This window comes from Molothrus ater, chromosome 4 (genome assembly GCF_012460135.2).
Source record: "Molothrus ater isolate BHLD 08-10-18 breed brown headed cowbird chromosome 4, BPBGC_Mater_1.1, whole genome shotgun sequence".
NCBI classification, from domain to species: domain Eukaryota; kingdom Metazoa; phylum Chordata; class Aves; order Passeriformes; family Icteridae; genus Molothrus; species Molothrus ater.
Window position 1 is genome coordinate 28,788,100 of NC_050481.2, and position 271,391 is coordinate 29,059,490.

The window sequence follows — 271,391 nt, forward strand, 5'->3', positions numbered from 1 at the left end:
GCATGTGCTCTGGGCCTGTGCAGTCACCTTTGCCTCCTGTCCCCTGTGCATCCTCGGGGCTACAAGTGTGCATGTCCAGAGGGCCTCTTCCTCCTGCCCTCGGGGAAGTGTGCAGGTGAGCAGGGTCTTGCTCTCTGGAGTGGTATACATCCATGTGGGAGTTGGAGAAGGGTCATAAAGGGCTGTGGCTTTGGTGGGATGAGGTTCCCAGCGCACACCAGTGCTGTGACATTTCTGTCTTAGTTCATTCTGGTGACCCCGCCCAGTATCCCTGGGGCTGTTCTCACACACTGCCCTTATGCTCTGCAGAGCTGTCCATCGTGTATGCATCAGGAAAGGCCATCTCCCTGGTGCATGTGGGCCCTGGAGCACACACCAAACTGGTGCAGGAGTGGCAGGAGCCTCTTCACTTGCAAGATGTGGACTGGCAGAGGTCAGTGCTCTATGGGACAGATGACCGTGGGACTCTCCTGCGTGTTGTGGGCTACCCTGGCTGGAGAGAGGCCATTGTGACTGGGATGCCAGGTGAGACTCTACAGATAGAGATAGAGGGCACATTCCCCTTCCTGATACTTCCTGATGCCTGAGGATCTCCTGGGTGCAGAGCATAGTGGTCTGAGCAGTCTGAGTGGTCTGTGCAGAGCACAGTGAGGCCACGTCGAGGCAGTGGGCAGCTGTACGCTGGGTTTAGGGTCTAGGGGCACCCAGGCAGAGGTGCAGGGTCATGGGACAGCCTCATAACTGCTTGCCTGCTCTTGCCAAGTCTGCTCTGCCCGTGTGGACATCCGCTCGGGGGACCTGTACTGGCTCGCATGTAACCGGAGGGACATCGGGGTGATCCGGACGTCTGACAAGGCCCCGCGCATCCTGCACCGGGCTCGCAGCAGCATCCAGCACCTCTTCTTGGACTGGCAGCGTGACACTCTGTACTGGCTGGCCCGCGGGCAACCCCTGCAGGCGCTGAGCCTGGTGGGGGGTGCTCCGTGGGATGCCTGGAATGAGACATGGTCTGGAGACCTGCCTGCAGCCATGGACAGCAGAGCCTTCAGCGTGCTCTGGAGCTCAGCCCTGGGTGAGCCCTGCTGGTGTCTGAAGCAGGGAGGGGAGGTGGTGGATGTAGGAGGGGTGATCAGCCATGTCCCACATGCAGCAGTTCCCTGCCTGGGCAGTGGGGTGCTCATGGGGCAGACTCGGGACCCTGGCCTCAGCCATGAGGTTCCTGCCATAGCTGTGTGTTGTGGGGTGCAGGGTGGTGTGGGCAGGCACAGGTCTTACCATGCCTCTGCCTCACAGGCCTGCAGGCACTGAGTCTGACCAAGCGGCAAGCAGTCACCCTGGCACCCAGCTGGTCCCATGGCCTCGTGGCCGCCTTTGAGCCATACCTGGTGTCAGCAAATGGGACAGCTCTGCTGCTGTGGGACCGGAGGACGCTGGCCCTTGTGCTGTCCCTGCCGGCAGCAGGTGTGCAGGGAGTGGTGGCCTTCGTGGGCTCAGAGCTGCAGGCTGGTAAGAGTGGCCATGGCTTTGTGCCTGGTGCTGCTGCTGTACCTGACGGGGCTGGGTGGCCTGTGCAAGTCTGAGCTGTGGCAGGGTGCCTGGCTACTGCATATGGGGTGCTCTGGGAGGTGCCTGAAGTGCGGGGAGGGTATTGTCCCAACAAATCCCAAATCCTCTGCTAGTGCCACCAAGCAAAGAGTCTGCTGTGCCACTCCTTCCACCTGTGACCACCACTGTGAGGACAACCACAAGCACCGCTGCTGCTCGGCTTACCACCCCCACCACAACACCACCGCCAAGCCAGACCACCACTGCACTCAGCACTACTCCTGCACCAACCAGCAAGGCTACTACATCACAAACTACCACCAGACAGTCCACCACCAGACAGTCCACCACCTCTGCACCAACAACTGCCCGGACCACACTGACCAAGACTACCACTGTGCAGCCAGTCACCAGCACCACTCGATCTTTTACAACTAAGATCACTGCCCCACAGCCAACCACAACCACCCCACGCTCAAACAGTTCTGCACGGGTGGTGACACCTACGCCACCCCTCCAGTCCAGCACTGCACACCCCCTGACCCCCATTCTCCATCTGTCCTGTTCTCGCACGCATGTGCCCTGCCGTGATGGCACTGGGTGTGTGGCCCAGGAGTACCTGTGTGATGGGGAGAAGGACTGTGCAGATGGCTCTGATGAGGATGGGTGCGCCCAGCTCTGCAACACCCCAGGTAGGAGCCATTCTTCTGTCCCCTGTGCAAAAGGGGTCTGGGTCACCCTGTGCCAGGCCTTCTGGCTGCTTCCTAGTGGGGTTTTTGGGACAGGGTCCTGGTAAAGTCTGATGCTTGTGATGTGACATACTGGTTCTTTCTGAGCTTGGCACTGGGCTTGAGGTGCTGTTGGAAAAGGATAGAGTTGATCTCACTGCTCATAGTGACCTAGACGTGGCTGAGTTGAGACTTCCACAATCACCTTGCTGGGGACCTAGGCTCCTGGAGATGCACTGTCTAGGAGGGACCAAGCCTTGTCCCTTATGGGGTCTTTCTAGGTCACTGGAGGGCTAGGAGAGGGTCTGGGCACCTTGGCTGCCTTCTGCAGGCAGTACAAAGCCCCTTGTCTCCCCAGGGGCCTTCCACTGTGCGAGCGGAGCCGTGTGCGTCGGGGCAGGAGAGCGCTGTGACGGGGTGCCACAGTGTCCCGACGGCTCGGATGAGATGGGCTGCTGGACGCCCACGCAGGAGTGTGCCCTGCGCTGCGACGCTGCCACCCGCTGCATCCCCAGGAGCTGGCTGTGTGACGGCCATGCCGACTGCCTGGACCACACGGATGAGCAGGGCTGTGGTAAGACCCTGGGGCTGAGTGAGATGGACTCTTGGGGCTGCCTGCCCCACAGGTGGTTGCACTAGGTTTCTTGTGGGTCCTGGAGCAGACACTGCCCAGGGCTGCCTGCTGAGAGGACGGGGCCAGTGTCCCTGCTCAGCCCTGGCCTTTGCCCACAGTGCTGAAGGAGTGTGGTCCGGCTGAGTTTTCCTGTCGGAGTGGGCAGTGTGTGGCCCTGGCCCTGCACTGCGATGGTGACCACGACTGCCAGGATGGCTCGGATGAGGAGGGCTGTGCTGTGCCCCGGCCGCTGCTCTGCCGTGAGGGTGAGGTGACGTGTTCCCACAGTGGGGAGTGTGTGCCAGAGGTCTGGCGCTGTGATGGTGCTGCTGACTGTAGGGATGGCTCAGATGAGCAGGTGAGTGGAGCAGTGGGGACACAGCCTGTCCCCACTCATGCCTGGGAGGGCAGGTAGCCTTTTTCACCCTCTGCCTTGCAGGGCTGCCCTTGGGAGGAAGAGCTGTGTGAGGACCAGCAGTGGAGCTGCTCCCGTAGCCGTGAGTGCATCCCTGATGTCTGGCGTTGTGATGGAGAGACTGACTGCACTGATGGCAGTGATGAGGCTGGCTGTGAGCAACACCTTTATTTTATTCCCTGTCTCGCCCAGGGGTGGCTGGTGGGTGCCTAGCACAGAGGGAGATGGGTATGTGTCTGTGCTGAGATGAAGGGCCCATGTGCTGGCTGCCTATTCCAAGCAGCTGTGGTGGCTCCAGGTCCTGGGTAGCTGTTCTCCCTGCAGGGACCAGTGGCCTTTGGATTAATGTAGCCTGAAGCCAGGCTACTGGCGCAGCTCTGGATGTGGCTGCAAGTGAGCTCTAAGCAGCCTCTGGGAGCAGCTAAATCTGCCCCAAATGAGCAGAAGGAGCTAGTGGATGAGGCTCAGGGCAGCCTTCCCCACATGTCCCTGCAGGCCACCCTGCTCCTTGCCAGAGTAATGAGTACCCCTGTGGGCTGGGGTCCTGCCTGAATGCATCCCTGGTGTGCAACAGCCAGCAGGACTGCGCGGATGGCTCAGACGAGGGCGGGAACTGCTCTGTGCCCTGCCAGCGGTCCTGTACTCATCTCTGCTACCCCTCGCCCCAGGGCCCTGTGAGTGCCAGCAGCCCTGGGGCAGGGGCTTGTCATACCATGATGCCCTGCTCCAGCTGCAGAAGGGAGCCTCATGTCCCCAAGGTGGGCAGCTGATGGTTCCTTTCCCCCCAGCGGTGCTGGTGTGGCCCGGGCTATCGCCTTGCTGCGGATGGTCTGTCCTGCATGGACATAGATGAGTGCACGGAGTGGGGCAAGGAAGCCTGCAGCCAGACATGCCTCAATGCTCCAGGGTCCTACAGCTGTGGCTGTCTCCCTGGCTACCTGCTGGAGCCCGATGGCCACACCTGCAAACTCACTGGTAAGTCCTGGGGTGGCCAAGCAGTGCTGAGGCTGGCCCTGACCCTCTAAGATACACTGAGGGCTGGTGGATACTTGTCCTCCTGTGTCTGCTGCCCATGGGAAACCTCGTAGTCCTGTGAATGGGCTGAGTCCCAGCAAGCTCCAATGCCTGTGAGTGCTGTGTCCCTTGCCTGCATGTGCTGGGACCATGGGACCATTAGTGCTGAGCAGGGTCCGTGTGGCTCTGTGTTACCCCAGGACCAGAGCCCAAGCTGCTGGTGGCTGTGCAGTCCGAGGTGCTGTCCTATGGCCTGCGGAGTGGCCATGAGGAGGTGGTGCTGGCCACTGACAAGGATCGTGTTGTCTTCTCACTTGACTATGACTTGGTGGAGAGGAAAGTCTTCTGGATGGACCTGGCCACAGAGAGCATCCGCTGGCAGGACCTCAGCTCGGGAAAGAAAGGCACATTGGTGAAAGGTAGGCTGTGACAACATGGAGTTAGCAGGGCTGGCCTCCCCCACTGTGCAGTCTCCAGGTTGCAGAGGGGTGCCAAGCTGTGATCCCTTATGTGGAGAAGCACTAGTGAGAGCAAGGTTGGGAGGAGCCAGAGCTTCTGGGATGGAGGGATTTGGGCTGGGAGCATTATGCCAAAGGGCTGTGCAGTTGTCACCCCACACAGGTGCTGCCTCTTGAATGCATTTCAGGTGTGAGATCAGACTGTATAGCAGTGGACTGGCTTGGGAGAAACCTGTACTGGACAGATGGGGTAGCAGGGCAGATTCTGGCTACTCGCTTGGGGGCTGCCTGGCAAGGGATACCAGAGTACACTGTGGTGATGGATGGAGACCTGGACCAGCCTCACTCCCTGGTGCTCCAGCCTCTGGCAGGGTAAGTCTGGGACAAGAGGACATGAGGACCTCCTTACCATCCCTGTCCTGCCCCATTTTCCTCTGTGGAGGCAGATGAGAGGCTGGGGAAGAGGGAGGATGGCCTCACCTTGTTGCTGTGGGGACTGCATGGCAGGAGAAGAAAGAGCCCAGATACCTGCCCTGCATGGAGCTCTCAATGCACCCATGATGAGATGGGAAGCTCCAGGCTGCTTTTCTGGGCTGCCTTGGTGCTGGGTCGATGCTGTGTCAGGTCCATAGGCTCATTCCTGCCTTCCCACTAGGCTGATGTACTGGTCAGAGGTGGGGAGCCACTCACGGCTGATGGAGGCCAGCATGGATGGGAGTTGGCGGCACGTGCTGCTGGCCCAGGGTCTGGGCTGGCCCACAGCACTGGCCCTCGACTTCCCCACCCAGAGGATCTTCTGGCTGGATGAGAAGCTGGGCAGTGTTGGTTCTGCGCGTCTGGATGGCAGCAGTGTGAAGGTGGGGTGGGGCACTGGTGGTGAGGCTCTGATGGGCGCCGGGATGGGCACTGACAGGTGCCTCTCTGACAGGTCCTGAAGCTGCGCTGGGTCCGGAGCCCCTTTGCAGCAGCTGTGTGCGAGGGGCAGCTCTACTGGTCGGAGAGGAAGACATGGTCCGTGCAGCAGGTGGACAAGGCCAGCGGCAAGAACAGGACTGTGCTGCTCAAACGGCATGGGCAGCCCCATGGCATCCAGGTACCTTCTTGGGGAAACCCAAGCCCTGCTGTGCCAGCTCTGCTGATCTCCCATCCTGCACAGTACTGCTGTCCTCTGAGCGAAGAGGCACTGGAGCTGTACCCCAGTCCCAGTGGTCTTTGAGCAGCAGTCTCTGTGGCCAAGTGTCTCTGGTCCCCTGGGACCATCTCTGGCCTCACCATCCTGCCCTGAGCTGGGCTGTGTGTGGGCCCTGGGAGCACAGTGTGCTGTCAGTCATGCTCAGCTCTGCTGACGGAGCTGAGGCTGAGCCCACTGTCCCACAGGTGATGCACCCAGCCCTGCGCCCTGCGGCCCCCAACCCGTGTGAGGCGCGTGGCTGCTCCCACCTGTGCCTGCTGAGCGCCAGGCACACGGGGCAGTGCCGCTGCCCCCCTGGGCTGATGCTGGCCGCCAACGAGACCACCTGCCTGCCCATCCGTGATTCAGCCTTTGCCCTCCTGGTCTCACCGGCAGCTGTGGCACAGGTACCGCCCTCTGGAGCCAGCCCTGGGGGCTGCTGTTCTTGCCACTGTCAGGGAAGAGGGGTCCACATCCTAGTGCTGCCTCCTTCCTCTAGGTCTACCTGAAGGACCTGCCCGCATCAGCTGGATCCCAAGGGCTTCCCCCACACCGGGCCCTGCCTTTGGCCAAGGTGAGCCGCCTGACAGCTGTTGACTATGCAGTGAAAGACAAGAGTTTGTACTTTGCAGAAGTGGGAGGCAATTCCATTGGACTGCTGCGCCTGAAGGACTGGGGACGGCTGTCCTGGAAGAAGGCAGTAGCTGTGGAGGGCACGGTGACATCCCTGGCCTTGGACTGGCTGAGTGGGAACCTTTACTGGATTGGGGGGCAGCCACCCACCATCCATGTGGCAGCTCCCAGGGGGCGGTGGGTCCTGGCACTACTCAGCGAGGGGCTGCAGGGTGCTGCCTGGCTGGCACTGTGTCCTCGTGCTTCCACCATGTGCTTTGTCACAGCAGCTGGCAGCCGTGGGCATGGCGCCGTGGTGGAGTGTGCAGCCATGGACGGCACTGGCCGCAGAGCAGGTCTGGAGGAGAGCCCGGGCTCCCACTGGCCTTGCCTTTGGGGGTACTGGCACCAGGCTGTACTGGGCAGACCACGGTGAGTGAGGACAGAGCCGGCGCACTGCGGGGTGGTAGCAGTGGTACAGGCACTCAGTCTGCAAAGCACAGCCTGGCACAGCCCTGAGGGGCAGCCCGGAGCCCTCTCTGTCGCCACACTGAAGCCTCTCCACCTGTACCTTGCAGAGAGAGGAACCATCAGCAGTGTTGAGCTGGATGGATCCCGCTTCCGTCTGGTGCGGGAAGGGCTGCATGGTCTCTCACTCTTTGCTGTAGGAGAAGGCTTTCTGCTCTGGAGCACAACCTCAACCAATGGTAGGTCTGTCTGCTGTGCTTTGCCCAGCTCCTCCTACTGCACTAGGACACAGGTTCTGCCAGTCCCCTGTGAGGTACAGGCTTGCCCCTCTGTGGGGTCAAGGGGAAGCTAGGGGACCCCCCACCTCCCAGCTCAGGCACCCTTGTGGGAGGAGGCGGAGCAGTGTTGACCCCATGTGGCTCCAGGCTCCAGCAAGATCTGGCACAGCCGGCTGGAGCAGGCTGAGAACTGGTGGTTCCCGATGGAGCAGGAGCTGGTAGCCATGAGGATTTACAGCCAGTTCTCACAGGAAGGTGGGTCTGGGACTGCCCCAGCCCAGGGCATCTGCGGGGTTCAGCTGTGCCTTGCGGTGGCCATGCTAACCAGCGCTGTTTTGGCAGGCACCAATGGCTGTGCAAAGAGCAATGGGGGCTGTGCCCAGCTCTGCCTGCCCAACCCTGCAGGGAGGCAGTGCCGCTGCTCTCCTGGGTACCACCTGGTGCACGGAGCAGCGTGTGCGCTGGCACCGCCTTGCCCCGCCCTGCTGCAGGCCTGCCCCGACCTCCAGAGCTGCATCTCCAGAGAGCAGGTCTGTGATGGGCACCCCGACTGTGCCGACGGCTCCGATGAGTCTGACTGTGAGTGCCCACCCACAGCCAGGCTGTGCCAAGGTCCTGGGCATGGGACAGCCTGCCCAGGCTCGCCCAGTTTGGCAAGGGGTCTTACCTGAGTCTCTGCTGATCCATGCCCATCCCTCCAGGCGCCTCAGTGAAGGTGGGGACGCAGGTCCCTGCAGTGGCACCATCAGGAATGTCCCACGTAGAACAGGAACCAGTCTCATCCATAGCTGCACCCCAGCCTCGGCAGCCCCACCCCAGCCCATCTGCAGCCCCTGGCCCCCAGGAGCACGGAGAGCCCTTCGTGGTGCCCCCCAGCACCGAGGAGGTGCTGGGGGCTGTGCCCTGCAGCAGTGAGACGTGCAACCTGCGCGGGGACTGTGCCATCGAGGCTGGCCGAGTGACGTGCCACTGCGCCCTGGGCTATCGTGGCGACTACTGCGAGGAGGCCGAGGTGCAGCCCCTGGCAGGACCCATTGTGCTGGGGGTGGCCGTGCTCCTGCTGCTGGCTGCTGCTGCTGTGGGGGCCCTGGCCTACATGCGGAGGCGGGACAGGCGGAGGAGGTGAGCTCTGGGGCTGCACTGGGCCGGGTGCAGCTGGGAATAGAGAGAGACAGGGTCTCTGCCCAGGGACAGTGTGGAGTCCTGATGCACTCCTGGGTTATATGGAAAGCTGCAATCACCCCAGCAGGCTGTTACCAGGGGTTGTGGTAGGACTTTGGGATCTGCCCCATCTCTAGGAGTTGGTCATGCCATTCTTGGTGTACATTTTTCCCTCTCCAGGACCTCGAGCACTGCTTCCACTCGGGTGCTGACCCTGTACCACCGTGAAAGTGATCCAGAGGAAGAGGATGAGGAGGAGGAAGAGCTTCCCCCCAAGAGTGATACATTTGTGAATGAAGCTTATGAAGGGAAAGAGGTGAGTAGCATCTGGAGCAGGCCCTGCTAAGGACCCCACTGCCACCCTGCAGTGCCCCAGGGCCCAATGCTGGCATGATGCCCACTCCTGAAGCAAGCTCTGCCCTCCTGCTGAAGGAGAGGGGCAATACCAATAGTGCCTAGAGTCTGACAGGGCTTTCCCACTCTGCCTGTGGCTGGACCCCTGTGCTAAGGTGTGGGGTGGGCTTAGAGAGGTTGGGTCAGACCCCTGATACACCCATCTGTGATTTCTGCAGGAGCTGCCAGCCCTGCTCAGGAAAGGACCATCTCACATCAACACCGTAATTTCATAAAGGAACGTTGTGCAGCATCTCTTGTGCCATTGTGGTTTGTGTCTGGGCTGGGGAGGGGAGGTTGGTTTGCTCTTTCTAGATTTCCAAGACCTAGGGAACGTAAGAATGCAGACAAAAACATTTGGGAGGTTTATCAGGAAGTCTCCAAGTCCAACACACTCTCTGAGAATGTCCCTTGAGTACTGTCCCTCTGCAGCAAGGCTTAGCTTGCTGACCACGGTGCCTTGGGCTCACCTGGTATAAGAATCTGGCCAAATAACTCTGCAAGGAAGCTGGCTTGGCTCTTACCTTGTTATGCAGGGGGCTGAGAACGATTTTATAGTGGAGTTCTGACCTCCTGAGTGTCCCTTACAAACCAGTGAGACCAGTTTTACCACCTCACACCAAGCTAATTTTGAAAGGGGAAATAAAATGCTATTTTTTTCCTCTGTGATCTTCCTTCCCCCACCCTCCCCACTCCACCCTGAAGTGGCTGTGCTCCAGGAAGGAGAAATCTCTTCAAGAGCTGATTTTGACCATGGGGGGGAAAGTCCTTTGGGAAAGTGCTATAAAAGCTAGCTGTGCCCTTCTACAGACCTTTCCTCCCTGCTTCAGGCAAAACAGGGAAGCTGGGTGTGCCATGCCTGCTGGCTCTCAGCCCAACCTGCCTGGCAGAAAGCCCATAACCATCCCACAGCACAAATGCATTGCTTTGAATTTATTTTGCTTTTTGCACAGTCCAGAGCTGGGCAGAGATGTGAGACAGGTGCTCCCCTCCCCTACTGCCAGCTCTGAAGGTTACACACTTCTGACCTGCATGTTGCTTACATGGGAGCACCAAAGCTGTCTCTGCCCAAGCTGCTGTGCATGGTACAGGAAGATGAGGTAAAAGCAGCACAGAGGGAGTGGAGCCACCTCTGGTTCCAAATCCAGCATGGCTTTGGCACAGTTGTAGATCCTGGAGCACAGCAGGCTTTTGAGGAAGTTGCAAATATTCAGAACAGGTCCTTGGTCTTGTTTCCAGCAAGAGAGAACCCAGAGGGCTTCAGAGGGGCCCCAGGAGAAGGGCATGGCTTGTAGGGGCAGGGGCCAGCACTGCTCTTGATGTCAGGGATGAGACTGCTGTTCCAGTGCTGGGACTACAAGTCAGAATCACAAGGTGGGCTTCTCCCCCAGCGCTGTCCATCTTTCTCATCCTCCAGCACGTCCCAGGGATTGTTGTAACCTCTACTGGAGCCCAACTCAGCCTCTGTCACAGTGGTGGGGGGCAATTTGGGTGCTCTGCGCTCCTTGCAGCAGTGATGGAAGCTGAGGGTGAGGGCCAGCCCCCCCAGGATTTCCAGACAGCTTCCCAAATAGCTCAGCACCAAGCTGTAGCCTACGGTCAGCGTGCTGCCAGGCGGGGCAGGCAGTGCCCACAGCTCCTGGGTGTACCAGGAGCTGGGCACGAGGCTCATCAGCCCGGAGAGGAGCAGCACCAGCCCTGCCACGCCGGCCACCAGGTGCCGGGGCTCCAGCTGCCAGCAGCGAACACCCAGCGCAGCCACCACCAAGCCCACCAGGGTGACCACCAGCGAAGAGGGCATCAGCCCTTGGGCCACCCGCACGGGCACCTGCTCAAAGTAGCCCAGCCCGTCAGCCTGCCCGCAGAGGCGGTCGTGGGTGCTCTGCCGCTCCCTGCATATGTCCCAGATGCCCTGCTCCCAAACGACGTCCATGGGCTGGTCAGGTACGAGGCTCACCTGCCTCCAGCTGGGTGCCAGCGTGCCCGTGAGTGTCAGCAGGAGCCCGCAGGGGCACAGCACCAGCCCCACGATCATCTCCGCTGGCGTCCGCATGCTGGGGACGTGGGTGAAGCGGGCTCCGGAGGGCTCCCGCTCGCCCGAGGTCCGCGGCAGCTCCGGGGCACGCAGGACAGGAGCTGTGGCACCGGTGCGGGCAGGGCGGGGGTCCCGCGGCCGTGCCGGAGCCCCTGAGGCCGTGCCGGAGCCCCTGAGGCCGTGCCGGAGCCCCTGAGGCGGGCAGCCCGCGGAGCCGTCCCAGCCCGGGCCGGGCTTGGGGAGGTGCGGGCAGAGGCGGTGCCGGCGGGCGGGGCCCGGCCCGGGCTGGTCGGCACCTGCGGCGGGGACAGCGCCTTCCAGGCGGACAGCGCCTTCCAGGACTGCGGGAGCCCGCGGGAACAGCGCCTTCCAGGGCTGCGGGAGCCCGCCGGGAGCGCCGCATCTCCGGCCCCCGCTGTCCCCTCGCAGGTGGCGGGATGGGGGCCGTGCCCGGGCTGCTGGGGCGGCGTAGGACCCTGTTACAGCTCCCTTCTTTACCTGCATGCCAGCTTATTTTGCTATCAAATTAGCTAACTAATTAATTAAAATAATTAGGATGAAATGCTGGCAGATCTCACATTTGGTAACTGGCCTAAGAAACCTCCCCATCTCCCTGTCCTTCAGGGAGAGCTGCTGGGTTCGGCCCTGCTCCTCCCGTCCCACGCTGCCCTCAGAGGGCACCCGCAGCAGCCTGGCTCTGGGCAGGAAGAGTCCCTGGGATGTCCACTGAGACAGGTACGGGAAATCACCACATTTGAGAATGCCAGTGTGGGATTTTGAGCCCCAAAAAGCACTCGTCCTGGGCCTCGCCAAATTTCCCTGAGTTTCTGCCAGTCACACTGAGCCCAGGAGAGGGCAGCATCCTCTCTGGATGGATTTGGGATGAGCAACGCCGGCTGAGCTGGGAGGCTGGCTCTGTGTGTGCCCCCCGGCACCTTTGCGCTGCTGGTTCCTGGCCTTGGAGGGAGGGAGGAAGGAAGGCCTTCCGTCCAGAGGGCTGCGTGGGGCTGTGCTGGACCAGCTGCCCCCGGCTCCCTTCCCCACTCCTCCGTCCCACAGCTATTTCCCGAAGTCCTGAAGCCCTTCAGCTCTCTGGGTGCCAGATCATTTTGGGGAGGGATTTTGAAGTTGTTGAACACTGGATCTTAGTCCAGCTGGAAAGCAGGGGTGGGTTGGACTCAGCCAAAGGCTCATGTCTCCAGCCACATCTACAGAGCAGCCAGATGAGCATAGCTCCAGAACAGGAACACCTGGCTTTGTGGTATGTAGCCAGTAGCTTGCTAAAACTTGGCACTCCTCATCTGGGAAACTAAGCCAGGGATTGCTGATTCCTTTCCTGTTCAATTAACTTCGGTAACTTTTACCCTACTCCAGCCACTGACTCTGTGCCAAGGCACTCACTACTGCCCTGGGAGCTGTGGGTCCAACCAACACACCAAATGCTGCTGGCCTGATGTGCTTCCCAAGTCTGCCTTCTGCCATGGGATCCCCACACAGGAACAGGTGCTGCAAGCCTGAAACCTTATAGTCCTGACTCCCTTGTGAGCTGTGTCTGGACACCTTTCCATCTGGACACCAAGTGGAGGTTGGCTGTGAAATGTAGTGCTCCTGGAGGAGAGGGGGGCAGAGGGAAAGGGCTGGAAGCAAGCTGGGTGGCACAGTGCCATGGATGAGTGCCTATCAGTGCCCTTTGCCTCCTGCCTGCTCAGGAGGCTTTTACCAAGGTGACAAATCACAGCTTGGTGGCAGTGCTGTCAGGTGTAGCAGTGGTTGCCCATGGACCATCCAAGCCAAGCTGTGAGCAGGTGATAGCAAGCCCCGAGTCCTGCATGGCTGGCCAGGACTTATCTGCCCATCCCAGAAGTGTGGGTAGGCGTGTGCCAACCCTGATGGAAAGGGAGGAGTTCTCCATTTTGTTGGATTTGCCCACATTTTACCCAGAAAGGCTAAGAAACCTAGAGGGTAATGCCCACCCTAGGCTTTGCAATGCCTGCCCTAGAATCCGTCTCTTGCAGCACCTTTCTTTTTCTCTTATCTGTTCCTCCAGCAGTGCTGTGCCCCTCTTTCCCTTGCTCATGCAGGCTTGAGTCTGGGAGGTGGCCAATCCTTGAATCTGCAGCTGCAGCAGAAGCTGGATCCCAGGAATATCACAATTATGCACCAGGGCAGGTTTAAAAACCTGGGCCTTTCCAATTTATTAATAATGCCCAGGAGGATGCATTCTGCCCTTTGGGCTGATGCCCAGGCTCCTGGCTGTGGGACAATGATAAGCAGATTAGGTGATGTGGCCCTGATGCTGGATGACCTGCCCTGAGTAAGCCTGGGGAAGGAAATGGGATTAACAGAGCTGTTTCCCGTTGCCATAAAGTTATAGATTGTTCATTTCTTCTCTTTTACTTTCTAATGAGGTGGTATGAAAAGAAATTCAAAGAAGTGCCTGGCCCTTTCCAAGCTCTGGGGAAGCATTTAAAGCCATCTGGCCTCAGAGATAAAATGGTCTGGCTGAAACTGCCTTCCTTCCCACATTGCCCTAGCTACTGAGTGGGAAAAGCCACCTTACTTGGTGTTTCCTACTTCTCCAAGGCTGTGACTTAGTTTTTTCCTACGCTGTCACAGTCATCTCTTTAAGAACATGATGGAAACTTTATCCAGGCCTGGTTGACTTGGCTTGCATTTTATTACTATTTTTTAATACCCATTGTAAATTGGAAGAGCAGCAGAAGGCCTTGAGCTAATTGGACCTGGAAAAGATCTAGGGCAGGATAGTCAGAACTTGATTCCAAGGAAGAAATTTTTTTTTTTAAATTCCATGATGAGGTATTTAGTGTTGAGTTGCTTCTTCCAGCCTCAGATAGCTGCATCACTGAAGGCTGGGAATGAATTCAGGGCAATATTTCTGTGTTCAATCTCTTCCCTGCCTCTCTAGCTGTCTGCTTCCAGCCACTAGTGGTGATGGCAACCCGACTGGACAAGTACTGGTGTCTCTTAGGCGACAGTGTGAAGTCAGTGTGGATGGGACCAGAAGCTTTTGGGTTACCCCATTGTCACACCAGCTGAGCAGGGTTTGCCTGATGCCAGAAATGGCCAAAGAACACATGCACACAACAATCTCCACAGCTTCCTATGTGATTCGTAGTCTGATCAGACTTCTAGGCCCAACTGAGCTTTCAAAATGTGGCTCTGGATAGAAGAGCTTCCCTGCACAAAGTTATCACTGCCCCTCCATTGTTGGCACTGAGGCTTGGGGACAGGAGGGTCCTTTTCAAGGAGGTTATTCCAACTCCCTTCCTCAGCAGCAGCAGGATCTCTCACCATCCTGTTTGCTGTGTGGGAACAGTTGGGGCCAGGGCTGTTTAGCAGGAGCCTACAGCTGATAATTCCTGTTTACATCCCACTGACCCTGGGGCTTTGCCTGTGTCACATATGGCAAGAAGCCCCCATACCACCACAGCGCCTGCGTGTCCTGCAAGTTACACTGTACCTGATTCCTTCTTGGGTTCAAAGTGGGCTTGGCCCATGCTGGACACCAAGCCACAAGGCTGCCAGGTCTGTGGACATGCGCTGTGCCACCCTGGGTTGCTCTGGGATGGCAGGTAGCCAGCAGGCACAATAGCTGACCCTGGCTGTGTATCATTTATCCTCTCTCTCACCTGAGGAGAATTCACTTTGCAGAGTGTGGCAGTCACGTGTCTTGCCTGATGTAGGAGATGGGAACTGGCTGAGAACAGTGCCCGTGCAGGCAGGACCTGCACTTAGGGGGCTGCAATTTCCTCTGGTCTAGACACTTGTATAGCTCCACTATCCATCTGTGTTTACCTTTCAGTTTAAACCCTAAATCCCTGCAGGCTGGGATCAAAGCACGATGGCTCAAACAGTCCATGCTGTGCTTTTTAGCATTAGACCTGGCTGTCTAAGCCTCTCCTCAGTCTCCATCCCAAAGGAAAATTTCCTTAGCCAGGTGTCCAGGTTGAATTATTTTGTTCTGACCACTCAAATTTGCTACTTTTTCCTCTAGCATTTCACATGGGGCCATTTCTAGGAGTGCAAACTAAAGATTCTCCTTGCTCTCAAGCCATGGCCCCTACAGCATGTGATTGCAACTGGAACACGCTCTGCATTGTGCTAACAGCTGCAGTTGCAATGGGCTTCTCCCAGCCCAGCTCCCAGCTTCCTCCCTGGACACACACACTGCTGTCTTTGTGCCTGCTGGGAGGCCAAGGATGAGCCCCAGGCAGGACAGGCTCTGTGATCCCCCTGGCTGGTTGAATGTGGAAGAGAGATCTGTGTGTGCTCCCCAGAGCTCCCAGCAGGCAGCTTCATGCCCCAGCACCCAGCAGGCAGCTCCATGCCCCAGCTATCCAGCCTTTGTGCTGGCACTTCCACGAGCAGATTTATCAGCCTTCCACTTGCCCGTTGACCTGCCCCCCTTCCAGGCTGGCCATAGTGGTAACAGCAGCCCTGAGGATGCACTCCAGAGGGGTTATCTGAGAGAGGGATGTGTTGGGCATTGAAGGGTTGCAAGCACCCATACTGGCAGGTCTCACTCCAGGGCTGTGACCCAGCAGTGGCTTAACATGCCCAGGCCTGTGGCCATTGCAGTTTTGGCTGTTCCCCCTGCTCAAAATTTGGTGTGAGGGAGCTGCAGTTTGGGGTCAGCATCCTGTAACGCCTGCAGGGAACAGTAAATCCATCAGTGAGCACTGAGGCTGTTCCTGCTCTCTTCTGCAGCCCAGCTGTGAGTCTGAGCACTATTCGGATTGGATCCTGGGAATGAGCTGTTGAAAGCCTTATTAGATGCCCCCCAGGTATTCACTCATCCGTTAACCTTGCTCACTTTCTAAACTGCTGCACTTGGACTTGCCAGATTGCCCAGTGCTGCTTTCAGTTCCGAGAATGATACAAAAAGCATTTTTGCAGCTGTATCTATTTTTGTCTGACTCTGTCCTGAAGTGGTTGGGAGTAGTTTAGACATGAAGCCCTTGTGCTGGGTTTTGGAGGTGCAGCCCTTTTCAGACAGGAGTAAGAGAGCAGTTAAAGCTGTGTCTGGCTGTGGAAACTGCATGTTTGTCCAGTTCCTGGGCTACAGATCTTGCAAGCTAAAGGGCAAAGCTAATGCTCGTGGGTGCACAGCATGTTGCAACTGGCAAGGCAAAAGCAGTGCTCCATGATGGAGGTTCATCCCATTACACTGTAAATGTGACTCATCTGCAGGGACTTTGATCTCCCATTGGGCTGAAACACCTGAAACCAAAGTGCAGATGGCTTATACATGTGCCTTTACGCATTTGCTGGGAGTTTGGTCAGCTTTGTGGGTCAAACCACTGGACATATGGCCAAGGCCACAGTGGAAAAGACCTGCTTAAACCTTTCCCCTTGAGAAAGCCCTGGGTGGGAGACAGCTGTGCCCTGTGCCTGTTCTGGAGGCTGAGAAATGGTGCAACTTCTAGTATATGGGAATTTGTTCTAATAGTTCTGCATGGAGAGAGAGCTGCATCTTGCTCCTGTGTTATTTCATTGAGTTACGGAATGTTTTGGGTTGGAAGAAACCTTCAAGATCATCTACTTGCAACCTCCCCACCATGGGCAGGGACACTAGACCAGGTTGCCCAAAACCCCATCTAATCTAGCCTTCAACACTTTCAGGGATGAAGCATTCACAAATTCTCTGGGCAAACTGCTCCAGTGACTCACCACCCTCACAGTATAGAATCATAGAATATCCTGAGTTGAAAGGCAACCACAAGGATTATCCAGTTCAGCTACTGCCCCTGCACAAGACAACCTCAAGAATCACACCATATGCCTGAGAGCATTGTCTAAACACTTCTTGAACTCTGGCAGGCTTGGTGCTGTGACCCTTCCCTGTAAAGAATTTCTTCCTAATATCTAATCTAAACCTACACTCTTTCAGTGTAAAATCATTAACCCTTGTTCTACCACTACATTCTCCCGTAAAATATTCCTCTCCAGCTCTCTGTAGGCCCCTTTAGATACTGGAAGCTGCTGTAAGCTCTCCCCAGAGTTTTCTCTTCTTCAGGCTGAGCAACCTCAGCTCTCTTAACCTGTCTTTGTAGGAGAGATGCTCCAGCCCTCCTCTGGACCTCCTCTGGACTTGCTCCAACAGGCCTATGTCCCTCTCATGCTGGAGGTCCCAGAGCAGGATGCAGCACTCCAGGTATGTTGGAACTCAGTACATCCCTGCAGATGTCCAGAGTTGCCGAGGACCCCACCAGGGGGCTCGGAGACCCTGGCATGCAGCCCAAAACACCTGGGGATTTGATTGTGACCCCTGGAGCAAGTTACCAGCTTTGTATGAGGACCTGAAAGTCACAGAACTTTGAATAGTATAATAATAAAATTATCACAGGGTGAAAATGTAGATTTTAGGATTTTTGGTATGGAGGTTATGGGGACAAGATGGAGGAACTTGGGCGTGTCTAGCCTTTCTTCTTCTTCTTCTTCTTGATTTTCTGCAGTGATGTTGGCACTTTGGGATTGGTTTAGAGTAGAAGTACACTGTCTAACATAGGTGATAGGTATTGGGAATTAAGTGTAAATATGTTATACGTAGTTTGTAGTATAAAAGGACAACACCGCCTCGGGGGCGGTCAGAGTGCCTGTGGCTGCCTTGCTGAGCAGACCTCCACTGGGCAGAACGAAAATTTTATAGATAAGAATTAATAAACAACCTCAAGACCGAAAAGTGAAGAATCCAGACTCGTTCTTCAGCCGCACAGGCCGAAACAGAGACATCCCACACATCTCGGGGCAGCAATTAACAACAGCAACCTGAGACAGGTAGGGTCTCACTAAAGTGGAGTAGAGGCACAGAATCCCCTCCCTTCCCCTGCTGCCCACGCTGCTTCAAATGCAGCCCAGGACAAGTTGGCTTTCTGAGCTGCAAGGGCACATTGAAGATCATGTTCAGCTTTTTGTCCACCAAAATCCCCAAGCTTTTCTCCTCTGTGCTACTCTCAATCTATTCTCTACCCAGCCTGTATTTGTGGTTGGGATTGCTCCAACCCAACTGCAGGATCTTACACTTAGCCTTGTTGAACATCTCAAGCCTGCCCAGGTCTCTCTGGATGGCATCCCTGCCCTGCAGCATGTTGGCCACACCACACAGCTTGTTGTCATCTGTGAACTTGCTGAGAATGCGCCCGATCCCCCTGTCCCTGTCACTGACAAAGGCATTGAACAGCTCTGGTCCCAGCTGAGACCACCTAACACCACTTGTCACTGGTCTCCACTTGGACACTGAACAGATGACCACAGCTCTTTTAGTGCCACCACACAGCCAATTCCTTGTCCACTGAGTTGTCCATCTGCCAAATCCACATCTCTCCAGTTTAGAGACAATTATGTTTTGTGGGACAGCGTCAAATGCTTTGCACAAGTCTGAGTAGACTATGTCAGTTGCTCTTCCCTTAGCCACCAACACTGTAACGCTCTCACAGAAGGCCACCAAATTTGTCAGGCATAATTTGCCCTTACTGAAGCCATGTTGACTGTGACCAATTACCTTATTATTTTCTATGTCCCTTAGCATAGTTTCCAGGAGGATCTGCTTCATGAACTTGCCAGGCACCAAGGTGGCACTGAGAGCTTGTAGTTACCTGTGTCTTTCTTATTTCCATTTTTAAAAAATGCTTCCCCATTCTCAGTCAGTGGGTGCTTCACCAGACTGCCATGACTTCTCAAATATGATGGATAGAGGCTTAGCCACTTCTTCTGCCATGTCCCTTTGCACCCACAGATGTATCTCATCAGGTCCCACAGATTTGTGCAAATTCAGGTTTCTGGGATGTTCTCAAACCATTTCTCCTACAGCAAGTAGTTCCTCATTCTCCCAATCCCTGCCTTTGGCTTTTGCAAGTTGGCTGGTGTGGCTGGAGCACTTGGCAGTGAAGACTGAGGCAAAAAAAATCATTGAGTACCTCAACCTTCTTTATGTCCTGGGTAATCAAGTCTCCCATTCTCCCTTTTATTACTGATGTACCTATACAAGCTCTTCTTGTTGCCCCTGACACCCTGGTCAGCTTTAATTCTGTCAGGGTGGGCAATTCCTAATCTGATCCCTGGCTACAATTTATCTGTATTCCTCCCAGGCTGCTTGGCCTTGCTGCCACCCTCTGTAGCCTCCCTACAGGAGGGTTTGAGTTTGTCCAGGGGCTCCTTGTTCATTCACATGGGCCTCCTGGCATTTTTGCCAGTCTTCCTCTTCGTTGGGATGCATTGCTCTGGAGCTTGCAGGCAGTCATCCTTTAATACTAGTCATCTTTCTGGCCCTCTTCCCTTCAGGCCTCTACAAAGCAGATCCCTGAAGAGGCCAAAGTCTGTTGTGGCCCACATGTAGGACCCAGTATTTGGCCTTGTCATACCTCGGCCCCTCAACCTAGAGCCTTCCTACCAGCAGATCCCACGTCCCACTCTCTCCGTGGGGTGGACTGATCCAATTTCAAAGTGTTTTATACCTGACTTGAATTGAATTTCATCTGGATCATGTCAAATCCTGTCTTTGCCAGGTCTTTAAGGTCATCTGATGGGTTTACTTTCTGGCATTCCTCTGGCTTTGTTTTCTTTAACATTTTCCACAATGTTTCTAAGACAGTGTATTGTGATTTCTAACCCACAGTATGGAAGCAGTGAATAGTATAAAAGCCAGGACCATTTTCCTGCGGTTCCTTTTTGTATATTTCTTTCTAGTCTGACTGTAAGCCAGGAATAGCTCTTGTAAAGGTGCTTTATTTGCTCTAATTTTACATCCATCTTTCATCTAGATGGTATTTCCCTTTCTGACAAGAAGTCTGAATGGGATAACACAAAGTCCTTTATGGAGGTCAAAATTTTCACATCTGCTGCTTACCCTTTATCTGCCAGATCTTTGAGAGAGAAAATTTAAATGGTTTGGTATAAAATAGTTCTTAAGGAATTGCATTATTCCCTTCTCAGTCCTCATACTAGCCCCTTGGTGCCTCTGAACTAATCCTTTGTGTAGCTCAATTTTCTAGACACTGAATTATGGATCTATAACTTGACTTCAAGCCTTTTAAACAGGATGCTGTGCTCATTCTGTGCCATTTCCTTGTTTCCACTCCAGAAGGTCTTGGAGAGCATGGCTTGGGAACTGGAGACAGCTCCTCCTCTGATAATGAGTGTTGCTGTAGCTCATACACATTTCAACTGGCTGAAAATTCAGGAACCTCTTCTTTCACAATCTTGCCTCATTTCCTGACTCCTTTCTCTTCATCATTAAGGCTGAATGCTGGGGCAGGAGTTTGGCTGTAGGTGCCTAAGAGAGAGACTGCAGTCATCATTTTATCTTGGTGGTTTATGGAGGGTAATGGATCTCTTCAGTGAGATAGTCACCTCTAGATGCAGCTTTTATGTGGAAGCTAAATGCACAAAAGGCAGCAGAGCCATCAGTTTCTTCCATGTGCTTTCCTCAAATGAATAAGAGTGACGTTCTCACCCACCTCTTGGTCCTTCTCTTCACTTTCCCAGTGTTGCTTCTCATGTCCATCACACAAGCTGTCTCCTCACTGGAAGCCAACACAGAGCTAACTGGTTCAGTCTAAGGCCACCTGCAAATGTATGAGCTTTGCTAATTCTGAGATCTTTCCTCTGCTCTGTTTTCCCCCCTCTCCCTCTCTTTTATAAAAAGCTGGTTGCAAGTAATTACTACTGTAGCACTGGGATCTTAGGAAAAAAAAAAAATCTCCCCTAAGAGGAGAGGCAGCCCTGGGACAGCTCCTCAGAGCAGAGCTGGCCTGTCACCTTTGGGGGTTTGGTAGTGTTGGTTAGACAAAACCACCTGGATTGCTCCAGCATTGGGAACAGTCTTGCTCGCAGAGGCACGCTGGACCAGAAACTGGGGAGGGCTCTTCCACAGGGTGCTGCCATGGGTCTGCAAAAGAAAATATTCAATCCATACCAAAGCTGGGTTATTCTCTTACATCAGGAGCACATCTGCACTGCACTTGGACACTGCAGCCCTCTCTTTTTGCAAGGCAGTCCCATGTTACTCATAGGTATGATGGCAACGCAGCACATGCAGGAGAGCTGACCTTGCATTCCTCCCTCAGGCCTGTCACTGCATTTGGAATAGCCTTACTGAAATGTCTGAACTTGCAACCTTGTTGCTGAGCTTCCTGAGCACCACAATTTGGGATTTAGTAGTAGGGCTGGGAATGCTTCCAACTTTTCCCATGGCCCGGACTGCCTGGATGCCCTGGGAGCTGGTGCCTGTTCCATTGCTCTGTTGTCTTTGCTACTGCAGCAGTAATTAGGATAAGGTATAATTACAAAGTTTGCTCTGGGGCATATGCAAGGCCACTGAGCTGCATTGAAAAGTGTCCTCTGTGTTTTCTGCTCCTTTTATTTCTGTGACAAATGCAGACTCTTTGGTTTAAAGGGGGAAGCCAGTGGCAATGTAGGTATAAGCTTGCACTAAGTTCTTCTTCATCCTACAGACCCTTCATCTGTCCTCTCCAAAGTAGCCTGTGGGTACTCAAGATGTGAAATATGGCAATTGTGAATGCAAACAAATTATTGTAGTTTAGCTGCTTGGTGAGAAATAATGGCCAAAAAATCTGGAGATATGTCCTGGAGGTCAGCAAGAGACAAAAGAAAAGGTAGTCCCATCTTTTGGAGACACCCAGGATTATCCAGGCAGCACCAGTGCTACCTGGCACAGAGGACTCACTGGGCATGTTTTTCGAGGGTGGGCAGAAGGTATCATGCAAGGATGGCTCAGCGTGGCTCTTCTAGCTTTTAGTGCCTGCCTTTGGAGGATGGAGTAATGGGCTTGCTCCCAAGGCACACCCCAAGTCAGACAGCAAAGAAGACCCATTTTTTTCCAAGTTCACTGCAGACCTTGGAAAATATGGCAGTTTACAGCTTGGTCCCTGAATAAACTTGTGCATGTGTTTGCTAACTACCACCAGTACTCTTCCCTCAGCCCTCTGATTCACCCAGACCTACCTTGTTTTCACATACCAGCAATGCCTCCGGAACTGGGCAGTTATCAGAAGACAATGAATCACCTAAAACATCTGCTAACTCATTCTGTAGGAGCTCATCTTACTCATAGCACAAATTCCAACTCTCAGCTGCTCTGAAAATTTTTTACCCACAATATATGCAGCCACTCCCGGTCACATTTTTGCCATCTCAGTGAGGGACACAGGCCCACATAGCTAGAAGACAAGGTCAGCAGCTGCACATCTCACAGAGAGACCAAGGATTTCCTTTCCACTCAGGAAGAGTGGAAAGGTACTCATCCCTGATGCTTGTCTTTAGAATTTATTTTTTTCAATGGTAGAGGTTCCTTTTGGTTCTGAGTTTTTTTGCTATAACACCAGACAGAGAATTCCACTTGATGGCTGGTGCCTCTAGTGCAATAATGTGCCAGCAGGCTTGTCTTAGCAGGGCTGAACTTTCAGAGAGATGTTCAACTTGATGTCAGATACAGCTGCAAAGCCAAACAGGATCCAGTTCTGATGCTGCTTTTTCTTCTACCTTGGCTGGATTGGCTCCTAGACTGCTCCATAAATCATTGTCCAGTGATAAAATACCAAGGGGGGCTGGGTTTGTCTGATGCTACTCTTGAGAACTCAGATTTTATCTCAGTAAACACAGCCCCTGGGACTTGATGATCTTAAAGGTCTTTTTCAACCTAAACAATTCTATAATTCTATGGGCTTTATGCACCTTGGGTATTCTTAGGTAGGAATGTTATTGTGGGCCCTAGATGAGGTACAACAGTACTATCAAATGGTTCTGTTCCAAGAAATAGGAAGATTTCATCTTGGTTTGTAGCATAACCACTTAGGAATCCTGTCTGTGTTTCAGGGGGAAGATCTGTTCAGTATTGCTGTACCTTCTTGTACCTCTATGTTCCCTTGGACTGTATCCTTAGCAATCACACCCTCTGTGCCAGGAAGCCTGTAAGGCATTACAGACCTCAGGTCTCAAGTGGCTTTTTTGCAGGTGGGCAACATTTCAACCAGTTCACTCTGTCACCTCATGTGGGTATTGTCCCTCCCCTTTGTGGCTGTCAGCTGGCTTAGTCCTGTGGCATAAGTGTGTCCTCCTGTGAGGGGTTATTGCTTCACTCCATCACAGAATGGGTGGAGGTGGAAGGGACATCTGGAGGTCACCTAGTCCAATTGCCCTTGTCAAGCACAGGCACCTAGAGTAGGCTGTCCAGGGCAATGTCCAGTCAGCTTTGGAATACCTTCAAGGATGGAAATTCCACAGCCTCTCTCTGGACAACTGTGCCAGTGCTCAATCATCCTTATAACAAAGCTGCCTTCCAGATTGTCAGCCTCCATCTTGTATGAGAATTTAGATGGAGTCTGTGCAACTTCTCTGGGCAATCAGTGCTGGTGATTAGTCATTCTCACAATAAAAAAGTATTTCCTGGTGTTCAGACAGAACCTCCTCAGTTGTGCCCACTGTCTCCAGTCCTGTCACCAGGCACCACGGAAAGGAGCCTGGTTTCACCTTCTTTGTCCCCTCCCTTCAGGTATTTACATAGATGAATAAGATCCCAACTGAGTCTCCCCTTCTCCAGTCTGAACAACTCAATTTCTTGCAGTCTTTCCTCACAGGGAAAATGTTCCAGTCCCTTCATCATCTTCATGCCATGTCTCTCTTGTAATGTGGAGACCAGAGCAGAAACAATACACCCAGAGTGGCCTCACCAGTGCTGAGCAGAGGCAAGGATTACCTCCCTCCAGCTGCTGGCAGCATTCTTCCCAGTGCAGTCCAGGACACTGTTAGCCTTTGCTGTGAGGGTGCACTGCTGGCTCATGGTCAACTTGGTGTCCACCAGGTCCCTGAGGCCCTTTCTGACAAGCTGCCATCCAAATGGGTGGTCCACGGGGTGTACTGATGCCTGGCATTGTTTCCTTCCAGATGCATTTACTTTCCACTTCTCTTTGTTGAACTTCATGAAGTCATTGAAGCTCATTTGCTGTCAACCCATTTCCCCAGCCTGTCCCTCTGAACGGCAGCCACTCCTCCCTGTTTCCTGTCACCAGTAAACTTGCAGGGGACACAGTCTGCCCCATCATCCGTATCATCAATGAGGATATTGGACAGGATCAGACCCAGTCTTGACACTGAATAACATCCAACAAGACTTCCTACCCTCAGGTGACACCTTCTGGGTAAGGCCATTCACCCTGTTTTCAATCCACCTCACCATCTGGAGTTAGGAAGGCTAAAGTCCAACTGGAATTGAATTTGGACACAGATACTCAAACAATGTTCCCATATTCCTCCCAGGCTCCCTGTCCTCATCTGCCCATTCTGCCCTTCCTGAAAGCCTGTATCCCTCTGCTGCCACACTCTAGTCATGGGATTTATCCTCCCACAGAACTGCAGCCCTGCAGCAGCACACACATCTCAGATTCCCCATCCTGCACGCATGAGTGTACAGGTGTGTTAGAGAGTTCCTGGAGAGGCTGTGGGGGATTTCTCCACAGTGGTGCCGCAGCTCCTTGCTGAAGCCTGGTGGGTGATTTTGCGATCCCCTCCTGTCACACCACCCTTTGTTGAGCCACGCCATGTGCCACTCCCTCCTAGGGCTGCTGACTGCTTTCTCTCCCTGTCGCTCCTGGTTCAGACGGTGGCTTTGAGCACACAGACGCGCTGACGTTTCCTTGCAGCCGTGCCCATGCTCCTGGGTGTGTCAGCCGACACTCAGTGTGTCCATTAGCTAATTGAGCTAATTGAGTTTCGCTGTTTGCTTAAACTGCACCGAAAACAGTTTGCATTCCATTGTCTCCATTCTCCTGTGAAGTACGACTGACTGCAAACTTTTAGGAGCAGCAGACTTCCAGAAAGCAGACAGATCTCTGTCTTGCACCTTCCTGCAGCCATAAGAGCACAAACTGGGCATAAGAAGATTCATCCTCAGCCCAGGCACTTTCTTGATGTGTTTCTAGGGTTGGTCCAGTCTTGCTGAAGGCTAAGTGGTTGATGACTGCATTAATCTCACCTGCTGCAGGTGAGATGGTGCCTCTGTTCCCTCTCAGAGCAAACTCTGGTCAAAGGTTGATACGATTGATACACATGCCTTAGTCACTTCCCAGCTGACTTGGAGAGCTCCATTTTGAAAATGTCCTAGGAGACATGTCTGACAAATCTCTGGCAAATGAAGTTTAGCTCTGAAATCTACTGATTTTCCTCTAAAAAAGTCCCCTTTGGGGATTTCCCAGGCTAGGTGCAGCCTAGGGTGGGATATTCTCTGCACTTGTTCCCTGGCAGCCTGGCCAAGTGCTCCAGCTGCTCCTCTCTCAGTAACCACAAACACTCAGGATGTGTCAGCACAGATGCAGCCCTGGGTGACATGTACTAGTGGGGCTCGTTTGTCATGTAAATGGGAATGGATGGTCTGGCAAGGAGCTGTGGGAGTTCTTCAGTGCCAGATCCTCCCCCCCTACCCTGGACAAAGTGGTTTTGGTTGATGTTCTGCTTGTGGTTTGGAGGCAGGGACAATTCAAGATCACCAGGAGCTGCCAGCTGGACACCAGCTGGCAGGACACCTGGAGATGGGGAGCTCAGCCTCTTGCTTTGGCCTTGGTGTCTCCAGGCTGAGTATGACAGTCTCCAGGGCCAGAGCATTTCCTTACAGGACAGCAGTACTTTGCTGTTTGCAGGTCTGGAGAAGCCCAGGAACCCAAGGAACACTGAACAGCAGGGAAGCTGAGAAATGTTTGCTGGCTCATGGAAGTTTCCAAAGCCTCTTCTGGGAATTACCCTCCTCTGCTGTTGCCTCGTGTTCACTCACCTCCTATTCCCACTTTCTGGCACACTGTTTTTGTTTTCCTTTTGTTTCCTGGCTGTAGAGAAGTCCTTGGGTATTATCAGCATCTCTCTCTGTTTGGACTCATCCAACTGTTTTGCCTTATTTGCATACTTTTCCTATCGTCACGCTTACCCAGGGGCATGGAGAAATCTCCCCTGCTTTCCAATCTTTGGGGTCACAGCTGGGGGCAGACCATTGGCCCCAGGGCTATTAGCATGCAAGAAAACCAATGGTCAGGGAAATGTCTCCTGGGGCAGTCTGTGGAGATGGGGACATGGTCATAGTACCCGGTGGGTGTCCTATAGGTACACACAGCTCTGGTCCTCCCAGGCCTTCCCACATGGTCCAGCTGGGCCAACCCCCAGCAGGGAGGGATGGTGAGAGCCTGCACGTTCTTCTGCTGGTGCTCATCCTTTGAGGGAACTGTGTTAGAAGGCTTCCTGCCTTCTCTGAGTCATGTCAAAATCAGTCCCAAATATTCTCTTTGAAGCTCTTCACACAGCGCTGAAGCAATCTTGCCTTCAAAGCAGTTGCTGGAAACAGGCAGGCTGCTTAAAAGGCATTTGAACGCTCTCACGTCATGTTCAGGCTGTATTAAAATTTTACCGTGCTGTTTCGCACCTCACATGAATCACAGTCGCTCCTGAAAAGCATCGGGGGCTAGAGGGGGAGGGTGGGATGTGTGCAGGGAAGGGGTTTTTGAAAGGGATTATTAATGCACAGAGATGTTTTGGTGTCTGAGAAAGGCCCTGAATGGCAGCTCTGTGCTTTCTTTCTCTGTGCTCATTATCAGTGAAGGGTGTAGCTGCTGAAGAGCTGAACAGAGCGAGGGGAGGACATGGCTGCTGCTCAGGCGGGGATGAGCAGGGAAGAGGACGTGGGAACAGAGGGAGGTGGGTGCTGGCTGTCTCCCTGAGAGGCAGTTTCAGGTTACGAGTTCAATGCCTGCCTCCCTTTGGGAGGCTGCAATACGGCAAGTCGGCAAGTCGTTTCTTGATGTGCAAACAATTAAAAAGAGGGTGTGTGAGTGTGGAAGATGGAGAAAGCAAACACCTCCTCTGGGATCTGGCTGTCTCTGCAGCTGCTCACCTAAGGCACCTCTTGCGGAGGGAGTTTCACACAAGAAAAATAGCTGGGGGCATCAGGTTACCTTCAGGATAGAGTTTGAAAGACTAAGAGGTCTGCCTTGAACCTCAGGGTATAAAGGGTATTCCTCACTCTTTTACACAGGCATAGAGTGGGTCTCTTGGGTCGTATCAGGGTTTACAGATGTCCTTTTGGTGTTCCCCAGGGTTGCCCTGTAATAGTGGAGAGAGGGCTGTGTGGGGAGGCAAGGGGTCAGGGTGCCTTTATTCCCCTCCCAGCAGCATCCCTGGGCACAGGGAGCACATTTCCTGCAGTGATGGCCTGCCCCAGGATGCAATCAGGCTTAGTTTTCTTCAGGTTTGACACGGTCTCCCGAGTTCTGCAGATGTCTGCTGGGTCCTTCAGCCTTGTTTTCTGGAGAAGGTGTGTTCCAGTCCCCAAGGCAAGGAAGTGCATGTCTTTGCCTCTTCCTCTTGCCTGAAAATTCCCTGACTCCCTGCACCATCCCAGCCTCGTTGCAAATAGGCTGCCCAAAGGCACTTGCCCTCCTGCAGACTCACATAGCCAGGCCTCCTGGGCAGGTGGAGAGGCCAGGAGAGGAGTCAGACATTTGCTGGTGGGGTGGGAAGTGCCTCCTTCCAGCGCTCTGGAGGCTGGGGTACTGCAAGGAGTGAGCAGCTGGGCTAGTGTGTGTTTCCATGCCAGCCCTCTGGAGATGTGGACACACAGGGCTGACAGCACTTGCTGCCTCTGTGTGTCAGGTACTGGCACAGGGTCTGCCTTGACAGGGCAGATCCATCACATGGCAGATGAATCAAGGATGGACGAAACCTTGGTCCAGCTCCTGACAGGGGAGGATGCTTTTCTATTTCTGCTCACTACCTATTCACTCCAGATCTACGAAGCAGAGGGGGAAGCCTCTGTTTTATTTTTTTCAAAGATAAATTTCCATTCTTCTTTGCCTGTCTTAGTGAGCCAAGCATCAAACCAAGGGCTCTATATATCCCCTGGGAATAAAATGCCCCTCAAAATAAGTACTATTTCTTTCTGCTGAAGCTGAAATGTGCTGTCTGCCTTATCTAAAAATGGAGGCGGGGGAGCAGAAAGAAGATGCACACAGTCTGCTGCAACTCCCTCTGTCCTGCTTGATTTGCCACTGCCCCTCATCATACTGACGCCTGTCACTCTGCTGACAGCATGAGAGACAAACACCAGTTTGCCTTGGCCAGAAAACTTGCCTTGCAAAGAAAAAAAGCCGGCTCAGGGCTTTTCACTTGGAGAGAAGAGAGTGAGAAGAATAGACTTGAAAGCAAATTCCCATGGTTTTTTTTTTTTTGCTTAGGGTGAGAGCTTTTCCCACGCTCCATTGGAAAGAGTGCAAGGAGCAAATGTTTCCCAGTGCCTGCAAACACCAAACACTGTTGAGGAGTAAGGAAAAAAGCCAGTCTCATTGGAGAGAGGCAGAAATCAGCGGTGTGCACTCCTGCAGTGCCTCGTGCCTGTGTCTGCTCATGCCAATGGCTATTCCAGACCTAGCTATGTTTTCTGGCTGTGATGGGAGTGTCAGACCCTGGAGTACTCTGACATGAGGGCAGGTGGTGTTTGCTGTCTCCCACAAAGCTGCTCCACGGTGCCAGAGACTGCTGCTTCTTCTGTGAGAGTCCCAGATACTGAACTGAGAAGAGGCCGATGGGTTTATTTCCCAAGTTGACACCTGGGGAGCTGTTAGACATTTTTTTGTGTTTGCCTGGCACTGGTCAAGGACTATTACCTTAGTCTGTGAAACATTTGCTACTCCCTCCAAGGAAGGCTGGGAAAGCAAGCCTGGTTCACTCCATCTCCCAGGTCAGTTGCTTTGCCTGGCTCAAGCCCTGTCCCTCATCACCCTTCTTTGGTCTGATTCCTGACTCCTGTCTTCAGAGTCAAGAATTGACTGAAAACTGATCTGAAAAATCATTTAACATCTTGCCCTTTGCCAGTCATCAGCACAGTCTTCAGGAGCAACCTTTCCCAGAGCACCAAGTGCTTTGGGGCCTCCCCCCATCCTTTTCAAGTCCATGTGCTTTCCACAGAAAGTGAGTGTTTAGCAGCCAGTCTCCAGCAGGGCTGTGCAAAACCCATCCATGCCTGGGAGAGCGTGCCCATGCAACTCGCACCCTGGGAACCGGTTCACCAGCTCTGCAAGCAGAGGCCTGTCTGGTGAGGGAGTCCGTGTCTCAGCTCTTGAGGAGCCATGTGTCTTTAAAACACCCCGAGGATGACAGATTTGAGGGCAGCTTTTGGAAATGAGGAACCAGCTGAGGCTGGGGATGCTCAGCAGGCATCCATGAGGATTTGGTTCAGCTTTTCAAGGGGACTCATGCCAGGGGAAGTCTGCAAGCTGGTGCTCACTAAGCTGTTTAGAGGTGTGGGCCCTGCCTCATCCCAAGGTGCTTAGGGGTGCTTGGAAGTCTGTCCTGATAACTGCCCCAGCAGCCTAGTGAGCCTGCTGCTTCTCCCAGCAGCCCAAGTAAAGAGCATTTCTGACAACAAAAGCCCTGCCCAGGGGTCCCAGTTTTAAACACAGCGCTGGCATCCGATTGCTGGTGCATCTCGGCATCTTCTCATCAACGAGAAACGTCTCCTTTGCCCCCCTCCTCTTGTCTTTGGTCTTGCTCGCAGAAAGCCGTGACTGTATCCTGCAAGCGCCCCTATCTGCTCCTGCAATCTCCCTTTGTTTGGCTGCCAGCTCTCTGCACCTGCGTGCATGCCTGCTCTCCCTCCCCGCTGCGGTTAGTCCTTCCCTCTCCCAGCCCATGGGCAGGAAAGCGGGTTTTAGCCGGGTCCAAGGGCTAAGGGGGTGTTTGGCAATGGCAAGCATTCCCACTCCAACGGCAGCTCAGCCGTAAGTGGGATGGCACACACAGGCAGCTTGGTTATTTGTGAATGAAGCACGAGCTGCTCTGTGATTAACCCTCTGGAGGGATCCTGCCCAGATCTGTCCTGATGGGAGCTGGAATCTCCATGTTTCCTTTGCTAATTGAGCCTGAATTGTATTAGCTAATCCCATCCCCAAATCCCCCAGCTGTCCAAAGCTTACTAAGAGCAACCACACACGCCGACTGGGAGTTTGTGCTTGTCTCCCATTGGGACAGGGATTACCTGTGACAAAGTGTGTGTAGTTTTGGAGTTTCAGAGTGGGGTTTTTCTGCCTTTTTTTTTGGGGGGGGGTGGGGGGTGGTGGGGGGCGGCTGGGGGAGGAGGGAGATTTTTTGCTTGGCAATCTGTAGCCAGCTGCCATAATCACTATCTCCCAATCCACAGAGAATATGCATCATAAGAAAGAAGACGTTGTCATCAAGTGATGACAGGTGATGTAGGACCAGAGTAAATGGAAGTCAGATGCTGTGTGCTCCCATGGTCCGCTCTCTGTCATGGTGCCCACCCCCAGGTTTGTTCCTTTTCTTGCAAGGATTGCTGGGACAGGATAATTTGGAGGCAATGACCTGACCTGCCCTTTTCCAAGAGTGTGCTCCAGATTACCACCAGACTCTATCTACATCAGCATCACCAAGACCCTTTGAGTTATGGCAAGAAGCAGATGAGGCCCCTGGCCAGCATGGGCTCCAAGTATTCACCAGCTACACAGGGAAAGGAAACAAGCTGAACAGACCCACTTGAGGGCATTCCCTGTCCAGGAGGAACTGCTACAGACAGACCACCAGCCCAGAGAAGCCTCTAGAGACCTTGCTTGAATGGAAGGAGGAGGTGCTCTGCTACAGTTTCATCTCTTAAAGAGAAGCAGGGACTGAGTCATTAAAATCTTATCTATGTCATTCTCATTTGCTTGAACTTTTGTAGCTTCTTCTCCCACCCAAACTACCTCAAGAGAGAGCGGGGACTGGAGCAACTGTGGGAGTCCCTGGCCACAGCATACAAAGCCCACTTGTTACCAGCACTGTCATATGCCTCTCTGCTCCCTCCCCCTTCCCAGCTCCAACACAACCGCTGCATCCCAACAGCACAAGCCGGGCATCCATCAAAAGGGCTATTATCCCATGATTTCTTAACAGCCACTGTAGCTCTTGGGTATGGAGAACCAAGCTCCCCCTTTGACACAGTGCCCCGAGCTAAGGAATAGCAGTGCCTGTCGCTGGCTGGCATTCTGATCTGCAGATTGTCATGGAAGCCAGGGTGGGATGGGGAGCTGCTGCCTGCACATGGGGTTGGGTAAGCAATTTAGGCCTTCCCTCCAGCCCTACAAGCTAGACAGGTCCTACAGAGTTCATGCTTTTGGCCTCCAGATGTTAGCAGTGAGGGTAACTCCCATGGAGGGCGGCTAAGAGACCACATCCTTCATTCTTTATGACTGGTGCTTTTAATCTGCTCTTCCTGGACTGGGGGAGAAAAAGGGCACAGAAACAGTCACCAGCCTCTGGAGTAGGCAAAGGGTCTGTGGTGCATGGAGAGGCAGCTTCCAGAGATGTGCACATTGACTCAGGCAACTTCTGACTGCCACCGGGCACTAACATCCCCAGAGCCTGCTGGAGGGTGCCCCTTGGCCCTTTCGCCCCACAGGCAGTAGGTGCTGGCACTGGTTGCCCCTGCCTCCATCACAGGTGCCTTTTTCTTGCTGCATATGAACAGGCAAACTGGTGGCAGCACAGACAGCGCCACCTCTTCCACACACACAAGATCTACCAGCTGTGACACCATGGGCAAGGCTGGAGTCCTGGCAGGGATGGGCAGACACCCCAGCACATCAGGGACCATGGCCAGGAGGAGATCTGTGCACCACAAGTGGAAATTCAGATTTGCTCAACCACACAGCAGAGACCATAACTGATAAAAGGTATCACCATTTTCCAGTTGCTGGGTATTTTTAAGTCTCTTGGAGTAAAAAGCACTACTGGCACCAGCAATCTTGGTAACTGGGCAACTTTGCTGGTCATGAGTGATACTGAACCCATCTCCAGAGGGCTTTGCTTCTTTTGTCTCCCCACAGAGACACTCATTGTGGGTTTGTGCTCTTTGCCTGCCTGCTCCCAAGGGGTTACTCTTACAGATGACTCTTTGAAAGCAAGACTCAGTGATGGCCTGTCTCCCTTCTGCCAGTGAGGGATGGCACTTGAAGCTCCAGTCATCCTAAAGTTTCCCTTTGTGCTGTCAGGGCTGCTCTGAGCCATGTGCCTCGTTGTGTGACAGTGTTCTGGAAAACAATACATTGGGAGACATATGGCTGGCTAGGATATGTAGTCATGTCTTAGCAGGCATTGTGTACTGCTTTCCACTTGAAAGGGCTTCTTTTCTGCCAGTTCTCTTGGACATTGAGAAAATACCAAAAGTGGACAATGATGAATACTGTACTGAGGAAACCACGTGGCCTTACAGACACGTAAAATCCATCACACTTGGTCTCAGACCTTACGGAATAATTGTTTTATAAAAACTAGAGGTTGTTCAATTTTCTACTGGAATCTCTGGGCATTAACAGGCTGACTTCATTAGAAAAAAGAACCTTTAATTATCCTGTAATCCCAAGGCCTCTGGCATGGGAAAAGATTTCCTACTTGGAAATCTTCCTTCCTTGGAATTCTCCTTCCTCAGGAGAATTCACTCACTTCAGTGCTGTTCCAGTGTGAACATAGCATGAATTTTAAATCTGGTTTTTCTTCTTAAAGCTGTCCTAGACTCTTCACTAAGAAGGCTGGCTGTGAAAATTATAGTGCTCTTATTGAAAAGAGTGGAGGCCTATTTTAAAGTTTCAGGTATGAAATTCAGATACTTGAATTTGAAGAAGTTTACCGCCCTCCAGGATTAGCCAGCCATGCAGCCACAACCTCATCTGTGCTAGTTAGAGCTGGGTTCTTTCCTCCAAACTTTCTAAAATAGAGAAAATGTCAGAAATTTGGGCCATTTGCTTTCCCAGCTCATGTCCCCCTCCCACAGATGAGCTGATCTGTGCTAGGAGAGGTTTCTGTCATGGTGAGGCATTTCTGAGAGATAATTTACTCAAACAACTAGGTGTGCTGGCACTGGGATCCCACACACAAAAAGATGCAGCAAATTGACTGTGAGTGGTTTGCTTTAAAGAAGAAGCGGGAGATTGTTAAGCAGATGTCTTCACGGCAATACAGCAAATTAAGTGGAGGAGTTCTGGGGTCTCTGGACTGTTTTAATAACTGATCGAAAAAGGAGAGAGAGAACATGAGCAGACAGCCACAACTGCAAAAGACCAGCCAGCCAGGATGTTTGCAAACTGTGCTACTGCCAAAATTCCCTGAAGGGGAAGAATTTACTGGGATGTTTGGTTCCTGAGAAAGATTTTTTTTTCTATAAGGGCTGTGCATATCTCCAGTTTCTGTTTTGTTATTTGGGGCTGGGATTCTCCATTATGCAAGCCTATTTGCCTTTTTAATCCACTATTATGTATGAGACTAGGAATGCTTTGTTGCACTAAAGGAGCGATGACTTAAGCAAGGAACTGAACTAAGGCCCTGACCAGGGCAGGGGGAGAACTGTTTTGGTTTTCCCTAGTTTTGAAGAATTTAGATGCTCAAAACTACACACCACAGAACAAGTACCAGGGTAAGTGAAGACTACTCCTTTTCCAGCCTGCCCTAAAGCATAGCTCAGACACTACAGTGAACAAAATCTCATCCTGTTCCCTTTTAATGAAGCCCAGCCTCCCACACCAGCAGAGGTTTGATATTTTCCTGAGATGCTGTCTGCAGTTTTTGCACAGTGAGGTCAAATCCTGATTTCAGTTACGGCAAACTTCTCTCCCTTCCACGGCATCCCTTCGAGACGAACTTCACCATGTCGTTGTCTGGAAAGCTGATGGGTGAAGATGAGTGAACCCTCTGAACTCTCTGGCTCCCAGGGCCCTCCAGCTGGATCACTATCGTCTTCAAGGCTGGTGTCGGGGGTGCGAGGTGGGTTCGTGGTAGGGCCCTATATGATCGGTGCGGGGCTGCTGGGCATGTGGGTGTCTGCATGCCCCGGGGGCGGATGCCCGCCGGGATATCCCTGAGGCAGAGCCAGTCTGCGGGAGCGCTGCCGGGGCGGGGGTGCAGCGGGGATGCGGCTGCGAGCCGCGTACGCCTGGCGGGGCGCGGGCAGAGCGCTTTGTGCGGAGCGGGGAGGCGCGGGGGGCGCCGCTCCCGCCCGGGCCGTGCCCACGCCGTGCCCACGCCGTGCCCGAGGGGCGGAACCGGGGCGGGACGGGGCGGGGCGGCCGCTGCCCCCCGGCCCACGCGGGGCCCCGCTCGCCACTCTCCGGTGGCGGCGGCGGCCGTGGCGGGCGCGGCGCGGAGCCGAGCGGAGCTGGCCGCCGCCGCGGGAGCCTGGTGAGCGGGGAACTGCTGCCGGGGCGGGCACCGGGCCTCCGCCTCCCGGGACAAAGCCGGGCTGGGAGGGACCCCGGCGCCGCCACTCGGGGCCGGGGCGGGGCTGCCCGCGGCGGTGGGGCTGTGCCGCTGCCCACCGAGCATGCGAGCGGAGGGCCGGGGTGGGGGTCTGTAGCCGGCTCGGGGGTCTGTAGCCGGCTCGGGGCGCGCTCCGGTCCCGACCGGCATCGCCGCCCACCCCGGGAGCCCCGGCGGGCTCTGCCCGGTAAACTTTTCCCGGTCCTGGTTGGCGCCCGGCTCCCGGAGGATCCGTCTGGCAGCCAGAGCTCCTTGGGCTGGGGGCTTGGGGCTTTTCTTTGCGCCGGAGCATCCTTGCGCCGCAGCCCGGAACCTCTATCCGAGGGAACAGGTAGCCGTCACATCGGGTCCTCGCCGGTGCCCCGGGACGCGCGGGGGCTTCGGGAATGCCTCAGACCCTGGTCCTGGCTTTCGGCTTGCCCGGGGACAGACCCAGGTCCTGGCTTTCGGTCCCTTATCTCTCGCCGATCCCGGCCTGTTTCCCCGCGCGGCGCCGCGTGGGTTGGTGCGGGTGGATCCCTGGTGCCCAGCCGGCGTGCGGACACGGGCCCGCCCCGGGATCTGGGCAGCGAGAAATGACGGCTGGAGACAGGGAAAGCCTGGTCTTTAACAGGCATTTGGCAGCGCCGAATGTTAAACCAGAAGTGAAAAGTTTTTTCTGGCTTCGGTGCCTGCTTCCCTCCCTCTGATTTTTCTTTTTAATTTGCTGGCTCTCATCAGGACACTTGTTCAACTTCGGGTGATGCTGGACATTGCGTGCTAGATCTAAAAGGAAACAAAGGATAATATATTTTTAAAGCTGTTTTCCCTGCAAATACCATTAACCTCATTGAAGGTGATAGAATATGCCTGAGAGTGATTCGCTGCCCTTTGGTTAATTCAGACTCAATGAAGTCCATGAAAAAGCCTGTCTTAAACAGTGTCTTCCCTAAAAAGAGACACACGGCAATCTGATTGGTGAATCCCACTGATATTCCCTTTTTTCCCTGCTTTTTCAAGAAGCAGATCCTAACTTATTTGCCTGCCAGACAGAAGAAGTCTGCAGGTGCTAATGGTTTAGCCGATCAAAGACACCCTTCCCATAGGTGCCACTTGAATTCGGAGATGCTTGTGGGTCAGTGGCTCTTTTCCCCTTCACTTTGTCCCACCCAGGCTCTTATTAGTTGTCTTTCTTTATGCCATGTAGTGTGGGTGGCTGTTAGAGGGGCTGGCCAGGGCATCTCTGAGCCCAGAGGCAAGAATCTTTACTGCAGTGCAAGCTGGTTTAGGGGTGCATGCAATTGCAAAAGTGTCCATAGCTCTGGTGGTGTTCCATTATGCCTATGTGGAGGAAGTGCTTAAGGATCAGACTGGTAAATTTCGTTCATGTGCCTCCAGGATTGGAGTGTAAAAGTGCCTGTTCACTTGGAGACCCTCAGGAAAGGGACCTCAGTTTGCCTGGGGATCAGTTGGCCAGGGGACGATGACCTAAACTTGGTTAGATGAGGAAGGCTCTGTAGCCACGTGGAGAAATTGTGTGTCCTGACACCCTCAGCAGCCGGCTGCATTCTCTGTTTGATCTTCTTTCCCAATCCGCTGAGCTTTGCGGGAGTCCTCCTTGGAAGTATCTCCAAAGTTCTTAGTTCCAGGTTTAGTTCTACTGGCTAGAGTGCAATCAGACCTGGCCGGGAGGGGGGTGGCAGGGACAGGGACACAGGAATGCAGCAGGAATGTCTTGTTCCTGGGGCATTTCCCTCCTGGGGAAGGAAGATGGGAAGGAATCCTTGTCTGTAAGTAATCCAAGAGCAAAACGTTTCTCCCCTTGCAGACAATGAATCGTTTCAGCGAGCTGACACTGTTATTTGTGGCTCTTGGCAAACGAGATAAGAGCCTTCTGCCAGACACTTGCTCAAATCAGTGCCAGCCCCAGCCCTGCTGATTGCCTTTCACTGGGTGGGAGAGAAGCCTTTGTGTACCACGGCAGTAATCACAGTGGTGCTTCTGGGTGAAGGAAGGTTGTTGCTGGTCCCCTTGGTTACACAGTCTCTGATTCTGGTCCTTGTGTCTCCAGGCCTTTTTATTTTCCAGAGAGAGGATGCCACTTTGGAGAAGAAATTTTTCCTGACTGGCTCTGCTTGTGGGGCTGTGAACAGCTATTTCCAAGACCCCTTTTCTTTACCCTTGATCTAAACCTTGCATGAGGCTGGTTATACATGCTGATTAAGCAGGGAATTAGATCACATAGGAATGCTGCTCGCTTGATGTCTTCTCTATTACGGAGCTATGCTTAGAAGTTGAGACTTTTCAAGTGATTGTGTGGGCTTTAGCTAAGCTGTGAAAAAAGCCTTGTAAACAATATGCCTTTGTGATGAATGCAGAGTAAGTGTAATTATCACCCGTCCTATTAAAAATCTTCCAGTCTGAGGGCATAATCAAGCTAATCAGACAGTGTTGTGCTTTTCCAGATGACTAGGTGATCCTTTCGAGTGGCTCGGGAGCAAATGCAAAATGAACAGTGGAGGGCAGTGCAGAAGACGCAGTGGGCTCTCAGTCTGACCCACGAGGATTTGAAGATGTCTGCGTGCAGTGACTTTGTGGAACACGTTTGGAAGCCCGGCTCCTGCAAAAACTGCTTCAACCCGAAGAGCTCCCATCGGCTGCAAACACCCCCAGACGTGGGAGCTTGTGGCGTGCTCCCGGATGGAGCTAGGACCAAGCCCGAGAGCCTCGTGTTGGAAGACGAAGGTATAACTACTTCCCCCTTCTCAAAGCCAACAATTGCTGTGAAGCCAACAATGATAAACTCGGATGTTTCTGACGCGTGGGCGGATGTGAATATGAATGCAGATCTGTCACAGGTAATGATTAATCCAGTCAAAGCATGACTTCCCGTTACTTACCTATCCTCAGAGTGCTAGGAATATCTGTTACAAACGCTTCCTTCCCTTTGTTTTTCCTTCTGGTCTTGACTCAGGATTTTAAGGCATATATTGATTTCTCAGTGTATCTTTGGGTGAAGCTGAATGAGCTGTTGCTCACAAGCCATGTGCAGAGGAGCTTAAAAATACATTGTTTATTTAGGAACTTCCGGTTTTAAAATGAGGATGCGGGTTATTTTTGTGGGAAGTTTTACTGAAAAGATGTCTTGTCTGGTTGCAGTCAGTGCTGACTGGATCCGTGGTCTTTGTGGGTGAGGAAGAAAGTGCCCTGCCTTCCTACTCCTTCCTACCAATCTTTGCCAGAGCAGTAATGCCCTGTGGGTGTAGCTCCTCGCCCTGACCAGTTGATACCAGCAGTGCCTCAGCAGAGTGACGCACAGGCTGCTGCCCCACTGCCTGTGGCATAGGTGTGCTCCTATTTCCCCATGCCCCAGAGCACAGTCAGGGCTCACCAGCTCTCTTAGCCTCTCACTGCTGTCCCTTTCTTTTCTCCTAAGGGGTGAAGGGTACACGAGTGGGACCTGCCATTGTTGGTGGTGTTTGATCTGTGCCCCCCCAGTCCCTACTTCTGAGCATGGTTAGGCTGCTATCCCAGGATAACCCGTGATAGTCTGTGTCTGTGTTCTGGAGTCACACACTCTGGAGCAGTGTGAAATGAAAATAAGCAGAGAGAGGTGCAAATATTCCTTCGCCCTCTGAATCTTTAATTGCACAGTGATTCACAGACAGGATGACAGGTTGGACATGTTTCTGGCAGCAAACCCATAGGAAGAGAAAGGAGAATGTCTTATTCCAGTGCATTGCCATTGTTGGTAGTGCAAGGATTACAAATCGTCCACAAAATACGACAAGTGTAGTTTTACCTGGAAAGCTTTGTGGAAATTAGTGGTGAGGTGAGCACAGCAAAATAGATGGTGAATTCCAGAGTGCTGTTCTGCAGAGCTGGGCTTTTGTTTTTGCAATTTGTGGGTTTGCTTACATTTTATTTGTCTTTCCTTTTGCATATGCTTGTTCTGACAAGGAATTTGTCTCTTTGACCCATGCAGGTCAGTTGGGGTGTGATTTCCGGCAAGCAACTCCTCCTGAAATCAGGAGATGCACAGCGCATCTGCCTTGACAATTTTGGCAATGGTGGTGTGAGAAAACCTTTCCTTCACAACCAGCCCAGCGACTGCTTGTCTTGCTGTCCTCCCAGCTATTCCATGGTGGGTCTGCGTGGCCTGGAGAGTCGAGTGGAGAGAAACGTCTCCATCCACAGCCTGGTACTTGTGGGTGAGGTGGGCAAGCAGGAGGACAGAGCTAAAGACAAGTTTGCCCTGCCTCATCAGGTCCCCTGCCCTAATCCATCTGCCTTGGGGGACAGAAGCACCACTAATTCCAGCAGAAACACTTCTTCCCAAGCCAGAGAAGGAGCGGCACTCCCTTCAGGGCGTGACTGTGGTCACATCTCCTCCGTCTTGGAAAGCGAAGGGGGCGAGTACTGTTCAATCACAAACTGTCACAAAGAGCACCCTGTCCCATGGGAGCCCTGTTGCACAGAGGAAAAGGCTGCACAGTGTGAGAAGGAGAGTCACACTCCCAGCAGGTGGAGGCAGCGGGATGCTCCCGAGATTCCAAGGCCAAGTGGCCGGGCAGTCAAGTTCAGCGAAGAGGAGCACAGAGCTGTGAACGTGGCCTTCTGCATCACGAAAGACCAGAGTGATCCTCTTCCCTATGCCCTGTGTTCAGACAGGAAAAACCTGGCTCTCCACACTGAGCCTGCCACCCTCCCTGAGACTACAGGGAGCTGCAAGGCAGCTGCCCTTGCTTTGTCCCAGGAGGATGAGGAGTTACCTCTCCCTGGGGAGCCTTCTGTCACTGGAGGCTCAAGCATCCCTCAGCAGGCTCTGGTGGAGCCACAGCGCCCTCGCCTCACCGAGCCAGCCCATGGTGATCCCATCTATGCTGAGAGCACCAAGAGGAGGAAGGCACAGCTGAAGGCTGTTGGCAGCCAGGCAAAAGCAGAGAAGCTGGCCCACGGCACTGCCAAGGAGAAAGCTGATGGGTTGTGGAGGGATGGTGGCTGGGCTTTGGGAGTTGAGAAGGAGCACCAGGACTCCACTGGCCAGGTGGCAGCAAAGATAACTATAATGACAGCACACACTGAGGATGATCACAAGACAATATTCCTCAGCAGCCCTGACTCAGCGGTAGGAGTGCAGTGGCCATGTATCAGCCCCACTTCCCACCCTGATTTTGGGACTTCATCACCTGCTATTGAGTCTGGACAGATTTTTCAAGCATCTGGATGTGAAAACAGCACAAGATTTCATCTGGCAGCTCCTGTCAAGACCTCACTTACTGAGAGTCCAGCCATCCCCCCAAAGATGTCCAAAAACAGCCAGCCAGGCAGTGAGGGGAGCCGTGTGCCTCCAGTCAGTTCCCACGAGGGAAGGTTTGGTGATGACAACAGCCATGATGGAGCTGGTGCTCAGCTGCTGCCAAGGAGCTGTACTGATACAGGTGCCTTTGGGGTGACCCCTTCCCCCTGCACTCATGGGAATGGGGTCTCTGTGGAGGAGTCCAGTAGAGGCCTGGCAGGCTCATCCTATGACAGGAGGCAGAAATACTATAACCCAACGTGGACCAAGCAGGGCCGAATAGAGGAGGAGGAGGAGCAGGAGGAGGAGCAGGAGGTCTCAAACCACCCATGGACAGGAGGAGCTGAGAGTGGAAGAGCTGGTGCCGACTTTGTGGATGACTGCCCGATACTGGAGAGCCAGACTGGAATGATCAAATCTTCTTCTTTCTCCTTTGATTTCCCTAAAGACAAGAGCAATGGTGTGGAGTTTGCACCGCCGCCACCGCCACCGAAAAAGCAGTCTAGGTACAGCCCCGTGAGTGTGTGCATGGTGGTCTGTTAACCCTTTGCAATTGGGAGCGTTGCTGCAGGAGTTCATTGACTGGGAGGTGCTTCCCATTCTTTTTTCCTCCTTTTCTGTCCAAAGGTGGGCTTTCAGGAGCATGGGGAGTGACTGCACAGCTGAAAAGCTATTTGTCTTTTTACTCTGAAAAGCTGTCTGATCTTTGCAAGTCTTGGTCTGAATGTCATGTGCACTTGTAAAAGCCCTCCAGGGCTGCAAGATATGGCCTTAAGTCCCAATATTCAAGTGAGAAAAAGGTCTGTGCTTGGGATGGCTGGTGTTTCCCAGGTCAGCTTCATTCTGTCTTGGCAGTTCCTTGTATGTTGAATAGCATAGAAAACCTGGTTGCAATCTTCTCTTGTAGGTGGGACTGGGCAACTTTTCTTGATGCTAATAACAAGGACCTCCAAAATCAACATTTTCAGTTTGGCTCTAATGACTTTCTGCTTTCAAGGTGAACTCTCAAAGCTGCAGTTTCCCAGGGAGGGCTCCTTGCCTGCAAGCAGGTAATTGGAGCTTGCCCGACGATGTGGGCTTGTTATGTGTGGGAGCCACCTGGCTTCAGGCAACCTTCTGCTCTCCGCTTTCCTGCAAGTCAGGTTTGCAGGCAGGGCTACTGCAGGCCCCAAACAAAAGTGAGTGAGGGAGGGAGGGAAGGAAGGAGAGCTGTTCATCTGGGAAGGAAATAGCCCTACTAAGCAATTAAAAAAAACCTCGGGCTTACAATACTTAGTGTGCATTTAGTATCTGCAGCTGTGTGCATCACCAAACAAAAAAAAAAACCAAAAAAAAAAAGGGGGGAAAAGGGAAAAAATAAATAAAACAAAGGTCAAATGGGGGAAGAAAATTTGTTTTTCTCTCCATTAATTATGTTGTCTGAATATACCAGGGAAGGACTTTCTCCTTTTGCAGGTGTCCCATATTTGCTTTATTGTGTGTGGCAGTTTTGCTACCTGAAACTGTGCATTGCAGTTCAAACAGATTCAAACAGATTTGACTCCAGCTCCTTGATTTAAAAGTCAAGAGAAGAAGGGATGGGTGTTTGGAGGAGAACTTGGCCTTGGGGTCCATGGTCAAGCTTATGTGTAGGCATCACTGACCTACAGGTTGAGACTGTGAATTTTCCATGTGTTTCGGGATTGGCTAACCCAGGGAACTAGTGTTTTAAGTTGGCCAAGAGGTGAACAAATGAGGTTTCTCAAGGGAAGGGAAGAGATGAACAAGTGGCTTTAGTTCTCCTTAATGCTGGGCTTCCTGCTGTGATGCCACATGCCTGCTGGAGTCAGAGGAAACAAAAGATCCACAAGCAAATGAGCACACAGATGTATTTGCTCTTGTCCTCTGTGTGGTGTTATGACACTAGAGGAGTGTGGAGCATTTTCTGCCCCTTTGAGGGGCTTTTTCATGCTCCTGATGCAATTGGGCTGTCCCAGTTCTAACAATTTCTTTTGAGTCATCCTGATGAAAGCATCTGTGTGCTAGAAAGCCTGTGTGAAAGCAGGCAGGGAAACTGAGGTGAGGGAACACGTGGCATCCGTGACTGGGATCTCTGGCAGAGCTGCAAACTCACCAGGTGGTTGAGGTAGGTGTTGGTTACCCCCTGTGGCTGCAGGGCAGGTTGTGCTACAGGTATTTGTCTCCCAAGGGCCTTGATGCCTGTAGCTGAGCCCTGGGGCACCTTACTCAAAAGAGCTTAGTCCTGCCTCCAGCTATGGAAGCTGGAGCCCAGGGAGCCCAGCCAGCTGAGGAGCAGTAAGGAATGATCTGATCAGACTCAGGTTTTGCAAGCCCTGCTCTGTTTCTTTGCTTTGAGGGTGCTTGGTTTTAGTCTCAAGCAAAGCAGGGGCTGCTGTGAGCGTGTCAATGCAGGAGCCAGGGTGGTGGGAGGGATAGCTGCATGCACAGCTGCTAAAATCACCATGGTGGCATTGTGTCACCCTGGGTGTTGTTGCAGCTTCAGGCCATGGCCTGGTGCTAGAGGAACATCCCTCTGTTCATCCTGGGCTGCAGCCAAATACCTGAAGAACCAGAATCACAAAGATGATTCTGAGGCACATCCAGGCTCTCCCAGTGCCAGGAAGCCTATGAACATGGGCTTGTCCCTGATGGAAGAGCCACTGATTCTTCTGTTGGGCTTATGTACTCCCCACGCAGAGAGACCACCTCAGCCCAGGACATTCCCTGGTGGCTCAGCTGCAAAAACTCCTTTGGGGGATGGAGGTGAAGCCAGTGTAGACCTGGTTGTGGCACAGGCTTTGGACTGGGGGCTTAGCAGATCAGGGTTCATCTCAGCTGCAGGAAAGGCATGCAACTGTCCTTTTTCCTTCTAGATCTCAAGCTGCAGCAAGGCATTTGATTTCATGCTGGAAAATTAAGTTTGCCTGTTTGACTTTCCAATGAAAATCAATGGCTTATTTTAAGGAAAACTTGCATGTGTGTTTGAATAGTTATAAAGCAGAGAAAGAAAAAGTGAGTCTGTAGATTTTGTTTTGTTCATCTTGGCTTTAACAATTAAAAGGGAAAATTTTTTTACAGGGTTCATTCCTTCCAGAGACTGAGGAAGCTCTGGTTTGGAAGTAAGTTGTCTCTTAGGATGGCAGAAGGAGCAATTTCAGGGGGGTTAAGAAGTTGTCACAAGAAAAGGAAAATAATGAATATGTGCCTGCTTTTGGTCCTATGTAAAGCTATTCTGGATCTCTTGCAACTCTTTCTTCGTACAATCCTCTTTTTCTGCTTGTTTGAAAAATAATAGATATTTGATGTTTGCTTGGTCTAGAATGACAGATAAGAAATAAGAAAGATAAGAAACAGAATGATAAATAAGTATAATTACAAGGGGGAGAAGGCTGAAAAGGGAAGATGGTGGCTGATCTTCTTCCAAAAGCTGGGAAGGTAGTTGACTAGGGAAGGAGCTCACCAGGGAAAATAGGATCCCCAGGACATGTATGTGCAATGATGATTTAAAGGCTCTTTGGTGTAAAATGCACTAGTATGGCCTTCGGTTTCTTGACACAAGGAATGAATCTTTGCTGAAATTTATGTCTCTCTTATGCAGAGGATCAGGCTTAAATGATCCTCGTGGTTTCTTCTAGCCTCCAGAACCTTGATGGCTAATTTATTTCGTGTGCCTCTTAAAGAAAGAAAACAGTGATGCTGTTTTGCATCTTGAGCCACTTTCATCACAATTAGTGCCACCTTCGAAAGGCAAAAGAAAGCTTCTGAAATTTGCTGAGTGCGCTGGCATGGGGTAGCAAAGGTGCAGCACAGCACTTCCCCACACCTGTCACTGCTGAACACAGCCAGGGAGAAAGAGCCTGAGGAGTGCCAGGATTGCCTGTTCCAGTGCTGCTGCCACCGCTTGCTGCCGGAGGGAGCAGAGCGCAGGAGTGTTACAGAAATCTGCAATGCTGGGAATTGGATCACAGGAGAGGAGCCAGGGGTTGGGAATGGGATCGCCAGGAAAAGAGCCAGGTTTGTTCCTTGCTGGGGAGGTGGTGCTGGCTGGTGGGGTTGTGCTGTATTTTCTTGCCAGGAATCAGTCTGTGACGGAGCAGCAGCTGTATCTGAGGCAGGATATTCCTCTTTTCTTATTGTTCCTGAGGCACCCATTTCTCCTTGGAGCTCAGTGTCAGGGTGTACCCAGTGACAAAACACACTGGCTTAAAACGTTGTCATCTATCAGCTTATCTTTTAGGAGTTTTTTTCTTTTAAAATTAAAGTCATTCACTCTTCTGTGTGTTTCCTGTCTTACCACTTAAAAAAGCACAGGGTTGAAAATGGAAATGAGATTCTTTACCTTCTTTACCACATTAGAGTATGCAGTGATTTAATTTTTGACTCACCTACCATCTTAATTCTGTATCCTATCTGAATTCTCCTGTGCATCTCCAGACTCCAAACCCTTGCTTCAACTTAATCTTGGCTACATAAAAACCCTCTAGTACAGGGAGGAGTAGCGTATCGCTCTGAACAAAGCTAGGAGTTCTTCAAACTCCTTTCTTTTCCTTACCTCAGTTTTGGTTTCTCAACATTTGCCAGCTGATAGCAGAAGGATAACTACAAATCTAAGCTTCAAATGTTGTAAGCTCCTGTATGCTGGGTTTTAATTTCCCTCTGCAACCAGGGGAAGATGCTGGAAGAAACAGCAAGTGGCAAGAGGAGGAAGATATAATTATTCACGTTTCATGATAGACAAGCATATGGTACAATGGTGCTTCCTCTTGTGTAATAATTATGCCTAGCCATATGTTGTGTTTGATGCTGTAATGCAAGTCTGGCTTTCCTCTCTTCTGTGCATTAGTTCCATTATTTTATACTGGGTGGGGGTGTCTTGTTGACATTATCACCAAACACCTCCTGGAGTGCAGTTTGCTGTGTGGTGATCTCTGTGTGTTCTCTGTTCTCCTCTCCTCGTTGCTCTGTCACATGATTTATAAAGCTCAGCTTCTCTGTTATCTGTTCACTCCTGTCATCTGTGCTGAGGAGGAGTGTCCTCCTCCTGCTGGCACAGCAAGGCTGGGAGACCCCTGTGATGGCACTGCAGAGTGACAGTGGCTCTGTGCAGGGCAGAGGTGCCTTGCACATCCTCCAGTGCTGCCAACAGGCTGCCCGTGGGATGGCTGTGGGAAGGGAGCCAGCAGGAGCCTGGCAGCTTTTCTGTCTGAGGGGCCTCCTGCTCTCAAAACCTGCCCGTTGCACTTGTGGGAAGTAACCAGATCTCCGTGTCAAATCTCAGTCAGGAAATTCAAGAGGAAGGTATGTCCAAAGTCCAGGGATTCCTGGGGCAATATCCCAAGGCATGTGGGTCTTCTGCAGTTAGGAGAGCCATGCTTTGGGGCCCATCTCCACTGTCTCTCTGAGAAGTGCAAAGCATGCAGTTGGTGATGCAGCAGCATTAGGTGGGACCCTGATCTGTGGAGAAATGTGAAATTATACACATGGCTACTGGTCAAACTGAGATACAGGAAAGATGAAGCAAACCCTGGCCAGAGGTGCAACCTGAGACAAGGGAAATGAGCTGGGTCCCTTTTCAGTGTTAAGGGAACTCCAGACTATGGGTTTGTTGTTTTGTTTTGGTGTGCTTTTTTTTACAAGACCACTCTTTTCAATCTTGAATTGTTTTAGGCAGGACTGTGAGAATCGTGGAAAGTCAGCTGGATGAAATTGTTCATGATGGGAAAGCTTGGAAATAGGGAATTGGAAGGGTTGCCTGAATATGCCAGGCTATTGCATAGAGGATGTTGAGTAATTGAAGTGTATTTTAAGCTACCAGAATAGCTGGAGAGCTGAAAATCTGTGAAATCCTGTGGGTTTAGGTTATTAGATTGGGAGAGCTGACTCTGGTGACCTGTTCTTTATGCACAGGCACACAATGACAGCTCTGGTGTTGCTCTTGAAGTTGCTGGTTATGTTTTAGGTGCTGAGCAGACATTTTTAAATTGATGTAAATTAACTACTGTTACATTTTTCTGAAGAGGAGTGTAGCCCACAGATGTTTACAAGTCAGTGGTGCAGGGCACAAACCCAGTGTTTTCTTTGGGTTTAGGATGGGTTGTGCTCTTTATTTCCAACACCCTTTGGTGATTTCCAATATCCTTTAGTGAAAAGGGCAAGACAGAAAATAGCCACCTGTGCCCTTGTGCTCAGGTGAGGTGGAAGGAATACTAGCAAAGCAAGGGATGTTTAGGGTAGCAGTAAATCAGGCTCCCACAGGCTGTTGCAGCAATGAGCTGTTCAGCTCTTGGGGTGGAATTTTACTGAAATGGGAGAGTTTGACCCTAGCAAGTTTTTGGTAGTAATTCTTCGGTGGAGTGGGCGGTATTTGATTGTGCAGGCTGCACCCTGCACAAGCAGCTCATAGGAAAAGAGGGAGATGTGGGGCAGAGGTAATTCCAGAGGTATTAGCTGGCCAGGCTGTAACATCTGAAACAAGAGCAGGATGTCGTTTAAGCGGCAAACAATTTCTATTTCGGTGCGCCTATTCAGGAACTGCGCTTTGCATCAGTCACGGCGGTGCGGGGAGGAAACGGGGCTCTCTCTGCATCTGCCTTCAGCCACGCTGAGCACAGCACAGCCAGGGCAGCAGCCAGCACGGCTCTGGCCGGCGCTGCGCCCAGGTTGCTTGGAGGAGGAATAGGTGTGGCTGGGCACGGCGGACCTTGGACCGCGCCGAGCAAAGTCTCATCTCTCCCTGAGTGCGGGAATGGTAAGGCAGCTCCGTGAGTTTGTGTTTAGTGATGGGAAAGAAACAGAAATGCACCAAGGTTTCGGGGGGGCTGGGGGAAGGAATGTGTTAGAAAACATCTCATCTATGTGAATCAAGACCAGATATTTTGCTAAATCTTTTTTCTGATGGATTCAAATGCCTCTTTGATTCTTGCTGGGTCAGACAGTGTACTGGCATGGGTGTGCACCCTTGTGTTTTTTCCACCCAAATTACTTAATGTTAAACATCGGAGAAAGTTATAGGATAAAGCTGCATCTTTATAGTAAAAAAAAAAAAATATTTAAGTGCAGTTCATTGCTTTCAACAGCATTAGCCATAACAGACCTAAACCCCTTAAACTCTCTGTCTGTCTCTCTTTCTCCCTCTCTCATTTTTTAAACTGTGACCTGTGTGGTTCATTGTGAAGTTTTGTAAATTATCGCCAAGAGACTTGCTGTGATAAATTCATCACTGGTGGAAGATCAGTGTCTCTCCTGAAGCATACCTGAACTGGTTTTTACAGCCTTATTTTCATCAGCCCTTGAGTATTTTTAGACCAAGGCTGCTCAGGCAAATGAGGAAGTCTGGCAGAAGTTTCTTCCGGGCTTCTCATACACTCTGCTCTCCATGTGGTGGTGTGGACACAAGAGTAAGTGCTTTGTCTGGATTGGGAATGAAACGTTTCTCAATCTTCAAATAAAAGTCTGTGTCTGCTGTGCTTGGGAGTTTTGGATGAGGAGGGGTCCCATGCATGTGACCAGGGTGCCACAAGAAAACGGTCGTGCATGTCTTTGTTTGTCTTTCTCAGCAGCCATTCAGCCGTCTGATTAGGAAACACCGGATACCTTCCAGCAAGATAGCTGGTGGAAGTCCTTTTACTTCTGTACAAGTCTGCTCATAACCTTTTTACATTCTTAATCAATGTGTTGAATTTTATCAGCAGATTGGCAGTTTTGCTTAAAAAATGTGGGCTGATAACCTTTGTGTTCTGGCTGACGGAGTGGGAACTGTACTGATGCTAAGAGTGTTTATGTTCTTCTGTGCTGCCTGATTTCAACAGTTTCTGTTGTTTTCCAAGGCAGAAACATGAAGAAAATGCAGGGGAAATTGTTTATCTCAGCAAAAAATCCTGCTTGCCTAAACTGGTCACTGAAACCATGACCTAGCAGGTTATAAGCCCAGTTTATGGTTAGTTTATTTATTTTTTAGGTGGAAGCTGCATGGAAAACTGCAGGTCTTACATTAAAAACTGTGTGGTAGGTTCTGAGTTTGGCAAACTCATGTTTTCTGCAGAAATGGTTCTTCTTTTATAAGGTGTTGGCTGTTAACTGTGATGCATGGTTGGAGAGGATGGACTCTTCTGCTACCTCCTGCCTCTGTCATGCAGGAATGGGGTTCACACACCCAGCCTCAACTTGCCTTCTGTAAAATGGGAGCAGTGATGCTACTTCCTTCCCTTGAGAACTTTGTTGAAGGCAAACACTGGTGGGTCCCCACTTCTGAGTGGCAGTGGCCAAAATAGGATGTGGTCCAGGACCTCACATGTTCTAGGTGAAGGAGGTGCAGACTTCAGCTGAATGCTCTTGGCTCACTGGCTTTCCCTCTCTGATCAAGCACAGCTAGTTTGGCTTGGGGACTGCAAGCCTATAACCTGCTCAGAGTCTGTGGGATGCAATTCCCCAGGTACTGGAGAAAGAAGAAAAGTGCACAGGAATGAGGTAGTTTGGTGTGATAATACACTGTGCAGTGTGTGGATAGGCAGAGACCAAACTAAGGCTGCTCTCAGCTTGAATCTCCATGCAAAAGTGCAGGCAGGATATCCTTTTGCCATCTGTCTCCTGACTTCTCTTTCACTCTCTCTAGGCACGCTCTGAAAATGAACCCAAGTAACACTGAGTTGGAGAGAGTCAGCAACAGCTCTGCAGAGAGCCTCAGCCCACCCTTCAGGAGTGCCCACGTCAGCTTCACGGCCGGCTCCAGTGACAGCCTCGACTCGGACACACAGACCGGCAGCGATGGCAGTAAGTGACCACTGCCTGTGGGAGAGGTGGCATTGTACCTGAGACCCACTGCCCATGGGACGGCATGCTCGGGGCAGGGGTCATGAGGGTCCAGTCCCCAGCTCCCCCAGTGACCCTTCATCTTCCCACTTATCCTACCCTTCTGCCTCTTAATGCACTCTAGATGAATATGGCAGAGTCAGACCAACATCACAGACCTTTTCATTCAGCACGTGCCAATATCATTCACCCTGTAGATCTCCTCTTGTCTAGATAAAATCTCCATATAGAAACAATCCTGATTGTGCTTCATGCATTTCACATTGTCACAAGAAGCCCTGCTATAGAAAGTCCTACATAGATTTGAGGAGTACCAGAAGGAGTTTTGTGCTAGACATGATCTCTCCCTCTCATTGTGTTCCCAGTTATTTCTTAAGGGGAAAAATCTGCCTGCACTCGTTTAACTGAGATTAAAAAATACTTACTATGAAGTCACTTTTTTTCATCAGTGTGTAACTTAGACATGCACTAACGTGTTCAGCAGCTCAGAAAGTATTTCCTTAGCAAGAGCAGCCTTCATGTAGTGGAAGTTCTGTCTTTCCAAGAGCAACAATGTGCAGCAATAAAATTAAGAGCCAGAGCTCTGGAAACTCTGTTTTTCCACCACTGACTTGGGAGTCTGAGAGTGAGACCTTGCCAGGAAATTGTACAGGGGTAAGAAAAACTCACATATGTTGGATCTTTACTTGCTAGGCACAGAAGCATTTTGCTGTCAAAAATGATAGGAACAAGAGGATTTCTCTGCCTTCACTAACAGAAGCAACTGTTTAAACTCATCATGGGGAAGATGAGTTTTTAAATGAACACTCAAATGCAGCTGGTCTTGCTGATGCAAGCAAGAAGCTGTGCAGTCAGTCACTGAGTGAGGTGAGCTCAAATTAATTGGCTATGTCAGATGTTAAAATATGAAGTGGAGGAGAGCTTTTAAGCCCTTGACACGCAGAAGGCCTCCATGCTGAAGGTGCAGAGCACTGTTAGAAGAGTTGTGAAAGAGGTTAATTCATTACCCTCTGCTTGGGGGAGAGCCCAGCAGCATATAAAAAAACTTAAGAGCAGTTTGGCATTTGTGGCTAGGCATGTGCACCGGTTGCCAAAGATTCCAGTGCTGACGTTTGTTTCCTAAGACTCTCTCAAGTAAATCTTGTCTCTTGAAACAGGGATTCAGCTGCACGTCCTGGCAGAGATGCCTCTGGTGAGGTACTCATGGACTGCACACTGAAGAATTTCTCTTGGCTCTATCCTCTGTTAAAGCCCCGTGGATGGAAGTGGCATGAGGTGCCATGCTGAATGATCCCTGCCTGTGGCTTTTGACAGGGTTTTAATAGAATCTTTCCTGTGGACCCATTAGAGTATGATGTGGGTTTTCACTAAAGCTTGGGACATGAATCTCAATTGTTAAGGCAGGTATTTCTTAGCTGAAACTGGAGACCAGTCACTTGCTGGGCAACTGGGTGTACAATGCAGGCACACACCTGGGGCAAGGGTCCAACAGGAGTCAGATAGCTTAGCACCTAGGCACTAGGGCAAAAGAGACGTGTGCTGATTCATGTTTCCTACAGAGCTGTTTCTGAGCACAGAAATGGGCTGTTGAAACAGCTTTGCATGGGAGACAAACCTGCAGAAGCTGAAATCAGTGCTGCTCATTCCTGAGGTATCTCTCAGTGATGTTGGTGTGATGGGATAGATTATGGGAGGTGCACACAGAGGGCCTTGGCACTGGAGGAGACAAATGGGAATTGACCAGTGCTACCACAGTCTGGTGAGGAGGGATAGGGCCAAATGGTGCCAGCATCCACTCTGGTAGCTGAGAACCAGGGGATCTGCCCTCACCTCACGTGGTCTCAGGTGGTGGAGCAGCTAACAGGGATTGCTGCTCTATCACAGCTGGTACAAACCTGCAAGTGACGCGCAGGGACAGGCTGGGAGCTCAAGGACCTGAGCTCCTGCACTTGGAGGTTGTTCGTGATTGCTGGTGAGTCACTTGGGCTATGAGGAGACAAGTGCCTTCTGCGGGCTGACATGGAAAGTGCCCCAGGGCATTCCTCTGGAGCAGGCAGAAAGCTGCTGTGAGGAAGTGCCTGCTGGCAGCTGAACCCTCAGCAACAGCTTTGTGAGGAGGAAGGATTGTTTGCTACCACTCCGCAGCTTTGGAAGATGGATTTAAAGAAAGCAATAGATCCTGCTATCTGCTAAACTATTTGCTATTTGCTTGGAGCAAAACCCCACCTTTCAAGGTTTACACTTGCATATGAGTTGTTAGCAGAGTCCTGTTTCTCATTCAAGTGGCATAGACAAATTCCCTTGAATTATTGTCTCTCTTCTTTTAATTTCCCCTCTACTCCTCATGTGTTCTGTCTCTATGACCTGAAATTATTGCTCTTTATTTCAATGTCAGATCACCTTTCTGTCCTTTTTTTAAATGTCCCACTTCTTTCATGGCATGTAAATGTATTACCCATCTCCATTCTGGCTCAGGTAGAAAAGCAGCTGTTACGGCTGCCCCAAATGAGCCAGCCATCCCAACCCAATCCATGTGCACTTGGCATGTGGAGCTGCTTGGGGTTTAGTGCTATGTAGTGGGGCCAGCCTGCCCTCTGAGCAAAAAATAAGCTGGGAAACAGGCCGTGGGGGGAAGGCCAGATTTTTTCAGCAAAATGGAAATTGCTAAAATTCCAGGCTTGCTCAGCAACCCTTCCCCCGTGTGAAGCAGAGAGAAAGGTTCGATGTGCTTGGAGTGCTCCAGTACAGCCAGAGGGCTGGAGCTGTGTGCCATGAGTCACTCTCTCCTTATCATGCCCTGATGCTGAAGCACTGGGTGGCAGCTCCCAGGTGAGAGAGGCTGTGTTTAAAAAATTGTCCTTGTATCAAGTGCTTCATTCTTACCTCCCAATGGATGACATCACAGCTTAAATATTTACCCTCTACTACCTTTTTACTACTGTATATGCAGTTCATAGGGGAGTGGTTTCAAGGGTGGGGAAGTGCATTTCTCTGGATGGCTGGTTGCAGCCTGCTTTGCAAAACTGCTGTATTAAACTGGATTAAATCCCTAACCCCTCCAGTGAAACTTTGCAGTTGTGAATAGCTGAAGACTGTGGGCTAGATTCAGATGTAACTTGGCTTGCTGCTTTTCTTCCCAGCCAGGGCCCTGGGGGTGGCAGGGATATGGAGAAGGACCTGTGCTCTCAGCCTGCAAGGCCCACTCATGACATCTTCTTGTGTGTTGCTATCTCCTAGGACACTCATCTGAGCCGAACCACTCGCCTCCTCCAGCTGAGAGCCAAGTGTTTCCCTCTGTCCCTTTCCTTTCTGTCTCCACTGAGGATGGTCCCTCCTCTGCCCCCAGCTGCCCACCCCCTCTGCCCCAGAAGAAGACAGTGATCAGAACTGTGTCTTCTCCAGATGGCTTTTTTGGGGGACAGGCATCTTCAGGCAAAGCAACTGGTGCTGCCAACCCCAGGCTGAATGTCAGCCATTCTGAGAGTAATATGTGCCTCCGAGAGGAGCCTCCCTTCATCCACCCAGCCCGCCTGTGGGGCTGCCCTGGTGCCTTCTCCTCCTCCGAGTCCCTGGAGAAGAGCTCCAAAGGAAACAGCTACTGGGGCTCCAGCACCGCCAAGAGCACAGGGGCTTGCGGGCCCAGCAGAACCCTCCAGTCCCTCTCCTCCTCACAGCTCAGCGTGTCCAGCCAGGTGTCCTCGGCCTCCAGCCTCCACAACCTCCTGAGCAACATGGACAGCAAGGAGGGGGTGTACAGCAAGCTGGGGGCGCTGTACGCTGAGTCCCTGCGCCGCCTGGTCGCCAAGTGCGAGGACTGCTTCATGCGGGAGCAGAAGAACGAGCTGCACTTCAGCGAGAACAACTGGTCCCTCTTCAAGCTGACGTGCAACAAGCCCTGCTGTGACTCGGGGGACGCCATTTATTACTGTGCCACTTGCTCCAAGGACCCTTCTACGACCTATGCTGTGAAGGTAAGTCCACAGCCAGGAGGTGTACAGGCCTATCTCCATCTTCTAGGTAGAGATGTGTGCACTAGCAGCACATGGCATCTCATACAATGACTTATTTTCTCTGCTTGTATTTCTCACAGGTGAAGTTAGGCAAGCAAAACCCCTTCCAAAATTGCCCCTTTCCCTTTACTGCTTGCGAAGGTTAATTTGGAGAAGGAGTTTTCATTGTAACAAATGCCAGTCAGATTTAGCTTATTGCTGAAGGGGTCTGAAACCCAACCATTTTCTCTCTCTGAAAACATCTTTGTGCAAATACTCTGCTGTAAACTCAGAGGCATTCGCCTCTGATGACACAAACTGATGAAAGACTGCTCAAAAGACAGCGTTTTTGCCTCTGCCTGCCTTTTAAGTGGAAGCTCTGACCCAGATACTGAGTGCTTATATGATCTTGAAACTACAGACAATAAGATATTGCAGATCCCAATTAAACAATGTGAGGCTGACCCAGACATGCTGTGTAAGGTCAGGTCTGAAATATTTTCCTGTAACTCCATGGAATACATGTTTTGAAATGGAAACTTGAGGTGCAATAGTTCAGCTCTTTGAAACCTGGATAAGTAAGCTTATCCAACCAGTTCCATGGACATCCTGTGGATTTTGGGTTCTTCATCAATGTTACTACTTGAATACAGAGATTTTAATTTCCCTTCTGACTTAACACTGGGGACATCTCGCTGCTGCTTATTCCTCAGGTTGTTTTCAAAGCCTAAAGTAATTCCCAAAAAAGCACTGTCAGAGATGCATTAAGGAAGGAAAAAAAAAAATCTCTGCTGAATACTTCCCACCATTATGAACTCTAAGGGTTGTTTTAGAATGTTTTAATACATCCCTAAGGGATGTTCTAGTTAAGTGGTAGCTTAAAAGCCAGTTCATATCCTAAAGGAAGTAGAGCCAGCCCAACAGGGGGGCTGTAAGTAACCAGAATCAAATTAGATGAGATCTTGCACCAATACCCTTAGTCCAGCACTCAGAGCCACAGCTTTTCTTGTGTGTTACACCTAAATCTATCACAACTTTCTTCCTGAAGCCTAAGAACTGTTGTGCTCCTTTTCAATCTGCAGTTCCCTGTGGCACACCCACAGCTTTGCTTTTGCCTGCTGTGCTAGGTGGGGTTCAGTAACTCAGCTCTGTGGCTGCAGTGCATGAATTCCTGCCAAGGCAGAGACAGCACATTTCAGCCTCCTGACAGGACTGCACTTGTGTCCCTGTGTGTGAAGTGGGCTTACTCTGTGCCCTAGGTACACTGCAGAGTGGCTTAACAAAGTCAAAGCCACTGCAACAAGGCCATGCTCTGTGCCATCATAGTGATGTTGTGTGTGTGTTTATCCATGTGCATAGATACGATTCCTGTGTGCCACCATCCCTTTGGCAGCCAGAGCAGGGAATGAATAATTGTGAAACAATTCAATTGGCTGAGCCCCTCCTGGCTCCTGGTATAGATTTTTTGACATGAAAGAGATCATAGACCTGTAGTTAATATTAGACTTGGAGAGCTCAAAATGGGCAGAGGATCAGACTTGAGCCAAGGAGCCTATTGAGAAAAAAGCCAGAGTCTGAGCTGTGCACAGACAGACATGACTATGTATAAAATAGTTTGGAAATGCCTTTAGAGGAATTAAGCCAAGATCTGCTCCATGCCTTGGCTTCTTTCTCCACTAGAGGTGTGTGACTAAGCCAGCCCAGGCTCCTACTTGGAGCTTTCAGCAGGGAGGATGCCTCTGGTGCAGCCAAAATCAAGAAGAATGGCTGGATGGGGAAGATTTCCCTGTATTCGTTTGGCTGTAGTTATTCTTCCAGAGACTTCTCTCTTGCCAGGAATTCCCCCCCTTTTCCTATGCCTTACATGACTTTCCTTTGGGAGGAGGAACAAGCAGGTTTGTTAGCCAGAGGGCTGGAAGGCCTGCTCTGCATTTGGGGACCTCCTGCATCACCCTGGGTCCCACTGCATTCATCTGCATTCTGCCTGTCTCTCCAAAGCTCATCTTTCCACAAATAAGCCAGGGCAGGGTATTTTTGTTTAGAAAAGAGAGGACAACGGGGATTTGAAATGCCCCATCTCTACAGTTTTGTCTCATCTGAGTGAATTATTTGTAAATGCCTGGATTCAAACCCTTGCTAGAGGAATACAAAAGCAGCCCTTTTCTTCAGCTCCTCTCTATTCTTGTGAATACTTTAACTCGGAGGCAAAATTGATTTCTCGTCGGGTTTTGCACACATGCTGTGACTGGCACTGGCACGCTCCAGGCTTTCAAACCTTTTATGCTGAGTTTCAGCCTGTTGCTTACTCCTCTGGATGACATATAAACACATCACTAAATAAAGGGGAAAAAAGTACAATAGAAATGCCAGAAGGCCCCATAAGCTAATGGATACTCTTATAATAAGCCTGGCTTTGAGTCTCTAATGCAGTATAAAGCTAAAATAGGGAAGAAAATGATGATAGAAGTCATGTAGGTTAAAGAGAATCCAGATTATAAAATGCATTTTTCTCCCTAGAGTTTGCTGCACTTTGACTTCTTTCTAGGCCTGTTGTAAGCTCCCATTTTCTCTTTGGTGGTTTTTTTGTTTGTGCTGAGGAGTACAGCTTATTGCTGTTTTCCCTCAGCCATTGATCAGGGGCTTGAGAGCAGTTGCTGATACACAGAAGTGGAATGGTTGAGGAGGATGTGAAAGTGGCTCCAGGGCTTGGGACCAGAGAAGGATTAGGTGGGAAGAAAGTGCTGGAGGCTTCTGTCCCCCCCTCACCATGAACAGCACTATTGTTCACAGTCGCCTCACATGAATGGGGCCTCATCCAGGAGTGTTAACTATCTCCAGAGATGGAGACAGCATGTCTTCTGCCACAAGCTTTGCTTTTCTCCCTTCAGGAATGTCTCTTGGGTTGGAGGAGTTTATCTCAATGATATCTGTGATGTAAAAGATGTGTTGCTTCTGTTGGCAGTGAAACAAAATCTTCAGAAGTTATTCATGGTAGGACTACTGTCCTCCTTTCCTCCAGTTACTGGGCATTGCCTGGCAAAGGAAGCGTGCCCAGAAATGCAACCCACACAGCTGGTGGCTAAGGTTGGGCTGTTGCAGGACAAAAACAATCCTCAAATTAGGAGATAATTTAAAGTGCTTAAGGAATCAATGCACATCTTGCTTCTCCTGTTGTCTTCTGGAGCATCTGCAAATCACAGCTTAGCATCCCACCTCTCAGCTTCTGGTCTCTGCCCTGTCTCTGTCTGATGAGACTTTTCTTTTGGTCTCTTTTCACAGATTTGTAAAACCCAGGAGTCCAAGGTAGCTGCTTCCTACTGCAGCCCTGCAGTGCCAGTTCACTTCAACATCCAGCAGGACTGTGGGCATTTTGTGGCCTCCGTCCCCTCCAGCATGCTGCTGGCCTCAGATGTGGGGAAAAGCATGGCTGGAGATGGCTTCCATCCCTCCCGCAGTGCCAGCGAGCACGACTGCGTGGTGGTCATCACCCGTGAGGTGCCGAGCCAGACCACCGCCGACTTCGTGAGGGACTCGGTGATGCTGCACCAAGCCAAGCCGGAGCTGTACGAACGCCGCGTTTGCTTCCTGCTCCTCCAGCTCTGCAACGGCTTGGAGCATCTCAAAGAGCATGGCATCATCCATCGTGACCTGTGCCTGGAGAACCTCCTGCTTGTGCCCTGCAAGCCCCCCATGAGCTGTGTGAAAGCCAAAGATGACAAACACTTGCCCCGCCTCATCATCAGCAATTTTTTGAAAGCTAAACAGAAGACTGGAACTGGAGACTCCAAGCTGAAGAAGAGCCAGGCCCGGCTGGCCCCGGAGATTGTGTCGGCTTCTCAGTACAAGAAGTTTGATGAGTTTCAGACTGGTATTCTCATCTATGAACTGCTGCACCAGCCCAACCCCTTTGAGGAGAAGGTGCACCTCAGAGAGCAGGAGTACAGCCCTGAGGACCTCCCTGCTCTGCCCAGCCTGTCCATCTACTCCCGGGGACTCCAGCAGCTGGCCCACCTACTACTGGAAGCAGATCCCATCAAGCGCGTGCGTATCACCGAGGCCAAGCGGATGCTGCAGTGTCTGCTTTGGGGGCCCCGAAAAGACCTCATGGAGCAGCCCCTGAGCCACGAGGAAGCCCTGCGCCAGGTGCTGCAGAACTGGGTGGACATGAAGCGTGCCCTGCTCATGATGAAGTTTGCAGAGAGGGCCGTGGACACGGAGCGGAGCGTTGAACTGGAGGACTGGCTGTGCTGCCAGTACTTAGCATCTGCTGAGCCAGCCTCCCTCTTGCACACATTAAAACTGCTGCAGCTGCTCTGACCTTGGCTGTGTCTCGGAGGCAGCTGAGGGCTCCTGACTGCCTTGTGGCTAAAGGTAGACAGCCCTTTCATATGGGAGAGGTTTGAAGCTCAGCTGCGAATGCATGTTCAGCTCCTGGCCCGCACTGCAGTCAGAGTGCACACGGCATGTTTAGTATCCCCAGCACTGTTAGTTTGTGAGCAGGCAGAAGTGGGAACCTGCCCCTATTTTGGGGGATTTTTGGTTTTTTGGTATGGTAAATGTGGACTAATAAACTCCTGCCTGCATGTGTGCATGTTTCTAATGAGTTCCCTGTACCGAGTTGATTTCTGTGCCTATGGGACAGTCCTGTGATCCCCACCTCTCCCAAAGCATCAGAGCCTTTTTGCCTGGGAACAACACCACACTCTAGAGTGGGTAGCAGGGATGAGCGGGTGGCTGATTCTCTTCAGGAGCAAGGGTAGTTAACTTAATGCTCCTTTGCAAGGGAGAACCTGGAGCTTTCAAATTCACATCTTTTGGGAGTTTTTGCATCCATTTTGCTTTTCCCTTTCAAAACAAAAATTACTGCTTGTTTCTGTGTATCAGGTCTTTTTTTCTCTGTGGGCAGTTCAGGATCAGCTGCCTGTTACTAAATTAGATACTAATACAGCCTGGCTTTCCTGTGTAGTGATGCAGCTGTAGTGGAGCACCACTGTTGCATGGGAAGGGGTGAGAGGGAGCTCAGGGCGGGGTCTGTTCATGAGAATGATGCTGGGAATTACCCCTTGTAAAGCTAATGAAATGGAAAATCCCCAATTCACCTCCAAGGCCTTGGGGGGAAAGCCAGGGCCAGGTTGCTTTGCTTTCCACATCCCTTCAGCTCCCTCCCTTTGCCTGGTAATTCACCTGTCCCTTCTGTCTAACATTTATTTAACTCCTTTATCGTGAGATGAGCTGGCACGTGAAAGGCTGGGGCCACTGCAGGCCAGCAGGGTCTTATTGCTGCTGGTGTTTGAATTAGAAATGCAAATTAGGGGCACTGCAAGCATGTTTCTCCAACAGATGGGAGGCAGGAGCAGCACAATGAAAGATGGAGAAACTGGTCTGGCTCCCTTCAGCCCCTTTCCCTCCATCCAGACATAGAGCAGGCACTCAGTTTGGGAGAGAGGCAGTGTTGCTGAGGAAAAAAAAAAGATTTTTCACCAGTTGCAAGCTTCTTTTACTTTTCCACCCCAACATGAGGCAGAGATGAGTGCCCTGCTCCTGACATCAGTTCTGCAGCCCTTGGAGAAGCGGTAAATTTGGGACATTTGGAGAGAGCCCAGCATCAGCTTAACTGAGACAGGATGTCACTAGCTGAGCTATCCACCTCCCAGCTCTAAGAGGGAGGCATTCATGAGCACCTTCCTCCAGCCTTGATTCACCTTCAGACACAGCCTGGTCTTCTGGGGAATTTTAATTCCCCAGGTTTTCTTGACACTTTGTGTACTTTCTGTGAATCCTTTCCAGGCTTCTCACCTGGATCTTTCTTTTTTTAAATCTGTTTGGCTATGGTTGCTGCTGATGGGAGGGGATAGTTCCTTGGCTGGGCACCCATTTGCAATTAATTTCCCCTGATCCCCTTAGGGAGGAGGCTGTGCACGTCCCTGCCTGCTGGAAGAATGTGGGATGGCTCCAACTGTGACTGCTGGGAATTTTTTATACACTGGCTTTCTTGCATCTGACTTTTGGGTCCACTTCCCTCTGGTACAGGTAGCAGGAGCTTTCTGGCTTGGGAACCACTGTCCATCCCATGGATCATCCTGGGCACAACACACTGGCTGGTTCTGAAAGGTCTGGCTCTGACTTGCTGCATATGGTCTCACATGGGCCAGCAGAGTGATGAAAGAGCTGGAGAACCTGTCTGAAGGAGCCCAGCATGTTTTTCTGAGATAAGATGAAGAGATGACTCAGTTTCTAAGCATGAATGTAGGGAAGAGGTTGGTGGCAGCTCTGCAGGAGAGCACTGAAAGAGACAGGGACTGGCCATGACAGATCCATGTTGTGCTGGCAAGGGGGAGATAATTTGTAAGGCGAGTGGCTTGCAAACCTTTAGCTGTGTACTCAGTGGGCTCAAGAGGTAGCCACACATTCAACCAGCCCACAAAACATGAGACTGGATCCATTTTGCATGCTGAGTTTCAATTTAGTGACAAGCAGTGTTACAGTATTGGCACAGGGCCTGCATGGTGTGAGATGTTGACTTGATCAAAACTCTTTACCTTGAGTTTGAGCACTTGAGTCTAGTTCTGGTGTTTGTCTTGGCACCTTGCAGCAGCATTCCCAGCAGACCAGAGGCCAAGAGGTCAACAACAGTATTTTTCAGCTATATTTTTTTTAGATTGGGTGGATGGCCTCTTGGTCGCATATGAACAGAAATTCTTAGCTCCTGGTTTTCCTGGTACTTTCCCTTTGTAGCCCATGCTTCTTCTCTAGCCTAGGTTTTAGGTCTTAGCACCAATGCTTGAACTGGAGAAGTGCATTAGGATTTCTGATGTGTAGCTGTTGTGGGGAAAGTGACACCTAAGTCTCAGCTGAGTGCCCCAGCTGAGTTTGAGGACTTTGCTGGCTTATGCACTCCTTGTCTTTGCTGTCCCCACCATGCCATGAGCAGCAGCTCCCCTTTTCCTAGCAGGCATTCTTGTCCCCATGCCCAGGAACCTCTGCCAGGATGGTGGAGGGGATGGATCATTCCCTGTGTGGCAGGGGACACAGATGACCCTGCACCCTGGGTGCCAAGTGTGTCACCCAGTCAGGGGGAAGGAGGATTGCAGGATGTGTCTGACTGGGAGCTCAGCTGGAGGTGCCTGTGCCAGAGGGACAGTGCTGAGGAGCAGCGACTGGAGGAGCAGCACAGACCCAGGATCTCAGAGGTACTGCTGGAGGGGGAAAGGGCTGTTTTCTAGTCTTGTGCTGCCCCCAGGCAGCCTGGCAGCCCCTTTCCCAGTGGTCCAAGCACACAAGAAAGGTGGATGCGCCTCACAGAAACTGTCTTGTATTTTTCTGTATTTGTGCAGGGTGTATTTTAAGAGGAAGCAATAGATATGCTGGAAAGAAGCTTTTTCCATGTCAATTTTGGCATGCATGGCATGCAGCAAGAGCCTGGGTTCACAGGACTCATTCTGCCAAACCCATGGAGCTGATGCATGACTTTGCTGAGTAAATACTTCTGAAGGTCTTTGCAGTGCCTGCTTAAGCAATTCTCTGCTATGGTTCTGAAAAAAATGCCCTTGCTTTTCAAGGAGCAGGAACAAATTTCCACAGTAACACTGGAAATATTGACACACTGCTCATGCCTCTCATCTTATATCATCAAAGGCTGGGCAGTGGAAGCTTGTGAGCCATAATGAAGTGAGTGATTCAGCATTATTTGTTTCATTTCCCTGTGCTAAACAAGCAACAGCCAGTTTCTGGTGAAGGAATTAATTGTTTGACAATAGAGTGAGTGAGCAGAGCAGGCTGACCACTGTCAAAGCAAAGTCTGGGCATGAAAGTCAAGCAGATATGACTCAGAGACAAGTTTTAGGCATATAGTGCTGTTCTTGAAACATTTTTGGTCACATTTTTCTTCTTCAGGAAAAAAAAAAGTATTTAAATGGGAAGGGAGACTGTTAAATAGGGCTGAGGAGGTCTGAACTCACTTCCTCTCTCAGACTGTTCTGTGACCTTAGGAAAGTTGCTTAACTCCCACCCACAAAGCAGAGATGATCAGTTTCTGTGTTACAAAGCAGAATCAACCACAAACCTCACAACTTTACGTTTGACTGTGTTAGGCAGGACATGAAAGTACCTAAATGAGGAACTAATTAGGAAATAAATGCACTGATTTATTAAAACATAATATTTCAAAATTCCTTTATTTTCAGGCACCAGTCAGTCCCTGGTTTTTTGCTGCTTGCTGCTATTACAAATTTGCTGACCACTGCCTGTAAATGGCCCACTGCTGCTTGTGGCAAAGGCCACAACACCCTCTGGATATCCTGATTCCTTTGTGGCTATTTTTTCCCTTTAGTCTTCACAAAGAACATACACAAACATACGCTGAAGAAACACAGCTGCGTCTTAGGAGAAAACACAGCAGAGAAGTGAACCAACAGTGCAGTAATGGGATAGGATGTGCTGAAGTGCTGGAGCTGCCCTGCCATCAAATGGGAGATGCCAGGAATCATCCAGAGTTTCCAGCAGACTCAGGTAGCTGCAGCATGCTGGGCATCCCAGAAATGGCATTGCTGTTTTGGGACTGCAGCTCAGAGCTGTGTCCCCAGGACGGGGGCCACCTCTCCCCATGCACTTCAGAGCCTGTAGTGCAAAGCTTGTGGGGTAAATCTCAGTGATGATATTTTTCTCTATCACTGCCAGGATGATCTCAGCTACCAGAGAACAAGTGGAGAGGTGGAATCCTCCTCCGAATCCTGAAGAACCAAGGTAGCAAGAAGCAGAGATCAAACCCTTGTTCTTGCAGAGACCCTGGGTATTCCCTCCTGAGCCAGTCAGCTCCTCCCATGGCTAGGAGTGAGCAAGGTGGAGAAATGAGTCTGCTCTAAGTTGCTGGTCCAGAAATACTCTAAATACCTTTGAAATTCCTTCCCAGTGCACAGAGAAGGGCTCCCCTCACTGGCGGAGCTCACCAGTCCATGGATGGCCCTCAAAATGCCTTTCACCTGAATTTCAGGAAAGGAGCCCCTGACTTTCTTGAGGCACATAAGCAAGAGGTATCTTGGGGAGAGAGGAAAAGGATTGGGAAGACCACCACTTCCTGCACTCCTTTTCCTCCACAGCAACACCTTCTGGATGTATTTGGGCTGACTTTTTGTAGCAGCACACCTCCTGGATGTCAGCAGTGCCATGGGACTTCTCAGGGCTCCCACAGCAACAGGACCAGAGCAAAGGGGTCCCCCAGCCTACTGGGCTGCATTAGGCAGAGTGATGCCAGCATGTGCAGGGAAGTGATCCTGCTCCTCTGCTCAGCACCACTGGGACACACCTGGAGTCCTGGATCCAGTGGTGGACTGAGTACATGAGAGCCATGGACATAGTGGAGAGAGTCCAGCAAGGAATTGATGATGATGAAGGGACTGGAGCATGTCTGATCAGAGCAGAAGCTGAGAGAGCAGGGACTGTTCAGCCTGGAGAAGAGAAGGCTCAAACAGGGGGAGCTTTTAAGTACTGACAGGGAGAATGAAGGACAAGAGGTGATGAACACCAACTGAAATTGTGAAATCCCATTGAGACTCAGGGACGCAACTTCTGTATGTGTGTCCTGTGTGTGCTAATGCGGTGTGCTGTGCTAGGAGCAGGGCTGTGAGTGTTGTATGCTTTGTGTTGCGAGTGTGGCTGCGCACTGTGTGCCCAGTGCAGGTTTCGTGTGCATTGTGTGCGTGTGTGTTGTGTTCAGTGTGTGTGGGATGGTGGCTCAGGGCTCTGTGGCCCCAGCTGGGGCTTGGTCCTGTGGGGGCCCCAAGGGGGAGCAGCCTCAGCCCCAGAGAGGTCACAGGTAGGGTCAGAGGCATGTGGGAGATGGGGCGTCTTATGGGACAGTTTATGGGGCAGACATGGGGAAATTGGGGGTATCCAGGGGGGTCGTAAGGCACATGGGAGGTTGGGAAACCCTGTGAGAGTTATGGGCTATCCAGGAAAGCAATGTGACACCCAAAGGGTCAGGACACTGGGGAGAGGACTAGGTGCACATCCAGGAGATTGATGGGCCTTGGGCTGGGAGGGTGGTGGTGGTTGTGGGGCACCTGTGGGAGTTGTGGGACACCCAAGAAAGGGGAGAGGGCACAGGAGAGGGCAGAGACACCCCAGGGGGCTATGGGACACCCAGGAGGCTGGGAAAACCCAGGGATTTATAAGGCACATGGGGGCCAAAGACAGCGTGGACAGGGTTCGGGTCACCCAAGCGGTTTGGGGGGGGTACAATCACAGGGTCCCACCACAAGCTGATGCTGGAGCCCAGGCCTGTGACACCTCCTTTATTGGCGGCACGAACAGAGCCCCTGACAGGAGGGAGGATCCATGAGGGCCCACGGGAGCGCCATGCCGGGCCTCACTGCGGGGCAGCACTAACAGAGCCTCTGATGGGACGGAGGGCCCACGAGACCCCCATGCTGGGCCTCACTGCGGGGCCGTGTAGGTGCCGGCCAGGTGCACGGGCAGCCCGTCGCGGCAGGCCACGCGCACGTACTGCTGGGCCTGGCGGGCGCGGTAGGCGCATGGCGGCCGCGTGTCCCCGCCGCGCAGGCGGCACATCGTGAGGCTCAGCGCCCTCGGCGTGCTCTGGAACCCCGTCTGGTCAGGCACCTGGGAGCAGGCGGCCACCAGCTCGGCGGCCGGGGCGTGCACGAAGGTGTTGGAGGGCTTGCAGGGCCTGCCCGGGGCCGTCACCTGGCGCCGCGCCAGCATGGTCTCGCAGTAGCGGTGCGCCGCCAGCGTGGCCGTCCGTGGGCTGTCCACGTGCTGCCGCAGGAACTTCTCGTAGCGCGTCTCGCCCTCCGCCCCTGCCAGCGCTGCCAGCACCAGCGTCATGCACAGCACCCAGCCTGCCATGGACGCCTGCGGAACGGGGGGTTAGGGCCATCTGCACCGCTGGGCCCCCGACTGGAAATCCCACCCTGGGTGCTTGGTTATTCTACAGATTCCCCCTCCCAGGTCCCTGGGCCCCACACAAATCCCCTCCCGATACCTGGGGGCCCATCTCTGGACAGCTGGGCTATCTGTGGATTCACCTGGATGCATAGGTCCCCTAAAATGCATTTTAGGTCCCATAAAATTATGCACTCCCCAGAAGCCTCCATGGCCTCCAAGCCAAGCCCAGAAGTCCCCCATGGAACACCCCCTAGCTGCTCCTCAGACCCCTGGCTCCCCTACAGATCCACCCCATGCCCCCACACCCAGATGCCATACACAGCCTCCCTTCCCCACTGGATGCTCGGGTTCCTCCCGGGTTCCTCCCAGACCCCTCCCACAGACATTCTGGTCCCCGATGCTCCCTTCACCCGCACCTGTGTGCGCGCCTCAGTTTCCCTTATGGCCTTAGAGTCTCCAGTATCCCTCCCACTCCTCTGCACCTCTTTTATACTGACCCCAGCTGTGCCCAATGGGCAAGGATCCAGGAGGAGGGGCAGGGTAAAGAGCAAGGTCTGGGGAGAGCCAGGTGTCCAGGAGGCCCTGCTCACCCTCATGGCCCCCAAGGTCATTAGGCAGTCATTAACGAGCCACGTGACTGTCTGCGTGCATCCCCTTGGGTGGCCCCTGCCCACTCTGGCCTTGGACACCTGTCCCATTAAAGGCAGGATACCTGGGTCCTTTTGGTGGCAGGGCAAGATCCGTGGTTTCCTGGTGGCAGGCAGGATGTCACCATCTGCGGGGACATCATCTCTGGGACAGCTGGCAGATGTTCCTACAACTCTTGAAAGATGTGGAACATCTATGGCTCTTCTGCAGTGCTAAGGGACCTATGTGTTCTTTTTCCCTGTGTCCCCTTGCTGCCAAATTCATACTCCTGGGAAGTGCCAGGATGCATTTTCCTCACTCCTACCTCCCATGTCCCAGCTGCTCCACTGACGCAGAGACAAGCAAGGAGCCAGGAGCCAGCCTGAGCCCACCAAACACTCCTTTCCCTTGACCATCGTAATGGAGCCCCAAGGAAAGCGTGTCCCCTCCAGGGGGAGAGGCATGTAGTGCCCACGAGAGGCTGTCACCTGTCACGAGTGGGCGCAAGTGGCCTTCATCCTCCTCTCCCAAGAGATCAGAGAGACTCTGATGGGAAGTGGCAAAGAGAGAATGAGGTCCTGGGCAGCACCTTTCCCAAAAGAGCTGTAACACTTCCAAGACTGGCCACAGTGAAGGTGCAGAGGGTCCTGCCCTGCGCTCTGGTGGCATTTCTACAGCCTCTGAAGAAATCCTCCTCAAAGGTACACAGTCCCTACAGCTGGAACAGCTCAGGCACCTGGCCAAAACCTCGCAGACATGAAAGGTCAGCACAGCCCCCTGCTGACTGTCAATACCCTGCTCCTGGGCGTGGAAGCAGGATGGGGACTCTCACCATGACCCCTCAGACACACTCTGCTTTCCACTGTCCTGGTGTGGGTGGAAAAGGGATGGTGCCCACAGAAGGAGGAACAAGCCTGGATGCTTGGCAGCAGGCATGGTGCAGGTACCTGTGCTGGATCCCATCCTACCCGGCACAGCCTCAGGCATGTCCTTGCCAGAAGCTGCTGTGAGGCTCATGGGTGAGCCACAGCCTGTGGTCACCCCTTGTCCAGGGGGGCCCCAGCTGCCTGGCACTGTCCTGGGCATGGCTTCTCCATGTGCCATCCCTGCCCATGCCTGAGGGCTGAGCGGAGCCTCCTCCTGCCCTGTGCGGTGCGGAGAGGAGCCCTCGGCCGGGGCATTTGGGGCAGCCCAGACCAACAACTTCTGGTTGTCCCCTTGTGCCCCAAGGCCTGGGAAAGCTACCGGTTTTAGGAACAGAGTCTAGTTTAGAAAGGAGATATTATTTATTCTGCAGGGGGTGCAAGGTGGAGGTTTGACAGACCAAACACACCATGGGGTAAAAAGTAACATCTTTTATACAGTAAAGTTCACATAAGCCCTCCTCTCTAAAGCATATTCCTATCGATGTGTCTATCGATGTATATTTATTTGTATGACGGTACTCTTATGCGATACTTGAAATACAAAGTTCTTCATTAAGCAACTTCCACCGTAGAAAATACCGGACGACATCAGTTACGTTTACAAAAGGTGACGAGATTCAGCCTGGGGACAGATCATTCAGCTTGAGGACACCAGACTGGGTAGGAGGTGGCACCTGCCTTTCACCGGGGTACAGTCAGTGCAGCGAACCCCGTCCCTGTGGCTCTGCCCGTCCGCACAGCGGCCCCACTTTCGGGGAGCAGGGATCGGGAGTGCGGGGCCGGGCGCTCCGCGGGGACCGGGAGTGCCGGGCCGGGCGTTCCGCAGGGCTCCAGGCGGGGGCGCTCACGGGCACAGCCGAGGCTCCCCCCGCCCCCCCCGCGCCGTTGGTCCCGTCCCGCCGTGGTACGTCCCGCGCGGGCCGCCCCTGGCGCTGGAGGCGGCCCCCTTCTGCCAGGTCTCGCGCGAGCGCCGCTCTCGTATAATCTCGCGGGAGCGCGCGCGCCCCGCCCTTTCCGCGGCGCGGGCCGGACCATGGCGGTCGGGAAGAACAAGCGCCTCACCAAGGGCGGCAAGAAGGGCGCCAAGAAGAAAGTGTGAGGGCCGCCGGGGCGAGGGCAGGCAGTGCCCAGGGGCGCCGGGCGGGGCGCCGCGGCGGCGGGATGGCGGGGATGCGGGGCGGATGGCGGCGGCGGCCCGGCCAGAGCAGGGCCGATGCTGTCATGGCGTCAGGCGGGCGGGCGTGGGCCCGGCGAGGCGGGAGCAGCGGCGGGCAGTCGGGGAGGAAGGTCTTACTGCAGCCCGGTGCGGCCTGAGAACGTCGGCTAAAAAGCCTTCTTCGTTTGATTTAAGGGTCGACCCTTTCTCCAAGAAGGACTGGTACGATGTCAAAGCACCGGCGATGTTCAATATCCGGAACATCGGGAAGACGCTTGTCACCAGGACTCAAGGAACTAGTGAGTATTTGGGGTTGGTGCAGTACAGGGGATTGTGCTTGCTCCATGTGCTGGCTCCGAGCGGTTAAAGAACTGCTTGGATAAAAGACTGATGAAAAAGGGGTTTCGTTTACGAGCTTGGAAGCTAAAATAGTTGGGTGATTTGAGTGGATTTTTTCGAGTTGACTGAGTTGTTTGAATAAATGAGCTTAGCTGCAAGAAGTTCGTACACTGGGCTCTTGTTTGTACAAGAATGCCAGACCGTGGAAGGAAGGGCCCGAGGTTTCTGATGAGCTCCTGTGTGGTAACCTGGCAAGTTGGGAAAAGTTCGAGAAGTAAGCACTAGTTCTGATTGTCACCGGGGGCGATGTGGGACAGTGCCACAGGAGACCTTAGTCCTATGATCATAACGACCAGCACGTGAAGATACTGAAATACCTGAAATTTAAAGGTTTTGGGTAAAGATTAGAGCCAGAATTGCTGACTTATTCTGAGCACTGATGTGTCACTGGGGGGTAAATTCGGTTTTATATCATCTGGCACACCTTAGGAAGAGGAGGCCTCTGTTAGGAACGCAGAGGTGTCTGGATAGAGGTAACCCTGTTTTTGGAAGCTTAGCCTTGCAGAATGGCTAAAGAGCTTTATGATACTCTGCTGGCTGCAGTCAAAGTTAGGATTTTGATTGTTACTTTGAGCTGTAACATGTGAAACAAATAAAATGAGGGTCACTGCCAAACGAAGTGTAAACCAGCCAGTGTTGTTAAAATGGTTCCTCGTTGGAAGAGGAGCTGTGAAATTTTTGTACCGGGCTGTTCATTGCTGCTTCATCTCTGCTGAGCACTTCTGGATTTTTATGTTTGGTTTTCTCATTACTGTTCATAATTTCCAAATACTCTGTAGCCCCTTTATGCTTGAAACAAATCAAATTATTACACGTGGTGGGATCTGCTGTGTGCTGCTGTTCATATCCCACACCTGGTAATATTGCCTTGAAAAGATTCCTTCCAAAGGGAGAAATCAGTAACCTTGCTGGCTCTGTGATCACCATTAGAAAACATCAGAGAACAGGATTCCAGAGGGAATTCAGTGCCTGATTTGAAGGATGTACTTCTAATGTTAACCTAAGGTGCTTTATTCTGTTCCACCTCACAGAAATTGCCTCTGACGGGCTGAAGGGCCGCGTGTTTGAGGTGAGCCTGGCTGATCTGCAGAATGATGAGGTTGCCTTCCGCAAATTCAAACTGATCACTGAGGACGTTCAGGGCAAGAATTGTCTGACCAACTTCCATGGGATGGACCTCACACGGGACAAAATGTGCTCCATGGTGAAAAAATGGCAGGTGTGTGAGAAACAAGGTCTGCATTGCTGCTGGTACCCCAGGGAGGCAGGGAAGAGCGTGGGGTGTGTGGGGCTGGGCAGCCTGTGCTGCAGGGGTGCTAAACCTTCAGTGCTTCCTCTTCCAGACCATGATTGAAGCCCACGTGGATGTCAAGACTACGGATGGGTACCTGCTGCGCCTCTTCTGCGTGGGCTTCACCAAGAAGCGCAATAACCAAATCCGCAAGACCTCCTATGCCCAGCACCAGCAGGTCCGGCAGATCCGCAAGAAAATGATGGAGATCATGACCCGGGAGGTGCAGACCAATGACCTGAAGGAAGTTGTCAATAAGCTGTAAGCTTTGGTCCTGTTCTTTTTTCTCCCCTACAGTTTAAATCCTTGTTTGGGAGTTGGTTGTTGCTGAGTGCCTGGGGAGTGCTGGTGCATCCCAAGCTGTTGGTCAGGCAAGGAGCCCCTCGTGTGGAAAAGCCAATCACCCTTTTCTGCAAATGGCTTCTGTCAGTCTCTGCATCCTGTCTGACCTGAATCCACTGTCACATTTGCATAAATGTAAAATCACTTTCCAGAAGATTTGTGGTTCACATTTCTACAGACTAAAGTTGTAATTCTGATCTACTGGGACTGTGAATGCTCTGAGCTCTTCTGATAGAGGAGTTTCTCAGTGTGTTGATTGCTTCCAGAAGTTTGCAGATTTGCTCTCAAAATGAGCACACTTGCACTATGTCCCTTCTAACGTTGCAAGGGAGGTGTCTTAGACTCTAAATGTACTTGAAGAAAATTGTCAAAGTGATGATACAGACTTGTAGAATATTTTGTATTAAGGTTTTTTTTTTAAGCCTGTGTTGCTGCTGCAGAAGCAGGCAGAGTTTTTAGCATTGTGGTGCTCTGTGATTCCTCAGGATCCCAGACAGCATTGGCAAGGACATCGAGAAGGCCTGTCAGTCCATTTACCCTCTGCACGATGTCTATGTCCGCAAGGTGAAGATGCTCAAGAAGCCCAAGTTTGAATGTAAGTCTGTTCCTGCAGACATTTGGGGGAGGGTGTGGAAAGGAGGGAGTTTCAATGTGTTTGCTTTTGGATAAAGATATTACAGCTTCAATGAGCTGTAGTAGTTGTAGAAGAGAAGGTGTGTCCTTGTCCCCATGTGTGGTTTCCAGATAGAAAGCCAAGCAGTGAGCATCCATTTGGAGCTTCTTGCAGGCTCACCTGGAAGTGCTGCTGAATGTTTAGAAGCTTTGCTTTGGGAATGAATGATGACAAAATGTTTCGGTCCCAGATGATGTGGAATGATTCCATTTCCCCAATTTCTGACATTCCCGTGTAATGCAGCAGTAGGTGCTTGAGTCCAGATCCTTTTAGGAAAAGATGTCATTTGCAGTTTCATTACATAGCCTTATTTCACTGCTTGATGTGTCTGTCTGTCACTGCAGCAGCATCTCTGTGCATGAGCTGTCTGCAATGGACTTAGTCCTAGCGACAGAAAACATTCTGGCGGTTTCATTTGTGTGTGTTGAGTAATGGAGTAATTTAAAACTGTTCAAACAGGTCCATCTCTCACTGTTTCTGTCACTGCTTCTTTTTAGTGGGCAAGCTGATGGAGCTGCATGGTGAAGGTGGTGGTGCTGGAAAGCCCTCTGGGGATGAGGCTGGCACCAAGGTAGAGCGAGCTGATGGATATGAGCCGCCCGTGCAAGAGTCTGTGTGAAACTAAAAATTGGTGGAAAATAAAAGGTTTTAATATACAGAACTAATGCTTGGTTGGTTGCCTGTATTGCTCCTGGACAATATTGGTACTGGATGTGTGGATGAGCTTTCAATGAGGTAAACCTATGGCCTTGGTTTAAAAAAAAATTAAAAGAAGTACTCATGTACTTCTCCAGTTGTGTTGTAGAGATGGGTGGAAGAAGGTGGGTTGTCCTTTCTGTGGATTCTTAATGTTGGTTTTAACCAGTAATTTTAGTCCTCGCCAAAAAAACCTTGAGTATGTGTGAAGAGGTTGTATTGGTGGGAGGTGCTTCACAGAGTACAGGGAAGGCAGAAATTGCACTGGGAAACCTGTGTCAGAATTTGTTATTATTGGGAAGTCTTACAGTTTTATCCAGATTACTTGCTTCAGAGTAATGTGCATATGTTTAAATTTCTTGGTAATTTAATACAGCCACTCCTGGGATAGGTGTGGTCTGTGGTGGTCAGAAGGTGTTTGAAGGTGTTAAGGTTGTAACTATGATGATGGAAGCAGTGTTAATTGAGCATTGCAGAAATCCAGTATGCGCTTGAGCAGTGGACTTGAGTGTTGGATTTTAACCTGTCAGAACTGAGGGATGACTGTAATGGAAAACCTGTGGAACTTCAGGGGAAAAGATTCTGGAAAGAGGCAATGGTGTGTGTTCTGAAAACAAAGCACTTAAGTTTTGCTGAGTAATTTTGTTTTCCATTATCTAACAGCATTTTTGATTCTTGTTCAACTTATGTTGGCTTGTAAGTGAAAGACTGTTTTTTTCTGGCTACAAGGAGTTTTGTGCACTATCAATGTGTTTAGGCCAACAAACCTAAACTTAGTCCTGTTAAATTGTTGGTAAGTTAGTGATTTAAAACCTGAGAGCAAAAGCTGGAATTCACTGAGATTAGTGGCTCTTGCAATTGGTTGTCACAGAGCTTAGGACAAGAAATAAAGAAAATGTTACTGTTCCAGCAAAGCTGCTGGAGAAAAGGAGAGGGGCTCTGCTACCCATGAAGGCCGTACTGTTCCCTGCCAGGGATTTTCACATTTTCCTAGGCAAAATGAGAATGCTTTTGAACTTACTTCAGAACGCTGCAGGTGATGTGACTTTGTCTTGTGGTTCCAAGTTACAGTTTTAATATGTTCTGGTTTTTCTACTTTGTGTACTGGAAGGAAGAGCAGTGAGTGCTCAACACTCAGAACCTTGGAACGGGGGAAGGAATCTTATTGCTTTGCTGTTTCCATCTGTACTGCTGAGGCAGGTAGGTGTCACCTGCCTCCAAAAATCCCAGACAGCCACATTTTTGAAACCATAGGTTTTATTTGTTACTTGCATATCTAAGGACTGTTGCCAAAAGGTTAGTCCAAGAGGACTGGGGGAAAGAACAAGAACTTGTGATTTTTCAGGCTTTTAAATGTATTGTTAGGAAGAGTGCATTGCCAAGCAGGCATTCTGGGTAATGTAGGCTTTGTAATGTGATTTCACGTGGGGGAAAAGCAGGAAGGAAAATACTGTGAGTCATCCTCTGTATTCTCTCATCAAACACCAGCTGAAGAATCATGGAGTATGAAAGCAGCATTCAGCAGAGCACACCTAAATTATGTGCAGGATCAGCCTGTGTCATCTTCACAATGTTCTCACAGTGAGAAACTGTGTGTGTGATTCCCCTGTGGTAGCAGGTAGAAAAGTGTGATAGGTTCTGTAGGTGGTGAGTGTGAGGCATACCCAAGTGCAAAGGCTTGGATAACCTGTTAAAATCATCCACATTCTCTGAGGGGTTTGGACTACTTGTCTGGGGGTGGGCTGTTACTTTGCAGAATGAGATCTCTCTAACTGTTAAGTGGAAAGCTCTGCTTTCCACAGCATAAGACAATTAAGATGCCATCATGACTTAATTATAAAAATTTTATTGGTTAAATACATTCTTAATTTACAGAGGTACCATAACAAACTTACTGGACTTAACAAAGGTTTATTTAGGACACTGTTCATTGTACACAGAACAAAGATATCTTCCTGAAGATATTTCTAGAGGATGGGTCAAACAAAATATTTGGTAAGTGAGGCTTTTATTCTGATGCCTGGAGATCTAGCTGGATTTCAAGGTTACAGCTGGAATTTGCTACTACATTGCAGTTAAGATTTGCACTCCACCTCAGTCTCGGCTTTTTTGTACACCTTAGGAATGAATCTTCTGTTGTGATCTGTATGCAGTCTTACAGTGGTGTTGGGCATTGTCTTAGGAGAATCCTGCCCTGTACAAGCCGAGCATCTCCCTTGCTTCAGCGTTCACACGGACGCCGTTTCAGCTGCCTGCAGCCACGCGAGCAGCCCTTAGATGGCACTCGGTGCTCTGAGTAAAAGGCCTTGCTGCTACTCCCGCCCTGCCCCACGGGGAGGAGGAGATTACATACAGCAGAGTGGTCTTGGCAATGAACAGGCACTGACTTTAAACATTCAGTGAAGTTACAAAAACAACTGGTTAAGACACAGTTATAAAAATGGGAAAGAGGAAATTAAAAAAAAATATTAAAAAAATCAATTCTACTTTTGAGACTTGTATCAAAACCTTAGAAAACTGCCAGACAAACAGTAAGTAAACATCATACACTTCAGCCTCATCTGCCACCACAGTGGTGTGGTGTGTCTTTGAAGAACCTGGCAATTCCTTGGATTTCTTTAGGACATAACTGATTTTTTGGAATAAACAAGAATCTTTAGAATCTCCTAACAGGAAAACTTGGGAGAGTGAGAAGGATTGTCCTTGGCTGTCGACTGCCACGTGATTATTCCAGAGGAGTTCTGGACAGGCTTGCTGGGGCTGCTGAGTAACAGCTGTAGCCATTGTTGCATTTCCAACCTTCTAGAACAGCACATAACAGTATTTTGCTTATGTTAGTCCCTATTGGAAGTAGAAGTCCAGCTCCTCAGCTCATTAAAACTTTGTGTGATTATCATCCCCCAGTTGTGTGAAGGGGTACTGGTGTAGTTTAAACACAGAGCAGAACACAAAGAGCGGCTGTGTCTGTCCTGTGCAAGTTCTGTGGCCTGGCAGTGACTGCTGGGTGAATGGTGCTGAGGCCCTCAGGCTTGCTCCCAGTGAGCTCCAGTCTGCCACTGGGACTGGATGCCCATTCCTTGCTGTTACAAAAAGGAATTGACTACCAGAAGTTCCTATAATGTGAAACTACCTCAATCACATCCCTCTTAGTTGGTCAGTCCAGCTACACTGCTGCTCTGTACCAAGTGCCTTGGTGAGAGCTGTTTGGAGTAACCTCTTGCCAGGCATGTTTTCCTTAAGGCCTCCACAGACCATTTGTAAGGATGCTCAGTGTATTTGGTATGTGGCAACAAACTGGAAACTAATCCCATGTCTGCTGAAAACTAAACGCAAGGCTCTATAATATCCTTCATGTTAAGGATAGGAATAGTGTTACTGAAGTATGTTCCAGTGCTTGAGTGACAAATAAAATGCAGACTGGGTGAACACTGGCTTTCCACTTCCATGAGGGGAGTGGAGGGGCAAATAGTTGGAATAGTGCAGCTCCTCCATGGCTGGGATCTGAGAAAGCTCCATAGACACTGTCTGTTGCTAACTTCAGCTGGGAAAGAAGGGTATGATGGTGCTCAAAGAACAGTGGGCAGTAGGAGAAAACTAAACCTCTACTTGCAAAGTATTTTAGAGAAAGCGAGGAAGTCTAAGATGATTCATACTGATTTAAACAGAATTCATTAAGAGGCAAAATACTTAAAAATTTTACTTTTGTGATCTTGCTGTATGAGCAGCCTGGGCTAAGAATAGAAGGATACTACACAAGGATTTATTTCTCCATTTCCCCTCTTACCAGAATTAGATTTGATACCTTTCTACTATGAAATACCAGTTATTTTTCTTATCCTCTAAGTCATAAAACAAGTGGATTCTACTGCTAATGTGGAACTCAAGCAGTAATGAAACCTGAATATCAAACTTCATCTACATACTGAGTGCTGTAATTATATATTAAAACAATTTTTAAATTTGGATCTTAAGAAGTTCAAAGAAGGCCAAAGCAGCTTATGTTATGCAGACTTTGTGCATGGTAAATATAATACCAGAGAGTAAACATACTAGAATGCTATATAAGTTAAAATGGTGTTGCACCACAGTATTTCCCTAGTTGGAAATGGCTAAAAAGCCTGCTTGTTTTGCTCTCTGAGCATTCATGAAACATGATAACATACACTGTCACAAAAGACTCAAATTTTCTTATCTGACTTCAAGATACTACTATGACTGTCTAGAAAAAGTAGTGCAAAACATTGATAATCAACACTCGTTGATGTCTTTGCTGTGCCTTTAGGGTAGAAAACATTCTCTCCCACATGCAGGGAGTAGTAGGAAGGCAACACTTCATGGTGTTTTTAAAATCTGAACAAAGTTCCTGGGAAATATCCCAGACTTTCCTAGTATCTCTCCACTCATCCAGTCCTCGTCTACAGATTCCAGCTCTGTTATCATGTCACCTGCCTGTAAGAGAAGGAGCACTGTGAGTCAGTACAGCTTACTGTGCAGCCTTACTGAGCAACAACGTTAATGCATGCAGAGCTGATCCTCTTTAGAAACAGTATCAATCAGAGAGAAGAGGCTAAGATGTGGCCAGTCTCTTCTGTTGGTGATATCTCCTGAAGCTTCTCTTAGGCTAAATACTTGTCCATGCTGAGAAATCACCACCTTTGGAGGGACAGAAGAGCACTGCTGGATAACTTCTCACTTTGCCTATCCAGGTATGTTAAGAGCTGGCTCATGGGGCCCCTGCTTTAGTGCTTATTTGTGTGTGTTTCTGGGCTTTGTTTTCTTAAAACACTGGAAAGATTTTTTTTTTCATTTAATCCCAGTATTTTCTAGTATTTGGGAACTTTCCCAAAAAAAAAGGAAAAGCAATCTAAAAGCTCACTATGGCCATTTAAATTGCAGCTCCTGTGTTTGGTCCTGGTTCTTGTTCTCAGTGTCCCATGCCACACCCTTCATCTGAAGTACTGGCCTTTGTTTCAGTACCTCTATTTCCCTTTTCTGCTTTAAAGGATCATCTATCCTTTCAGCATTGCAAGCTGCTAATGGTGAAACTATTTTGCTAGTTTTAGAAGAGAAAATACTGTGTTGCAGCTCCTGTGAAAGTCTACTGCTTCTCAGATATTTGCTTTTGAGAACATGGTTACCTAAATCATGACTTTGCATATCAAGGGCACTCTGTTTCTTGTTCATGCTTAATATGATCTGGGCATCCAGCATGTATTTAGTTTTTCCCCTTGTTCCCATGGCAACTCTGAATTGTGTTGCCAGTTCAAGATTCTGCTGTACTAGGTTTCCCTCAGAGGCCTGGCTGCTGTAGTACTGGCACTCTCACCATTACCTCCTACTCAGAGTTTTCTTTCTAGTCCAAAGAGAGGCTCCCCATCAACCAATCAGGAACTAAATGTACTGCAAAATAAGGTTTGTTTATCTTGTCATGGTAACTAGATCAGAGAAGTCGGGAATTCTGCAACTCCTGAGCTCCTTCCAGTGTTTTAATGAAGATTTTTGCTGATAGGTAAAAGGAGTGATAAGGGAAAAAATATCTTTTAGAGAGACCACTTATCAAGTGTGTTAATATCTATGCATATTAATATGTATGTTAATATCTATGTTCTTCATCCTTCTTGTCTAAAGCCCACATTCACAGGGGATGAACCTTATTTTTTAGCACTCCTTAGGAGCATGAGACCTCTTGAAAATTGGTCTAAGAGAGTTACTTACTTTGAAGGAAAGCTCATCTTCATTTTCTCCATGAAAATCATAAAGAGCTTTGGCTTTTCCTTTCTTCCCTCCTCCAGGCTGTGACAGCTCTACCTTGGCTACAGAACATGGACAAGAGAAGTTACTTGCATGGGAGTGAAATAAATCTCTGTTTCTGGAGAAGTTTCCTGTCATTCTCTTATTTCCTCCCCAGTATTGTGCTACAGGTTGTCCAAATGTTATTGCTACTGCTGTACTGAATTCACTGTCCTACTGCAATAAAAACTCTACTGCCACCAGTCCATTTTATAGTATTACACAGGCTCACATTTCTGCTTCTAAGCAGACTAAATTTAAAACTCACTTAACTTGAACTTCCCAATGGTGATACATAATAAATGCTGACTTTGCCTCTTTCTGCTCTAAGATGAAGCAGCATCAATACTCCTGAATTACTCCTTAAAGGTGGCTCAGTGGCCCTGTTTTTCCTGTGCCCAAACCACACTGGAAAACATCCCAGAGTCTGTGTCACTGACTAGAACATGAGATATTGCCATTATTGGAGTGGTTGGTTCAAAACTTAAGTTTAGCTTTAGAATACTGAGGACTCTGGTGGTGTGTGACTTGTTGATGTCGTTGTGCTCTCCCACAGCTGTCATGACTGGCACAACCCAGTGAATAATGAATTGCCATCTATAGGAGCACTGTACCTGAGCAGGTCTGAACAAAAACTGCTGGGAAAATCCCTTCCTTTCCATTCAATCTTCCTCTATACCACTCCAAATCGACTTGTTCCAGTATTTGGATGTAGTCTCCCTTTCTGAAGGACAGATCATCTTTGGTTTCTGCTGTAAAATCATGAAGCGCTTCACACCACTCCAGTGAGCGTCTGCTGCTCTGTTCAAGTTAACAGAAGAGCTGCATTAATTTTAGAAGTGTGAATGGAGCCCAAAAAACTGATGGATGCTGCTGAAAGCAGCTGTACAGCACATGGCTGTCCTGACACCCTCCCAATACAAAAGTGCTGCTGCAGATGTAGACCAGAATTCCATTTGAGCAATTAACACCACAGAATTTCATCTAGGCTCAGCCACATTCCTTTTTATCTCTGGTGGCAGGGGAAAGGATTAATACATTCAAAATTAGATCACTGCAGCAATACTTAAAATAGAGCTAACAAGAATTTCCTTCAGCACAAAGGATAAAAATTTACTAATGTTAATTTGTCAGAAGCTCTGAATTCAATCAGCTTAGGCCTTGTGTCAGAACTGAGGTGTGACAATGCAGCATTGTGTGTTGTGGGAGTGGTAGTGGTGTCACATTCTGCAGTTACTCCCACATTATAATAGAGTCTCTATAAATCTATACATAAATTCTGGCCCTCACCTATATAGTTTTATTACCTGAGGAAGGGAAGACAAAACCTCCACCTTATTCTTCAGTGCTGTTTCTGTACCTATGTAAGTAAAGCACAACTTAAGAACAGAAGCAGTGTCTATTCAGAATGTTACTAATGACAGAGATTTTAGATATTTGAAGTAATTATTAAGAATAGCTTCTTAAGAAGTCCTACTGTTAATTTTGACGGGTTTTTTATCAGTCTTCCCTCTCTTTTTACCTCTTTTCTGCAATCACTGTCCTTTTGGAATTTTCTCCTATATGCTGCCTATTTGCATTAAGTATAAAACCATGCTCTTGAAGACTTTTGCAAACATATTCATACCTGTTCCAGGTAGGTCTTCAATTACTTCCACGAAGTTCAAGGGGAAAATTCCAGATGTGCCTTTGAGCTCTCCTTTGGCCCACTCTTCATTTACATATTCTTTCAGGATAATAGTTTCACCTTCTGAAAAACTGAGCTCATCTTTCTGATCTCCAATGTATTCAAAGCGTGCTACACACCTTGGACCTCTGCACAAACAAAAGAGAAAATTATTCTGCTTCTTTATTATTACTGTCTACTTAATAAGACAGCATTGTGTGCAATATATGGATTGATATTTTAATTAAAATGATTAAAAATGCACTGAAGATAGGACAGGTGGAAAATTGGGGGCCTGCCCTGGTTCTAATCTCTGCTTTCTGAATAGAATGAGTACAGAGTCTGGAGAAGCCAGATGCAATTTCTGCATCCCAATTGCTGGCTGTTACAGTATTTTGCAAAAGACCCTATTTCCCTTCCAAGCAACAATAAACCCCCTTGTTTCTCAGTCACCTGTCCAATTACTATCTTTGCCTATATCCAAGCAAGTGTCCTGGTACACTTTTGTTAAGAGTTTGATTATTTTTTGAGCTAGCATCCCATTTAGATGCACTCAAACATGGGTGGGGGTGAGTGCTGTGTATTTGTCCCAAATACATGGAGGTTTCATAGGAAGAAGCTAGTTTTTATCTACTTTAAAATAATTTATTCTGTAAAATCCATCCCTTCAATCTTACAGGGAAAAAGCTTATCTATCAAAGAAAGAAACTTCAATGCATCTGATAAATTTTATATACTTTGGTACAGCACTGAAAAAAATCCTAATTATTTTTCCCCCTGACTTAAATTGATTTCATTATTTAAGAACCTAATAAACTAAATTTATGAAATTAACCTAAGAAAATTTTTGGTTAATCAGAAATGCCATGCTGGAAAAAAGCAGTAATAGGCTTTAATTCTTTCTATATATTCATAGCACACAAACAAAGTAAGCAGCTTGATTCCAACCCCTGTCCCCCACCAAGTATCTTTGCAAAGGTGTTTCTTTCAGGACAGAGCTAGAACTTTCTGTTTCTTTCTTAGCTTCAGAAGCAACTTTTTAAAATAAAGTTTTGTTCCTGACAAACCAAGCTTCATCTAAAGAACAACTGAATGATCCCACTGACACTAGTTGCTCCTGCCTCTGCATGAATTTGCTTTAATTCCTGGAATGAATGATTATGAAATCCAATAAACATCACTGAGAAATGAGTAACATGAAAAATCATTTCTTGCCTACAAATAGTACAAGTTGTTTTAAAATCAGAAATGAAAGTGCTGGCAATTCATTTGATAATTTGGGGGGAACTTTGGATTTACCTATACATCTGCACACCTGAGGGACAGAGAGATTTCTCTGCCTAAAGCACCTCTATATGTTCTGTTCCTTTGTATCTTGTTCTTTCCCATGAGTAGGAGCCCTACCATGTTCCATTTTGTGAGGACAATGGAAGAAAGCAGCAAGGTCAGGAGCAAAGAGAGGTGTACAGTGCTGCTGAAGTTAATTAGATTGGTTCATGGTTTCTGGAACCAGTTTTCATGAAAGGATGGTTTTAGGCTTTTTAAAACTAAATATGAGTCTTTATAAATCATCATAAACATTCAGATTTTTAAAACATATAATTTAATTTTTACAATGTATTTTGGTGAATAAATTGTTAACCCTATTAACCTCAGTGCAGAGAGCCCCTGTTTCAAAGTTAATATTTCTTTTTCATTCCTTGTAAATCAACATGAGAAAGCAAATAAGATTCATCTGACTCACTTGATACATTGTGATGAAGAGGGTATTTTTTTCTTGTTGGCTTCTTCTGGAACATCAATCTAATAAGACAATAAAATAAATTATATCTTCCATTACAAGCTCATGGCAACTAACCACAATAAACTTGAAACTGGTTAAAATAATCTGTTTTTTAGATGTGTGACACTCTGTAATCCCTGGCAAGCTCTGATATATGATCACATTAATGTAAATTTATGCCTGTTTTCTCATTTTTTAATCTTATGCAAACAAGGAGCAATATTTAATGTTTTGTTTTATGAAGCTGGTTTATTGTTTCTACTTGTAGCATGACTGACAGAATATGTGACTAGATGCTACCACATGTTGAATTTAGATCCCAATTCTCAACTGGTAATTGCTCTCAATTATTTACTAGCACAGTACAGCACAATAGACAAAACTACTGTTTACACTTATCCCTTCTGTGCTTTGGTAGCCAACTGCTCTCCAAACGAAACCACATCTCACAAATCTCACTTGAATTAGAGAAATACAACTTTAAAATCAACACACCAGTATATCAAATACCCAACATTCAAGTCCTTTATCACAGGAGGATTTCAACTGTATTTTTGGTGTGACACGAAGGATGATCTGTGAGATGTACAGGACTAGGAGCTGAGAGGCCCTGGTGAGGAGCTTTGGGTTACAGCTCACTATTATACAGGCAGCTCCCATTAAATCAACAGGAATGTTCCATAGCTTGTGTGAAGCACTGGAGGAAATCTCAATGCCTTTTATGACAAATAATCTCTGCATTGCTCTTGCTGAAGGAGCTGATATCTGTGGTGCTCTGAAGGTTCTATTGCAAGCCTAACTATGTATTATTGTTAGGTGTCTAGATCCAAACTACTACCCAGCTCAATATTGTAAAACACATTGCAGTGTATTGTATGGAGACCTTGTATCAAGATGAAATCTGACATGAATTAACAGGAGAATTCACTCAAGTAAATTAGCCTCACGTACTGCACTCTTGAGAATTCACTCAAGTAAATTAGCTCCATGTACTGCACTCTTTTTTCTTTTTAAAAAAAACCCAAATTCTCAAACAAAAGATTTTTGCCCTCAAAGGATAATCATCTTTTACAACTGAAATAGAAATGCATTTTCCCTAGCTTTTATGAAGTTGTATCTGTCTGTATCAATGCTGAATTTGACCTCAAATACTCACTCCACTGCTTTAACATAAAATCTTTTCTTCATTAGCTATCAGTAGAAGCAAGAGCTTTTAAATGGAACTGTTGGTCTGTGCAGAAGCAGCCAATCAATTTAGCTGACAAATCTGTCTTGTGAAAGTGAATCAAGCATGGTTCCATTACTACTAACTATGAATTTAGTTTTTATTCTTCAGCACTTCTCAGATGTTAAAATTTTTCTCCAATACCACCATTACAAACTAAACAGACACCCTACCCTCTCTGATGTCCACCAAATCCTTGGTATTGCCCATGCAGCAGCAGGACTCACTATGCCAGCTGTGCTGGCCCAGGAAGTGCTGCCACAGACACCTCCTGTCTTTAGTGCCAAGCCATGCACCTTCCCAGCATCCCGGTGTCACTCTGGCATTCCTCCATGTCCACATGGCTGGTGTGGACAGCCCAATGCCCTTCCCACTGTCACAAAACGGCTTCAGTGTCAGACTCAGGCTTGCAATAGGTTTGACCCAGCATTTGACTGCAGGGAACCATACTGTATCTCTTTTAAATGAATTACCATTGGGCTCCAAAAGAGCACCTGTCTCTTGCCTTCCACTCACTGTCAAGTGTCACATTGAGGAACAGGATTGCTTTGAGCTGCTCATTTGCAACAACACAATCTCCTGCACTGTGCCAGCACAACCATTTGTGCAGCCACTTAGAAAACCACTTAGGCAAATTGATCCTGTTGGAAAAAACAGTATTCTAGGAAGAAAAAAAAAACCCAAATGGTTTCAAATTGCTACTCTGACCTAGTTCATTACATGACTAAAAAAGTGGTGATTCCAGCGAAGTTCAAGGGATGAGAAAATGACAGAAGATAGGGAACTGCGGGGAGGCACAAAAATCAACCATCTTAATATCCAGAGTTGATTCTGACGTGCAGCTGTCAAAAAATAATCTGCTTTGAGGACCCTGAGAAACTATGCATGTTTCCAAAGAGAGTCTGGTAAGGGAAATGATTTTCTCACTTGGCTTTAAATTGACAGCAAATTATTCCCCATAACACAAGCTGGTTGTGCCAAATCAAGCATCTTTCTAATACCACACAAACAAGTTGATGAGTCTTCTGTGCTGCCAATGGGATAAGAGATTATCTAAATGCATAATGGAGTTAAACACACAGGAGCCTTAGCAAAATAGAACCAGCAAACAAATGCAACAGGATGTTATGTAGCAATGTATACAAAGCCTACATACAACCACTTTAACAAAGTTGGCAGGAAATATCCCTGTGCGATTCCCACATTTTCCTCTGTACCACTCGCTATCAATTTTCTCCAAAAGACAAACAGTGTCTCCAGAATGAAGGTCCAAGTCATCAGCATGCTCTGTAAGACAACATCATTTCAGTTAACAGTACTTGTCACACTCACTGATTTTCTCTGAGTAAAACCTTCTTAACACAAATACTACAGACAAAACCAGAATGAGTTTTAAAAGAGTCTTAATTTTACCTGATAAATTAAATTAGCTTTAACTGAAAGAAAGACCCATCCACAGCTAAACCCACTGATTTGAGCAACTCTATGTGCAGACCTTGCAGACTGAGCTTCCACACCATTTTAAAGCTCTAATTTCTAAGAAAAGATCCATTTGAAAGTCTTAAGAGTAAAACATGCTTCCAGAATATTCACATTTACTTACCTGCAGGAAAATCGTGCAGGACTACAGCATGAGGTGCACTTGTGTCAGAAACCTTTGGAGGGTGATTTGAATCCTGACAACAACAAATAAATCCAAGTAGTTTATAAATCATGGAAGATACTAACAGATTCTCTGTTATGTACTCCTGAATTCATTTTCTGACTTTGGAAATAGAGTTGTTCTGGTATTGCAGAAGGAAATGGCTATTGGTCTGAATTCTGTATACCTTTTGCCAGTGTAAACAAGAATACATTTCACCAAAATCTACCTTTGAGCCAGTGAATAGAAGGGAAGGCATACAACTTTTCCAAGTATAGAAGAAGCCTCAGCTATCTCTGTGGGTCAGAAATCTGCAGCACTGATAGCAACACTCATTGCAAGGGCTGTGGACAAATTCTGCACTGGTGCTTCCTATTTGGTGCCACCAGTCACTCTTCCTTGCTTGAGAGAACACCCAACCCAACTCTGCCCCAGCACACTCAGCAGGAACAGCAATATGCCAACAAACATTCCAAGAGGAGAAGGAAGCCACTATGCCTTTGCTTACACTAAGGTAACACTGAGAGGAGCTGACAGTTTTGTTGTGGCATCTTCGTAAAGAGAAATTATATTCAAAATGCTGAGCCACCTTCTCTGTCCCACCCACTAGGAATTTTTAGGCTGTACTGATGGCAACGACAGTGTGTGAATTACATTCAAAGTAATTCACTATGTACAAAAAAAACCCCAAACCAAACCAAACCAAAAAACCAAACAAAAAACCCAAAAAAACCAACCAACAAACAAACCACCAAAAAACCCACAGAAAACCCCAAAAAAACCCCACCAATAATCCCAAACATAGACAAAGATAAGACCTGAATTACAACAAACAACAACATACTGCATAGAAATCTATTTCAGCTACATAGGCTTTTGATAATAGTCAAAAAGGCTGCTCATTGCTCTAATTTCCATTAGCTATTTAATATTAATAGGGTCATGCCCTAAAACCAAGTCAGGATCTGTAGAAGCAGAGAGAAGAACATAGTTTGAAGTTCGTATGTCAAAGCCAATTTGCTGATGTATCCTGTACAGCACTTCATAAAGTACTCATTTATCTTTTGCTCAATTCTCAGATACTCAGCCAAGGGAGTGATTATTTTCCTATGAGATGGAGGAACTTTACCAGTTTCCTCTCCCTTCTGGCACTCCAAGTAATTACTCTTGCTCTGTTCCATAAGCTGAATATCCCTGTGCTATGAGGCAAATCACCATTATTGGGTTTTGTTTTGGCAGTTGTTTTGTTTTGATTACAGAAACACAAGGATTTAATAAATCACTATTACATGTCTCAGTGTAACCTCTGAAGACTAAAACATTTGATACTTCACTGCAACAGGAGTCTTGTTCATTGAATATTTAAGCCAGCAGGAAAGAAGCACCTTACCTTACAGGACAGTTCTCCAGTGCTCCTGGGAAGACAATCTTCCTTGGCAACTCCATGAGGCACAGGCAGCTTGAAGAGAAACAGAGGCAAATGGAAAAGTTTTTTTCACTTCTAAGCATCTCAGATTTTCACTTCAAGTGATAATAGTCAGATGATTGAACTATTTAAACCACCCACTACAGGTAATTAGGAGTCCAGTGGAAGAGGACAGGTTCCTTTGGAAGGCATTCAGAACAGACCGCTGGTGATATGAACTGACACTCTGAAAAACTCAGGGGGTGTCACCCCCTTTAAAAGTGTCTTAGACACTTAACTGGTATCACACTGTACACTACAAGATATTCAGAAAGACTCTGATGCAGAAATATATTCATTTGTCATGGAGGGCGCTAGAAAAACACCCTGGGAGGAAATTTTCCATTGACAGTAAAACTTCAGGGCAGGAAATTACTACTGATCTCCTACAGAAAAAATTTCATACACAAAACTCTAAATGCAAAAGTGAAAGATTAAAAAGGTGGCAACAGAAAGTTTCCACTTCATGCTGATGGAATTTTGATGCTGTCCATGCTATGGCTGCATGGCTGCTTTTTTTGACAACAGCACCAGTTCAATCAGCCATCAGCTCTATCACTGACCAGTTTCAAGTTTCTGGGGAAAGACCTTCTTTGTTTTTATTTGCAGTGTTGATCCATTTGTATTTAAAATTCCTTAATAACACATACAATACCAAAACCATTTTTAGAATGAAAAGGGATGGCATCAATAGCATGAAAAATATAAGATTTGCAATGTTACATTCCTCACACTTTGCAAGCTTGATTAAACAAGGTCAACTACTTTATAAGTTCCAATGCTTCCCCAGTTTCCCTAAGCATTTTGATATGTATGGCTGAACCAATATAAAAATGTAATTATTCAGCATAATCTCACTGAAAGAGAATTCAGAACTGGTGACTGGAAAAAGAACCCCAAGCCCCAAGAGCTATGCATTAAAGATAATATAATTACATATATACACAGAAATACACCACACAGGTCTATACTTTACATGTATTTATTGCTTTCTCCAATATTGCCTCACAGGACTTATTACTATTTATCTACTAGCAATTTCTAGGGAAGATTATGCTGATAGATGCACTTTGAAAGCCACATAATAGTAACCTACTTTAGCAGGTTTAACTACCTTTTTTTCTACTATTTTAACCAGCACTGTTTTATAAAAACAATGTACTCAGACAGAATATCTCAACTCTCACCATGTATTTATTGTAGAGAGGATGACCTGGTTTAGGTCTAGGAGGTAATGCTGGATCTGGATTTTTAAAGACTGCACTTTTTGCTCTCTTGGGTCCCAACCTGAACTTGTTGTTTTTTTTATCAGAAGCGATGTCCGAACTAGATCGCGAAAGAACATCCTTCTGGGAGGAGGTCTTGGCTGCAGAGAATTTTGGTGGAGGTGGCCTTCCAGGAACACTTTTAGGTGGGGGAGGTCGAGCAGGTATAATTTTTCCATCCACAGGCCTAAAAATTGTGCAAACCATCAGAGAAATATACATATTAATAAGCCTGCCACTTCACCCTAGATACAGAGTGTGCAGTAAGGAAACAAGATTTGTGATGACCTGGGCTGTACAGTTTGTAGTGTCTGAAGCTTTCCAGGAATACATGAACTCTTCAGATCCTGACTGGGGCCAGATGATCAAGCCCTGAGATAGATCCTTTGACTACATATTTCCAAGTCTGCTCACCAGCAGCCTGCCAGCTTTCTGGGGAGCCCACTAAATAAGGAGGATTTGTTTCAGCAATCCACCTCCAGAAAAAGCTTTCTTGTAGCTGCTGCAGGATGAAGTTCTGCTATTGGAGACCTTTTGTGAAAGCTGGTCTTCAGGAATCAACTAGCTCATTCCTTGGGATGTCACTTACCTGAAGTGACTCTGATGAAACTCATGACATACCACACCACTTTGCACACTACCATCTACAGCAGAATTTACCATTTTTTATGCAACAGATGTCTACCACAGAAAGAAAACACTGGTGAAAACACTCAAGTTCTCTGGCAATGCTAAAGGCCCCACACTCCTATTAGCAGACAAGCAGTTTAGAAACCAAAATCAGAGACTAGCAAGTGACAGAAGTAATATTTACTAGCAATTAATATTAATAGTAATATTCCAAAATTACAGTATCATTTGATTGTTATTGGGATATCTTCAACCAGTTACTGTGAGTTTCTGCTACAACTGTTTTTTTGTTTCATATAATGTAATTCAGCATAATTATTTGCTCATGTACAATCCTCATGGGTCTGCAAAAATTATCAACCCCAGAAAGTGTGCATTGATGGATCTTTGAAGTATCATTCTAACACATTTTGTGAGTGTCACCCATCACTTGAGAAGATACTAGTGCTCTATTAATGCTCCTGATAAGAGTTCTCTTGCTATTTGAGTATGGAACAATTTTTAAATGTCAAAAAAATTTTTCCACTTCTCTTCATCATCCATCTCTTCCTTTTCTTGGCCTCATCTTAAACTAAACATTTTTAATATTGACAAAAGGGGATATTCCAAGTTGAACTACTTTAAATCTGTAAACAGACCAACTCACATTTTTAAAGCAACTTAAATAAACAAGAAGACCCTAACAAGCAATTCAGTGAACAATTACTGCTTACTTAAAATAAATTAAAAATCCATTTGAGCAGAAGAGTGAAAGGACAAAATATTTACTGCAGTCCCAGAGACCCTCATAAGAATCAGGAATGTTATGCTAAACAGAATGTGAGGAAGGAACAAGCCAGTAAATGAGGTGTTTCCTTGTGGCACATCCATGTTCTTTCCTGTTAATTAATCCTTATTATTTTTGATAGACTCATTTCAATAACAGAAAATATTCTCTTGTCCTAACACAACAGAGCAAACTCTTGTGTTTAAACTCACAGATTTAGAATGCAAACACTGAGATACCCACAGTGGGCTAGCCAGTCAATGCCAGATCTCCATCCACTGTGTCTCTGGCACTGATGGACATGAATTAAAGGCTGGTCCAGCAACTTTCACCCTTGCACACATTCTTTCTTTTTGGCTCACAAGAATAAAAAACCCCAAGGTTATCATTGATCCTGCACCTGCATTTTAGGTCCAAACTGTATAGACTAGCCAGTGCTTCTGGGAAGGTGCTGGTCCAGCATCTGCCCTTTTCAGGGTGGCATCATCTGCCACCTCCATTCCTTCACCACCCAAATCCCACCACAAGTGCAAGTGCTGTGGGTGAAAAGGTTAAAGATTCAGAAAGGAATGACTGTCAGCAGCCACTGTACATTAGCTGAAAAGTCAAACAGCTGCTCTCCTATAACCTCCCTGCTCATACCATACTGTACAAACAAGTATTAAACAGCTACCAACTTGGTCCTGCCTATTTATTAGTGAGCAGTGTGCCCAGCCAAGACTGTTGAGCTATGGCTGGAGTCAATAGTGTCTACACTGAGACTAACTATGCAAATTAATTTAGAAACAGCACTTTTAAGGGCTTTTGGAGAACCACACTCACCTTGGGGGTAGTAGAGGTTCTAGCTGAGGCACTCCACCTTGTTCTGAGTGATCCAACTCCTACAACCATTCAAAAGAAAAAAGACATTTCTTTAAGCCTAAGGAAAATAAAAAAATCCTGTTTAAATGATATAATTCTTATATCAAATTATATCATATGGACATGAAAAACAAGAATTTCTGAAGGTCTGTGAGCAAAGTAGTAAGAATTATGGTGTGATTCTGCAATTTTAAAGTGTTCTTGGATATGGAGAAAAATATGGAGGGCAAATAAGCTGATTTACCACCTGAAAGACAGCTTCAATTGTGCATTAAGTATGACCCAGCCCCTCCTTTCCTACTACATGCCAGTAAGGACTTAAGAGCCAATTCCAGAGAGTCATACAACTGTACAATTACACTGCCCACAGGGATTTGCTTTATCAACTTGGATTTAACTTTGACACATGGAACACTTTGAACAGGCTTAAAGCAGAAAACATGACATTAATGCAACTCACACAGGACAGCATCTCTTGCAAACAACATTAGCTCCCATTAAAGAAGGCATCAAAATATGTTTGCTAGAGATCTAACACACAAATCCCAGTGAATCTTGCTTTGGCAGATTAAGGCATCACTCCTCCCAGCTGCCCATGCTGCCCTGCCAGAGATTACCCCCATACAGCAGTCAGAGAGGAGGACATGTGCCATGTCTGAAGGGCTTGGACCACAGCGATGGATTAACAAGTGACCATCCTTACTGCCTCCTGCTGTTCGTTTTCATCCCAGTGCCAGAGAGTTCTGCCAGCTCTGGGGAACAAGCACAGCTGCTTCTGGAACAGCATCATAAACCAGAGTGCTGAATCTGGGTTCAAAAGAACCCCTTCTGAACCAGTACTTCTAGATAGGTCTGAACAGTCTTGTTTACTTAACTAGCTGCTTGAATATGCCTGAAACTCGAACAATTTCTGTGATTTTTCTCATCTAGAAAACACCGAGATATATTTTGTGATAAAATCTAAGCCTTGATTGAGTTCCCAAATTTCATGTTCTGATTAAATGACCCTATTAGAAAGAAAACAACCTGCCACTTTCAGATGAGGATGTTATCCTCATATCAAAAATTTTCCTCTTCTGTGTGAAAAGGAAGAAATCTGTGCCAACTGCCAATTGTTGCTTATGGGCAACAATTTTTGCTGTTGCCATTTAATCACTTCCACTGACAATACTAGTTTTAGAAGCACAGCTCTTACCTTTCCAAACATAGAATTTCAATGTTCCAGTGGATTCAATACAATCTTTTTTTAAAAGCTGAAGCTTACACGTCTGTCACAATAATCTGGATGACACTGTAAAAGTTTTGGAGTTCCACTGCATAAAATGTCATTTAATGTCTTGTTTAATAAATTTTTTTTTTCAGCATTATTCAGAAAAGGTGGAACCTCTCTGCACATCCTTTTCAATGACAATATTTTAATATCCTTTATCTTAATAGCAGAGGTAGCTACAAAGTCATTTGTTGGCAGCATCCATCTAGTAAGGGCTCTTAATTTGATTTGATCTTTTACTGCCTGTGGCTTTCACAAGATTCTCTGCCATTCTTGTCATCAGAAAACTCAATATTTGTAAATTTTACTGTCATTTTCTAGTTTAACTCCCTTTTGAAAATCTGTGTCAAATGTCATTTAGCTACAATGCCTACCATTACTATGTACGTGCCCCAGAGCAAGGAGCAGAGCCTTACTTCCCAAAATAGGTAGTTCTACTCAGCAGAAAAAGCTGAAAAAAAGCAAACTTCATTCTTCTACAGAAAAGTTTTCTCTGCCTGCAAATTAGTACAGACACCAAGAGAAATTGTGTGCAAGAAGACAAAAAATACATTTCTAAAGCACAACACTGACAACATTTCACCATGTAAATCCCAATGGACTTTGAGCCACTTTGCAATGCTTTTGACACTCACTTGCAGAATCATGATTTCAGATGATGAATACAGAAAACTGAAGATAGATATGATCAAAGCTTAGTAAAATCACCAGAGTCTTTTTCAAAAACTGACAGCAGTCTAAATTACCTAATTAATTAGAGAACAGAATTAAAAGAAAAAAGCCGTATATTTTTGAGTAGTTGTTTTCATCTTCTGGTTCTTCAAACAACTTACTTTACAAATGCTTGAGGATCACAAGAGATCTTTTAACCAAAGCAGACAATGCTGTAATACAGGAAAACAGTTCTAACTTACCCCTTTTTTCACTAGGTCACCACTGCTGAGTTTTCCCACTGTGATATTGGATGTGTTCCCAATAGGCTTTTCAGCAGGAAGTGGAGGAGGGCTATGTGGGTTGTCATTTAAAGCTGTAAAAAACAAACAAAAAATCCCAAATGAAAGTCTAATTAATACCCTCTTCATGTGGATCAACAATAGATAAAGGAATCCACTTTTGTTTGGGACATTTTTTGTGTGAATGCAACTTCCTTCCTCAAAGCTGGAGCAGCCAAAGGGAAGAACCACTTAAAGAGCAGTGAAGCTTTGGAAAAGGGATGCAAGGGGAACATCCTAACTCCGAGGCTGAATTCAGAGTACTTCCCATGCTGCAAAATGGATCTTCACTTTAATCTAAGGACACCAGCAAGTCATTTCAGAGTTTCAGCTGCAATATTTGGTGATATAATATTAGATGAGTAGAAGAGTTTCTACCCCTTGGAATGTCAGATTCATTACTGGATACCCTGAAACGCCATCACCACATTTCTAAACTGGCTCACTTTTTTTTTTTTCAGCTGTCAGCTCCTGGAATATCCTTCAGGCTGGAAAACAGCTGAGGGTTATTTCAAGCAACCCTGAAAGATCAGGAGACTTGGATGGAAGAATCTCGAGAAAGGTAAAGGCAAGAAAATAAATTATTGCCTGCTACAAAATTCAGGATGACAGAAAACAGAGATGGAAGTTGCCAGGTAGTCTTTAAGGAGAAAAGCAAGTTTAGACATGGAAGAGGAAACACTACAGATCTTACTAGGGAAGAGTGATGATGTCCTCATGCTCAATAAAGAATAGAAAACCCTTCTAAATAGATGACATTTGCTTTCAGTGTCTCTGCCATTGAAACCTGGGAAGTACTTGGACAGGTTTTACCAGCATATTTACCAAACATTTTGTCTTTATATATTGGAACCATGTAATCTATTTTACAATCTGTTTGTCTAACAAGAAAATTATTTCATACAAAAAACCACAGACACTTAAGCTATTCTGACTTCCAGTTGAACTTGGAGTTACATTAAAATATGTGTAGACAGCCTGGACATTAATAGACTAATGACAAAAAAAAAAGGAGGAGAGATGCTATTCAAAACAAAACAGTTGCTCATTTTACGAAAATTACTCTTAACGAAGAAACAACACATAGAAAGGAGCAGTGTTGTTTATTTTCAACACTTTTGTGGCATTACTATTATGTAAAACACTGCTGTGATGTTTAAAAATGAGTCAGTTCAGTTCAATGGATCAGTTCAATTCTTAGGAGAAGCTCACAGTTACAGTGACCAGGCACGGGGCAGCTGGCAGTGACCAGGCACGGGGAAAAAAAAGTTCATCACTTTTCTAAGGTACTACAGTGGATGAAAAGTAAAACCAATACCTGGCAGTAATTCCAAAAGAAATCTTTTTTTATCATGTCTTACTGATAAAAAAGCATAAAATATTTATTTACCAATTCCAATCCTGCTATATACACGGATAGCCAAATTTCCTCTCCCTTACTCATTTTAAGGTCAGAATTAAAGGAACTAGAAGAACAAAAAAAAAAAAAAATCCCCAAGAACTAGAAGGCAGATGTTATTTTCAGTGATTTCTAAGTGTAATAACTGCAGTGGAACTTTAATGTTTCCTTTCTAACCACATCTCAACAAAAATGTTAGTCCTAATTGAAAACTTCACTTGAGATCAAATTCTTAAGCAGCTCTGTCCCCTTTTTGGTAGTGCTGGGTGGGCTAGTTTTGGAGGGTTTTAAAAATTTGTGTTATTTTGTTTTGTTTGTTATTGGGGCTTTTCAGTTTTTCCAGGTTCCTGACAGAATTTATCTCCTCAATAAACAAGATGGCACAAGACTTGCCTGTACTGAGATTATGTGGCCCCTTTACAATGTAAACTCTACTATATCAATTTTTACTTTGGCCCAGTTGTACTGTTCTCCTCTTTTAACTTTTAACAGGTTACATTTCTGCAGCAGCTCCTGTTTGACAAAAGGCTACTCTGCTTTCTTGGAATATGCTTCTGTTCCCTCTATCCCATTAATCTTCCAACCACTGATTCCCATAAGGCAGGCAGTCCTTCACAACCTCCTGCTGTTTGTAGCTAAATACAGGACTGGCAGTCCTTTGTGGAAATTTCAATTACCACTAGAGAGCAGCAAGAGCCCAGTTATCTACAAGTTCAAAAGGGTATCCATCTCGAAAAAAAGGAAAAGGGAAAAAAAAGTCATGTAGTGGGTTGGCTTTTTGTTTAACTTTAGTTTTAATTGTAATTAAAATTTCCTTTATAGAGAAGAATTATGTCATAGTTCCTTTTCAGTAGGTCATAAATATATTCTTCCAATTGAAAAAACTTTTCTTTTTAATCAGGTACTAACAGAAAGATTTTTCCTCACAGCTTTATCTCCAGTCTTCTCTGCATTTTTAATAATTTCCACTGCATTTCTTACACATGCAGAGGAAAAGAAAATTGAGTATTTTAACAGTGGGTTGATGACGGGGGAGATGGGAAATAATGAGTGAAACTACTATGAGAAATACCACCTGGCCATACAGTTTCCACAAGTTGACTGTACACCTACTAAATGTGGCAAAACATGATTTTGAAACCTGAGTTTTAAGAGCTATCTTTTGACATTTTTCCCTAAGCTCTGAGGATCAAAGATAAAGCCAAACAGAATTCTGCAAGTACACACTCCAGCATACAAAGACCAACACAAAGACCTTGTGGCTCATTGATAAATTTCCACTCTGAGATGCTGTCAGTGTCATTTGTAAAGCTGTAAAAGATTAGAGGTGGCAGGCTTTAGCAATGCAGTGACTCTCAGAAAACTACAGTCAGGACCCTGACGCAAAATTGAACACATAAGGTTTTTGCATCCCTATTCTCACATGCCTTTTTTTATTCCCTTAAACTGCTACCTAAACATTCTTGCTTAAATGGCCATAGATTTCAAAACTAGCAAGGATCAAAGGAACTTTTTGATTTAAATGATGAAAACTATGCTAAACATCCCAACCAAGTTGTATTTGAAGGACAGTTTAATGCACCAATGTTTTTCTTTTGACAAGGAAGCTTGGGAGCAGCACTAAACCTGAGCTAAGGTCAGCACTAAAGCCAGTTAGGCCAAAGGTTCAGCTCTCGTAGCAGACAAAACAAGGTTGCTTCTGCTGCAAGGGTCTCCTCCAAGTCTTCCTTTCCAGCCTGTAGATCTGCCCCTTACATACAGTTTCACCTCTGATATGCATTAGTTCCATCAGGTTTGAGACATCAAACTCAAGGGAGGGAGCCCAGTGAGGCAGGAGGGAGAGTGGAACACTCTCATTTACCTCTGCCTCCCACCACAGCCCTCAGGGCTGGCTCCTCTGACTTGTCAAACCATGCCACGGAATTCCTCTGGCAGCTGGTATTAGCTACTAAACAGCAAATCACTTAAGCCCCAGTTGAAATGGTTTTCTAACACATTTCTCAGACATTTGGGAGAAGAACTCACATTTCCCGGGTTTAGCTGGGATTCGGATTACAGTGGGTTTCCGAGCCAAAGCTGGCTGAGCCGTCTGTTCCTTGGCAGGTTCACTTTTGGTAAGGAACTGAAACGGATCTAAAAGGAGAAAAAAAAATCCAGCATCTTTAATACTTATTTGTTGAACACAAATCTTACCAAATATTGCTTTCATTATTAAGGGTATTTAAATTTCACACTCAATACAGTAATAAAAATAGATAGATCAGGCTGATGCAACTAGCAGAGCCAGCTCTTTGTAAGTAACAGCTCTTCTTTGTACATCTGCTTTCATAGCTGACTTAACATAAACATGCTCCAGATACCTTCTGGAATTATATGAGCCACTGAACAAGTGGAACTGCATTGCTTGGTAAAAGGGACCTGAAATCAGAATGGCTTTAGGGAAATGTTTACAAAGCACCTGATCTAATGCACTGACATAGATGTGAAAACATTCACTGAAAAGTTTTAATCAATGCAATCTTGTCAAAGCTAAACCATCAGCACTGCAGCAGATAAAATACCTACTGAAACATACAAAACATTTAACTACTACTGATTACAATACGTCCTTGCTGTAGAACAACTAATTCTTCTGAAGATTGTGCATAATTTTGTTGGTTATAAAGCAGTTCCCATGGTGGTTCACACCAAGGAGAGTTGTGCCTGAGCTCTGCCCCTGCCTGTATCACTCATTCCTCTACAAGCCTGCCCAAGCATTCCACTGGTAAGACAGGAGCAATGTTTCTCATGCTTCATTACCTTAAACACTGGTCTCTTATTAACAGGCATAGGAACATAGGTGCATGTAGAAGGCAGCTCTAAAAATACTAGTACATGAATAAAGACCAAATTACTGTGTTCTTTCTCAAGTAGACCTTCATGTCAAAGAGCAATACTTCTTTCTTCTTAACAACTGCTACTTCTTTGTCTGACATTATCAAATTCTGCAGTAAAATGGCAATGCTTAACAGTATCATAAAAGTGTAGAGTAGAAACTGGAGAAGGACTCTAGGTGATAAATCTGACACATATTCATAGCCACAACAACCGAGTCTGATCTCTTCTGCTGGCCTTTTTAGATGTGTAGCTCAATGAAATGTTATTTATGGAGTGTCATAGTCCAAGAGAAGAAAGATGCAGGGCATCTCTTTGAATTCATCATGACTTTAATAAAAGCATACCCTTTCCCAAAACTACTGCCATACTTCCTGATAAAGTTGGAAAAATTTGTGTTTGATAAAATTTTATCTTCAACACTTAGAAAAAACTGTTATGTCATATGAAGTCATGATTTCTTACGGACAATTTTGAACAATACAATCCAATCTGAGCAAGACACTACATATCTGTGCCTGGCAATTCGCATAAGATTTAAGAAAGTCCAGAAATGCAATATTTATTTAAGAACAACCTCATGCCCTCCCACATGCACACCACTCATGGTGAGCTGGCCACAGCTCCCCCTTGCCAGTGCATCTTCCATCAGCCCCCCTGGCAGTGCCCCCAGCTCCTGCTGCCAGTGTGCAGCTGTCACAACAGCAGGGACAACATGCCACAGGGCCCATGCATGCTCACCCTGCTCAGATGTCCACCTCCCACCAGCCCCTTGCTTAAGGCTTTCTTCACAGGCAGATCCACCCCGTATGGCTGTGCTGTGTGGATTTGTGCCACGGCCTCTCTTAAAGCCAACCTGCCTACAGGTTCCCCAGAAACCCACCCGGCTGCCTTCAGATCTCATTTTAATCAGGAATCAAGCAAATCAATTCCTTCTGTCAGGATGCTTGTACAAAAGCTGGGACTGTACACTCCAGGTAGAAAGGATCATGGCAGGTCAGCAATTTGTCTACAGATAAAGGTATACAGGCTACAGTTAAAAATAAATTCTGTTACCATATAGACAAAAGATGGCTCCATCACATTGTGCCCAAAGATTTCCACTGCACCTGGAAATTAGGTATGAGCAACCCAAAATGCTTTAGAATGTAAGGGTGAAACAACATTTTGTTCAAGTTATGGATTGGCACATGAGGGTAGAGGGTTTGGGTCTCTTCAGTGAAAACTGCATCACAGCAAGAGTTTTTGTAGAAGACTTGAAAACACAGACCACAAGTGGGGTAGAAGCATTCTGGAAGTACAGTCATTACAAGGAATCAAAATCCCACCACTGGAGCAAGCCTGCAATATTCTTTTACTATTTTAAATCTCCATCTGCTAGCTACAATGCTAACATTTCAATCACATTAAAAAAATCCTGAAGATTTATCAAATCTTGCTGGTGTTTAGAGTGACTTTAAGTGCAGCTGAAAAAAACCCCGAACCCTGAAACTGGGCTTTGTTCTCTTTCAGTTATCTGGCAACTCTACATCACACTTGAGGAGTGACCCTGGGGAGGCAGCAAGGCCTCAAAACTGCATTTGCCTAAAGGGAAGCTGGAGACACGGGATGAGCAGAGGAAAGGTGAGCAGGGCTAAGTCGTGGGCTCCTTGACACAGCATGACCATAAGGAACACTCTGGCACACAGAGCACCTCTCAGGGTAAGGTTCTGCAAAGGTGAAGGAAGTTCTGCATGAAAAACGAGGAAACAATTTTCCAAAGCCTCCATCTCATGAAAATATAGACACTGAGAGACCAAGTGGAAATGCTCCAAATATCTCAAACAATCAAAGTTCTGTAAATTTGAAGATTTAAAATTGTAAAAAATTGCTGTTTGTCAGCAGTTAATCACTGCTATGCATAGAAAGTTTTCTTGACCATTCAGCAGTTGGCAGAGGTCTCTACATCAATACATCTGACAATTTTTAAGTCTGAGAAAAGCAATTTCTAAGGCTGAGAAAACCATTTGATGAACATTAGTTTTCCACTCATTATCTTATGTTCAATTATACTGTTGTCACCTCATAATTAGTTTAAAACTCATTACCTTGTTTGTGTTATTCCATTCCCCAGTGCTGGGCTTGCAGCAGAAATTGGCTGAGAAAATGACTGTGCTGCTTTGTGCAATGGGACTGACAACATATCAAATTTTTATGTTGTTTAACAACAATTGGGCATCATTTGAGCATAATTCATGGAGGTGTGAAAACAGAATTGTTAATGTACTCATTTAAAGCTTCTCAGCTCAAGGAAATTAATCTGCAAGTAATTTTTCATAAGACATATCAACAGACTTCTACTGATTTTTTTATTAAAGTTTTACAACAGTGCTTAAAATCTGTGGCTTCCTTAGTCTCATTTTTCTAGAGCTTCTGTTTCAAAGGGTTATGTGATAACATGTATTACTGTGCCTATTGGAAGGAAAGACAAATGCAAGCTGTGTATTCTAATAAACCATACATAATCTCCTTTCTCTTAATTTTGGAGAAACAATCTTTTACCTCCCATTCACATACACCACCCTTGTTTAAAATTAAAAATGAGGTTACAGAAGAAGCAGTAGATTTGCCCATGCAAGAAGGATAGATGGGTATCTTCCTGAAATATTTACTGATACTCTTTAAGTGAGAGGTAGTAAAATGGGAATAGATACCTCAGTAGCAATAAAGGGAATCTCCAAACAAACAGTAAGTGGAAGGCCAAAAGCCCAGATAGTACAATCTCTTGTGAAGATGCTCAGTCCTGCAAGAAGTACTCAGTACACATGAGAACAATGGAGTACGAAGGTGCAGATGCTGATATTACACTTGCCAGTACAGAAGTATGCAACTGTGTCCACTTTCAAGGTTTAATTTAAAAACCTAAATCAGCTGTTAAAGGCAAAACTCCCACATTCCCTTCACACATAACAGCATTGTCACCAGAGTCTTCCAGGAACAGAGAACGGGAACAGACCTCATCAACAACTGGTTTTATTAAAACCAAGCCCTGTGAAAGCACTCTGGTATTTATGGAAGCATAATCAACCCATACCTGGGGGAAAATTCTCAACAACAGGCCCCTCATAGTAATACAGCCAGAGAGTCAATGGAAACCTGACAGGTAACACCTCAAAAAGTGGGGCTTATGCCCAAGAAACACTGTGAAATGCCAAAAGTCTGATGTTCACTCAGACATTTTAAATCTCAAACTATTTACAACAACAGAGAGATGTATTAGACAGGTATGGAATCTACATTCCAGCATCAGTGATTTTACCAATCTGCTTTCCACAGTATTTTTCATCAAGAAAATTAACAGTTCACTGTTTTTAGAAATGGATTTCTGACACAGAGAATACTATGGACTACACCACCTTTCACAAAATATGTAATTTGCAGCTCCCTCTGCACGGAACATTGTCATGATCTGGCCATGACTGCAACTTTTAAGAGACTGGAAAATTAAAAAAAAAAAAAAAAGAAAAAAAAGAGAGACAATGGGATGCATGTTCTTTCAGCATCTGATCTGTGCAGAACCTGAAAGTAAGCTCAGGTGACACTCAGGCTTCTTGGTATTCTCTCAACACTAGGAGACTAGACCAGCTCACTCAAACAGGAATGCAGTATCATTTGGGAGGAGACTTAGTATGCTTCAGACTTAAAACTGGAGGAGAGGCAAGCAAATCTGCTAGAAAGAGCCTAGCCACCAGTGTGACAAAACTGCACAAAAACAAACTATATAGTTTTGTATTCTCTGTAAAGTATATAGTTTTGTATTCTCTGTACAGAAAAAATTTGCCAAGACATGCCACAGAAGATTTGACTTAAATGTACTTGCTGAAAATGCAAGCTGCCCTTAACTGAGCACTTAAATCTCATCCATGTAGTAAGAAAGCTGGAGAGCAGATAAAATCTACCACTAGAATTGCAAAACTTCTTGGACTTTTGTAATATTTAATAAAAGCATTAATGGGGTAGAAAATGACACACATAAACTACTTGTACCTGTAGAGAGATAGAGATGGACCTTTTCTGAGCTTTTTCTCTCTGGAAGTGAGAGGGGGAATGCCCATACTTTACACCTGTGTGTATCTAAAAGTGTAACCATTTGGTTCATTGCTCATCTGTACTAGTAAAGGTGATGGAAATTACACTGCCTTTGGCACAAAACTACTGTGCATACCAGCACGAGCTATTATGGGAAAGTTGGGAGGCTACTCCTCTCTCACAGATCTAGTTTGCTAGCTGATGTAAGACTAGGATTTTTCAGATTGCAAGAGCCTTCAGGAGGTCTCTGATCGAACCTCCTGCCCAGAACCGGTCAGCTGTGAGGGCATGTTGCTAGAAATTGGTTGTGGAACTTGGTCTGACTTCAAAAATTGGACACCAGGAGGTATTTGGACATACAATGGGTGACCAAGAAAATATACCCCCAAATTGCCCTGAAGATTAAGAAACACAGCCTTGTCCATTCTTGCCGGGTAAATAAATGATTTTCTATTGACAAGAGATTGAAGTGCCCCAAAACAGGCAAGCTGGAAATTTCCAAAGCAGGTAATGGAAAGCAGTCAGACACACAAAATATATTTTTTTAACTGAAAATGTGAAGGGCAAGGTAATTTATAATGCTGTTTAAAATATCTATTTACTCTCTTACAAGAACCTCACATGCTTTCAGCAAAAAAAAGGGGCTTTTAAAAAAAATTTTCTTTTAAATAAGCATTTTGCTGTTCTTTGACAAACTTTGTGAACAAAGAATATCTGCATTTTAAATACTGTAAAATAAACAGATTTAATTATCAGAGAAGACAGATCTTATTAAGAACATTATTACTTGTGTGTTACTTCACAGTATCTATAGACCTGGAACTCAAACCAAATTAATTTGCCTTTGACAACCTAAAGGGCTACTCATCTATTATGTAGCTATGATTTTAAAACCTTATTTGTTTCCTGAGCCTAGATATAAGGCCCTCTCCTATACCAACTCTCAAAGTCCTTGAAGGCTCCAATTTATGTCCACTAGGCAAGCATCTGTAGTGACTGAAGAGTTAATGGATGCTTCTTATCACTTTTCCTGGAGACTGTCAACCTTGCAGCAGAACAACAGGACACAGCACAGCCCCCAATCTCCAACAGCAGCATGTCCTCAGGTAAAACTGTTTTTACAGGGTTTTATGCCAAAGAGCAGATTAAAATGGATGAGACAGCTCATTCTTTTCTGGGGTGATAATTTGTCAGTAAGTAAAAAAGGAGACAGGTGTCTTGAAAATAACCACAATAAGAGTCATCAGAAACACTGCTGAACCCTAAGAGAAGCTGCATTATTTTGATGATATGTCTGGACTAATCTACCAGTTAGAAGTATTTCCTTTTTTTTTTTCCCCTTTTTTTCTTTTCCATCCTGAGGAAGCAATTAAAATCAAGCAGCTGGGCAATATCGCCACAGCAGAGAAATCTGGAGTTACTCAAGCAGCAGTTTTTCTGAATTGTCTATAATGTCACACAAGTGCCACCATTCATGCCACAGGAAGCAACAATACATATAAATGAATAGCAGCATTGCTTTAGTTGGATATTTTTTCTCAGGAGAGACAGAAATGAACCTTTATACTATGATAAAGTAGTTAGACAGATAAGACAATTAAGAAATGCAGTAGCCTCACTACTGTTGGACCTGAATGTAATGAAGATATCAAAATGAGGGCTGTCTCCTGCTGGCAAGGTAAGGCACTCTCTGAACTACTTTTCAAAGCATCTGGTTTAAATCGAGTTCTGCTATGTCAGGCACAGAGCAATCAGTGAATTATATGCTGTTTCAGAGAGAAGGGAGAACAGAGAAGAGCTCCCCACATGAGAAAAGGAACAAAAACATTGCAGCAATATCTCCTCCAAGTTTTAATTTAAATGTGTGCTCTAAATGAACCATAATCTGATCTTCTTTGTCCAAAACATACTCTCATAACTTTCAGCAAGCAGGTCCACTACATGCTTTGACATAGCAACTAATACAAGTTACAGGTAAAAATCATGAGTCTTCTGAAGCCGTGAAATTTACAGAGCTAAACTTGCACTAGGATTTAATTTCCAAGCCTTGTAAAAATGGTAAGTGAGAATTGAGCCCACCTGATACATTACCAAAACTTTTAACCACCAGGAACTGCATAAGTTCCTGTTATCAGCCATAAAAGAAATGCAGAAGTAACCCAGATGATCCAAAATACCACAACTATCATCAAAGCATTAGAAACAAAAGGTGTAGAGTCCCAAACAGATGCCTTCACATTCTAAATGACTGACTTAAATAGAAGTAATTTCATTAGGACATAAATGGCTTTCAACATTAGCCTTTGAGTCCAAAAGTATGGCACTTAAAACTGTTTTGGGTGATGACAAAGTAGTTCTACAGATCTGTCATTCCTGACTTCTCCCTCCTAGCACTTCCCTTGGGCCAGCATCATGAGTTGGCTGCAAGAATTTTGAATCTGAATTTTGAAGCTTCCAAAGCTCCCACAGACTCCAAGTCTGAGTGGATGCTGAAAGCTTTAAAAGAAATCTCAGTATCCAGAATCTCTATTTGCACCAGAATGATTCCCCTCTTCATATAGGTAGGACAAGGAGAAAACTATTGATGTTTGGATAAGGGTAAACTCACTCAAGTAACAGCTGTGCTGCTGGAGATGCTGTCAAACACTGACAAATCTCACAGGATTGCTTGAGGTAAAGTTGAATCATTCAGCTAGTTTTGGTAGTTGAACTACCAGTTAAACACTGACATTTAGACAGGTGAAACCAGAGTGGTTTGCTGCCAACACTGCTGATCTTAGCAGACACACAGAATTCAAATATCTTTCACTTGCTGTGGCGGTGTTAGCCTTCTGTTAGAGGAAGCTGATGTCTTACATCAGTCAACTTCACTGCTGTGAAGACTCTGAACTTTGCTTTGCCTATTTTACCTTCTCATTCATATGCTCACTTCGACTTCTGCCTTCTGCACCCTCCTCATCATCACTGAACACTTCCCCTTCCCTCCTCTCACAGCAGGAGCCAGCAGCAGCAGGGATTGATCCCTGCAGTTCTGTTTACATTGGCCTAACACAGCCGTGCTGCTCCAGACAAAATGAAGCTCTGGTAACACTGCAATATGCAATGTAATGCTGCTCTCTGACAAACAAGATGTTGGTGCTTGGCTTCCAATGCCACTGCATAAAAGCTGCCTTCCTTTCCTAGGGTTGCCATAACAACAAGCAGAGCACTGTCATTTTGCTAAGTAATGACAATGACAAATATCTAAGAAATGCAAAGGTCTGGGGAACTGGGAGCAAGATTAGAGCTTCTCTTCCTGCCTTCACAAAACATTTTACCATGGATTCATCTTGCAAATCCCTAAGCTGTTCCTATGGGAACATGAGAAATAGCTAGTGTTAGTGCTCTGTGTTGCCTCATTTTCAGAGAGCCAGTGTTGTTCTTGTGGATGCTCTATCAGGACACTGCAGAGTATTAGTTATCCAGGCTACAGGACATCATCTTGAGCTCAAAAATGCCAGCAAAAATCTGGAATCAGTCCTAATTTTGCAGTGTAATAAAGTGGTAATGCTGCCATATCTTTTTCTCTTTAGTGGACAAGAAGGGATTGCAACACAGATGACATTTTATTGAATGAATAAAATCACAGGCAGGTGACTTAAGAAGTAAGGAAACTATTCTATGAATAATTCTTTTGTTAGCCACAAGGATGGAAAGCATTTTCTTGTTAATTAAATGAAGAACAACACCTAGGACACCAAACAGAAAGAGTAAGAACAACACTCTTATCACTTCATCATGAAAGCTGTTTTTCTCAGGTGATTTCCCTTTGTGATCACTCAACCTCTGATTTAATGGAAGAATTAATGTTTTATATTTTTTCTAGGTTGTGGGCAAGTCTGTCTTTTAATGTACACAGCTAAAACATGATTTTCCTTTTTATACATTTTCAAAATGTAAATAGTCTCTTTTCTTGCCTACTACATAGAACAGGTACATTTTCTTTTTATTAGCTACCTCTATTAATCAAAATAAAATGACTGAAACTACAAAAGTTTTACCCTAAATGGCATTTTCCTCTAAAACCATCCACATGTACAGGGTGTATTCCATGACTCCAGTCTCCAGACACAATGATCATGCTTCTTTTCCCACCTAGACACCATCAGGCATACATTTCCTTGACATAAGTACAAAACACCTCTCCAGTCACCCTGTGCTGCTACCTCCTTTCAGTTTTGGGGACATTTTTGCCATGTTCCTGGAATCTATCAGCCTAAGAAAAAATGGACTTGTATCCATGTTGAAATAATCACCTCTCCTGCAGGATCTTTTGTTGCCTTATTTTCCTTGCTTACATAAGCTCTCCTGAGAACTGTATGTCTGTACATAACAATCTTAACAATTTAAAACTTTAAGGGAACTTGATACATTTGCCTTGAGGTTTTTATGACAATACAGAGGAGAAACAATACCAAATTGGAACTTCATCTGTCAATATAATTTACAAACTGTGAAGAAATTGCATTTGTTAATAATCATTAATACTGATTTGCTGTGACAACTACACAGCACCTATACCTCTCTTTTGTGAAAGTTAAGATGATAAATGATGTGTGGTGGGTTAACCCTGGCTGGATGTCAGGTGCCCCCCAAAGCTACTCTATCACTCCACTCCTCCAATGAACAGGAAGAGAATATGTAACAAAATGCTCTTGGATCAAGATACGAGCAGGGAGAGATCACTCACTAGCTGCCATCATGGCAAAACAGATTTGACTTGGGGAAACATTACTTCACTTTATTATCAGTCAAATCAGAGAAGGGTAATGAGAAATAAATCCAAATCTTAACAACACCTACTCCCACCCCTCCCTTCTTTCCAGTCTCAGCTCCACTTGCTATTTTCTCACCTCCTCCCTGAAGCAGCACAGGGGGATGAAGATATGGGCTGTGGTCAGTTCATCACACCTTCTCTCTGCCACTCAGTCCTCTTCAGGGGAGGACTTCAACACCCTTCCCCTACTTCAGCATGGGATCCTTCCCACCCTGTCAGGCATGGGGGAAGCTTCTGGCAGCTTCTCAGAAAAGCCACCCTGTAGCCCCCCAATATCAAACTCTGGCCACGCAAACCTAATAGATGAGGCTAACAAAAAAAAAAAAATTAAGTCCTAGCCACTCCCTTAAACAAGCCTTTTGTATGACACACCCTCTGCTTTAAAAGAGAACTCTCCCTAGACTGGAATGGGGCTGGTGAACTAAACCAGACATATTGAATATTAAGAGGGCAAAACCTATTGCAATAAAATGTAATGACAGCCCAACACCCAGCTGTCTCTTAAACTACCTAAAAACAGCACTAAAAAAAATTGACCCCAAGTGTCTAATAGTATCAAACAAGGTTTATGGAAGGAATGTAGTTATAGTAATTGATCTGTCCACATGAATTAATTATTTTCATTTATTAAAAAAACCCTGAAGCTGAAACTATGTTACAAGAATGCTGTCACATGACAAGACAGAAAGATAGGACAGAGAAAATAGGTAGGCATTGGTGAGATGGACAGACCACCCCAGTATGTTTGATCATGAGTGCTCCTATATGCCACAAACACTGCTCCTTCTTCAGATGACCAGGTTTCCACTACAGACCTTGAGGCACTCACATAAATGAGTCACATCAGATGGTGAGAGATACACTGTCCCAAGTTCCCCAGAGAGAACTGTTACACATTCTGGAGGTGACATCTAGCATATAAGATCAAGTCTTTTATCATTATTTTAGTAATCACATAATATATCCAGCAGACAAATTCTGAGATACATATAGCCTTGAAATCTCCTAAGTCTTAAAATCCATGTAATTTCATAGTGACCTTGGCATAACAGAAAACCAAAGCTTTCTTACACACACATAAACCCCAACAAGACAGGTAGATGTAACTCACACAGGATACATCTGCAAAGAATAACCATAGTGACAGTTTAAAAAAATTTTCTTCTTACCTGCTGCTGCTTCAGAACTGATGCTATCTTTAACTACACAGGCTGGACTTAGGGGCAAAACATCATCATCAAAGCTGATCAGGTCTCCTTCCACATCTAGTTTATTTTGTAAAGCAGGTGCTGGGGAGTTGGCTGCAGGGGATAATTCCCCCAGAGATTTTAAAACCTTGTCTTGGGCAGATACAGAAGGCCGTGGAGGAGCAGTAACTGGTTTTAGCGAGGCCAAAGAAAGGGCAGGATTTTCTGAGTAACATGACTTCTTAGGAACAAGAGGCCTTGGAGCAGGAACAGGAAATCTCTTTTGTCCATCACTGTTTTCTGCAACTGATCCACTCCTTGCATCAAGAAAATCACTACTGCTACTTTTAACAAGGCTGGGTTTTGGCTTCTTTGGCAGTTCAGGTTTGGTTACAACGCTGCTCCCAACTATCTCAGGCTGAGGCTGCAATTCCTTGGAAGGTGTTGATTTGCTTTCAGTCCATGCATCCCACTCTTCTGAAACTCTGCCTACCCCTGGCTTTGGAGCAATCACTGGCTTCTTAGTGGTAACAGATCTTGGAACAAATGAACGAGGGGCAATTTCTGGCTTTTTTGATAATCCTGAGGTATCATTAGTGCCTTGGGATTCAAAAACTTTGATCCTTGAAACAATACTATTTTGGCTCCTTTCTGTACTCATGCTGTCCATCACCAAGTGATTGTCTAGTAAGCTGTCTTCATCCAGAAGAGGTGACTGCTGAAGTGGAGGTTGCTGCTGTTTTGCATTAGACTGGTTCACTTCTTCTCCACTGTCTATCTTACTTTCAGTACTTTTGACCACAGGTCTGAGATTGCTTCTTGATCTTGGCTTTGGCACAGGACATATCACAGCATTGGGATTTTCTTGGCACCTCTGACCTTCAGGATTTTCAAAGACTATTAAAGAATTCTCATTTTCTGCAGGAGACTTACTCAGAAGAGTTGCAGGAGGCCTAGGAGGTTTAAGAGGACTCTGCCCTGCTAACAGAAAATAAAAGGTTTTACTTATCTGTTCCAGAACATTTAATTTGTGTTATTTCTTGACTGCCATCAGGATGGTAAACATGACAGCTTTCATTGAGAACTCTACTAGTGCTTGTAAAAATACAGTTCTATTCCTAAAAAGATGAATGGAAAAATATACAATATTTAGGAATAAGCTGAAGATTGCTGAAATACATGGTATCTACAAGTTGAGTTCAAAAGCTCCTGTTAACTTGCAGCATTGAGAGGCACTCAAACAAAATCCAGACCAAAGAAGAGTACAGTAGATTCCCCAACTTGGTTAGCACACTTTTCAGTCTAAATTTATGAAGTTCTGCTATTTTGATAAGATATTTGAGTTCCTATGGCCCCAAAGTTCTGACTGTCATTTTGGTTCAATTGAACAAAACTTTCAAGATTTAATGATATTCTGAATGCAATAGTAGCTTTTCAGAAGAAAGGATTTTTACAGAAATTTACAGTAGTAATAATTCACAGAAATTTAACTGTTATTCATGTTACATGCTGCACAGACCAACAATAAAGTGCATCTTCTGAAGACAGAGCAAGTATTTCATCACAGAGAAATCCAAAACAGTCTCACCTCGACAGCCTGCAGATTCCCAGTGTGTAGGCACACTAGCTTTTACATTACTTCCTGGCAAATGGCTGATTAGTTCCTCTGGAAAGTCAGTTTGTGTTGCAGAAGTAGTGGTATGTCTGGGAGCAGCAGCATTATTGTTATTTGTTGTATTGACTTGCACTTGATTGATTTCTTTTATCACCTGCTCGTACGATGGCGGAAGCTACAAAATAGAGAGATAAATATTAAGCTACGTCCAGATATGGTACTTTAAAAAAAAATTGGCATATGAATTAAAAAATACTAAATTAACATATACATAGGAAAAGAACATTGTCATAGTCTTCTATTCAATGTGATAAAAGTCTGAGCAAGCAAAAATTGTTCTTGTCTAACCTAACGAGCTTTTTACCTTTGTAAATCAAAAAATGTCTCATGTAAATTCACACTCACCTCAGCTGGAAGATGCTCATTTCTCCTCCACTGAGCATGAGATGAAGCAGAAGGGAATCCTAATCCTTGAGGAGTGACAGGACTTGCACCTGGAAACCAGGAGGATGGCCGGAGGGGTTCAGCAGCAACTATTGTAATTTCAGGACGCCTGGAAATGAAGGCAAAGGGGAATAATTACCTAAAACATTTACAAATAGTTCTTTTAAAGTATAACAGCCCAAGGTTTTCCCAGAATGGGAAATAAAAATAGCTCAGTTTTTTTTTATTTACCTAAAGGTGTTTTTCCATGATTTCAAAGCAACTTACCTGACCTTTCTAACAAACACTTAGGCTTCCATTCAAAACCCCTAATTAAATGCCTTAGCCAAAAAGTAGGTTTACTGGCTTCAGTGAAATAATTTGGATGCTTAAAGTACTTAAATACAAGTGTAACTCAATTAGATGGCAGAAGTCTTAGTCTTCATGGGATAATGAGAACTAATCATGTGTTTGTCCTTAGCCAGCTACAATCTGAAAACAGCAGGGCAGTTAAAACTGCTTCTTGGCTGGATACCTAAAAACTTGTGTATCCTCAGACCCCAAGGGAAGCCTTCCAGGGTGCTGAAGTGGGGCAGAGCAAGCCTCACAAGGCCTTTGGGACAGGCCCTATCTGCTTCCGTCACCCAGTACTACAGAGCCTTCCATGAGAGTGAAGGACTCACAGGTAGCACCCCTGGTTTATCACTGCTCTTTCAGAGCATCAGCTGCAGGAGTGGCCTGTGCTCCCAGGCCACGGTCCCTGCAGCACCACTGCTCCATCCAGAATCTCACAAAACTTCCACTTTGAAAAGGGACTTTTGTGAGTAGATAAAGCATCTGCTTACAGAAGCTTCGGTCTCCTGACAGAAAAAAAGCTGCAGAAGCATAACTTTTAAAACTATTTTAAAAACAATTTAAAAAAGAAGGGTACAGTTCCTTCACATCTAAAATAATGGCAGACTCAGTTCACCAGCAATCCAGGTTGGTGACCTCCTTTCTCAATACCCTTTGAGAACCTGAAAGGAGGCTTGAAAGTGTGCTTATTTTCGTTGTGAAGTGATCCTGTACATAGATGTCAGGAAAATAAAACAACTCTGCAGAGGTTTGATGGTTGGTTGCATTCTCCTTTTGAGGACACATACAAAAGTTGATGAGAGAATTCCTTAAACTCTTAACCTACCATGCTTAAAAATCAAAGTAGTTCTATTTTTTTTCCAAGTCTACTCTAAACATACTAAGGATAGAGACAAGGAAAAAAATAAACTAGAGGAGAAAGCCATAAAAAGTAATACTGTGACACAATTTAACGAGGTTTACAGTAACACCTAATTGCAATATAAATAAGAGCATCATACCTTCTATCTCTCTGTTGATCACTATGGCTAGAGGTCCGAGAAGCTATTTAAAGAAAGGAAACAAAAGTTTTGAAGAGGTTAAAATATACTGTCACAGCAATATGAGGATACTAGCAGAGCCCTTACCAATCCACTATCAATGAAATGCAGAACATAAAGCATGTGATCCTAAATCCCAGATTTTAAGACTGGCCAAGGTTAAAAAAAATATTTGTATTAAATATGAGAAGTTTTTAAAATAGTCAGAGGGGAGTTTCATAGTCATTTAAAGTCTCTCTATGTCCAAGTTACCACGAAGAGAGATGGTCCTTTCCCCTGTCTTCTTCATTTCCATACCTTCCTATATTCTGCATTGTGGGGAACCAAGAGTTGAAACTTCTTTTCCTTTCATTAAAATGATACATGGATTAAACAAAAGGAAGTGTTAAACATAGCAGGCTTTTCCTTTTAATGAATAATTTCTGAGATGTGCTCTTCAATCTCATTTAATGTCTCTTTCTGTTTGTTTTATGGAAGGGAAAGGTACTAAGGCACAGAACCTAAAAAGATATTTCACTCTCCTTCATGCAAAAAGAAAATACTAAATGTTCCCAGCTAGATATTTGCTAAAGTTTAAATCACTTGTGAATTAAGAGTCAGAAACTGGTTTTTTTCCAAACCACGTGTTTTAAGTTACATAAAATAAGCAAATCCTGACCTCTTAATTTTTCTGGTTTTGCCATATTTACATTCAAATATTTTTTTTCAATGGCCACATTGCATTTTCATTTGGATTTCTCTAGACAGAAAAACAAATTATCCAAAGGAAAAATTTTTTGCACAGCAAGTGCAATTTAAGGAAGTGGTAGGATCTGTTATTGTGCAACATGACAGCATCATTAGCCGAAATCAGCAAAGCATACTTGATTGGAGAGCTGCAGAGTGTTGTGTCAAACATACCTCTTCGACAGGGCATTTTGGATGTGCACTATTCATGAGTGCTAGAGGAAAAAAAGAAGGGGTTACAGAAGACAAAGAGGAGGTAAAGGACAACAAACCAAGGCTTCAGAGTGCCAGAAGCCATGATCAAAGGGGTTAGTCATGCAAGGATAGTGCATGTGCCAGTGTTGTAAGGGGATAACTGTAATGTCTATTCACAACACTATTTCACTTTTTTATTTCCTAAAAAATGAAAATAAAAGTATATTTTATTTCGAGTCGCATGCCAATTTTAACAGTGGCTGTTTAGAAGTTTTCCTTGCAATAAATTAACCATGAAGAACATAACTGAACATGGAAATGTCCACTGTATGGCTCCGCAAGTAAACACAGTGGGAACGAGGAGAGGGAAATCAAATCTCTTTGAATGTTTTTTCTAGTTTAAAATTTTTGTTTATTTGGGTCTGCCTTTTCTCCCCTCCAAAAATAATAATTTACACTGAGGACTTGGTACAGGTGCAAAGAAGTTGGGATCCCCTACCACAGAGGTATGGGCAGGCAGGTCGATCCCAGCAAGAGGCATACCTCAAATTATTTCACATCTAAATCAGTTCTGTAAAAATTGTCTGACTAAGTAAATAAACACTTCACCTTCATCTTCTTCTTCAGAAATCTCAACATAGCACAGATCTAACACACATGTTGGGAAAAAAAACCCAAACTGACTCAAACGAATCAAATCCAAGATCACTTTTGTGAAGATGACAGAAGAAAGTGTTCTTTTGGTAAATGTGGTCAATACATCTGCTTGGGTTATAGCCCAATTCCAATGATAAAGGCAGGAGAAATAAAAGCTAATTAAAGAGGAATGTAAAACTGAATTGATAAACCTGTCACCTTACTTCACTATTTCTAATTTCTGGATAAATTCTACAAGCTCTTTCATCCTGTGAGACTCTAAATGTGCTTGTATTTATCAAAATGCTTCTATTTATTTAACAGGAAAAACCTAAAAAAGTCTGAAAGACCTTTTTCCTTTCTTAACATAGGCAAAAAAAAATCTAGTGAGGTATCTATGTAATCCATCAAGCTCCAAAATTCAAGTAAACAAACCCTCTGGAAAACAACACATTTAAAATATTTATATAAAAATAACTTTACTAGTTGATATATAAATATATAAACAAGTCTCTTTAAGATGACTATTTTCAGAATGTACTCATTTTTCTGGAAAAAAAATATCTCAAGCATTAATGGAATCAAGTTACTTCCATGTGTATATAAACATTTAATATAAACATTTATATTTTAATGACACTGACAAAGGTCTTCCCTTCTTCTGTCAACATCTCCTCTACTTTTGCTGTCACATTATTTTACAACCACACTTTTAGAACATGTTTTGTTTTGGAAGCTCTTAAGAGTATTTAAATCCACAGGAGAAACAGAGATGAAAGCTACTGCATCTTCTGTTCTCAGGTATTCCACAAATGCCAGGGAAAAGAAAATACAAACTTTCTAAATAATCCTTGTCCCCAGACTTGCACAGCTTTTATTCCTTCACTGTTTCTAAGAAATTAATTTAAATTAAAAAGTGCATGAAAGAAGACATGAATTGTTAAAATATAGTATATACCTGACTTAAAAAAAGACAAGAAAAAACCTGCAGTCATTTTTCTAGCCTTGTGGTCTTTTGAGCCTTTAAGTCCATTCTTCTTTCCCTTTGTGGATTGTCTTGAAAAAGCATACTATTCATTTTTCCACCAGAAAAATACAGATTTCAAATTATGAGAGTTTTAAGATTTAAGAAACCTCTCTTCCATCAGGGTAGTCAATGGAAATGTATTTCAGCAATGCTTTATACACTGACAACTGAAAACAGTTGGTTTCTCAACTTCAACAATAAGAATTGCTCAGGGTAAGAATCACTAACATTTCCAGAAGCTTATGCTTAGGGGTATGTAAATAAAACAAGCAAAACAGCTTCAGAAGGGGAAGGAGAGGAAAATATCAGTGCATAAAACCCTCACTTTTTCATCTTACAATTTTATTGGTCTTGTGGGGGGGGAAAAAAAAAGTCAAATCAACTCATACCATTGTCAGTATTTATTTCCATTAGTGTCAATGAGGCACTTTATTAGCCAGTGTCAATGAGGCATCTAAATGTGTTTAACCTTGTACAGCATAAAAGACTAATGGTAATACTCTAAATAGAGGGCAGATCAGTGACTTATAGATTCCTCATTTGTACATATTTCTTAGAAGAACTATTTAGTGGGCTTTCCCAATTATTTTTAAACGTGTGGAGGCAAAGGGTATCCTATCTGTGCTGCATAATTATGTTTCAAATTTTTTCCTCTACTGTTTCTTCTCAGGGTCCTACTTTTCAAGTGCACTTAGTATGTCATTTGTATTTGAAATACAGGCATATGGTGCAGATTTTAAGCTTTGGGATCAAAATGCCTGTGTAAGTACAACCACCATTATACCTCAAACCCATAAACTTCGATGCTACAGACAAGCTGGTGGCAACAAAAGTCTGACATGCAGATTTGAGCCTTTAGAAGACAGCTGGGCTAGAAATTACAATCTTTTGGGCAACCTTTTAAGGATCTGCTCAAAGATAAGGTTCTGTTGTGGGCACTGCATAACAATATCTGTGTGCTTCCATTAGCAAAACTGTATGAAATATTGAACAGTTTTGTCAGAGTGTTTTAAAAGCAAGTTTAATTTTAAAGATTAAAGATTGGAAAGATAGCCTCAAAGATTGGAAAGATAGCCTCAAACAGGCCAAGCCTTTCTACAACAAGGACATGTGTTAATGTCCTTCTTTCAATGCTTTCTAAAACCAGGTTAGACATTTCTTCCAAACCTATGAAATATGGAGACTATTAGACTAAGAACTCATTTGTTTCATTATATAGATGATTAGGAATAAAGGTTATTCATTACAGTATTTCAAGAAAAGCCTCAAGAGTGGGCAAACCCTCCCTCCCTTACCTACAAAGTAATGCAGTTTGAAAAACTGAAAGTTCTGAAGAGGCCATGCTTGTGGTCTTTGAAATATCAAAGGTGTTACATGACTGCAGAGATTCTTCTTGAGGGAACACTAAAATGATCAGATAATCCTCAAGCCAACACCAGAAAAAAGAGCCTTGATTTCACCCAATATCTGGTTAGACTATTTCTGTATGAAATGGCTGTGAAGAAAAGATGAAGAGGTTCAAACTAATTGGAATTTTTCATGCATCTCTGCAACAAGAAAGTTTTCTCCCAAACTGTTTCTTGGCACAAGGGGGAGGTCTTGCTCCTTTTCTGGTTCTGTTTCCAGGCACCTCAAGGAAATATTAGATTGTCTGACATTGCAGCTGGGTTGATTTAATGCCTGAACGTAGCTAAAGAGATGGTGATGCCCAATTCCCCTTCCAAACATGGATTTTTGATTCCCTTTGAGTGAACACTAGCACTTATGTGACTTCACAGCGAGTTCACAGTGATAAAAACATAACCACTGTCTCTAAAGTTTTTGTCTCACTTTACCTCCCTGAACTTGCTTACCTTGGGCTCAGACCACCAGCAGCACAGGGGAAGGAAAATGCCACCCCCAACAGCAGTCTCTTTCCTGCCTCTGTTTCCTGTCTCCAGTGCTTCTCTGTGCAACTTCAGGGAGGGAACTGATAGAATAATAACCCAGGGGGGTTACAGGGATTCCTCTTCCCACCCCCAGGTTTTTATACACCCTCTATATGTTTTTCACAGCCAATCTGACTGTTAGGCACCGTAGAGGCTGGCACTGCTGCTGAATTAAATCTTTGTAGCTACACCTTAGAGTAAGTCTGTAGTTTTACTCAAATTTGACAATCATGATTTATGAAGGCATTTCACTCATTTCTACACCTTTCCTTGCCTTGTATGTTCCTGTCTCTGCACCATTCCCTGCATTATGCCAGCCCAAATGTTTGTGCAGATGGGGAAGAGAATGAGGTCATGGAATTGATCTGGTTGGGAAAAAGTGGGAGCCAAAAGAGCCTAGGAAGCCCCCAAGCAAAACAAATAAAATGAAAAACAAACAAAACCACAGCCAAAAATGGCTGCAAAACTGCCAAATGGAAAGCCACAGCTTCAGAGTGCATACAAGCTGTTACACATCCTTCATTCAGCCATGTATTTATTTAGGACAGAGTGAGAATAGAACAAGCCGACAGGTTCTTCCAACATTTTAGGATAAGAGACTTGCTTCTGTAGCCCTGCTTCCCAACAACAGCCTGGTCTGGAAGCATGGAGAAGTGAGTGAAAACACAGTTCCTCTTTGTCTCACTGCTGCAGCATTTGGCTTGCCTCTTTCCCCTTTCTTTGTCATTCTTGTGCACCTTGCTGTGCTGGCATCAATGGAAACAGTTTCACTGATTTCAGTGGGAGCTAGATAAGAGTGGTGTGTCCAGGCCTGAGACCATCATTAAAGATCCTGGGGTAACTTTTTACGAGTTGAGATCAAAAGATTACTCCTGAGCAAATCTCATGTTCACATGCTTGCTTCCTTCAGGTTACATTGGGCTCACTTTTCTGAATCCTATGGAGCAGTCAAAGAACTGAAAATGACACCATTACTCTATCTGGAGTTGTGGTCAGGGCGCCAAAGGAAAATAAACCCTCTTTCTCTCTGGCCACAAGAAATGGAGAGACTTATCAAAACAAAATGTTATACAGCATTGTCCACAGGTGGATAAGTTGAAACCCTGTACATACTTATCATGTTTCTTCCAAATCTGAGAGTAAGAGCTCAAAGAATCAGGGATTAAGAAAGACAGATTTCTAACTCTGTTAGGAAAATACACTTGTCCAGAGATTACCATACTTTTTCCAGATTATTGGCAAGGGGAGTTAGGAATTATTCAGTGTCCATTGTAATATAGGTCCATCCTAACAGCACTGGGTAATGGCATACAAAAAACTATAGCTTCATAAACAATGCCTTGCTACATACATGGATGTTATTTTGCTAGCTTATTATCTGAATAATTCACATGGTACTTATATTTCATCATAGTTATTCACATGTTAAATAAGTAGGTACCACGAGCCACAGCTTCTTGACTGGATTTTTATGTGATTATGCCTCAAAATAAAGAATCGCTTGCTACTGCATTTTCAAAAACATAGATATCAAATGCTTAATGATCTCGTAGATGATTTCTCAGTTTGGCAAGGTACTGGGGCTTAGGCAGTCTGAATCAATTTCTGACTCCACCGCAAAAGGCCCCCTGTGATCTGGTGCTCTCTGTTTTCCAGTTTCCATCCGTGGCAGCAACAGCACAAATTAAGTGCTGCATTTTAAGGACAGCATCATGCAGACTAACTCTGAGTAAAGCTTTTATGATGCCCTTTCACTACTTCCAATCTAATCCACACTAATGAGTCCCTGACTAATAGGTCCAGGAGAAACAAATCAGTACTACATACACTAATTTATTTTTCCCCATAGCAGAGTCCTGAGGGTTGTTTCATTAATATGAAATTAAAAGTCATGGACTGAAAACAAATAAAACTGAAAAGGGGAAGAAAGTAACAGCATAAAATACTTTGAAAGGTGCATCTAAAGAAACTGTCTGCCAGGAAACATCATGAGTAGGGAAAGGGAGAAGGACTTAAATGCTGAAATCGGGGAAGAAGAGTTTGGACTTTCATTCAAGATTTATAAACAATCTTTTCTTTTCCAAAACAAGTATAGGAGTCTAATTCTGTCCCCAGTACAGTGAATAAGCAGTTGCTGCATATTTCTACAGTTCTGTAGAGAACTCTTCTATTCAAAATCTTCTATTTTGTCAAACAAACTAAAAATTGGGCACATCTAACCCAAGCTTTTCAGAGAAGGATCACATCTGTGCACAGATGCATTAGTGCATAAATAAGAAAATGTTAGCAACTGGAAAGAAGGAACAAAAAGATGGTCTAGAAAGAAAGAAAGAAAGAAATTACAGCCCCTCAGCTTACTGCTTACTTATTCACAGCTACTTTGTTTTTGCATACCAAGTTAAACAGTTACTAAAAATAAAGATGTAGCAACCCTACAACATTACAGTTCTCAAAAAGGAAAAGTAAACTTACATCTCTTGATTGCTGCTCTTATGGATGACAAGGGTCCTTGGCTTATTGAAGAAAAAAGAATTATTAAAACATGGTTAATGTCTCAAAGAGAAAACAATTAAGTAACATCACACAAAAATTCCCCATATATTGTAAAGGGTTTTCCAAGCCTGTTTTTTCCCCTGCGCTGTTATCTTACAGAAATTTGTCCAAAACTCCTGGACTATACAACCATACCCAACCCCTTTTAATGAAAACCAGGTTACAGCTTGGCTTCAAAACTCTGCAAACACAGAAAGCCAATTATTAAATCCATTATGTCTCTCAATTCTGTCTTGAAGTTCACATTCTGTCTCATGTGGGCGTGCATATTTACAGATTGCAAGTATTGAATGACTTATATTATCATAAATAAATAAAACTTACACAGCGAAGTAAAAACCTACAACCCTTTGCTAAATATTTTTAACAATTACTTAACAACTTGTCTTCCCTTCCAGTTGAGATAACATTTTTCAGTAATAACTTGGTGGGTGGGGTTAGGAAGACAACACGACCAAATATTTGTTGATACGCAGGGACAGAAAAATGTTTCCTTTTGCCAACTCATCTGTTTTCTTAGTAAGACTAGGGTTTCTGATGCCTCTCTTCTAAATGTTCTATTTAAGAGATACAGCAGTCCCTTCTATTTTTGCAGGTAAAAATCAAATCTAATTTGGGATTATCACTTTCAGAAATGCTGCAATTTGAAGAACATGGTATTAAAATTCTTCCACTTTGTGCTAAGCTACAGAGGAATTAAAACAACACAAACAAACCAACCAACCAATCAGTTCAGAAGAGAAGGGTTTTTTTCTCTTTTTTCTCTTTTAAATGCAAGAGATAAAGAATATTTATTGGTGAGAAGCTGAATGGACTTTTTAAAGGCTGAAAATAAATAGACTGTATCTGGTTCAAATTAATACAGTATCTTAACAACAAAACAAAGGTATACTAATCAAGCCTTTTCCAGAAACATTCTAGCACCAGACTCCACCAGCAAGAATGTTAGTACAGGGAGTGCATTAGCATTTTGAGTCTGCTCTCGTGCAGCACACCAACTCTGTCAGGGCTCAGTTTAGCTCCACATGCACGGGATGGCTGCAATTACTCCAGTGCGATGAAGAGTGGAGGGATTTGGAGGAGAGAAGAAAAGAGACAGTCAAAAAGGATGTGGATAAAAAACGTCCTCCCTCTACAATCATTCTGGAAACTAATTAAGACTAGAAATGAATGTTGCTCTGACTGAACTGTTTTCTGAAACAGTCTGGCTAGTCTAGGATAAACAATGCCTATTTGTCTGGTTTCAGAAACAGTTCAAATGTGGCTTGGCCCCAGTCCACACTGCTCGCAAAGCTGCTTTAGAAAACATTTCTATCAGTCATTTCACTGTGCATTTTTAGCAGAAAAGGGTTCTAGTTTTTCTTCAAAGTGTGCCATCAAAATACAGCCTTATCTTTAAGAAACACTTTTAGTTGTGTGTTCCTCACAGCTGTACCCTGGACTCTTTTCTTAGCTCCTTGTATCTCAAGTCTCTTTCTTTTCGATGTTCATTTTTGAAGCTTTAATTTTGCTTTCATTTTTCTGAATAACTACAATCTTTAGGGTTTTGATCATATTTATTATCAGACAGGAAGGAGACTGAAGTCTGGTAACATAAATATAAAATCTCCTGGAGCAGCAGTAACTTTCTAAACTAAGAATTCAGGATTTACCTAAGTTTCATAGGCAGAAATTAGGAAATCTATGAAGTATGCACATTCAAGTATGAGTGAGAACAAAAAGGAACAAGTTCTTTCTTCCACTGGCAAAAGCCCTTTGACCCATTGCAATTTGCCTCAAAATCTGATAAACACTTTTATATGAAAGCAAGTACTTTTGGCCGGAAATCATAGGAGTCGTCACGTAGACACAATGTCAAGCTATCCATACAGCTTGAGGATCAAAAGGATACATGGAAAACATTTTTTAAATCAAAATGCAAAGAACAAAGAAGTAAAACTTCTCATGAAACCAACCTACTGAAGTTGAAGAATGGATATACCAAGGGCAGCAAGGCAGCCCAAATATACAACTATCTCTAATTTAGAACCCAGTATAACATGGTTGTATAAGAAAATTTATGAGCTCACAGACAAAACAAGCTGTTAGAAGACAGTTTTTCTTTTCCACGTTTCATTAAGAAGTCACTCATCAACAACCTTTTGGCAAAGCACTACATTTCCTACCCCCAGGAGAGTTTCAGTAACATCTAGCTTACAATTATTTAAGCCCTTTAAAAACATGGAAATGACAGTAGACATATTATTTTTTTTCCCCATAGAGCCCTGTAAAGGAATTGCAAACTTCATAACTTCCTTATATACTAAACCCCAGTAATTTAAATAAGATGCTGTTCTTGGGGCAGCTGGTGATTTTACCCATACCTTATGCTGAGCCTACCCATCCCTGCTCCATAGGAAGCAGTTCCTGGTCTCTTATTCTGTGTTGCAAAGAGAGAAGTGATAAGGTTACTAATAACCTCCTCTGCTCCACGGTTAATGACATGTTTTCTCTCAAGCCATCCAAATAATTAACATAACCAAATCGAATTTAATTCTCCTATTTGATGAGGTAGGAGCTGCAGCAATTACCGTACTGCATGGCTCTTGCCTCTTTCCCACCTCCTCCTCCTGTTCATAAGGCACAGCAATGAACCAGAAGGCAAAAAAAAAAAAATCCTCATAAATGCACATGGCAAGGAAATATTAATCCATCCAAAATGTGACTCCCCCCACAACTACATGAGAAGTCCTGAGGGGACAGTGTGACAATAACTAGCTGTGGGGATGGGAGACAGCAGCTCCTGTGCCACCCTGCAATGTACACAGGCGAAGTTCAAACTCACATTGCTGGAAGAAAACCATGCAGAGAGCAGGAAGTTCCAAAGTATTAAAGAATCTCATAAACATCAGAAACAACACCAGAGTCATATCTAATATGGAATAAGTAAAGATGCAAACTAGCCATCCAACCCACGCTCCTCCCCCCATCTTCTAGCAGGAAGTACTGAACAACCAGAGCAACTCCTCTGACATCTGCACACTTATCTTAGACCTTGCTAACTGTTAATTTAAATCACAGACGTGGTTTCATTTCCAGCGAAGGCAATAGCTTTGATAAGCTTCCCCTGCCAGCTCCTAAAACTCCACTGCACCCAGAAAAACCCACTCAGTAAGTTCAGAGGGGATCTGTAAGTTGCTGTGCCTGCTATGCTGAAAGCAGTTGGGTATTCAAGTCGGCAGCAATATGAAAAGGGTCCTATGGGTCACCATTTCAGAAAGATAAAGAACCTGGAGTGGCGTGTTTCAAGTTGTTAAACACCTTCTCACTCTTTCTGGCAGGCTCTACTCTGGGTTTCAGGGACAGGTTTTCTAAATATAAATACTTCAGGAAAATGCTTCAAAAGTATATTTCACATCTGTGCATTAGGAAAATAAAATTGCCACAAGGTAGACTGGGCAAAGAGCTGTAAACTGTTCAGTGGAGTAAGTGCAATTACTGTGCACAAACCATGGTTTCTCCCTCATCTGGGGCTGTGCTTCAACACTTCCTTGACTGAGCACTGTCTCTCTTCAAACACAATTTCAGTGTAGCTACCAGCTTTCTCAGAAGGCTGCTCCTGCAGGGTGACTCCTGACCCAACACAGCGTCTGTGTGAGCATCGCTCACCTCAGCAGTCCTCACAGAGCAGGGAAGGGGAGGTGCTGTTTAAGTGGAATAAAGCTCAAATCAAACAGCCATCTCCAAGGCAGGAGGCAGGGAGCTGTGTCTGCCCAGAGCAGGACAGCCACCTAAGCCAAGAGGCCTGGAGGTTCTGGGCCATCTTTTCACCCACCTTGTCCTTCAGCTGGTTCAGGAGTACCAGAGTCTGCAGTCCAGTGGAGGGCACCTCATGGGCACATTCCCACAAGCTGGCTGACAGTGAGGCAGCTTGGTTGTTGAGTACAAACAGGCAGAGGATTGATGGATTTCACTTGCCTCTGGAGATCACAGGCAGGACTGGCTTCTGACTGTCCCCTTCCTGCCTGTGAGCCTACCCATAGCCATCTCCCCAGGCTATCTACAGCCTTCTGCTCCACAGGTTGTGACACTGCTTGGGATACAAAAGACATCCCAAGCTACTAACCTGTCCCAGCATCTCTTTGTCATCTGCTTCCACACCCTCCTATTGGCTTGCATGGGATTCTCAGCAGGAACTGAGTGGCCCTTCACATTGTCTGCTCCCTTTATCAGAACCAGGACCTTTATTTTATTTATCTAAACCGACATAACAATGAATATTCTACAGGAACACTGATTGCACTTTTTTCATACATCATTCTAGACATGCAGAAAAGCCTAAAGGGGGAAAAAAGCCAACAAAAATAATGAAAAATGATCACTTGTTCTAAAAAATTAATATTCTCAAGCATTTATTCCAACATCTCAAAATTTATCCTTTATGTCATGTTATATGAAGCTTTTCATAAAGTATCAGTCCTTAGGTTCACATACCCGTGTAAAAGTTAAACATATGTCTAATTGTGATGGTTATTGACCCTGCTTTATACTCACACACAGAGTAAAAAGAATTAAAATGCTGCTATTTTTAATGTCTTGTGACTTCTTGGAATGTGAGCCAAGAATTTTAAAATAGCTCATGCTGAAATTACTGTAAGGCAAAACACTAATTTAACAAAAAGCATCATATATTCCTCTCAGTTACTTTAGAAATCATGCCATCTTTATAACAGCCAGAGTACTACAGTACAACATTCTAAAAACTTATTAGAAGACATTACTCCAAGCACAAAATGTTTTAAATGTCACCTAAATTATTTCACTGCAGACTAAATTACATAAAGATGGTAGTAACTGAATAGTTAAATTAGAGGTTGTGCAAAAGATCAGATTTACCACCACCTGCAGGCCAAAGACAGACTTACTAGTTCTACCAAAAAGCTCTTAAAGCTATAACAGAAGACTCACAGCTATCCCAAATTCATGATGTGAGTGCAGTAGACAGAATTGTATTAATCCTGTGGAAGTCAATTTACACTGAAAATGCACCCACAGTGGTCAGCTGCTTCAATGCCTCCATTGCTGAGGAGCCAGTCTGAGAGTGTAAATTAGCTGACATGGCACATGGAGTCCAGGTGCACTTTCCCCATCAGTGTCAGAGAAGTAGACAGTGCACAGCCAGTACTCCTGCCTTCCCCATGCTCACCATTTCCAGCAACTCTCTTGTGTTGGTGCTGGCATGGTCACAAGTCTGCTGGATCAGCCACATGGTTTTGTTAACAACAAAGAATCCCATCCCAAATATCCTGATTAATTTTCAGCCAGACAGGCCAACTGCTCCAGCTGGCTGCAGAGCCACATGAGCATCAGGGTAGCACCAGAGAAGTGATGGGAGTGGACAGGGAGGCCAGCAGCAGTCCTTGGGGTAAGCAGCTCAGCCTCCACTGACAAAACAAACCTTAAGTCCATGACTCTGCCACTAATCTGACAGTAAATCACCAAATGTTTGCTATACCTCATGTCAGCTGCTCTTCTCATCCTTCATTATCAGCTGACTCTTAATATTTTTTTTCGTGTTAGTGCTGATCATCCATATTGGCTCACTAGATCAGACAAGCACCAGAACAAACACAGTTGGCAGCAGCCTGTCCCTGCAGCCTTTCTGTAAAATGAACACTTGCATCTTTCTCTGCTAGATCATGGGGTATTGTCCTGGCCCTGCAGGTACAGGAGGCTAGAAAAGATCTAGTCACCTAAGAAATCACATGCTCAATAGTACAGATAGGTCATCTAGAAATTAAGACTTACCCCCACACAACTTCACTTCTCTCTTGGGTTCAGCCTCAAAAGCAAGAAATCCTGAACCAGTAATTAAGTCCAGCAACAATTCAATCCTCATCAATATGCTGAGGATGTCTGCTTCTGCATCACTTAATGAATGCCACAACCGCGACTTCCCACTGTCTGGACAAGTGAGGATGTAGTTAAGCAGCAGCTAAAATCCAGCTGCTCAGCTAATTAAAACAGCTCACATTGATCAGCATAGGGAAATCCTTTCAGGAATTGCTCTCTAGCTGTTTCTTCAACTACTTATTACATATTCATGTGCTTGTCACTGTCATACTTTGGGATCGTATTTTAGCAATGAAACCTTCAATTTTAAGGCAGAACACAGGCAGGAAGTCAAAGCAAATCATGGCAGCAGATGATAACATTTCACACTTCAATTCTCACAGCAGCCTACAAGTCACGAGGTTACAACGGCTTCCACATTTAATAATGTCCAGCTTAGACCCTGAAGCTGAAACACCTCCCAAATTTTTTGTGAATCTGAGTAATTTCATTTGTGTGCACCCTGAACTCTTTCCTGACTGTGAGCTACAGACATTCTAGACAGATTTCCTACAGCATCTTCTTTCAGTCAACAACCTGAGCTGTATAGCCCCTAACCCCAAGATGATTGTAAAGAAAGCACACAGCCATTCCAGAAAGGCAAATAAATGCCTAGAGCATGATTCAAGTAATTCTCAGTCTTCACTGCATATTGACTGATTTCAGCTCCCAATAAAATGTATGCTACAAGAAGACTTTGGCCCTCCTGTAACAGCTAAAAAGGCTCCCCACTATGCCATCTATCAACATATCACACTCACTGTTATGATAAGCCAGCTAGTATGTTTTGATTAAAATCAGTAAATAGTATTTATGATTAATGGCAATTTAATCTTGGTAGTAAATAATTCTAGGAGTAGAAAACACCTATAATTTTAATAGCATAATAGCATAATAGCAATGTAGCACTGTAAATGTAAATTGAAGTATCACTGAATTGTTATAGTGATAGGAACAGGATATTTGGGAAAGTAACAGTTAAAAAACAGAAGGGAAGAACCAGCGCTTTCAAACAGAACAATTTAGATGTAAAGTGCAGCTTCTGCTGATGGAAATATTTTACCATTAAAGTCTACAGAGCTTCTGCATTTGCACATGGGGAAAGATGACAGTGCCCTACTTTTAGAGTTCAAGAGTACAAAACAAAGCCTATTTCTGAAGAATGGTTTTTTGATTCAACTATTTGCAGTTGCATTTCAGTCAGTAAATCAAAGCCTTCTCTAGCCACTGATGGGACATTCTGCTTGCTTCATACATCTCTGTACATCAAATATAACCTGGTGGCTAAATGAGCTCCAGAACCTTTGTAATTGACATCACAGATGAATAAAACCTGGTTTAATCATGAAGGATGAGCAGGACAAAGGCATAAAGAAAACCAGTAAATCTGGATCCACAGGATTCAAGATGTCTTTACAGGGCTTTAACTGTTATAAAGCATGAATATTAGATTTTCTTCAAATAGTTTCTATGTTTCATAGAACATACGAGTATAGTGGTAAGATTATCTTTAAAGTACCGTAAAGGGAAAAAGTGGTATGTCAATGTTCTCATCTGCCTAGAAACATTAATAATGACTGTAACAAAATAGGTAACACTACTTTTATAGCAGTGAGTATCTTAAATCCCTACTAAATCACTTATCTGCAGATCAGCAAAGAGAAAACAATAGAAACAATAGGGAATGGGTGGGGAAATCACCCAAAGAAATTAAAAGATGGGTATATTTCAGCTGGACTTTTGAAAACAGAGAAGCTTCAGAATAGAAACACAAAAGAACATTGCTCCAGAGAAGAACAAGCAAGAACAAAAGGATGTTGACTGCAAGGACAAGAACTCAGCAAGACCCAGATGATGCACATACTGGAGGTGAGGAATCCAGTGGAGAAAGCTCAGGTGCTTGCAAGTATACAGACTTCAAAGACATCACAGCAGTAATCAGACCAAAGCAACAAGGTACAGGCTGATTTTGCCTACGTATGTTTGTTTCCTGTGTAAAAATCTGTAAAAGATACACCCACTTGCTTCAATTGCTGTGCATCCTTTGAGAAGAAACTAGAGCAATAAGGAAGGAGTTCCTGGGGAATCCTGAGGCAACTGAGGCCTCCAACAGGTGAATCATTGAGTCTCACTTCCCAGAAACACTACTAAATAGGTTCTACGCTCAGCATTGAAATAGTGTCTAGGTCTTGCCTAGTCAAACATTAGCAGCATGATTCCAGCACTGCAATACAAAAGACAGATGTTTGGGATCTAAAATGTAAAGTTCAACCTAACCCACAGAACTGGGATTATGAGAAGCGTTCAGCACTGGTGTGAGCTCACTACCAAAAAATCAGTTGAACGCCTTTGAGAATTTCAAAGTACAACAATTGCCAATGCCAAGTTCTTTGACAAGTCCCATGCCATAGGATTTCTGTGCTCCTTCAGCCTAATTCAACTTCCTTATAGGCCAGTCAAGTCAAACAAGCAGCATGAAATTTGCTGGAGTTTAACCTTTAGCTGAGTGAGGAAACTAAGGGAATTTCCTCATTGTTTTAATTATAGATGTGTGTTGGCAGTAAAGGCATTTGTTGTGAAGGACAGCCTACATGACAGAAATATTAAAACATATGTACCAAAGTAAGGCTTTAACTGAGTGCTTAAAAATGAGAAACAAAGAAACCAAAACCCCTTGTACAACATAAATGTGAACCAACAGCCAAAAGATGTGTTTAAGAATACTACAAAGTCATCCATATAAAGAAACATACTGGTTTCAAATAGGCCATTTGTACTTATAAACAAATAATTTAACAAGCAGCAGAAACACTGATTTTCAACCCTCTTATATTAAAATCTCACAAAAGTAAAACAATTTTCATGCATGATCACATCTTGTTGCAATATACTGCTGACTCACCCAGTTACACCCTACAGTGTACAGCGAGATCCATGAACTGGTAACAGTGGCCCTTCCAGAATGCACAGTGCACAGCAATCGTCAAATAAAATCTCATAACCACACCCTTCATTGGACCTGTCTTTTGAGAAGGTACCCTGCATGCAGCTCAGTCAGAGAAATGGCATGTTTTCCTGAACACTTTGCCCCTGCCCTTCTTGAAATGCTTCCTTTTCTTCTATGAAACAGATATTCATAAAGCTTTTGGTTACAAAATACAGAAAATGATTCACCAGAAATTTGCACTACACAACAACAAACCATACATTCACGTATCTGTAGGCATGGAATGCTTACCTCTGAGTTTAAACATGACCTTAAACTTCAGTCATTTTTATACATTCACAGTGATCCAGCAACCCTGAGTTTAAGGTCAACTCCAAAAACATATGCATCAAAGATTATTTTTCAAGTATTTTAATTTTGATTCTACAAGGAGGTTGGTAAGGTATAGTGTATAGGTAAAGTTAACACCTTCACTAGCCCAGGCTGGGGAAACGCATTCAAGTTTATACATACTCAAATTATTTTCCCAGAGTGAAAGAGAAGCATCGATCCACAGAGCCAAAGAAATTTTTTAAATCATTCTGATGCCTACAAATGCCTAGTGCATTTATCCCACTGCAAAATCCTGATAGGTGGGAACAGCACTGAATTTGCTGTAAGAACAAAACCTACCTCAGCAACTGAGAGAAGGCTTTTAACCTCCGGGGACATTTCTCCAGAGATCTCATCTTTCAGCAAGTCACCATGCAAACATACTACATGACAAAGGAACTCCCTCCACCCTCAATCATATATCCTGGCTGTCTTACAACATCATGGACCTCAAATTATATGGCAAGACAGTAAATACTGCAGTCTCTAATGGATGATTACAACTTGGAAGAAATAATCACTATCATTTTTTGCCACCCAACTAAATTTAGCTTCAAAAACAAACAACTTGTAGAACAGATTGAACCAGACCTTGTCAGAGCAACAGCCATAAGAAATACCTCCCCAAACATTTCACAGCCACAGATATCAATGCCCTTCCCTCACCTGTAAGTACCCCCCAAACACATAGCTCTATCACATGCTCCTCCATGCATTTCAATCAATGTGCCACATGTCACCAGGTGAATTAGGCAGAGGAAATGAAAAAGAGCCACAAGTATTAGCTTACCCCAGCAACTAAAAAAAACCCAGAAAAACCAGGGACCAGTGGGGTTACCTTTCTTTTGTAACTACCTCTTCATCTCTGACCTCTAACCCTTGATCCATAATTTTTACAGGGACAGGTGTAGAAAATAAGTATTACTTTTTTTCAATCTCCATTTCAACTTAAAGGCCCTGAATTCAGATAACATAAGCAGGCAATTTCTCTAACCTCCACTCTTAGTGATGTCCTTAATTCCAAAGGCAGTAAATCATTCCCATCCTTTTTCTTGTATCAGTCAACCTTCTTGCCTATTGCTAAAATGCCTCTGGGCCTCTAAAAGTAATAGTAACCTTTTCCTTAAGACTACCTAATTGATTGACATGATCTATTTAAAAGGAAAACAACACCATTTTAACTTTCTCAAGAAGCAGCAAAGCTGTAGGGAATGACAGTTCAGTCTCTTGCTCTACAGAACATAGAAAGCATTATAAAAAACTAGCAGACACCAAGCTCAAAAGAGCCAAAGAGACTTTTCAACAGGCAATGTGAGGTTAAGCTTTGGCACTGCTTGCCACAACATACTGTAGGTGCTAAAAGTGTGAATGAATTAAAAAAAACCCTAATGAAAACCTACTGTTGGCTAATAAATACAAAGTACCACTTCTCTCAGAGAGCAATACCAGCAGAGCAAGGGGGGTGATCCTGCCCCTCTGCTCAGCTCTGGTGAGGCACATCTGGAGTGCTGTGTCCAGTTCTGGGCTCCTCACCACAGGAGAGACATGGAGCTCCTGGAGCAGGTTCAGAGGAGGGCAACAAAGATGATGATGAGACTGGAGCATCTCCCTTAAAATAACAGGCTAAGAGAGTTGAGCCTGTTCAGCCTTGAGAAAACGGAGAGGGGACCTCATCAATGTCTTGGTATCTGCAGGGAGGGTGACAAAAGGATGGAGCCAGGCTCTGCTCAGTGGTGCCAAGAAACAGGACAAGAGGGAAGGGACAGAAACTGATGCACAGGAAGTTCCACCAAACATAGGAAAGAACTTTTTTACTGTGCAGGTGACTGTGCCAAATTGCCCAGAGAGGTTCTGGATTCTCTCTCACTGGAGATTCTCAAGAACCATCTGGACACAATCGCTGCAATGTGCTCTAGCATTACCCTCGTTGAGCAGGGTCCTTCCCTGGGTCACAACAACCCCAGGCATTGCTACAGGCCGAGGGAAGAATGGCTGGAAAACTGCCTGGTGGAAAAGGACCTGGGGATGCTGGTTGATAGTCTTTGTTCATGAGCCAGCATACATCCAGGTGGCCCTCCAGGCCTGTCTCAGAAACAGTGTGGCCAGCAGGACCAACACAGTGATTGCTGCTATGTACTTGGCCCTAGTGAGGCCATACCTTGAATTCTGTATTTAGTTTTGGGCTCCTCACTACAAGATGGACACTGAGGTGCTGGGAGTGTCCAAAGAAGGGCAACAAAACTGGTGAAGGGCCTGGAGCACAAATCTTGTGACAAGCAGCTGAGGGAGTTGGGGGTGTTTATCCTGGAGAAAAGAGGCTCATGCGAAACGTTATTGCTCCCTAAAATCACATGAAAATAGGTTATATCAAGGTGAGGGTCTGTCTCTTCTGCCAAATAACAAGGAAAAGAACAAGAAAAAATGGCTTCAAGTTGCACCACACAACTGTGTTGTCATTTCAGATCCATCTTTGGTGAAAAAAATAAATGGTGTTACTAACAGAAAGCATTTCTAGTCAGTTCACACTGTAAAAAGTTCATTTAACAGAACTCATTTCCTTGTCAACAACCGCAGAAGGAAGAAGATAGATTGACTAGTAAAGCAAATAATCTTTTGTCCTATACACAATTAGGGTGTGGTGAGAAAGCCTCTCCTGCAGCTGTCATTAATGTACTTGTTCCATTATATTCTTCTCTTTCTTCCTACCTTCACCTGTCAGGAGCACTACATGCTTTTAGCTATTCATGGACCTATTATTTTAGAAGGGGCCATGGAAAAAAGGCAATAAAACAACACAGTGGTTTTAAAAACAGTTGTCAAAGAAACTGTGCAACTTCCTGACCCGGTCCAATCACAAAATGATATCAGGATTGTTTGAACTATACTGTATTCATGGAATCATAAAATCATCAAGGTTGGAAGGGACCTTTAAGATCATCAAGTTCAACTGTCAACCAGGCACTACCACTGTAACCCCTGAACCACTAAACCACTAAATTGTATCATCCAGCACCAGATCCAGACGTCTCTTGACCACCTCCAAGGATGGTGACTCCACTACCTCCCTGAGCAACCTACTCCAATGCCTGACTACCATAACAGTGATTTTTTTTTTTTAATAATATCTAATCTCAATCTCCTGTGTCTCAGCTTAAGACCATTTCCTCTAGTCCTCTCACTTCTCCAACCTTCTTTCAGGTTCTAATACTAGATCCTGGATACTGGTGTGTGAGGGGATGGAGAAACAGAAGTCCAATGACATGAAATAGAAGAATTATAATAGTAAAACCAAAGCTGTTTCTTTTTACTAAGCATTTATTCCAAGCAAAAGTATTGCTTAATAAAAACGTGATATCACTGAGGTACTTCTTTTGCTTCAACCAGATTATTATGCTATAGATCAAAAGAGAGATTTAATACAGTAATTACTGCTTGTGGTTGGAACACCCTGATTAGATTTGGACCTCCTCTTTAATTAGAAGTCAACCTTTGCCTCAAGCCTCAGGAGAAGGCAGTGTCCACCGTAGTCAGATGACAAGCCTCTTGTAACAACAATGCTCCCAAGATTAAGATGCAGCTATGCATACTTATAAAGACCATACTTCTACGAATATTTTCCATATTTAGGGTTGCATGGTCTAACCTTAGTCCTCAGTAGCAGGGGACCTCCCTGGGGCATGAGAGACCTGCTGGTGACCTGCCTTAGTTGTAAGCCTCCAAGGGAACAGGCAACACGACGTTTTGTATCACTGGATCTTAGTTCTCTTCTTGAAGCTGAAGCAGCTGGAACAGATGAAAAAGCAGTTCATCCTTGTCTATACTAGGGACTAATACTAGCTCAGTCGAGCCTGTGATTTGTCACAGATGGCCAAAACTAGGACAAATGCAGTATGCAAACATGGCTTAAATTCAAATGATGATGCTTGCACTGAGCAAAATACCATTTTTGAACAGAGAAATTTTATAGAAAAATCAGAAATGCAATCTCTCACAAACGACAGAATCGGAGTTAAAAGTACAACTGTGCAAACTGCACATTATACCGTACATTATACTAAAAATACATTTAAGAGGAAGAAATTATCAATGTGACAGGCCTCACTAGGAATACTTTACCCCCATGATGTAGTAAGAATGCAACTGTTACAGGCTTTAAAAGAGTACTTGATCAATCATTTCAATGTTCAACCTGCCAAATCAGACGCTGGTACTTGAGGTAACTGATTCCCTATACTAGAATAAAGAACAAAGACACCAAAGAAATAACTTACAATGAAATTACAAAGTAGGTGAGTGGTACATTAAGAGAACAAAATAAAAAAGAATGAAATAACAATCTCTTCTCTTTTGTGCACATCAGAGTAAGAAGCCATAGAAACGAATACAATATAACTGCAAACAGAGCTCTCCCACTCAAATTCCAGAGGCAAAAGAAAATGTAGATACTGAGCCTAGACAGAAACCTACATAAATCCTTAGGGAAATAAACAAAAGCTCCAACACTCTTAAAATATCAGCATGAAATTCTTTCAGAGACAACCTCACGATTAATACTTCTGCGTTCTAAGTTTACAACCTGCTGAGTCTGCCTCCTCAGCCCTGACACATATCCTACAGGCTTCTCTTAGCAGCTCCTCCTCCTTTTCTGTTTTCTTTGAGAACATTATAAATACCTTTGGAAAGAATTCTCTCCCAGCCCTCCTTCCCAGCTACCACAAACTTCATCTGCTGTTCATCATTGAAATGTCTTGGGGAGAAACAAAATTATAAAGAAGGAAAATTATAACCATTACTGATTAACTTGGCTTAAAAAATGTGCAATTGTGTCCTTCCTGAAACCACCTTTCTTAGAACTAATGTCTATCCTGGTTGTTCATGCCCCAGATAATTCTCCTAATGCACAAGGAATGTGGCCATGTGTCTGGATGGTCCTCAGTACTTTCTATAGAAGTCTATTCTGAAAGATGATGGGATGGTGAAACTTGCTCATGTACACAAGATGCCCAAAGAAGCAGTGAAATTCTTTCAGCGAAGACAGAGGGTGAGCCCTTTTCTCTTTATTCTTTCAACAACCATCTCATTTGCAGCGTTATTTTCCATTATGAATTAGAATAAGCACTGGAGAGCAGCCCAGACAACGGAAAGAGTTGTTCAGGGCACCAGAGCAAACAGTCCTTCAGAATTCCCTTTGCAGAAACCAGGAACAGAGCACTCTTTTTATTAAAACAAATCCCTCTTCTCTGTTTAGGAATAAGGGATCTAGGAGGCTGGCTAGGATACACCCTTCACAATAACTCTTTACTGCTATCTGTGAGATGAATAGGCAAAAATCCCCAACACAACAGTGACAAATGGCCAACATTAAAACAAACACCCCCAGGAACAGGTTCTAGATACTCTTCTGATCCCTAACTGCCAAAAACTATGCTGAACCCATCTGCCATTTATTCCTCAGCTCTACCTGTGATTCTTTTTTTCCTCATTTACAGATAAGTATAAACTGAGCAGAGTAAATATTAACATTGCAAATCAAAAATTAAGTATAAGGATTTATTGTGGCAAAGAAGCTACCAAAGAAACAAGCTGCACAAAATTGCTCCAGCTTATTCTACTTCCAGAAGCAACAGCTCCAAGGTGAAAGCACGTGCTGATGAGAAACATGTGATAAACAAAAGGAAGACACATAAGTAGATTCCAATCTCAAACTGCACCAGTTTAAATCTATATTTAACCTGTGGGATTGCACTGAGTGAGTGAGTAAATCCAAAATTTATCTCTTAGACTGAAAATAAAGGAGTCACATGAGCCTACTTTTAAGATAACAAGAAAAGTCATAACTCAGAGCCCCTGTTTCCAGTTCTGCTATTGACCGATTGTGGAACTTGCAAGAAATCACTCTGCCCCCCTATGCTGAATCTGCTTCATCTGTGAAGTGGAGACACAGCTATTTTTTTCCCTGGAGACCAGCCTTGTGATCCAACTAACCACATGAGCACTGACAGCAGCCCAAAGGAGAGAATGAGACCTTTCCTTGGAGCAACACAGGCTTAGCTCAGCTCAGGGCAATTGTGAAACTGCACCCCAAGGATTTGGAAAGGAGACTAGATACTTTTTAGAACTACCCTGACTTCTGACCTACTGGGAGGGTACAAAAGCAGGACATTTCTATTTTCACAGCCTAAAAGCATGCTTAGAGCAAGAGTAACTTGATAGTCTCTAGCCTTAAAAATTGCAAAAGCTAAATATAATGAATAAGAGTATCACTGTAAAACATCCCCCAACATTCATTCTTTCTTCCACACATTACCCTTCCCATTCAGATGGAGTGCCAGCAAGGTTCAAAGTCTCAAACTTCAGATGTGTATTACAATCTGTTACACTGGCTGGATGGGCAAAAGCCTGAAATTTTCCTGTGTAAAACAGAAGCACTGACAAGGCTGTTCACACACTGGTAGTAGACAACACAAGGGTTTTAAACAACAGTGATGAAAAACTGTACTTCAGGATGTTTGTGTGAATGAATTCGGTCCTCCTGGATATGAAGTAGTCCAGATTTTAGACTGTTCCTTTTGGTAGTGTTTCCCACAGCACAATCATTTGGAAATAAAGTTAGTAAATGACAGACAAGCAGCCTCAGAGTGGGCTGAAAGTAAGTAGGCTCAATCTCTCATTCCTGGGAGATTTTCAAATCTTGGCTATAAAAAAAACATCATGGGCCTGACCTAGCATCAGCATCTTCCCACTATGAGCACCATGCTTGATTAAATGACCTGCATGACCTTCCCTCCATTCAGTGATTCTCAGTACAGAAGCAGCAGAAGTCTCTCCACACTGCGCCTTTGACTAAGACAGAGCATTCACCAACAATATAAAGTTTAACAAAGACAAATGCCAGATTCTATACCTCAGATAGGGCAACCCTGAATGTACATACAGACTGGGGAATGAGAGGCTGGAGCAGCGCTGCAGAAAGGGAGCTGGGGGTCCTGGTCCATGGCATTGAATGTGAGTCACTGAGCCCTGGCAGCCAGGAGGGCCAGCCCTGTCCTGGGGGGCAGCAGGCACAGCCAGGCAAGGGAGGGGATTGTCCTGCTCTGAGCTGGGGCAGCCTCACCTCCAGTGCTGGGGGCAGCTCTGGGTGCCACAAGATCAGAAAGACACTGAGCCTTTAGAGAGTGTCCAGAGGGCAACAAGGATGGCAAAGGGCTTGAGGGGAAGCTGTGTGAGGAGTGGCTGAGGTCACTGGGGCTGTTCAGCCTGGAGCAGAGAAAACTGAGGGGAGACCTCACTGTAGTCACAACTTCCTGCTGACAGGAAGAGCAGAGGCAGACACTGATCTCTTCTCTGTGGTGACCAGTGACAGGACCTGAAGGAATGGCCTGAATCTATGGTTAGGGGAGGTTTAGGTTGGATATTAGGAAAAGGTTCTTCACCCAGAGGGTGTTTGGCCACTGGAACAGCTCCCCAGGAAAGCGGTCACAGCACCAGCCTGACAGACTTCAAGAAGCATTTGGACAACACTCTTAGGCACAGGGTGTTACTCTTGGGGATGGTTCTGTCCAGGGCCAGGAGTTAGATTTCAATGACCCTTGTGGGTAATTTCCAACTCAGGATATTCTATGATCTGGTGAAACTATTAAATGACTAACTGTAATGGTTACAACATAGAAAAACCTGTTACTGTTTTCTCAAGACCTCAAAAGCATACTGATTTGCAAAACCACCTCATTTTAATTATAAAGAGGGGACAGTTCCACCACATTCTCAAGCCAGTGCCTTAGGATTTCCTTCATGCTCTGTTAACTGCTTAAGATCTTCATTAAAGGGTGTCTTTTCAGGTTTCACAGATGATCTGGGAAAACACATTCTTAAGGGATAGTCCGACTGTTACTGCAGTATCTCTTAAACACAGAGATTAAAATCAACATTATGTAGCAGAGGAAATAGAAATGCAGAGAAGCTTTCACTAATGGAATTCTGCTACACTAAAAAAAACCCCAAACAATTAAAACCAAAGTCAGATACAAAATACCATTCATAAAAATGATCACTTGATTTACCAGAGCTTCACTAAAGGGATCAGTAGCCCCTTTGATCAGCCACTACAAGTGCTTGTTTATAAAGGAACAAAAGATGGCTTTTGTCTGTTTGTATTGTTGACTTGATGCATTTTAAATAAAAAAGCTCAATTTACTGCAATCAAATGAAGGCAACCAGCTGTAAAAGAACTTAAACATATTACAGTCACCAGGCAGACTATATGCAGTAAAACCTAGGATCTGTTTCTAGAAATGAACTAATTCTTTTTATCCCCCTTCCCATTTTTCACAGTAGACACTGGTATTTCTGACTTGAAGTCAAGTGATTGATACCCTACTAAATCTCTCAATAAATTGCTGCAGCTGTTAGCTACCTTCATCTGCTCATCTCCAAGGTCAAGGAAACTACAAAGAATTATACCAAATTATAGAACTGTGTTTCAGGATTTTTTGATCAATAATCCTTAACCAAAAGAAGAAGAAGAAAAAAAAAATCCAGTTCCTTCTACAAGCTTTACTTACCTTCAGGGATTAACTGCAAATATGTAGATGCCTGAAATCTTCTTTTCTATTACTATCATATTTTCAGTTTGAAAACATTTAGAGGAATAAAGACCTACTTCTTTTGACCTAATTGACTTGTGTTACAGCAGTGCATGACCTGAAGCTATCAGAGACAACAGTACAAGCATGACCTGACAGTAAAATCAAGAATTATAATTACAGACCACTGTTACCAGTAGAGATATATTTTCATACTGTCTGAAATGTAACAATTGAAGGGTGGCTATTAGGTCATGAAACTAAATGTCTCTTGATTAAATTTAACATAGCAATAGGTATTATCTGGATTGAGTGAACATTTGTTTTGATCTTACTAATGTGCTATATTTAACAAAAAATCAGTGCAGAGCAGTACATGAAATAGATACACAGGCCCTGTTCTGCTACTCCTTGCCTTACCTAAACTCTCCTGAGTGCCAGATGGTTGATAATCACCAAAAGAGGCAGAAGATAATGTAATAATTCACATTTTGTAAAGGTTAGCTATTTCCCTCCCTTTCAATCATTATCTGTGGTCTTCGGTTTATCCACTCTCCAGGTTTCTTCCCCATGCCACGCTAGATCCCTGTATCACTCTCAGAATGCTCTCTCTTTCTGTAGCATTTCTCCCATGCTAAACATTTGACAGGCTAATACCAAATCAGAATATTTGTCAGAGTTCCTGATACTGCTGTAAAAATGGCATCACCCTATAATAAAGTACTATATTAATGACCATTTATATACTGTTCTACCTAGAACAGTTTTTTTAATGTCTTTCACTGCAAGTGAATTATGTCCAAAGGTATGTTTTAAAACTGATCCTGTCTCACTGTATATAAACTCTTCATCCCTAATACTACAAAGACTCAAGCACAAGCTTGAAATACATCTAGAAATACATAGGGAGAGACACATATAAGAACAGGAGATTGGAAAGGGCAAGCTTTAGAACCTTGAAATCACAAGAAATATTGTTATGTGACCTTTTTGTTATGATGATCATGTTCCAGACCACAACCTAACATTACAATACATGAGGAAGAGTTGGTGGTGGATATCTGGGCCTTCTTTTGGTCTCTTCTTATCCCAGTGTTCCACATTTATACTTAGACTTGGCAGACTTCTGGGCAAGATCTCATCAGAGTTTTGTATGAAACAATAAACTACTTCTCTGAATCTCTCTTGGAAACATCTATGTCTGCTATTTCATCTTAGGTTATCTACCTTTCTCAAGGCTCACTGCTTATTCCTTCATCTTGTCAGCTGATCTACCCATGTCCACATCCAATACTTCATAGTAATTCTAGTGCAGAAACTCTTGTTTCCAGACCTTGAGTTCAAGACCTGCAGTGTCATTTTTGTTCCACTTGAGAAAATGAGAGGGATAGTATCTTGTGTGTTTAAGCTATGCATCCCTAAACATGCAGTTTAAGGAATAAGTAGCCAAGATGCCTCTGAACCATTGTATTTTCTTTTTCCATTGTCATGAACTGCTCCCAGAGAGGACAGTGTCCAAACTGCAGTAGGTCATCATAAAATGGAATAAAACTGTCCCCAGTAACATTCAAACAGCTTGGAAATGCTGCCTATGTTACAAGAGAAGAGTGCTTTAGACTTCAGTTTTAGCTGTGCATGCTTCATAATTTAGCTTTCCCTCAGGTCTTCTATCAAGGGGCTCTGGCCTTGATGCAACTGCAGCTCTTTTCCAGGGCATGACATGGCCAGACTTGGGATAAGAATCTCACCCAGCAATCTGTCACCACAGAATAGTGCTTCTAATTATAATGAGAGATGAACCACTGAGTGCAGCAATATCAATTAGCAGAGTACATCATTTAAGTAAGGCAGGCTGCTCCTGTTCCAGTCTAGAAACAGTAATGAGACATGCACAAAACAACACTACCCTTCAAATGGTGGCTTGTTTTCCTCACAGCCCATGACACAATGGCCAGTGAGACTGAGAAGGGGGTACAAGATACATAGATATGGTCAGAAAGCACATGCACTACTTACAGGAATGAAAGACTACTGAAAGCTGCATTTCTCTCAACATTATGAGCAATCTACATTATACTCTTAATTACTCTGTGCTTTCCACATGAGAATTTGGAGACTGTAGTCCAGGCAACTTAGGGCAGTGTTTTATTGCCAAAAAAAAAAATGGTCCACATTTGGCTTTCCAATTCCCTGGAAAAAAATCTGAAGTTTTACTTTGCTTTTGGTCCAAATTCAAACTTATAAAACACACTCCAGAGCAAAAAGATACTGGTGAGAACAACTAGGGAGAAGAAAGAGGAAGAGATTGAAGCTATTTCAACCTTAAACTAAACATTTTGATAAAGTAAGTTTTCTTTTTTACAATGGTTTGGATTTGTTTGACATTATTGTAATATGACATGATCTAATGAAAGTTCTAACATTTAGACACAATTTTTTTAGAAAATAAAAGAAAAAAGTTCAGTATTTTTAAGTATTAAAGGAAATCAGCACATGCAGTGATTGAGCCTTTAAGCAGATAAAAGTATTCTAAGACAAAGGCAATACCCCCCTGCAACTTAAACACGCTGCTGGAATCAGCTACAGTGCTGAGGCAGATGGGGGAGGGAAGGGAAAATCCTCTCCCATCACATCACACAATAGACACAACACATCAAGTGTGCTGTAAGAAAACGCTACACTGTTCTTTCAGCTATAAATCCTAGCCCACTGTACTGTAAAACTGTACCAAAAAGGAAAAAATGTAGACTGTAAAAATCAAATGAAAAGGTCAGGTCATGTCAAAAGCCTGGACACCAGGGGAATTTTTTGGAAAGACTTTTCACAAAGGAATGGGAGAGCCAGTGTTCGCTGGTTTGCTCTATCACTTTGGTTCATTAAAATTCCACTATCTGCCACATGACATGGACAAAATCCTAGTCCCCAGTGGAGAACTGAAAGACAGTTTGAAAATGAGGCAATAGAGAAAGAGATTATTTAAAAATCAGAGGATAAGAAGAACTACAGAATATTCAGAAGCTTAAGGGAAAATATGGCCTTGCAAATCAATAGCTAGAAGTTCATGACAAATCCTGATGGAAACTCTAAATAAACACAATGTGTTGATGTATGTGTGTATGGGCTCTGTTTAAAACACTTTTGTTTGTTTCTTGTGAAACCTTGGGTATGATGGGATCAGATTCAATGGAATAAATAATAAAGTGTTGCTATTTTTGAACCAAGAATTACTTTCCTAGCTATAGAAGCGAAGAGTTCAAAGTAGTAAGTCATGAGGGGCTTCTTGTTTTAAACCACAGTTTTACCAAACAACCCTGTGCATGATACATAAACAAGCATTTGGAGTTTCAGTGTGCACAATTACAATCTAGCAAGTCCTATTAATTTCTTGAAAAAATAACTTTGCCCATAAAGAATATAAACCAATTATTTTTAACACAAACTTATTTTGTTTAACACAAAACTTATTTTACATTACTGTTACCAAAACAGAGAAATAGAAGAATGACATTTTTATATTTCTGGCCAATTTCCTAGTTCACCCAATAAAAGGAAGAAATTAGGGTAAAAAAAAGAAAGAGAAGGGAAGAATAAATAGAGAAATACAGTTCTTACCCTGAAGAGCGGCAGTCTGGTTTATTTCTTTCTGAGCGATCTGTGAGAAAGGAGGCATAATATCAGCACAGAAGTTGGATGTTCTTTAGCAATACTAGTACAGAAGTCTTAAGAGAACTGTGAAACCATATGACTAGCAAAACCAAAAGGTGATTCTGTTCTCAAACTGTTTTCCCACACTGAACTAGACTGCCTAAGACCAAGTAAAATTACTGCAAGTTTAACATTTGTTACAATTCCTCCACTCAAAACACAGTGTATTTAATGTTTTGTATTAATGCTTTGGAAGCTTCTCCTCCCTTTAGCTGAAATGAACAGTGCTTTAGTTCAGGATAAAAATAAGGGAGAGGGAAGAGGAAAAAAGAAAAACCACAGATTACTCAGCGCAAAAAAATCATTCCATGAATCATGGCTGGCAGAGTTCCCTGACAGGATGGGAGAAAAATCAGCAGTTGGTTGCAGCAACATCTGCAAATACACTGAATCCAGTGCAACCCCACCATTAACTCTTCAGCTTCTGGGGGTTCAAAATACTGAATTTTTCTGTGTTTTTAGAAAAGGTTTTCTTTATCCTGTAAGTATTTCAAGTAGCTTATTTGGACTAATGAGATTGACCCACAAAAATCTACATATAAAGCTCCAGCATGCACCAAGAGTATAAAATATTTCTCTCAAGAGTTATGATTATTGTACAAGCATTATAAAATAACTGCAGTGCTATGATATTAGAATTAATATATTATCTTTTATATTTTAAGTCCAGAATATCTTTTACTGCATGACTTTTGAACTACTTGAAAAGCTGAGGCTGTTGTCCACCTAACATGCATATATTCTAAAATTAGAGGAGGGGGGTTTAATCTTTTAATGCAGAAAGATCCACTATACAAGCAGAAGTTAATTCCTACAGCTGCACATAATCTCCACTGACCATGGTGCTTTTGATTCTAATTTGATCTCTGTGTATTTTAAACAGAAAGCTATTTTTCGTGTGTTAATAAACACTTTACTGAAAGCTTGTCTATACAGAAGACTCTTCCTAAAAAAATTTTCACGCTCACAGATTGTATTTTCAATCTTAAAGCTCTGCATTTGAAATAAAATTTGCTCTGTTAACAGTACATATTTGTTTGTGCAGTTTTATTTCCTGTGTAAAAGAAATATTTTCCTCTCCAAGCTTTACGTGCTCATTTGATTAAGCTTTCATTAAAGTGGTAAAAAATTTATCTCATGTCAATTGTGCTTAAAAGTATGTAATGCTTTTTCCATCCATAGGTGCTCCTACTGAGCTGTCATAGCCACACAGTTATAATTTATTGTCTTCCTGACTCACGGCGATCTTCATTTCATCACACTGTGTGCAACTCTGCTAGCAGAAGCAGCATGGTATAGCTCTGGAATAGCTCAAACCAGAGCTGCAGCAGCAGCTCTTCAAACACACACTCCTTCCATCCTTACCATGTAACCTCCTTACCTGGGAGCACTGAACAAAATGAGACCGGACCTCCTACTGAAATCTGTTTGCCATCTGTTGCTTGTTCTCAGCACCTCCTGCTCTGTGAGCAGCCACAATCTAACAGCATTCAGACAAAGCCCCCCCACTGCTGAAACAATCGTGTGAATGAGCGAGTGAAAAGGAAGAAACCGAGTCGGAGCACATGTAAGCACAGCCTCTGGGAGCTCTCCCACACAGCCCATGGCCAGTCAGCAGATCCTCCACTGCCCGCCCACACCGCTGCAACCTGCTCTTTCAGGAAATCAATGTGATTCCCTTCTCCCTTTTATTTTCATTCCCGTTTCAGCATTGCAATGCTATATTTGGTTTTGCACATTTTATTTTCTGATAAACTTAATGAGAGCACACCATCCACACACATAATGATCTTCTTGAAAAGAATAAATTGTAATCCTACAAGCAAAGAGCCAACATTTTAAAATAGAACTAAAACCTCCACTACATTAGGTTTGCTGTGACCTTAACCTTTAAAATTTGTTTTAGTTTCAAGCGTAATGAGAGACTCAAAGAGTTCAATCTTTCAGCTATGTGCTTGGAGTCAATTAGGGGGTGAAGTCACTGTACCAGGAGGTGTTTAAGGAAAGACTGGACATGGCACTCGGTGCCATGGTCTGATTGACAAGGTGGTGTGGTCAAAGGTTGGACTCAATCTCAGAAGTCTTTTCCAACCAAATTGATTCTGTGATTCTGTATATTTTGCATTTCTAAATGCTATTTTGGCATTAAGTACAAGCATCAATTCAAATTATGACACACCTCTACAAACACTAGAATATGAAAGCCTAGAAAAAACAGGAAATTTTTTTTGCAATACACACACACACACACACAGATCTAATCTTTCCATTCTGTAGGCAAATCCTTGACTTAAAAAAAGCTGAGTCTCAAAAGTGCATGCCCACAACTAATTTTCTTTTCTCTATACATGTTACCTCAACAGCAGAGAGATGTCTTTGTAATCTTTTCTAACAGAAATAAGCAAGAAGACTGTATAGTTAGAAAGATCTGAAAATGAAATCCTGCACTACATATTTTCCTCAATATCAAAGATACAAATTGCTATAAAACATTACAGGACATTATGTCCTTCTAGCAGAAAACTGTATATTCTTCAATCCTAAACTCTGGAAACCAAAACTGTGTGTTGAATCAGAGCAAACACTGAATGCTGCTGGACTAGCACTTAAAATGAACAAACAAGCCTGTCTGCACTCTGGCATAGGAAATGCACACGAAAAAATGCCACTTCTAGCGACAGATACTACCTTCCAGACACAAGACACCAGTACTATCCTCCCTATCCTTCTGTTGCTAAAAGCAATAAAATTCTTTACTGTGTATGCAGCTGTAGTATAATATGTTAGGAATTTACAAGCAGCTAGTACTCACAAGCTACAAAACCGGACTGTACAATCCTAAGTTTATTTTAGTTAATGAAGTTCTTTCTGCCTGTTCTCCAATCCACAATTTGCATAGCCAAAGATCTGTAGTCTCTCAATCCGTGAGAACTGACCATGCTCCAACCTCCTGCAGACCATACTTGAGATTTTCTCCACTTCATATTCACATCTACTATTTACAAAACCTTTGCTGCCCTCATAACATTACAGCCATACAAGAGAAATATATTAGCCTTGTTCAGAAGCAGGATATAGTGCAAGGAGCAGCTAGTAGGTGCAGCAGACAAGGTGGAAGAAGTCAGAGACTCCTGGCTGAAGTTGGGAAGATTGTTGTCCAGTTCTAAGCACAGCAGAGGAATCAAGGAAAACATTAAGGCACAAAAATCTGCTCTTCATACCACAATAATATGGCAAATCTAGCATTTCTTTACAAAATCATGCTCTGCGTATTTCAGCGGCAGCATGGATACCTTATGCCTTTTTTCAGTATGCAAAAGCTGAGTGGCAGACAGAAATGCCATGTACCAGTTGCTTTCAGAAAAAAAAGTGATTCTCTTAAACTCTAAGTTTGGGAAAATTAGCTCCTTTTGTTGTTTGTTTTTAAAACGGCATAAAAGTTTTTCTTCTCAAGGAAAATATAAGTATAATCATCAGGAGAAAAATAACTGGGTCAACATCATTTCAGTTGCTCCACAAACCTGAAATAGCTTAAGTTTTTGCCAAAAAGACCACCAATGCAGAAAACAGTATCTTTTAAGGCAATCACTCTTGTTTCTGGAAGACAAGCAAAGCAAGGGAAAAAGGCAACTCACACTCAGTAGAGCCATTATTTTCCTCTGTTTATTTTGCAAGCTTCTTCAAAGCATCTTGTTGCTAAGAGTGACTTCAACTGAAAAGTTTGCTCTCACTAGAAAAAAATTCAAGTATAAACATAAAATGTTGAAAAATGAGTGGAAAGTTAACAGACATTCTGCTGCATCAAACTGCAAAGCTACTGGGGAACCTTCAATGCAATTACCTCCTGAGGCTGGTAACTTCCCACTTTTAACCCCATTCCACAGCTTGATCTCTTAAAAGCTGAAGGGAGGAAAGGGGGGCACATGCCATTCCCATTTCTGGGAAATAGAGTTTAACTATGCCTGCTGAATTGACCAGCCAGCAAAAGAGGCAGGGCACTAACACTCTCCGGGAAGACATGTAGTTAGAGCAACCAGCAGTCTCCATGTCAGCAGTTTTTAGCCCCCAATGGCCCAGCAGTGGTTTCACAGAGAAAGCAAGCATGATATGCTACTGTAACAATGACAAACCTCCAAATAAACCAAGCAATGGAAACCATGGGCTTTTAAGCAGCGCTGTCAACATCAAAATATATAGAGAAATCATGTTTTCAGGATAAGCAAATTATTGGAAGAGGCTGTACAACTTTCATCCTGATGATGCATCTGAATGCATCAATTCCCAGTGAGTTCTGAAGGCCATCAGACCTTGACAAAGCCAAACACTAAGACCAATACAGCAGCTTTACAAAGCATCGTGCTGAAAACGTGATGCCACTATTTCAGTCATATACATCTAGACCACAGCTAAATGGTGCACCAGTCCCTACCAGATAACTGAATCAAAAACTCCAAGTTTTCATTTCTAATTGCCAGTGTAGATGGGGCCCTAACTCAAAGGAATTGCACATTTTCTGGAAAGAAGATCTGCATTTGTGGGGGATTTTCAATGCTAGTTGTATTATTTTAACTGGAACAAGCAGTAACTGCCACTGATACTGCCACCTTTCTGCCTGTTTGTTAAGGCATATTGTGGCTCAAAGCCACTCTTCCTTCCCTTCAGCACTTCCTCAGGTATGGAACCAGAACAATGCAAATTGATTCCACTGTGTAGAATCGACTATAAATTTTGGTCAATTTTGTTAGGAACAGTCATACAGCAAAACTCATAAAACTGAACATTTGTTTAATATTTTAATATTTTAACAGCAGAGTCCCTTATCAGTTGTTTAAAAGACAGAAGGCTCAAGCAGAGATTAATGAGAGGCTTGGAAGGAACTTTAAAAATTTACTTTATGTATAGCTTTCCCTTTACTGCAAAAGGCTACAAAATCAGGACATGCTCAGAGTTTTTAATTGTAAAGGTGGACAGTTTTTATACTTACTTTAAATTCTACAGTATGCTGTTGACTTCCAGAGCAGTACACTGCCAGGAAGAAAACAGTATTATAACATCCCCCACAATGAAATTATAGTAGTCTGTCAGTTTTAGTGCTAAATAGTAACTGAGTCTGTAAGCACAAAGCATTGCTGCAGTTTTTTATACTTGGAGTAATGCTTTTTTCCCCCCACTCTTAAACACAACTGATAGATGGCTGGGGGTGGACCCCAACACACAGCTGAGAACACAATGAACCTCTGCAGTCGAGTATTTAATTTTGAAACCTACTGATCACCATAAAGCATGTAATTATCCCAAGACTTTAAGTTATAGTATCTTTACCTTGCTTAAAAGGTTAAAAATAAACTATAATCATCTTTAAAGCCTTTAGTGCACTTTTAAGTGCACAACATATAAGTGAAAAAGGATTTTACTGGACAGCAGAGGCCACATTTGCCAATGCTACATTTGCTGTTGATTAGTTTTTGTGACTCTGAAGTTCCACCCCCTCATTCTTGCTCCTACATTTCTCCTGCACTGCAACAGCAACAGTGTGTGTGCATCAGTGTGAGCACATGTGCCAGCAAAAGAGGGGGCAGATGCAGAAAACAAAAGAGAAAGGAAACAGACTGTGTAAGCTATCACCATTTCTCTAAAAGGTTTGTGCTGTAAGAACCTAGACTAAACTCAGCACTGGGAAATGGGCTTGTTCTTAAGCCATAAATGATAAACAAAATATATAAGCAATCAAATACACCCATTACATACATATGTTACCACACTTTTGCCTTCTACCACAGTTGTTTAAAGAGGAAAATTAGGACACAGCTGCTTCTAAAGCTCTTTTTAAAAAAAATTAGCAACTCCTGGAAGTACAAATCCCCACATCTTCATGAAAAACATGCCAGCTGATCAGTGCAATGTAATTCTTAGATTATGTACTTCAAGTATAACTAGACACAGGTATCAGTTCACCACCAGTATCACAGTGGGAGCTACTGTAGATGAGCCCTACTACTTATTTTTTTATACTTTCCTAAGGAAAGTATTAATTGACTCAACATTTTGATGAACAGAAGACTTATAACCACAAAATACGTTTCTCTCTAGGCATTTCTAAAATGTTAAATCTACATTTCTGAAAAATAATTCTCTGATGTTGCTAGCATTGCCATTAAAAGCAAATTCTCTTTTATCTTTTTATAAGAGTACCTTTTTCTTCTCGAATCAGAGATTTAGCATGCCTGCAGAGATTCTGCATATTCCTCAGCTAGACCACAGAGCTCACTCGGTCCTACCTATGTCTGCCTGTCAAAGGGTGCTGATACACAAACAAAAAATGCAATAGTTAGATGTGTGAATAAACTTGTCCTTCTGACACTGTATTTAACAGACTATCTTATAAGCATTCATACACAATATCCAAGATCCAAATTTATTCCATTGTTCTCCTCCTCAGGCGTCTGCCTTACTTGAGAACCAGAACATCCAGCACCAAAAGTGCCTCCAGCTTTGAACACTTCTGTGTAGGTACATTCACCTGTCACAACATACTGCTGAGGTGGAAAACCTCAACAAAAAAAGTCCCCAGGGTAATCTTATGGATTAAGCACTTGGAAGCCAAGTCATATTCAATGTGGGCAAGACATGGATTCACAATAAAGTGCTGAATAGCAATTCACAAGATATTCCCCCGTCTGTGTATCAGGAAACAAATTTGGCTTTAAAACAAACAAGAAAATTTCCTTCTTGACTATTTCATCCTGTGAACCACTGACAGAATAAAGGTGACATTGCTTTCAATTCAGATATCAGACATGACAGTGAGTGCAAGTAAGTGCAGAGGTCTGCACTGTGGGAGGAATCCGGAGACTAGGGAGATGAAATGACACAGAGAGAAAGAAAATAATGTATGAAAAGAAAGGATTGTAATATACTCAACCACAAAAAAAAAAAAAAAAAAAAAAGCAGTATCCCTAAAAATAGAAGAAATGTACCAGGCAAGGAAAGTATTTACTTCTCTTAAGATACCGCTGAAATACTCAGTAGCTTGTTCTTGGAGTATTTTATGGTCCTTTGTCACTATTTATGATTAAAGAATCCCCAGGCTGTTTACCCAGTCCACCTAACAAGAACAGTCTTAAATATCACTGATTTTTTTACAAGTACTAATTTTCTAGGGAAGTGCATTCGACATAAGCCTATTAACAACATATTTTCCCTCCAGTGACATTAGTAATTCTGCCCAACACAGAAATAAAAAAATTCTAGGAAAATGAATGTAACAATTGCTTCTCATGTGCATAGGATACTTCTGAAGTACCATAAAATGGATTATTCCCAAAAAGGACTCTTGCACTTTATCATCAAACAAAGACTACAAGACCTAGACACATCATAAAAGGGATTAATGTGAAAGTGCAAAAAATGGATTTATTTAATGATGGTGGCATATATGAATAAATTGTTGTACCCTGAGATAACCCTCCTCCATCAGCTTTGAGCACATGCCTAAAAGTTGTGCAACTCTGCCACTATTCCACAGAACAGGAAGCCCAGCACTTTGCTGTTATTAAAGCAAGTAATGTTTGAAGGGGTATTATTTAATTATGTAGTGATCGGCATCCAGTTTTTAAAGAAGTGAATCACCTAGCATTCTGAAGACATTTTACTGAGGTGTGCACTGAATTTATCCACATCTACTCCAAGGTGTTAAACATCTACCAAATCCCCTTTAAGGTACCTCAGAGTCCTCCATTACTGGCCTAACGTGTGCATGGAAATCTGCATACATGTGCCCTTTGGTCCTGGAAGAACATCCTGACCAGTTGTCACTATGTACAGCTGGATTCCTGGCACCATGATGTCACCTTGTGCAGCTGTTAGAAAAGTAATTCTTTGCCTGTTTCTACCCTCAACATGAGGCTACTGCATTTTGTTCTCAGTCTTCTAAATGCAAATTTCATCCATTCAGGTGCTACTCATGGTAACACAAAGCAGTTTCACCTACCGTCAATGAGAGGCTTCAAAAACTACTTTGACCAAGAAAAAGGAGGGCAAAGTTATTAAGCATTCGAAAGCCCTCAAAACAAAGAATCCTGTGCTCACCACAGATAAACACAGCTTTTCTCAACACTCGGTAATGCTGGCAGAGACAGTTCCAATTGTTTGGTACTCTGGAGGAAATAACTACCCTCCCATGTATTACTAGACCTCTCCCCAGTTCTGTGCACTCACCAAAAAGGCCTACAGATCCTGTCAGAGGCATTCAGCCTCTGTAAATATACTAATAAGTACCTCTACATTGCTATAGTGCCAAAATACCATAATGACACACTTCAAATAGTTCTTGGTAATGGATCCACAAACATCAAGCTAGAGGACAGCAATTACAGAAATGAAATGTCCCTAATGTCACGGCAGCTGCTACCATGTATTTCCCAGAGATGATATTGGTCATCTGCAGCAAGCTTTGCACACTAGAACAGAAAAACTAATTTTTTCCCTGAAGTTAGGCTGATAAGAGCTGAATACATGAGGTCTGCAGCATTATCCCATTTCATCATTCAGTGATACTTTTTCCATGCTCCAGTGATGCTCATCCAAGCATGGACTTGACCTGCTTAAACAATGGATGTGGTAAACTGTCCAGGCAGGACATGGCAGGTACCCAGTCTCAGGAACTCCATTCTCAGGTGTATTTCATCATGTCAGTTTGGAGTTCACTGGATGTTGCAAAGAATGGCAAGCTTAAGACAAATGACAAAACGTTCAGCATTTGGCATCAGTTGAACTGTGGCACCTGACAATGCTGTTCTTCAAGTACCAGGTAGGAGACAGACTTCTTAAAAAGCTTCTTCTTTGATCCTAAGTCCCACATTTCTAATAGATTTGTACCCTAAACTTAAAGTGCAGCTATAAAATGGATACAGCATAGCAATGGAGTAATTTAATATGAGAAAGTTATTGAAATGCTGAGCTTGTTTCTGGAAATTTATGTCCCATCTCTCTAACAGGATGAACGAACAGTATTTTAATAATAAATAAGATCACAACACACTGCACACTCAAAAATTCTTTTAAATGATTTAGCACAGATGTGCACAATCTGAATCAATTTTCATATATAGATCTGTGATATTGAGAACTCAGTTTTTAATGCAAGAAGGAATTCATGATGAATACAAAATTATCACCTTGAGAAAACAAATTATATTCATTTTAGTTTATCTCTTATAAACAGAATCTAAATGCTATAACTGAAGAAAAACATCAAACAGTTTCTTTTATACATACAATATTCTGTCTAGAAGGAGAATGGACCTGAACCCTTTTGTAGTAAACACAGTGCTTGAAAATTTACTTAAGCTTTTAAGGAAGTAAATCACCATGATCAAGACCACATTAAAAAGCAGAATACAGATAAGAAATTTATCATTATAATTCAAGAACCAGTGATTATCCAGCAGAAATACCAACAGGTATGCAAAAGGCTGTAACTGATTTCATATAATGAATGACTGTGCTCCTCACTACCATGCAAGATTTGAAGACAAAGTCTAAGTGGATTCAAAAAAGGAATTGAATTAGTGAAAGATAAATCCATTGGCAGCAATTTAGCAGGGCCTTTCATATGAGGCCTCCCAGAAGTTGCTAAGAAATTGACTGCAAAGGGGAAGGAATTTCTCTTGGAAGTAAAAACTGAATCCTGGGAGGTGTTTCTTGCATACTTTCCTGAAGACATTTGTTTTTTCAGTTTGTGTGCTGTGACACGCGAGCTACTAGCACAGCTCTGAAAGGCTGACAGTGTGCCCACTATTAACCACAGGAGTAATGATGTCAATCATTTGAAATCTTTAGCATGTTCTGATCCAATCATATTTTCTTCAAAAGCCTGAACAAGCTGACTGAGGTCGCAACACATACACACAAAATAAATGCTATGATCTCTTTAAAAGCTTAGGGGAAAAAAAAAAAAAAGAACAGTAAAATTTGTTGCATTCAGCTTCTACTCCAGTGTGAACCTTTTCAGCCTTGCTGTCATCCAGCCTTTCATGCTGGACCCAAATACAGCCACTGAAAGCAGAAAAGCAAGAACATATTTGCTTTGTAACATATGCAAGAGTTTCTAAACCAATTAGGTTAATCTTTGAAGCATCTTATTTAGCATTCCATTAAATTTTGTCAGAAGATTCTAAATTCTTAAGTCAGAATGTCAAATTGATGTTTTTAGAATAAAACATGAAATCCATACAAATCTCTACAGATGTAAAACACCTGAAGCAATTAGTGTAACAGCACTACATCAAGTGGTCAATTTAAAAATATTGATATACATAAGATCCTGTGTCTGTCAAAATTTATACAACGTTGAGGGGGAAACCAGGAATTTTTCTTGGTCCGTGCCATGAGCCACTAAATCTATGCTTTCCCACAAAACATATTTTCATCCTTCACTAAAGGGAAGGATGCTTGCCAAGCATAAACCACAGATCAACAGATGATATACTGTGTTCCCAAATCTGCTGTTGGAATGCTTCAGTGCCTTTTGTGCATACTGCTTTTCAAGAGCAGAGTAAAAATTCTTGGCCAGCATTGAAAACAACACTTCCACTACATTTTTTCTATACAGTCAGAGGACCTGAATAAGGAAGGCAGGACTGTGCAATACGAAGGCTGAAGGGGCCAGACTCCTCTATCCTAGAAAACAGAAGGCAAAGAAACTACTTAACCACAGCACACTGCTACTTGTAGGGTAGTAACAAAGATCACAAATGCAAACTCTTCCTGGTGTTAGTGGACAGTATTGAATAGAGCAATGGTCACAAATGTAGCTTCGGAGGCCCAGGTTGTAGGTGAGCAAAAGTTCTTCCTTTAGGAAGAAGCACTGAAACAGGTTGAAAGTAAAGCACTGAAACAGGTTGAAAGTAAAGCACTGAAACAGGTTGCCTGCCGGGGCTGTAAATCCCTCTCTTTCAGGAGACTTTTCAAGACATTGCTAGACAAAGCCTTGGCAACAGGCCTGCTTCAAGAAGGAGGCTGGACTAGGTGACCCCAGAGCTCCCTTCCAGACAACACTTCCATGGCCACAAACACGAAGTGAGCAAAGCAAAGAAACTGAAGAATGCAAAAGCATTGTATTTCGCTATAGATAATAATCATCAAGAAAAGAAGTTCATGGAAAATTATTTTAGTGCTATCAAAATAAAATTTCATATGGCATATATTGTGTGAGATGCTATTGAAACAAAACACACAGAACTACACTAACTTTTAATGAAGAGCGTAAACACCACTACCCTGTTGTTTCCAGATTTTAAATCAAGGTGATGCATGGCTTCCAAATAGATAAATTACATTTAACATCTCAGTAATTGCAGCTGAACATGCCTCAGTGACTTCAGCTATAGAGAAAGAAAAAACAAGAGAGAACTTCAGAGTACAGAATTTGAGAAACAGAATCACAACAGAATGCTGAACTGATAGACTGCAAGGACACTGGGCAGAATGTCCAAGATAAGGCCAGCAGGACAAGATTAGGAGGAATAAACAAAGCCAACTCATCAAACTAATGTGCTAACTAGGTAAAAGGCAACTCTGGCAGGGGAAGACCACAGCCACCAACTCAAGAATCCCACATACTCAAAAGAGTGAGCATGTGGGCTGAGTAGCAGAAGAATAAAGAAAGCAACTTAACTAACAGAAATAAAATACTAATTAATAAGGGAACTGTATAAATTATAGCCAATAAACAGTAATGCCTCTGCTTGTCAAAATGTATAAATAATGAAAAGTTTTGATAATTGGTGTACTGGCTTTATGAATTTGCCAGCTAGGACCCCTTTCTGAGCTGAACTAAATAAATCAAACACCTCAGCTCTGTGTGGATTGGCCTCTTGCACACTGGGTGAAGGAACTCATTTTGGGACAACAAAGGCTATATTCTCAAAAGCAAATATTAACAAATTTATTTACAAATATTACTTTATTTTCCGTCAGTAAACATCAACCACTTTGGTAAAAGCTTCTTGCAATGAGGTTATGACTCATTTTATGCTTTGCTGTCTATCCCCATTCTTTATGCAACATCCCAGACTTATCATTTGTTGCCCTGACAGGAAATGATTGCTTACAACACAGGTAACAGCAAGGTCTTTGTGCAATCACAGTTCTGTGGGTTATTCTCTGGCTACAAACTCATCTCTCCTTAAGCAATTATAAACTTCTGTGCCTTGCTTTGGCTCTAACCTGAACAAAGTAGGTCCATTTAATCACTTAATAATGATACTTATTATTATTTGTCCTTCTACAGTTTACTTGGCTAAGAAATCACCCCATTGACTACCAGAAGTTTAATTATTTTTGTAAGACCAGCCTTCATTTTTAGAAGCATTGTTTCTTTAGAGGGCACAACATTCTTTGGGGTTCAGTTTATACTCTGGGCCAAGTAACTGCATGCGGGTTTTTTTCTTGCCACTAACTTGAATCTCAAGATATGCTGGAGAATTTCCATGTATAGGCTATATTATTTAACTTCCAGAAAAGCTTTAGTTAATATTTACATTTACTTCAAACAAGCTACAGTCAAAGACTATGAAATATAGCAGAAATTTCAATGGGCTGTAAAAAATGCTTAATCATATAATCTTCTTAATACTTCCAAGATACAACATGCCAGCATCAGTCAGAGATTATTACAGGAGAATTACATTATTTGTGCTCTTTGGATCTTAAATGTTTTACTGTGGTGGTGCCTGAAGCAGTTATTAAACCTGAAGCTCTAAATCTGCATCGGGACTATCAAAACAAAACAGGGAATCCCAGGAAAATCCCAGGGAAAAGAGGGAAGACACGGTCAGCTGGCCGTCCTGCTGAATCCATTCCCTGAATCCCAGGGAAAAGAGGGAAGCAATGTTCAGCTGGCCATCCACTCCACCGCTTCTAGAATTTGTGAGCTGACTAAACAAAGAAATAATTAAAATTGTGGCACCTGCTCCCGTATTCTGAACGCTCCTCTTAGTCCTCTTTTTAAGGGCTTCCTGTGTACACACGGGCAGACTAGCAGATCATAGGTAGATGTATGAATTTATTTAAAACAAATTATCTACTTGATGGAGACTCTTTTCTCTTCTCTTAATAAAAGAGGATAAATGGTTACACTTGGTATGACAAGCAGAACAATTTCCAGATCAGCACTTAAGGACATAGGCATGCAGACATGCAACAAATTCAGTTTCAGCTGAACAATGCTGACTTCTCTTCTGCAAGATGCCGATCCTTCCACTTCTTAAATAAAAGAGTCGGTTAACCAACTAAGTCTTCGAATTACCCTTTTCCTAATCACGCTTCCTCCGAGCTCCAGGGTCATTGGCACCTCTTGGGAAGGACTTAAGCTTGAGCTGTCCTTGTTATGATCCAGTGAACCCTAAAGGACATCACCATCACTACCAAAACAGCCTCAGACCCAAGAATTTAATGAAGAATTTCAGACCATCTTATTCTTTACTTCTTAAGGCCAAATATGTAGTTTTGCATTAACATGGGAACAACTGCTGAGCGTTGTTGTATTAAATTCTTCATTTATCTGTAAAAAGTCCATGATGCCTGCAAAGTAGTGTTCACTGAACTTTGTCAGACACACTACAAATACATACCCCCACAACCTCTCAGCATGTTGAGCACTGAAATATTCAACCTTAATTTGTTATACTGGATACAGCTCATTGTTCTCAGCTTCAAAAACAAGTCAGTGCCAGGTTTGATGTGGGAATTGTGGGAGCGTAATGAATTGATCCAACTCTGAACTAAATCTTGTTTTGGCATAAAAAACCCCAAAGCACTCAGTCAATCAACCAACCAAAACCAGATGATTTCACCCATAATCTAAAACTGCTCTGTAGAGTTAAAAAAGTTCCAGGAAACATCTGAACTACTATGGCAAAACAGAAATAGGGGAAGGGAATAAACCCCAACAAAACTCAACCCAGAGATGTTTAAATCAGCACAGCTAAACTCATGTACAAAATTTACAGCCATTGCATGAGAGCAAACCACAGACAAGTGTTTGTGATAAGTAAAACAGAGTAATAGTAAATTAAACCAAAGCCTTGACCACCTGTACTTTTACCCATGCATTAAAGTAAAAATCACATAGGTCTTCATTATCAACTCAAATAAATTTCATTATTGGCTTCCATATTTGGTAATTTCATTTTATTTTTAAGTAAGGAGATTTCTGCCACATCCATAATGGGCTATTCTTTCTCAGGGAACACTGGCCAGAATTCAAAGTGAAATAATGCAGATACTGAATGTGTTAAGAATTTCTTGTGTGCTTTAGATAATATTGGAATATTGTGATGCTCAGCTCTAATGTGACAGTAAGGACAAATAATCAACCAATGTAGTTCATTACTAAAATTTACTACTTTCACTATAAACTTTCCTGCAAGTCCTTGTTAGTCAGTAGTTACAGAATAAAAAGGCAGTGAAAATAGGAAAGCACACCAGATCAAGGTTTAGAGTTAGACTGGAGAGAACCTGTAGTCTATGGAGAAATAGCATTTTAGTGAGCTTGTTCTGGTTTGTCTGGAATTTTTTAATGTTTATTTATTTAGCAAAAAAGTTGATTTATTTAAAAAATCAGTTTGTTTATTGAAAACAAACAACATTCTAAACAAAACATTCTAAACAAAAAAAAAATCTAGTAAATATCCTGTGGTCTCTGTAACTTCCCAGAACAATAATGCATGTGACAGAAATAAGCAACAAGGGAGGTAGAAATCGATCACATTATTTATATTGCAGTTAAAACCCCTAAAACTTTCCAACAAAAGTGGTTTCCTTTTCCAGAGCAGGTGACCAGATGATTCAGTTTTAATGAACCTATGCTGCTACTTTCATTGTTCTCAATTTTTAGAGAATATGTTCTCCTCCCTATAACCTAAAAAACATATATATATATATATATACATACATAAAATTCAATCAGCACTTTCTCAAAGGGAAAATAGTTTCTTTAGAAGAGTTTTCGAATTGCTGTATTTAATAGATCTTCTCACAGGTTTTCCATAACATGCCAAATAAAAACTTCCTTGAATTCAGAGAAAATACTACCCCATGGACACAAATGGTTCTGCCTATCTCATTCCTCCAAGTTTCCATTCTCCAAGATCTGCTCTGGGAGTCCACTGCTTAAGCGAGCATCTTCAGCTCATTAAACCACCAAAAAAGCTCCCAACCCAACACAGCAAAAAACCAAACAAATCAACCCTCCAGTGAATCAAATTAAAAAACCCAAAAAACCAAACCATGAGCAGGTCTCTAACAGCTGTCAGGCTGCAGTTTCACAGCAATCTAAGCCAAACTAACTTCTGACTGGCATAGGCTCTTACCTCCCTCTGGCTGCATGTTCCTACTCTTTCCCTTGCGCCAGCTTCAACATTCACCCAAAACCATTACAGTGAGCTGAATCAGAAGACTCGCAACCACTGAAGAGAACTAGAAAAATATCCCTCTGCTTGGACAATGCACCAGAACAGGTTGGTGCAGGTTCTAGCAAGCACAGGGACTCTGAGTGAGGCAGCTACCCAGTCCATCAGCCCAGGCTACCACCAAACCACAACTCCAGTGACTTCACTCACCAACAGGTTGGACGAGAAGCAGAGCTGACACACAAGAGAGCACATCCCCAAAGGAGATCACACCTCTAGAGCAGCAGCAAGCTGTTAGTTTAGTCTAGCTGGCTTCATCCTACAGTACATGGTGCAGCACAACTGTAGAGTGTCTTCAAGGGAAAATACGATTTCTTCATTGCAGAGCCTCCTGTGCTCTGCCTCTCCAATAAACCACTGCTAACCACTGAGCATTCAGGAAGTCAGAAGTACTTGCGAACTTTCACCTTTCAGCTCCCACTTTGCACACATGCCTTGCACCAGCAGGACAAAGGTGATGAACTGCCCTTATGCACTTCCATGCACAGGCTGAACACAGCAGAGATTCAAGCTGCTTGCATTCACAACTAGTTTAACAGACTGAAATACTTAAATTGACAGCGTGCTAAGATGCCACTACATTTTTTTAAACCCTACAACAAAATATCTCGCAGGCTTATTTAACACCTATTTGTATTACCATTTTGGCAGCTTAACCGCACATGACATGCAAAAAAGCCCCACTAATTTTCAAAACGTTTGTAAATAAAATTAGGTAAATGAAGGTCAAGTAAGGGAAGAGCAGCAAACTCATCTACTTTGATGATATTCTTCAATGATGCCTTAAGAATACTCCGCTGGGAGCCTCAGTGGTGTTTTCCAGCTAGAGATGTGCAAACAGATGGAAAGAAGGCGAGACAGCTCAAGCAGAATGCTATTCATTCACACATACTTTACACCAGTCAGGTAAACAAACAGTGCTGGTCCCATTTCAAGGCGTGGCTTTCAGGAAAAAATACTAGTAAAAATTGAAAAAAGAGCCTTACATTACTGGTTAATAGCACAGTGCCAAAGAAAAATTCTGGGAAGAAGCTTTGTTCCACAAAAAGGTGGCAAAGGTTATATAGATTTATAAACTGTAGTACCAATTCTATGTTTTCCACTAATAAAAACTTCTAGAAGAAACACCTTTAGAAAACAGACATCATAACCAGCAGCACGAACACTTTGCTGTGGAGGAAACCATATAGGAACACTGATTTTCTGCACTCTACCCCAGACAAGGCGAAACCCTGCAGACATGCCAAACCACAGTGGTTTCAATAGGGTCCTGCTAATCCTGCACCTGCACAGACAGGCATTGAAATAATTTGAAGGCCACAGGGCCTGCCTGTTGAAAGTTGTCCTCTAGGATCCCTCATGTTGCTGTGTTTTTGTCAACTACAAAAGGGACACTCAATTTCTCGTTCAAATGGATGCAAACTGACATGAATTGCAAAGGGTGCTATATTGTTACAGTTGTACCATAATTATTAAAAATCAGAATATTTGGAATTCAGCTATATAGCATGGGTGAGATTCTACCTGGAAACAGACCTTATAAAAATGATTTATCCTGGAAGGGATTTTACACTGACAGAAGAAATGCTGTATTCACACCGCAGTGACTACAGGACAGTGACGTGCATGTTGACCCTCAATTAACAATGATGTCCAAATAAAATAATATCAGCTGCTGCCAGGGTCCACTTGAGTTAATAATTTCAAACAAAAGCTTGTTGTTGTCCAGGTCTCTCTACAATGACAATCTGCTCACTCAGTGCCATTCCTTCTCACATGCAGCGGTTCTTGCCTTTTTGCAGGGGCCTGCTGTCCAAACCTACACAGAAATGGCTAAACATGAACGACAACTTTGCTGTCTAGATGTTCCTCTACTTGGTACTTTGAAAACAATGGGCAGTTAATTTCCTGAGGAAGCACCCTGTGCACCTGGACATGTCTGTGCTAGTCAGCACATGCCCATGTTAGCTTCAGGGTGGTAAACAGTGGAACAGGTTGCCCAGAGAAGTGCTGGATGCCCTATCCCTAGACGTGTTGAAGGACAGGTTGGATGGGAATCTGAGCAACCTGGTCTGGCTGAAGGCGTCCTTGCCCACGGCACCGGAGCTGGAGCCAGGTGATCTTTAGGTCCCCTTCTAACTTAAGCCACTGTATGACTGTGCTGAGCTCGGAGCAGGAGCAGGCTCTGGGGGCGGCCCGCGGGCACACTCCTGCGGCTCGGATGCACCTGAGCTGAACCCAGCTGCCCTGGGGCGAGGCCGCCGGGGCCGGCACACCTCGGGGCGGCACCGCCAATGCCGCCCTGCCCCCGACAGGAATCCAGGCACGGGGAGCGGGCCAGGGCCAGCCCAAAGGAAGCGCCGCCGCGGCCCGCCGCGCCCTCGCCGCTCACCTGCTGCCGAGCTCAGCGCGACCCTCCGGTGCCTCCTGCCGAGCTCCCGCAGCTCCTCCTCGTCCTCCTCCAGCCTCCAGGCTTCGGCCATCGGCGGCGGAGGGGCGGCTGGCAGCATTCAAGAAGCGGGGGCTGCCATGACCGGCGCCCTCTCCTCGGCGCGGCCGCCCGGCCCTCGCGGCCGCCGGACCCGCCCCGCACCTGCGCCCTCTCCGCCGCGCTTCTCCCGGACACCGCTCCGCGCTGCTGCCGGCGGGGCGAGGCGGGAGGAGAGGCGGCCTTTCCTGCCCATCCGCGGCTCTCCGGCGTCAGCAGGAAACCCGGCGGCCGCCTGGCACCGCCACAAAAGGGGGCGGAGGAGGCGGCGGCGGGGGGAGGTACCTGGCTGCCGCCGCTGGGCAGCCGCGCTCCGCCGGGCGGCTCCGCCGGGCACCGCGCGGCGATGGCCGGTGAGCCAGGCCCGGCAGCGAGCGGGGTGTGTGCGAGCCAGGGCGGCCTCCTGCTAAAGGGGAGAAGGGACTTGCGCCGAGAGGGTGCGAGGTCTGCCTCGCTTCGTGATGAGAGCAAGAAGATGCCAAGAGGAGTGGTGCCAGACTTTTTCAGTGGTACCCAGTGACAGCATAAGGAGCAGTGGCCACAAGCTAAAACATAAGTTCCATCTCCACACGAGGAAGAACTTCTTTACGTCGAGGGTGGCAGAGCACTGGAACAGGCTGCCCAGGGAGGTCGTGGAGTCTCCCTCTCCGGAGACACTCAAAACCCACCTGGACACGTTCCCGCGTCACCTGTTCTAGGTGACCCTGCCTTGGCAGGGAGGTTGAACTTGAGGAGCTCCTGACAATTCTGTGATCCTGTGAGATGACAAGGGCAGTTGCTGTGCGTGGCCAGAAAGTCGGGACCCCTGGGATCTGTGGGAATTGTGGGTGCAGCAGACTGTGGCCCCGATATTGGCTGACGGGCAGGCAGGTCTTTGAGCGGCAGCAGTTATGGCTCGCGGCTAGGAGGATGTGTGTCTTGGCCCGAGTTCATTACCGTGGTTTGAACTACTTAAGAAGTTATCTTAGGACCTACTTGAAACCAGTGAGGTACCCACTTAACAGCGCTGAAGTGATACGAAAAATATGGCCACGTTTCAAGTTAGACACCTGTGTGGTTTTACATCTAATTTCTCCCCCACCCGCCCAAGTCCTCGGCTGCCTATATCTAAATAGAAATTATATTGCTTCTTCACTTCATATGGTAGCTTTAAAACCTAATCATAAATATTTTTACATATTATTCCATTGTAGATACTACTAAAACAGGATATAAGGAAGATAAATTCAACTTCAGAGCAAGTGAATAAGGGACACTAAACCAATAAAGTATATGACCGCAAATTAGAGCAGGGAGGTACAACTCAACAGTGAGTAATCCTACTGTTGAGCAATATCTGTGCTGACACACTGAGCACCTTCTCTGCTCACAGTGAATAAAGCATATTGTACAGGTTGAAAAAAAAGTCATTACAAAACTGAAAAATATATAATGCATGAATACAAATGATTGTCTGTGCATTTTTTAGTGTTTCAGTGCTTGATTTTACAATCATTGTTCCTTAACAGAGGCTTTCTTCCACTGCAGCTCTTAGTGATCAAGTGGTATAATAGATATTCTTTGAAGGACATAAGGCTTTATACTGTAAAAAGATGTAAGGCCAGGAATAAAACTGAATGTACAGCAGGAGTATATAACAGACAAATGAAACCTTCCAATACAGGTATGTGTTCTCAAAAGCCTCATGCTTTGGATGACCTCTGCATGGATAGATTGCATGGTAGTCCAAAGAAATCACCTTACAAATTTCAGTGCAAGATCAACATGCCTTGTACATGATCTAGAGTGGACACAAAACTCTTCAGTGGAGCACTGCTGTCACAGGTACATGCTGTTGGTATGTGCATGTGTGAGAGACAGACTCTCCCATGAAAAACAAACTGTGTGTTGTTTGTATTCTGGTTCTCTACTGTGGAACCAAAATGCAGCACCTGCATTCAACTCCCAAACTCCACTAACAAAGAACAACAAGGACCATCCACTTTTCACTTCTTAAATATCTTCTTTTTTATACTCTGTGTTTCACTGCTGTTTGGCAGAAAGAAACTTGGTATAATGTAAGATTACTAAGGAAGGAAAAACCAGAAATAAACCATAGAACATAACACAAATTCCAAGAGCCCTCAAAGACTAGATTAAGCCTCTTTTTGTTGTTGTTGATGGAATTGACACAGAGGTTTCCATGCACATGAAATTGAAAAATACATTTGGACAAAATTTAGGCCTAAGAAAATCATGCTGAACAGAGTAGCTGCAGCTATTACTAAGAAAACATTCCCAAAAATATCACATAATACAGTATAGAGGGATCAACATTGACAGTCATCAAGAGATCCTTAGTGACCACTGTGAAAGTCCAATTTAAAAATGGAATTGCAATAACCAAATTATAGAAAGTGATAAAGTCCCTGAAATAACCACTTGGCCACATATCAAGCTCTGCCAGCTGGAAATGTACATGGGACAGTTACTGTATTTAGGGCTAGAGGAGCCATTCAAAAAATGCCTGTAACTGTTTGAAGGTAGATTTCACCAGAAAGGAAGAGATCAAACTAAGATACAATTCATGTGTGGATATAACAGTCAGGTAGCAATAACCAACACATTACTGTAAAGAGTACTGGAAACAATTCCCAATCAGTACTCCTGGAAACAAGAAAATTTCACAACACTTAAAATGCAAAGCAGCATTCAATGAAGCGCTTGAATCATATTTCTGAAATTTTTGCAAAAAATATTCAATAATGCTCAATCCCCCTAAAAGGAGGTTGCTTACTAGTAGGTAGAATTCTTCAGGGTAATTATCTGTCAACATGCTTGCACTGCCAGTGTACCAGTAATGGAACAAAATAACAGTTTGGGTTAGAAGTGAGCTTAAAAGTCATCCAGTTCCAACCCAGCTGCCATGGGCAAGGACACATTTGCTTCCCCAGACCAGGTTATTCAGAACCCCATCCAGCCTGGCCTTGTACACTTCCAGAGATGGATTCACAGCCTCGCTGGACAGCCTTTTGTGGTACCTCACCACTCTCTCATTAAAGAATTTCTTTCTAGTATCTAATTGAAACCCACCCTCTTTCAGCTTAAAGCCATCCCCCTTTGTCCTGTCACTATCTGCCCATGTAAAAAGTCCTTCTTCCTTTCTTTAAGCCTCTTTAAAGTACTGGAAGGCCACAGTGAGGTCCTCCCAAAGTCTGCTCTTTGTCAGGATGAACAACCCCAGCTCTTTCAGCTGTCTTCACAGGAGAGGAGTTTAAGCCTTCGGGTTATCTTTGTGACCCTCCTCTGGATGCTCTCTAACAGCTCTGTGTCTTTCTTGTGCTGAGGACCCCAGAACCAGATGCAGCACTCCAGGTGGGGTCTCACCTGAGCATGGTACTGGAGGAGAATCCCCTTCCTCAACCTGTTGGCCATTTGTCTTGTGATGCATCCCAGGAGATGGTTTGGTTTCTGGGCTGCAAGCACACATTGCTGAGACGTGTCAGGCTTCTCATCCACTAACACTCCCACATCCTGCTCCCAAGGGGCAGTCTTGATCCATTCTCTTATATTGCTTCTTCACTTGTGCTTGCGCTTGAGATTGTCCCAACCTAGGTGTGGGACCTCCCACTTGGCCTTGTTGAACTTGAGTAGGTTGCACAGGCCCACCTCCCAAGTTTGTCCAGGTCCATCTGGCTGGCATCCCTGCCCTCCAGCTTGTCAAAAGCACCACAGAGCTTGGTGTCTTTGCTAAACTCACTGGGTGCCACTGTCTATATCAGTGATGTTAAACAGCATGAGTCCCAGTATGGACCCCTGAAGAATGCCACAAGCATTCAATCTTGGAAGTGGTTTTTAGGTTTTAAATGCCTCCATTTCTTGCAAGTAATTCTTTCCTAGTGAGTGCTTGCCAGATGCATTCATCCATGCTCTGTCTGTGAGCTTTGACTCACTTCTAGTTTATGTTGGTATTTTCAATGATAAACAGCTTTAGTTTTTTTTTTTTTTTTGTCAAATGACACACTTCACTGGCTTGATACCTGATAAAGGTGTGTAAATAATAGAGGTACCTAGGAAGGGAGGTAGGCTTTAACAAGTCTGCAGGAGGTAGATTGAGCAGCAATGGCAGATCTACCTTAGCAGTCCTGGAGCAGATCCTGACACAGCCCTTTATCTGGGTAAGCAGCTTCTGCGGGGAGGAGAGAACTGTGCTTTTGCATCTTTAGACAAGCTACAAAACCAGCTGTTGAAATAATCAAAAGAGCCACAGTTGCTGGCAAGTCTAATAATAGCTTAGGCCAGGCAGTAATTTGTGATCATTTGGCTCAGATCAGAATACACACACACACACAAACACAAAGGCTTCTGCTGCTTTCTTGATGGGCCCAAGGGAAGTAGGAAACAAACAGGAGGGGAGAATGAATTGGACCAAATGATTTGAAGTGCAGAAGGAATTAAATATGGGAAATTCTCTTCAGAAAGTCAAGGAACCAAGATCCTCTTTTACTTTTCAGCAAATAAACCTGTAGAAATTATAAAAAAACAAAATGGGAAGAGAAAGTACATATAGATGCAAGTCGCAGAAGTTGAATTTTTAAAAAAAAGAACTGAAAAATAGAGAAAGTACTTGCTGTAGTCTAAGGTGGTTGAGAGGAAAGCATCAGCATATATGTTGCTCTAAGGCATTTCATGAAGTACTATGTATTTGTGTCTTACAAGTAGGATGAAGGAAAAAATAATTGCATTCTTCTACTTCAGTGAGAATCTACTGCATACATGTGCGTAGGAATAAAAGGCTTTTGTATATTTTCATAGCTACACTTCTCCAAGGAAAAGAACTTTACTGTCTCAAAAAGTCTGCAATTTGGTTATTAAAATCTGGAAATTTCTCACTGAAATTTTACTTTATCATATGTATCTTTGCTGTAATGTACATACTTGTAATTTCACAATGGTAGAATAAAAGAAGGAAATAACTGGGTAAATGGATCTTTGTACTCTCTGCTGAATGCTTACAATTAGTTCCCTTGGTGGTTATTATTTTATAAGTATTTTGTTCTGATTTGCATCTTTGGAATTGCCACTTTGTTTGGCCCTGCAAAAAGACACTGTTTTTCAACAAAAAATGTCAGTTCTATAGAACTACTTAATTGAAGTCGCCCTTGTACCCTCAATGTCTGTTTAGGCTCTGCAAAGCAGCTGAAGTCTGCAATGAATGTATCAGTGTTTGGCTGAGATACAGGAGCCTCAGACCACAAAAGAATGCAGACAAAAGATTTTTTTAAAATGCAAAGGATGAAAAAGAGTATTTTCAAAGGGGAAAATGTAGCCTTGGACATGACAACATTATTTTTGTTCTGAGTAAAAATAGCAAGGGTCTCGTTGAATGGACAAATGGCGTTAGCGATACAGCCAGTGTAGGAAGCTGACATTGGTGAGGGCCAAGATCTGATAATTTGATCTCCATTTGTGTTCAGCTGATCCAATGAGTTCTAGTGTAGCTGGAGAATGACATATCAGGAGCCTGCAGGCTTCCTGAAATGTCTCCAGCTAAATGCAGGTTCTCCTTGCATTTTTTACAACTACTTGTGGCTCCTAGCATATCAGCATGATGACAGTCTAAAGTGGTTTTGTGATGAATGAAGATTAATATAGAAGAGTACTTGTTTCCATGAATAAGGACCTTTCTTACTGAAACCCTGGAAAATCACCTTGATGCAGAACTAGGAATTTTGAGACTGCTTTTAAAAAATGAGAAAGAATTCTCTGCATGAAAGCAGCAAATCAAATAATTTCAAAAGACCAAAAACTGGCAGTCAAGGGGGAAGAATTATTCAGAGAAAGATTCTTACAGTTTTCAGTTTTAAGTATTACTTTTAATTCTTGTTACTTTTGCTGTTTTCCAAATTTTGTGGGCTAAAGGATCATTCCCTTCCCTTCCCCAAACATATTTCTAAAGTATAATTCTCCTTTATTAATTTACCCCATTGGTGGGACAATAAATAAATTTATTTCTACCGCCTTCATGATTAGGGAGACTAGGAAAAAGAAGTAGAAAAAAGTGAGAAAATATGGAAGGGAAAAGAGCTGGTTCAGAGGTCAATACTTCTTAGAATGAGAGGCTGTCAAAGCCAAATTGATTCACAGTTTGAGTGCTGAAATATGCTCATGTTTGCTCCATAATCACAGAGTTATCAGAGGACAAAGTTGATGTAGTGCTAAGCGAGCTGGCAGCAGCATGATGTAAGAAGTATTACCACACTGGACACACATGAGTCTAATACCTAAGGATATACAATGCCAGCCACAGGAGAGAGTCCAGCAGCTTTCCTGCTGCAGTTTGCACTTCAGTGCAAAGAGCTGACGAAGGAAAAACTTATGAAAGAGAGCAAACAGAGTCCTAAAAAAAATTTCAAAAGGTGAAATGGGGTCATAAATTTGTTGTTTGTAGTAAATTTAGGAGCTTCTTGCAGTAATTTGTCAATTGAGGTAAATTTAGGAGTTTCTCACAGTCCTGAAATAGGCTAAATGTATAACTAGCTCTGATTTTGTTTTCTTCTGTTCTCCTGTCATTAAATGCATCTAAACTGCCTTTCACTGAAAACATATATGACATAGAGAATCTTTACAGTTCAATACTAAAATTTACAGTCTCCTGGTTTTGGTTATTATTCTTTTTTTTGGAGGTCTATGTGTTTAGTTGGTTGGGTTGGGGTTTTTCCCCCTCCACAGTACCCCCTGTGAGCACTGAGGCATTCTCTCATGTTTTTCTTGTGCTGAACACTGACAGAATTCAAACTTAATGGAAGTGTTCACCAAGCAACATTAATATACAGCAACAGAATAAATTTGCAATTAAATATTTGTATGATAATTACTAATTCAGTGCTCAGAAGTTTAATAGTAATGAGGTTGTTACAGTCTAGATGCATTAATGTGTGTTTACTAACGGAAAAACACTTTTCTAATGTAGAAGTTTTAAAACAATTCAAAACACACAATGACAAATAGAATATTATGTTTCCAACTTTAAAAATAAATTACTTTGATCTGTTCCAGATATTATGTTTTAGTGATACATTCAACAACACACAGCTTCTTAGAACAATTTTGTTTTATTAAAAGTTGAGTGAAAAAACAGTTTGATGGTTTTGATTGAGTACTTGGCTAGGACCCCTGACAAACTGTGGATGACACCTGCTTATTTTAGGCCAGACAGCTAAACATCATGTAAGATATAACAGTGTTTATTTTTTGATTTCTTTGGTAAGAAGGAAGGACCTGCATATCTCAGTAGCAATTAAAGGGAAAAGGAAAATAATCCTACAAGATAGTGTCACTCCTGTCTTTTTCAGTTTTACATCCCAACCCTGACTCTAATCACCAAATGTCAGTAGAGGAATAGATGATGACAAGTATCCTCATCATCAGGGCCTCCATAGTATCTTTAAAGAGGCTTAAGACTTGACATCACCTAAAGGGTTTATGTATTTCACACTCATGCTTGCAGGGATCTGTTTAGGTAGGCTTTTAGGGGTCCTTCTTTCCAGTTAAAAATACTTATTTAAACAACTGAGTAGTAGTTTCTGAGCTGACAACACCCAAAGGCATATCCATACTATTTAGATAGATGAAAAATGAATTCCAGAACTATTCCTTTTTCTGACTCTTAGAAGCAGTTTCATATTATTCATCCATTGCTGCTACAAAACAATCTGGTGGTTTTGGTATCAATGACCTCTTACTAAATTCTTCAATGTTGAGTTTTCTTAGCAGTATAGCAAGAAAGGAGGCCTTATAGTGTTTTTTCTATCTCCCAATTACTTTGCATTTACATATACACAATTCACTCGGTTCAGCATTTTTTCCGTGTTCACCAAGTGTGATCTTAGAATTCCATCATTCAAAAGAAAAGGGTTCATATGATTAAAAAAAATACAAAGCTAAAGTTTATAATGTGATGGTAGAACAGTAACCAGATTTCCTGGTTTAGTCATAGAAGTGGCAGACTCTTTTCAGTGGTACCCAGTGACAGAACAAGGAGCAATGGCCATAAACCAAACCACAAGATGTTCCTCCACCTCCACATGAAGAAGAACGTCTTCATGTTGAGGGTGGCAGAGCAGTGGAACAGGGGAGGCCGTGGAATCTCCCTCTCTGGAGACATTCCAAACCCACCTGGAAATGTTCCTGTGTCATCTGTTCTAGGTGACCCTGCCTTGGCAGGGGTGATGGACTAGATGATGTCCAGAGCTCTCTTCTAACCCTTCTGTGATTCAGTGAAATCCTAATATCCGCCAAATTTCTGGAGCTCCCAGTAGGTCTGGATTGATGAAGCAGTATTTTTGCAAGATGTAGTTCGCAAAATCCTGACAAGGATGGAAAACTCACAGCAAACTCGCACCTTGAATCAGAGCTTCACAGTAGCTGGTTTCTGGGTGAGCTCTTTATACAACAGTTCTCAACTGAAAACTGTAGCAACCTGGATTTTCCCTAAGGCATAATTTTCAAACCTTTTTAGACTTCCCTCACATTTTCTTTTTCGTGGCACTTTATGCCTTTCCTACTCTTCCCTAATGTGCATATATCATAACTCCTCTAGCCTATCCCAAACTTCTGTCTTCCTCAGCTGCAGCTACTCATACTCTTTATTCCTCACAATCTTTATTCCTTTACCCATAAAGAAAATACACTCTTTCCTCACAGAAAAACAGGTTATATTGTCCAAATCTTACAGCTGCTTGTTGTAATTTCATTAGCTCAAAGGAAAGGCCACATTCTTCAAGGGGCTGCCGAGCAGAAAGCTTTAGGACTATGGAAAGCATGAAAAGCAGAGAAAAGTCTGGGTAGAATTTCTTGGGGTTTTACACCATGGAAGGAGGTATTGGCTATTCCTCTCTCCAGAAAAGGCCTCACTCCAATTTACGTGGGTTTTTCTTGTTTCTAAGGAGAGGAAGCGGTATCCAGGAATTAGCAGGGCAAAAAAGAATTCCAGACACACTCACTTGTGCTTTCTGCATTCTTTTTGGTTGTTCCCATTGACTAACTAAACTGTCTTTATTAACAAAATTCCCTAAATGATTATTTCAGGATAACTTTATCAGTTCAGGAGCTGCTTCACAGAAAAAAAAAAAATTATTTTATGTCTACTGTGAACTCCCCTCCTCCCAATGCTGTCTAAACGCCAGAAGTTCTTTAAAGGATCTCTACAGTGTTCAATTCCCGATCAGTAAGTGTTCAGTGGTCTGGAAAATAAGGAAGAGAGTGTCAGAGGGAGTTTCTGGGACGCTTTTACAAAAGCCATGTGTTCAGCACTGTGCTGGAGCCAGGAACAACCTATCAGTCCTGAAGCAGCTTTCTCAGACACAACTTTATTCCACAAAACTTTCAGGATTCTAACAAAGCTTTAGTATTCTGAAAGTCAATGATGTGGTCATGCACCAAATTTGTACCTGGACAAACAATTTCAGACTTCCTTCAAGATGAGAGAAAACAAGTGAGATGTTCTGATTGAACTGAACATATAATTTAAGCATAGTTTTTCATCTAGAATTTAACTATGAAATCTACATAGACCACCCTCTCTTTTGCTCAGGTTGAAGGGGTGCATATAAAGAAGGTAGGTTTGAGTTATTCTCGTGCCTGTATTTTATCTGTGCAGCAACATATGGAATTTTCTACTGTTGATAGCTCCGGCATACACAATTACTATTGGCAAAGCAATGATTTAAAACTGAGAAAGGAATGCAAAAATTTGCAAAAGGATAATATAAAATATGCAGATAAGACCTTGGTCCATCTCACACAATTAGAGTAAATACAGTCTTCCAAGGGGATTAAGATGGGTTTATCATCTAGTCCCAGGGCAAAACATAGGAAATGTTCAAAGCAAAAAGAAAAAAAATATATTGAGAACTTCTGGAGTAAACAGTTGTCTTGTTTTACTCTGGTATTTACACTGGCTGAATGTTTATATACGGCTTCAGCACTAGGGCTCATCCATCTTTGGATTAGCACTGAAGAAAATGCTTTAGTTTGACAGTTGTAAGTGAGCCTTGTGCTTTTCCTGTTTTATTCACAGCTGGTTGCGTGTACAGGTCACGTTCCAGCCTCATTAGCGAACGGTGGCAACTGAAGTCTAGTTATTAATTCTCCAGCTTGCAAGTTGTAAGCAACTGAAGCCAAATAATATTGACATAATGTTGGCTGAACCAGAGATTGCTGAATCTAGTAGGATCTTTATTTTTGTTTCTTGGTGAAAAATTTCTTGTCGGGAAAAAGAAGTGACTGCTTAGTTCTATGCAGGTTCATATTTGCCAACATTACAACTGGTATGTTAAAACCAGGAAAAGTTATATGCCTGAATGTTTCTATTCTGGGTCTTTTTTTGGAATTTGTGCAAGGCTTCTGAAAATTTACTGGCCTGATTACACTTCCTCTTCTCCCTGGGAAGTGAATTTTTTCAAGAGTGCAAAGGTTCTTGTTAGCTTGAAATACAAGAATATCTAACTTTTGCAAGACATAATCTTCATCTTAGATATTCTGAAATACTTCAACACTCTTAGTCTTCTACCAGCAGAAGTACTGTGTTCATTCTGCATCATTACTTGGTCAAGATTTTCAGGGAACAACAATGAATTTTCATATTTCCCTAATGTATGATAGAATATATATTTGAAGAGGGCATGAGAGATGGAAAATCATCACTGTTAAGATGTCTCTAATGTGCTCATGATCACAATACCCTGGCATGTTAATTAAATTAACTGAAGCCTAATTCAATTAATACACGTTTTTCATCCTTCTAATTACAATAGCATGACTTTTATTTGTGTCTTTTGCATCTGTTTGTGTACACATAATCATTACTGTTTCTGTCAGTAATGAAGACATAATTTACAGAAATAAGCTAAGATTGACTTTTGTCCCTAGTAATGCAATTAAAGCCCAGAACTAAATGAAATAAAACATTATGTTGCATGACAGGACAGCATCTGTTTTCTCCTGTAGTTGCTACTAAAATGTAAAGGGAATTTTTATGCTATCTTCCCAATCTCTTCATTATCTTATGAATGCTATTCAAATGTATTTTCTTTTTTTAATCCTAGAATTTCACCTCTCCTTATCAAAAGTCTGTAAAATTAGCATTGTGGCTTACCTTTCAATACTTGGAAAATCCAGTGAAATGAATCTTTGGCTATTTGTGGGTACACATGTTGCTTTTCTTGCTGTGATTGTACTCTGAACTGTTGAGCTGAAGGAATATTGAAATGTCAGCATGCTTCTTGCCTATAAATAAAGAACACGCATGTAGAATGAGTGGTGTCAAGAAGGGAATAACAAATCATGTCCAGATATAGCCCTATATTTCTTGTGTATAGCCCCCTCACAGCTCCATCCAATACTGATATACAATTTCTGCAGTGTAATCCAAATCACATTCAAAGGATGAACAATTTTTATTACCATTCATCTTTGTCAGGATCACTTGAACAGCACATGTAACTGAAATCTGCAAGAGGCAATCTTTTTCTGTGCAAAGTGATACCAGAATACAAACAGTAAGCCAAGAAGAAACAGGAAAAACAGAAGTTCACAGCACTCCTAAGGAAGAAAAACAAAGAGATTCTATCAAACTAAGTAAAAACTGTTAAAAACTATGTCTATTGGATTTAATTTTTGATTTGCCAATGTCTTGTTTCCAGAGTCCTGTAAAATGAATAATTTTATATTGAAAATATTCATTTAAAGGCCTCCCAGTTGTCATAGTTCCTCTGTCTTCACTCAGCCTGGCTAATACCCACATGCTACTTGAGAGTTTATTTCAAGCAGAAAATCCTGAGGCTAGCAGAAATATCACTTTCATTAAAGGCTAGTGAGAAATCAGGAGAAATGGTAGAATCAGAAATGAGGATTCAGGAAAAATGATAGAATCAGAAACCAGAGGAACTGTCTTGTATAATCAGTGAAGGACTATGACATGATCACAATAAGGAAAAGCAGCTTTAAGGAACAATGAATTGGAAGCAAGAGAGACAGAAAGCAAGGGGTGGCAGTAGGAAAGTGAGGATCAGAACAAACTGCTACATATTTTAGTTTATTTCTGGCTTCTAAATGCCCTAAGCATCTCCTGATCATTCACATGTTAATCCAGAAAATTAAAATAATGAAAAGACACACTGAGATGTTACTTGACAGAAATTCTGGCCTTACATTTGATATCATAGTTCTCTGAGCCATCAACTGTACAGTTGAATAATTCCTTACTCTTCTCCTGATTACGTTACATTTTTTGTTGGCTACAATAAAAGGTTGTGTTTGTGTATTTGCTCTTTGTATAATGAATATTCTTACACATTTATGATGAACCCACTTGGTCCACAATAACCCAGACCCTGATCACAAGAAGCTCTGTGTAGGTTTCACCACAGCCTGCAGTGTCATGTTTTCTCCATTTCTCATACTACTCTTGGAAGCAAGTTCAGTGATGAACAGGCACAGTGAGAACAGAGATGTATCAGCACAGTGCCTCCAGGTGAGTGAGCCTCACTGAAATACCTTAGGGCATTGCAATAGTATTGAAGTAGTTCTGCTGCACTTTAAATGTCTTCAACTGTTCTCTACTCACTTTATGCTAATTAAGATAGCTGGAGTGTTCTGCAATGGGAGAAGTCCTTTCTGGTGGTGGTATAAGGAATATAAAGGCTGTTTGTCCAAAGGCCTCTTGCAGAGCATGGCAAACAAGAGCTGTCAGAGCCAGAATCTCAGCACCAGTCAGAAGTCAGTTCAGACTGCTGAGCAATCCAGAATCTGAGGAGTACAAAGATAGTTTAAATGCAGTCTTGCTTATCCTCCCCTAAGGCTGTGAATTCAGTTCTCCTTCTTCTATATATGCAGTGTAAAATTTCTCCTGTAGCCCTGCTGCATTGTTTACTTAATTTGTCAGGCTCCTTTCTACATCAGAATTGGTTTTCCACTCTTAAAAAAACAGTACAAATAGGAATGCTTTTCCTGTATTGTAAACAGGCACAGGAGCCTGGCACAGGTACTTCTTTACATCTATTTTAATCTCTGTCAGCAGAAGAGGACACATACTCCAAAGAGTTACAATCAGTCTTTCTACAAACTTCAGCTGGTTTTGGGTCAGGCATGTAAATCCTCACATTATCCACAAAATATGTACAATGTTGAAGTAACTCAATGAAAAACTACATATTTTCCAAACCTGCAGATTGATTTTATGTGATCACAGTTGGGGAGCAATAAGGCCATTCCATTTCAGTCCTCTCTTCTAGCAAACAACAGGGCTGCCATTTTCTGCCAGCTGTGGGAAATTCTGAGATATGAATATTTATCCACTGGGATGGGAAATTAGAATAATAAAGGTTAATGTTTCAAAAAGCTGTATTTTGAAGGGAAAGAAAAGAACACCCACATAATTTTGTGGCAATTTGTTAAATATAAGATTGAAGAAAAATCAAGCCAGCTTCTTGAAGCTGGCACTGTGAAAGTGGCTAGCTTTTTGAGCCTTATATTTAATATACTGCTCACAGAATTTATCACATCCAATTCTTTTATGACAGTCAGTATAACTTCATGTTTGTGTGTGATTGAGAGCTATATCAAAATGTGTTCCTGAAGTGTTGCATTGTATTGAGCCATTTTTCTCTTTACACTTCAATAAATTTACTACTGTGTGTACAGTGTCCCCAGAATATCTTTTATAAATAACAGTATTGGAGATTCACCACTGCCTGAAGGTTGTGCTAGATTCCATCCATGTTCGGGATAGACTTTTGCAGTCAAGCCAACAGGAAAAGAAATGCTGGTCTTAGACAGAACATGAAAAGAAATAGTACAAACAGTACACATAATTAAACAAAGCGGGAGAATCAGGACAGAAGATTATTTTGATGCAAAACTTGATCTGAGGTGAGAGAGAGCAGAGCACTGGGCAGCTCAAGGGGATACTACTCTCAGTATCTCTTAGGGCTGTGTTCTTGATTGGATGGGACCATGACTTCCACTGTTTTGCAAGTGTGGTAGCAGGTGTCCAGCACACTCATTTTAATCCACTCATGCCCACTAAAACAGAGTATTAGTGAGGAGGAAGTGCTGTGAGGAGCTATGTCTAGTGAAATAAAGTGAGCTAGAGTAGCTGAGCTGAAGAATTTATTAGTGTGATTATACTGACACAAAGAGCTTCCAACTCATATTGGATAGTTTAGATGCTCTGTTCCTACACTGAATAGCTTATTATCCAAACAAATATGTAAAAAAGACAAACAAAAACCTAAGCAACAGCACCAAAAAGCAAACAAGTGACAAAAAAGACAAGAGGAAGGAAACATAATGGATGAGGAAACTGAAATACAGAAAAGTGAAACAGCATTTCACAAGGAATGGGAGAAGCAGGTAATTAACTCAGCCTCTCTAAGGCTCTACCCCTTGCTGGTTCAATGATGCTACCCAACATCTTTACTAGCAAAGGTCAGGAAGACTGGGAAATCTACTTTTGGGTCCTCTAGGCACTTTCTGTGTTGCCTCAACAGGGATTTTGGATATAACAAAATCACCTGGACACTATGATAAGATAAATACACTGAATCTGTTTAACTGACTAATTTCTAGTAAACAGAACAAGAGAAAAGAAATGTAAGGTAGAAGCTGTTATTTATATTTTCATGTCTTGACAATAACATTTATTTGGTTATATAGGCCCTTTCCCCTTTTGATTAATTTAGATGCACAGGGAAGAAAAGGTCTCTTTCTAAGACATTTTTACATTTCCAAAATATTGAGGGCATATTATTTTGTTTTAAAAAGCATATCAGTTTGGGCCACCTGTGATCTCAGAAGCAGAGCCAAACCAGACAGGTGTAAAGTATGCAATTAAATACAAGTTTGTTATGTGATGCCATTGTAAAACCAAAGAAAAAGTGGCATTCTAAGAATAGCCATGGCTCATATTTGGAATTCAGCAGAATAAATAATCTCCTGTTGCAGCCCTATTGCAGCCATATCTGGAATACAGTGCACTGGCATTTCCAACTGTTTAGGAATACTGCTGGAAAAAAATTATAGTAGATGGTGATAAAGTTTTCCAAAAGTTTCAGGGGAAAATACAACACTTTGTACAAAATGGACATTTTAGGAGCTCCATGTGCAGGAAATAGTTCAGTTAATTACAGCAGCTCAAAACCAGTGTTAACTGTTACAGTACCAGGTTTGGTTTGCAGTTCAATTCATCTTCATGAACCAAGAGTTACATTAATTATTGCAAATGACAGCTGACCTGGCTTTTGCTAGCTCCGTGTCTGCATATGTATTTTAATGTGCATCTGCCTGACACAGTGCCACGCAACAGAAAGTGTGTTGATATTTTTTCACTGCCTACTGCTCTAATTCTCACTCTAGCCTGGCTGGTAGATTTGAGCCTTTCAGCTGCATGTGTTAAGTGTCAAAGGCTGCAGCACTGCAGCACTTTGTAGATTTTTACGTGGCACCAATGGTAGCTGGGGACCTTGGTGCTTCTGCTGCAACAAATAAACTACAGAGAGAGATCTTGCGCTGCCTGAATCGTGCTTCAGGCAAACTCACTCTCTTCTGCATCCCAGCCTCTGGCTATTTGGTCAGCATCCCTGTTCTTTGAAAATCCTTTAATTACCTTTCAATATTGTCACTTGGAACTTCCGTATGGTTTTAAGTCACACCACTTATGTTGCTCTTGCGTGCACTGACTGCTGTAGAAATACTTTAGAAAATGAGGTAATCTTATATCTCCTTTTATACTGGTTTATTTCCTATACCCAAGATGTTTCTTGTCCAACTTCTTTCTGAAAACCTAATTTATATTTTTTTTATAATCTCCCCTTCTTTCTTAACCTCCTGTTCATAGTAAAATTTTCTTGTAATATTCCTAAATGGGAGGATATAACTGTAGCATTGAGAACCTCCTAATATATATAACAGTTTGGATTATTAGGACATAGGCACTATTACCTTCTGGCAGAACTAATTAGCACTTTTAACAGCTGGCTCTGTTTAGAAACCAAAATTGCCTTATGGCTGAAGATCCTGGAAAATACCATTCTAAGAAGATTTGTCCCTTATTATAATATTAACCTACATTAACAAAATATATTAAAATGCTGAAGAGAGTGTCTGGATCAATGTTACTAACATGGCCAAAGGTCAGCACCTGTTTCAGTTTAATGAAACTGAATCAATAAAAACTGTACAATAGATTTTTATTTCAGTAAGAGCAAGCTGTTTAATTTTTAATAATCCTTCTTCTTTTCTGCCCTCCAGCACATCTAGGAGTGCATGCAGGAGAATATTCAAAGCAAAACACCTATTAAAACTTCTGAGCTTCTTTTCCATCTACTGGGCTTCTCTGGCCAATAAGACCTCTTTTATTCACTCAGATGAATGAATTTGCTTTGGACTCAGACTTTCAGATCACTTTCAAACATTATTTATACAGAAAATAGTATAATAGTATAATAAAAAATAGTATAATTTTGAAGCCTTACAATATTTTAGGTAGTAACTGATCGTCACTTACAAGTCATAACCTGGGACTGTGTTCTTCAGAAGTTAACATCTCCAAGAAATTAGATCTCCATCAACTTTGGAGTTTTCCTCTTAACTTGGGTGTGCTAAAAATGAAGGCAGGAACACATCTCAAGTTTGCTTTTGCTCCACTTTCTGAATGGAACAACATGCAAAATTGTCCAAGGCTGAGGAATAATAGTACACACATATGGAGTGCCACTCCCACACTTTTGAACCTGACTTTTGGCTATGAAAGGTCTTGATACTGGGAGGACTCAAGTAAAAGTGCTTACAGGCAGACAAATCTACAACTTCTTCACAGTACTCTACTCACAGGCACATCTGTTAAATTGCAATCCTCTCCATTTTCAGATGCAGCCATGAAAACAATGACTTATATAACTTACTAGGCAGCATTGTAAGTGAAACTATTGTTAAGAAAAGTTTAATACCCCTTTAACCTGTTTATAAACCACTGTGTATGGCTACATATAAATGTCTACTCTTAAAATACTTGATTCACTTCTATGACCTAGTTATTGCACAGATTCAAAATCATCAAAACTTCATACTTATGAAGGATACCAGGCATGGGTCAGTCTAAGTGTTTAGTTGTTTTCCTGGCCAGAGTATTTTGAAAGCATTATCCTTTTGCTTTCCTTTGAAAATCTAACACAAATTGGCATTATTTGAGACAGCCAGGACAAGAAGGGTCTATGTTAGGGCACTACAGGACACACATTATTACTGATCAAAAAATTCTCTGTAATGTATTTAAGATATCAGTCTGGTAAATGCCTACACATAATATGGTAGATTTTTCCTTTGTCCTCTTTTAAAGTATTCATACTCTCATTGTAGGACAGGAAGCCCAGATGTTCTCTCACTCATTCCCATAAACTCCTCCAGTACAACTTAATCCAGTAGAACTAAAGCTGTAGTTTATGTGCACGGCCATAGAGTGGCAGCCTAGTAACAAAAAAAAAAATTGCACTAGATGTTACAAGAAGTGGGTGTTTCCTAAGGTTTTAACATTTCAGAGGGGTTTCTAAACACTAGAGAGAAAAATGCAGGAGGCATGACTGCTCCCTGGAGGGGGGAGTAGTGGGGAAGGGGAGGGGGAAATCTGGCCTTGATAAAAGCTCAATGCTAAGGGGAGCGAGGTGAAAGAGGTTGAAAATTGGATGGCAAAGGGGGTCAGATTACATGCCCGTATAAGCAAAGCTGATCAAAGAGTAAGAAATGAAGTATTCGATTTATGTCTTAAAAATCAAATGCTGTTTCTTCCCTTTGATACAGGCAGTTAAGCACTTCCATCATTTGTGGAAACTAGTGGACAAGCTAACATTACAGCAAGCTAATTTTTAGTTAAGCAGTTCCTTCCACAGACTTTTCATTGGTAAAAATACAGCTCAAAATGCCTCTGAATGTTCACCGAGCCTTGCAAATCTAAAATGTCAAAGAACAGAATTTCATTGTTCTGTTGTTTGCCAGAGAGTTTTGTGTGTGACATAAGAACTATTAGATCTCTCTGCATTAAGCTTTATTTTTATGTGGAATAAAGTGGGTTTAGCAATTTCAAGCACCCATGAAACAGTATGTAAAAAAATCACTGAGGCTGAGCTTTCTTTGCATTTATGTAAATGAAAATTAGGATTAACTCCATTAATGCTGGTGGAGTTTCAACAGCATGAAATTAGTGTGAGAAAAGCATTAGCCACAGCAACTTTTAAAGAAGTTAGTTCCCAGTGCTACTAAATTATACAGCTCATTATCCTTAAAACCAAAATTATTTTATATGAACCATTTATAATTTTACTTCAAATAGCTGCAATTATCAAATTGAGTTGTTACACAACAAATATCTTCATGCTGCAATTCCTGATATTTGTATCTGTGATGTCCACACATTTCACTATTACTGGAAACCAGAAGTAATACAAAATTGAGAAAAGTGGAGAGATAAATGCCAACCAATTAGTAATCAAATAGTGGCTGCGCTATACTTTAAAGTTAACAACTTTGACTTCAGCAAGACTGAAGATTATGTAGCAGACTGAGATACAAATTGGAAACTAAAGAGTACCCTCACACGAAGTTGAGGAAGCCTTTGCTGGCAAACTCACGTTCCTTCAAATTACCACATATCCCTTTTACCCACACACATCCATCTGACTTACTTGGCTGAACATTCAATGATTAAAGTTCAGAGAACTGGTAAATACAGTACTTCCCAGAGCTGTAACAGTTATTTGCAATAAATTGATGTTTCTAAAGAATTAAAAAGATAGTGGGAACCTCCAACCTTCTCAATATTCTCCTGTTTACCAAAACAAAGGCAACATCTTCTTTTCTCCAACTTCTACATCACTACCTCTTAGCCTGTTGATACTTTCATGTTTTTAATGTGAAAAGAGATGAAAGTCAAGTAAGCAATAATGGCTCACGAAGTGAGCCACAGATGGGTTTGTCCAGCCCGATATCCCATCTTCTGCAATAGCAAATAGTCCATACTTCCAGGAAAAGTATGAAAATAGCTTGAATAACCTCTCTCTTCAGCAGCAAGGTGTTCAGAAACTTTCTGAGCCAAGGAAGTGCCAGAAGTACTTTTCTACCATATCAATTTTAATCAGTGAGCCTTGTCTTCCATTTTATTTACTCCCCTTTGATCCTGAGACCTCCTCCTAGGCTTCATTTACTGTCCCTCACACTACCACTACCTGCTGCTAACTCACTTGCTTTAAACCTGCAACCAGATCTCTTCATTGGCAGCATTCCAGTGCTTATGTTATGGTAATAATGGTGCCACAGACTTTACTGGCTGAAAATAAGGGAATAAACATCAAAAGGCCTCAGGAAACTGTCTAGGATCAATGGTACAAAATCCAGCTAGCTATCATTTACTAGCAGGGTCAATACTGTATAACATCTTTATTAAAGATACAGATGATGGGATGGATTGTATGTATAGCATGTTTCTAAGTGATACCAAACTGGAGGGCATGGCTAGAGAGCAGGGCTGCTGTTCAGAAGGACCTCTGTATCCTGGATGAATGGGCTGATGGTCACCTCATAAAGTTTAACTAGGGCAAATGCAAAGTCCTGTGTCAGGGATGGAATAACTTCATGCAATAGGACAGGCTAGAAGCCAGATGGGTAAAGAGCAGCTCCACATAAAAGGATTTGGAGATACTGGTGGAGTTTGTTTGAAATTGAGTTGAATGTGAGCTGGCAGCATGCCCTTATCTTTTACTGAAGGGGCAGAGCAATAGGACAGAGGAAATGGGAGTAAGTTAGAAAACAGAAATTACCACGAGGTACCAGAAACAACTTTATTACAATGAAGGCAGTCCAATACTAGACAAATGGCCCAGAGAGGTTGTGGAATCTCCATTCTTAGAAAATTTTAACGCATTTGAATCTGAGCTGGAAAAAGCCCTGAGCAACCAGGTTTAATTGGTCCTGCTCTGAGCAAGGTCTTGACCAAGGTGGCTGCCAGAGATCTCTTCCAACATGAATGATTCTGTTTCTATGAGTCCCTGGTTGTTACAATTGAACCAGAAGAAGGTGAGGAATAAGGTGGGGAACACAAGAAGGCTGTGGGTGGACCTGTTGGAGCGAGTCCAGTGGAGTGACATGGAATGATCAGATGACTGGAGCACTACTCCTAGGAAGAAAGGCTGAGAGAGAGTTTGGGTTCTTTGACCTGGAGAAGAGAAGGCTTTATAGCAGCCTAGCAGTACCTAAGGAAGGCCTGCAAGAAAGCTGGAGAGGAACTTTTAATATGGGCATTTATAGGACAAGACGAAAAGGCTTTAAACTGAGAGAAGGTAGATCAATAGATTAGATTAGATTAGATTAGATTAGATTAGATTAGATTAGATAGATTAGATTAGAAATGAGGAAGAAATTCCTTACTGTGAGGTGGTGAGGCACTGAAACAGGTTGCCCAGAGCAGCTGTGGCTGCCCCCTCCCTGAAAGTGTTCAAGACCATTGGATAGGGTTTGAGCAACCTGGTCTAGTGGAAGGTGTTTCTGCCCATGGCAGAGGGGTTGGAACTGGATGACTTTTTAAGGTCCCTTTGAACACAAACTATTCTATGTTCCATGATTCCCAGAAGAGAGCAATTTCTATCAAAAGAAGCCAATTTGTGAGTTCCTGCTAGGAGCAGATTAACTACCAGAAATTATTTTCTGAAGTGCTTAGGATTCAGTACAGAACTAGTTTCAATGAAATCTGGTTTTGCCATTTGAAATAACCATGCACTATACAACTATAGCCCTTCAGCAGTGCAATCATCTTCAGAAGTCTATAAACTTCAATTCTGTTTTCATTCTATTTTATTATTTATTATTATCATGTATTCCTGGATACAGTTGCAAACCCAGTAGCAACTTCAATTTGACCTTGCAGATTACAATCAAAAAGTGAAACATAAAAGCTCATTCTGCCACTTTTTTCCCCATGGCTATATACAACTTTCCCATGTTATTTTCATGAAATTAGCACGTTACATGTGTCCAGCTGATGAAGAATTTATTTTGCATCTTTTTGAAAATTGTACCAAAGCTTTGATCAATTTATCCTGTAGGAATACCAGCATAGGAATACTTGCAGAGGATGCCTATTTTGTCTGCTCTCTCAGGTTTATTGAGATATTAATGGAATTGGAATTCTGAGGCATTATTAGGTTGCCTTTTCTTGCATTCTGTGCATGACAACTATCCAGTGCACTCACACACAAAAAATTATGTGTATAGTCATATATATTATATATGCACACACACTCACACATTTGTACTCTTCTTATATATATATGGAGGAAGGTATCCTGGATCCAATAATAATGAATGAAAAGAAAAATCTTACAGGCTTAGGTTCTCAACTAAGCCACAGATTTTCCTTTAATAAGATACAGACTGAGACTCTGCTAGCACTTGGAATATAATGGGATTTCTACTTGTATGAATAATGCAGAATAGATACTAGAGGACTTCAAACTTTAACACTAGTTAGCATCATCATTTGGCAGATGAGATATTTCCCACAGGTCACACCATTCTACATATTTATTCCTACTGATTTCACTAATCTCTGCTCTGGAAAGCCAAGCTCCTCTACTAGAGCGTCTCCTCCCATCTGATGCAGATAACTCCAGCAATAAGCCTCTAGTGACTGGAACAGATGTTTCTGTTTATTTAATTTATTTATTTTACTAATACACAGCTGCCAGGGCCAACAAATAAAAAATGTTGAATTCCATCAGGATTGCCATTTCCAATGACTACATCTTAAAGGACAGAGTCTCTAAAATTGTTGTCTTTCAAAAACAAGGGTGTCAAGCTTGAACTTAAATAATTATTTTGATAAAGAATCTCAAGACACTAGTATCTGGCAGCTTACATTCTAAATATATAAGTTCTTGGTCGTGCAAACTGATTTCTTAGAGGCATACAACTAATGCTCTACATTTAGGGCATATTACTTGAACTGTAAGGGTCCAAATGCAAAATTAACAACATCTTAATATATCATCCAAATTATTTCAGATAGTAACTATGTATTATTCACATTTGTATTGGTAAATGGCAACAATATGCAAGTTTCCCTTAATGCAAGTAAATACTACAGAATCTCTTTCTGGGGAGAGAAATATAAGGAAGAACAGCAAAAGGAAAAAAAAAATAGATGTACCCAAAAAGGCAGCTGAAAGACAAAATCCCTTGAATTCTGAGTATTTCTGGTTCTCTATTCTGCCTTCAGCAGGACAGTTAATGGCCAGATTTCCAACAGTAGTGGCAGTGCTTGACTTTCAGGTGCTGGAGTGAGATTCAGCCTGAGCTATGTGTCCCTCATGGAGTGTAGCCCCTACACAGGCCATCCAACAAGTGCCACTGAGCAGGAGTGCCAGGCCTGCCAGCTCTGGGCCAGCTAAAGGACTGTGTCATACAGGGCATGTAACTGCAGTTCTGTACTCCCTGGACATTAAGGGTACAAATTAGGGCTGCAAATGAAATTTTTTTATTTAGAGAGCACCCAGAATCTAGAAACTGCTCTCAGAAAGAACAGGAGGGAGCTTCCTTCAGAACATATCTGCTGAGGGGCTGCTGTTGGCTCTAGATATAGTAGATTAATAGATCATTTGCCTGCAATATAAAAGATCAGGACTCAATTTTAACTCGGCCAAAAAATTTGAAACTCAACTTCCCTTCCTTGCATCAATATTTCTTACCCATCAATTTATGCAAAATGGGAAATTAGGGAGTCTTTTGGAGCTGGAGTACTATGCTGCAAAGAGCACAATCCTGGAAAAGCAAACAAGAGGAGGATGATTTTATCAGCTGGCAGCTAGGAACTAACTCTCAGAGGGTGAGAAAGAGACTTGGAACTTGGTCTTTGTGTTTTTTCCAATGATTTTAAAATGCAAAGGGTTATGAGTGCTTCTTACCTGCTAGATGCTTTTGAAAAAATCCCAACAGGATTTTATTTAAAATAATTTAGGCACCTACCAATGAAGATATTTGACCCCCAAATCTCCCACAGCTATTGACGTCTAATTCAGCAAATTTATGATAATTTCAGTAAACATCCTATTGAATACCTTGCAGAACAAGGAGGGACCTTAAAATATGGGGTTTTACATGTGTGATTTGGCTGGTAGTCATTCTGCAGGTTTTGTCTCTCTCCAGCTGTCTACTCTGAGAGTTTGAAGTGTTTAATTGCACACAAAGATGGGTGCTCAGCTTTTCTCTTGAACTAAGTATTTATTTGGCATAAATCAAATTATTGGCAAAAAAGTTAAAATGAATTTTTCAAAAGATTTCGCAAAAGCTTCTATCAATTAAGTACTTTATACTTAAGATTCTTAACTCTTGTCACCCACAAATTCTGAAAAGAAAATAACCTACAATGCAAAACATTAAAACAAACTCAGTTTCCAGAAAATAAACTTTTATTTTCTGTACATCCTTGCATTTGCAAGAAATGCAAAGCAAAGCTTTCTTCCTTGGCAAGTCTTACTTCTGCCTCTTATTTTCTCTGTAGAAAGTAACAGCTACTGGCCATGCAAAGTATCTGAAAATGGGGAAGAATCACTTTACTCCAGACCAAAGCAAGGAACAAAAAAGTCCTTGCAGAGAAACAAAACGTTACTAACAACTACTCTCTGATTTTTAGATTTTTTTGCCTTGCAGCTGAATGGTTCATCTCCTGTCTAGCATTAGCCTATTCACAGAGAAAATCAGCATTCATATACTCACACAAGAATGCTTCTTAATAATATTTCATTGTATTTCAAGTAATATAAGAGAGACATGCCAGCTTATATGAACTTCCATTGCCTGTTTATCTCTGCATCTTCCCAGGCATGCAGCTGCACAGCAATTGTATTCAGAGAGCAGGGGGCTAGTATAGTATGACAATTTATTTTTACTTCCCTCAGTTTCCAGCAGATGAAAATTTCTATCAGGAAAAGATAAAAAAATTAAATAAAATTTTTTAAAAATTGCAAAATTCCAGTATGACTGATTTCACATTTGGTAGATAGACTTTGTGTAACTCAGACTGTGGGATTTGGGATTTTCTCATATCACAGGTAACCTATTCCCCATTGTCAGGAGCTCAGTGATTAGAGTCCACCAAAAGGTCTATCAGGAGGATAAAGTAGAAGGCTTTATGAAAGCAGAGAGAGGTGTGACTTTGGAAGGGCAGTATAATGGTGAATACTAAGGGAGATGTTATGGAAACAGAGAACACTGTGTAGGTATTAATAAGCAAGTGCTTCTCTAGGGAATCTCCACAGACTGCATCATAATTAGCTAGGAAGAGGCCTTGTATTTGACCCAGTGTGCAGCACTGCCGTTGTGGCCTGCTAAAATTTTCCCTGCTGGTGAACTGTCAACATTATTTTTTTTTACAAGTCTGAAACAGTTAAATTATTAAATTCGGGGTTTCAGACATGACTTTTGAGGGAGTAGTGTTAGAAAACATGGATGTTTTTCAGTATTGATTATGATGTGACACAGATAGTTATAGAGAAGTAGCTTTGGCTCTATTTGCACAAATACCATGTTTGCTATAATCACAGTTTTTATCACCAGAACAGCAGAGTAATGCTGATAACCTAATTTTCACTAAAAAATGTGTTCTGTAGTTCTTGGACAAATCTCCCCCTGGACCTTGGAGTACAACTTGTAATTAGAAAAGGAGGACTGAGCCTTTATATGTCTACTGCTACTCAATCTCTAGGGATATATTTTTGTTAAATATCCTCCAGCTGTATTCTTAAGGTAAGGGATTTGCTATGGTCCAGACATAAATCTTTTCTGGCAAAGATGGTTTAGCAAATCTGAAAGAAATCTATAAGAGACAGAAAAATTTCTATCCTGCAAATCTAGCAGCCTGTGGAGAAGGAAGGAGGTCTTGTCTTGTTTCTGTCAGAAGAAAAGATTTTTTCCTAAGTTGTCAGTTGCTTTCCTCCTCCCCAAAGACACAGTTTGAAGGATTTACAGCACAAGTCCAGGGTTCAGCTCTGTGTCTTTAAAGCACAAAGAGAAAAGATGAGCACCTAAAGAGGACATAGGCAAGTTCTCAGTAATGGAGTGGCAATATTGTATCATATGCTTTGGGCACATAATCCCAAAAAACCCAAAAAACTACCTTCACCAGCAAAGGAATAGAGTACAATTGCTTATAGATTCCTATCTGTTAAAAGCCATTTTTTTGATCATACTTTCTGCTTTATATATTCTCTGTGCTAATTTATGGCACCCCAGTTGATTCTTGCCCTCATGCTGCTCCCTCTTCTGTGCCAGAGTAAGGATTTATGTGGTGGCAGGTAAAGCAGATCAAAAACCTGATCCATGTTAAATTTAAGCACAAAAAAAGGGGGGGGGGTTAATTTTAATCTGGATCATGGAACTGATCTCATTTATTAAACAGCTGTATAGATCAGGGAAGATGGAAATGTAGGGAGGAACAGAATGGGTGGAGGAAGGGAAGATTACTTCTTTTGCTAGCAGTGCTGACCTGTGACATTGTACAGTGCATGAGAAATCACAGACTGTGAGTGGACTGACTTTTGGAGCACAGTGAATTAACGTATTCTCAAAATTACTGTCAGGCCCTTACAATGTATCATAGATAACCAAATCTGGTTTTAAAGAGGAAAAATAATTTTATTAAAGGGGCAGTGAACTTATTTTGGTTTGTCTCATAAATCACTAACTTGTAATAGTCATAGGTAAATCCCTTCAACTAAATCCCGTTATATAACTTTTCAAACAAATTTTCCTTTATTTGAAGTGTTGTCTTGAAACAGGTAAATCAATACATACCAATTAAGATAGATTATGAAATCTTTAACTTTTTTTTGTTCATCAAAGTACAATCATTTAAAGGTAGTGTAGTAATTTCCAATCTATATACATATTTGCATTAGTTACCAGTCCAGCCAAGTGTCTGGATTCTATCCATGTAAATGCAACATTTATCTGTCCTGTACTAATGATTTTAGGATGGTACTGCATTAAAAAGAGTGAGTTGCAGCAAAATATCTGCAAAACTGTATCTCAAAAAAAGCTTGAGGACATCTTTTAACATTAAGGGATGAATGTGCTTTATACCATTCAGATGAAATATGATTTAGGTAGAAGTAGCCAAAGGTTTTTCATAGGCATTTAGAGTGCTTTCCTTTTTTAGTATGAAAGTTTTAAGGTATGTGTAGAGAAAATTCAGAATTTTTTTCTGTTGCTCAGAGAAGATAAAGAACAATGGCTGTAGTAAGGCATATAACATGACTTGGAAAATGCCTTGTTTCTCTTCTTTCTAAAATGGGAAATGTTTATTTTCTAACACCTTTCCTGGAAATCAGATCTCTTGCTAAGAAACAAATGTGGTATAGGCTTGTTTTACTGAGGTGGTATCTAGAGCAAATCTAAGAAAAATTTGTGTTAAATGGGACAATTCAGAGGTTACTTAATTTACAGTGAGCATTCTGGTTTGTTGACAGTAACTTGGGTTTCTTTAAATGAAACCATTTCTATCTTAGGGATTTTCTCTATGTAGTGCACCTGTGACTAATAATTGGAGAGTGTAAGTACACTTCTTTATGGACAAATGGATAAAATACATAATATGCCATGAAAAAATGGCATAGAAATCCACTGTAAGAGAGCTCTTCTAAAAGCTGTCTGGTTTACCTTTGTAGATACACTTGGTCATTTTTTGTCTGCAAGAGAAAATATCTTTCTGATGCTGCAGGCATGCCCTGGGTCACGGAAAGCAGAAACTTTCTGGAATTTCATTAGAAAGACTGATTTTTCTGTGGAGTAAAACTTGTGACCAAAAGTATAAGCATAAATGTTGTTGTGTTCTCTAACTACTGTAACTACAAAGTTAGTAGTAATTATTAGTTACTTCACTAGAGGTACTGCAGAACGGTATCAATGGCACAACATTCAAGACCAGCAAGTGCTGGTAGTGAAATCTCATGCCACCCTTACTACTTGCAATTATGCTGTCAGTCAGTTGTGTTTGTGTTCATGTGTTATGCCTCTAAATCTTGGGTGAAGTATTTCTCAGTAGCTAAGAATGCCTCCAGAACAAAGAGGGTGAGTAGCAGGATTAGTGTGAGCTTGTGATAAGCCATCTTTACACTTCCATCTCTTCTAACTCTGTGTGATAGAACAGCTTATCAAATCATTAAGAGATAGGGATGTAAAAGGATGGCTGTCTTGGATTCAACCTAATTATCACAGCAAAAATAATTATGGACTACTTTTAAAATGCTTAGAGCAGCAACAGATAGAAGCAAACTAGATTCTATCAGCATCTTCAAGAGGCAGTGCTTCAGAGGCCCACTCCTTAATGATCTGCTTATGAGGAGAGTTTCACACAAAGGGCATCTTTGCTCCGTGTGCTGGCTGATGCTTCCCCTGCTTCTGAGACTAAACAATTTAAACAGAAGTATCCTCTCAGTTTCTCCTAAAGTCCTCTAGACAAGTCTACCGAATTCCTAAGCTGGCTTCTTCTCTGCTGTCCTAGACAAATGCCATCCATCTCTGCACCCAGGCTCAATAGCAGCACTTGGAAGCCACTTCCTGAATCTATGTAAAGAAATACCAGATCTAACATTGGAAAACAGCTCTGCAAAGAGAGACATGATGCTCAGACATCTAGGCAATAGATTCTGGATTCAGACTGTGAGGGGATGGTGTTACTAGCTCTGCTGAGCACCAAGCACCTCTGCCATAGCATTTTCAATAAAGAATTATATGGCCTTACTATTTCATCTTGCAGTTCCAAAACCAATAAACAACAGCATGTGAGGGAGGAATTATAGTCCCTAGAAATGGCAGTACTCCCTGCTCCTTAAAGTTTAGATTTAGTTTCAATGCGTGCCAAAATATAGTACAAGAACCAATGATTCTTCCAGTCTTCCTAAGTGGAGGAGTGGAGGAACCTCAGTTATGTTACATCAGTTATATTTCTTAGTGGATTTTTGGATGATGGTTTTATCCTGGGTTGGGAAACCTTAACTCTGGCATACCTAGGTGTGAGTTAGTTTGTGTGAGTCTAGTTAGTTAGAAATCTCAGTAAATTATCCTTTAATTACATAGAGCATTGGAAAGAATGCTTCCTGAGCTCAGAGACAACACCATTACACTTGCTAGATTATACTATACATTTATTTAAATGAGCTGTTACCCTAATAGGCCAGCGTCTATTCCTATTTTGAGTCTTTAGTGAAACCATAATAAGGACACTTACAGTCTAATTAATTTATCTGAAGCCTTGAAAAAGGAAAAAAAAAGTAGAAAACATAGTGGCATATTGAACTATGCTTAACTATTCACCACAGCAGTCTATCACAGTTACGGTGAGGTATTTAAAAATAAGAACTATATAGTGTTACAGAATCACAGAAAGGCTTGAGTCAGAAGAGATCTTAAAGATTATCCAGTTCCAACCTCTTGCCATGGGTGGGAATGCCACCCACTAGACCAGGTTGATCAAAGCCACATACAACTTAGCCTTGAACACTTCCATGGAAGGAACATCCAGAGCTGAGAGGAACCTGCTGCAATGCCTTACCACCCTCTGAATATGGGATTTTTTCCTAACATCTCATCTAAAGCTCTCTTCTTTTAGTTTTAAAGCCTTAGCACTTGTGCTATCATTATGCGCCCATAATGGGACAAGAGGTCCCTCTCACTCTTTTTTATGAGCCTACTTCAAGTATCACAGAATTGATAGGGGCCTCCAGAGATCATCTAGTCCAACTCTCCTGCCCAGGCAGGTTCACCTCCAGCAGATGACTCAGGAACTCCTCCAGATGGGTTTTGAAGGTCTCCAGAGACATAGACTCCATGACCTCTGTTCCAGTGCTCTGCCACCTTCTTCCTCATGCTGAGGTGAAACTTCTTGTGTTTCAGTTTATGCTCATTGCTCCGTGTCCTGTGGCTGTGGACCACTGAAAACAGTCTGGCACCATCCCCTTGGCACCTGCCTTTAACATATTAGTATGTATTAATGAGATTTTTTCCCCGTCTTTTCTTCTCTGGACTAAAAGGGCCCAGCTCCTGCAGTCTCTGCTCATGAGAGATGCTCCCAAGTACTGGAAGGCCACAACAAGGTCTCCCACCCAGAGCCTTCTCCAGGCTGAACAACCTCAGCTATCTCAGCTTCTCTTCAGAGAAGTGCTCCAGGCCACTGATCACCTTGCAGCTTGTATCATTAGGGAACTACCTCTAATTTTCATTTGTAAGATCGGGATAGATTTAAAATGGTACTTCTGGCTTGCGGGTTTTCCAAGTAGGCAGGCAGAGATGGCAAGAAGCTTTCTTAATTGCAGGGTAATCGTTTCTCAAGTCGGGCTCTATTCCACGAATCGTCTCTCGGCGGGCCCCCGCCCGGCAAGGGCCGCCTTGGGCCGGGCCTCCCCCGGCAGGTCGCGGCTCCTCCCCGCCGCTCTGACTCACGGCCCGGCCGCACTTACACAAACTCGGCGGCCGGTGCCGAGCCGGGCCGCCCGCCGTGAGGGAGCGGGAGGTGGGGGAGCGCGGGGTAAGATGCCCGCCTGAGGGGACGGAGCCTTCGGGGCGGGCGGGCGTGAGGGCGCTCCCGTCCGAAGGATTAACGACGGCCCCGCTGTCCCGTCGCGGACGGCGATTTACCTGGGTGGCCACCTCCCTCCCTCCCTCCCTCCTTCCTTTCTTCCTTCCTTCCCGGAGCCGGTGGTTTCGGCGGAGAGGGAGTGGAGCCCGACTGGCCCCTCCTCGGAGAAACTTTCCGCCGCCACCCGCGCCAGGTAGGGGCTGGTCCCGCTGGGGCGGGAGCCGTGAGGGGGCGGTGGCGGCTGGGACGGGCCCCGCACCGAGTTTCGGGGGTGTCGCGCCGCCGCTCGGCCTCGTCGGCAGGCGGGGCGGGCTGTCAGGCCGGTGTCACCCCGGCCGAGCAGCTGCTGTCTGCCGCAGGGCCGCCGCGGGCTGAGGGCAGTATATAGGTCAGTGGAAGTAATGCCCGCCTAATCCCCTTTATCTTTTTGGCTCGGCTTTTCCGCTGTTGGTTTGTAGGGCGACCCTTGGGCTGCGTTGGTCGCAAACTTCTGGGAGAGAGAGGAGCCAGGCTTCGCGCAGGGCTGTGTGAGCGTTCAAGTGCCGAGGTGAGAGCATGGGATACGCGCTTTTGTTTTCCGGAAGGCTTTTCCTCCCAAGCGTGACGCCTAACGGAGTGCCAGGTATTCCTGCGTGGCGCTGTCACCCCCGTGACCATGTGTCTGGGTGCTGAGTTTGGCTTCGGACTTCTGTTTTAACAGGTTAATTAATTAACACTGATTATTATTTCTTTCTCCTCGCGTCACTCACCGAATCACCGAAGGCTATGTTGGCGTTTGCTTTGGATGCCAAAGGAAGGCAGGGGTCTCGGCAACTTCGGGGCCCGGGTAACGGGAGAAGGCAGTGTGCCCTGGCAGAGTGATTACTGTGTTGCTTTCTCTGATCTTTGAGGAACTATTAGCAACGTCATGTGAACCTTTCTGTTGCACAAGGGTGCTGGTGGCAACTCAACATGATTGAATTGCTCCACGTGGACAAATACATAGGTGCTGGCAGGTGCCCATTGTCTGCTGGGACGTGGTGTGTAAGGCCAGCCTGCCAGTATAGGAGTTTGGCGGGTTGGGATATGTGGTTTCTTGTAACTGAGAAAGGCTAAGGCATACTTGATGGTATTTGGAGATTTTTATTTCAGTCTGACTTTTCTCTTCCCTGGGCTGATTGGTTTTGTGATTAGCATTAACATATCTCATACAATGACAGTAAGAAGAAAAAAAATGCATAAAACTGATTGTGTAATTTTGTATGCCGCCATGTTACTTGTGATTGAACTGAATGTGACTTCAGAATCTGCCAGTGCCCTCTCTGCCTAGGTTATTTTCTGTTGATCAACGTGAAACTGATGCTGTGCAAGCATTTATAGTTACATTTTCCTTTAGTACAACAGTGTTTTTATTCTCCCGTATAGCAGTAAGAAGAATCTAGGGCCTCATCTTAGTGGGGAAGCATGAGGTCTTAGTTTTGTTTTCATTTCAGAGAGAAAAGGCAGTGATAAGAAATTATCCATTCATAGAGATCTCCCATACACCAATAAGATAGTAGTGTTAAGTCATGCAGTGTAGACCCATCTCTCTGCCCTGTGCTGATTTTATATCATAATTTCTAGAAGTAAACCTTTTAAAAAAAATGTTGATTGGAAGGGTTTGTAATACCTCAAGGACTGATGTCAAATGACAGTTTTCACGTTATCTGTGGTACTTTACTTCTGCTGGATTATGTGTATACAAGAGTCCATCTGATCTGAAACTAATCTAAGAATTAGGACCTAATGCTGTAATTTGTTTCTTTCTCTCTGGCTCTGCTTTAATGAACATGGAAGGTCAAAGGGAGAAAGGAAAGACAGAAAAACTTACAATCCAAAAGGTGAAGTATAAATAATTGTAGAGGGCAAGATTGTACCAGTGAGATATTGATGTGAGGATGGCAGTGGTGAAACTTGTGGAACATCCAGATCCCTTTTCCTCTTATCTGTCTCAATCAAAACAAATGTTTTCAATTGACTTCCACTAACAGCTGTTTTAGTCTGTTTATTGACCCATGGTGATTAACAGTATGTGCTTTGAAAAAGAAGTGAATCCTATTAGATTGATGAAAAATGTGTGGACAAAGCCTGTGGAAGAAACTTAGCTTTATGTACATAGTTTCCTTTTTTCCTTCTTTAAACTGTACAGTGTCTAAATTATATGGTGGTGCTGGTAAAAACTGGATTGTACTCAAACAAAGGGTTTTGGCTTTGAGTTGTTTTTCTTGTTTTATTTTTGGGGTTTCATTCCTCTAAATAAGGGATACAAACCTTCATAGAATCTGAAGCCAAGAGAAGCAAAATTGGAGAAACTGCCGCTAATGTGGTTTTATTTGATCCTGGCTTGAAACTGAGTTTTGGAAATCTATAGCTATGTTTTCTCTTCAAAAAGATTATAATGATGCATGGATGCCTGTCAAGCTTAAGTCTTCAGATTTACAGACTCTCAGTACCATCTGAAGCATCAGTTTCTCTCTGTTAAATTGTACATTGAAGGATTATTAAGATTACTTTGATATACATCGTTTTAAGATTTCTTTTTTAACAAAGAATTTATCCACAAGTGCTGCTGTTCCTCCCTTGCATATCTTTATTTATTATATATAGATGCTGCCTTTTGATGCCTGCAGAGGGTTTAGTTGAAGATCTCCAAATTTTAATTAGCCTGATGGGAATCTTGTTTAGCTCTATAATATTTGAGTAGCATACTTGACTTTTTAAAGATGCAGTTCTCCACATCCTGATCTGATGTTACTGTGAGCAGTAGTTTCCCTCAGACATGAGAGAGATGTGTTCTCTCTCCCTTTCTCCCATGGCATATTTAGTGTACTTGGTATGTTTGTGGTGTTTGTTATGTGCTGCTGAGAACAAGGCTTTTTTGACCTCTTGTTCCAGTAATCCTTTTTGGTCACAATTTTATAGCTATATTTTGGTTTAAAGACAAGCTCTCAGACTCTTTTACTCAGACAAGCCGGCTTGGCATTGTTACCTTACTTGTGGTCTCTTCTCAGCCTAATGGGATTGGTCAGTTTTAAACTAAATAGCTTCCACCTCAACAAAATGGTCATGTGCTGTGTCTGCATCAGAATAAGCACCAGGAAAGAGGGCATCAAGGAAGGCTCCTAGCAGAATAGTGCTTTTGGTTGTTTTTCAGGTACTGCAGTGCACAACAGCAGATAGCTGTACTTTTGGTATGTTATGGTTGCACTTGTAATGTTCTTACCGTAGTGAGAAAAGACAAACAACCTTGGGGTGCTTCCAGAAGAGACTACAAAGGTCTGCACTAGTCAAAAGTTGGGGTATGAGTGACCTAGAAATTCTGACATTTTTTTCAGTCCTTTTGGCAATATAGTGGCCAAATAAAGACTTGTAAGTATGCTGGTATGGGTGCTCTGTAAGAATGTCTGTATTTTTAAAACCTCATGCAAACAGCTTACAAGAAACAGTGCCTTTTCCTAATCTTATTAATTTATTTGCAAAGTAGAGCTAGGACTTCATTGTGTCATGGGTAGCAGGTCAATTAGACCTGGGTCAAGTTGCTGAGGTTGCACCTCAGGTCCTCAGTCCAGTTCTGGGCCCCTCACAAAAAGGATGTTGAGGTTCTGGAACATGTCCAGAGAATGACAGTGAAGCTGGTGAAGAGTTTAGAGAGTGACTCCTGTGAGGGGTGGCTGAGGGATGTGGAGGTGTGTAGCCTGGAGAAAGGGAGGCTCAAGGGAGACTTTATCACTCTCTACAAATGCTTGAAAACCTGGTGGGTGTTGGTCTCTTCTTCCAGGCAAGCAACAACAGAGGATGGCCTCAAGCTGTGCCAGGGGAGATTCAGGCTGGACATTAGGAATAATTTCCTCACTGAAGAGGTTGTTCAGCATTGGCATGGGCTGCCCAGGGAAGGGGTGGAGTCACCCTCCCTGGGAGTGTTCCAGAAATGACTGGATGTGGCTTGGTGCTATGGTTTAATTGACACAGTGGTGTTCAGTCACAGGTTGGACTTACTGATCTTGAAGGTCTTTGCCAGCCTTAATAATTCTGTGGTTCTAGTGAATTAAAAGAACAGTTTTGAATGCACTTGTGAATATATACAGTAAGTGCCTCTGGCTTAGTATCACTCCATTGTAACACATGTGTACACACACCAGTACATTTTAAGGAGTCAGCTTTAACTGTGGAAGTGCTGTGGTGGTAAGGAAGCATGCACCAGCTGAAGTTAGCATTATGAACACTGAGGAGCTTTGGGACTCAATCTTTCCTTACTTTTTGTTGTAGGCATTGATCATGACTTCTGTTAGTAAGGTAGGTGTCTCTCCGTCAAGGACTCAGTGATGGTATGATAAGAATGCTTTGCATGTTAAACCATGTGGCCAAAAAATTCTTGTCTAAGGTGATCCTGAAGGGCATGTCCAGGTGTGGCAATTCCATGTGGAATTGAAACAGAGCAGGTGAGATAAGAGCTTCTGACAGTGGTGATACATGCTCAAGGCATGTGAAGACATAATCTTAGAATGTGTTACCTATGCTATCAAGTGAGATTACATTTAATTTGCAGAGGAAAGTTTGGAAACATGACACAGTCATAGCTTGGGACTTTGACTCGGATTATCTCTGAACTAAATGTAGCAACTTCTCCTAGCAGTTGGAAAATTTGTTCTGAAATTTATTCTGTTTGAAACTGTGGTGGCTTGCCATGGATGGTGAGTTATTGGGAAATCAATGACTTGTTTATCTTTTTCCTTTCCTTAAAAAAAGGTCAAATTTTGATGCAATACTGAATTGCCTATGCATACAGTAATGTTAGACCATGACAGTTAATTCTGATCTAAACATAATGAGCATGGTCTTACCTACTTTTTGTATGAGAGCATACATAGCACAGCTAGATTAGTGCTAAAAGTATGAGGCAAATTCTTATAATGTAATTTTTGCCATTTAGCTTTAGAAGCACAGTCAAATGTTTTCTCCCTTTCTACCTCTACTGTAGTCTCCAAGCATATGACAGACATGGTTTTGTTTATTTAAACATTTGCATGCCTTAGAAGAACTTGTATTTTTCTTTTCTTTTTCTTTCTTTTAAAGACAGGAAAGCTGTGGGGTGATGAAAACACTCTAGATTCTTTGTGTCAGTAACTAATACTGAAAGACAATTGTGCTCATTATCCTTCTGATTCTAGCTCATTTTTGCAAGTTGCCTGGATTATATATTGGTGTAGGATTTCTTTCTGTGAAAGTTTTTATATAGAAAGACTGTTCTAGCAATACAAGTGGAGTTTGCCTGCAGAACTGATCAAATGACGGCCTTGAACAAGCTCACAATTGGAAGGATTTCCTAGAGCATGTGAAACAAATAAAAGTTTTAAAGTATTGACAGTCTTTATATTCCAGTAAACCTTTGGATTGTAACTTAAATTTAGCTGTTGGCTAACATTTGGAGAGTTAAACTGCTGAACAATCAATCCCACTTGCATTCACAAAATCTTTTGTAAAACCTCAGATACCCCTGAGCAGGAGAGAAGAGAATATTATACTTTTCAGTTAGTTTTATTAACAATTAACAGTTAATATAATTGTAATAATGAAATAATTTTCAGATGTTTAGGTTTTTTACACACTAATCAGAGACCTGTGGTTAAAAAGTTGCTGTTGTGTAGCCAAGTCCAAGAAGTAGCATAGGTTGTTATTGAATTAACTCATTTTGCTGTGGCAGGCTCCTGCCATAACACAGCAAACCTGAGAGGGAGAGATAACTTGGTTTTCTGCTTCATCACTGCACTGGCATGATCCTGAGTAGTGCTTCTGTAAACATGTGTACCTTAAACATACAAGGGAAGAAGGAAGCCTGAGTAGGGAGCTATGCCTTTCATAATTATAGGTTGAAGGTGGAACATCAGTAAGTTGCTGCACTAGACCCATGGTTCTTAGTAAACAGAACTGTGCTGCTTCCTCTTGGCGAGTTTGTGGCATTTTTACACTTCACTCATGCCATTAATGTGTTTTAGTTCAGTGTTATAAATTCCATATTCCTGTAAGAAAACATGTGGAAGTCAAAAGTTTATCTCCACTTTTGAGGAACTTATTGATTCCCAGTGCTGGACTTTGCAAGAAGTGCATGCCCCCAGCCACAACATATAATGTGGATTTGTTTTGGAAGTGAGGGTTCTGTTCCTCTCTGTGAGTGGAATTAGAATTTACCAAGGTAAAGTGACAACAGGTGCTAAGCAGCCAAAAATTTTGCTGCAAACCATAAAAATCTTCAGAAAGGTGTGTGTTGCTCCTTTTTATTTTGGCACTTATGTTGTTCTCAAATCACCTAATGTCCTTGGAATGCCTTTGGTATGGATTGTGAATTTTTTCTTCTTTTTTATTTTCTTTTTTCCTTTTAATTGGCCATTTTTCCATTCAGTACACGGAAGCAGAGAACACATAAGAACACATAGTCAGCAATAGGTGTAACAGGATAATTTCCTTTCTGAATTGCTGACTTGCATTAAGATTAATTATGCTTGCCTGCTTGGAGTGGTTTCAGGTAAACAATTAGAAAGGTCTTTATCATCTTCTTGAAACATATTCATAGGATGAGAAGCCTGTGAAGTGAGAGTAAATTTTGAGTGGAGGAAAAGCATGAAGGACAGAAACTGATTTGCCTTTGCAATGATTCTCTTCTTAATATTTTGGTCCCAGTAGTGTGAACAACACTAAAAGATCTTTCCTTGAACTTGCTGCCAGGTAACACAGAGATTTTTATGACTGTCAGTGGTTGCATCTGCTTTCAGCATATTGTGCTGGCATGATTTTTACAGGGGTGATGTTTGCCAGCCCAGTGCCTATGGGTTCCTGACTTGCTGGTGTTGATAAAGAAGAACACACAATAGTATTGAGATTCTTCTGAAAAATTTCCTTCAGCTAGTTAGGGGCTAGGTTTGTTTTGCTTTGATGCCAGTGGAATCCTTGAACTTGGAGAACTTTTTTTTCTTCTCACAAGAACCTTTATTGTTTGAAAAAAATAAAATGTTCGGAGAGCAACAACTAAGGCAGTTATAATGCATGCTTATTTGCAAATGGTATCTTTTGCTAGCAGTGTTTTTAGCAACTTACATTCATTAGCTGAAACATTACTGTTTGATTTTAAATTAGTAGCAAGTGAGCGGGATAAAATTTTGTTGTATTGGCAGCAAGGCATATCCTCTTACTAGTGTGCATTTGTTTTGCAAACATTTAAAGTAACAACAGTTCAGATTTAAAAGAGGCATCAAGTCAACAGCAACATTTCAGGAGCACTTGGCACTGGGCTTGGTGTCAGGAGACAATGTGGTCTAATCAGTTATAATTCAAATTACATTTAAATATTCTGAGATAAAAATCTGATTTATTCAGAAGCAGGAATATTGGAGTCTGTGACATATGCTAATGCAGAAATTGAAACGATTCTTTCACAGACGAAAATACGAAAAGTAGGGAAAGGCTGGCTTCGCTACTAGTGAGCCCTTCAACATCAAATGAAGGAGGGAAAGGAATTCCCTGATGGATTGCCAAGGACAAGTGTAAAAATAAAGCACACATACATATAATTAAAAATTCAGAATGGCCAACTTGAAAAGAATAATGAGAAATCGATATAGAAATAGTTAGTGAAAAGAAAGTCAGAGGAGGTTTGCTCCTGTTTGACTAGTGGAGCTGTGGACTGATAATGCAAAGCAGGCTGAGGTACTTTTTTGTTTGTTTCTTCACCTCAGGTCCAATAAAAGATACTAGGATTTGGAGGGGAACATGATGTCCAAGGCAAGTGCTAAAACCCTAAGCTGGTGTGAGGAAAGAGTGAGTTTTAGAGCAGTTAGGGAAGTTTAAGTTTGAAGTGTTTACAAAAACACTGTTGAAAGAGTAAGGGCTGGCTGATGTAATCCTTGAGCTGCTGCAGTTACTTAACTCATGGAGGGTATGTGTAATGCTGTGCCACTGAGAAGGGGGATTGTAGTGTCTGTCTGTACAGGTGTCAGGGGCAAGGGGCAAGTGGAAATGAGCAACTGTAGACTCAGTTGTTTATCTGTTCTAGTATTTTTCTTGGGAATTAAACCCTCCCAAAGCAGTAGAAGATTACAAAGAAATAAGCGGTAGCCCATATGATTTTATTTTTAAGATTAAACCATTAGATTAATAGAATTTCTCTTTCCAAAACGCTAACAGACGAGAAGCAGTAGGTCTCTGGTAGCTTGACTCTATTATAGAAACTGTCAAAATTTCATTCTTATTAAAGAATTGACTGTGGGCAAGTGCTAAACTGCTTGAAAAACATTGTTTTCCCCAGAAATGGATTAATGAGATAGTGTTCTTGTTGAGGGGTGAGAGGTTTATTTTAGATATATACAGGAAGGATTTATATATTTTAGTAGATAAGAAGAATAACAGGAATCAACATTGTTATAGAATTGTAAAATTAAAGAATATCTTCAATCAAAATGATTGAATTCTGCTCTTAGAAGGTTTTCTTAAATAAAGCTGGTTCTTAGGTTGGGACTGAAGTTTGTATTGCAAACCCCTGTAACACAGTTCCTTATTTCAAAAGGCTTCTTTAAAGTAATTTCTGCCTCCTGTTTGATGGGAGCAGTCGGAGAAGGTGAGAAGGACCAAATGCTTCTCTCTGAGGCTTGTTTCAGTTGACCTTAAGGACCTTTCCAGTTCTTGCTGTGGGATCCTGTGTCTGCACCACATATGTGTAAATAGAAATATGTTCTACAAGTTAAATGAACTAATCTTTCCAGCCAATATTGATGTAGTGTCATGTTTTGAAGATGGAATTAATTAAAAAATAATTTAAAAGGAAAAAAAGAAGGGAATATGAACCCATTGGAGGGAGTCTGGAGAAGAGCAGTAAGGATACCTGGATGTCTGGAGGAATGACTGAATAAAATGGGAGCTGTTATTTTAGCTTCAAAGAAGTGAAGAAGACAGTGGAGAAATGAGAAAGTGAGGGTTTGTCTAAGTGTATGAGATAAATTTGTTTTTCACAGTGATCTGTTTTCTTTCCTTGCTTGGTAAGACGGAATTGCATTGGAATATATTATCAGAAAAAGTTGTGTATGATTTTAAGAACAGGTAATGAAAGCAGCTGTGAGTTGTGACAGAAACATGATGTGTGTTACCATGGCACAGGGGGAAGGATGAGATTACTTTGAGGTGATTTTTTTTTTATCCTTTGAGTAAAAAACGGAGATGGTTACTGTGGTGCATCATGATGTGTAAAATCCAGGGAGAGCACAGTACTGAGAATTCACTGCAGTACCTCTACTCTTATATTTCAACTGACAGGGAGGATCTAGAAGGTATCAAAACATTATGCCTCTTTTCTCTGTTGTTTTTTTTTTTTTCATTTTCACCTGCATGGAGTAGATGAGGGAGACTTCACAGTGCTGTGGCTGTTGAAAAGTAGCTAAAACTCCCTGTTAGAGATAACAACACAAAAAAATGACTGTGGGCATGGCTACCAGCATGTACCCACATGGCTACCAGCATGTACCCGCACTGGCTCTGCAGGAGCAAATCCTAGAACAGGGAGTGCAAGGAAATGTGGTGTGAAGATGCCCGGATTAGCTTTGAAAACAATTTTTCATATTTGTGTGGTGTTGCATCCAAGCCACTAGGGTTTTACTGCTTCCAGACCTCTGTGAGTCTGCTCTCTGCCACGCAGATTTAATCAGCTTATGCTAGTGAAAATTTGGAAAACTCTTTCATGTAATCTGCTGTATGTTGTTAACAACCCTCTATTGTGCTGCCCTCGTAGCCTGTGTTTATTTGAATACACGAATTCTTTTTCTTTAATTATTTGCCCAGTAACAGTCCAAAGCAGAAAGGGTTCTTCACTGCATGATATTTCTTGTCCAAATGATAGGGATAACAACAGTGACATTAAACAATAGGTTTAATTTCAGCTGCATGTTATTCGGCAAAACTGTGAATAGCAGAAGGAAAACAAAGATTTGAGGAAGCCCTGCAGTGTCAACTGATCTTTAAATCAAAAGCAAATAGGCCCATTTTTATGTAAAATTAACAGTTTAGAAGATTTCTGTTTTGTTACTCACAGAGGGAGATTTCCCAGGAGATATCACCTCTATGATGTGTTTGTTATCTTAATTCATGCATGTATGAAACCAGAACATGTTTCCCTCTTAATATTTTAAAGTCCATCTGCTGTTTTGAATGGTATCTGTTGCTACTGGGAGTATTTGTATTGATTCATATATCTGTGGACTGTGGTTTCTAGGATTATTTTCTTGGGCTTTCACATGAAGGGGAAAGATAAGGAAAGCAATTTGAATTTCCCAAGCCACAAAGCTATGCATCTTTCATAGTATCCAGCTTGGGTAGTGGTGTAGGTTAAGATGCATGGGATGCAATACAGTCTCTAAGGACAACTTTCCTCTCAAATAAAATGCAGTATAACCCTGAGCTCAAAATTAATTGTGTTAAAAAAACCCCAACAAAACAGAGGGAGACAGAGAGAATGTATAAATCCTTGAAAAGGGTTTTGCCATTCTGAGAGTGTCCTGGTAATCTGCCTGTTAAAAGAAAGTTTGACAGTCTGCTCTGCTGTGGACTGAGGAAACATTGAAAACTGCTGTCTGTTATGATTTGGTGATCTCAAAATACAAAGTAGAGCATCCTAATTCACGAAGGGTACTACTAAGAATTGATTATGTTCTAAAGCTTTTTAATATGCATGCCTCACCACTCTCATTTTAGGACAGAATTTCAGGCTATCGAAACAATGTGAGCTGAGATATATATTTTTTAGTATATTCCTATAATTATGAATCATATGGTTTGTATGAATACTGTGATCCAGAAAATATATAAAATTCATATAAATCACATGAGATAGAAAATATTAGATAAAATATAACATTTTTGTGTCTGGTCCAAAGTTTTTGAGCAGTTCTTCTACCATGTTATGTTTTCCTCACCTGTCTCAGTTTTCAGAAATGAGAAGGCAGAGCCTTTTTAATCTCTCTCTCTCTGTTCCCTCTCCTTACCATCCAGGATACAGAATGCAGATGTGTATTATTTTTTACCTGGTTGCCTGCTTTTAAAAAGCTGTGTATTTGATGCAAAAGCAAAATATTTGCTCTTCCAAGAATGTTACATAAGGCAAGACTGTGCTTGGCAGAAGTGGTTTGTCAGTCCCTGCAAAGAGATCGCAGTGTCAGTGCTCCCTGGAGATAAGGATGTATTATTTCCTATCTGGCAATTCTAAACTGGTGATACTGTGTGATTAATATGACTCTCCTGGGCCACAACTACAGGAAGCTCTCAGTTCAATTATCACCATGCTTCTTTAATTTAATTACAGCTTTTAAAAATAATATTAAAAAAGGATGATTCAAAATTGGAACTTCCTGAATTATTCAAATTTTTGTTCTTTCATACACTAGACTGAGTCTTCTTTTGCACTTCAATCTAAGGGGTATCTGTGTGGGTTTGGTTTTATGTGGGTTTTTGGTTTTTTTTTCCCCAAATTATTTGGGAAGCTGAAGGTACTTAGGTTCTGGACATCTTCCATAGCTTGGTTTCAGATTTAGATTTTTTATATATGTTGGTTCAGGGAATCATTCCATGTTCTGAATGCCTTCTCTCTAAAACCTGCACATTAACTGCATGTCATAGAGAAATTTTTGTAGACTACAAAAGAACTTTTGTAGCCTACAAAAGAACAGGCCTTTGTGATTTTCTTTACTGCCTCGGTAGTAGTAACAAAGATTCATTGAGTCAGTCTTGCAGGACTTTGAAGCTGAAACACTGAATAAGTTTGGATAATATTGCACCACTTTGTAATTTTTTATTAAGTATATATTTGAAATCATGCACTAGCCATGTCAGAAATGGGATTGTCCCTCATGTGTCTGTTCTTCATTGGCTCTGGTTTCAGTCCCTTGTACCAATTTTCAATTTCAGGCCTGAGGTTCTAGATAAAAGATGATGTTTAGATGGAAGCCTGCTGGAATCTTTAAAACAAATATGCTGAGAGGTTTTGCCTTCCCCCAATGCCCTCTTAATTCTGTTTGCTTCAAGCCCCTCCACAGATGATTATTGCATACTCCTTTCCCACATAGGCTGGAAAGAGTTATTTCTATAGAGGCTGTGTGTTACCTTTAGGACTTCAGTTTGGACTCTGGGTAGCGGCAATTTCTCTTTTAATTTTCCCCCCTTTTCTTCTTTTCTGTTCCCTCTGATGGATTATTTCATGTCTAGTAAAAGGAAATAAAAATACCAGGCTGATCAACTTGAAAACCTCAAACATGAGGATGTCATTTAGACTATACCTATTTTGTTATGTGTATGTCAATAGTTCTTAAGCTATGCTGCAAATTAAAGAAGATAATCCAAGGGAAAAAATAATTGTTTAATCTAAAAGACAATCTGGTCAAGAACATAATTATAGGCTCCACTTGAAAATTTACCCAGATAAATGATACAGCAAAACAAAAATAGGGAGAATGTGTTTAACAAATAAACTTGGAACCTTGTTTTTATGACCAGATGCGATAAATGTATGAAGCAAACAGGAGAGAAGTTAGTATTAATTAAAATTATGGAGAAATCTCCTTCCTTTAGAGCCCTCACTTGTAAACATTTTGAGTAATAAGAAAATATATTAAAAATAGCAGGGTTAACGAGGTAGAATTTCGTGAACAGTACTTTACTACAGGAAACGTTTTAGAGATGATCTGGAGGATAGAGAGATTGACCCTGTTACCATTTCACTTGGAAATTCCTAATTTTTAGGACTACCTCTTTGTTGTAATTGAGGGGGAAAATGATAAAGTCTCCTCATGAAATTTCTGGTTACATCTGTGGAGGAACCTGATATAATCATCCCTGAAATTCAGGAGCATGAAATGGCTAGGGGTCAGTAGTCTCGTATGTACTGAAACCGTGTTACATTTGCAGTATAAAAACAGAGTCTTCCCATAAGGCCTTAATTTTTGGCTGTTTTGTTCATGCTCCCCTGGTGGGAAAGCTGTTTAAGAACCTGTTTTAAACTATGAGTTCTTGGTTAAAAATTACGTTTATAAAAAAAAATTTTGCCTTGATGTATATACTTTCTAAATTTTTGCAGGATTCCTTTCAGCATACTGAGAACTTTCAGAGTTTTACGTCCCTGCTTATAAGACACAGAAAAATGACAGTCTCCTTATTTTGAATTAATTTGTGTAGTCTGGAGGAATTTCTGTCAGGCAGGTTAGCAGCATGTCTGTAAAATCAATTTTGAATGCTAAGCACTGTGTAAATGAATAGACATGCTTTTCATACTTGCATTTTTCTGTATGTGTGCAGCCTTGTTACATGTCAAATATAAATTTAATATGAATTACTTCAGTGTTGACAGAAAGGTGTGGGTTTCTCCTTCTCCCTTGCATGTGTTTAACTTGTTTAACAAGATGCTGTTATGATGCATTTCTTGTCTGAAAAGTGAGTTCTGTAATCAGTTTTTTGGCAGTGTAGTCAGCTTTACTATTCAGTGTAATACCACTTCTTTCTGCTTCTGTGTTTTTTTGGGTTTTTTTTCCCCAGTGGTTACTTTTTAGCTAGAACAGTTTCTTAATTGCTTCAGATTTATTCAGTGTGTTATGCATGATTGTTTTTGGGTTGCAGCATGGATGGAAATGATTTTAAGTTGCAGCAGTGAACAGAAGGCATCAAGGAAGGCAAATATGGATTGCTTCTGCAGTGGAGTGGGCTCTTAGCTGATGATGCCCTTGGTGTTTTCAAGGGCTTCTCACTAGATATTGGTGAAAAGCCTGGAAGCTCTGACCTTGTCTGTGTGGACGTGTCTTGTGATGTGAAATATGCTCTGTTACTACTACTCCTGTGTATTTAAGAGTTTATTATCTTGTTTTCTTTAAGATGGAGTTTTTTCCTTCTCAGTTTTTACACTGCCAGATTTTTGTTAATAGAGTGATAATTTTTACTTTTCTACTTTCTCTGCCTTTCCTTGTGTGTAGTGGAAAGTTGAATGCTGCTGAAATCTGAAGAAACTTTAAGTCTAGATTCTTCACCAAATGGAGGAACTGCCAGAGCCAATTTTTCCTTGCTTACCTGTTGACATGCTTTAATTGCAGGTAAGATAAGTGTGTGCGTGTGTGTGTAATAAGTAGCTCAAAACAGAACTCTGTTTGCTGAGCCATGAGCTTGCTGTTTGGAGTGCTGGGTGTCACAATCAGTTTTTGTGGTGTGGACACCCATCCTATGGAAAGTGAGCTTGAGACTTCAGTCTGATTTCAGATGCCTGGTGGAGTCTCAAGTAGCACTCAGCAGCTGCTTTTAGGCACCCTGGGCTCTGGAGCATCCTGTCAATGTTTTGTGTTTCAATTCTGTTTGTGTTCACACCTGTACAGTGTAACTATTGTGCAATATTCCTGTGGCAATCACAGTAATTGCTTACATGTGAAGTGAATATACAGCAATCATCAAAGGTGCTTTAGCTGTCTTTTAGTGCCCTGTAACTTCTGGAGAACAGTAAATATATTGTGACCGACGTACCCTGTAAGTCAGAGGTAGGTTACCTGTGGCTCTTTGATGAGAACCCAGCTGCCTGTACACTGGGATTTTCTTGACTTGGCAAGACTCCTCTTTTTTTTGTTTGTTTGTTTGTTTCAGAATGTCTCCACATTATTTGGCTTACAGGATATGAAATAATTGAAATGCTTGTCATCTGAAGAATGAATGTTTTCTTTTTTTCTCCTGACTATAACACATGCAATGTAGGATACAAAAGGAGTTGAAGGATGAAAGACTAGTATTCTCTATCTGGGCTTAAAAATTGAGCACAGAAACTTTAGAAAAGCTTTTGCAACAAAAGCTGAATAAGGGACAGAGGTCCTAGACTTTGACTTGTCATTGGATCATCTTTATCTTACTCTGCAGTGAAACTAGTTAGCTGACAGATGAAAATTCAGATAAGTCTTTTCCCCAACCTGATCTACAAGCATGAATATTGTTTGGTTCTTGATTCAACATTGTACATGTGCTGTGTTTTATTAGATAAGCTGTTTTACAAAGTGAAAAGGGCTGAACACTTATGAGTCACCTCCTCAAAAGATGCTTATTCTCAGTTGGCAAAAGGGCCAGATGAAAGGGCATGAAAGAGGGGTGTGGTTTTCATAGACTGAATGTTTCATAGAAGGGTTGGCATCATTTAGGGAGGAGATGTGGGTGTTAATTGCAAGATTGTCATAAGGAAGCTGTGTACAGAAGAGAAGCCCAAGCTAGCTAGGGAGGGAGGCTGATGTGTGGGTGTGAAATGAGACTGGGATTAGTACAGACAAGCTTGAAATCACAGGAAACCTGACAGTGTGTTTTCGTTTCCCAAGTTGTTTTTGTTGTATCAGGTGGAACATTTATACCAGTCAAACAACATTAGAAAGGGGAAGAAATATGAAATGATACTTCATAATAACCACTAGTTCCTGGTTTTTATATACCCAGGTTTTCTTTCAAATTGATTAGAAAAAATACAAATAGCTGTTAGATTATCATTCAGTATTAACTTTCTGGTAAGCTCTTGTGCCATGTTTGTTATTCCTGAACCACCAAACACTTGCTTTATGAAAATGAACATCATCTCTTAGCAGCCTTTCATGTAGCATGTGTCTGGTTTTATCCTCTCCTGTAGTGCTTCCAACTCTTTTTTGGTGCTGTTTGTTGCAGTTCTTGGTGCTGATGGGAGACCGTTTTGTCAAGTGAGAAACAAGGATCTTGTTCTTCTCATCTTAACCTGTGCTGCTCTGTAAGGATTAAGGAGGTGTCTGGTTTCTCTGTAATAGCTTAGAAAAGGTTCCAGAATATCATATCAAAGTATCTTTAGGAAACTGAGGGGTTGTAGAAAGTCTGATGCTTGCCAAATATTCAGTATGTTATTGTTTCCTCTCTCTGAATAAATTGGCAACTCTGACAGTGTTGCAAACCTGTTTTATTAAACCCAGATCATTAGAACGCTTTGGAATATCAAGCCTTTGTCTAAAAGCTCATCTAGCAGGATGTTTGGAAGGACTATATATTCCCAAGACTAGTGGCACCTTATCCAAAATGTATTGAGTAAAAGCTTTTACATGTACTGACCTGCAGCTAATCCATGATTCTGTGGCTGTATGGAAGCAGCTTTAGGTTGCCAAAGTGACTATTTGTCAATCAGTTGCTGTAGGTAAGAGTTCTTCAGATTGTTTGTAGCATTAGCATTTAATATCTTGCTTAATAAAGACAAGTCTCTTTCCTTCTCCAGAGAGAAAACTAAGTAACAACAATTGTTAATTTAAACTGGAGTCTGGCCTTACTCTGTAACTTTATTTCTAGCAGTGTAAAGCTTTCCATTGTCTGTTTCTTCTTTCCCTGACTTCTAGTTTTGCTAATAGAAAGGCAATACAGTAACCGGTGGCAGGAAGTGACATGAACCGACACAATGATGTGGAGTCTTTCTCTCATTTCTTCCTATTCTGTGTTTGTGTAACTCCTCAATTTTACTGGTATGTTCAGATTCCTGTTGCTTTAGCTAAGAGCAGTAATGAAGAAACCCCTAATTCCTTAACACAAGAGCTTTAGTATCCAGTCTAAGATTGTTAAATATCTGTGATTACCAATTCTAGTCCCAGCTATATTAAACACGTAGTGTTTTTTGTTGGAAAATATTAATCTGGAACAAATATGTTCCATATGTTTTTGTTTTCAATTAAACTTTTCTAAGTAAGACTTTAATAGATTCAAGTTGGAATTTCAGAATGACAAAAGACACAAAGTGAAAAAATTCCATTAGTTTATATGGAGTACCTTAGGATCATGCTTCCGTTGAGCTGTATTCTTCCTCAGTTGTGGTGTGGGGATTGTTTGTTTGTTTGTAATTTTTTATTGCATTTTTTTCTCCTGGTGTCAGTTTGTAGAGTTTTGGGTTTGTTCTCATTATAAAAATTGTGAAGACTCAGACTTGTGGGGAGGAAAACATCTTTTTCATTCAGCAGTGAGTTTCATCTTAGGAGTAAGCCAGTAAAAACTTGGTTACTGAAAGAAATGACTGTTATAGAGGAAGATCCTGTTTTACGGATGTAGGTAATTTTTAGACTGCCTTAAATTTCACAAAATGTTAATATTAATAGAAAATAGCTATTGCATGACTTCACTCTTTCATAGGATTCCTTGGGCCAGTTGCAGGGCTACTTCACATGGCCTTCTTGAGGAATCAGTGATGTTCTATAAATAATTTAAATGGTTCTGATTTCTAATCTTTCATCACTGTACACTAGCATACAAATTTGCTTTCCCTGTGATACTGAGGGAGAGGTCTGTAAAGGACACATCCACCTGGTAATTCACAGAATATAAAGATGTATACATGGCTTTCATAATGCATGAAGTGTTTTTTCTTTCTCAGCTCAAGATAAACAAGGAAAAAACTTGTGTATATGTCACACAATGTGAGTAAAGTTCCTGGGTATGTCATAGAGAATGTTTTGTCCAACCATCTTGATTTACTTGTCATTGCTTGTGTCTTGAGTTTAATTAGGTAAGTGTGTATTTTGCCCTGAAGAACTAAGCACAGTGCAGGGAAGTGAGCAGGGTGTAATGGTGGATAGAGGCCACTGGCACGAGGAAATGGGAAGGTATCACTGGTTTTCTGATCATAGTCTGACAACTCTTTTTCTTAACTTTGGGCTCATGGAAATAAACATGGTAAGTAGGTATTGTTCCAAAATTGGCTACACCTTAGTACTAAATCAGGGTAAATTGTCCTTGGTAGTGTCCCTATAAAACCTAGGGGAATATGTAAACATTCTGAATAAAGGAGATTTGGTTAATGTGAGATTAGAATTTTGGAGATTTTATGATATACAAAAAGAAACCACATAAAGAATACATACGTACACATACATAAAGAAAAAAGCAAAGCAGGAAAAAGTGATCATGTTTTACATAGTACAACTGATTATTATCAACATAGTGGTTTTACATTTAATTTAGAGTAGAAGCCCACCTTAGCTATAGAAGCTATCTTAGAAGGAAAAAGATTAATACAAAATGAGATTGTAGAACAAAATCTTGAAGGATCAAATTCTCAGTTGACACATGTTTTCCTGTGCATCATTGTTCTTTAGATCCCAATATTTTTTAAGACAAAGAGGATTTTCAGGTAAAGCTAGTGTGGATTAGTTAAATTGTTTTAAAGTACGCACTATTATTTCAAAATATAAACTTGGACTAAATGAAAGAGGAGTAAGATATACTGTTAATATATGGGCCTGCAAGAATGGATTGAATTGAAAGGCTAAATGTTGATTAGATTCTGATTTGGCTTTGCAGTGCTAGAATCTGTTGGTATGAACAGAAACATATCTTAGAAACCTCTCTGTAGCTGTTGTCAGACAAGCTGCTTGCTCATGAGCCAGCAATGGAAATGTTTGATATATTTGCTGTATATGGAGCAGTGGGGATCACTGAGGGTTTTGAAGTTAGGCTGTCCTCAGAGAAGGAATTGGTGGGAGAGAAGGGGGCAGGAGAACATGTTCATTGTCCAAGCATACGGCAGTGTCCCTGCCCATGTGCAGTCCATGATCTTACTTAGTAAGATGAGTATAAGTATTATATTATAATATAATAAGACCAGTCCATGGTCTTATTTAGTAGTCTTTCCATTCTATAAATTCAGTGGGTTTTGTCTTTTTCTTTCAAAATTGTTTTAAAATTGTCAGTGCTTTTGGTAACTCTTATGGCCTGTAACAATGAGTTCCATAATTTGTCACAAATTATCACTTGTGCAGGAACAGAGATGGCAAGAGCTATCCAATGGGAGGAGAATGCAAGATCCAAGTTCTGGGTGTCTAAATTGTGTATCACATAGTAATTTTAATTTTTTTAAGGGCTCTGCATATTGTGTATTTCAGAGCTACAGAAGTATATTGTCATTCAACTTTCTGGATTCACAGGATTTTTTTAAAACTCTGGTTTACTTCAAATAGAATTGGATTAATGAAAAACTAATCTGTCACCTACTGCAAGTGTACTGTTGGGCTTTTTAAAGCAGTGTTTGTGGCCTTTGTTTCATATTAAGTTCAATGTTGTGAAGTGCACATTGAGTATTTCTGTTGTATTTTAAAACAATGATTTGTACACTGTAAGTATAACATTATTGAAAAGGAAATTTGAATAAACCTTTTTGCTATCCAGATTAGATTAATGAGATTTTCTGGCAGTGCTTGAGATTTAAAATGAAGGAATTGGGTGGGAGTAAAGTAATTGATTCCATTGCCATATGCATGCTCCAGTTTGCAAAATACAAGCTAAGCAGAATACTTGTTTCATCCTACTTTGTAGCTCTACTAACTAAAATAAACTGTAGCTTATCTTAACCAACAAAAGGTGGAAGTGAATTTTAAAATACAATGCATTCCTGAAGGACATTGCTTATTGAAGCTAGCATGTAGTTTGCAATATGATTTATTGTAGTATTCTTTTTATGTTCATTCAATTTGAGAGCTTCCCCTTTTTTCCAGTGAAGTGCTACAGTGCATTTTATACACAGGCTGTTCTGTTGAAGGCTGTTTCTTGTGTATTGCAAAGATGTGCAGCTGACCACTAGTCTCATTTGAAGATTTTATTTTTGCAGCTTGCACGGAAACTGCTTTATGAAACACATGGGTTTTTTGCCTCTCTCCTAATAGGAGCATAGTACTCAAGGGGAAGTGTCACAGACATCTTTTCACTAAAAATCCTTTCTTGGGATTTTTTCCCTTCTGAGAAGCTGAGGCCTCAGAAACAAAATGTAAAACAATGGTTATCTGCTGCTGTGGAATGCATCAGGTAGATTTTTTGATTGGCCCATCTTAGATGTTTATAACTAATGGCCAATCAAGGCTGAGCTATCTAGAACAGAGACTGAGAGAGCTGCCTTTTGTTATCATTCTTTTAGATTCTATTCTTAGCTAGCCTTCTGAGATGAACCTTTTCCTTCTATTCTTTTTAGTATAGTAATAATGTAATATATATATATCATAAAATAATAAATCATGCCTTCTGAACATTCTCGTCTCTTCCCTCACCTGAAGACCTCTGTGAGCCCCTGTCACAGGGAAGGGAAAGTCTCTCACTGTCTTGTAGGTGTGGCACAGAGTCAGTGTGTGACAATATGTGAATGCCTTTGCTTGAATCTTTTGCTAAGGGGAAATTTTGGTGAGTACCCTACCCCAGAAGGAGGCAAATCTGAAATGATATTGAAACTTTGACCAAAGATGTTCTTCTAGATAAAATTCCTCTTACTTTTTAACTTGATTGGCACTACTCTGTGACTTACTTTACCAACATCAGTAATTTGTTTCACTGAAGAGCTGTTGGTGTTAGTTAGTTTAATCACTATATCAATTTATAGCTGAGTGCTATATCTCAAGGATCACAAACTGAAGCAGTTTCTGATCCTTCAGATATAAAAAGGGATACTACAAACTAACTTGGCATAAGTACCACTTAATATTGATTTTGTTCAACCACATTTTTTTCACTTTGTAACGGTTGTTCACACTTAATGGCTACCCACTTATACTGAAAAGACATGTAACAACGTAATTTAAAAAGTCCCTACCCCTCAACCTAATCTCAAGATGTTGATATTTAATCAGTTTTGCTGATTGTTTTTTCATTCTAATGAGCTTTGCTGGAGTTGAGAGTTTGTTCTCTCTGTTTGTTGAAATTACATCACTGATCTGTAAAATGTTGTGGATTCTCAAGTGACTTATGTAAAATATACTTTCTACACACCAACAGCTGAGTATTACTGTTGTAGGAAGTGCTGGAGAGAGGAACCTTCATTTCAGCCTCATGATATAATTGTTCAGGTACACCCTTGAGCAACCAGTTGGAACTGAAAAGGTGAATCTTTTAAAGAGGCTTTGGTAGTGAAGTTTTTACATGTGATTTCAGTAACTTTAACATTTAGGTTGCAGTGCAGTCATTAAGGATCTAATTACTTACCTTCTAATTTAAAAATGCTCTCAAACCACTCTGGCCTATGGGTGATTCTAGTGAGTAAGTAGGCTTTGATGTGATACTGGGCAAAAAATTTGTGGACTAATAGGTCCCTGCTTTGGAAATGTTATAGTGTCTTTAGTGAATGAAAGAGAGTATTAAAAAGCTGGAGCCTCATCAATTTATGAAGGATTATAAATTATGGTAACAGATGCGGGGGCTTGATAATCAAGGAAATCTTTCAGTTCCAAGTCCTAAGGAAGGTCGTGATGCCAGGAAAATCTTTCAAAAGCCAAAGTAGTTGAAGTACTTCTCTTCTGAAAGCACCTCAGAAACTTCAGCATAAATTTTTGCTATTTATGAATGGCAAGACTGAAACTTCTTTTTACTGGGATTAAGGAAGTACTGCTAGGCATCATTCCAGGAGCAAGTCAGAAAAGTATTATGCCTTAGAGAAACAGCTTACTTTCCTGCTCCTTCTCTTATTTTAGGGCTGCAACATTATCAGTCTGTTTTCCTTTTCAAAACTGTGTCAGCTGTACACCAAAGAGCATTTTAAGGTGGGAGCCAGTCTATTTACTGGTGCCATAGTAGATGCATTTTGGAATTGGTTCCCTCTGTGCCAAGGACCTTTGAGGCTGGGATAGAATAGATGGGGAGTTGCTTTCTCCATGATTATTTTTCTTTTTGGCCAGGTAGGGAGAGGCACAGTCCTACTTTTAGCTGCTGGGGGGATGAGGTGCAAGAAGATCTGCTGGCCTCCAAGGGTCATGTTTAGCTTGGAACTGGCTCAATGCAGAGTTGAACGTTTAATTTTGGAGAAATAAAACAGGAAAGCAGTCTTTGAGAAACCAGAACACTTTCAATTCCAGAGGAAAGGATGTGAAAAGTTTACTCTAGAAAAATCAGGAATTTTTATTGATTTATTTACAAAAAGAGATTAATCTAGGAATGTTTTCCTAAGTAGTCATATTCAGTATATCTAATGAATTTTTGTCCAGTTCATACGATGTTTCCTTATATCTCCTTTATTAATTTGTGTCCCTTACCAGGGGTACATTGGCTACTAGGGCAGAGAATATTGCTCTTGCTTTAGTCAGTTCAGAATTAGATGAGACCTGGAGTCTGGTAGTTCTGGTGACATATTGACCATGTTTGCTGTTAGTAAGTTTGAATTATTCTAACATTATTGCAGAAGAGCTAGCACGGCATTAATTACTGTCTCTAAGTCTTCAGAATCTGACTTGCTGACTCTCAATATGCAGTTATGGTAATAAAAACCGTGGAATGATTCTAGAAGCAGAAGAGCTGATGGAGTCTCTGTCCAGGGTGCCAGTTGCACAGCATCCCCAGCCTCTGTTCCCAGTTTGCAGTGATGTGGCCTTACTCCTTTCTGTTTTACTCTCCCTGAAGCTGTTGCTGAGCTGACTTGTTTGTGAACTGAGGAGCTACAGCATGAGTGTGCCAGGGACATGGGATAGGACATCTTTGTTGTGTGAGCCATGAACTGCTCTGCTGCTTCACCACAGCTTTTGGAGCAATGCTTTTAGTAAGAAACCTGTCAGGGATTCTCTAGATAACTGGGCTGTCCTAGAAGGATACAACTGAAACTAAGATGAATTGCTAATCTCTGAGTATTAAAATTCATAGCCTAGAAAGCTTTGTTGCCTCTTAAAGTTTAAGACCATGCAACTACATTCTGTTTTCCTCTCATTGGTGTAAATCTACCTTCATTTCACTGAAAGCCTAGCATGCAACTGGAAGAAAAAAATCAGGCTGTTTGATGAGATGCAGTTGAAGAAATCCAGTGAGACAAACTAAGATGAATGAACATGTGGGAAGCAACTACAGTCAAAGTGAGTAATATGCTGCATTTTGAGAATACAAACAAGTAGGAGGGTAGGAATAAAGTGCTTGCACAGAGTAAGCCAATTGCCTAGAGCTGGGTATCCAACAATAGTTAATTTGGGAGATGAAGTTACTGTCCCATTGCATTGCTTTCCTGAAAGAAATGAGGTAAAACAGGTCCAGCACTTTTGAACGGTAAGTCAGCAGCTGCATCATTCTCATGAATGACCCTGCTCAGAACTTGTGGCTTTTCCTGAAACACTTCCTGAGTGTGGAGGGGAGAACAAAACAAAAAAAGCTCAACCAAACAGTAAAAAAACACCACCTCAAACAAGCAGAAAGCAAAACCAAAACCAACAAATCCGGAGCAGAATTACTCATTCTCTTTTATGAATGCTTTGATTTTTTCTATTATTATGGAAATTTTTTTAGTGTTTGCATGATTATCTTACAAATATATACTCCAGAAAAACATCTGAACTGGCAGAGGGCAGTGTATCTTACATCTGTGTCTTCTAAAATGCAAAGTGGGGAGGTTGTGTAGGTGCAGTTTTTAAAGTATGTGTTGTTCGTTTTGTATTGCCTGGCATGTTACTAATAATAGGACAATGTGCTCTGTCAGCATGTTTCATTTACCATGTCACTATTAGTTTCCACAGAAGTCCTTAAGTGTTCTGAAACAATATGGGTTTGAATTTAATTGAGACAAGCCTAGTGCTGGATACTTCTGGAGGACATAGATCCCATTCCCCTTCTCTTGACAAGTTAGAGAATTTGTGTTGGGTGATATTTTTTACATCTTACTTTTTAAACCTCTATGGTATATCATCTTAGTTGATTCTCTTAATAAAAATAGCTGTAGTAGCATACAAAAGCAGCAAGCATCTCATGATGTAGAATAATTGTCTTTAAATTGTCTGTAGGGGAGTGGTTGGATCCCTGCAAGTGGATCCTTGCAGGTGGGATTCCTGACTTATGTTCGTCAGGTAAAAGCATGTCTCTTGTGGTTAAATATTTTTTAGTTGCCACAGGTTGACTCTGCATCCTTTCCAGACCCTGACTCCTGCACAGTTATTAGCATGAGGGTGTTCACAGAAAAGGAATCTGTCCCCAGGGCTGTGTTGTGTTTGTCTGTAGAATATAGGTAATTATTTTCTTGCTCATACACTTATGTTTATACTCAAAGTACTCTTTAAGCTGCTTGTACTCCTGTGTCACTGTTTTTCATCTATCACCATTCTGTTTCCATTCACTAATCATCATTTATCTTCATGATGCATAGCATGGATAGATGACAAAAAGATTGAAAGTGTATCTTGGGTTTACAGAAAGAAGAAAAATATTTTTTCATTTTGATAAAAATACCACTGGCTTATTATGCTTATACTAGTATCTTTATATTTCAATTTTTATTTTGGTTTCTTGCTTATTAGGTTTGGAGAGAATCACTCACAGCTCATCTGTATGTGGTATTCAAGGACTTATGCACTTTTCATTAAACTGCATACATGATTTTGACTTGTGGATGATAGAGAATGAAAGGTGAAATGAAATGGCTACAGAGTTCTTAGAACTGAATAATTCCCCAACCAAGTTATGCAGTTACTTCAAGTGAAAAATTAACAACCTACTGTGCTTGGCATTTTAATAATGTGTAGTAAGCTGGTCCCATGTCTGAGGTTTTGTTTGTTTATTTGCTTTTTATTCTGTGGGGGATTTGTTGGATTTATTTTTTCATGTTTTGGCACATAAAGAATCAAGGACATTTATGGTGTAAGGTTTATTTAATGCATATGTAATTGTTCAATTTTTTTTTTAATAGAAAGATGTCTGCATATCAAACTGCAGTTTTTATGTTCAAGTTGTAGATATGGAGGACTTGATACGCTTTTTAGGTATGGCACTTAGGGGGTTTGAACATGAATTTAGAAATACCTGTTCAGTAAATCTGCCTCTGTATCAAGTATGCAGCAGCTCAACTCCTGACAGCAGTGTGCATTGTTTTGGGTGTGTGTTGCTCTATGTGCAGGGTGGTGGTGGGGGTTTTATCCCTGATGTACAGTACAGAAGAGGCTGATTAGTGTTCTAATCACTGTAAGTCATATAAATCTATCTTTTGGTTTCCATTTTTGTCTTTCTTTACTTCATCCCATCGCCTTTTTCCTGGGAAAAAAAAAAGAAAGGTTGGTTTTGTTTTCTACATTAGTCCTGTGTGCTGAGTCTGGCTGGGAGGTTTCTGTCAGAGGACACAGCAATGATAGTTCTTCATTGTGGAGGCTGGAGGGAAGGGGAAAAGGACATAGTTCATTGCACTAGGGAGCTGTTTGAGTTGTTTTGGTATGCAAAGTGGGAAAATACTCTATTCCTTGTAAAGTCCTGGGCTTGAGGGAGTAATACTAAGCTTTGCTCTACCTCTTCAGTCTTCCAGCTGTGTATAAAAGCAGTTGCCAGGGTGAGAGAGGCCACTGGCTGAGCTAACCCTGGCAAAGGTTTCCATTCCCATCCTGGCTGACAAGGAGGGGAGAATGTGGAAGTAGGTTTTTTGGGTTTCTAGTAAAAATGAAAAAAGGTCTCAGTCCCTAGCTATAGTTAGAGTCTTCACTGTGGTTGTTTCCTGTGAATTTTGAGGAATCATTTGAACACATGGGATATTCTTGCAAATTGTATTTACCCAGATACTGCAACACCTCAAAAACAAACAAAACCTCGGTATCAGCTCTTAACTGATTTGTGTGAAGTTACTTGGTTCTTTGACAAAGTGCCCTGCAGGTCTAGGATTTTCATAGTGCGCTGGTTTGAGCACAGGTAGAGTTAGTTTTCTCAATGTCGAGTATGAGGCTGTGTTTTGGATTTGTGCTGGACACACTAATGATAATAGAGATGTTTCTGTTATTGCTGAGCAGGATTTAGAGCCAAGGTCTTTTCTGCTTTTTGTACTGCCCTGCTGGTGAGGGGACATAATCTAGCCTCATGCAGAAACATAGACTTAGTTTGTGAATGGTATCACATCTGATACATGAGGGACTCCTGTGGAGCTGAGTGCTTTGTGTTGCTGCTACTTGAATTGCTCTGTAGAAAACAATTTGGATTCTGTTGTAGTGATGCTGAGCCAAACCTAATGAAATTCAGCCACAATTTTTGTGTTCTGTTGCTTTTTGGGTTCATCTACTCACTGCTGGCTTGAAAACAAAGCACAGGGTTTGTGTTCAGAATTAGTTGTGGTTTATGTAGCAGGACTGACTTTCCTAGTGTTCTCAGTTAAAAGCTTGAAAGATACAAGTTGGGAGAGAAAATTCAGCCTAAGTGTATTTAAAGGTTAGTGTTTGGATACCTCTATTAATTGCTTAGCGTTTCTTATCTAGAATTGTCAAGGCTTATCTCAGCCACTTTAGCTGAATACTCAATTGTCATGGAATCATTTCAAGTATTAGTGCACATTTTAAATTATTCCAACAACTAAGCAGATATCCCCTCAGGCTCCATTACAAATGTGCTTTAAGGTGCTGAATACTTGAAGGTGACTTCCTATTTCCAGCTTGCACTTCATCAGCAAGGTGATTTGTAACATGTAAATGTAATTGATAGCTCTGCCTGGAATCTGGAGGCTTTGCATAATTCTATTCCTTACTGCTAATTAGTCCACTAGTCAGTTGCTTCTCATATGATCCTTTATATTTTGACAGTCCTAGGAGCGGTATTCATCCTTCACAGACGTTTCTCTAAAACCAGCAGACATTCTGTTAAATTCACAATCTCAAATGGGATACTGAGTGAAGACTCCAAACAGAGGTTCACAATCTAGATACTTCTGGCAGATGACCTGACCTCTGTGAGCAGTAAACCTTTAGGTGTTCTTCATCACACCTGTGCTCTTCCAGCACCAATATTTGAGGTACCCTCACTGGTCTGGCTATTGCGTTCCATGAGGCTGCTTTCTAAAACTGCTTTTGGAACAGGGTCTCTGTACTTTCCGGACATTCTGTGGAGGATCAAGTCAGTTCTTGAACAATTCTTAATTAAAGTAACTTCCTTAAGAAAATCAGACTCTTGTTATGTAAGCAGTATTCTCTCTGGAGAAGAGCATGTTCCAAACACTTCCTTGTTTTGAAAATTCTGTCTCTGAAGATCAAATTCTGCATCAGTCTCTGTTACAGTAATCTATTGTTTTGAGATTTGATTTGATTATTGCTAGTGCCATGAAAATATCTTTTAATATCTTAAAATGACTTTGTGGCATTTTAGTCCAAATGAATAATAAGAGATGGGTGTATGCCAGACTTCCATAAAAATGTAGTGGAAGAAATTATTTAAAGCTTTCTCTTGCATTGACATACGTTGACAATCGGAGAGAACAGGAATTGGTTGGAGCTGGGTTGGGTTAATTTTGTGCCTGGATCTTCATGCTATGCTTCTTAGGGGGTTTCTTTGCTATTTTGAATTCAAAGACAAATGTGAAAAAACATTATTTGTGTCCAACAAAAGAAGGGGCTCTAGCTGATAAAAATTAGGGAGAAATCCATCTGGTTGCAAGAGTTGACCTGAGCTGTCCTTTGTTTTCTCCACTGGTCATTGATTCTGCCATTGAATGCGATGAGGGGAAAATATCCATAGTGCAGGAAGTGCTTGAGGTTTCCAAGAACTTTAACTCAGGAGAACAAGAACTTTAACTGCTTGAGAACAGTGGCTTACACAAACCACTCAGATCCCTGCCATCATCTACTGCTTGAGGAAGTGGTAGACCATCATCCAAAGTATTGCAACCCTCTCCTCACCATAAATCTGTTGAAGAATAGCTGTGGTTCTGAGGGTGTGTCATAGTTATTTCTATTTTCTGTGCACTGACTCTTGCAACTCCACAACATAGAATAATATTTTGGCAATAAAAAATGCAAATCAAGCAAGTTTAATGACTATCCCAAAAATGTGATTTGGAATATAACTCAAATCTCAATTTATTCTGGTCACAGTGGGTCAACCTTATGTCCCATAAGTGAGATTATGGGACAGAGATGCAGATTTTAGATGCTTTGCACAGGGATGCAGATTTTAGATGAAGAATTTAAAGGTGTGTTGTTCTGTTTCAGGCTGGAGCCTTCCTCTATACCTCTCTGCTTTTCCTTTCTGAATACTGGTGCTGTTGTTTTTTTCCTAGCAATAAATACAGCTGTCTAACATTCGGTTTTTCAGCACATACTCTGCTCTTAATGAATGTGATCATTTACACAGTGTCACTGTAGTATTGGCATGCTAAATAATTTAGAGAGCTGTGGCAGGTAGATAGCTCTGTGGTGTCTATGTTACTATGGCAATACATTTGCTTAATGTAAATATTAGTCATTCTGACCATATGAATCTCAGAGCTTCTGACATTATTAGCTGTGTCTGGGAGGTGGGAGTCTGCATATCTGAGAGAAAAGTTGTTCTGGCAATATTAATAGTTTAAAGATTACTTTCTTTTTCATAATTCCTTCTGCTTTGTGACCGAGCTGCATAATCTATTGATTGTAATGAACAGAGCAGAACATTTCTCCCATTTCTTTATCATGGTTGTAATGCAGCTCTGTTATAAAGAAATATATAACTATATTCTGATCCTCCAAAAATTCAGCTGACTGAAATGATAGGAAATAGATCTTGAGGTCCGTGAACTTTGCTCCTGATTGCACAGTCAAGGCAGTTTAGGAGCACAAGAAATAAAATCAAACTTGGAAGAAACATTTCAGGGGTATCAAACTGAGTTCCCTGACTTGAAGTTAAGCCTGAGGCTTTTCTATTCCCTCTGTGGGTACCAGCAACTCTGGAATTACTTAATAAACACCCAGTTTGTTTGAAAATTAATGCAGAAATGATATGTTAATGAAGTTTGTTTCTTAAATAGTTTTTTAGATTTTTAGTCCATTTTTATTAATCATTTACAAGGAAAATGAACTACCTTCTGCAAAATCTTCTCTTTGTTGCCAACTTATTCCTGATTCTATGAACTATTCTTTGTTGCGATCTGCTAGCACCTTTGAGGCATCAAATAGAAGTGCAGAAAGAATTAGATCACAATTGATAATCTAGGTAAAAGCTTGGTCACTTCAAGCCATGAATACTGAGTATAAACTGGTAGTATTTCTAACATTTTATGAACTTTTTGAAACCTCGCTGTGTTAAACTGCTAAGCTTAAGATCAGTTTTAAAAAGATTTGTCAGGAATGTGCTGCCCTTTCCCTGTGTTTAGAATAGTCCCCACCCTTCCTGCCAAACATCTGTAATGCACTAAAAGAAAGTATGGTAAGCAGTGAATGATGTCTTTAATTATTTGTAGGATGGATTATACTGGAGGTTTCTGTGTGCTGCAGTCTGACACCAGAGCTCAGCCTCTATCTGTGTTTGGCCCATTATCTGTCAAAGAAGGAAATAATTTAAAAAATAATAGCCGCCAAGCAAAGTCTTCTGGTTTCTTTGAATTTTGCAGAAGAGATTTTACTGGACTTGTAAAAGTGTTCTTTACTTTTTCTGTCCCTGAGATGATAAAACTTTCACTGTCAGTACTTGCACATAAGCAAAACTCCTTACTGGACAAGAATACAAACTAGAGTTATTCCTTGCCTTTCTATGGCACTGATGCTCAAAAATACTAGTCTGGAACTGAAGTTAACCTAGGAAAATTAATTATTTACCACATATCTTTTCCTTGCAAGCCTGCCTGTGGGAATACTGTGCTGTTGGCTGTCCCTTCTTTAAAAATATAGTATGCTTTAGGTGTATCTGTTGATTGTAGATGCAGAGAAGTATTGAAACATTCAGAATGCCTACCAAGTATTAGCATAGTTGCAATAGTAATTGGAGGAGCTTCTCTGATTATGCTTTTAGTAAACAAACCATACTCATAAAATGGTTTGGGAAAAGCCACATCCAGTACAATGTACTGGAGGAAAAAGACTGCAGAAGCACTTTCTGCTCGCTGGGAAGAACCTGTGTAGAGAGAGTTGCTCCTGTGGCATCAGGCTGGCAGGGTTTTCCCTTAGGGAAAGAGACTTGATGGTTCTGTGTTTTAAAAGTCACAAGTATCCATTTTCAGGACACATTTCTGTGAGGGATACTTTGAGCCCTCAACAAGCAATCTTGTCTAGGTTTGGCTTCAGGGGTGTGCAGTAGGACCCACGAGAAAAGCATGGCAGAGTGGGAGGGAGGGGACAGGGTGTGTGTTCCCTTGGCATAACTCATACTGAAGGGCTCTGGTGGAGGCTCAGCTGCCTTGGTGAGCTTGTGGCATCTCGAATCTACCATTAAAGGAGACTGCTCCTTTTTTTGTTTGTTTTTTCCAGCTGCAACACAGGCTTGGGGTGCTGGGCAGTACTCTCTGCTTCCTGCAAGCAGGGATGCAGTGGAATGCTCCACAGAAAGCTGTATTCTAAATATTTTCTTTCTGACCTCCATAGAATTCTTTGCTTCTACTGCTGAAATATAGCATACCTGTATTTTAAAGCTGGGCTGAGGAAAGTGGAATGGATTGTGTTACAAGCTAAATGTTTAAATCGGGTGATAAATTGAAAGGAACAAAAGTGTGTTCAGAAAAGCAGTTGCATTTAATGTTTCACACATGATTTGCTGAGCCAGTTCCTTTTACTGTCACAGTGCAAGTGCCTTTTCACTTTTCCCCACAGAAGAGGAAAATCTAATTGTTCTACAGTGCCATTTTTACATGTGTAATGGATGCCTGCTTTTGAGTATCACCTTACAAATAAAAAGTGGAGATTTTATCTGTAGTGTTTTTATGCTTTTTGTTGTCATTCTTTATATTCTACTTTGAAAAGGTAATGATGGCTGTTGTGCAGTCCTGTATATGACTCTCCTAGAGGAAGGAGAGCTGGCACCACTCTTGTGTTGGGATGGGGAGATCCCAGAGGATCTGTGTATCTCAAGCTTGTGCTGACTGTAAATTGTTATTGGACTGGCACATGTGAGTCCCCACACTGGATACTGTTGATCCATGGATATCTGGCACTTAATTATCCCATCTCATCTTCTTTCCATTGCTGTCACAGGACAAATACATGGTGGAGATTAAAAGGTAAAGAATATTGTGGTCCTTGTCCTCTTACGTTATCCTTAAAAATAATTGTTGTCCATTTAAGTGCTTAAGTAGATGTGGCATAAAAATACATAGGCTAGTGTAAGGTCTAAAGTGTATTTCCAGTATCCTTTCCAGTAAATGGATGTGTTTTTATAGTTATATTTGTAGTTTTAAGAGAAGATGGTGGAAAAGGGGGAGAAAAAACCAACAGGTATGGTTTCCAGAGTTTTGTTGTTAATTTTGTTAATATCTCAGTGCTTTCTTTTTCTGTTAAGGATTAGAGAGTATATGTCGAGTGTAATTTAATATATTGTAGATACAAAAATAAAAAAAAATTGTCACTTAATCCTTGCTGTTACTGCAGTAAGACAGACAGACACTGTTGAAATCATAGTAATCAGTGATGTTTATGTTGATGTTGCTTCTTCTAACATATATTGTTAGAAGAACAGGACTTTGGGTTCTCAGAAGGATCAGGAAAAAGGCACAGAAGGTGTGTGCTTTCTCTCAGCATGACCTCAACAGGTGCTTATTTCCAGGTGCAGAACACTTACTGCAGGGCTACAGTAATACTAAAGGATGTGATTCTAACATCCTGCTTGGTTATTATAGTTTAATGCCACTCAGCATTATAATTAGCTTTACTAGACATTAATAAGTGGGTTTAATATTCAAACCATGGTGTTGGAGTTAAGTGTGCCAATGAACCTTATCAGTGGAGCAAAATGTAAATTTTAACTCATTTATCTCATTAGCCTTTAATAAGGCTGTGCTTCACAAATCAGGGCTGCATCATCTGCCGATTATACCCTCTGATCTGCTAAGCAAAATAGCAATCTAATAATAGCCATGCATTGCATGAAATTCTCCCATTGGTGTTCTGAAACACTTCATTTATTTATTTCTTTTCATTTAGGGGGCCTTGATTGTGTCTTATCTCTTCTGCACAATGCCAAAATATAGAAATGAATGTAAGATGAGAATTCATTACTTGTAGGCTCTGGATTTAGAAGTGTTTTGCAAAATAGGAATTTGTGATGGGCCCTAAGTCTAAATGTGTAGTCTGTAACTCTAAGAGTGTGGTGCATAGGGATTCTGAGAGTTTCTGGGACAGGTAAATGGCCAGACAGTCAACTGAATAATATTGACTTGCTGCTTTAATAATAATCAGAGCTCTCCAAAAGTCTGTGGCCCTTGTATTAAGAGAGAAACTGAGCTGAGTAATTTGCCTCAGGTCCATGTAAAAGGAAAGAGAATTGGAGGAGAAAAGTAAAGGAGTAAAGTCTTGTGGCTTGAACTCTTGTATGCAAGCAGATTTGCAGCTCATGATGATTGTTGTGTGCCCTGCATATTATTCAGAGCAAGTAAAAAAACTTGAACACATTTGAAGTAATTATTCTAGCAAGTCCAGTTTTGATGCTATTCCCCAGCAAGTTGCTCATATAGCATTGTCTAAGTCTAAAGAAACTTGTTCAATTATTCTAAAAACTTTCCAGCTTTGAAGGTGTCTCAATAAATGTTGGTAAGATTCACTGACTGGGAGTGAGCAGGGGTGATTCTGGTGTCTGAGGCAAAAAAACTCAGTCATTCCACATGTAAGCTGATTTGGTTCAGGTTTGCTTCCATGTGACCTTTTATTTCAAAAACTTTATACTAGCATTCTCAGGTTGAATTTTTTAATGCATCTCTTTCTAGAGCACCATTAAAGCAGTATTTCAGATACATACGGTCTGTCATGACAGGATCTGTTTAAATGGTTGCTAGGGTGCAAGGAGGGTCTCTTTTCTTACCATAGTGTGTTAAACTGATATTTAAATCTCTTTGTAGCGTGCTGAGGGATGCTAGCAGTGTATTTTAATAGCAACAGCTGCTGCCCTCGCAGGGGCACAGAGCCTGTTGACTACTTTTGGGCGTAGATGGAGTATGCTAGCAGTCATCCTTCACAGTGCTGTGTTGTAATTCTGTGTTGATCTTAGTGATGGTCAGGTGATAGGTACATACATTGTCACACAGAAAACTCAGCTTTTCCCCCTATCTAGAGAAAACCACGGATTTGTCTCCCAGTCCTACTGAGTTAGAGAATGGAGGGGCATTGCCACAACCTCACCTGTACACATGGAATCCAGTGGTTTTAATTTTTAAGTGTTGGCAACTTTGAGGACTGATTCTTTCCAATTAGGCTGATTGTTGCAGTATCCATAATTGCAGCTGTATGTGCCTTTGGTACTCCTGAAGAGAGGCTTTCATAGGATCATAGAACGGCTTAGGTTGGAAGGAACATGAAAGATTATCCGGTTTCAGTCCTGCCATCATGGGCAGGGACACTTTTCAGTAGACAAGGCTGCTCAGGGCCCCATCTAACTTGGCCATGAATACTTCAGGGACTGGGCATCCACCACTTCTCTGGGCAGCCTGTTCCACTGTCTCACTACCCTCTGAGTAAAGAACTTCTTCCTATCACCTAATCTAAACCCCCTCCTCTTGTAGTTCAACAACATTTCCTCTTGTCCTATCACTGTCTGTCCATGTTAAAAATTACTCTCCCTCCTTTTTGTAAGGCTCCTTAAAGTACTGGAAAGCTTTAGTGAGGTCTCCATGGAGCCTTCTCTTTGCTGAACAACCCGAGCTCTCTCGGGCTGTCTTTGTAGGAGAGGTACTCCAGCCTTCAGGTCATCTTTGTGGCCCTCCTGTGGACTTGCCCTAACCGGTCCACGTCTCTTGTGCTGAGGTCTGCAGACCTGGGAGCAGTATTCCAGGTGTGGTCTCACAAGGGTAGGGTTTTCTTCTATCCTTCATTAATTTGTCATTAGTCATATATATTTGGTTTTGTGCTGACTTATTAGGACACCATTTATTTTCAGTTAGTTTTCTCAGCACTTGGTTGTATGCAAATGCTTCATAAAGTGACTGGAGGCCTTCCTGGGATATTCTGTGACTCTCAGGACTGAGGGTAATGTCTTTCTGAGTGAAAGTCTGCTTGAGAACAGCAGGGATGTCTGAACTTCCTGACAGTTCTGAAACAGCAGGGATGGGCTTTATTAATGCAGTGGTTCTGGCATGAATCACTGTGCAAGTGTAATGTTACCTGTGGGGCAAGGTGAAGATAAAACAGAACAGAGATGGCAGTGTGTGTGGTGACAGTAGAAATACTGTGAGTTTTGTTTTAGCAGAGGGATAGCTGGTGAATGATGTAACAGCTTTGCATATTCTAAAGTATTTCATAACTGATGCATCAAAACAAAAATTTGGTTTGACATATGCTTTCTACAATTCAGAGGTTGGAAAAATAATCATAAATTTTTTAATTCAGTGTCAAGAACCATGTCCTCAGGAAAAAAATCGGAGGTCTCCCTTCCAAATGTGCTGTGGTTACAGCTGACAGCTGTTCAAGGTCTGTGAATACAAACAGACTTTCTCCTGCCTCTTTGAACTGCTTCTGTCTTCAGCTTGGGAGCTCTCTGAGGACTGGTGTGTCAGATCTGACAGGATACTGTAGCTTCAGCAGCTCTGACAGCCTTACACAGAAGGACAGAAGTGCAGGTGAGAAGCTGCAGGGTTCCCCAGGACACACACAGACACTCCCCACTTTCCGAACTGTGCAGGCAGGAATGAACAGCCTGGTGATGGGTGGAACCTCTGCTTTCCCACGCCAGTGGAAGCCTCCATAGGTGTTACCAAATTAGATGGGAGAGGCTGTGGTTTGACTTTTGGTTATCTGTGCTGAGAAGCATTCCTGCCGGGGCTGACATCCAACTCTCTTATTTACTAGGCTTTCAGTATTGGTCATTCCAAGTGTTAAAGAGTTTAAATGGTAATTAGATTGTATTTTTACTTGAATCTGATACTTGCTTCACCTTTTAGTAGATACATTTATGAGGTTCTGTGTTTTTCTGAGCACTCCTTTTATAAGATGAATAGTTTTCATTTGCAATTTGTTAGGTTATTTGCCTTCTTGTACTCTCCAGGGTGTGACAGTTGCTAGTTTATCTGCATTCCTTCCTGGACTAGAAAGACACCTGTATTTCTGTTTGTGTTTTCTCAAAGGTTCAAAGGCAAGACTGAAAAAAAATTATACAGAATTGTTATCTAAGTGTCATATTGCCTCAACAATGTTTTTTATTTTTCTCTGATTGTTTATCAGTTTCTTTTTTTTTTGCATGCTGGCAACATGTCTGAGACAGGTGTTGTATGGACTGTATATGTTTAATTTTTGGCCAATGCATTTATATGTTTCATTATCCAGGGAAGGGCATTCACAGGAATGGGACATGCTGTAATGATTCAGTTTTCAGTTGCAGAAGACTAGGTGGTGTAAGAGTGTAAAATATTTTCATAGTAGAGTAGCCTTATGTGAGGAGATCAGAGACGGTGAATTAATTTGCACTCTGTGTAATGAAAAACTAAACACTGTTTACATGACACAAATAATTTTGTTCCTAGGAAAGCTGGAGAAGCTTCAAGGGAAAAACATCTACCACCTGTATAAAATGCAATGTAACTAAATGGAAATAAAAATATAAATAACATGTAGATTTTTCTTTGATCTAGCTTGTTATGCACTAAACATCATAAAAATGCCAACACTCGATTTTGGATTTTCTTGTTTACTACCCTATATATTAAAAGCAAAAAATTTAACCTACTTATAGGAATCTATAGTCTGCCAAAGTCCACCCACCATGCAAATCTGTACTAATACTTTTAAATAAGAGTGTCACTGCAGGGGGAGAGGCTGTTTTTCCATGGAACTGTGCTCACAGATGTTTTATTTTATTGAAGTTCTTGCCTTTGTTACAGGAATTAATATAACATGAATCTTCAATTTCTGCTTGTCTGCTCTGAGTTGGAATGGAAAGGAAGAGGGAGAGCTGTGTTTCTGTGCAGTTTCCTATGACATGAATACCTGGGGTTTTGTGCATTGAGAATGGGGAGCTGTAGAGGTAGGATAGGGTTTTGTAAGGAAATGTTCATTTTGCAATTTTTTACCCCCTTTTATTCTTCCACCCCTTTGTTCTTCAGTGTACAGTGAGATACAATGATTTGTGTGTCTTATCTTAAACACTAATGTTTATTCAGTGGTTTTGCCCAAGTTTGACAATTGCAAATCAAAAAGAATTTTGCAGGGGGCTTTCTCTGTGTCAGAGTTGAACACAATTTAGGACAAAGGAAGTTCACTAGCTTTTAAAGATTTCTTCAAGCTAAATTGGGAATGTCTGATGCAAACAATACTGATTCAAGAGTTCTTTAGTTTCTATCTTTCTTTTAATTTTTTTAAAGAAGGAAAGAAAGCTGACAAAAATACATTTATGTTTAAAAGTATCAATCCACTAAATGTAACATTTTGCCACAAGGCCTACCTAGAATGAGGAGATAGATGTACATAGAGCGAGATAAGAAAATAACCTTTCAGTCATTAAGTTGACTAAGTTTGAGGGTAATTTGTGTTGGGCTTCTGCCATCCTACAGGGCACTGAAACAGCTGTCCTGAAGCTCTGTAATAAGATGCTTTTGCTCATTCTCTTTGTTCATTAGTTCATCATGTCACTAACATACTATCATTTCAGAGTGTAGGAAATAATGTTGACTTGGGGGATAAGTAGCTTGGGGTGGTAATTATCTCTAAAATGAGTGTTTTCAGTAACTGTGTACAGAAGATAAATGACAGACTCAAGTTATCTAGTCAATTATTATAGTCCACGTACTATAATGAACATATTGAGAGGTATAGAGGGGTTTTACTGTGTTATAGCTACTTAAATTTGCATAGAGGTATATAGAGGTATAAACTGATTTTTTCCAGGAAAAAGAGAACTTTGTATTGCGAATGAAGTTTTGGGAGGAGAAATAAATATGCTTATAGATTATGTCGACAACTATGCAATAACCATTCTATACCTAACAGCTTTGATTTTAGGGAATATTCTGTCCTTTTCTGGTGCTTTTAGTTTGAAAGAGAAACATGAAGAGAAGTATCATGTGCATGAGAGCAAGAGAGCAATTCTGTCTGCAGAGTGGAAGTTCTTTTCTCACTGCAAACTTGGCAACAATCCTTTTGGGAAGCATGTTGTTTGGTTTCTTTGTTTATTGGTCAAATAATCATGGTACTCTTAATGGTGTTTTACTGCTGATTCTTGTGTTATGACTATATTTAGAACTTGCAGAACCAACCCAGAGTGTGGAAATGAAAAAAAATAAATTGTGGCTTCTTTATCACAAAACACAGAATGTTTAGAATATATGTGTATTTGCATTTTATTGTGATTAATGCTGAAAGCACACACGTCTTCTTTAATGCCACTCTGTACACTTGAGAACATTATTCTTGGACTTCTTATGCTTATTATAATGAGTAATTTGACATGTTGTACAAATCACTTGAAAAATCGTCTTACATATTATTGCTATAGTCGTAAAATATATAGCTTAATCTTGTTTTCTGTAATCTACATATGATAATTACAGGTATATTGATAACATTTTTCTAGACCATCTTTCTCTTGGGAAGGTAGTATTTCCTGTTCTGTATGCTACTGTTCTGAAAATAGTTTTAAATCTTCAGAGTATAGAGTCTTCTACTGCTTTGCTGGTCTCATTCATCTTTCTGTCAGGAAGGCTTTCTAGAAAGGCAACTTAATAATTTCCTGTGAATTTATTTTATACTTTTAGCTACAGAAACTGTTTTAACTTTCTCAAAAACAATCTAAACAACAAAAAATGTTTCATCACTTCAGCAAACACATGGTTTCTCTAAATTATGAGCATGTTTGATCTGGGTTTGTCTGTCACACAGGTGTCAGAATTATCTTGGAAAGCAAAATTGATGTGCAGAGTGCATGGGTCACTTTGATTTCTTCCTTCCACTAGCATAATCAGAACATAAAGTAGGTTTTGTCAAATATCTGCTTTCTGATGTGTCACTACCTCCCATTCCTGGATAGTGATGAATTTTGAAATAAACCCTGTACAGATTCTCAGTAAAGATGAAGACTTTGGCAACAACTTTTTAGCAATAATTCATTTCAATTATAGCAAAAAGTTACTAGTCTAGACGTAGCATGGGATATTTGTAATTCACTATATGTGAAATAATGGAAAGTAGATTCTTTCACTCAGTGACGTGTGCTGTGCCCTCTGGAGTTGTGTTGTTTCTCTTCGAAACTTCGTATGGAAACATTTGCAGTACAAAGTTTTAAACTGAGGTTTGTTTTGCTTCTAATGGCTGTCTCACACAGTACAACACCAAACACTTTGGTCTGTGGGCCTTGGACGTTTTTATGACTTGGTTTTGTGTGGAAGCAGTCTTTTCTGGAGTCATCAATTTTGTTGGTGATGTGGGAATGAACCAGCAAAGCTAAAACCTTTGAACTGATTTCAGTTCAATGACATCTGCATTCTTTAGTGTATAGGTAGAAAAGAGCTTTTCTGAACTGCTATTTTAAAGGCCTTTTTTTAAAGTTCAGTTTTGATATCCTTTGTTTAGTAGCAGACTAGACACCTCAGTCATACTGTGCCATAATGCTATTGGGAATAGAGAGGTATCTCTCTTGGATTTTAAGAACCCTAGCTGCTATTTTATTATTATGTTTCTAACCAATGTAATCTGTGTTTTGAACCACTAATTGTTACTGAATTGTTGCCTTTCTGTAGTAGGCTAAATGTGAGGACATAAAATACAACAGAGAAACAGGTTTATTATATTCTTTATCTCTTATAAAAAGGATCAAGTCATACCATTAGAATAACAACCATATTTTTTTTCTTTCTCTAGCTTCAGAATTATGACCTAGGGATATGAATATGTAGTTCATTCCTCCTGGGACTTTGCAAACATAGCTTCAGTAATTGTATGCTCTCAAGTTCCAGTGAAATTGCCTATGTGCAAATGAGTGTGGTAGATGAACATACCCTGTGGTGTAACAGGTAAATCAGGCCTTTCCTGAGCAGGTCAAGGTCTCTGTCAAGTATTCTATGTTGCTTAATTCCTGTTTTCCTGAGTAGTCAGTGCCATTTCTCTGCTTTGGTAACACGACCTTTGATGAACCATCTTTGTGGGTATACTGTGTGTAATTTCAGCCTAACCCATCAATGCATTTTGGACCATACTGCCTAACTGGCATCTCTGTTCTTTCATTTTGGCTGCCCCATGCAGCGCAGGAGTCTCTGAGGGCCTGGCATGTGGCTTAGGCTGTGTCCCAGGGCATAGGCTGCCAGCAGGAACTGATCCTGTTGCTTGCCCTTGAAGCAAGTCTGTTTATGCCACTGCTGGGCTGGGGCTGTCAGCTGGGCCTTGGGGTGTCACTGCTGCTTGCTTGCTTGCTGTGGGGGAATTGCCTCTTGATATGTCTGGAGAACCATGGAGTTGTTTAATGCTGGAACCTGGACCTCCTAATGTATAACACTGTAGGATTATACAGATCACATGAAGAGCTTCGTGGTAGTCCAATTGAGCTAATGGGAATCTACAATAAATAAGTGAGTAGTGTAGCTCCCCAGACATTTGATAAAAGATGAATTGTGGTTTTTAACAGAAGCAGGCTGACTGTAGAGAGGACAGGAAGATTTTTTGTCTCATTATAAAACACACTGTGTGTAGTTTCTCTCATGAGGAGATCGTTAGGCAGTCTCTGTGGGGACAAGGCAGAAGACATTCTTACTTTCATGTTAGCAGGTTGGCTTAAATTGTGCTTGATGAGAACAGATTGATACTTTGATTAACTACATTGCTTTAAAATTTGTGGTGTCTTGTTCTCTGTTAGGCTTTTAAGCAGATAGCTTTATCAGTGTAAAACATCTTGTCCCACGTACTCATGTTTGCAAATACTGGGTAGAAAAGCTGGATTGAAGAAGGCTGCCTAGATGTGAAATGCTTGCTTGAGGTACACAAACGACATGAGAAATTGGGGCTGCAGCACTGAAATATGAAAGGACATGGCAGATAATTGTTCACATAGTTTAAATGATTCCTCTGGTAATCTGCTTCATCTTTCTTGCTAGTAGAGCTTCTGAAGGTGAGTAGGACTTAATGAAAATGAGGATTCCTTGATGCAGTGACTTTTAACCAGTGACAGTTTTGCAGTTGCCTATGTCAGACCTACTGTTCTCCAGTGAACAACCTGTAATCCTTCTGCACTCTTGTGGTGATTGTACAGGGTCATTAAGGGTGGGATGTGACTGTTCTTCATAGGCTTTGCTTCTGTAGTAAAACTTTTGTCATAACACTATGAATCCTTTTCTGTAAAACGATTGATGTCTTCCGTTGTTTGTTAATAAGATTTAAACTCTCTCCCTGATCATAGTCCCTAAAGAAAATCTGACTAATTTGTGCAGAAGGCTTTCTTTTCAGTCAAAAGTAAACAAATCCTGAACCAGGTCCCTTTTAAATTGAAACTAAGTTGAGGCATGCTAAAATTTTTCTCCCAACCTTCCCTCATCTCTTAGCAGAGACTGCAGAGGTGTGATTGCATAGCTATGAGCAAGAGCGTGTAAATTCCCTCTGCTTTTTTTGAAGTGGTCTAATTTCAAGCCCCTTTATGCTATACTGATCCATGAAAAGGTTTTGATATGTGCTGTTTCTTTCACTGCCACCAAGGCTTCTCTGTTGCCTCTTGTGCACCTGGACTGACAGGGCAGAAAGCTTTGGCCTGTAGAGAGCAAAAGTGCAGTATCTGATAACAGAGGTTCACTTGTGTTTGTGAATTGTTGAGCATGGCATCTTAATGTCTCAACAGAAGACAACCATGATAAATTGCATAGCCTTGCAGCATATTTTATACTTTCTTTACTGTGTTACTGTATTAGGCTTTGTATCTTTTTTCTTTGTTATGCATTGCCTGGGAAACCCCAATCCTGCAAACTTTTGTGCTGGTTTTTTTGGGATTTTTTTGGGAGTTTTTTTTGGGGTTTTTTTTTTTGTTTTTTTTTTTTAATGCAAAAGTGAAGTTTTTGAAGAGAGACACTGCACTGTGAGAAGACTTCACAAGGGATTCTCTGCTAGGCTGTTCCTCCTAGTGTAGTTTGCAGTAAAATATGTACTTGTTTTGATTGAGGTGTTGAGCCCTGTAATCAGCTGTGTGAAAAGAGCTGATGGCTTCCAGGCTTCTGAAGGAAAACTGAGCATAGATATCCTCCCATGAGCCCAATGACTGAATCTTGTGCACTTCTTCAACTGAATCTTGTGCACTTCTTCAACTGTAAATAGGCTGAGTTGTACTAAAGCTTTTTGAAATAGCTCTAGAAGGCATATGTAAGTGGGCTTGATCTTGTGATAGGGTTAAACAACTGCTAGATAAGATATGAAAGATTTGCCTGCTAGGAAGGTTCTGTTACTGTATGGCCGAGTCCAAGTATTAAACTGAGCAGAGGCTTTTGGAAGTAGAATTTTGACTGGACTGCATGAGAGGTATATTCACACTTGTCAGGATTATCAAATGGTAGAGTAATAACTTGATCAGGATTTGGCAGAGACAAAAAGCTAAATTATTGTAAAATTTTAATAATGAGCTGAATAAAATAAATGGATACTTTTGTTCTTAGTGGCCCCTGAGTTCACTTCTGCTTTTTCTTCCCATGAATTGGTGTTTTTTAAATTAATTTACTTCCTCACCTCTGGACTCATTCTGCTCAGGTTATTTGTCATGTTTAATTGAAGTGGGATTTAATTCACAGGGAACTATGGGATGTTACATTTAGTGCTGCACATTTGGTCTTGCAATATAATCAAGAAAACCTAATACAGTAACAAAATCTGCTTACAATGAATGTAGTCTGTCTGCTTCTGGTATAACTACAGCATGTTGTTAGATTGAAATGTATCTTACAAGATACTCTCTCATCCAATTCAATTACCTTTTTAAAATAGGGATGCTGTTTTAGGACCTATTCTGTGACCACTTAAGTTGTCAAAAGCTTTTTGAAACACTATTACAGAGTTTGAAGTCTTTAAAGCCTACACAATATATTGGTGTTTTGTATTACTAAGGAAATCCCAGCATCCCAAGACACTTTTGAAACTGGAAATATTTTCTTCCTTATGGGAATTGAATTGAACATAGAAATATTATTGCACATTTCAGTCTGCAATGCTGTCTTGTTACTTTTAGGTTTGTCTAACCTAACCCTAGGCGTGACCTAAACCAAACCATAGGCACAGCAGTAACACCAGCCTTGGGCAGAGCTGGTGGCCAGCAGAAAGATGTGGAGGGAGCCATGTTGTGGCAGTCCTGTGTTCCCCTTGACATGCCATTTTTGTCTGCTATCTGCTTGAACTGTCTGCATCTGGAAAGTCTCACAGCACTGATTTTTGTCAGAATTTGTGAAGATAGCCATAATCTCCTTTGTTACTGTTTTTATCACAAATACTGAAGACTGATGTGAAGTTTCTGATCCTGTGCTGCTAATGGAATTTGTCATGTGATAGGTAGATGTGTAATATTAGTTTCAGTTAAATTCTTAAACAACATGTGATGGCTACATTGAAACAACTTCGAAGTTGTCGAATGAAGGAACTCATAAATTGCCTCTGCTTTGTTAATTAACTTCTCTTACTTCACCTTCTGATACCATCTTTAATTACATTGTCATGTTAGTTTTTCCAAAGCTGCTTGCTTCATGCACGGTAGAGATCTGCTAAAAGGTTGTAAACTGAAGGACACTTTTGCCTGGAGGAGCCTGCTGGACTTCTACAGACGTGGAAAGATTTCTGTTTGCAGGACATGCTGGCAAAGAGGAACTGGCAGGAAGTGGGCAGGTGATCTAAAGTACATGTCAGTTAAATATTCCTTGGATTATCAGCTATGGTATTAGGCAAAGTACTTAGAGCAGGCTTTTTCTAAATGGTGTGTAAGCATTGTGTTTTCCCAGTGTTTCTTGTTAGAAATGTTGAGTGCTCAGAGTTGCAAACACATTGCCAGAAGGTGTGCATTTAAGGTATAGTGGTATCATTACTTAAGGAAGTCATGATAAAAGCACCCAGATCCTAGGTCTAGGGTTCTCAAATCCACTTGCTGCTTTGATCTCTGATTATTTTTATGTGTGAGTTATAGTTTTTTGTTTTGTCTTGCTTTGTTTTGTTTTCTCTCTGCAGGAGCATCAGTAATGTAGAAATAGTACTACAATTCATTTTCACAGGACTGTTTAACAAGTAGCAGTGTACTGGCAGGTGCCTTTAGGTAAATGAGTACATGAGCTAGTTCTTACTGGTTGTGCACAGTCCTCTCGACTGCATCTGGTTCCAGGTGGTTTATAATCTGGAGAGTAGTTTGTGCCACTTCATTCTGGAAGTGGTGTCACCCAAACAGATAAGGTGTGCAGGATTTATGCTGGTTGTGCTGACTTCTCCACACATGGAATATGTTATCTGCAAAAAAGATGGGCTAGATTGTGTTACTTGTATTGTGTGAGAGTGCGTAGCAAATGCACAGGAAATAAATACATTGTAAATGCTGAAAGAAGCAAGGTTAGGATGGAGATTGAATCTTGAATATATGAAAATATGTGTATATATATACACAGTGAAGTGCATAACCTCCTTGCTTGCTTCAGAAATCTTAACAGTTGTACCCTTTATATTTTTGAACTCTTTTAAAATGGCAAAAGTCACTGCTACTTTTGGGACAGGCTGGATGTTTTCCTGTGCTAGCAGTTTCAAGAATATAAATAGAGCACATGTACAGGGAGCCGAGATGTCCACTACAGAGAAAATATTTTCATCTTTTAAAATATGAACAGAGAAATCCCTTGTATGCTGGCAAAGAATTGCTGTGTGGGATTTGGCAGCTTGTGCTACAAAAAAATTCTGTTTGTTGTTGGGCGCTTCGGGTTTGGCTTTTTTTTTGCTATGGTCCCAAAGTGAAATAAAGTAAATGCCTAGTTGGTTTGCAAAAAAGAGAATAAAGATGTAAAGTTTATTAAAAAAAAGGGTGTGTGTGTGGTGGTGGGGAGCTCTGTGGCTTAGATACTGGTGTGTAAGGGAATAGTACTATGTTCTCTTAAGTCTCTCAAATATCTGCAAGATATCAATCTTTGTTTCATTTTAACTTTCCCCTGCAGGTGTGCAACTGCTTTGATACTCATATATCTAGGATATTAAATAATGGATGAATTGAATGTTTCAATGTTTTATCCTATTCACATAGTCCTTTAATATGACATCTCAATTTATTTGGCTTTGGATACATGAAAGTTTTATCTTTCATGTTGTTTGGGTTTGTTTACTTTTGGTATTGATAGAGATACACCCTTCTATGTGAATATGGTGCTCTGCAGATGTTTTTTCAACTGTTTATGATATGGTTTCTGGCGGAACACTTCTAAGAATTTGTAATTCTATCTATTACTGGAAGTTATTTTAAAAAATAGAGAAATAACATCTACTTTTTTTACCTGTGCAGTTTATTCAACATTAGTTACTAAGTAACTCTGAACAGACATGGTCAGATTGCAAAAGCGCCATAATGAGAAACTAAAAATGCAGTGATCTGCATAAAGTATTTATTGCATAAACTTCTGTTGGGCTTATTTATTTCAGTAGCACCTTATTACAGTCACTGATCTCAAAAGTTTGAGCATTATAAGCTATTATCATGAGAAAAAGTATGATCCCATATAACATACTTTAAAAAATTCTATCCTCAAACTGAATTAAAAGAAGAAAAGTTTGTATTCTCTTAAAGACTATTCTTTTCTGTTAGACACTATGATTTGATGTGCACTGGTACATGTGTGATCCATTTCTTTCTGGTTTTGTTTTCTTTTTAGCAGATTTCTGTGGGTACCAGAGCTCAGGACGCAGTATCAGTCTCATCACAATGCTTGAACATCTGTAGCTCACTGGAGGATTTTAAAAAGAAATTCAGCATGACCTAGTTGGCTTGACCTGTGGAAATTTTATAATGTCCTCTGGAACAAGTATCAGCAGAAACAGGCAGGCTCCCAGCCTGCAGGGTGTTGACCCAGAAACATGCATGATAGTGTTTAGAACACATTGGGCACAGGTAATGTTAATTAGTTTTATTGATTGGAGTAAGCTGCATTAATACAAATTTGCTTCATTCTTTCTTTTGGGATAATCCTGAATTGCTCAGGAACAAATGTCTTTTCATGCAAAATGTAGTAGATGACATTGAACTGTTTTCAAATGCAAAGATAATTGACCTTTCAAGGTATGGTTAGCCTTTAGTAATCACACTTGGAACTCTGGATTTGCATCTAAATGGGAAGTGATAGGACATGATAATATCTTATTGAAGGCCTAGATCTTCTTACTGGCTTTCCTATTGATTCATTGTGACTTGCACCCTGTTGCAGACTTCTGTGCTTCTTTTCCTTGTGCTGGGTAAGTCTTGCTTACCCTTTTTAAAGTGAATTAGATGCACAGTGCAAAGCTGTATGCACTCTTGTTTATTATGGATAGATGTAGATTATACACTTCAGCATATTCTAAAAATTGTTTGCATGTCATCAGGACTGTAATTGCTTTTAAGCAAAGATGTTTTGCTGTGAGCATCATAATATCAGTTCTTGTTTGCTGCGGTAATATTAATAACCTAACAATTTAGATAAAATTAATTTCTGTGCTGCTGTTCTTGTTGTTCTTTGGCTCTCCCAAGAAACCAGCCAGACAAGTGGTGGTGTTTCTGAGGTGTTCCAGAGTCAGAGGAGCTGTTGTTCAAGAATCACCTTTTCTCACCTAACTAGTGATGTGTCATATTAGGGGAACCACTGTTCCTTTAGGGTTTTGTAGGAAAAAGGCTAAAGACAATGGGGGTTTTTTGCAGACAATAAGCTTTATTGTTTGCATGCACAACAGCTGGTATGACTATTATTACTATATTGAAAGTTGCAAGAGTATGTGGGTGTTCAATGGCCACTTGGTATCATGTAAAAGGTGTCAAGCAAAGAACAGCACTGTGGGCTGCTGCTACTTTTATTACTGCAAATCATCCCATGATATTGATATTCCTGAGCACAGTTACTCTGGCTGGAAAACAGGCCCTTTGATTTCAGTCTTCCATGACAAACTTGTTTCAAACATCATGGAAGCTCAATTTCTGAACACTAAGGAAACCTAATTTATCCCTATTTGAGAGAACCCCTGGTTTTCAGGAATAGGGTAAATGACAAATTTAGGTGCTTATTAAAAAAGGTAAACAACAGCAGTCTATTTTTGCCTTGTACATACCAAATGTGAAACTTTCGGGTCTTGTCTGTCAGACTTCCTAAATTTGAAAACATAAAAAGACTTAATGCTTTTTGTGTTAAAGAATTTTGATTTTTTTTTTCCTTGTAGTGATAGGTCCATGCTTTTTATGATGCATTCCAGTGCATTAAAACTGATCTGTCTTTGTTTCTCTTTAGGTTCTGAAAATCTTAGAAAAGCATGATCCTTTGAAAAATACTCAGGCAAAATATGGTGCAATCTCACCTGATGAGGCCAGCACTGTCCAGAATTACGTGGAGCACATGCTTTTCTTATTAATTGAGGAGCAAGCAAAGGATGCCTCAATGGGGCCTATTCTGGAGTTTGTGGTCTCAGAAAACATCATGGAGAAGCTTTTCCTTTGGAGCCTACGGCGAGAGTTCACTGATGAGACAAAAATTGAGCAACTCAAAATGTATGAAATGCTCGTAACCCAGTCTCACCAGCCTTTGCTGCATCACAAGCCCATTTTGAAGCCTTTGATGATGTTGCTGAGTTCCTGCTCAGGAACAGCCACTCCAACAGTGGAAACAGAGTTGGTTGTCCTCTTGAACCAGCTCTGCTCTATAATAGCCAAAGATCCCTCCATTTTAGAACTGTTTTTCCACACTAGTGAGGACCAAGGAGCTGCCAATTTCCTCATTTTTTCCCTGCTGATCCCCTTCATCCATCGAGAAGGAACAGTAGGCCAACAGGCCCGGGATGCCCTGCTTTTTATTATGTCTCTGTCTGCAGAAAACAACCTTGTTGCAAGTCACATAGCAGAAAACACCTATTTTTGCCCAGTAAGTTGGTTTTATTTTACATGGTCTTCAGTGCTAAACTAACTGTCTTTCCTGCATTCTTTCCTCCTTTTCTATCATTTTTGGTAAAGAAGTGTTGTAACACATTTTTTTGTGCTAACACCTATTTATTTCATAAATGGTAATGCTGTTTAAACCATCCCCAATGCCAAACATAGTCTTGCTTCTTGTTTCCAGACTTTCGTGCTTTTGGGTCAGCACAAATGTTTTTGCATTCACACAGTGAATTGAGTTGGAAAACTGATGAAAGTCATAGCAGAACGTAGTGGGAGGGAAATCTGTTCTGTCTTACTGTGAGGCACCTTTGAGATTCTGGGGCTGAAGGGAGTGAGGAGTAAGGTGTCCTGAGAGTGGTTGTTTCAGGTGGCAGCACAAGCTTAAGCTGGCTGTGCTTCCCACACTGACATCAGTTCAACAGTTCAAAAAACAAGTATGAGAATAGTGAGAGTGTTACAGAAATATTACATTTTTTTCAAGATAAAAGGGGTATTTCCTTGTTGTCACAAATTGGAGGTTTCTATGGCTGTCTCAGTCTAACCACCATCTTGCTATGTTGCTCTCTGTTACAAAACTTGGTAGCACTGTTGCATTGTTACACCTGGCAAATTGATCTTACTACATGAATAGAAAACCTTTACTTACCTTGCTGTTAAGTAAGTAATCTGATTTAACTAAGAAAGCTGTGCTACTGCAGTTTTAAAGCTGAAGCAGCCTGGAATAACAACACTTGCTTCTTCATGCCTTATCACAGTCTGAGATCTGCAGTGGATGTGTTCAAACCCAAGTATCACTCTGTACAGAAGTTGCTCTCATGGGTCAGTTTTTGGATGGATTCTTTTATATTCTACCTGGCTTGCATTTTGATTTAAAATCCTGGAGGAATGAAGTGGAGGAGAGTCTTACATGGCTACTAAAGCAGAGAGTTGTAGAAGAGAGAGCACTGGAATCCCTGCCACTGCTTGACAGCTGCTCCAGCCTTAGGTTTTCATTTATTCTGGGATTGCTTTGAGCAGTAGGGCAGAGCCACATTTGTAGGGTAGGTGAAACCTATAAAATCCACAGCAAAACTTCTAAATGGTTTCTTTTGTCAGTTGTAAATATTGCATCAATTTGAGGCTCCAGTTGACCTGGTTTAATAGATACTGCCAAAGAATATGGTGTTGATTCTCAAACTGTCCCCAAGACACATGCCGTTATTGGATCCATGCTATAACTTCCATAATTACATTTTCCAATTAGTTAAAAAAAAAAAAAAAAACAACAAAAAAACAGCCTTATTACACTGAAGATAAAAGCCAGCTTTCAACAGCAGGGAGCCATGACTGACGATCATTCCAATTAGGAAGGCTTCTTGTCAAAATGTGCTAAAATCAGACTTCACTGAACAGTAATGAGGTTGGCCTAAGTCTATAATAAGACTTTAATGTAATGCCATATATTTAGCTTACCAGCACAATATCTTTTTTGAATTTGAGTTGTGATGATCTGAAAAACAGATTTTGTTCTGATGGAGGATTTTGTAGGTGTCAGTGATATTGCTGTATATCACTGAAATCAGTGCAAATATTACCTCAGGTACCCTGCAAAACAGTTAATGCAGTCCTGTGTTGATAGCAGAGACATTTTGGGTGGCACTGTGTTGATGTTATCTTTGTTTCTGGGGATGGGTTGGCATGTAGGGTTTTCTTTACCATACCATGCCTTATTGCATAATATAGGTATCCCCATGGGGCGGGATGTGGCCATAAATCTCTGCTGCCTCATGTACCCAGATCAGTGTTAGATCTGTGCCAATGTGAACCTTCCTGGTTTTTGGCATAAATTTGGTTAACAGATTTTTAAAAACTGGGCTGTCCATAGATCCACAGTATTCAAAACTGTTGCTGAAAAAACTATAAGATAGGAAGGAAGGAGACAGTTTGCAGTGGGTTACATCATTAACAAATGTTTTTAACATGGAATGTGTGGGAAAACTATTTGACAAAGTTTTCTGATTTTACACCAAATAGCTTTTATCATGTTTTGATGTGAAAGTTTTCTGGATATGATTGAAGATACTATCTGTTCAGCATTATAATAATAAAAAAATGTGTCTCAAGAATTTTGAGCAGGGTCATATCGCAAAGTCCCTGACAAAACTTTGGAAATACCTTGCAGCTTAGGAAAGCTACTGTTACAGCAGAGGAGGGATGGCTCTGCAGTGTCCTTGAAAAGTTGTGGCTGCAAAGAGAAAGACTATGGATGTGGGAGGAGAGAGAATTATTAAAAGGAAATAATTGCCCAGATAGCAATTGTTTATGCATTAACAACACATTATACTCACATAATAGGCCTGGGATTACAAATCATGTAGTCAGTGTCTTCTGTGAGTCAAGAGAAAGTAAATAAATCAAAGAAACTGGTTTGTAGAGGGACTCATGACTCAATGTTGAGAAAGAAAATGCTGAGGATGCTTGTAAAAGTAGATGAGCATGTAGGCTGACATGACAAATGCTAGAAGAAGTTTAAAAGGACACTGCTTGCATAAAACAAAAAATAAAACCAATCTTGCTTTTTCAGGATGTGAATGCATTCATTTCCTTCCCTTTCAGATTATTTTTTTCATTAATGTTTCATTACTGATTAGAACTCTGTTCTCTTGGTAATTTCAGATGGTAACCTTATTTATACCATACACTTCATGAACATTTTAAAATATTTTTTATCTGAAGAGATGAAGTTGCTTCCTGTGGCTACTCTATCTCAGTGCTTAAGAAACATAATTCCACAGAGCCACTTGTGTTGTACTTCATAGCAAAAATAAGAGCTTCGTAAACTTAACAGATTTTAGCGGCTGCATCTGTAACTTCTTACTTAGTAAGTCTGACAGACTAAAGAATGCAAGACTTTGATTGTGAGTTTACTGCTCCTTTTAGTGGAGAGTAGTATGTTTTGTTCAAGGTCAGCTTCTTGTGCTTAAGGCCTAATACCCACATGAAGGAGAACCATGGATGGGACACAGCTCTGAGAATCAGATTGCATACTGAGAGGGTGTTTGCGTTTATGAATAGCAATTAAACTTTAAGCAGAGAATGGAAAATCAAGTGTGCATTAATTAAAAGTTCACAAGACAAACAAATGTCAAAGTCTCTCATTGTCGGAAGCCTGGGTTTGTGAGAGTAAGTGTTTATGTGGGTTATGTATAGGTAGTTCTGTATGAGCTTTTTTCTGAGCTCTTCTACTATGAGAAAGAAATAACCTCAAAGACATTCTGGTTGTAGAAGAATGAGATTGTACAAATAAAGCTTTGTTCAATAGCTTTAGCTTCTCAATTTTTTAACATATGTCCAGCTTTGTCCTTCATCTAGCTGTGTATATAAGACTGTGACTACTAAAGTAGTCAATTTCCACAGTATTCTCCCCTCCCCTTTAATATTTGGCTTACTTACCTATGCCAGAATAAATCCATCTTCAAGGTTATGTGCATTAAGAATAAAAAGTATTCAGAAAGACAGACTTTGTCTGACTGTATGGATTAACAGTTACAGTTGCTTGTGCTTGTGTATGACCAAAACCTGATCACTGTCTGTGAACCCTTGGTCTTTGTTCTGGACATTGCCAACTGTTTGCTTTCCAGTGTTTTAGTAGATAAGATCTGTGTTTCATCTGAGCTTTGACAGTCTAGCCCTGTAGATGCCAAGTAGCCATTTGTAAGAGGAAATAGAGTCTGTTGAATGAAAATTAAAATGATTTCCATTGGGCTGAATTATAATGTTCCCATTAAAATAAGAATCATTTTAAAAATTATCATGAAGTTTTGTGAAGTGATCTCTGAAGGATAAGAGTCCTAAGTAATATTTAGAAAGTTTCTGGCTTCAAATAACTTTAATAATTAAAGAGTGCATTTGAAAATACTGCACTCTAGATACATTCAGCAAAATTTAAAAACCTTTTTGGAAATTGCTTTCCAAATTGTAACTAAAAATGCTCTCTTGTTCTTTGGTGATAAATTCTACATAAATCACCTGTAAGGCTTAATATTACTGATAACATTGATTAAATAATAACCAATTTCAGACTCTTTTATTTTTCAGCATCCCTTCTTCAAATAAATAAGTAAGGAAAAAGGGAAATTATGAACAGTTAAATTTACTTCTTTAAAAATAGATTCAGCTGACTCTTAAGCGCCTGACAGTCAAAGTCACTATGTATCTGTGGTCTGAACTTCATTTTTGTTGATGGGGCACTTTCCCCCTCCATTTCTGATGTTTCATGTTTCTGAGTGACATGACTTCATACATGTTTGAGCAGTGACATTTGAATCACCAACAAAAGACAAGCTGTAGATAATGGCACTGATGGCTGTTTCTAAAAGGTACTAAAGGAAAGCACAAAATAAGTCTAGAAAAATTTAAAAAGAAATTATAACTTTGGATTAATAAAAAAAAACAAGATAACCTGATTTTATCCATCACTTTCTCCTAAATACCAGATCTTGAAAGAAGCATATTATATGGAAGGCTCTTTAAAATATTTATGTCTTCTGCCACGGGACTTTTTTGAAAGGAAATTAAATTAATCTTAACACTTTCTTATATTACTAAAAGTAATAGGAGAAACCATTTGTGGTACTGCCATTCAAGCAGATGAAAAGTTAACTTATTTCCTCTTCTGTTTCTGAAATACAGGTGCTAGCAACAGGACTAAGTGGCCTCTATTCATCTTTGCCTACAAAGCTGGAAGAAAAAGGAGAAGAATGGCACTGTCTGATGAAAGATGACTGGCTTTTGTCACCAGCCCTTGTACAATTCATGAATTCCCTTGAATTTTGCAATGCTGTGATACAGGTAACTGAATAGAGTTAGCCTATTCTTTAGAAGTAGTAGTAAGATACAGCTCCTGCAGAAGCTTGTAAGTCATAGAGTTTATTTATTTTTGTTAATGGCACAAACTATTAAAGTTAGACTAAAATAGGCTGTGTATATAATGAATGCCTTGTGCTGTCTGTCTTGGTTATAAGGATGAACTAATATATTTGTGGTTTTCAGGTGCCAGATGTTTCAAATGAAAGCTTGATATTGGGAGCATTTTCTTTTAAAAGAAAAAACAAATGTTTATTGCATTTTAATACCACTGTTGATCCTAGAAGTAAATGCAATGCCTTTACATGTGGGAAAAAATAGGGTTTGTATCTGTATTTGTTTAAGCTCTCATAACAGTGTACAGAAGATAATAGTGAAAATAGTCTGTTTTGCCTGTTGGTGAGTACAACATAAAGAAAGCCTTCCAAGCAGAATTATTTAGGTCTCCTCCTAGAAGTATAAATTAATTTTAGATTGGCCTATTTTGAATCTATTTTGTTCTTCTTTTCAGTGTTTTGCTCCCTTACTATTTTTTTCTGATTTAAATGTAAAATAAAATTCGTGTCTTTATATATTGTTTTTTAAGGCTTGAATGCTTGGTAGAACCCAAATCCAGTATTTCATTAAAACAGGATCTAAATTCTACAGAAACTGTGGATTTGTGTTATTTGAAGGAATGTGCTGGATAGGATTGAAAATTTAGTCACATTTACTGTTAAATAAAAGATATGTTTCGGTGCAATGCGTGCAAAGTACAGTAAAGGAACTGATTGACTATTAAAGCCTTGAACAAGCAAAAATAATAGTAGCTGTCATTGTTCAAATGCACTATACAAGATTTTTAGCATGCATGTTTAAACATGAAGAGGAGACAATATTAATTTTGGTGTCTAACCAGAGTTATTCTACATATCTACGTTTGCAGGAGACCATAATTGATACCTTTGTCATAAAAAATTACATAAAGGGCTCTGCAGAAAAGTTAAAGAATGAATTTTTTAAAAAAACACTGTTCAAATAGATTCAAAATGGTTAAGAATATCAGCTGGCATGCAGAATGAGCAGTTTCTGACTGCTGCTTGATTGTGTCTGTATAGTCTTCAGCTGACTTGAAAGCTCAGTTACAGTAGGAATTTTTGCTTTGCACATGGAATGGTCTGTGTTCACCCAAAAACTTTGGCCAGAGATTAAAAAGGAATAGGGTAGCCAAGACCTCTTGCCATTTACTGCTTTGTCCCTGGACCACAGCATAGGAAGGGCCACTCTTTTTCTTCCTCTTACCAAATTTAGAGTTACAAGTTAAAGGAAGTCTGGTAAGAATTGCAGGTTGGAGAATCTATTTGAGGCCATGTGTAGGCTGTGACACTCCAGTCTCTGTGAACTTCAAACATAATATATTGGTTTTGAAAGCTTTTGAATGGAATTTCATTTTGCTTTTATATACATAAATTGATGTGTTTTCATTGCAAAGACGAAAGGAATGTTTAATTATAAATTTTTGGCCTCTAATAATACTTTGGGGGAGTTTGTTTCTTTGTTTTAAAATTCTTAACCATCCCATTGAATGAACTATTCAGGTTTTGTTGTAATTTCTGTTTGTTTTACAGTGGCTGGGAGAAGGGCATGTGAACAGTATATTCTTACCCCATAGCTGGAGAGTGCTTTGATTTACCTACTCTTGAACTATACGAAAGCAGCTGTTCTGCTTTTCTTTATTGTAGAAGGACAAATTAACAATGGCAAATCCACCTTCAAGTGACCCCAGCAAGGTTGCAGGAGCTGAATTTAGAATTTCAGATCTTGCTTTGATGCATGACTGTATACACTTCTCTGTCCATCCATTCATCTTTGTCAGCATGCAGGAAGATTGAAAAGCCATGTCTCTGAGTTTGGCAGACTTACTGTAATTAAAGGTGGTGTGTGTATTTCTTTGTAGAACAAACAGTTGTTAAGAACTAGAATCATATCAAATGCTGGTGAGAAGGACAAACGAATGTCTAATTAAATGGGAACGGGTTTTGGTAGTGAATAATAGCATTCTGTGCCCTGTCTTTTAAATCTCACTGGAGCTGTTCTGTGTCTTTCTCTCCCGCACCCTCTTAGGTGGCACATCCCTTGATACGCAGCCAGCTTGTGAATTACATTTACAATGGATTTTTGGTGCCAGTAATGGCTCCTGCACTCCATAAGGTCAGTGATGTCTGCAAGCATGGCACAAAAGAATAATGGGAAAAAGTATTATGGAAGATCTCTGGATAAAGATACTATCAGATGTAATAATAAATAATAATAATAATAATATCAGATAGTAATAATAATAATAATAATAATAATAATAATAATAATAATAATAATAATATCAACTGTATTGTCACTAGTGATTTCCATGCAATTCATTATGTTTCTAGACTAACTTTCCATCTTTTCATTCCATATACTTTCTTAAGCAACATATTAGTATTTCTGGAAATGTTTAAAATTCTTAAGTGTAATGAAGAACCAAAATGTTTGTGTTGTTCTAGACTCACATATGATCAAACAAGCAGTGACATATTAGACATTTCATCACGGCAGACATGTTTCCATGAGCATTCTTTTTCCTAAATGAATATTTTTCTAAGGGAAGATGCTCACAAGGAAAATGTTTAGTCAAGAAATATTATGCTAGTCTTAGCAAGGTTGCTGTAGTTTTGTAGTTCCTTATCATATGGGGTAGAGTTATTTCCCTAAGTAGAGTTTGGTATCAGTTTTCTAATGCATTAGAGTGCAATTTATGTTACTTTGAAGAAAAAGAATTCATTTTTTCTTTGAATTTTAGGGTTTATCCTTTGCAAAATATGTCACCAATATTAGTGAATTATGTATTTACTTTTTTTTGGTTAGGCTGCAAAAAGCCACTTTTGTAGCAAAAAGCTACATTTCCAGCTTTTGCACACTGTGTCAATTATGTCAGTTCCCATCCCTGAAAATGTTAAAGGTCAGGTTGGATGGGACATTGAGCAACCTGGTGTAGTGGAAAGTGTCCCTTGGAAGGGGAGTTGGAACTCGATGATCTTTAAGGTCCCTTCCAACCCAGGTCACCATATGGTTCTGTGATTTTATGAATCAAGTCTTCATTGCTCTGTAAAAGAACACTCCTTTTGAGGAGAAAATGTAGAAACAGCTGGGAGTAAAAATCCACAAAAAATTTTCAGAAGCAAACAAAAAAATTAGTTTTCTAAGGTCTCCTTACTCTCACAAAGCCTACTAAGCACAAAGTATTGCAGCTGTTCCATTTTCTGGAGACAGTGAAACACTGTACGCTGCTTTCTTGTTCACAACTTGTTTCAGTAGCACACACAGTTCTTCATGGTAAATAGTCACCAAGAAAGTCATAAGCAATGCAGAGTCTTTCCCAACGATTTGGCAGACCTCAAACACTTGGGAATTGGGTGAGGGTTGACGTAAAATTTGGCTGTGATCCAGATCAAAGCTTTAGTCTGTCCTGAGGTAGTTCACCTCCTTACCTGGCAGTAATTTTTTCTATTCCTGTATCTGGACTTAATCCCTTACCAAGACTGGGAATTAGAAGTGAAAAGCCTAACCAGTTTCAGGTCAAGGTTATGGATAATGAGGGACATATCAGAATGGATTCTAGTCTTAGTGAGTACTACTTTATCTCTGAAGTATTCAAGATTAATCTTAGATTGTTTTGAATACAACCATACCTCTGAAAGCCATTCTTACCAGTCAGTAAATCTCCTGACCTCTTATTGGGTTGATTACTTCCCTGTTGATGTTAAATAATTTAGAGATGGCTGTTGTGATTCCTTTTTTCCTTTGATGAAAATTTTGTTTATATACTCTGAAAGTGGGTGAAATCATATTTCTCTTGAAAATGGGGATGTTGGCTGCTAACATAGGTGACTTTCATAGCCTAGATCTTTCTTGAATCCTGATATTCTGGTTGGTGCCTTGGTCTTCCAATAATAAACCTTTCCTTGATTAGCATTAAAATTGACTTCTTCCTAGTTAAAAATTACCTTCTTCTGTATAAACTTCAAATGATTTTAATGGAGAAGATGGATTGCACCATCTAGTGGATCTGATACAAGGCTCTCATGTCGGTGAGACCAAAACTCTGTAGCAAAGGGAATTAAGTAAGTTGAGGCACAATTTGACCTTTTCAGTCTTTCTGTCCTGTGCTCCACGTTAATAACAGGAAATAAATATTTTGCCTTCTTGCTTTTGAGGCATATGTCTATGCACTATGATAATTATGCTGCAACAGCTCCTTCATACATTAAAATTATTTCTAGTTGCCATTGAAAACATTAATACTGAGGGGAAGAGTGGACTTTGAAAACTGTATCTCCCTTTTGAGGACTTAATGTTGTAATTAACCTTGAGGTTAATAAAAAATTGGAAAGGACTAAAATGAGAGTCCAGATGTTTCATGACAGTTTTTAAAACAGAAGTTCTTTCATTTAGCACAATACTAAATGTATCTTGATTTTTTTTCTTTTGAACCGATTGAAGTTCATTTGGTGTCATTAAGTCTACTTGTGGCTGAAGGTTTTAGTTTTAATTCAGTCATTCAGTTTGGGTTGTTCTGATTCATTCTGGCTTGAGTTCAAATACAGTGTGTAATGGAGCATGGTATAAATACCTGATGAGGAAGACAGATCAATGCAAGGTTAAAGGGTGGTAGGAAGAGATGATGATAATTACTGGCACATCTTCCTAAGGTGTTTCTATAAATCTTATTTCTAGAATTTAACTGGTGTGGAACAGCTACTTCTGATAATTCTTGGTGATAGGATGGAAGGAAGTCAGTCAGGCTGTCAGCCTGTCTAGACCTCATGTAGCACACTGGTCTTAACTGCCTCTGCTTTAGAATGGCTTGGGCAGGCAGACTACTACAAACCTGGTCTTTCTGTACTATATTCTAATTTTTCTACAAGAAGTATGTTCTGAGGGAAAAAATTGCTCTGCAGCAAGACACAGACTAGCATTGTTTATGCAAAGACAGTTCCAGTCAAGAATGGGATTGGACTAGGTATCTCCAGAGGTTCCTTCCAACTCTAGTTATTCTGTGATTAAGTACTGTGATGTCTTTAATGTATTTTGTCATCAGGTCCCCATCCCCATTTAGCAGTGAGCATGCATTGTCATGATCTTTCTTTTGCTGTTGAAGCTCTTCAGCTTCAACTGGCCTTTGGCTTTCCTCATCCTTTCTCTGCATATTCAGGCACTTTTTCCATGTTCCTTTTGGGTCACCTTTCTATGCTTCTGTCTCTTCATGTTTCAGACTTTTTAGGAGCTCTTAATTCATCCAGGCCTCTTACCTCCTTTGCTCAATTTCCTTCTCTTCTCCCAACTTAAAACATCTGACTATCAAACAAGACTTTTGGTAAAAGTATCATTAAAATTTCAGTAAGTAAAATTTTATTAAAAATTGTTTAGACTTTCACTATGTGTTCAAAACTTTAAGATATGCTAATGTGTGATCTTGAAATGTTTGTGACATTTATGGAACCATGTAGTAAGCTATGCCTTTTAAAAATTTTTGCATATTGTCTCCCTATAAATATTTACTATGTACACAGTTCACTGTGTGAATGAAACAGTATGAGACTGTTGAGGATGGAGATGTTTCTATGAAAAAGTCTGGGGGCGGGAAGACCAATATATTTTACTTGGTGTGATTTTTCTGGTTTTATCTTGGGAAGCTAGTATGGAGTTGAAAAAAAGAGTACTGTAGTTCAGGTTTTTTCCAGTTAAGGAAGTTTCAAATTGATCAGGCAAGCTAGCTAGCTTGAAATAACCTGTTTTTCACAGTGAGCTCTGTACAGGTTATTTTTGTAGCAGATTAACTGCGATGTGCTTAAATAACCCAAACATTCTCAAGCTTATGACTCCCTAACTTCATTTCTCAAAGATAAATATAGCATGTTCCTGTAGCCTAATTTATACCTTGTCTGTCCTAGTCTTGTCACTTTGTGTGGGTTATCCCACCTACATGTGTAATGAGCGATTGACAAGCATGTTCCTATCTCCAAAGCTGCACATTGCTGAATGGCTAGTCAGAGCCCAGATTTGTATTATGTAGCTGGGCATGTGCATTAGCTGCCTGTGCTGGAAAGCCCTGCCTTGTCCTTTGGTTATCTGGGTGTTATTGTACTTTTTACAGAAGTGTTACCTCCCTTATTTCTGACACAGGAGTTGCTTGAGACATCAAAAAAGTGGTTCAATGAAACTGTTAGCAAAGCAGGGCGGAATGCATGTCTTTCTTCAAGGTCAGAAATTCATTTGAAAACAGATGAATAAATGGTTTGTCTGTAAAGATACAGAGCTAAAGAAAATGTTAATTTGGTAGTTTTTTTCCATTGCTTAATTTTTTACCCAAACCGTCTTTTATTCTTTCTGGTGTAAGTGTCTGGGATTTAGAAAAAATTAGGACTATCTTACAGAAATTGTTCTTAAATTATGACTGGCAACTTGTGATGGCATGTCAGTTACAACTTGAAATTATGCAGCTCTGTATGTTCTTCCTTGTATTTTGATACGTAGGGAAAAAAATGCTCGGGAGAAGGTATGGTTCTGTTCAGAGAATGGTACAGAGCCATAGCATTGGATTCTGTGACATACTTCAGTGGCTATTTCCTGCTGCATTTTCAAAACTAACATTGAGCTCTATCAATAAAATACAAGGTCTTTTGGGGCCAGATTATATAAAGGTCTAAGTAATTGAATAAGACTAATTTTCCCCTCAGTTGAAACCTCATTGAAAATCCCAGAATGAATCCAGAATAACCCTGTTGAAGTCATTTTTACTGGTTCTGTTAGAGGATGTATTGCCTTATTTTGGTCTCTATGTAGTTGTTAGTAGACTGTGTTTATTTACCTTATTCTTTTAGGTAGTTACAGCACTTCTGTAGAAATGTAAGTGAAATAGTTTTCAGAAGATCTTGAATATGTATATATTTTGCAGTCAAGACCATGTTCTAGATAATTAGGAGCCACACTTTGGCATTTATAAATATTTTGTTTCCTTTGGTACAATTAAAATTGGTTGTATACATCCTTTCACTGTAAACACATGTGATTTCATTTTAGCTTGGTGTTCAAAGAATTTGGTTGACACAGGCAGCTATTCAGACTATCTTGGATGTTTATGTAATTTGTGGTACTTCAATTTATTGAAGAAAGCACTAAAATCTGACAAATTATATGATAAAAGCAAAATTTTAATGTCAGCATTTACTCCTCTACTACATAGCATTTAATTGCTAACTGTGATTTAATTATTTTTATACTTGGAAGGCTTGTTTTAATCTGAATATGCTTGGTTTAGTCTGAATAATGGAAAATTGTACCAGCTTTTTGACATAAAACGTTGCTGTTGGCCAAGTGAACAGAATTGCTCTACAGAGGTGCTGGCACAGTCCTGTCAAATAAGCTCTGTCAAATGGACCTCAAGTCTGCTGCACACTAACCCATCTAAAAAAGAGCCTCTGACATGGTGTGCTACTGTGATAATTCAATAATGCTTGATGATTACACAGCTCAGCTAGGGGGAAATGACCTGTAAATTATACTCTACAGATTAGAAGGAGCATCTTTATAAATATCCCACAAGACTGTCAGTTCCCATTTAGGAATAATACCATCCTTCACCTTACTGAAAAGCGTTTGGACAGCTGCTGTAAAAACATGTAAGCCAAGTGTCACTGGAAAACTTTGAATAGCCTTGTGTTTTGCAGAAGCCCATTAATAGCCACAAAACTTAATTTTACCAGCTATGGTGTGGATATATGTAAATATCCCTCTCACTGCTTGCTTCAGCCATGCAGTTCAATTGGATTTTAACCAGGTATGAACTGAAGCATTTTATAAAAGTAAGCCGAAAGAAGCTGAAACAGTTTGGGTTTTCTGGTTCTCCTAGAGGGCAAATAACCTCTGTCCCTGACCCTGCTTGTCCCTCTCTTTTGCCAGGACAGCTGTTTGTACTTGAAACTGATTGAGGTTAAAAATCACCTTTATTTCTGAATATTTTTAATCTGAATCAATTTCCTGATCCAATTCATTGTGCAGCATGAACCCTTCTGCCTGTATAAGTAGGGGGCAAGAAGTTGAAAATTAATAGAAGACGCTGGAAATGGTTGGATTTTTTTTATCAGTGAGGTGAACTTACACAGTTTGACACTGCTTGTGAATGGATCTAGAGGATAAGTTCAAATAAGAACAGTTGTGGTCTTTTCATGGGCAATATGAAGTCCTTGTAAGAAGGGATATGTGGTGGAAAGGAGGAATCATGTAGGCATATTCATGTAAGTGGGCATGAAGCTGTAAATTAGAAAATATATGTGTGATTCCCAAGGGAAAATGGCCAGTAATAAAGAATCCATGTGATTGGTCTAACACAGTGAGTGTAATATATTAAACTGAGCTTGTAGTGACAGTAATTTCTAGCTCTTTGCTATTACTTGGCAGAGTGACTTGTAAAAGCTGGATCCCTTTACAGTGTTTCTGCCTCACCATCTAATCAGTCATCAGAGGAGGCGAGGAAAGATTTGCTGAAAATTATGACATAATTATAGAAAGGTATTACATGGCTAATAGTGGCCTTGTCTTTTCAATAATCTCCAGTCAAGTATCTCTCTGGCCATGAAGACTCTCAGCTAGTCCTTTTTGTTGCAGTTTACATCTCAAAAAGAGATCTGTAACAGCTGATTTTGTATAGAAAAACATATGGATGAGGCTTTTAAAATGGTATTTTTAGACAGACACTTTATATTTATATTGAAAAAAAATCCAGCAACTTTTAGTTGTTGTGTTTGTGGGTAATCAAAATTAAAATGGTAGAGTAGTGGTCTGATTAATGCAATGGAAATTAATTTATTTTGTTGTTGTTGTTGTTTTTTTTTTTTTTTAATCCTGTAGTTTTATTTTAAGAGCAGAGATATCCCTGGTCTCTGCCATTAGCAGAAAGGATCTAATTGCTACTGGTGGGTAGCAATTAGACCCTTTTCTTTTTTTGCTGTTGAGGAAGTGGTGGATTTTATTATTGCTGAAATACCTTTATGAAAAAGGTATTATCAGAACATAGCTTGAAATTTAATAAAAATTTAATAAAAATTTTATCAAAACCAAACTTGAAATTTAATTACTTAACAAAGGGTTTTTCTAGAAACCCATGTCTTGATTTTATTAGTCTCCCTTTGTTACAGTATTTTTCTTGACATTTGAATTACCAAAGGTGAAGAATTTTCAAATTAAATGTAAGATTTTTGTAAGTTTTGGGTTGCCATTTATCATCTTTTCAAAGATGTTCATTTCCGAGGGCTAATAACTAAAAGCTTACTTGGGAGAATGATACTGTAATCAATGTTTACAATAACAGTTTTTGTAGAACTGCCTCAGGATTTGATTGTAGTGGACATACTTGACATGAGTAGCACTTCTTTAGTTCTCTGGGAATGTTTCTTCTTTTGCTGTTTATCTGAGTACTGATTTGAATTTATTTGAGATGATTTCCCTCTTCCCTCAAATCTGTCTCACGAGACATTTGTTTAAGAAGAGACAGCCAGCAGGTAGACTGAATGAAGCTTAATAGCGTGGCTTTGGTATCGTAGAAAACAGAAATCTTCAATAATAACTGCACAAATTGAACCAGTTTCACTTTCAACACTCCATGTTTTATGTATGATGCAGTCTGTAGAGAAGGTGTGCAGAGTTAAAAGGATTTTTGCCAGGGCTGGGTTTAGCCTCATCTAACTGATTTCTCCAGCATCCTTCTCTAGTTAATTGCAAAAAGTCAGCTCTCCAGAGGCTCAATCAGAGCAGACTAATGTATTCTACAGAGTAAAAGGAAAATTAGCCTTGTGGAGATAAAATTGGCTTTCTTGAATACTTCTCTAGGTGCTTTGAATCTTCAGATGTTACACTCACCATCAGATATGCTAAAAGGGAGAAGCAAACACAGAGTGCAAGATGGCAAAATAAGATACAGTAATTGTAAAAGCACAGACATCTGCTTGCCAGGTTAATCAATGTTTTTCCTAAGCTGCATACCTGGCTTGCATTTGAGTACCCAGCAGCAGTATTTTTGTTTGATTTGCAAGGAAGCAGAAGGTTGGTCTTCTAGCTGGTTTGGAGGGACAAGTTGCACACAAAGGCACACTTAGAGAACACTAGAGCTTCTAGAACACTATAGCATAAAAATTACTTGTGCAACTTTCATGTGCCTACTTTGAGTGTGGCACAGTGACCCTGCAAAATAGACCCTAGCTTCATTTTTTGAGGAAATTTGAAGGAGTGTTGTAGATAAGGCAATGTGTTTTCACTGACAATTGAAGAAGATTCTGACAAATCCATTTAAATCTTGACAAGACTTAGTCATCGTGTCTCTTTCTTGGAAAATGGCTTATCAGATTCACCAACGTTTTTCCCAAGAAGAAATAAAAATTAAATGTAATGTGGTACCCTTCAAAAAACCCCCTCATTAAAAAAAACATTAGGATTTAACAAGATTACAAGTAACACCTTTATGAACTATTAGGGCTTCATTAATCATTAGTTGGTTCTTCTAGCTCTGCTTAGTGGTATCAGTAAGGTGTTGGCTAATAAACATGATTTCATTTTTTGTCTACTGCCCAAGCTGTTAGGAGCACTGAACACACTCTCAGAATGTACCATTTCTTTTCTAAGCTCCTCTCCAGCTGGCTTTCTTCTGCTGCTGCTCTTTGTTTCATTCATGATACTCACTTTGAAAAGCACGTAGGTTTCTCTCACTGATAGAAATTGTAGGATGTTGTCCAAAGAGTGTGGGTTTTAGAAAAAGGCTATTGCCCTTGTGAATGTGCTGGCTTTTCTTGCTTTCTTGTACAGCTGCAGTATTTGATACATATACATTCTGTCAGCAAACATTGGTGAAACTGACAGCCAAGAAAGTGCTTCCTTTTCTCCATAAAGGATGAAGAAGTGACATGGAGATGTAAGGATGCATTGCTTCTGTCTGGCCTTTCCTTGGCAGAGAGTTTAAACTTGTCCATGAACTGTATGGTGTCATAATGATGTCACATGATGGATTTCTTTGGCTTTGCTTTTTACCACTCACTGCAATAAAAAAGGCAAAAAAAAAAGAAAAAAAGGCAAGTAAAGATAGTTCTTGGGACAACAGACACTAACTTTCACCAGAAGGCTATTCCTTTTTACACAGCAACTCCCTAAACCTATTCCAAGAAAAACAAGTTTCTGATTGGAGCTGGGCTGCTTCTATTTCCTGATGAAAAATTTGACTGTTGCTACTTCACTGGGGCTTTGTTTCTAATGCCAGAATGAGCTAGTATCCCACTGTATTAATGATGGTGTAGCTGAGTATTAGAATAAAGCCTCAGACTGAGAGTGATTCAATGACCTTAGCTTTAGAGCTTCTCTCTCCATAAGGTCTGCAGGCTGCATACTCCATTCCTATGTTCTGTGTAACCACCCAGAAGCAGCTTGTGATCTTAAATGCTTTAAAGAGAATGTTTGCATCATGACATTACTGTGTACATGGCTAACATGCAGCATAATGGAACAGGGATTTTAATATTTACAGCATGTTACGTAAACGTTGCCCTTCTGAGTATTTTCTAAATCCTCTTAGGTCTTAAGTGACAGCTTTGATTTTTTTTAATAAAATCAGTCTTTTCATTTATCCAGCTAAGTTTGGTAAACAAAAGATGTTTAATACTTCCTTTCATATAGACAGATTCTTGTATTTAAGGGTTTATCTTTGTGCACTTAAGCTTATTAGATTCCAGGGTAACTATTTAAAAAATGCTGACTTTGCAAGAGCAGTACATGGTGCAGAGGTGGGCTTTGGAATTTTCTGTGCTTTGCCAGTGTGTTCTGTGAATAGATAATCTCCAAGGGATTGCAGTAAGCAGAGCAGCGTGGGTTATGGTATGCAAATGTCACATGGACCATGAATTCTATTTTGATCTACTAATAGTCAGTAGTGAAGATTTTGGGTTGGGCTTTATGTGTGAATATATTTGTATATCCTTTTAAAAATTGAGTAAAACGAGAAATTGTGCTGTGGCAAAGTAAAAAGAAGGAAAATCATGACAAAATTCTGGATATCTATGGGAGTTTTCTCTTTAAGGCTGCACGACCATGACTTTGTACTGTGTTTTGATTCTGCTCTGACATTTATTTTTAATTAAGTGGTAGATGCAGGCATTCACAACATCTGAAAATTCTTCTGAGGGATAACAGAAGTGTGATGCAAAGGAGATGACATGAGCAGAAAGTTGTTGGGGATCTTCTAGCATGATTTGGTCCTTTGATTTTCACTCTGTGTGGGATCTGGGGTGTCATGAGGGAGGACATTTTTCCTGGGGATGCAAGACAGGTAGGAAATGTGTTCAAAATGCTTGCAAGGCCAGTTTAAGCGTGAAGACAGTGTTTTTGTGGCAGTGTTATGGATGGAGAGCTTTGCTGGATGTACTGTGGCAGAGGATGGGTGGGGGGATATTTTGTGTGTGCAGTATGTTTGTGTTTGCAGTATTTGCATTACTTTTGCTTACAGGTGACTGTGGAGGAAGTGATGACTACGACTGCGTACCTGGATCTCTTCTTGCGCAGCGTTTCAGAGCCAGCCCTCCTCAAGATTTTCCTCCGCTTTATCTTGCTGCACCGACATGAGAATGTTCATATCCTGGATACACTTACCAGCAGAATCAACACACCATTCCGGGTAAGACAAGCAGAAAGAAAGTTCAGGAACTCAGCATGGATGTAGGTTCAATGTTCAAGGGGGAGATTTCATATATTACAGTTGGGTACTTGTTTAGCTAGGAATTTTCTGCCCTCCACCCAATGATATGATTTCTGCACCCTCTCAATTTTGTGTGCGTGTTTCGACATTTAGCAACCACTATACAAAGCTAATAAACCTGTGAGGTGGTTTCACATCTGTAGGAAATGGGATAGAGGTAAAGAGAGCTTCTGGAAGTCTGAATCCTGTTGGAAGATAAAAGGTAAATTTGGAAGCATTTTTATTCTGACCAGTGCTGGATTAGTGCTATCATAGATAACTCTCCCTGGGACTTATAAATATACTTGTAAGGAGCATTTCTGATCTTTGGAGTTTTGCCAAGCAACAAGCTTTTTCAAATAGTCTGTCTGGGGAAACAATGGGAGCTCTCTAAGGAAGTCTCCAAATGGATCCCAGTTGTTAACTGTGATCTCACTGATGTAATTCTCAGGAATCTACAGTCTGTATTTCTGTAGCATGTTTACTGAACTATAATGTTGCCTGCTTTATTTGATTAAAAGAACACACTTTCTTGCTCAAGTGATGAGGTTGCTGCTTCCTTCTCTTTGCCTTCATTCCCTTGTGCAGTAGGGTTTATCTCAGCTTTGTGCTGAGCCCCTTCTCAGCCTAGGCACAGAGCAGCACAGTGGCTGGAGGGCTGCCTGCCAGAGAGAGTAGTTACCCTTGCCAACAGTTGGATCTTCTGGATGAGAAAATGACTACTTGTTGCACTGGACTACTTGAGTGAGCCTGGGTTGACTGGCAACCTTGGCTGACTCTTGGGTGATGCAGAGCTTCATGGATGAAGCTGAGAATACTGTTTTAGTGCAAATGAATGCTTAGAATGTGCAGTAATGTTTTAGAGAAGCCAGAACACCAGCATGTGCATTAAATTTGTGTATTAGGGACAGTAGCTTCATCTGAAAATTGTTTTGAAATGTAAGTGCATGCAAATATCGATATATATGCTGCTGTTAGTGCATCTCTGAGATGGATTAACTCTGAAAACTGAAACAGTTCTGTCAACAAAAATGCAAATTCTGTTGTCTCTGCTGATCATTAATTACTATTCCATAGGCAAGCAAGATGGGAATTGTAAAGAATTCTGCAGCCCTGAGCAGCTCAGGATCTCAGCCAAAGTGGTGCTGTGATGCTAAAGGAGTTTTCTGCAGTATAGCTCAGCCAAGTGCAATCATAGCACAAAAGCTGTGTACATTACTATTGATGAAAATACTAATTAATAATTCACGGAGTTAAACTTATTTAGAGACAGGTGCCTGAAAGGACTTGTAGAAATACTATCCTCTTTTTTTCTTGAGCATATTTTAAATTTTATTTTTTTACACAGTACAAAAATATACTTGGATTTAGTTATTCAGAAGATTCCAGATTTGCAAAGACTAATGATTACTATTTCCCTGTAAACTTAAATTTCTTAAATACAGGATAATTTGAGGCAGCAGCAGGTGTTTTTGAAGTTTCATGCCATGAAGAAAAGTTATACTTGATTCCTTGTAAATTTCATAGGAGAAAAACAGGAAATCTGCTTTCCTCTTATGTCCCTCCCCCAGTTAAAACAGACATTTATGCAAGAATCTGACTTCTTCCAAAGGTTTGTTGTGAAGCTCTTCAACCATTCAGCTTCTTAATGTGAAGAACACTAATAATTCCTTATACCTAAAGCAACAGAAACTGAAGTGATTTATAACTTTTCTTTCAGAAAAGACCTTAAATTGGTTCAAATTCTGTGTCACAGGTAAAAACTAAAACTCTGTATTGGAAGTTACATGGTTCAGTTCATGCTAAGTCAACTTAAATTAATAAATTTGAATAATGTTTAAGACTGATTTTTTAAATAGCTTATTTGAAGGAAAGTTCTGTTTAGGATTGTATTTTGTTAAAATGTAACATAATACATGTATAGCCCTTGACAACTTGAAAAAAAATCTCATGGGGTGCTCACTAAATGAAGTGTCATTCTAAGAGTGTTTTATAAAACATGATGTTCTGGCAGAGCCATTTTGTAATGTAGTATGCAGGGAAGATTGGAAAGATAAAATTTCCAGATCAAAAGCTGACAATGTTTATCATTTTCCAGCTCTGTGTGGTCTCCTTGGCATTGTTCAGAACGCTCATTGGCTTGCATTGTGAAGATGTGATGTTACAGCTAGTTTTAAGGTAAAGCCCAAACTCTTTTTCTTATTTTTAATGCTAACTCTGGGACATATGGTCTCTCTCTGTGGATGCAGAGCTGGGTGAGAGTTCTCCAAGAGAGCAGAAATCAAAGTAACTACAGGGATAAGAATATTTATGGTTCCAACAAAAGTCTACCAGACCTGACGAAGTTTGATTTACGTCCTGAGATCGCCAGAGCAAGAGATTTTTCTTGTGATTTATTTCTATACAAGTGAGAGAAACTAAGAATATATTTATCACCTCCAAAGTCCTTATTCCCTGCTTTTAAATGCATAATTCTTCCCTCCTGCATGTTTTCTCTACTGTATTATGCACTGTGATACAGACCTGTATACTGTTTGCAGCTCCTACCCTTCGTGTTGTTTTCCACCTCTTTGATTCCTTGCTCAATGAGAATTCTTCATGTTCCTGCACTGTTGTAGGTAGATTAAGTGATGTACTAAATGAAGCAATAATTTTTGGTTTTAATTTGTGATTTTATACATTGCTTCAAAATACTCATAATTTGGTATGTTTATTAGATGAGGACTGGTTATTTATTTGGAAATATTGGTGTAACTGATTTGGGCTTTTAGCATTGCAGATCACATGAATATTCCAGGTACTGTCTCTCCCTCCACACACAGGCATAAAGGTGAAATTCCCTATAGATCTGGCAGTGGTGCCTGGAAATACTGGTAGATCTCTGTGAGCACAAGTACATCACCACTCTAGCATTAGAGTGCTGTGGTTGATCCTTTTGTTTATTTAGGGAATCCTTTAGAATTTATTTGCATTTTAAATGGCAGATCATTGGTGCAGTTAACACTGAGGCTCTTATGTAAGTGCCGTTAAAAAGTAAAACCAAAGTTCTCTAAAGAAGTTCAACATGAGACTGTACTTTCTCTGTTCCTTAGCTTCCTCTAGTTTCTTCCCTCGTCTGCCTAAGAGCTCGGCCTTGATCTATTGCAGTAAAATGCTTGGATGACCCTTCCCTCCTTTTTTTTTTCTGGCTACTTGCCTGGCAAACTGACTCTCTCTGGATTTCCCAGGAAAACAAATAAATTGAGAATTCTGAGACAGAATGCATTCATAGCCAGACCAAACAATTCTGCCGGCCTTTGACATCTGCCTGTCCCACACTTCCTCCATACTTTCTTAAAACAGGTTTGCTCTGACCTCCAAAGGATTCCCTGTTCTGATGCAACTGTCTCCTTATTATTGCTGTTTTTTGAGAAGGCAGGAAGATGGGAAGGGAATTCTGTGTGTTGCTGCTTTCTCTAACATGAAAGGATAAGTGATGCTGGGCACTGCTGTTTCAGGTATCTGATCCCCTGCAACCACATGATGCTGAGCCAGCGGCGGGCTGTGAAAGAGAGAGACTGTTACTCTGTATCTGCTGCAAAACTGCTGGCCCTGACACCTCTCTGCTGCTCCACTGGAATCACTTTGACACTTGAAAGCCAAGGAAAAGACTGTATTCTCTGGACAAAACCAGCACAAACTAAAGGTAATTGGTGCTCAGGGGAAGTTGAAATAATTAGTGTTTGATTTGGTAGCACCTTATGGGAGGAATTGTGAAGGAATAGAAGGGGAAGGAAATGTGGGCAACAATAAACTGTGGTGGGCAAGCCTGGAGTAGAAAGTTTGTTTAATTCCTTCCATATGTGCAGGTCTATTGAAACCTTGTTTTAACAGCTATCCAGCTTGAATATGCATTCATGACAATAGTGTACTGATACATGGCAGCAACTCAGGCTGCTTCAGTGTCCTTGCTGCATTAAGGTTTAAATGCAGGCTGCTCTCATAGAAATCTTGAGTTACAGCTCTGTCTTTGTGATAGGAAAAAGTGGTGTGTTTATGAGCACATCTCACTTGTTGTGCTTTGGTCTTCCTGCCTTACTGGATTGTTAGGGTTAAAGACTCTTCCTGCAATGTCTTAGTGGATGCCTTGCTGGAGAAAATTTGATGCACTACTCTTGATACGAGTCGTCTTCTTTACTTCCAGATCCTGATAGACGCTCTTCTGAATCTGTTTGCATCGTGGAATATGGAAGAGCTGTGGACATCAGCTACTTGCAGTACCTGGGGGAAGCTCAAGAAGCCATCATCCAGTGCATGAAAGATTGTAAGGTTTGGTCTGCCTTGTATGATGGAGTAAATCCTGATCCAGACACCTTTATCCAGACGCTTGCAGAGGAGAACAGTGCGGATGTGGAGTACCCCATGTTTCGGCTCCAGCAAAGGACTCCTAGCACGTGCAGCTCTGCTCAAGCAACCCCATTTAGTGAGAAGATGCAGCTGGAGCTAGAATGGGATGATAGCTATGACACAGGGATTTCTCCTGGTTCTAACGTGAGCTCACCACGTCCGTATGATGATCTGGGAAGCACAGAAATGCAGCCACCTGCAGAGCCACCAAAACACATTCAGGAAATGAAAAAAAATGCCATTATGCTCATCAAAGGCTCTTACATAGAGGAGTCAGACTTTCAGGATGATGTTATGGTTTACAGGTTATGTGCCCAGAAGGATACTCAAGATGATGACAGCTCCAAGGAGAAAGCTTTAAATGTAGCCAGAGAACACAAGGTGCAGAGCCAGACCGTAGTCAATGGGTCTCTTGCAAAGACCCAGCTGGAAATGGACTTGGATGAGCACAGTAAGAGAAATTCAAGCTCAACTAAAGGTGTAATGAGAGAACAAATAAACCAGAAAATGACTGAGATTGATCCACAGCCAGACTTAGAGTTAAAGATTTCTTCTCAGGAGGCAGATTGTAACTTAAGTGTAAAACTGCTGAGCACAGATGGTGAGGATTTCATTGCACAGTATGACAGAATTATTAAGGAACTGGTTCCAAACAGTGCAAGCATGGAGGAGCAGAAGTTGGATGCTCCTGATCCTGTCTCTCCAGCAGAAGAAGAGGAGGACTTTGAGAATTTCTCAGCAGATACCCCTTCTGCAGAGAGCATATCATCTCCCTTTGGACCAAAGGATGATGTCTCTCCCAAGCACTCTCCAAGGAGCCAGAGTGCTCCATTTACAGGTGGAATGTCCTGTTAATTACATACATAACAAATATAAGAAGGCATGGTGATTAAAGGGGGCCAAATGAGATCACACTGTGTGGCACACAATACAAGCATAGAGGAAGGAAGAGTCTTGGCACTATACAGGGTATAGCCTACATAGCTGAAACCACTCCCAGGAGAGTGAGAGATCCAGAGTGAAAATACAGCAGAGTCATCAGTGTGGTGAAAGAAAATGGTAGTGTTTCAGAGTTTTTCCCTTGGTAATTGTTTAGAACATTGAGCAGGGGTTATGTTGTTTGTATGTGAGAGTTCTGTCACACTAGAGGAAGCTTTTTCAGTTGAAAGGTGTTCAGAGTAGCTATTTTAATATACAGAGCCCAGGTAAATAATTTCTTTTTTCTGGCAACTTTCACCTCTGATGGGATGGATGCAATATCATAGTGCCATTTTTCCTCTCTCTGCTATTCCACATTGTAGCAGAAGGTGTCAGCACTGGTGCCATGTCTGTACGTGCCTGTCTCCCTGCTCTGCCCTGACATCCTGTTCTCCAGTGTCAGGTCTGCCCTCGCTGTTGGCATGCTTTTCTCTCTAGTGCCAGGCAGCAATTTAAGATTGCTCTCTGCTGACTGTCCAAGCTATTCAGGAATGGCATTACTACTGGAGGTCAGAGTGGGCTTTTTGATCTGTATTTGTGCAGCTCCTTGCACTACAGGCTCCTGGTCTTTAATTAGGTCTCCTAGATACCGGAGTAATGCAAATAATAAAAAATAATAATGTACTAGGTTTCCTCACCCAACAAAAACCTCTATAAGATGGCTTCTCGTTCATTTGGAAAGGGAAAATGTGTGTTCATTGAAAAGCAGCCCTTTCTGGTCAGCTGTGGCCAGAATGCTTGGCACTGTTTCTTAATTGAAAAATCCAGTCTGTTTTTCAACTAATTTGCTGGTTTTGCTGTGGTGGTACATTAATTGTATCCACATCTTTATTTTGTGTTATCTGCTGTCAAATGTAGCTCAAAAAATGTTCTCTCTGTCTCTCATTCTTCATCTAGTCCCTCTCCATTTGTTCATTTTCAAAAACCCACCCCTCACCCAAACCCATGAAAACCTCAGAACTGAGGAAAATGAAGATAAAAAGCTAAACACAATAAGCCTAGATGTTTGCTACCTATCTACAGTGTGTTTTGCTCTTAGACTCCTTACCTGGCTTTAATGGAGATCTTCGTGATTGCATGTAAGGAGGTACTTGCAACAACACCTTGGAAATGTTAAAATTGCAGGGCCTTTCAAAGATAGCAGCTTGGTCTAATAGAAGGTATTCCTCCCCAGGGCAGGGAGCTTGGAACTAGATGGTCTTTGAGGTCCCTTCCAACCCAAATTCTATGATTCTGTATCTAATATGCTTGTAGATGTGTTTGATAAAGTTTTTAGGTTGCTTTACTGTTTTGGGATGGCATTAAGGGATGAGGCCTCTCTCTGACAGAAGTTTCCCACAGCCAGTAAGTGTCAGCAATGCAAAGATGCTCCCTTCAGGCCTGTGGATCTGTGAAGAAAATGCTCTCTCGGTGTCTTATATCCATGGTAAAAGCATGTCATCTCTATTTTCACTTGTGATGTTCAGGAACAGGAATTTGTATTTTGTTTCCTCCTTCTCCATATCTCAGTGCTTGACTTCATGGCCATGAAAGGAGTAATTTTTTGACTTCTCATCTAGTTACCCTGTTTCTTACAAGGCTTCTAAACTCTGCTTACATCCTCTGAGTCTCATTTCAATAAATTCTTAGGAGTGAAAGTCATGCTATCACTTTTTAAAAAAAATTTTATGTATTTGGTAATGTCCCTTGCAGCTTCAGCTTTACCTACTCAGCTTTGAAGTGTTACCTAGAGAAGAGAAACAGTGACACATCTCAGCTCCTTCTGCCATCCCTTTTCATACAGTAGAGCTCCCTTCAGGAGCTCTGTGAAAGTGTCACCATGGACAGGATAGGTTATGTTGGGACAGAAGAAACTGTATCTCAGCAAAAGTGTGTGGGGCTGGCTGCTCCACTGGATGCTCGGGCTCTGATGGCTGTGGTGTTGGTTGAAAGGCAGCAGCCACTTGAAGCCTTGCCAGCACTGGCCCTCCCACCTTTCCTGTGCCAGCATTAGCCTTGAGAGATGAGTCTGGAAGGAGTGCTGCCTTTGTGCTCACAGTTGCTGTAAAGCATGACAGATTCCAGCCTTTAGTGGAGCTCTGTTAAGTGAAATGGCAGCAGGGGCACTCCTCATTTGATCCTTCCTGTTGCTCTGGGCCAGAGGTGCTTTAGCCTCTGCTGTAGTTTCCAGCAGTGACATTGAACTGGGCTGTGCCTGTGCCCAGCCAGCTCCAATGGCAGCCATGTGCAAACTGAGGGGAGCTGGAATGGTGTTGGGTTATGGCCACCTGCTTGACCCTAGAAATGCCCATGGCATGTATCTTTTGCCAGGTTTGAGGGTGGGATATTCAAAGATAACAGTGCTAATCATTCCTTCTGCATGGTTTTCCTAGCTCTTATGCAACTGGAATAGTGTGGTGGGACTGTGGGTGTGATAAGGGACATTACTTGTGAGTAGGTCCCTTGTACTGGCTGCCTCAAGCATCTGCCCAGCTGTGTGGTCTAACAGGATAGTATTTGAATGAAGTCATTCTCAGCCTTGCAAAGGTTTCATAAGCTTGAGCACTAAAGGTTTATGTACTTCATGGTAAATGCTTCTGTAGTTCAGTGGCTGTCCTTCAGCATGAATGCACAAACTAAAGCTATTATTTGTTGGTGACATTTATATGATAACGCCTATGTCTACCAGCAATTATGCTTATAAATCTATTTTAATGTCTTCCCTGCTTTGTGTGAGTGTTTGGTATACTGAAGATGCCTTTTCTTGTGATGGGAAATATCACAGCTTGATTTTTATGTTTAGAATAGCATTTTCATATTTTCTTTAGAACACCAGTTTTTAGATAGAACAAGAAAGCTAGCAATAATTCATTTTGCCCAGCTTAGAAATAAGGCATAGGAAGAGTAAAAAGAGCAGATTCTATTTGCATTAAAACTAGTAGTACCCTTCCAATTTATTAAAGGGGAATAGAGTGGTAGACTGTAATGTCCTAGGCTAAATCCTTATTGGCACATACAAGTGGAATAGTCATGCATGTTAAATAAACCATTAATGTAAACTGATTGTCTAGGTAGCCATTGTGCTGCTAACCACAAAAGCTTTCAACACCTCTGTAAAGTCTGCTTTCTCTGTTCAGCTACAGTTTGGGTTTTCTCCCTGCTGTCTTTAATTACTGTGTGGGAGGGCTAATTTGGTTGGTTATGATGGTCAAAATTCCCTTTAAATGCCTTTTTCCTGGATCTTAGGGTTTTTCTTCTGTGAAAACAAAAGCATTGATTCCTTCTTATTTTCTTGCAGGACCATTCATCAGCGTAGTGTTGTCGAAGCTGGAGAACATGCTGGAGAATTCCTTGCACGTAAATTTGCTGCTTATTGGGATTATTACTCAGCTGGCAAGTTATCCACAGCCGCTTCTCCGCTCCTTTCTGCTCAACACCAACATGGTGTTTCAGCCTAGCGTGCGCTCGCTCTATCAGGTATTTACACAGGTGATAGCCATGCCTACTGGAGCAGTGTCTTTAGTGGCTCCTTAAACCTTACGTTAGCTCCTTTCATTTTCACATGTAGCTTTCCTACCTGTCTGAGAGCTTCTTATTTCATTTCCATGTTTTAATTGCATTTGTGCAAAGAACTGGAAACTCCGTATGACCATAGCTTTTGTCAGAACTCTAGTTTAATGCAGGTAGAGAAAGCCTGAATATTCAGTCTGTGGCTGCACTGGGAGCAAAGGAGAAAGAAGTAATTGCTACTATTGTTTTGGCAGGTGCTGGCATCTGTGAAAAATAAGATTGAACATTTTGCTTCCATTGAAAAAGACTTCCCAGGTCTTCTCCTGGAGGCCCAACAGTACCTGCTTTTTCGTGTGGACATGTCTGATGCTGAGGAAGAATTGCTCACCAAAGGTAAATGATAAGCACGCTCAGAGGAGGGCTGGTGGAATGACTTACCAATTCCCCCTGTCCTTTTTTGCAGATGATTAAAAGGTGTGGTGTGTTGTGAATGTCATTAGCCAGCTGTATTCTCCTGACTTTAAAGTGATGATGCTCAGTAGACCACAGTATATGGGTCTATTTGGATATTCTTTCCTGTTTATGAGTTTTTATTTGGTATATAATATGTCTGTTTAAAGAAGTAACAAATTCAGTTCTTGGCTTGCTGTCAGTAAACAAACTCACTTTCAAAGCATGAGGTGAGGTGGCATATGTGCATGATTTCATTTTATTTTTAGCCTGACCTTCAGCTAGGTCATTGGTTCTTTTTTGATAAATCTTAGCTAGGACAGAAGTCCAGGATGAACTGGTTTCTGCAACAATTGAATAAGGCTTGGTGTCATGGTTTTGGCTACCACTGAAGGAGATAAGACACTGAAAGTTTTCTGGCTAGTATCTTTCTTGTATGACAAACAAACCAAAACAAGCAGAAAAAACCAAAATGTGTGTGTCTATGAGCAGTGGGGAGTTATACGGGTATCACCCCACCAAGCCAGCTTTGCAGGGGACTCTGTAACATCTGCTGCTTCTCAAGCACAGCGCATACTGCACCTGTCTTTACAGTTACCTCTACTTATTTTTACCACTGTGGGGCAAGCTAGTAAAAATAAACAAAATGAAGTCTTAGCTGCCAAATAAGAACCTTCCAGACACAGGCAGGCAATGGATAGAGCTGAAGCCCTGCCCTGAGGACATACTTGTTCTCAGCTTGCTTCTGAGCAGGCAGTGTTGGATGCAGGCTTCTCTTAAAAGCCAGCTTGCCACACGATGGAATTTGGTGAGTCATGAAGAGCTGACTCTGTAAGGGTTCAGAAGAGGCTGCATTTACAGGTGTGTGCTTACTCGTCTTTGGGAGTCATTAATAATCACCCACTCTGCCCACACTTCTGTGAAGATGTTGATGCTTTTCTTGGATTTCCAGAGGTGTGGAAATCAGGAGTCTTTATGTGCCATTTTAATTGTGTTTTCATTTTTCAAGACTCTGAAGAATAATCTACCTAGTTTGTAGTCAGCATAGTCTGTGTTTCTAAGGTTTGCAGTATATCTAGTCTGTAAAATTATGATCTTGCTAAGGCTGCATCCTAAAGAGTTGGTCTGTTGTTCTGCTGTAAAAAAGCTGTGTCCTGCACATGTCAGTAGCATTTTAGGCTCTGCATTTTGGTGTCATAGAATAGAAAGCTGAACCATTAGATGTCATTGTAGCTAGCGTGTGGGAGATGAGATTAGGAGGCAATATTCAGAGTCCTTTTTTTCTCAGGTGCTGGCAATAAGAACTTTCACATAATGCATTCCCAATGACATTTATTTATACTTCCTGTTTTACGTCAGTTTTCTTCTGTGGGCTTCAGAATTTGCCAGGTTGACTCATGTTGGTCATTATTTAGGAATTTGAAACAAGGCTGCTTAGTCACCCTGTTAGTGCACTTTGTTCTGTATAGTGGCAACTCCTGCAGAGAAGGCTTGTCTTGGCAAATAAATGGAGAGTAAGTAAATTTCTGGATAACTGCAGATTTGGTTCCCTACAGGACTAGTGATGCAAGTCATCAGAATGTAATCCTGGGGGAGAGCTGGCTCAGTAGCCTATCAACCAGTAGTTCATTATGTTGATTAAAAAGTGCAAGGTAGGAACTGCTGCAATAATGGTAAATGAAAAAAAAAAATAAAAACAAACCAAAACCAAAAAACAAATTGGGATCTCCCCATGGACTTCTTTGCATTAGCTTGAACACCATCTCTGACTGTCAGACATATTGGTTGCTCTCTGAGGGATTTTTCCCCTGAAAAGAAGTGGTGAATAAACCCCAGTGTTCTCTGCAGGTCTGAGCATAGCCAGCCTCCTACAGAATTCACATATGAAAACCTGAAGGCAGAGTTAGTGAGGAATACAAATGTAAAACCAAAATATTATAGAGAATTTTCTCTCACTTTACAGGGTTGGTCTCAGAAGGTTTTTGAACAGAAATGGTACAATTTGTTCTTTTTTGCTTGCAGTAGTGTGTGATTTCTTCCACAGCAGCTTGGGCTCTGGTTACACATCTAGAGCTGTCACGATGTAGCTCCATGTGCAAGCTGCCCCTTTTTCAGTGTGTTGGTAGCAATCTTCAGAGTACTCATTTGCTCAATTTTCAATTGTATGACTCAGATAGCATCCTGACCCTAGAGAGAAGTGAACAATCCTGATCAAAGAAAAAAAACCAAACAAATCTCTAGTTCCTAGATCAGCTTTCTGTGCTTTTCTGGTTTTTTGGGGTTTTTTCCAAACAAGCAGTTGAATCTAAACAAAAAATATTTTTAGAGATGTATCAGTTTTGATTCTTTTTAAAAGGAAGAGTATAAAGAGGAGGAAAGCTTTCACAGTGTACTAGCATTCTGGTTATATTGCCTAAACTATTTAAAAAAACTTAAAATATTAATTATGAAATGTTTTAACATTAGAAAATCTGAGAAAAAAATCTTCAGGGGAAGCTTAAAACTTTATCTTTTCATTGTAATCTATAATTTAAGTTGTTTTTCCTCCCACAGTCAGATTTTCCCACAGAATAGAAATTCCTGTACTCTGTCTCTAGTAGGTAGAAATTTGTAGAATAACAGCATGAATGATTGATAAGTCTGGAGTTGGAAAGGTGTTTTAAACTCAAGAAAAGTACGAGTCTGTTAAATGATTGAGATGGAATTTTTTTTTTCAAGTGTTTGGAAGGAGTAGAGTAATTCCACAGTGCCTTGGGTGAAGTACAGCCAAGGAACAAAAGTGCAGAGCTGTTGAACAGAGGATTGCTGTGCAGCATCGAGTGAGGCCTTCATCTACAGCTCCCCCTGTTCGCTGCTTTGGAGGGGTTTCAGAGCAAGGCTGGCATCACTTGAGACTCTTACTTTAACATAAACTGTGTGCAGAGTAAGGGAAACCCCTTCTGAAGGCAGCAATGCAGTTTTGGGCTTGTCTGCAGTGTGTGAATTAACATAACAGCCCTTTTATTTCTTTTTAAATCATTCTGTTTAATGATTTACTTCTACATCTCGGGAGAGCATCCCACTTGTGAGTTAGATGGGACTTCATCTGTCTCCGCTGAGTTGGCCTCAATGATACCTTGTAGCAGTGAGTTCTATCTTGTAGCAGTGAGTTCTACAGGTTAATTTTTCTTTGTAGAGTATTTATTTCCATCAGCATTAGATTTTGTCACCTTTTTAGTTTCACTGAATTAATTATCATCTAATTAAAGGGCAGTTCGGCTTCAGGTTGAAACAAGGAGCAATTGATTGAAATTTAAGTGCTGCTGTCACTGTAATTCCATGCATTCTGATACTTGAGCTTTGATCCTCTGAACTCTGGCAGCAGAGATCATATAGCAGAACACACAGTGGCTTTCACTTGCTCTCTTTTTAATGGTTAATTGCTTTACAGGGAAGTAAGAGTAGTTAGTAGGGCCTATAGCTGCAGAAAAATCCAATTTTAATTTTTTTTTCCCTTAGTTTCTAACTTGCTTCCAACTCATGTGGTGATGTGATAGCTCGGCCTCGAATCCATTGACATGGTGATTCACAGGGAGAGGATAGAGAAAGAGAAGTAAAATCAAAACAACAGTTTGATGTGGGGGAGGGATAGAGCATAGTATCGTTTAAATGGAGACAACCATGCTGGCTCTAGACGGTAGATATTATCTGCTGTTTCAGAAGGTAAATCCATATTACTCTTTCCCTTGACTCCTCTTCTGCCCACATATTTCCCTCATCAGAGCTGTAACTGAATGATATATAACCTGGGGAAAGATAGGTAATAAAAAATGCAATAGAACCAGGCTATGTAGAACTTTAAAATGCTGGATTAGTGCAGTATCTCCCTGCACAGTGTGGGTACTGTAAATTACAGCTCTGAACACAATCCTTATAAACTGAGTTTATACAAGTACTCTGTGTGCTTAATATACAGTCTTTTTTCTTTCCTCTCCCTCTCCTCCTGTCTTTAGGTAATGTCCATCACAGCAGCAACCCAGGGAAAGGAAGGAATCTTCCTGAAGCTTACCCAGCTGTACTGCAGCCTTTCCTGGGACAGAAAGGAAAGAAAGGCCTGGCTCATCCCAGCCTTCCTGCACACGTGAGGAACGCCGTACTTGCAGCTGCCCTTTTCCCAGAGTTCCTGAAGGAGCTGGCAGCTCTAGCCCAGGAACATTCAATTTTATGTTAAAAAATACTGGGGGATTTTGAAGATTATTATTAGTAGGTTTTTAAAATGTGTTTTGAGAAAGCTTTTGGAGTTTAAACAGATTATTAATGCAAAGCTGCTTTCAAAAGAAGGTTGTACTTCAATATTTCCTGAAAATACTTGATTTGGAGGGGGAAGAAGGAGGCAAAATATTATTCCAGTTAGGCCTTATAATTTCCCTCTGTGCTACATAACTTATTTGAGATTTCAGATACTGCTCTTACTGCAGCTTCCTTCTTCATCCCTTCCTCATTACACAGCCACCCTTCTTCAGTGTCACTAATTCCTGTTGGATTTCTACAATAGGCACTTGTTGGCTGGCAAAGATACACAAACATGTTAGCTTTTTCTGTTCCACAAATACTCTTCTGGATAACTTGTTAGGAGACAAGTTTGCTTGAAAAAACATTGCTCCATGGGAAAAGTTCACAGTACAAAAAAGCATGCAAAATGTGCACAAGACCTGAAGGGGGTATGTGAAGGGCTGTGTTTCTTGATGTCATTGTCCTCTTTGCCTCTTCCCTTGCTTCACCCTGAAGCCGGGTTCTTACTGATCCCCACCCAAAACCCCCTTTTTAACTGGCTCAGGTTTTCTGAATTCAAGTGATCTTAAGTGTAGCAAACCCCTGAGTAGCTGAAAGCAGGTGCTGGGCCCTACACATACCATATTGCCTTATGCTGCAGACAGATCTGCAGCTATCAGCTGTTGGGCTTTGAAGTCCAGTGAAGTGTGTAAGTGGATGTGGATTGCAGACTGCCTGGAATTTTCCTTGCAGTTCCTCAGCATTCTTTGATAACTCTTGCATTGCTACCTAAGCCTGCCAGCATGCCTTATTTAGTAAGATTTGCACAAAGTACAAAACAAAATGTTTCTATGCAAGCTCTTATTAGTGTCTAGTTTATTTGTATGCTTGTTTTAATAAGCTAAAGAAAGATACTCTGTATTTTTCTGTAGTGTTAAATGGACAGCAGGCTGTTTTTTGTCTTTGTCTTTTTTTTTTTTATTAAATGAAAAAGGTTGCTTGCTCATGAAAGGTGTACTCTTTTATTGTTAATTTCTCTTAAGGTTAAGGGAAAGTTAAATACTGTTTGTTTACTTGTAATTTAGGTGTTGACTTTTCCTAATATTGCATTTTTGGGATGGTGAGGGGAGGACCAGGCTATTCACCAGCTGCAGAAAAGGAAGGAGTAATGGGGAAAGCTGTCTGCTGGTGACTAACTGCTTGAGAAAAATTCTCTTCTGTGAGTAATGGGCTTCATTAGAAGACCCCAAACATGATGAATTGTTGCATCACCACTGTATTTTGTCTTATCTTAGCTGCATAATTGTGCTTCCAGTGTGTTGTAGTTGGCTGCATAAAGAGGGGCTTAGTTCAAGAAAGCCATAAACCCTTTTGCCCAGGATACAAACTAACAATGACTCCAAAAAATGTGAAGAAACAGAAATCAGAAATAACATTTGCATACATTAGTTCTCCTGCTCATTGTAATTCCATAATGTGGAATTCCAGTTAATCATATTCTGAATTTGAAACACACTTTCTCAGAGATTTCAGGGAAAAAAACAGTTTAAAAACAAAAACCAAAGACATTCCAGAACAGTCTAATTAATTGCACATCAGATTCCTCTGGAATATGCAGTTCGGTTTAAGCTCCTAAATCCTTTAGGTAGTTCTGAAAAGTTCTTCCTTTAATCTACAAGGTATAGATTAAAGTGTCTGCATTTGTTGTGTCAGCCTGCTGTAGGCTATTCCAAGAAAAAAAAAATCCCAAAATCCGCCTCCAACAAAATCCCCTCCAGAACTTCTCTGGGTCCATCTTTTCTTGTTTGCTGCACAGTCTTCATTTCCATGATGGCTGGGGGTCCTGTTGCTTCCGAGCTGACTCTCTCTGGTTTGGTTTCATTTATGACTTGTTTAGTTTTTCAGGTGCCATTGCATCACCATTCTGCAAATCACCTACTGACCTCCACATGGCCCTCTTTCCCCTCACCAGCTTTCTTGGAAGCTGAAGCCAAAGCTGTGGGGTTTTTCCTTAGGTATTAGTTACCCAGGTTGAAGAGAGCTCTTTCTTTATCAGTTCTCCCCCAGCCTCACATTGTTGTTGTAAATGAGTAATGAGATTGATTGATTTTTATTTTATTTTTTTTTTATAAAACTTGTTCTAGGGCACTGTGGGTTCTTTTCCCACTCCCTCATTTCTGCTGCCTTCCATGCTGTACTCACAGGCCTGGCCTGAGGGGGTTCAGTGTGTGTGTTGGAAGTGTTTTACTATTATGGTTGTAGGGTCAGTGCTTGCTTTGCTTCTCACCTCTTCTGCAAAAACTGCATGAGAGCAAAAGGAAAGTTTGATCAGCTCCCTTTTAGTGGTTCAGAAACAATTGCTAAAATGCAGAAGCAATCTAATCCCTTTTTTTGAGGACTTTTTAAACAGGAATTAGAAAGATTATTTCACTTTTTTAAAAATAAAGAACTCTGCAGACCAGTGCTCAAGGCAGTAAATTACTACCTGAACACTTCCTTCCTTTGTTTGTATTCTAAACTAAGAATCCTTATTTGCGGGGTAGAAGGGATTTCTTTGGAGATTGTTAATTTTAACTGGTGTTTTCAGCAAATGGACAAAATCACTGCAGTTTCATCCTGGCAGGTCTGTTAAGCTACATGAGTATTTTAAAATGTGGACTGCTCATAAAAGCATCTGTATATTAGAGGAAGGAGAGGATTTTCCTCATACGTTTTAGTAGAGTTTATGTTCTATGTCCAGTAGGATAAAGTCAGCCTTTGAAATCTGGAGTTGTGTGCAAGGCTTCTTGCTGAAAGGTCAGAGCTGTGTTTGTGCACAGCGTCCCCTCACCAATGGGAAATGTCTGTCAGCTCCCCGAAAGGAAGAGGTGGAGGAGTGCAGTGATGCTGGCTTAGAATGTAAAAATGCAGATCATACGTGTACCTTTGCATTGCTTTTTTTCTGAGTGGGATCAGACTTGCAGCTGTGTCTCAGATGTAATAGCAGTATAATGTCTGGCAGCCAGCACAAAAAACTGTTGGTGGGAATTGCCTCTTCCTGCCTTCAAAATGCAGAACCTGTGATTTAGCTTGAAAATGTTGATCTTTTGAGATGAATCACATCTGTGTGCATAAGCTCTTCAGCCAAATGCTTCTCTAATCAGCTTCTTCTCTCCAGTTAGATAATGTGTTATCCTGTCTCTCACCAATGATAGATTCTTTCCCAAAAAAAACCTGTACTTGTTGTCCAAGCTGTGGTCCGGCCTGGAGGTCCCTGGAGGACAACAGCATTATGCTGCTCTGTCCAAGAACAAGGAAGTGCATTATGATCTGGTTTTTCCCACATTCAGGTGGGTGTGTGACTGGAGCAGTCCTTCTTTGGTACATTGGCTCAGCATCAGTTCCAAATGAAGTGCCTTGGCAGATCTATTCCAAAGACTGCAGGTGGTGGCTCAGTGATACCAAAGTGAATTTCCAGGCTCCTACTAGATGCTTCAAACTGTGAATGCCACATTTCCAATTATGTAGCCTTGGAGTGTGTTTTTAAGCTGTTCTGCTATTGCAAGGAATCTTTCCAGCATTTTCAACCTGCTTTTGTGTGTGTGTGTGTGTGTGTGTATGGTTTTGGTTTGGTTTAGTTTTTGTTTATTTTGTTTTTGCAACCTACCTATAAAGTGAGCACTTTGTCTTCAAAAATTTGTAGTCACTCTCTTTTACCTTTCGCCATTTTTGGATGCTTTCTGGGTTAGTCTCAGTAAACATACACATGGTTTGCATTAATTGGACTAAAGCTTCATGCATGCTTGTGCTGGTCTTTGTACATGTATAGTCAGGTGCAGTTCACATGTTGCTGGCTGTGCTTATTACCTATATTATTGTATTCTAGGCGTTTTTCTTAAATTTGATCTTTTTCATGGGTGCCCTAAAGAATATTATGATATTTTGAATGGGATCAAGTTATTGATGTTGCAGTTCTAGGTGTGAAAGATGCATTGTCTTATTTTGTCCTGGTAACTTCTGACTTTGGTTTTCAAGAACAGAAATGAGAACTTCTGTTTTCAGCTGTATTCTGGGGAGATGAGAAAACTCCAGTATCAAGCATGGACCGTCCCTCCCACCAGCAGGCCCAGGTACATGCTTCCAAGCATATAGTTCATAAATTACTTGCTGCTTCTTTCTTTGGGGTTTGTCACTTTGCAAAAAGTCTGAATTCAGTGGTGTCATGCTGTGGTACAGAGCACTTGCCTTTCAGGTGTGATTTGGTATTTTTAGTAAGATTGGTAAATTTCCTAGGATGGGAGAAAACAAAGTGTGATTGAGGTGGACCTTGGACATCAGCCGGGAGCCATGCCTTGGAATGGGAGCAGGACTGGATAGACAGGAAGCCTGAGCAGCATTCCTGCCACCAATGCCACTCTTTGGCCTGTGCAGAAAACCCAAGTGATCTGTTCAGTCCTTCAGAGAAAAACATTTGCAAACAAACTTGCAGCATCCTGTAGACTCTGAGGGTTTAAGTTCAAGAGGTTAAGTTCTATTTACCAAGAGAAGTTCACCATCCAGCACAGTGTGTACACACTCACTACCCTTTTGTGCACTCTGCTTAAGCCTCTCAGAAGGTTTCATGCTTCGGGAAGGATTTTTAGCTCCTCTAAAATGCTCTAAAATCTCAGGGTTGGAAAGAAAAGGATGGGAGCAGTGTGATTTGTTGCAGTTAAATTATGTCATTGTATCATTTGAATTTGTAGCCACAGCTCCTGTTTGAGGATGGCTTGATTTAATAAGCAATTTACTCTGCTGTATTAACTGAAATTGCTATGTCATGCCTGCAGTTCTTATGACAGCTCCCATTACGTTTGTAACATTTAAATTGCATCTGTGTTTATGAGTAGAATACTGGGATTTTCCTCTTTCTTTTCTTTTAACTCAGATAGCTCTGGCACTGTACAGTAACAATACTGCTGTGTCCTGATCTGATTTAGATAATTAGAGTATGTTCCTTCTTGCACTCTTTGAGCATTATCAGCAGAAATGGAGGATACATGGCACTTGGGCTGCTTACATTAACGAGCAAACCAAAGGTAAAATGCCACAGAGTAGCAGGGGCCACTTCCCTCTGTGTGAAATGCAGAATTTACGTTTTTGTTGCTCTGGGTTATCAGAAAGAAAAAGCTCAAACTTGAAAAATTAATATGACCATGTCCTACAGTACCTGTCCAAGTGGACAGCAGTGCTGTGTGATGTTTTGGGACAGAAATGTGCAAAGAAGGGTAAAAATTGTTCCTTGTGAAGGTGGTGTCAGACTTGCATAAGTAGGTGCTTGGGTAAGATGATGGTGGTGCCAGCTGTCTGACTGCAGACAGCTACAGAATGCAGCACTATTTCTGTGGCTTTGTTGGTGGTTAAAGCCCTGCTCTGACTAAATGCACTTTATGTTTTAGTGGCCCCCAGCTTATCTAAACCTGTTGTAGCCCAGCATCAATGTACTTCATTTGTTACATGCTCAGTTGGAAGCCTCATTTATGAAAAGGAGCATTACTTGGATTCTTAAATATGTAGGTGCTTAAAGTGGCGTTTTGTTGCTGACTGTGCAAATCTTCCTTTTGTTCATTGATTATAATGGTTCTTGTGGCAGCTGGATTAAATTAAGACTGAAGTCTCTGGGCTAAAAGCCCTGATGGAACTTTTGTGCAAAGGCTGCATTTCTCAACTTTGGCACTTCAGCAGACGCCCGCATACAATTACGTACTGTGGACTAAATACCTGCAAACCTTCATCTCTGATGAAGCCATTTCCACAGCAGCTGTGTTTTATTGCAGTCTGCTTTAAAAATAACTAGCTTGGATTTAGACCAAAAAATAACATGGACGAGTCAAATCCGAGACAACTAAACTGTGTCCAGCTCAGTGCTGCTGTGTCAGTTTGGCCAGAGCTCAGACGAAATGCCAGCTCGAACTCAAAGGAGAGGGAGTGGCTCTGGGTCTCAGTATCCCTTGCTGCAGCTTGAGCCAACAACTCGTGTCTCTTGGTGTCCAAGCACAACTTGGGAGTTTAGAAACACAGATCAGTGTCTTTTGTAAATCTCTGGGGTCATAACATTGGTTTCTGAGCTTCTGTGTGGAAAAAATCTAGCAGCTTCCAGGGCCAGCCTGAAAGTGTGGCCTCTTGAGCAGCTAAAATACAACTTACTGATGGTTATGCCTGCTTAGTGGGTTAGACAATTACAGCTGTGGCTGATGCAACCAGCTGGGAGAACTGCTTTGTGCTTACACAAAAGGCTGTGCATGGAGGGAGCATTCCCTACAGTGAAACTGTTGGCTCTTGTGAGGCTCATGGCAGTGCAGCTCTGCAGCTCCAGGTACTGGACTTGGAGGCCTTTCTCTGATGGCTGCAATGACAAGGCAGGGAATGTTGCATGGGTTAGTTTGCTGCCTGTGTATGAAATGGGATAACATGGGATCTGGCACAGCTGTCACCAGTCTTTTTCTTGGGCAAAGCCAGCAGGCAAAGATGGGAATCGTTCACAGGGTCATGAATTGGGCTCCCCCACACAGATAAAGGGAGAAACCAAAGGTCAGGATCCCTCACCACTTAGTTTTGCAGCTGGTCAGCAAATGCTGTAGACAGTTGTGACATGCCTGTATGCCCTACAGGAGAACTTAAGGATCTGTGACTAGGATGGTCCTGGACAGAAGGTTCAGTTCCCCTGGGAGTATGCACAGCTATATTGCTCACTAAACTATCTTCTTTCTGCAGCTTTGTTCCCTCATGGTGGCACCTGAGCATTTCTGCAGTTTGCTTTATTGCAGTTAAAATTCAGGCTGTCTAGCCTAATGTGGGATGTGGGTTGGAGTACAGTCAGGAAAGAAGAGATTCCCAGTGGTTTTGTGTTTCCACTGCAGTCATCCCTAGTTACTGATTGTGCTTGGCCCAGGGGCTCTTGAAGATAGAATCTAAATTTGCCATCACAATGGGCAGAAAAATGCACAGCAAATTACAGGTCATGACAACTTGGGATTTTGTATTTTACTGCATTCCTCACACTGTTTATCAATAGAGTCCTCTCTGTCTGTGTATTACCTGTGTGTTTGTGGCTTCTGAGGGGGCAGGGGACAACTTCCACTTGAAGCCAACCCAATGCAAGGAAGCTGCTGAGCATTTGGGTTGATAAATGGAGACCTCCTGTCTGCTGTAACTTGGTTTTAAGTGGCTATTGCCTGATCCAGAATCCAGTGTGTGTGAGTATGTGTAAATAGCATTTTAAGAAGATGCTGGCAACAAGGGCAAACTAACCAGGAGTGTGCTATTATTTCTTCTCCCTCATGCTGTTTGAGAACAGACAGCTGACTGAAAACCCAATTTGTTTTACTTTATGTGTGAGAAAACAAACACTCTCCAGGCTGAGCATGCACACAAGGCCATAAATCCCTGGGAAGGTGCTGCTGAGGTCAGTGGTTGTGTAAGTGTAGGTAGAGGGTGCTAAGAAGAGACACAAAAGCATCCCAGAACCCTGACACCACACCGCAAAGCAGGGTGGAAAGGGGCCACACTGAAACCACAGCTGAATGCTCTGCTATAATTTTTTAGTTAAGGTTCCTATCATGTACTTCTATTTTTAACACAGTTAAAATTAAACTCTGCAGCCAAGGCTGAGTGCTAGAAATTCTTTCTTCACTACTTAGAGCACTGCCAGCATCTTTTTAGACAACTTTCTTCTCCTGTTCTGCAGCCTCAGATACAAGATACTTCAGCTATATGAGATAGTAAGTATCAGCTCTCCACCCTCAGGTCTGACCTCCTAAAAGACTTCCAGCAATGAGTAGATGAGATGGTCGTGAGTGTCTGGTGTCAGCTTTTAATTTGTGAGCATTCTCCTTGGTCCTCTGTTCGTGGATAGTAACTGCTGAAAATCTGCATGAAACTGTCCTTAATTCACCCTGCCTGATGCTGTTGCACAGATGGCATCTGCAATCATTAGATCAGAGAGCACTGGAGTAGCTAAATGAGACTTCCAAGTTGGGGTCAAAGCCTCTATCTTCATTCCAGAGCTCCAGCCTTGATACAACCACACTTGGGACAGCCTCCTGGCCTGCAGGATGTCCTACATCAAACACTTCAGAGTCAGGTTCTGCCTTCTATCCTGCAGACCCACCTGTCCTGCAGGGTTGTTTTATTTGTCGTTAAATACCAGAAACTAAATTCCTTGAGGCTCTTGCTTCTGCTTTTTTAATGTGCTCATCAACTACTCTAAGCAGATGTAAACCAAAGCTGTTTGTTTTGCTCAGTACAGCGCTCCACTTTTTTTTTTTGTTTTTTTTTTTTTAAATTTGCTGTGACCTCCATTTAGGGGAATGGGAAGGTGGTGGTTGTATTTAGGCTGCTGTATAAGGGCCTTGGAAGGCAAAAAGGATCCCATGTTTTGGCTGTATTGGTTCAGTCAAAGGGGTGTGAGGTGACTGATGAGCCACTTAATGCAGGCTTGGATAGTGGGAGCAGTGTGAGCTGGCCCAAATGAGCCTTCCCATTGCTAGGTCTGAGCACTGCCAGCTACTGCTGCTTTGAAGTTGGTAGCTGGTATCTCCACAAATGTTAAAAAGGTTCATTATCTTGATCTCAATTGGCTGAAACCACTTTTTTCTCGTATCAAAAAGAAATTTACGTTTTGTGTCTGCAAAAGATTTTAAAATTTTCAGAACTGACTGTTCCATAATATAGTGTAAAATTTATAGACTATGGCTGCTCTTTACCTTCCCTGGAAGGAAAGAATATTACAATTATCCCTTTTTAATCTTTCTTGTTATCCATTGTCTCTGGCAGCTGGAGGTGAAAATAGATTGAGACTTAAGACTAAATCACAGAATGGTTGGAAGGGACCTTAATATAATTCTAACCCCCCCACTGTTGCAATACTACATGGAATGAACAACACGTTGAGATGCTTAAGGCAAAAAAGAGCATGTTTATTTTTTGACTTCAATATTTATAGAATTCTAAAGGTGACTATGGATTGGAGGATGAAATTGTTACTTCTTTAACTACACTGGTTAAACTAGAAGTTTATAATTTTTTTCTTTTTCTAGAAAGGACTGCAAAACAATCATTATTTACATGAAAAGTGCATGAGAAACTGTATTACAAAAATGTAAATATCAGAAGGCTTAGAAGAACTTTAGAAGCACAGGGCGATACCCCACCATGGGCAGGGACACCTTCCACTAGAACAGGTTGCCCAAAGCCCCCTCCAACCTGGCTTTGAACATTTCTAGTGATGAGGCATCTACAGCTTTTATGAGCAACCTGTTCCAGTGGTTCACAGTACAGATGTTTTTCTTAATATCCAATCTAAACCTGCCCTCTCTCGTCTTAAAGCCATTCCCCCTCATCCTACCACTAAATGCCCTTGTCCTTCTCCAGCTCTCTTGTTGGCCCCCTTGAGGAACTGGAAGGTGCTATAAGGTCTCTCCAGAGCCTTCTCTCCTCCAGGCTGAACAGCCCCAACTGTCTGAGCCTGTCCTCACAGGTGAGATGTTCCAGCCCTCTGATCATCTTCATGGTCTCCTCTGGACTTGCTCCAACAGATGCCTGTTCTTCCTGTGCTGGGACCCCAGAGCTGGATGCAGCACTGCAGGTGTGGTCTCACCAGGGCAGAGCACAGGGGTAGAATCCCCTCTCCTGCCCTGCTGCCCACAGGGCTTTGGATGCAGCCCAGGTCATATTTGGCCTTCTGGGCTGTGAGTGCACATTGCCAGGTCATGTCAAGTTTGTCATCCCCCAGCACCCTGAAGTCCCACTTGTTTGCACAGAGCCCCTTCTCAAGCCTGTTCAGATCCCTCTGGATGGTATCCCTGTCCTGCAGTGACCATGCCACACAGCTTGTTGTCATCAGAGAACTTGCTGATGGATGAGGGAGCACTCAGTCCCACTGTCTTTATCACCAGCAAAGATGTGAAACAGGGCAAGGCCCAGTGACAACCCCTGGACAGTCTCACTCATTACTGGCCTCCATGTGGACATCAGAATACTGACTGCAGCTCTTTGAGTGCAACCAGCCAGCCAATTCCTTATCCCCTGAGCAGTGCACCCATCAAATCCATGTCTCTCCAGTTTAGAGATAAGGATGCCATGCAGGAGGACAGTGTCCAGTGCTTTGCACAGGCCCAGGTGCATGATGTACTGACACAAACTCTACTCAGAGAGAACCTGGCTGATGATTTCTAACAGGTTTTGCACACATTAGTAAAGTATAATTCCATAGTAAAAGAGTGGCTAAGAAGAATTAGCCCATAGAGAGAATTATCAGCAGTAGGCTTGCTACATTAATTGAGATGCTTCCTTCATCACCTTATTTATTATTCTTCCAAATACATTGTTGGTTTGATTTCTCTTTTTAAAAGGCACCCACTGCAGCAGTGGGGAACTCAGCAGAGCAGCATCCAGCTGTGCCACAACAAACAGTGACCTTTGGAGGACTACCTCTGGGAAAACTGTGTTTTTCTAAACTGAGGGAGGATCTCTAAGATTCAAGATTTCATGGAGAAACCCTTGTGCCTTCTTGTTTCTTGCTGCCATGGCAAGAGTTGAACAGAATTCCAGTAGTTTTGTTGTATAATCTAAACCTTTATTGACTAAACACTTACAGAAAACTCACACCACTCTAAGTAAAAATGGTAGCTTTTGCTCATGATGTGAAAAGTGATAGTAGAAGTCTTAGTGTGAAGGTCAAATTACATGAAAACCCTGGGCATG

The 271,391-nt window shown here is 42.4% G+C and overlaps 7 protein-coding genes and 1 non-coding gene across 12 annotated transcripts in view; 5 read left to right on the forward strand and 3 right to left on the reverse strand.

Moving 5' to 3' along the window:
• Window positions 1-8,711, forward strand: part of LOC118685826 (very low-density lipoprotein receptor-like) — a 9,177-nt gene extending 466 nt beyond the window's left edge. Inside the window, exons 2-19 of the mRNA XM_054514776.1 lie at window positions 1-115; window positions 310-525; window positions 764-1,072; window positions 1,294-1,506; window positions 1,680-2,237; window positions 2,632-2,847; window positions 3,006-3,244; window positions 3,326-3,455; window positions 3,797-3,975; window positions 4,090-4,276; window positions 4,516-4,734; window positions 4,962-5,145; window positions 5,429-5,630; window positions 5,702-5,866; window positions 6,151-6,351; window positions 6,444-6,988; window positions 7,135-7,263; window positions 8,644-8,711. The exon at window positions 1-115 is cut by the window's left edge and continues 11 nt beyond it. Coding sequence (XP_054370751.1) covers window positions 519-525; window positions 764-1,072; window positions 1,294-1,506; window positions 1,680-2,237; window positions 2,632-2,847; window positions 3,006-3,244; window positions 3,326-3,455; window positions 3,797-3,975; window positions 4,090-4,276; window positions 4,516-4,734; window positions 4,962-5,145; window positions 5,429-5,630; window positions 5,702-5,866; window positions 6,151-6,351; window positions 6,444-6,988; window positions 7,135-7,159 — 3,579 coding nt within the window. The 5' untranslated portion in view covers window positions 1-115; window positions 310-518 and the 3' untranslated portion in view covers window positions 7,160-7,263; window positions 8,644-8,711. The remainder of the gene's footprint in view (window positions 116-309; window positions 526-763; window positions 1,073-1,293; window positions 1,507-1,679; window positions 2,238-2,631; window positions 2,848-3,005; window positions 3,245-3,325; window positions 3,456-3,796; window positions 3,976-4,089; window positions 4,277-4,515; window positions 4,735-4,961; window positions 5,146-5,428; window positions 5,631-5,701; window positions 5,867-6,150; window positions 6,352-6,443; window positions 6,989-7,134; window positions 7,264-8,643) is intronic.
• A 1,499-nt stretch (window positions 8,712-10,210) lies between these two features.
• On the reverse strand, window positions 10,211-10,909 carry CLDN23 (claudin 23). The gene has a single exon (XM_036382918.1). The coding sequence runs from the start codon at window positions 10,907-10,909 to the stop codon at window positions 10,211-10,213; it is 699 nt and encodes a 232-aa protein (XP_036238811.1).
• Window positions 10,910-34,079: 23,170 nt separating this feature from the next.
• Window positions 34,080-56,879, forward strand: PRAG1 (PEAK1 related, kinase-activating pseudokinase 1). Of its 3 annotated transcripts, none has more exons than XM_036382980.1 (6): window positions 34,080-34,123; window positions 36,646-37,038; window positions 38,166-39,985; window positions 48,091-48,248; window positions 51,525-52,258; window positions 55,556-56,879. In XM_036382980.1, the coding sequence occupies exons 2-6, from the start codon at window positions 36,682-36,684 to the stop codon at window positions 56,591-56,593; spliced, it is 4,107 nt and encodes a 1,368-aa protein (XP_036238873.1). In that variant the 5' UTR covers window positions 34,080-34,123; window positions 36,646-36,681; the 3' UTR covers window positions 56,594-56,879. The 3 variants fall into 3 exon arrangements, with proteins under 3 accessions (XP_036238873.1, XP_036238872.1, XP_036238874.1); XM_036382979.1 differs by lacking the exon at window positions 34,080-34,123 and adding an exon at window positions 34,420-34,532; XM_036382981.1 differs by lacking the exon at window positions 34,080-34,123 and having other exon boundaries at window positions 36,787-36,925.
• A 5,828-nt stretch (window positions 56,880-62,707) lies between these two features.
• LOC118686667 (ribonuclease CL2-like) lies at window positions 62,708-63,139 on the reverse strand. The gene has a single exon (XM_036382983.1). The coding sequence runs from the start codon at window positions 63,137-63,139 to the stop codon at window positions 62,708-62,710; it is 432 nt and encodes a 143-aa protein (XP_036238876.1).
• Window positions 63,140-65,706: 2,567 nt separating this feature from the next.
• RPS3A (ribosomal protein S3A) lies at window positions 65,707-69,253 on the forward strand. Its single transcript, XM_036382757.2, has 6 exons — window positions 65,707-65,826; window positions 66,083-66,186; window positions 67,318-67,505; window positions 67,630-67,838; window positions 68,405-68,514; window positions 69,090-69,253. Exons 1-6 carry the CDS (start codon window positions 65,765-65,767, stop codon window positions 69,209-69,211), a joined length of 795 nt encoding a protein of 264 aa, XP_036238650.1. The 5' UTR covers window positions 65,707-65,764; the 3' UTR covers window positions 69,212-69,253.
• Window positions 68,752-68,821, forward strand: LOC118686781 (small nucleolar RNA SNORD73). The gene has a single exon (XR_004980238.1). It is a non-coding gene; the product is annotated as a small nucleolar RNA SNORD73 (small nucleolar RNA).
• Window positions 69,254-71,114: 1,861 nt separating the features above from the next.
• Window positions 71,115-152,997, reverse strand: SH3D19 (SH3 domain containing 19). Of its 3 annotated transcripts, none has more exons than XM_036382755.1 (20): window positions 152,827-152,997; window positions 134,869-134,908; window positions 113,404-113,444; window positions 106,381-106,423; window positions 105,008-105,155; window positions 104,576-104,777; window positions 102,970-103,965; window positions 92,068-92,175; window positions 88,566-88,678; window positions 86,343-86,401; window positions 84,047-84,311; window positions 82,785-82,853; window positions 81,356-81,428; window positions 80,909-81,039; window positions 78,489-78,547; window positions 76,706-76,893; window positions 76,386-76,438; window positions 75,693-75,879; window positions 75,004-75,101; window positions 71,115-73,737 (listed from the first exon to the last, which is right to left on the reverse strand). In XM_036382755.1, exons 1-20 carry the CDS (start codon window positions 152,942-152,944, stop codon window positions 73,621-73,623), a joined length of 3,108 nt encoding a protein of 1,035 aa, XP_036238648.1. In that variant the 5' UTR covers window positions 152,945-152,997; the 3' UTR covers window positions 71,115-73,620. The 3 variants fall into 3 exon arrangements, with proteins under 3 accessions (XP_036238648.1, XP_036238647.1, XP_036238649.1); XM_036382754.1 differs by having other exon boundaries at window positions 102,970-103,968; XM_036382756.1 differs by lacking the exons at window positions 134,869-134,908; window positions 152,827-152,997 and adding an exon at window positions 107,320-107,360 and having other exon boundaries at window positions 102,970-103,968; window positions 113,404-113,445.
• A 29,737-nt stretch (window positions 152,998-182,734) lies between these two features.
• On the forward strand, window positions 182,735-261,660 carry FHIP1A (FHF complex subunit HOOK interacting protein 1A). The gene is made up of 14 exons (XM_036381476.2): window positions 182,735-182,768; window positions 183,034-183,122; window positions 196,582-196,698; window positions 227,244-227,479; window positions 228,843-229,469; window positions 234,155-234,313; window positions 236,432-236,518; window positions 246,888-247,055; window positions 249,214-249,293; window positions 250,613-250,800; window positions 251,299-252,339; window positions 255,757-255,935; window positions 256,223-256,361; window positions 260,411-261,660. The coding sequence occupies exons 4-14, from the start codon at window positions 227,378-227,380 to the stop codon at window positions 260,626-260,628; spliced, it is 2,988 nt and encodes a 995-aa protein (XP_036237369.1). The 5' UTR covers window positions 182,735-182,768; window positions 183,034-183,122; window positions 196,582-196,698; window positions 227,244-227,377; the 3' UTR covers window positions 260,629-261,660.
• The last annotated feature ends 9,731 nt before the right edge of the window (window positions 261,661-271,391 follow it).

Bases quoted from the DNA above. Each gene is read 5' to 3' on its own strand.
- CLDN23 (XM_036382918.1), bottom strand. From the start codon at position 10,909: ATGCGGACGCCAGCGGAGATGATCGTGGGGCTGGTGCTGTGCCCCTGC.
- PRAG1 (XM_036382980.1), top strand. From the start codon at position 36,682: ATGCAAAATGAACAGTGGAGGGCAGTGCAGAAGACGCAGTGGGCTCTC. The intron at 39,986-48,090 runs GTACAGCCCCGT...CACTCTCTCTAG, and splicing joins CCACCGAAAAAGCAGTCTAG to GCACGCTCTGAAAATGAACC. The intron at 48,249-51,524 runs GTAAGTGACCAC...GCTATCTCCTAG, and splicing joins ACAGACCGGCAGCGATGGCA to GACACTCATCTGAGCCGAAC.
- LOC118686667 (XM_036382983.1), bottom strand. From the start codon at position 63,139: ATGGCAGGCTGGGTGCTGTGCATGACGCTGGTGCTGGCAGCGCTGGCA.
- RPS3A (XM_036382757.2), top strand. From the start codon at position 65,765: ATGGCGGTCGGGAAGAACAAGCGCCTCACCAAGGGCGGCAAGAAGGGC. The intron at 65,827-66,082 runs GTGAGGGCCGCC...GTTTGATTTAAG, and splicing joins AAGGGCGCCAAGAAGAAAGT to GGTCGACCCTTTCTCCAAGA. The intron at 67,839-68,404 runs GTAAGCTTTGGT...GTGATTCCTCAG, and splicing joins AAGGAAGTTGTCAATAAGCT to GATCCCAGACAGCATTGGCA.
- SH3D19 (XM_036382754.1), bottom strand. From the start codon at position 152,944: ATGCTGCCAGCCGCCCCTCCGCCGCCGATGGCCGAAGCCTGGAGGCTG. The intron at 81,429-82,784 runs GTAAGGTGCTTC...TGTTGTTGTCAG, and splicing joins CTGGAGAACTGTCCTGTAAG to GATTCAAATCACCCTCCAAA. The intron at 78,548-80,908 runs GTATGTAGGCTT...TTGTCTTATTAG, and splicing joins CCAACTTTGTTAAAGTGGTT to ATTGATGTTCCAGAAGAAGC.
- FHIP1A (XM_036381476.2), top strand. From the start codon at position 227,378: ATGTCCTCTGGAACAAGTATCAGCAGAAACAGGCAGGCTCCCAGCCTG. The intron at 227,480-228,842 runs GTAATGTTAATT...GTTTCTCTTTAG, and splicing joins TTAGAACACATTGGGCACAG to GTTCTGAAAATCTTAGAAAA. The intron at 252,340-255,756 runs GTGGAATGTCCT...ATTTTCTTGCAG, and splicing joins CCAGAGTGCTCCATTTACAG to GACCATTCATCAGCGTAGTG.